A 278,212-nucleotide genomic window follows, 5' to 3' on the forward strand; every position below is an offset into this window, starting at 1 on the left:
ACTGTTGTGGTTATTTCTGCTGCACAAGCATTTTATTGTGCCCAATGGCAGCAGAAGCTGTTGCTTGCTGCCCCAACGCCCTCACCGCAGCATGAGGCAGCCGGCAGTAGAGCAAGATGCAACGTTTGCCAGCTTTAATTAAAAAGTTCCCTAGCAAAAATGTTTTAGCTATTTTGCCTAGCAGCAGCAGTAGCAGCAGCAGCAGCAGGGAACCCTCAACCAGATCCCAACAGCTCAACCAATCTGACCGAGCTGCCAGTCAATGGCAGCAATGCAGCGGCGGCGGCGGCGGCTGCGGTGCCATCAAAACTTTACCTGGGACACACTCCAAACCGGAAAAGGGCGGCTGACTCCTGACTCCTGACGCCCCATGCACTTGATTGCAGAGCCTGGCTACCTGGTATCGATATCCCGTGAAAACTTCAATTGACAGCCTGCGGCTTAAAGGGGAAACTGAATGACAATACAACTCCGGTATGGGGGGGATGTGACAGTACGGACGGCTGGCAGCTGTTCCATGTACAAAAAATATTGCATTGGAATGAAGCTGCCAAATGGGTCCCCCGGGAGAGCTGCCATTTCAACCGAACCCCTAGATGGCTGGCTGGCTGGTTGGCTGGCCTCTGGGGTGCTGTTTTTACCATGGCAAATGATACTCAAGACGAAGGATTTTTTAATGATGTTACTTCCAGGAGAGCTCTCAAATCATTTGAATGCAAATTGTTCGCCCATCCAGCCCAGAATTACAGGTTTTCGTTTGGGTATTTCATGAATTCTTTATTCCACCGTCTTCGTGCTTTTCCAGCTGGCAAGTTGTGAAAGTGAAATGCGAGACATGTTCCACGCGGCTGAAAGGCAGGTAGGGACAGATGGATGGGGGTTGTTTGGTGGTGGAGTGGGGGGGGTTTGCTCCATTGTCACTGAACCCAAAAGTTCTACCCAGGCCATGCAGAAAATACACTAGGCAGCAGGATTTTGTTCCAATTATCTGTAGGTTTCATAGCTGGGAAACGGACTACGGATACGGATAAATTACGCCAATGGGAACATTGTAATGCGTTGCACAGTGAGGACTTAAGTACAAGGCACACACACACAAACACACACACATTCCGATGCATCGAAGGAATGGCAGGGCAAGGGGAATGCGAATGGGAATGGATTGGAATGCCAGGTCTGTCCTGTATGCTGCCAGGAGCCGAGTGACAGCTGAGGACTGGGCTGTGGCTGTGGCTGTGGAAACTATGCCAAGCGCCTGCTGCATGGGATCAATCTCAATTAATTCATGAATTAGGCAATGCTGGCTGCTCAGCTGCATTAGGAATAAAAAAACGCGCACCGCACTCAGTCCTGTCCTGGTTGCTATTTCAGGTTCTGTATGCTTCCGGAATGTTTTAAATGTTTTCCCGTCTTAAAGTTCCGTTCTCAGATCAATTAAAAGCTACCCACTATCCACCCAATCAATTTGAGCAGCAAACAACACAATTCCAGCACAATTCCAGCACAATTGAGAGTGATTAATTATCCGCCATTGCTGGCGAGCAAAGGTTCAAGTTCGCTAATTTATTAGTGTCCTCACTTGCTGATTGTCTCACTTTAATTACAACCATGCGACCAGTGCGACAAAAGGAATGTCGACAAAGATATTCAACATTGAATTCCATTTTTTGTATGCACCAAAGCCATGCCTTAAAGTTTCCTTGCAGCAACAAAGAGAATGTTCCACAGCTCTTGAGTCGAGGATATCGCTTATCGCTTTTAGCCAGAGACTGGCGACAGTTTGGTTTCTTTTCCGTAGAATCATAGAATTACTACGGCTTTGGCAGGGCCATTTCTTTATTGGCATTAAGTTCCAATTAAAAATATCCAACGAATTATTACACTAAAAAACATTGATTATTTAATCGTGTGTTCCCTTCCAGCCAAGCTCTCAAAGCACCCAAATCACATTCAATTCATCTGCAACCTGTGGCAGCACAGGGACAACACACTGGACAATAAACGGGTCCACGTAGATGGCTCAAGTAAACCGACCTTCAAGCTCTGCCCGCGGGGCCTGCAGCTAGGGCCCACACATCGAACAACTTAGTTCTTCGATTTACATTTATTTATACACAAAAGATTCATCAATAAAGGCGCAATACACTCAAGTCAGAAGTAATCGAAGCTTAAATGGATGAATGGATTATTTGTACGCAAAGTTATGCACTCGTTTCGGTATGGTTTTTATTATTATGTTTCTTCAGCACGAAAGCATGGGAGAAGGACATGCCGCAAGTGGCGCAGGGAAAGGCCCCTTCCCTGGTATGAGTTCTGCAAGATACAACACATTTAACATATACATAAGTCTCAGGCCTTTGGCCTCTCACCTCTCATGCCGGATTTTGTTTCCCCGAGTCGTGAACGATCGGTCGCAGTGCTGACACTTGAATGCTCTCTCGCCCGTATGCGCTGGCAAGTGGCGAGTCAGCTTTGAGGGATTCTTAAAGTCTTTGCCGCAAAACCTAGAGGGAATGGTTGATCGATCGTTGGTTGCTGTTGAACTCGGTTCATACTTACTCGCATTCAAATGGCTTCTTCTTTGCGAATGGCAACGGATTGCTGTTTGCCAATTGATCAACATTGATGGAAGTCAGAGGAGTGGATCGATTGGATTTGGACTTGGTGGTGGACTTCTTGCTCAAGCGTTTGGGGGTTGGGTGGTGGGCCGGAGACTCGTCGATGTTTTCGGTGTCACTGCTCTTGTTGCCGTATCCTAGATCCTTTTGCAGACTTGTAATCAGCAAATCGGCCACCTGCGCCGTCTCATGAGCGTCAGGTTCGTCGAAATCAGTTCTGCCTTTTAGCTGCTCGTCCAGAGCAGCAATCAGCGAGTCATCATCCTGCGCTGTCTGTTCAGCATCAGATGTTTTGTCGTCGGAATCATACTGCGGATCTCGAGCTTCCCTGCGACGTGCCAGAAAGTTCTCCTGATTCTGGATGAAGCGTGCTCGGAATGCGACTGCGCGATTTACATATTCCGCACAAGAGGCACAAATGCAGCTGGGTAGCTGCCGATCCTGTTTGAGCTACGTTTTGCAATGATTGCATTGGGACATTAGCTGGAAATCATTTGTGGCTCCTTATTAGTTATTAGATCGAACATACCGAGACACCAGTCACCAGATCGATGTTCGACAACAGTTCAGCGTTCTGCCGCTGGAAGAGGTTCCTGCCTTTGGTGTTGTAGATGGCAGACCCACAGGATCGGCATTGATTGTTCATTTTTATATGATTCGTGTGTGCGGAAATACAATTCAAATTCAAAGTAGAATGCAAAATGTTTTTGCGTATACGCACATTTATGGTAGGGTTGATTGTGAACAAAAGTCGATAGCACTATCGATAATATCGATGGTTGCACATAGAACCGAGGGTCGATTGTTTCCACCATCAATTAAATCGCTGGGCTAAAATTGCACATTTAATTTGTAAATAATACTTTTCGCATTGCTAGATGGATGTCTTAGCAGAAGGAATGGAGAAGTTTTCGAAGAGCAAGCTTGTTTATAGCCATGTAACATTGGACTTTGCTAACTGACTAGCTGGAAAAATAAAGATGGCCTCATGGGAAATGCCTGCAGTCAGAGCGAGAGAACTATATGCGTCAAGCTGCCTGTCCAGTTGAGCTGGGAGCAGCGCTGCATCAGAACTTATCGAAAATTTTACATTGTGGATAGAATTTTGTGTCAAATAGTGCCTCAGTTGTTCTACTTAAAGCCATTAGACGTGTCCAGGGAGGGCTACGAACAATAATGTTGCATTTTGTCTCTAGTGCAATCCCTCCCTACGCAGCGAAGTTGTCTAAGTCTGATGTCATATGGCTCTGAGTTGATCCACAAATGATGTCTTTAGTGGCTGGTCTAGTGGGTTGCTTTTGATTTTAATGCAGCGCTGAAATTTGTGCAGTCCATCAAAGTTCATCAATTGTTCATTTTCATTTTTATTATTGCTTAGGTATAATATACATAAGTATACATAAGTATAATATACATAATATATGTAATGCAATATGCAATAATACAAAATAAACTTATCTTCAGAACCATTTGGTTTTTGGGTTTCAATCAACAAACAATTGGAATAAGTAAACATAATTTTATATTTGATTTGCAGCTTCTGCAATTAGCTCCCCTATGTACATCTGTACACATATTTATGTATATGCAAATTTAAATCGTGCAGAGTTATTCAATCAATCTTAGCTCCCGTGCTATGTTGGATAGACTCTTCAGGTCCAGCAGCTCGGCTGTCTCCATCAGTTCCAGTAGAACGCCCTGATCCACATCGAAGAATTCTGTGTACCACAAAGTGCTTTCGCTGTCGATTTTGGGCCCGGGATCGTTCTTGTGGTAGAACGACCAGGTCAGCACTTTGCGCAAAATTAAAGATCTTGTGTTCGGAAAGTACAGAAAAGCATTCGCCACCAGGAAATCTTTGAGCCGCTCAAATCGATTGGCGACTCTCCTATCAATGATAATGATTTCGCCGTCGGAGGACAGAAACTCGACTCTCTGCATCTTCCCTCTATTTTCTGCCCTACAAAACAAAAAACGAAGAAAAGAAAACAAAACGCACAAAATATTATAAAGTGACGTCACTCGCAAACGTATACAGTCGAGTCGAGTATGCAGACAGAAGCTTGCACATGCGAAATTGCAGAACTTTTCTCTTGTATTTGTTTATATTGTTTTTTTGTTTATGTTTGATTAATTGCAGGCACTTTTGGCACACTCACATTTTGTTGCTGTTGGATCTCTGATGACGACGCGTCGCACAGCCTGCACCATTCCCAAAAAGTATTTATTGGTTTGTATTTACTTATCAATTTATTGTATTTACATCTGTATTCAGCCGAAACCATCACCGCCGTGGGCAGTGGGCCAGTTGTGACTGCATAGCCCCCACAGCGAGCATCTTGTACGCTTATTTTCCCTACTCTAAGTGAGATAAGGGAGAAGATAAGAGAGGAGTTTGTGTGGCGTACTCTGAGAGTCGCTACCGAAAGCTCCCATGAAGAGCTAAGCTTAAGCCAGACTTCGGATCGAATCGGATCGGATCTGCTGTGGAAGCTATGCGTGAGCTTTGCCCGAAATCAGATGATTACCCCGTTAGGTGCAGTTGCTGAAGTGGCGAACGAAAATTGCCATACATATTTACATACATTTATAATTTACATATTATACATACTCAAGCGTGCAGACATCGGGGACTCAACAAGTGCACAACATGCCCTGAATATACTGAATGAATGCTTCAGATGTACGGAAGGAAGGAAGTGAGCGCTTTCCAGAGACGAAGATTCCTTAGAATATTCTAAGTAACCTTTGGCCCACATATAGTGACATATTAATATGAACCATACTGAAACGAGTGCGTAATTTTGAGTACAAATAATCCATGGATCTATTTAAGCTTCGAATACTTCTAACCTAAGTGTATTGCGACTTTATCGATGAATCTTTTGTGTATAAACAAAAGTAACTCGAAGAACTAAGTTGTTCGATGTGTGGCAGAGCTTGAAGAAAGGCTTGAAGGCTTCAACTTGAGCTGTCGTATGTGCGGACATGGGTTGATGGTACAGGGCAGTGGGGGAAAGCCTCGCACTAAACCCACGAGAGTTCGATATCCCCACGATTTTGGTGTCTTGGCAGGACTCTATGCCCTTCCATTCTCTTGTAAAATTTACAGCTGCCGCTACTCCATCCAGATGAACAAGAAATATTTAGCATGAAGAAAACTTTCAAGTTGCAAGTTCTATTCGTACATTTAATCAACATTTAACTGCCAGCACAATCGATGGATGGGTCTGCAGCTGGTACGCCGTTATGTGACTTGGCCCCGGGCACCATTCACAGAGGAGACGTAACCCTGGTGACTGGACTGGGCGAAGAGCAGACTGTGGCCGAAATGGAATGCAATCCCAAAGATAAGGCTGACTTGGGGGCAGAATGTGGAGTGGGCCAGTTCAAAGGCCATTGCCGAAAACCCACCCAAACCCAATCCGGCAAATTGTCAAGGCAAATTGTTGTCAGGTGGAAACATACATATGTACATATGCACATATGTATGTACATAAATGTATGTACATTGGGGAGAGCAATATTTGTCATATCTTAGAAGTGTATGTATATTTATCTCTTATACGTATCTTAAAATTAAAAAAAAAACCTTGTTTTGCTACCTTAAATTATAATAAGATTAAGTGCTCGTGCCACAATGATCTGGCACTGAGTAAAGTGCTCTTAATAATCTCAAAAATTGTTTTCGCTCTTTTAAATTAGATTAATCCTTGCCGCATCGTGCTAGAAGTTTTGCCAAAATGCATCCCTGCCTCAATGTAGTTCTTACTTTTATCGGTCTACCACTTAGTCAGTCGTTTTTTTTTAACCAACAATAATCCACATCTTGTGTGGGAGAGTTGCTCAAACGGCTGCTGCCTAGCCGTTTATTAATAAGCGCCGCTTAATAGCCCAATCAAATAAAGTTTAACACGAAAAGTTAAATATATTTTGGCCAAAATGAAAGCTTGAAATTGCCTAGACGTTTAGCTTTAACTACACAAAATTAAGCAACGATTTTGAAAGCTGAACAAAAATAAAATGTTTCGAATTTTACATAGTCAAAAATGCAGCGGCAACAACGTTGCACGTTTCACAATGCATCTGTTAGATATTGCAGCACAAGTTCAAGCCACAAAGTTAAAGCTTTTTATTCAAAATGAAATGTATTCTTTTTTTTTGAATCTTTTGGTTCAGAAGTTATTAATTTTGATAGCTGAAATATGCCCCAAGGGCTACGCTTTGCGTCAAAATTATATTATTACCCCTGCTCTCCATATCCTGCAGCAATGCTCGTAGGAGCCGTTATATGTATGTACATTTGGTGTGGGGTGTATGTGTGTGTGTGTGTATTTGTACCGTATATATGTATGCACGAGTGTTTGCCATTAATCAGACATATCCATTTACATGTGATGAACTTTATCCCTTAACCTGTTTACATGTAAATTACCTGCTGCTGATGCTCATTTCACGAGTGTATTTTACAAGAGAATACACCAATGCAGATGCACACACACACACACACACACAAAGACAGAGAGAGTCACATGTACAGACAGGCATTTTACAGCAGGGTGCAGGATTGCATGAATAATTGAGCCACTGACAATGCAAGCAACATTGCAATGCATTTTTCATATTTGCATTTACCTGAGATACGCAGTGTGGCAAGGAGGAGTGGTGGGGGGGTGGGTGTGGTAGGAAACAGACATGACACACTTACGGGTTAAATAATATTCAGCATATGCAATTGCCGTTATATCCTTGTAATTGCCAAAAATAATGGAAATTATGCGTACGAGTAAGTCAAACACATACACATGGGGCACACAGGGGGCACGTGGGGGGCGGGCACACTGTCATGGACCCCGGACAGACAGACAGACAGACAGACAGACAGACAGTTAATTGAGCTGTTGGGCTGGCTTACAGTTCAAATTGTAGGCATTGGCTGTGGCTGTGGCTGTGGCTGTGCCAGTGGCTGTTGTAGTCTTAGTTGTAGTTGTTGCTGCCATTAATGCGAGTGTTGGTACTTTCGCACGCAGCATCCTCCACTGCTGTCTCCCTGTCTCTCCCCCTCACCCGCTAAAGTTTTCGGGTAAACACATTCATAAAGCAAATATGCCAGCACACCATCGTACCCACCAAGCCCACCTCCCACACGGGCCAAGGTTATATTAAGCTGCAGGTGAGACATCGGAGCATCATAGCAATAAGACATCCCCGGCCTGGCCTTACCTCGTCGCGCAATATACCTCCAACGGGATGGGATATACACTCCGCCACTCCACTGATGCCTGTATGTCGATGGCATCGGACATATGCTAAACCGAATGCCGAGTGCCGAGTGCCGAGCCGAGCTGAGCTTCAAGCTGGAGCCGAAGCTGCCGTGCTGTTCGCGTATAAAAGCCGCTGCCTGCGCCGCTGTCGCCAGCATTCTGCGTTCGGCTGGCGTAGGACGCGCACAACTCTCCTTGCCAAAGCGGAGACCACCACCACAGAGGCGGCACGGCACGGCAATTCTCCTCCTCACCGAAAGACGCGTCGTCGTTTGAAAAAAAGCGCGCGCAAAAACAAAACCAACGCGAAGGAAGAAACCAGGCGAAAATACAAAACAAAAAAAAACCAACGACAAAAGTCGCGCGCGATTCGTAAGCTGTTTACTTTGCCATTATAAATCCGGCGAGCGCTTTCTTTGTGTTTGTGTTGATGTTGGTAATTCCTGTGTTGTCCCGCACACCCACTCCCCCACACTCTGTCTTTTTTTTGCTCCTTTTTTTTCTAGTTGTTTAAACAGTGCATAAAAAGTAGACGGCAAAGAAGACAAATAACAGGAACAAAAACAAGCAAAAAAACAACAACAAAAATTTGCAAAATTTGCAAAACGGATGTGTAAGCGAAAAGTGTTGCATTTCCGTCGCAAGTTCTCGCTCTCGCTGGGTATCTTTGGAGCCACAAGAAAAATGGCCTCAGGTGCCGCCAACACATTGCCCCTCTCCGAATCATGTCGACTGGGGAGGGGGTGGCGAAAGCAGAACTCCAAAATATGTTGCTAAGGGGGTGTCAGGATGTCAGGGTGTCCCTCGTAAAAAATAATACATTCCCACAATGGCATAATAAAATCAGTTAATTGATGATTTAGTGCAGTTCGTGATATCAATATAAAATTCTGCATTATCAAGCAATCACCATTTACCACCATTATCTCATCAAAAGTAATTACATACAATATGTTCCACAGCAGCGACACCTGAGCATCCCCCCCATTCATGTGGAGTCGTTCGGTCCGTCGCTTGCGACAGAAAGAATTTGCAAATTTTACACACAACAGAAATTGAGACTAGAATGAAAACTAAAGAGCGAAATGAACATCCCATATGTACATAATATGTACTACATACATACATATGTATTTGTAGATGAACAGCCTGCGGGAATTCTCCACAATTGCGTTTATCCACAGAAGAACTTTCACTTCAAGGATCAGCAATCGCAATTAAATTTTTAAAATAAAATATAGACATATTTCTAGGGATATTTTACCGTTCTCCTAGAGGCATTTACGTTTATTCAGCATATGAATGCATATTAATTTGATTGAGTTGCTATAATCAAATATATTATCCGAAAATTTTACTAAAAAGCTCATTAACCGCAACCCACTGTGGTTTTTTACTTGGAAACAAATCAATCAAAATGGAAATTGCATTCTCTATGACAGAGATAAACACACACAATCAGAAGCAAAGAACATAAAAGAAAAAAAAAGACAAAAATCCAAGTTTATCTTAAAAAAGAAAATTTAAGTACTTTCCCAAAGTATTTTGTTCGTGTGGCGCAGGGCGAAAACTTTTGGCACAAAGCGCTTGAAATTTCATTTTAATTCGTTTTCAATTCGGTCTAAGCAGCCGCAAGGGCAGCGGTGGACAGAGTTAATGCAGCCGAGGATTGCTTAACTCGTGCCCCAAGTAGACGGATTGCGTGTAGGACCCACGTCGAGCCCTTAGCAAATGATTCAACTTTACTTGGATTGGTGGTATTGGTGGCCGCACATTCATGTGGAAAAGTTATTTGAACAAAGAAAGTTTCAACAAAAAGCATCCACTTCCAATGATCCAAACACGCGTATCCCTCTGATGCTCAACAAGCTGTGGCATTCACAAAAAAATGCATGAAATTCGTGTTATTTCTTTGAGCACACTTTTTAGATGAATATCGCGAATATACAAAGAAAAACAAAGAATATTCAAAGAATATACAACGAATATACATACATATATTGGAAAGAAGGATCTGCGGCTATCTCTGATCAGTACACACTCCATCAAATTGCATCACTTGTTGTCTCTTAAGATCAGCAAAGCATTTAAATATACCCAACTTCTTAATGATTTCCAAAAAAAATACTTTAAAATATTCCAAAAATCAATTTACTAAATATTTCATTTTATTTAAACTGGCAAAAAGCATACATGTACATTAAATTGATATGAAAAAAACTTAGTTGCACAATTGATTATATTCTCAGGTCTCAGCTGAATATTTGATGCTTTTAATTCCCAAGAACTTGTTTGGCAAATAAGTGTTCAAACCCTTTAAACAATTCCTTCAAACGATTCAATATTAATAATTATCAAGAGTTAAGTCATCTGAATAAAACTTGTCCCCTTATGTGGTTTCCTTTATGTATTTTGCGTATATAAATCACGGGAAGGAAATATGAAAAATAAATTGTTTTGTTATCAGAAAATATACGAAAAATTGTGCACTTATTAAATAATATTGCACGGCATTGTGACTGGTTTCCAGTGAAGGATATAGATATACCTTTGATATGAACCGAAATGAAATGATGATTTGATTGTGTAATTTGGCCACCGACAAAATTTTGTCCTCGCCGCAAACTGATTAATGCACTTTATGCCTGACAAATCTACCGTAATGTACCGTAATGTACCCCAATTTCCAACTCTCTCCCATGCCCCACCGAGGGGCATAATGGAGACGACTTTCTCTCTGTCGCTGTGTCTGTGTCACTGGCGAGAAAGTGAGCGAAAGTGAGTTTTTGTGGCCTGTCATTGTCGTCGGCGTTGTCACACGTAGCGGCGGCTCTGATGCTGCTGGCACGTTGAAAACTTTTTCGGCATAAGTTGACGGCTATGCGAGAGCTGTGTGTGTGTGTGTGTGTGGGCGTGGTGTGGCAAGTCGTAAGCACGATATGGCGCTGCAAAGTATGCCACACGAAATTCTTAATGCAAACGACGCCGAAAAATTTGCCAGCGGCAGCGGCCAGGCAATGAAACTTTGATGGAAGCCCCTGCCCATCCCCATCCCCATCTCCATTTCCATCTCGCTGCAGTATCCATAACCATGGAGCACCCCTCCTTCACACCCCTGGACTCTGGCAAATAAATTTGTCATGTCAATACAAAGGACGTGTAAACATTTATTATGTACTTAAAACTGTGTTGTTGCTGCCGCTGCCGCTGCCGCTCGAATGTCTCGATTGTCTGATTTAAATGTAAATTGTGTTTGTAATTCGCTTTTTGTATTTTGTTTTGCTGTTGTGCACACTGAACACTGATTTGTTATACAAACAAATCGGTTTTGTCCATCAATAAAGCTACTCTGCCCATTTGCAGCAATTTCCCGAGCGATAAGCGATAGGCGATTGAGGGACACAACAAGCGATTACCAATAAAAAGGAGAGTCGATCAGCTGATTGACAAGTAATCCGTTTAAAATGGCGCTGCAACTGGGTAGCGTTTGCCGGCATCAGCGTCGCCGTCGCTGTCACACCCAGGACCCACGACAGGAGCAGAACCAATATCTTCACGAGAAGCTACAACAAAAAAACAAACTGCAACAAGTACAGTCACCGCCAATAGTGCCAGTGATGCTGCTGCTCCTGATGCTGACACTCCTCACGCGGCCCCTAAGCGCCTTCTCGAACCGTAAGTAGAACACAAAAATATATTGGCAAATTATGATGAATCAGATACAAATTTATTTGCACAAGCAAAGCTTTGGAAGGGATCATACATATACATATTATCAATTAGTTTATGGAATTTTGTTTGCTGGAAATATTATAGTCATTCCCTTAGGGGAATAACTGAAACCTATTGAAGCATATATGTATATACAGTCACGATCCCAGTGACGATATCCTCACGCAACCACATCCAATACGCAAATGCATAGGCGTAACTCACTGCCGCATCTTCGACTAGTTGTTTGCCCTCTTGTCTGTCTGTCTGTCCGTCTGCCTGTCTGTCTATCTGCCTGTCCGTGTGTGTGTTTGTTTTTTTTTGCTGGGTAATCGAGTATGTGTCTAGTATGTATGCTTGTATGTATGTGAAAGCATGCGTTGGGCATTAAGTTATCAAGTGGAGCAGTGGAAATGCCACCGCCGAGGATGTAACATGTTTGTTTGTTTCCTTGCTACAAGCATTAAAATTCGCAGGCACACACACACACACACACACACTCACATCCGTCACCCACATCCTCATTGAAGGGGGTAAGGTTGAGACCGCGACCGAGACGGAGTCTGAGTCTGAGTCTAGGGTCTGAGGTCTCTCGATGGCATCCCCATAAAGTTCATGGCTTGGTGGCTTGTCCTGAGCACGGTCGACGCCTTGGCAGCCAACAGAACTGAACAGAACAGAACACAACCGAACCGAACAGAACAGAACGGAACGGAACGAGGGAGGACAGCAGAAGCGTGCATTAAAAATCAATAGAAGTTACAAATGTATCCTTCCATTGGGCAAAAAGGGCAAAACATTTGTGGCGCCATTTGTGCGCTGACAGGCTGACTGACTGACTGACTGGCTGGCTAGCTGGCTGGCTGGATGGCTGGCTGGCTGCTGCTTCGTTGGTTGGCTGCTTGCTTCCTTCGTTCTCGTCTGCCGCCGGAATGTGCAGCAGGGCGTTGAGTCAGGGACTCCTGTGCAGGTGTGGATCTAGCATCTGAATGCCATCGCAATAAGCACATTGAGTTTCAGTCGATGGAGGTGATCGGATTCGGATGTGCCGAAATTTATACTAGCAATAATTGAAACACGAGAAAAAAAAAAAAACCAACATCGGAAATTCAGACTAGCGATAACTGAAACACGAGTATGCAGCTCAGTCATTGCTGGCATATCATATCCAGCTAACATAAATTAGTATAGTAGCAAGATATCGGCTAGGGGCTAAAGCCATGAATATGTAGAAAGCCAATTTTCAATCGATAGTGGAGGAGCACTCACTCGACGTCCAACAAGTCCAAATTGATGCTCAAGCTATGCCAGAACGTTGTACGTTGGTCCGAGAAGGACACCAGCAAAGAGCATTCATGAATCATAAAAAAGAGACAAAAATTCCACTTTGCCAATCGAGTTTCATACATTCACATTTGGATCAAATAGATGTACGAGATGTACCCCACAACATACGCCCACAAAATACATATGTATGTACATGTTATGTGTATGTTATTTATGGCTATGTAACGCTGCATGTATGCTACATACATATGGCATACAATATGTGCCATCGACAGTCAATAAAACAAAATTTAAATGCAAACCAAACCGTAAACATTCAAATAAGAAAAAAAATGTTCCAACTTTTGTTGTTGTCTTGGCTCATTCTTTTTCTCCACTTCCTTTCCATTCTTTTTGCTTCCGATACGAGTTTATGTATGTATGTATGTATGAGTGTATCGGTGTATGGGTGTGTGCCCCAGTGCCTCAGTGCCAGTCCCAAATCCGAAGTAAGTGTCTGATTAGTGCAAGGGCCTCCACAACTTGTTTACCTTCGATGTGGGAGCCTCATAAATCCATAAGAACTAACCGAAACCGAATAGGATGAGGAATAGCAAAAGAATCACTTCGCTCCGCTCTCCCGAGTGCCTGGCTCAAGTGGGCTTTGCCCCTCGATGTGTGGCGCCACTCCCTCCCCATCCCCATCACCATTCGTCCCGCTCCAGCTACCGTTTCCTGTCTGCTTAATGGCCGGGGCCATGTTTTACCAAGCAATTCAATTTATTTAATCCAGTGGACAGTTCCAGTCAGCTCCTCCTGGTTCCTCGTTATATGCCCCATGCACTCCCCGGACCGCAACAGATAGCTAGATATGGGGGTAGGTGGTAGGGGGTGCGTGTGCGACCCATGCCACATGCCAAATGTGAATTTCCCGTTAAGCGTAAAAATGATCCGGAATCGGATATCGATGCTTCCCTCCGTTATTCCGTTTGCCGAGGTTGGTCAGCACTTGAAGAGAATTTTGCGACGCACGGAATGAAATCGAAGCAAAAATCGACCAGTTATATTCCATAAAAAAAGGCAAGCTCCAAGAAAGTTTATGTTGCACGTGTGGGGAAGATCTTAGAGAAGATCTTTGGGAATAGTTCCGTTTCCATCGTCTAATACATTGAAGATTCATCCCTAAAGTCCACCAATCAGCAGAATATAATGGAGCTTAATAACAGAACCGAAGACTTAAATGTTGTTAAAGTATATAAACGAGAAGGTACGAGCATAAATTCCTAGAAGCGATTCGAATATTGCAACCAAATGGTAACTTTTCATCGAATTATAAGTAATCCCAAACAGAAGAACATATCGTTTGATGCCGTGGTTCAGAGTCGAGAGCGTGTTGTCAGAGCATAATCCTGCCTGCATTTTCCAGAGCTTTTACAAGATATTTTTCTAAAGAATTCGAAGAATTCCTGTGAAAGTCCATATAAAAAAAACTGCGGCAGGAATGTTTCCTTTACGTTTTCCACAGATTTACATCAGTAGACTGCGAGAACAGCTGACACCCAACTCAGGGTTCAACAATTATTCCTGAAGTGAATGGTGCGAGATGTAGACAAAAACTGAGTTTTTTTTTAATTTTTATACCCGTACCAAAAAGGTTAAGGGGTGGGGTGTGCCGCAAGGACGCCCCCATAGATAAACGATCAGCTCATAGCCGCATGCCTGCCGTCTGTCCGTCCGTCTGTCCGTCGCCGTCTGATGGCGCCCGCTAAACCAATTGGCCCCTCAGTGTACCACTTCAAGTACATTTCCCCCCGCCCCCCAGCGTGGGCGCCTCTCACGCGTGCCCTCTCCAGTCCAATCTGACTGTCGGCATATATAGCCGTTGTTGGCCCCCCCCGCTGCTCGCCTGCTCCTCGCTGCCGCCGTTCGGCCGGCAACCCTCGGGTTACTAAAGTACTGATAATCACTGTTAGTGTAGATATACATTGTGTAGTGCATGCAAAAAGTAAACTTATAACTAAAACTCCAATTATACTGTTCGGGTATGGGGCCCCAGAGCGACTCACACGTTCCTTCTCGTTTTAATTTCGTTTGAGTTTCACAATTGTCTCTGTTTCTGTTTACAGAGCACAGCTGAGATTCATTAACCCTGCTTCAGCTACATATGTTCCAAACCCTCACGGAATAGCTAGCAAATTCCTGGCAGGAATTTTCCGTGGTGCTGGAGACAGGCCTTAAACAGAATATAGTTTCCCGTGCTATGATGAACAGTGCTAACAGTGCTAACAAATCCAATCGGAATAGGTGGAATGCGTCAGGGAATGTGTTCATTTGATCCTTCTAGGGTATTTACAGGTGTGACACGTTTTTCTGTTCTCTGTTCTCTGGTTTTTGATTTTTTTTTGGATTCACTTTCACCTGGCCTGGCCTGGCCTCTGACCAGTCACCAGCCTGGTCTCTGACCCGTGCTGACCTGGTTGCTCTACTGGCATGTGCTGTGCTGGTCTGTGTCTATTTAATTCCCGTACATTTTTATTAATTTTAATTGAAAGCTTTACGAGCGTTTAGCAGCTCGCTTTAAGCTGCTCCACCACGTGCACTCGTGCCTTCTCCTTCTCGCTCGCCGCAGGCTGCTGTGCCTTTGTTGGAGCTAAGCTCTAATGTTGTTATACCCTTGCCGGGGTATGCTGATTTCGGCAGATGCCACCAGACATTATTTATTGTTTATTCTTTAACCTGAATAACCTGTGGATTTCTCTTCTCTTTTTGCTCCACTCAGTATATAAATAAGGGGAAACTACCTAGATGGGATGCATATTTGAATGATCAGTCGAAAGGCATTGACATGTGCCAGTACATAAAGATGTAGCTGAAAAGAAGAACTACATTTATTTATTTGCAAGGGTATTAAAACCTTACAACCCCAAAGCTTGCCTTTCTGTCTTGTTTTTAGTTTTATATCTAATTTCTTTGCCCTATTGTTTTTTTTGTCTGAATGTGCACAGCTGAAGTCTCGCTACTGCTTGCTGTCTCGTCTCCGCTCTCCCACTCTCCCACTCACTGCTGCTACTGTGCTGCTGTTGCTCTGCTGCTGCTGTTTCTTTTGTTTGTTGTTGTTGTTGTTGGGTGCTTGACTCTAGCTCTTGTTGCTGCTGTTGTTTTTTTTTTTTTGCTTTTTCTGCTCTTGTGCTCTCTTTTAGTGTTGATTTAGTTGTTCCTATTGTTTGTGGACGTTTTTTCTTGTTGTGTGCAAAGTGCTCTCGTTCCTGCTCTCTCGCATTGGCTGCTGCTGCTGTTATTGCTCGAACTGTTGTTTGGAGACTGCTTGGCACTAAGCTGACGCTCCCACCAATTGGGGAGGACTTTGTCGGTAAAGGGGACGGCTGGGTTAACGGTAACGGTGACGGTGATGGTGACAAGCACGGCGACGACTGAGATTTCTCGCAACAATGGAAATAAAAACATCTGAAAACGCTGCCATTGAAGTGTCGACTGGCAGCTACCCGATACTCACACTGAGATGTGTGTTCTTTGCTTACATTACGATGACAACGAACTAATTGTAACTATACAAGTGGATGTGACAGCAGATACGAGTGCCTTGGCTTGCCAAAAGTAGAAATATGCCCCATAGAAACAGCAGCATAGATTAGCTGCGCTGGTGCTAGTCTGGAGTGGGTATACACCCCCATTTTGTTCTCGGCTAGTACAGGGCATCAGGACAGAGCATATAATGGAGTCTGCTAAGTGTCTGGCAGCCCATCAGTTTTCGTTAGCGGCAATCTCACTGAAGACTGCATTTTGTTTATCATTTATTTTAATCGATACACATGGCTTTTGGGGGAATTTCGTATATATTTGCCCTAAAAAGTATGCTATGCATATGGCAGTATATGCATGCATATGTATGTAAATATGTATGTGCAGATGTGTGTGTATGCGGATCCCCCATTTGTGTACGCTCGAAGATACTCCCTTCTACTGTTCGTCAGTAATTTACATACATATGTATAAGTTCTATGTACATATGTATGTATGTACAAATTGATGTAATATTTGATTTTGGAATATTTAATATTATTTCCAATATTCCACATTAATGCAATGGATCCAGTGGGAAAGTGGGGCAAAGGGGGAAACTTTTTCCATTAGTCATTTTCCATTGCTTCCGTTTCGAGTCAATAAATATAAAAGATGGTGAATATTACACTGCAGTTATCTTATCTAGCTTAAGCATAATGGGAAATGATTTCCCAAAAGAAGAACTCTCAACCCTCCCTCCCATTCCCTCTCTTGGGGCTTTACCCCCCCCCCCCTCCCTCTGGGTAGCCTGAAGTGATTTTAAAAGTTATTACCTCTCTTATCGCCTGCATCGCTGCCAGGTAGGTGTCCTTCGTTTGTGACTTTCTCTCCTGCCCTGTCACAGGCGATTCTCTTGACACAAAATTTGCCATTCACTTTCGGATAACAGCATAGAGCCGACACCTTTTGGGCCTGGCCAAACAAAACAAAGGACACAAAAAAAGGGCGCTTCGAAAATCAGTTGAAAATCGAGAGAATCATTCGATAACTAGAGGGCCAGACCCAGACAGCTAATGAGAAGATATATGGGGTCTGGCGGCTACCTGATGGGGCCGGGCCGGGCCGACCGGCCATGTATGTATGTACATATGTATTTATGGGATTTGGTGTCAAAGTGAAAACTTGACTGAATAAATAATAAACTTGGAGCCCAAGCAGCACAAAAGTTTTTTGGGGGGCAGGCAGGGCTAAACTTCTGTCCGTGTTCCCAACGACAGGAGCTGTGGCAGCCCTAATATGTTGGGGCTTACGTGAGGAGTACGTGCATGAGTAGTGCCACTGGGAATGGTGGCTGGTGGCTGGTGGATGCTCTGGAGAGCCCAATGATGGCCATTCTGCGACGTTTGCCAATTTTGGTTCGATTTATTTAGTGGAAACCAATAAATAACCAATGATGTATGTACGTCTCGCTCCCTATCCACAGCCACAGCCACAGCCACAGCCGCAGCTACAGATACTCTCAGCATAGCAGAGAGAAAACTCAAGTCCCCTGAGTGCAGTGTGCACAGTGGGCCCAGCATGCAAGATAACTTTGAGTAGCAAAATCAGTTATCGATATCGATTCTGTTATATATACATATGTATGCACATGTATGTATGTATGCGTACTTGACTTGTTTGTTGTTTTTGTTAATTGTTTTTTTGTTTTTGTTTGTTTTTTTCTTGGCATATTTTCGTTCCACTGTGCTTGGGCTGTTTGCCTGCAGCCTGCAGCCTGCATTGACATAAGAAGAGAGCGAAAATTCCCATGATTTCTATTCTTTTCCACAGCAATCTTGTCGCGTCGCATCGCGTCTTGCTCGAACACAATTTAACACTTTGTCGCTGCTTGCTCTGGGGGATAAATTGAAGGAGGGGGGCGTGGGGTGGTGTGTAGGGAAGGAGAGACAAACCAATGGCTGCTCAACATTTTCAATTGTGATGTCGATAGGAAAACCCAATCCGCCAATCCACAATCCCCCATCTCCAGTCCGCCTTCCCGCCCCATGCTACATGCTACATGCTACAGCATGCTACATCCTGGCCTGGGCTGACTGGCAGCTAAACCAAATATGGCGTCATTCAACGCATTTCCGTTTACATTACACGCTCATTTCCGCTCCGTGTGGCTTTATTAAGCGTCGCCAGTTTTTGTTGCACTTTCCTTCCGCCTGCCCACCCCATCACCATTGCTCTCTCAATCCTTATGTATGTGTGTGCTTGGTCCTCCTGGCTGGGCTGAGCTGGGCTGGCTTGCCACTTGAAGTGCGCTCAAGCAGACTAAAGCTGTTGAGGGGAATTTTCTTTGAATTTGCTCCAGTTAGAGCCGGAATCGAAATGTTTTGTTGCCCACACAGTCTGCCCCACCATCCAACACAAGGAGGCTAGCAGCAGTATGTCTGAAATTTAAATTGGGCAAATCATTTGATGCAGCCTTAAGCCCAAACGATACGATATATCCATGTCCGTGTGTGTGTGTGTGTTGCTCTGGGTTTCTGTGTAGTTTTGGGTATCCTGTTTGGGGGCAGGCTCTGCCCACGAGTAGCAGCATTCAATGCCGGCCAGAGCCCAGGTCAGATAGCCTTAATATACGAATAAAGATAGTGAAAGATACCCAGAGGGTTGAGTAATTCTTCTCAGGTTCCCCCAATACCGCCAGCCAATAATAAAACAATATTTCATATTTTGTTGCTGCCCCTTTCAAAATTTTAAATTTAATTTGCGAAATAATTTGCGTTCCGAGATGAATTTACTTTGATTAATTTTGAGTGGGTGTGTGTCGATCTGTCGAAAGTTCTTCACTCTGTCCGTTCATCCCACCCCCGTATAGGATTCCACCGACGAAAAATAGGATTCGAAACCTGTACTAATCCACCTACTAAAGAAACTCCATTAGGTCCGCATTGAGTCAGGAGTACGAGTATTACTTACTTCCTTTTCCTGTTCCTATCCGAGTGTGTGGGGTGTACCCGAAACACTCGTCCAATCATGCCAACGCTAACGATGAATTGTTCTATTGCCATGGGCATGATCTACAGGAGGTTGAGGTGGAATATCGCTGATCGCTGGGCTAGTTTGATAGTCGACTCGATTTACTTACACTCCACTACCGCAGCAAAGTGTCAGTGCTAAAATTATTTCATATCCGAGAATTCGTAGCTTGGGCCAGCTAAAAGTTGATCCATCAGGTAAGTAAGTCCGGTTAAGTAAGTCCGGGAAGGCAGCCCCGCCGCCTGGGACTGGGTTGCGCCACCTTTGCATGCCACAATCTAAATGGCTCTAAATATTAGCAACGCAACGAACTTGCAACTCCACTGGCTTAGCTTACTGTGAGTGAGTTTTGGAGTCCTTGGAGGTTTTAAGTTGTTTAATAAATTTAACAAAAAAAAAATCAACTATAATTTTAATAATTTAAGCAAACAAACCAAAAAAAAACAAAATAAATAGAATTAAATTTAAAAGATTAAAACTATGTTTTGTACGGCGGCACGCGGAAGGTCTCTTGGAGACCTCTTCGATTTCCACCGAACTTTTCCTACGCGGGGCGCGTTCAACATTTTGTTTGATTTAGTTTCTTGGCTTTTTATTAGTTATTAAATTTTGCACTTTTTCCCAAAAATATATTTTCATATATATTTTGCTCGGAGATGTTTGCTCGGTGAACAGCTCGACTCGACTGACGAAAATCTGGCTCAGCCCCAGGGCCAGATATACAAATCCAAATATATAAAAAGAGTATTTGATTTGGGGAATTCGTGTGCGAGGATTGTAGGTTTTATTCGGAAAAGGGACACATATAGAATGCTGGGAGTAATTTCGACAATGGGATGGATTTGAATCTCAGTGGAATCTCAATAGTAGGAACCCACTTGATCCGCAGGCTTAGCCTGTTGCACCCAAAGGATTACAATGTACCCCTCGAACAATTATTTGCTGATAATAGCTATTGAAATATGCTGCTGGAAAATAGGGCGAATATACCTCCTAGAATCTGCGAGTGCAGGGCAAAGCAACAGCAGCAACAATAAAAGTTGTTTAGACATAAGTAAATTACTTGGAAGCGCCGTTTCGACACTTGGCTGGCGGCAGAAATTCTATGGTCTGTCTGCAGTCCTTCCACCAAAGTGCAGGAGAAGAGAATGAGGCTGATGCAGAGGCAGAGACAGAGACACCCTCTGCCATTCTGTTCTGGGTACGCTTCTTTGAAGGATTTAAGTTCCGGGCGTAAGCTGTAAACAAGCAGCAAGAAAAGGAGCAAGGAGCAGTCGCAAGGAGCAGTAGGATGGCAGGGAAGGGAAAACGGCAACGGCAGCGGCAACCAAGTGCCCGCAAATACATTCAAATTTAATTGAAATACAAATTGGCAGCTTTTGTTGCCAATCGTCCGCATAAAGCTTGAAGCAGAGACGCCGAAGCAGCCGCAGAAGCAGAAGCAAAAGGCGCCAACAACAAAGCAAATAAACAAAAACAAAAAGCAGAAGGAGAGCTAAAAAGAAAGGGAAAATCTTGAGGAAATTTGTACAAGTGGAAAGCAATTTGAATTGAATCTAAATATTTATGCAGTAGTCAGAGCAAACAAAAAAAAAAAGGAAATGCAAAGTTTATTATGAAAAGATTCGAAGAGGGAGAAAGCAGTGCCAGCCGCCACTGCTTAAGTTCGCATTAACAGAACCATGGAAGTCCTGCACTTTCACCTTTCACCCGATTCCAGCACTTTGGGATGGGATGACTTTACCGCGTATAAAGTTAAGATTTAGCCGAGGAAGCTACTTTAGATAGCCAATAGTTATAGCCGCCCTCCCTCTGTAGCTTTGATTTATAACCTTAAGCTCCCAGCGTAAATAAATAAAAAATAAATATTAATTTTACTCGGAGTTCAGTTGCCAGTTTGCTTGTTTTACTCGCATATTCAATGATTCTGGATGTTTATGTTTTCTGTCCGCGAAGAATATTTAATAATATTTTATGTGTCTCTTTTCGTGTAGATTTCTTTAAAGTATTCTATTCTATTATCAGTATGATAATTTGTGTTGCATGTGATACTCGTAGTTGCTGATATCTATGGACTGTATAGCAAATAATAAGTAATAGTAATTAACTTATGTCCAAGCAACTTTTATTGTTGCTGCTGTTGCTTTGCCCTGCACTCGCAGATTCTAGGAGGTATACCCGCACTTTTTTCCAGCAGCATATTTCAATAGCTATTATCAGCAAATAATTGTTCGAGGGGTCCATTGTACCCCTTTGGGTGCCACAGGCTGAAAGTTTGCTCCCCTGTACATCCATTCCTCTGCCCACAGGAACACCTGAATCGAAGGGCCTTTTCATATATTTATGTACAATGGGATCACGTTTCCCTCGAGCAGTGAGGTCCTCCTTTTTCTCGGCTCAGAGTGGCTTTTTCTATGGCTATTGCGTTTCTTGTTGTTGCTGCTTATTCTGATGGATGAAAGTGTTTAATTAACGGACTGCTCCCCATACATTTTCGCTTAATTTTTGGGAAAATATTTGTTAATATTCCGCCCCCATTCCCTCCTCCGCCTACCACCCCATCTTTGGTGTCAGCGTCGCCAGCAGTGGCTCCAATTAGTGTAGCGAAGTAAATCTATTTTAAATTGATTTTGCGTTGCCCGATTAAATTGAGTTTCGCCAGTGCGATGTTGCCAAGTTGCTCTGCATACCCCCCCCCCCCCCCTCCATACCAGTCCAAACTCCTATCCCTTGGCTCGTGCTTGCGGTATATAATTTCATTTTAGGTCCCTCCCCGTCCCGCCCCAGCACTACCCCTGCTACCCACTGCTGCCAGCTGTGACGCTCGCGCAGCCAATTACAAAATGCTGCCGGGCTTCACTGTACAAGCATTTCGCAACTCATTAAAGGCCCTGGCAGAGGAGTGGCAGTGTGGCAGCGTGCAAGTGTGGCACTGGCACTGGCACTGGCAGCACTTGCGGTGCTTCACAGCGTTGCTTTAGTTCCGTTTTCAGTTCCCCGAAAATTTTCAAATGAAAAATTGAAAATCCATTTTTCGTTGTCATGTGAAGGATGGCAGGGAGGTACAGAGAGAGCGGGAGAGAGATAGCTCTTACTGATTCCAGATTCGGGTCAACTGCGAGTATGTGGCGCACATTAAAAGGAAGAAGCCCATTCGGATTCGGGCACCATCAACCTCTGCTTTATGCACTTTGCACTCTGCGCTCCACACTCGACTCTTAACCCATCTCATCAGCGTGCCAAAAGCGTTCGAGTGCAATGCATCAAAGTGGCAAGTGCCCGCAAGAGTCCGGCAGGCAGAGAAGTTCAATGGAAACCAAATGAGTTGGCCAGAAGTCGGTATTCGGCCCGTAAGATATCCGCTACTATATGCACCTGCATATGTTCATCTGTATCTCTTTGATTAGATCTATCTCGATCAGAGCCCGAGTTACTTGTGTCGGAGCAAAGCGGTTTATTTTTTTGAATTTAAACAGAACATTTGAAGAGCTTTTAGTTCACAATTTCAATCCAAGCAGAGGTAAATGTAAAGTAAATAAATGTTGGGCACACCACATTTGTTTTGTTGGTTTGATCTACGCATAAAGTGATCAGAGGTAGCGGTGAGGCTTCCTGCTGTTGCATACAATCGAACGAATGCATATTCCCGAGCCACGAGTAACGGGCCAGAATGCAGATCGAGGGCGGCACGGTAAATGGGAGAGAGAGCCAGAGACGGGGCAGCGTTGAGAACTTTCCATTTGAAACTCATTAGAAAGTGCTCCAAGCAAATGCACGACAGAGGGAGGGAGAAAGAGAGTGGGCTGGGAGAGTGGGCTGGGAGAGCGGGCTGAGAGAGTGGACTGGGAGAGCGGGCTGGGGGAGCGGGCTGGTAGAGTGGACTGGGAGAGTGGGGGTGTGCTTGCATTTGCAACTACTAGTATTTGCTGGGTCCTGTGGGCGTGTCAGCGTCTTCGCTTCAACCAAATTGAATCAAACCTGTCCAGGCATGCACACATTCACATCTATACATAGAGTACATGTGTATATGTGTTCCCGCTTGTGGGTGTGTAACTGGTCAACTGGTCCGGCAGCCATTCAAGTCCGGAAAGCCCTTTAGTGGATGCTTGGATGGCGCTTTACGCGTGGCCCACAATTAAATCTCAGGTACTCCAATTTGCGCACCACTTAGCTGCGTCAGAGCTGAAAGTACATTCATTATATTACATAAAAAATAGCGATACTTACCGTTCGGCATGCAATATTCCAATAGGCAAACTGAACCAAATTCCTCTCGATTGATGCCCCAATTTTTGTTCTATCAAAATTGAAATACATTTAAGACAGACGAACGCCTTAGACGCAGGAATCGTGATAAATATTTAAGTACATTTATTTATTAGCTCGAACAAGCTAAATCAGGGGAATATGGCAGGTAAAATGAACAATTCGAAATTAAATTTGTATATTTTATTCCACTTGTGGCACTAATCTGCGCGACTTCCTCTTTCATCAGTCAACTTTTACGCTCTGCTGTCACAAGACAATAGATGCTCGAATGCTGCCAAAAACAAGTTGCATAATGCCAATATGTTTAGTAGGAACTCCTGTGCCAAAAACTACTCGTATTTTAGGCTGCTTAAAATATTGCTTGCTTCTGGGAAATCACTCGGCACGTAAAGCCTTCAGATATAAGGAGCATTGGTATCATGCTTGATGCCATAACACACTCGCAGGCTTAACAGGCTTGGACTGCTTCATTGGCCATTTCTATATTCAAGTTGAAGTATCCTCTATTCTAGTTTAGGTATGTGAGTGAGCGAGCGACTACATTGCCTTTTGGAAATATACAATAAAGTGTGGCTGCTATCCTGCGCTGACAGTGGGCTGGTGCGACGCACTGGGCACACCTCAGAGGCTCCTGGACCTTTGCCCCTGTAACTGTCCATGAGGGTGGCATGGGGCAGAGTACATGCGCAGCAAGCTGATCATCCTAACGGATACGACCGTCGTTATGCCTCCGCTGTTCCCTTTTGCTGCTACATTTTGTACATTTAATTTCATTTAATTCAGTTACATGCCATGCCATTCCATTCCACCATTCCATACATTGCCATTTTGTTTGCATATTTTAATATTTTTCGTTCAAATTTATATTCCATTTTCATTTTCTTGCTGGGCCAGCTCCCGCTCCCAAGCGGCCAATGAGAAGGAGGCGACAGAGAGAGAGACAGAGATGAAGATGTGGAGGCATGTGCGGCAGGGTGGCAGTGTGGCAGTATGGCAATCCAGGCGGTTGATGGGCGGTGAATGGGCTGGCATGCTGCATTAGCACAGAGGCGGCAAGAGCCACAGCCACACCGACAGCAGCAAACAGGAGACAACAGTTGCTCCTAAAATAATTCAACCAAAACCCCAGCCTCAGTGCCAGCCTTACACCAGGACCAGGACCAGGACTAGGCCATGTGAGGCAGTGGCACAGACAAGTGGCAACATGAGCAACAAGACAGACAGACAGACAGACACACACACGCTGGCTGGCGGTAGGCCAGCCAAAAACTTTGTGTGTCAGTTGAAAAGTATCTTGGAGATACTTTCTTGCCTCCTCCACAGATACACTCGTATGTATGTACATACATATGCAGCCTCCTGCCTTGCCTTGCCTCCCCTCCATGCTCGTCGCTGCCACTCATATGAGTGTGTGGCTTTTGCCGCAGCAACCGCCACAATGTCATTAACCAAATGAATGGCTGACACTGCAGATTTGAATGTCTAGAACAAGACAGGCACAAAAAGGGAAGTGAAGATGGAGATGCAGATGCAGATGGAGGGAGCAGGAGCAGAAGACGAGACGGGACTTTGCTGTCGTTTTCTTGTGATTAAGTCGGTTACTCACTCCCACTCCCCCATCTTACACTCCCCCAACTTCTCAATCCCTCTCTCATTCTGCGTTTAGCCCAAGATTACCTAGCGGCTTGCTCTCATGAACTCTCGCACACAAAGGGAAGGCCGGACGAAGCCCGAATACCCTAGAACATGTCTACAAAACAACACTCATCGGCGATAGTCGATTCAAGACGCGTCATGCACACGACATGTATTTGGTTTTTGTTTTGCACTTTTAGTTGTGGCGTTGGGGGTTTCGATGAATAAATTACCAGCAATAGGAACAGTTTAGAGCAAGGATGTCCATGTGTCCAATTAATCCAATTAATCCCCAATCGAGTGAGATGAGGGCATAAATTAGTCCAACGAGACTTGGGCTAAATTTGATTGAATTTCCAGCAACCTAATGCCATGGGACTGTTTACTCTGGGACTGTCGACAGATTACAAAATGGTTTTCTCTCTCTGTCAAGCTGCTGCCAAAACTCAACAAAGTTCGGGGCATCTTCGGTATCCTGCGGAAAGAGTGTATGGGAGAAGGGAGGAATATTTTGTTCCGGCCAAGTGGCTGTGTCAGTGCCTGTGCCTCTGTTTGTGTCAGTGCCAGTGGCAGTGGCGTTGGTCAGAATGAGCCTCACAGGAATGTTAGTGATGACAACAACTTAATGGAAATGGCTACACATTTATAAGTGACAACTCTGTCTCAGTGTGCGTGGCCTCCCCACTCTTTAAGTGTGTGTACGTGTGTCCATGGGACTAAAGGACGTGTTATTTATGGTCAAGGCGTGGCAGACAAATGGCCGGCATATGCATGCTGAGATAGACACTCTTACTAACACACACACACACACACATACAGGCATAGAGTAATAACTAACGGTAAATTAGTTGGCAAACAGAGTGCAAAAAAAAAAAAGGCAATGGCAACAAAATGGCAAAAGGAAAATTGCCCAAAGATGGAACCTAATTTACCCAAAATTTACACACACACAAATACACGCAGGCACGCACACACAAGCGCATGCTAATACTCAAGCACATTGATAAGTTACCCCTGCCCCATCCTACCACCTCCCGCTGGAGCCACTTGCTGACCGTTCTTTGACCCAAGCAAAAACAGACCAATTTCCCGAAGGCTACGGCTGCCCATCAAAGGGGGACGAACGTGTGGACACACAGCAAACAGATTAAGTTGGCCATGATTTGCGGCCAGGAGGCTGACGAAAGTTTCGCCAGGCCATTCCGGGCTGCGTGTCGACAAGTCATCGATAGCAAATCGATATCCGGCTGCAGATCAGCAACGGAACTGTACATGGAGCGCGTACGAGGTTTCATTTTGTGGATTGACTGGAGGAATGGGCGCAGAGATATCAAATAAATCAACTGCAAGCTGTCTGCAAGGCAACTCTGTGAAGCCTTGTATTTTGTATGAGAAATTAAATTTAAAATTTAAATTTAATTGATTTTGCTCGGACAGTGAAAAGGCTTGCAGCGTAATCTAAACTCTCGTTGTCAGCTGCCACTTCAATAAATTCCCATGCGGAATTTGGTTGTTGGTTAAAACAATAGCAAAAGCGTACGTAATCCGATACACTTGTAATTCAATGCCAGCATTTCTTGTTCTACTCCTTTTCTGTCATTCGCAGTGCTGATCACTGGGCCATTGCCTGGCCACGGCTATGGCTATGTTTTTCTGCTTTTCATTCTCTTAGCCCTTTGGGCTGGGGGGCGGCGGCGGCGGGCGATTCATTCGCTTTTTGGTGGTGGCGTCAAATATCCAAATGCAAACACGGCCCAAGAGCTTAAAACCTCTCAATCCTTTAGTCCCTGTCGCACACCCTTTGCCACCAGCACTTCTAGCCTTATACTCGTCCTGGGCCTGGGACTGGGCCTGGGCTTGGCATGCAGTCGAGTCCAACATTTGTTTTTTGCTGCACTCTCAATGGGTATTTCTGATTGTGTGCTAAAGTTTGCAGCACACACGAAGCAAACTACGAGTATTTTTCAAAACCTTATCATCAACAGGCGAGAGGGTTGGCAGTTGGGAGTTTCGGAAGGTTAACCTCTGGGGGACGAACAATTATAAATTGCCCAAAGCAAAAAGATTCCAAATAGGCACTCGGATTAAAATTGTTTAAGTTTCGGTTTGCTGCAGCTCAAAGTTCATGCAGTTCATGCGATAATGCCGCAGTTCTCTGCAGTTTAAGGAATACAAATTATATGCTTCATACACACAATTTCCATGTGTGTACCGTTCAAGGGTATTTGTGGCTTTGGTGCGACTTTTTGGTGCTCGGCCAGTTTGTTTTTTTTTTTGTTTTCAGTTTCATCAATTTTGTTTAGGGCTGTGGCTTTGCAGCTTCACTGTGGCTCTGGCTCTGGGCCTGGGCTGTGGCCACGCGTTGGCGGTTTTTTTTTGCTGGTTGCCTGGCTGTGGCCACACATGTGCCCGGCACCGCCACCGCACCCGCACCCGTGCCGGGTCCGGGTCCGGGTCAGCTTTATTAGGTTCGGGTTTCTAGCTGTGGCCGCCGCCGGCCGCTGTTCCCGCTGTTTTGCGTGTGCCTTTTAATTTATTTATCAGAGGCAGCAGAGCCTACAGTTTTGTGTGTGTGTGTGTTTCTTTTTTTGTGTGGTTGTAGCGCCATTTGGCCGGACTGTGGCCGTGGCAATTTGGCGGCTTTGTTATTTATGCAAAAGACTGCGCCAGTCGCGCGTCGCTTCGTTCCCGTTTACGTGCTGCACATGCTGCAGATCCCCCGCCGCTCTGCTGGATGCCAAATGTCGCCTTGGGGGGCAGTCACACTCACAGCCTCCATCCAATAGCAGGTGGACAGCAGCAGCAGCATTGACATAAGCTCCAGAAACGAGGCATCAAAAATTAACCACACACACAAAAAAAAAACGTTGCAATTAATTCATAATTACGGAATAATGGCTGCTGAATTATAAATGTAATTATCCAGCATCAATTCGTGGAAACAAGTGGAACTCTTATTCTGTGTAGCCCTCCTCATTAGGCTTCATACAGGATATGACAATTGGGGCATTTCTCTTAATTTTTCACCCACTCTCCGCCAGCGCAGGATAGCATCCGCAACGCCCAAACGCCTCCACCCTTAGATAGGCATTAACGATTCATAGAGCTTAGTGGCTGGGTCTGCCTAATGGATTATCGACTCGAGAATGTCATTACTCAATATGTCACGGCAGTTGTTCCGGCGCTCACACTCACACTCACGCCCGAACAATCCGGCATCATGTACGGAATACCTTTTGCCCTGATGGTGACAGCCCGCACCGAGATCGTTCGTCATTATCATCGTTCGGACTGGAATCATCATCGAAAGGTGGCGCAAAGTGGTTGCCATAAATAAGCCTTATGATAAACTAAACGTGAGCTCGTTTGTTCGGTACAATGTTTTGGCGTGGGCGGCGGGATTGGAGGATTGCGGGGATTGGGGAGAAATTGGCGCACAGGAAGTCTATCAAAATGCCAATATACTGGTACATACATACATGTAGGGTGTGTCTCTGTGTGAGCGTCTGTCTCTGGGTAAGCAGTGCAACCAATAAATCCTCAATAATTTATATGGAACGTCGACCGCATTTCTGAGGTTTTGGCCTCATTCTCGTAAAAGGAGAGAGTGCCAGAAAGGCAACAGAAGGGCTCGGGGTTTGGAGTGACTAAGCGAAAAGCGAAATTTGTTCAAATATTTGTCCGCATCAATGTGAGGGAGGGGTGGGGAATGTTGTGTGACACGGTGCAAAAACTCGAACAAAGGATACCTCTGGATACCTATTGTTCCAATATTACTGCTATGATATGGTCAACTGATTTTGTATTTTATGGTGTATTAAAGAGAGAGCTCACGACGAGTCAATGCAGGATGAAAGATTAATTAAAGAAGCGGGCTCGGTTGAGGATCTATTTCCAAAACGATATGCAAGAAGTGCAGGCAGCTTCTTGCAAGCGAGGCTTCGGCTAGAGCGCGACAGATCGAGAGCGAAAGCCAAAGAAAAAATTACGTGAGAGAGCGGCTGCATGGGATGCTTGCGTGCGCGAGCATATGTATGTATGTAGTACAGTAAGCAGTGCAAGTAACGAAGAATAACAGGAATTTACTCTACTGCTGCACCACACTGACAATGTTCCATGGATTCCCAACTAACATTTGGCAACGTAATCGAAAATTGGTTTTTAATGTGGTTTTTACTGCTTTACTATTAGAATAGAATATGTAAACTACCTTACTGCTGCACCACTTGGCTGTAATCTCTGGATTAACGGCTAACTGCGTTCTGCATAACCAAAAACCAAAAAGTTTCTTAAATCCTGTAATAGAATGCCACAAATTATAAGCATACGATACAGAGGGGTGTTTATAGTAAAAGGTACGATAAATGATTATGAATGGAATGTACGAATATTCTTTGGCCACAATCCTCTGCGCAATCCACATATAATTCTCTAACTATCCCTATCACACACATATGTGTGTATGTATGTATCTACCGGTGCGGTCCGTGGGGGCGACATATTCGCAACTTAAAATGCGCTTTTCCTCGCCCATCCCCTCGCTCCATACACCAAGGTCTGAGCAAACAAAGGGCGCAATTCGTGCCATTTCATAACTCAAAGTGACAAGCCAACCAACGAGCAGAAGCACAGAGGGAGAGGGAGAGAGACACAGTCAATTTATATTATGAGCGAATGACCAGGACAGGGACAGGGACAGTTACAGGGACAGGGCCATGGAAGTGGACAGATGATAGGGCGGGTGACAACAAGTACCACCCCCCCTCTGCCATGTGCGAGTTTGGTTTGGCATTGCTGGGATATGGAATACATTTACTTATCCCAAATGAGTGGATCTATTTAGGGATATCCACAACGATTCAAGGGCCATCGGGAAACAGCAAAGAAAAGAAAAGTAAAAGCAGCAAACTGGACGGGCAGGCAGCATGCACAAACGACGGAATTCAATAAAGTGTTAAGTGGTGCAGAATTCTCATTCTTGCCCCTCCGGCTGATGGATGGAGAAAGCAACGAGCAGAGCAGAGCAGAGCATTTCACTCCCAAGATGCCTTTGCGTCACTTGAGCGCCAATTTGAATGAATGCCATCGGAATGGGAAATTGCTGAATCAGGAGAGACAGAGAGAGACAGAGAGAGAGAGAGAGAGACAGAATGGAAGTGCAGAGGGGTGAGAAATCTAAGAAATCCCAAGATGGGGCAAAGCATCTAAAGAGTCCCTCGGGGGGCCAAACCAATGGACGATTTGTGCATATAACATTATTATAATGACATCAATCCAAAAGGGGGTCCCCAGTCCAAACGGATTACAAAGAGTGGGTACAGAAAAGTGGCAGGAAGTGCGGGGGTGGAATCGGACATGCCATGCCCGTTCAAGTGGCGTTCCTCAGCTCCCCAGCTCCCACTTGCATGGAGTAAATAATAAGAAAATTCCTGTGCGCCTTGGCATCTTGCCTAACCAACATCATTCGCCCCATCATGCTCATCATCGTTCCCCCTTCAGTTAAGACGCAAAACTATGTGCCCAGTGGCTGGTGGCAGTGTTGCCCAGGCGCCACGACACGACACGCCATGCCATGCCACGGCAGGGCAGGGCCCACATGCCACACAGTGCAGAGCGTACAGAGCGTCAAAATGGAATTTCAAGTTCAAGCGGAAAAGCAGAAAAGCAGAAAAGCGCACACAAAAAATGTGAAGGAACTTTTCGATTAGGAATGGAGCGAACGGAACCCCGCCAGTCAGCCAAATGCAATAAACTTCAAGTTTATTAAATTTAACGAGTATCACACCACACCACAACACACCCCCCATCACCCTTCATCCGCTCCATACCAAATCCGGTTATGTGTGTGTGAGTGTGTGTCCTGGCAATTGTTGTGCAGGAATCAAATTATGGTACACACCAGCAAGATCCAGCAAACGTGTAAAAGGCGAGTCGGCTAAACGCTCCCGGAAAAACGCTTTGGATGCAGCTCAATCAATCTAAAATCAAATCAGCTCGGTTTGTTTGCCCTACTGAATCCACAATGAACCGAACTGGGGTGTCCAGGCCTGCGCCTCTTATGAAGGCCATACAAAGTGAATTACTTTAGGTGCATAGATAGAGGGATATTCGTTTATGTGCTCATTTATTGGCAGATCCAATACAGTTATTTGGCGGAGATTGGGCATGGAGGGTAATAGCACTTCTTAGTTTCCTCATCCTATTCAGCCCCTGCCACACGCTCGTTCGCTCTCTATCACTGGCGCCCCCTGCCGCAGAGAGCCAGGCCGGATGGGAATTCGTTGGTGGGCAGATGGAGAGAAAGAATGAAATGCACTGCTATTATACTGACTGATTATCGTATTAACATTACGACTCGTTCCTGAAAATCCAGCAATAAATAAATAAATAAATAATTTATTAATAAAATAATAATTAATAAAATAAATAAAATATATATTTAATAATTTGATTTATTTATTAATATAATTTACTTAATAATTTAATTAAATTAATACTTTAAAGAGCTAACTCGAGTGTCTGCTCACACACCAATTGAGCGGAGCCCCAACTCTGGGGGCCCCATCGATTCGGCGTGGGGAAAATTGAAGTCAAAAAGTGCATTTCCGATCAACATCCAATTATGATATGGACCAAACCAAGCCAAGCCAGGCCAGGCCAACCCGTTCGAGTTCCATTCGCTTCCAATTTCTCTCGGGGTGCTCCGGGACAATGGGAAAGTGGCAAACGTTGAAGGCTGAACAACGAAACCGATTTGTTCGATATTACGAAAGTTTTGCAGGCATACACCACAAAAAGGGGGTGGGGCCAGGACAGCACAGGGAGAAGGTGCAGCTACGCTACGGTTACGGTTACGGTTACGGGTCGAATGGGGGGCGGGCTTCGTGTGTGGTTGGCTCTGATGTATCGCTATGTGCTCGGGGCTGTGCCGCTTGTAAAAGTGAAGTGAGACATATGTACAGTAACAAATCAATTTTAGTGGCAAACACACTGTGTAGAGAGGGGAGGGGTGGGGGGAGCACGCAGACTCGTTTGGGGCACATTACTTCCGCTGAACTTGATTGAACTGAACCCTGGCCCCAGACAGCGTGCGAGCGGAAAGCAAAATTCATCAACGCACCATTGCCCGGAATACGGAATATACGGAATACACGGAACCCGGAACCAATTCAGAACGCGATGCCCGATGCCCGGTGCCCTGTTCCCTGTGCCCGGAGCTATGCGTCGTCGTCCTTCCCTGTGCTCCACCATCTCTCTGTGCAAAAACCACGGACCCCTGTCACTTTTGATTGTAATCGAGTGTTTTTATTGTCGCTCTCTCGCTCTCGCTCTTGCTCTCCACTCCACCCCACCCCCCCTCGATGCTTCACTCCTTCTGACAAACAGTTGGATATACTTTACGAACTGCGGTCCATGGCCACAGCTAAGGCCACATCCAGTTTCACTTCCACAGCCACGGCCACGTCCACGTCCACGTCCATGGCTACGTCCTCGATCTCCTTTCGGTGTGTGTTTGCCAATTGGATTTGACATTTTATTGGGTTTTCCTCTACGTCTCTCGTTACTGCCGCTCCACTGGCCAGGCCTGGCCTGGCCTGGCCTGGTCTGGCCTGGCCGATTGTTGCCTGTAACTGTAATTGATGTGCCTGAATGTGCGACTGGCGAGTCGGTCGGTCGGTCCGAGTCGCTGCCAACATAAATCCACACTGCGCTGGATTGAGGCCCGTCCTCGAGTCAGCCAACCAAAGGACTGACTGTCTGAGTATCCGAGAATCTGTGGTGCCCCCAGCCTCGTGGTGGCACGTGGCATGGGGAGACAGACATGGGTTTGGGCCACGGCACGGCTCGGCAGAACAGATTGAAGTCGCGTGTCTCCCTTTTATTTGGGTAATTAGTACAAAGCAACTTGATTATCGCGCCATCTCCCACCCCACCCCCGCGGCCACATAGCAAACCGCATTCCAAAATTAAGTTGGGACTGGGATTGGGATTCGGATTCGGATTCAGATCGGTTACCATAGCAGCCAAGTCGACTTAATGGCCAGCAATAATTCTGAGTGTCAGGCAAAAGGGATGACACAAAGGAACAGGTCGGATAACATTGAATGGGATGACTCGCAGACGGGTGGAATGGGTCGAAAGGGTGGAAGGAACGAAATCAATTTCATCTTTAATTAAAACAAACTCACTTGGCTACATTCCCATAAGCTTTGCTAGAACATAACCTCTAACTGTATTGCCTGCCCTGCCTCCTGCTTGGGCCTAACGCGTTCTGCTCGATCAGCTGGCGGCAGTGTGCTACGGTCACACTGTGCGCGCTAACGTACAAAATATGTAACGAAAGGACTCTCTGATTTCAGGCCTGTCGGACACGAAGCTGCACGAGATCTATCTGGATGACAAGGAGATCAAGCTGAGCTGGATGGTGGACTGGTACAAGCAGGAGGTGCTCTTTCACCTGCAAAACGCCTTCAACGAGCAGCATCGCTGGTTCTACCTGGGCTTCTCGAAGCGGGGCGGCCTTGCCGATGCGGACATTTGCTTCTTTGAGAATCAGAACGGCTTCTTCAATGCGGTCACCGACACGTACACCAGTCCGGACGGGCGCTGGGTGCGCAGGGACTACCAGCAGGACTGTGAAGTCTTCAAAATGGACGAATTGACGCTGGCCTTCAAGCGAAAGTTCGACACTTGCGATCCCCTCGATCTGCGCCTACACGTAAGTAGTTTGTTTGCCCCCAAAAAAAACATGGATTTCAGCTTACCCTTGCCTTACCTTACCCTTACCCTTACCCATTTGTGTGCATGCGACAGGAGGGCACCATGTATGTGGTGTGGGCGCGGGGCGAATCCGATCTTGCCCTGGAGGATCACCAGTTCGCGCTGCCCAATGTGACGTCCAGCCACGAGGCGGGCGTAAAGATGCTGCAAATTCTTCGTGCTGACAAGATACTCATTCCCGAAACGTGAGTCTGGGGGATTTGCTGTGGAACTTTCTTCCAATATTCCGATTTGTTTTACTCTCTAAAAAAACATTGCAGCGATCTGGATATGGTGGAGATTACCCTCTCGAAGGCACCCATACCCAGCGAGGAGACCACCTACTGGTGCCACGTGCAGCGTCTGGACGACTTTGTACAACATCGCCATCACGTTGTGCAGTTCGAGCCGCTGGTCACGAATCCGGCCATTGTGCACCACATGGAGGTGTTCCACTGCGAGGCCGGGGAGCACGAGGAGATGCCGCTGTACAACGGCGACTGCACAAATCTGCCGGCCCAGGCCAAGGTCTGCTCAAAGGTGATGGTCCTCTGGGCAATGGGCGCCAGCACGTTCACCTATCCGCCAGAGGCTGGCCTGCCCGTCGGTGGCCCCGGCTACAATCCCTACGTCCGGCTCGAGGTGCACTTTAATAATCCCGAAAAACAGGCCGGTGAGTGGGAGTAGAGCAGCTACGAATGGGCCCCCGCAACCCTTTCATAAATATTAATCATATGCGCGCACTTTTTTTACCCTTTCCAGGGCTCATTGACAGCTCCGGTTTTCGCATCAAGATGTCAAAGAGTCTGCGACAGTTCGACGCAGCCGTCATGGAGCTGGGCCTGGAGTACACGGACAAGATGGCCATACCGCCCGGTCAAACGGCCTTTCCATTGAGCGGCTACTGCGTGGCGGACTGCACGAAGGCCGCACTGCCGGCGACAGGCATCATCATCTTTGGATCGCAGCTGCACACGCATCTGCGCGGCGTGCGGGTGCTTACGCGCCACTTCCGCGGAGACCAAGAGTTGCGAGAGGTCAACCGTGACGACTACTACTCGAATCACTTCCAGGAGATGCGCACGCTGCACTACAAGCCCCGTGTGCTGCCCGTAAGCAAACATTACCACCACAGCACCACCAGGGGACGAACCAACTCATCTTTTCTTTGGTTTTTTACCCAGGGAGATGCTCTGGTGACCACTTGCTACTACAACACCATTAACGATACGAGAACTGCCCTGGGGGGCTTCTCCATCAGCGACGAGATGTGCGTCAACTACATCCACTACTATCCGGCCACCAAGCTGGAGGTCTGCAAGAGCTCCGTGTCCGAGGAGACGCTCGAGAACTACTTCATCTACATGAAGCGGTGAGTGCGAGTACATGGCAATACGATATGGCAAATAAGAAAAAGAAAAAACCTCTCATTTCTCTGCTCATTCAAATGAATTTAATTATGCTCAACTATATTTATTTCTTTGAATGAAAATGACCAAACAGTCAGCTACGCGGCTATACAATAGGTCCTTGGCTATCAAATATTTATTGCAGAATGGGTCTGCTGTCCATAGCTGACTTCATTCAGTATTTGGGCACAAGCATCCGACATTTTTTGCCTTCTGATTCAAGTCATTGAAACACCAAAACCCCCCGCCCCACACAACCCACCTCAACCCAAGGCATATCCTCGACTGGTATTTTTATTGTTGATTTCTTTCTTTATTTTTTGCTTCCTTTATATAACAATTATGACGCCCGTACACATTCTTGCTGCCATCCAACCAACCATCCATCCATTCATCCATCCCCGGGAGCGTTCGCTGCGTTAATGGAAGAAATATTTTTTAATCTACGCAGCGAAACCGACGACAGACGACGCGACGCAAACTGTATGTAGGGATTGGGTACTGGGTACCGGGGATTGTGGGTTTTCATTTAGGGTTTTCTTCCGCCGCTGCTTCTTGTGTGCATCAAAGGCAAAAGTTTTTGGCATTCCTTTTTTATACCCGTACTCAAAAAAGAGTTAAGGGGTATATTAGATTTGTGGTAAAAGTGGATGTGTGCAACGCAGAGAAGGAAACGTTTCCGACCCCATAAAGTATATATATTCTTGATCAGCATCAATAGCCGAGTCGATATAGCCATGTCCGTCTGTCTGTCTGTCCGTCCGTCTGTCCGTCTGTCCGTCTTGATGAGCGCCTAGATCTGAGAGACTATAAGAGCTAGATAAACCAAATTTGGTTTCCAGCCTCATGTGATATCACACTGCTACAAGTGTATTTCAACATTTCGCCCCGCCTCCTTCCGCCCCCACAAAGGACGAAAATCTGTGGCAGGCACATTTTTAAAGATACGATAAAACTAAAAACGCAGTATCGTAGAAAATGCCCATATCTACCAGATTGCCGAATCTGAACTAGATCGGATTATAATTATAGCCAGAATGAAGAAATTAATTTTCTGTTGGTTCCCTCTCCTTCTCCAGCGCTGCTGACGCTACTGATTCTCTTTCTCGCTTGCACACTCTGCCGCGTTCAGTGCGCGAGCAACCCCTAGCGGAGGAGATGTAGACTCTAAATGGAACATGTACAATCTACATGTTAGATGTAGAATAGACATTGTATATGTAGATGTAGATAGCAGATGTAGCAAAAAAATGTAAAATGTAAAATTTTTTTTTTTTAATTCTAAAATTCTAAAAAATTATATGCTCTTAAATGTATATACTGACTGAGTACGGGTATAAGTAGAGTCGCGTCCCCAGAAGCGACTCGCACGTTCCTTCTCGTTTTGTTTGGTTTTTTTTTGTTCGAGTTTCGACTCGTCGACTCCTTCGCGCATTCATAACGGCGAAGTGCTCTTTGGTGCTTTCTGCCACTCCCACTGCCAATCCCCTGTAAGCTGCCCCCAAAAGGTGTTCGCTAATTGCCAACTTTAAGCACTTGAGCATCAAGGCGAAGTTTACATTAGATTAGGGGCTGCCGCAATGAGGCTCGGTTCGGCTCGGCTCGGCTTTGAAATACATAGGGGGGGGCCTGAGATGGAGAAGATGCCAGATTTGTGGTTGGGTAGCTTGAAATTGCTGTGACTACTTAAAAGGCAATGCTAAGTCCTGTAGATCGCGAAAATAATATTAGATTTGATCAAACATTGCATTAAACTTAGCTATACACACCAGAGAACGGCATGCACATATTTCCAGATGATTTTAAATCACTCAAGCTTTGCCTTCTTTTATTCTGGCTGAGTTTATTCATGCTCGTTCGTTTTTCGGGTGTTTCGGGTGTCTGTTACTTCGGCTCAGCAATGAGCCAATACGATTATCAGCTCGTATGATTTTATTCAAGTGAAGGAACGGTCGGCACACATACATGCACAATGTGTCTAATTGCTTTTGTAAGCGTAAAACGACGAAATAATGTTATTCTATTGCTGCTGACAGTGCACCACTGCAGTGGTGGAAAAAGAAATGCAAAATATAAATCAAATGAAATGAGTAACGAAATATTTATTTTTATATTTTCTTAGAAGTAAAATAAGGAAAAATTTTTTATAATTATCTTTTGATTTAAGCAGTTAAAGTTTAAAATTTGTATAGTAAGAGTACAGGAATATAAGGCTATCTATGGATTTTGGGCCAAGACGGTTTCTTTTCTCCGTTATTATATTCCCAGCTAAGGAAAATTCTCGTTCTGCTGCTGCACTACTTGCTGGGATTGAATGAACCTTAAGGGCCAATTTTGAGAGATTTGGATATACTTGTTCATTAATTTTCCACCATTTTAAAACATCAAATTCATCGGTTATTTTCACATTTTCTTTACAATATTTTTCTATTTCATCGGCATGTGTTTTCCATGTAGTAAGGATTTTTGTAGCAAATAAGGGAAACAAAATTGAGTGTCTGGATTATTGGATTGATTAGAAAACGCAATGCTCGTATGCGATTTTGCATGTATGCGTGTAAGCCTTTTCACAAACATGTTGGATATGATTGTATTGTACACGAAGCTGAGATTTGTGTGAGTGTGAATGAACTGAGTTTCCCAACTGAAAACAAGACATTCCAAAGGAATTTTTTGCGAGAGGAGCCCGAAGACCTCGTCGGCTGGAAATTTTCACCGCTCGGCTCTTCGGGCCAAATCCGTCTGCGTCGACTTTGCATGTATGCGTGTAAACGTTTTCACATACATGTTGGATATGATTGTAGAATTGATGCGAGCGAGGCGATTGCCAGCACAAGCTGAGTTTATTCAACACTGAGTATTTTTGAGTGATTATATATGAGTACACAAAGAAACACCCTAAGCAAGAAAGTGATCCGAACGAAGCGTCTGACAGCGCAAGTTGAGTTTATTCAACGCTGAGTATTTTTGAACGATTGCATGTGAGCAAAAACTTTAGCTCATGAGTAAATCAAGAAATATGTGATTTTTGCAGTTCTCTGATACACACACACACACTCTCTCTCTCTCTGTCTCTCCCTCACTGTGTCTCGCTATAAATTCAAACTGATTGCTTTTCCCCCCCAGAATGTAGCAAAAAGCAAACTAAAAATTTGATTTCTGCTTTCTTTGCACCACAGCACGGAGCATCAGCGCGGCATTCACTTGAATGGGGCACGTTCGGCGAATTATCGGAGCATCGAGTGGAGCCAGCCGCGCGTCGACCAACTGTACACGATGTACATCCAGGAGCCGCTTAGCATGCAGTGCAACAAATCGGATGGTGGCCGTTTTGCGGACCGCAGCTGGGAGGGCGTAACGCCCACGGCCGTGCAAATCAAAATTCCCATACACCGCAAGCTCTGTCCCAACTATAATCCGTTGTGGTTGAGGCCGCTGGAGAAGGGCGAATGCGATTTGCTTGGCGAGTGCATCTACTAAGCGGAAGGACAGGTTCGAGCCACAGCCCGAGGATTAAGCATGGGCATGGCAACCCACACACAAACACACACACACACACACGCACACGCACATTGGGATTTTGGGAATTTTCTTTAAGTTTTCATCGTTTAAATTGTTCTGTAGCTGTTCTGTTTTTCGTTTTGTTTTATCGCCATCATCAGATGACATCATCACTGGTCACTGGCAGGCGACTGGCAACTGGCGACTGGCGACTGGCAACCTTCTATCGGCCGAGTGAAAGAGTCAAAAGCGAGACAAAAGGCCAAAACAAATGTTTTCACTCTTTAAATAACTAATGCACTTACCTCCTTCAATCCACTCCTTCCTCCACTCTGCCACTCGATTTCGTTTGTGTTGTTTATGCTGTTTGTGCTTGCCCCCTGCTCTGCTCTGCTCTGCTGGTGGCAGTGTCTGCTGGGGCGAGCCTTTGAAATTTGCCGACTGACAGCGCCGCCAGGCTAAACGGTTAATACAAAGCAGCTAGCCACACACACACACACACGCACGCACACATCTATATATATAATATATATACATAAATACTTCAACGTAGAGCGGCACACATACACGACAGAAGTACAGGCATTCAAAATTGTAGCATACTTTTCAGCACCAGCTGAAAAATTAAATGGACAACTGGCTGGCTGGCTGACTGACTAAATGAATGATTGAACGAACGACGAAGGCCAACCGGGGCAAGAGAAAGTCCAAGAAAAAGCAAGTCCATCCACCGGAATCTGGTGCCCGGTCCTTTGCTGTTTGAATGAGCCAACGGGCACTGTTTATACAATATAAATGAGCAAACTTCTGATGCATTCCGGACGTGGCAAAGCACCCAAGCAGCCAAGCAGCTCACTCACACCCAACTTGGACTTTGCACACAGAGCTGGCAACTCTAATTATCCAGAAGTGCGAGAGGCTACGTAATGAAATGTTGCCAGCTGTAAGTTTGAGTCGTGCACATTAAATAAATATTGCCAGCTGCAAGATTGAGTCGTAAAGTACATATAGACATACATATGTATGTATGCAGGTTTGAGGAGTTGTAAAATAATTTACAAAAAGTTTTCGGCTAGTTTTAGTCGTGCAGAATGAAAATTTGTTGCCTTCTCTTAGCTTGACTTGATCGTGAAATATGCTGAAATGTTGCCGGCTGTCATCGAGTATGGATCGTACAGAATGGTCCCCTATATATGGGACATGGGCTACCAACAGCCAGGAGCTTGTGACATGCACCTACATATGTATGTATGGGCCATTCGAATCAAATCAAAATAAATACACGGGCCTATTCGATGGCAGAATGGACTGGCTGCATTGTTTGACATTTTTCGTTGGTATTTTCCTAATTTACTAAATCTGATTAGTTGTATGACATGCAACAAAATGCTGGACTGCTGACTGGTGACTGATGATGATGATGATGATACACGCACACAAACATACATATGAGTAAACATGTAATGGATACATTTAAGAGTAGCCAACATATGTAAGATGTGATAATTGTTCTATGGCTATAAACAAAATATATATATATAAAAAATATATACATACAAATATTTAAACTATGTAGAAGAAATATTTAAAAAAAAAAAAAAATAACAAACACAAGAAATATTGCAAGCAAAAACCACAAAAAAAACTGAAAAAAATGTATAATTTATCAAGTAATAAAAACTGACCACCATACCAGACTGGAGCATAAGTATCTTATTTCTTGGGGAAACTTAAAAAAAAAATTTACTCTTCCATTTTCATTGTTTTTTTTATTTTTATTTTACTTTCATTTAATATGTATGTATATTCAGGTATTCGGTTTTTTTCTTCTTTTTAACACGATAGAAGTCATCTTGGATATCGATTTAGTAGATGATGTTTAGTTTTAGCTGCCAGCGCTTTTTATTATTATTATTATTTGTTAATTTATTAATTCAATATTCCTTAATATATTTTGTATGTAGGCCACGTCCAGCGAAAGTGAATTATCGAGATCAGCTGTCAAAGTTATCAGAGACAATAAAAAAGTCGTATACTTTGTGATTCGAATCGGATTATTGTGGATTATTCGGCGTACGCGATGCTGTGAGTATTTCTTTCGCTGGAGGGATCTGATATCTCCCCTTATTGGCATTATTATTGCGAATTTCATCCTTCAACACGTTGCCTGTTGGCGGCCAATTTTTAATTGATTTTTCAGTTTTGTGCGCAATTTTTGTGTGCGTGGTGAACGGTAGGGTGGGTAGGGCGGTACGGCAGGGCCCGTTATGAGAGTATTAAAAACGCTGGCAATCCAATTAAAAGTTTCTACCGAAACAAAAAATATTTTAATATTCATTGTGGCACACACAGAGAAAGACAGCGAGACGGCCCGACAGCGAGACAGCGAGCTAGCGAGGGAACGAGACAAACTACATTAAAAAACGAGTGAACACCACGAAGAAGCGGAAGAGAGTGAGACGTGTAGACGCTTGGGGAATGGATAAATTTTGATGCATTTTGAGAATTCTATCACGCGCTCGGACCTACATAGCCTCTACATTTATTTACATGAATTTATGTACAAACATTATAATCGGGGACAACATACATACATATGTACATACATGTATGTATGTACATATATGTATGTATATGTATATGTACTTTCATTCCATTAGCATTACTTTATCATATATAGCAGGCAGCCGCTTTCCCACTTTCCCGTACACATACACACACACGACGGACACTCCCCAAGCCAAAGAAGCTCAGAAACGCACCAGAAATTCCAACATCAGCAGCAGCAGCCAACAACAGTCGCCGCAACGAACGTCGCATAGAAGCGTACACATAGCGAGAATCCTGCTGTTAATTATCATTATTTCACTTATTATTTGACACAACAGCTTTTTGATAGTTCTGAACTAAAGATATCGGAAGCTACTTCATAGTTGTCATCCCGCAAGAATCTTAAGTCGCCCAAAGCTAGAATCAAATGCTGTTTTTTTTTTTTTCGCTCAGTGTACGACCGAAAGAGCAAGGGCAAAGGCAAAGGCAAATTTCGTGACTGTGAAAAAGTCAAACGGTTGTTGGACGACATAAACGCGATGTGGATGCGTAACGTAACGTAATGGCATACGTGTGTCTGTGTGTGTGCGCGCGTAATCGCCATTTGGGGTCGTTGTCATTGCATTTTCACGCTCGCGCACACACACAAACACACACACAAAAACACATTTAATCAACCACAAGCCCGCCCTCCGACTCCACTCCGACAGGTTCATGATGCTCAGGACTAGCAGCGGGACAGGTTCGAGGATCCCAGGTTCGAGGTTCCCAGGTTCGAGGTCTGAGCATTTTTGGGGCTGAAGGCCATGCTTCGCGTACCATCATTACTGTCATCCCCCCCCCCCCCCACCCTCCTCCTTTCACATACTCATTTTGCTAAAACATTTATCTGTTCCCCAAGCCCGTAAGTGTATGTGTGTGTGTGTGTGTGCGTGTTTGTTGGGAAGAGGGAGCCGAAACAAAAAAAGAAGAGAAGAAGAAACAAAATTTAATGTCACAAACTTTTGATGTGTTCTAATTTATATACAAACAGACAGACAGAGAGACGCAGAAAGAGCAGGCGACCGGCGACCAGCGACAGCGACAGGCGACAGCGACCCTTCTCGTCCGCTCTGCTGTGGCCATGACTCGTTAAAGCAAATTTGTTTTTACGCTTGATGGCAAATTGCGCGACTTGCCTAATCTTCCCGTTGCTCCGCTCGCACGTTCCGTAACCGTGCTGCCCCCGCTGCCCACACCACCTACACGCTTCCACCAATCCAAGAACTTACGCACTCACTCATACACACTCACTCCATGTGGCCATGCATTGGCAAGCAGTGCGAGCAGTGCGCGCTCTTGTTAATATTTCATATGTCATCGCAAGGAACCCCGCGACCCACCACCAGCGACAGTCATCCACAGGCAGGAAAAAAAAGGTGTTCGAAATATAAGGTGTACAAGGTGCTCTCTTTCAAGAGCAGCGCCCTAAGGTGCGTGTACTTTTGCAAGAGTGAAAGTCCAGGGAGTGACATTCTGACAGGGCGGCACGGCTTTATCAAATAAGCAGTGCACGCAATGCGTTTGTGTGCGTAGACAGCAGGCAAAACGGAACATTTTGTTGGTCCCAGCCCTCTCAGTGGCAGCGCAGCAGCACCTCTTCCTATACTCATTCGATAGGGCCGTGCCAAACTGAGCCCTGGTATAAAGTGATCCCTCACCTTGTGTAAGCACACCTTGCACAGAAAGACAGTGACGCCCCCTGCCCCCTGACATTTCAGCACGTGGCAACTCTTAAATCGCTCGCGTTTAAAAATTTGATTATGTGACATTTTCGTACTGCTTTTAGGGGCAAGGAGGCAAGGGAGTGGCGCAAAAACAAAAAAGTGAAGCAAAAAATGAATGGAAATTTAATTTATACACAGATTCAAATTTTTGTTGGCGGCGGTTGATTTTTTCGTCAGCCACACTGAGGATATTATCTGATGGTTGGTTCGTGGTGATAATACAGGAAAGAAAGACTAATCTAAGGGCGATAAAGCAGTGCAATTCTGGCCAAATGATGTAACTAGAATCATAAAAGAATTAATTTAAATCTCTATTAAAATATTTAAAATGAAGAATTATCTTTTTTTCACACTTGAAGCGATCGTTAGAACAAACAAAAGTGTGCGATGAACTCTTCTCAAAAATCATTCTTTATTATTCATCCAAGAAGAAGACAAATTATTATCCCCAAAAATATGTAAAAAAACAACAAAAACCAAAAAGAAAAAGAGCAAATAAATATTTATTTATTTATTATTATTATAATTTTAATTTTAGTTTTTTTTCTGTGCAGCAGAGCACCGACCAGACCATGTGGTAATTTCATTACGTTTAACGAACTCTTTTCCGCATATTTTGGCATTAGGAGCAAAATAAAAAAAAAATTTAAAAAAAACATTAGATGAACAAAATTGAATTACAACAACAACAGGCGCGTCTCTGCTTGAATAGTCCTATCGTAGTACTATGGGTACGTACTCTTGAATACCACTCAAGTAATCCAGTTCCTCAAAGTTTGGATTCGGTATGAGAAGAACAAGAATTTCGTATTCTTGCATTAAGTGATATACATAGATACATATGTATAGTGCATATGTATGTATGTACATGTGTTGGTTGAATGTTTCATAATTGCAGATAGTTATGGTCGATCGAATCTTCCTTCCACAGATGCCAAGCCCAAGGGTATGCATGACCTGTGCCTTGCATGTTGCCACCGAAACCAAAAAGAGTCTTTTGTAGAGTGTGAGGATTGGGTATCAGATCAACAGCAAGGGGCTTCATAGAACGCGAGATCAGAGCGCCTAGGGGTAGGCCTACCCGACACATATTCATTTCAATTAGGTATTGAAAGTTAAGTTCGAACTTTGAACCCGATATGCTGATCTATCTCAGTAGCTGGCTGGTATGCAATATGGGATGGATGTTCTTCCAAACTGGAAGGTCAGCCCATAGCCAGATGTGAGTCTCTTAATTGAGGCAGTCGCTCGACCGTTTGGGTTAATAACACTACTCGACAAAACCGAACTTTTTTTTTCCTCAAGGATCCAAACCGACTTTTTCTGATAGATATGGGGCTTTAAAATTTTTTAAAGAATTGGTTTTTTTTATGGCAGAACTTTTTTTGAAGAATTTTTGAAGTCTGGTATTTTTTTTTAAGCTTTTTTCAGAGGTAGCGATAGTTTTTTTCACAAACTTTAATAACGTACAGAACTTTGCTATTTTGAAAAGGTATTAAACAGCTAGAGTTGAGCCCAAATATACTTTCTGCATTAAATAGTATTTTTAACGAAATTTTGACTTAAAAACTAAAGAAAAAAAAAAAAAAAAATTATTTTTTCTTTTTTTTTTTTGATAGGTGCGTTAATATGGCTTTAAGGCCTTTGGAAGCGGCTAAAATTCATAACCAAACCTAAAAAAAAAGAACAAAAAACCTTTTTGAAGGCGGCGGCCCAACCAATGGAAACAAAGGAGCAAGGGTTGTACACTTGGTGATCTTTGTTCCCAATTGGCAGGGGCCCGCCGCCTTCAAAAGGGTATTTGTTCCATTTCATTTAGGTTTGGTTAACATCTTAGTAAAAATCGAATTTAATGAGCGATTTAAACGACAAATAAGCACCTATACACAAAGACAAAGAATAATTTTTTTTCGACTTTCCCAGTTTTTAAAGTCAAAATTTCGTTAAACGCCACAAAAATCATCATTTTTGCATTCAGATATTTCCCAGACGGTAAGCTGAAATCAAGATTGGGCTCAATAGCTGCGCAATTATCTTCAAAATAGCAAAGTTCTTTACAACCGGACATTAGAGTTATGTGAAAAAACAAGCGTTATGAAAAAGCAAAAAATACCAGTCAAAAATTCTTTAAAAAAAGTTCTCATAAAAAAAAAAAATATCATCAAACCATTTCTAAGCCCCAAATCTTTAAGAAAAAGTTCGTTTTGTTCCTTGAGGAAAAATCGTGTTGACTAGTGTAATTGAGTCTACAATACGTATTCCGAGGTGCTGCCTTTCACAATGAAAGCGAGGGGCTTGTGTACAGTTTTCAGCTACAAAACTAACCTGTGAACCTGAATCAAGCAGGCACCTGAGGCATCATTGATCAATTCGATAGCTTTTTGCCATTAATAGTTTTTTTTTTTTGATTTGACTTATTGCTTTCAGCCTTTCGAAGCGGCGAAGCTCGAGACGAATACAAAAGTTACTTCAGCCGAAATCAGATGGAAAAAATAAAACATTTTATGAGCGTTTTGGAATTCACGTGAGTGTCGCATCTGATAGAGAATTTTTTAAAAATCGAATTTTATGTATTTAAGATAAATGTAAATGAATGTACTGTAAATGTATTTATAGGTCGATAGTCTATTTTCTGTGCATTTCGGTGGCTGTGTATTAAGCGGTTTAATGCGGCTTAGACGCTTGTTGGGCATCCCGGAAGGAATCCGGCTAGAGAATTGTGGTTGGAGTCCGAAAACGGAACGGCAGCGAGGGCAGAAGAGACCCCGAGCGCGTTTATGCCATTGGGATCGAGCCTTGGGGACCGATTGCGAATTGTGGGAATTGTTTGTTGCCTTGTTTTTGATTTTTTTTTTGTTCTTTTTGATGTTGAATAATTCATGCTAAATATCCAAGAACAAATTGGCATTAATCAGTGGTTTGCTTTATTGAGTTCACACACTCATACACACACACACACATATACACACACAGACACACCACTCGCACACCAACCAATCTGGAAAATGTCAAAGACGAGGATGAAATGGCATTTCCATGCCCGCTGACATTTCTGCTCTGTGCCCGGATCGGGTCGGGTCGGGTAGCATCCAACCCAACATTCCTATAACTTAATCAAGAAATTCCTTTTGCCTGTCCCCCCTCCAGCGCTAATTCTCCTCGCTCGTATGTCTGTCTGGGTTAAGGCTGCGAAATGAAGTGCCACCAAAGGATCCACATTGCCAGCAGTGTATTGAATCTAATACACAATTAATAAAATATTATTCGAGTTCATTCGATTAAAGAAGAAGAAAATGATGTGGAATTATACACGAAATTTTGTTAAAGTATGCGAACATTTTGACATTTTGTAATATTTTTGTATGCTGTGGGCATTGGAATTAGTTGCCAATCTCCTCGGATTGGGATTGCCGCAGGAGTGGGAGTGGGAGTGGCAGTGGATGAGGGAACAGTACCCTCGGCTGCAGTTGCGCCGGGAAAGTTATCCAACTTGTGGGCCACATCCTGGACGTGGCAGCATTGCACCAGGCCATAGGCGGGATAGTCACGCAGACTGCCAAACAGACTGTTCTTCAACCAAGCCACCTGGTCGCACATGGTGGGACAGAAGTCGTTCAAGTCCTCGCCCCTGAACTGCAGGAAAGATCGAGATGTGATTAGCGTTTGCTTTGGCGCCCCCCAAAGCCGATGCCCCCTGCTACTTACAAACGGGGAGTTGTGGCCGATTACGACAAACTCGTCCTGCGGCTTGCCAGTCGGCTGCAGGTCCCGCACATGGGCCCAGATGTGGGCGGGCACTGTCAGCGCGCTGCCGCTGTCCAAATCGATGCTGAGAACTCGGCTGGCGTTGCACTCACGCATCAGCGGCAATGCAAGTTGACCCGAAACACCCAGGCGAATGTCGAACTTGGATCCGGCTGGACCGCTGGCCGCCTGCAGGGCATTGAGCCAATGCCTCCAGTTGCCGGTGCGCAAGGTGCGCAGCCACACGACACTGAGCATAGCTTCATAGCCAGCCAACTGACTGCCAATAGCTGCATCCTGCACCAGGCTGGTGTACTCGAACGCCACTCCGCCCAGCAGCTGCTTGAGCTGCTTGTCTTGCCCCAAGTACACCTCAATTGCCCCCGGACTGCAAATTAGTTCACATTGGCATCATAAATGGGTTAATCTGATGCTATGCATGCCCACCTGACGGCCTTGAAAAGACTTGTGGTGTATGCCACGTTGATATCCAGTTCCAGGTCATTCAGCTGTCCCAATTGCACCTTCTCAATAATCCTGTTCTTGGTCGGAGATGCCGTGTAGCTGACGTACTTGAGCTCAAGCCCAACAATGTCGTAGCAAATCCCAGCACTCTTAATGGATCCCATGGCGCCGAAGTCCTGGCCAACCACGAGGGTCATGTGGTCGTCGCAGTCTGGCAGACTTTTGCGACTCTCGAACATTTGGGAAACCATCGTTCCCATACATTTAACTCTTGTTGCGAATTCATTATCATGGTCTTTATTCCAACGAAAATAGTTATCTTGGCAAAGGAAAGTTTCATTTGCGTTCGCAGATTGGAAACTTTCACCATTATATCTGAGGTGGATTAAAGTTTAGCGAAAAGTTCAATGTTAAAGCAATTAGTATAACAAACCTATTGTCGTCAAAGACATCGAAACCTCCTGCACAATACAGCTGTACCGATTCGTAATTTTCCCGTACCAATGGGGTCTGGGCATCCGACAAAATGTGCTTCGATCCGAAACTTGTCACGATTAGAGGGGCAGGACCAATTATATTCATTGAGCAGCTTCCAATAACATCCTGCGGCAGTATAGAGAGGACCGAAAGGCCCCAAAGAACAGCGTACAGCGGCAGCATCGCGATTATTTTCAACTGATTCAGACCGATCGAAGACGAGGTTTTTATAGGTTTGCGACTGCTGATGCAGCAGATTTACTTATCGCATTTATTCCGCATTATTGAAAGCTGCGTAACCAAACAGTTAGCAATTTCCAATGAGATTAGAAATTACAATGTTCATATCAATATATGTATATTCTAATCCGCCCTGTCAGGCACCTGAAACAATTTGTTTTAAATGTTCTTTCCCTTTTTCACGATTCCCAATTAATCAATGCCGCTCAGCGATCAACAGCGTTGATAAGAATTCAAATGCAGTGTCTCAATGATTGTGGACCAGGGTCTTTTTCTTGAGATTTTTGCGTTCCTCCACTGAAGGCTTTCCTGAGTGAGGCTTTTACTCGGCCCATTAGTCGCCTTTGCCTTAAGTAAATCAAATTCAATAAAAACGAGAAGGAATGTGTGAGTCGTTTCTGGGGACACGACTACTTATACCCGTACTCAGTCAGTATATATGTACAGCTTATGATTTTTTAGAATTCTAGAAAAAAAAAATAATTTACATTTTACATTTTTTTGCTACATCTGCTATCTACATCTACATATACAATGTCTATTCTACATCTAACATGGAGATTGTACATGTTCCATTTAGATTCTACATCTCCTCCGCTAGGGGTTGCTCGCGCACTGAACGCGGCAGAGTGTGCGAGCGAGAAGGAAAATGAGTTGTGTTGTCGTTTGTTGGAGGGGGGGCAGGGGAAGCAACTGAAAATTAATTTCGTCATTCTGGCTATAATTATGATCCGATCTGATTCAGATTCTGCAGTCTGGACGATATGGATATGCTATACGATACTGCGTTTTTAGTTTTATCGTATCTTTAAAATTGTGGCTGCCACAGCTTTTCGTCCTTTGTGGTGGCGGAAGGTGGGCGGGGCGAAATTTTGAAATACACTTGTAGCAGTGTGATATCACATGAGTCTGGAAACCAAATTTGGTTACCCTAACTCTTATAGTCTCTGAGATCCAGGCGCTCAACAAGACGGACGGACGGACGGACGGACGGACAGACAGACATGGCTCTATCGACTCGGCTATTGATGCTGATCAAGAATATATATACTTTATGGGGTCGGAAACGTTTCCTTCTCTGCGTTACACACATCCACTTTTATCACAAATCTAATATACCCCTTAACTCTTTTTTGAGTACGGGTATAAAAAAACTTCAGAAGTTATTAATTTAACAAGCTGATGATGCCCATTTGTTCGTACATTACCCACCCACCAAATGCAAACCTTTTTCTGGCCAAAAATGATTTCCATGTAACGCGAAGCAATTAGTAAAAATTATTGAATCATTTAATTCCGATCTTGATTAAATTTGTTAGTTTCACATGATAATTGACTAATAACACTAGTTGGTTGCGAATGAGTGGACTGTATTAATCTTTATGTATTTTTACCGATTCATATGTAATGTTAGTGGTTTAAATGTTATTTGCCAGCGGGTTATATACAAAGCGGGGGCGACAATAGCGGTGCGATGATGAATACGCGGGTGTCGTGGGAATAGTTTGGTACTGACTCAACTCCACCAATAAAGTCGAGCCCAAAAGGGAATTAGAAGATCACGCGATGCGACACTCCAATACCAAGAAGGTGCACATCGATGTCTTCGTGTGCAGCTGCGCGTTTTGGCTATACGCGTGAGAATGTTACAGTTAAGTTTTTTTGACATAAGCAATAAGAACAGCGGGCAAACAATCGCGAGCATATGATTAGGGCAACTCTTATATGAATGAATATTGACTTAAAACTAAGCGATTAATTCCTCAACATACCGGCCCCCCTGAACGAATGTTCAGTTAAAGGGAAGCACAGCAATTTTGGTGATAGGTCTCTTGTACACTCCTCGGGCAGTTTTTACGGTGACCACTCGAACTCTCTCGTCTTGACCAGGATGAACTTCGGTGATGCGGCCAAGCAGCCACTTGCTAGGAGGTTGATTCGGCTCCTTCAGTACCACAAGCGTATCCACTGTTATGTTGTTGGTCTCCTGCTGCCATTTGGTGCGCGACTGCAAGGAAGAAAGGTATTCAAGATTCCAACGTTTCCAGAACCCTTGAACCTTGGCTTGCAGCTGTCTCCAACGCTGCAGTCTGTTAATGTTCACGTCCAAGAACGATGGCTCTGGCACCGACATATGAGGTTGACCTGTAAGAAAATGAGCGGGGGTAAGGGGATCCAGGCTGTGATCGCTGGGAGCGCACAGTGGGCGAGAGTTTAGTAGACCCTCAATCTGGGTTAAAACGGTGGAATATTCTTCGAAAGTTAATGCACTGCTCCCAATTACTCGGCGAAGGTGAAGTTTAATTGATCGTACGCCAGTCTCCCAAATACCTCCAAAATGCGGGGCAGACTGCGGAATGAAGTGCCAGTTGATTTCCTGACTCGTCAGAAAACTTGCAATGTCCTCATCTTGACTTTGAGATACAGCCATCCGTTGCATTTCCGTTAATTCCCGTCTGGCTCCGTGGAATGTTGTGCCATTGTCTGAGTATAAGTCGGATATAGGGCCACGTCGAGACCAGAATCGTTTGAAAGCTGCGATAAATGCGGAAGTCGTCAAATCACTGACGAGTTCGATATGAATTGCTTTGGTGGACAGACAAACAAAGATAGCAAACCAAGCTTTGCCAAACTTCGGTGTCCGACCTACCGATGTCTTGATAATAACTGGTCCAGCGTAATCCAATCCAGAATGCAGAAAACAGCGGGTGGGCTGAACCCGAAAAGCGGGAAGATCAGCCATGAGTTGTGTGCTCGTACCTTTACGCTGGAGGAAACAAATCTTGCAGTTGAATACGATTTTCCGGACTATGTTGCGGGCACCGAGAATCCAATACTTCTGTCTCAAAGTGTGGAACATAAATTCAACTCCAGCGTGTAGCGATGTGACGTGCTGGTGTCTAGCTAATAAAACAGCGACTGGTGATTCCTTTGGTAGAAGTATGGGATGTTTTGCCTCGTAAGTTGCCATTGAATTGTCAATGCGTCCTCCTACGCGCATTGTTCCTTGGTCGTCAATAAATGGAGTGTAGCGAATCAGTTTGGATTTTTGAGAAAGTGGTCGTCCAGTGCTTAGCTGCTTGTACTCCACTTGGAAGAACTCCATCTGAACGTGTTTGATTATCCTAGAGCGTGCATATTGAAGCTCCCATGATGATAAAAACGATGACAGGCGTTCCTTGCAGCGAAGACGGTGTACAAAACGAAAGCAGTAGCTTATTGTCCGCAAGAGATGTGACCAGGAGGAAGCCTTGTTAATCATACATTGAAGATCATTTCCTTCATCGGAAATGTGTAGATTAACTTGAGGCATGACCTTAACTTCCATGTGCGCAGCCTCCTCAGTCGACAGTGCAAACTTTGCCTTCGCAGGTGGCCAAGTGAGCCGTGATTGTGAAAGCCACGGTGGTCCATTCCACCACAGTTGATGGTCTACAAGATCCCTCGGTAAAAGTCCGCGTGATGCACAGTCCGCGGGATTATCCCCAGTGCGAATGTGATTCCAGCAACTACGTGGACAAGCATCTAGAATCTCAGCAGTCCGATTGCAAACATAAGTGTTCCAAGTCCGAGGGGGCGATGAGAGCCAATGCAGCACAACTTCTGAGTCAGACCAACATGAGGTACTGGAAATAGGAATAGTTAGTGCTTGCTTAACCAGAGACATCAATTTTGAAAGAAGATGGGCTGCATTCAATTCGAGCCGCGGAATGGATACAGGTTTGATGGGCGCAACACGGGTTTTTGCGGCGATCAGTCTGACAACATAGTCCTTATTGAGTTTCACGCGACTGTAAATAACAGCGGCGTATGCATGAGAAGATGCATCGGCAAATCCATGCAGCTCCGCTGCTTGAAGTGGTGAGGATATGTAGCGAGATATGCGACACGTTTCCAATAAATGAACTTCTGCTACAAACTGTTGCCAACGTGAACATAACTGCACCGGTAGTGGCTCGTTCCATTCGACCGAGCTCAGCCAACTATCTTGAAAGAGAACCTTTAGAAATACAGTGCTGGGGGCAAGCAAACCCAAGGGATCGTAGATCTTGGCAAGCTCCGACAGCAAAATCCGTTTTGTCAGAGCAGTTGTGGCGTCGGGAATGGTCAGCTTGAAGGAAAGATTGTCAGCAGCCGGGTCCCAACGTATTCCAAGAACCTTCACATGTTGAGCTGGGCTCTCTTCTTCTAGAGCTTCAAGGGGGTACTCACAAATGTCCTTTGGCAGCGATTGTAGTAGTGGCCAACAGTTTGAACTCCACTTTCGAAGTTTAAATTGAGCTCGACTCAATAACAAAATCAATTCATCCTTGAGTGCAATGAGTTCGTTGATATTATCGCATCCCGTAGGAATATCATCCACGTACGCGTCCCTTACCAACACCGCAGCAGCATTCGGATACAACTCGGCATGATCTTGAGCGATTTGCTTGAGAACTCTAACAGCCAGAAACGGTGAAGACGCTAAACCATAAGTCACGGTCAGATGTCGGTAATGATCAAGTGTAGCAGTCTCCTCCTTTCGCCAGACAATACGTTGGTACTGCGTGTGTTCTTCTGAAACTAGGATGCCTCTAAACATTTTCTCAATGTCTGTACAGAACACATAACGATGCTGTCGGAACCGTAAACAGACTCCAAGTAAATCCCTTTGAATAGGTGGTCCAATGTGTAGTCGTGAATTGAGTGAATATCCCTTGCAGTCCTCCCCAGAGCCATCAAACACAACTCGGCATCTCGTAGTGGTGCTGTCTGGTTTAAATACTGCGTGGTGTGCTAAATAATTGTGACTGGCGAGATCCTCGGCTAAGGTAGTAGGAGGAATCAACTCCATGTGTCCTCGTTGTAAGTAATCCTCCATAAAGTCGACATATTGTTGTTTGAGTGCCGGAAACTTTCGAAATTTCCGTTCGAGAGAAGAAAAGCGGCGTATGGCTTGCGGCAATGTGGATCCCATCGGCGGAGCGGAATCCTTGAATGGATATTGGACGACGTACACTCCATCGTCTCTGCGGGAATGCGTTTGAACGAAGTGTTGTTCAGCGGGATCACTAGCGTCAATGGTAGCGCTACTTGGTTGAACTTGGTCCATGTCCATGAACGATCGGACTAAAGTATCCAGACCCTCGTGAGCATGATGAGCTAGTGCGTGGGTGTAATCATCAATACCGATATGGTAACTGCCTGTAATGACCCAACCAAATTTAGTATGAAGTGCAATAGGATATGCGAAACCAAACTCTTTGCGTTCTCCAGTGTATATGTTCCAAAGTTGATCAGCTCCTAAAATCAGGTCGATTTCACCTGGTGTCCCAAATGTAGGGTCTGCTAAGGGTAGCTCAAAAATCTTTCCCCACATCGGGGTGTTCGACTCAATCCTCTGTGCTGGAATCGAGGATGTTAAAGTACTCATAATCAGACCTGTTACCACTACGGATGTTGTGCTTGTGCGCGAGAGCAGCGTGAACGTGGCGCGACCTCGAGTAACGCCAGCCGGGCTTGCACCTAGGCCAACAACTGGTATACGAGCATGCGTGCGCGACAGCCCTATCCGTTGAATAAACGACTCGGAGACCATCGTTATCGTCGAACCAGTATCCATCAAGATCCTGCAGGTTGTCTCATTGCCCCAGGAGTCGACTATAGTGGCTAAAATTGTTGGCAATATAGCTTGACTAGTGGCCAATACTCCTCTCTCCAATGTATGATGGCTGACCACGGCAGGATCAACCTCAGCAGCATGCATGGGCGAGCGCAAGTTTGGGTCAGCGGATGTATTGACAGCAACACTCGGGGTGGTGCGAATCTCTTCTGGATGGACAAGAGTGTGGTGCCTCGACTTGCACAGACGGCACGTATTTGTGGAATTACAATCCTTTACTTGATGAGATCGACTTAGGCAGTTGAAGCACAACTTACCCTCCATTGCAAATGTGCGACGATCCACGACGTTCATAGCTTTAAATTGAGTGCACACATACAGACTGTGTGGCCCGTGACAATATACGCAACCACGAGCAGATGTAGTTGGCACGTCCACATGATGAGAAACTGCACGACGTTTGGGAGAATCATGAACTACTGTTAACTCTTGACAGGACTCCAGCGCATCAAACCGGGCGAAGAGAAAGGCGAACAGGTCATTTATGGTCACATTTTCCTTGCACGATTCACTGGACGTAGCCCAAGCTTCCTTGCATTCAGGGTCTAATTTTGAGAGCAAGATATGGATAAGCCATACATCGCGGCTGTCGCATTTCAGCGCGTGTAGACCACGTATACTCTCGTCCGCGGTGTCGACTATGTTACGCAACTCGATTATGTTTGAACTTTTTGCAGTTGGCAGCGAAAGAAAGTTTTGAATGAACGACCGCGCAATCAGTGATTTTTTATTATAACGATTTTTTAGCCTCTCCCATGCGTCCTGGTAATTATCGTCAGTAATGGGAATATGTTTAATCAGGGACAAAGCTTCACCATCTAGATACGACTTTAAATAATGGAACTTTTGACAGTTGGAAAGACTACTCTTCTTGTCGACTGAGCCTAAGAACAGATCACTAAACTGACACCAATCTTCGTATCTTCCAGAAAATGTAGGAAGGCGTATTTTTTCGAACTGCAGCTCAGCGGGTCGCGCTGACTCCCGAATCTTCTCCAAAAGTTGTGTTTGTCCCTCAAATAGGCGTTCCACAGTACTAGATATCAGTAGATTTGACGAGTCGTGTCCATTATCGTGACTGCTCCGCTCACTTATGGCTCCAGTGAGAACGGCATGGGCACTATAAAACTTTCCCTCATATTCGGCGATATCCAAATTCGGATCCACAAATCCGTCTTCCTCATTGTATTGAACTAAGTCCTCAGAGAGCTCCATAAAGCGGTTGAAAGTTGCAGCCAAGCGGTCCAACTTGTGTTCTAATGTTTGCACAGACGTGCACGACTGTACAAACTCCTGAGCCTCCGTAGATGCACGAGTTAGTTGGGATTTGCACGCACCACGCTGCTGAATTATGCGATGTACGAGAGTCTTCATGACGACAAGCAATATCACTCAATATATTTCAAATAAAATTAGCCGGAGATCCGGCTCGAAGGACCAAATTTTTCTTATGGTTGCGAATGAGTGGACTGTATTAATCTTTATGTATTTTTATTCGATTCATATGTAATGTTAGTGGTTTAAATGTTATTTGCACAGCGGGTTATATACAAAGCGGGGGCGACAATAGCGGTGCGATGATGAATACGCGTGCGGGTACTCTCAAGTATAGTTTGGTACTGACTCAACTCCACCAATAAAGTCGAGCCCAAAAAGGAATTAGAAGATCACGCGATGCGACACTCCAATACCAAGACGGTGCACATCGATGTCTTCGTGTGCAGCTGCGCGTTTTGGCTATACGCGTAAGAATGTTACAGTTAAGTTTTTTTGACATAAGCAATAAGAACAGCGGGCAAACAATCGCGAGCATATGATTAGGGCAACTCTTATATGAATGAATATTGACTTAAAACTAAGCGATTAATTCCTCAACACTAGTCAACACGATTTTTCCTCAAGGAACAAAACGAACTTTTTCTTAAAGATTTGGGGCTTAGAAATGGTTTGATGATCTTTTTTTTTTCTATGGCAGAACTTTTTTTTGAAGAATTTTTGAAGTCTGGTATTTTTTTTTGTAAGCTTTTTTCAGAGGTAGCGCTTGTTTTTTTCCTTACGTCTAGTATCTTACGTCCGGTTGTAAAGAACTTTGCTATTTTGAAAAGGTAATTAAAACAGCTAGAAGTTAAGCTGAAATACTTTGTGATTTCAGCTTACCGTCTGGGAAATATAAAGCATTGAAATGCAAAAATGATGATTTAAATTTAAATCCCCATATCTATCAGAAAAAGTCGGTTTGGATCCTTGAGGAAAAAAAAAGTTCGGATTTTGTGGGTAGGTTAATTTTTTTACCATTGCAGACGATATTCATTACTAATTAAGTGCGCGACAAAAAGTACTTTGCCGAGCCATTTAAAATACAGCCTCATAAGATTTTGTTACATATATATGCAGACACTCAACATTCATTCAGAATCGGGCATCATTAACCCTTTTGACTGCACATTAATGCCCTCGAGCAGAATGTTTGTCTCCCGCTTTTAAAGCTTGCGCGCTGCTTACCTTTTTTGTCGTTATCTACAGCACTGCTTGAATCTAATCTGACCTTTAGTCTGCTGCTGTTGCTGCAGCTGGCATATTGTAATATGTAGTGCAGCTATTGCATAAATAATTATTATTATTAATGATTATAATCAATATACTAATCAGGTTATATGTATTTGAGAAGACGTGGGCCAGTTGGCCCATGGAAAGGAGAAGTAATTAACGACGGAAAAGCAGAACAACTTTTCAGCAAAAATTCATACTTTTAACTATTTTTTGTTGCCCTGACCAATTTTTTCAGATTAAATTTTGAGGTTGGTTTAAAAAGAAATTATTTATAAAAAGATCACAAGCTCAATTACCCAGGTAATGGTGTCAATGCATCAATAAGTCATCAATTTTTTTTCCTTTTGCAATTAAGATTTGTTTAGTTGTATAAAAAGCCGTTTACTTTTCCGTTCGGCGAGGAATTTGTTGCCGTTTTGAAAACGGAAAAGTCTTGCGTTTATAGTGCATAGTAGTCCATGACATTCATACACACAAGTCCGGAATAATCGGACTTAGTAAAATAAATCAGCAACTTAGTCGAGACTCTAGAGTCTAGAAACAAGCTGACCCAACCGCAAGTTTTTATATTTTTCTTGCTGAAAAATGATCAAAACATAAAATGGATAAACACTCTCAGATGGAGGCAGTTCGTAGAGTCAAACTGTGTGGCAACAACCTCTATGCAATTTTGAAAGTGCCACAAAATGCCACAAAAGCTCAGATCTCATTAGCCTACAAGCGGTTGGCCCTGGATATACATCCAGACAAGAATCCGGTCAGCGGAGCCAGTGAGGCCTTCAGGTTGCTTGCCAATGCCAAAGATGTCCTCATGGATGATGCCAAACGCAGAGAATACGACCGAGAGCAATGCCACATTTTCAATGACTATGTCTGTGACTGTTGCTGTAACTGCAATAACTTCGGTAATAGCAGAAATGCCCAAGAGGTCTATAGCCATTTCGGAGTTCGGTTCGAAAAACCAACGAACATGAGTTTTATAAATTCAATCAAAATGATTTTTAACGCCCGTATGGCATTATGGCCATCATTCAAACTATGGCATTGCATCGTACTGCTTTTCTTGGCTCTGATAATACACTATCTATACGCGGAGCCCAGCTATAGCCCGACCCGATCGGATGAATTCCCAGTGAATCGCGCGACCACGAACATCTATGATCCATGCAATGTTCCATGCGTGCTAGAGAAAGAAGAGGATTATGTCACAGCTTGATTCAAGATGACGTTGGAAAAAGCATTCACGCCGTAGAAACACCACCAGAATAACATGCTGGAGCATGATCCCAATCGCAAGACATCATCCATCAACAGCCACACTTTGCAGCATCAAGGCACGGACCTCACATCCTTTTACATAGCGACAATGACCAACCAGTGGGCAATCTTTGGGACGCGTTTGAAGTCACGAAGCATAATGATTTGTTTTTAATGTGTTTTGTTCAGTTGTTTAGCTTGGAATTGGAGCTATTGTAAGATTTGATTATTTCGATATTTGTTTTTTATTTTTTTTCTTTTAACTTGTGCTACGGTAAAAGCACCACCAGAACTCTAAAAATCATCCTCGCAGCTACTACCCCACCAGCCAGAAGAAACCTGAGATCAATCCCAGGCATCCAACAGGCATGTTTCTCTGCCGAGGATACCGAGTGCGGAAGCCAAGAGACCAACACGAACGCCACTTAAGATAAGAGGTTGAAAAACTCGACTGGATGAAAGTTGAACTATATAATGGTTTATTTTGATGAAACCGAATGAACCGAAACAGTCACCACATCTCCAAATCGGACTCTAAGGGCTCGTTATTTAGGGCATTCAGGTATGTGCTGTACGCCAATTGGTCCTTAATCTGGCGCACTGCCTCCTCAGCAGTACCAAAGTTGAATGTGTCCATAAAGAGACGTGCAATCCACAAAGGCAGGAGAGCGTTGATCACCAGCGATGCATATGCCTGTCGATCGAGCCATTATCAGTGCAATTCAGATATTATTACAAAGTCTGTTCCAGTGCCACTTACTGTGTTGGTGCCATACACTTTCCCCAGTCTCGCGAGCATAGCCTCTGAAATGTTTCGTTTGACTATGTCTATGATGTGCACATGCTGTATGCTCATAAAGTTATCAGTTCTTGATATGCGATGCTCCTTGAAGAAGTTATCGAGGTCGCATTTGTACTTGGAGAATGAACTCAAAACCTCTTCCTTTTCCATTTTATCCATTAGACTGTAAGATAAAACCATCTAAGCTAAAGGTAAATGCATAACGTTTCAGTGCAACCCAAAAACTTACAGAATTTTCACCTTACGCGGACATGGATCATCAATTAAAAATTTTTCTAGCGCAGCAAACGCACCCGAACTAGGCTGACCCTGCCCCGGTTCGGGCTGTGCTGGCGGCGTAGCATTCTTATTGGCATTGCCTTTCTTCGCGATGGGCTCATCATCATCAGAGTCAAATTTATTCGTCTTTATCTTCCGGCTGGAATTCCTACGAGTGCATAAGGCGGTGAACGCTAAGCATAAATTGATTCTACATTAGATGCTCACTCCGATTCTGGTGTATTCGGCCGTTTGGTTGAAGAGCGACAGCGCGTCAAGGATTCATCTTTTTCAAAATATTGTGCAATAGATTTCGGAGCGCTGTGCATTTTGTTGGGAGATTTGCCCGTCTCCCGAGTTCGTTCTGCCTGTTTGTCACTGTAAGAAATTTCAATTAGTTGGCAGCATTTTATTAATTAAGTTTTGGGGGGGGCTTACATTGAACGTGAACTATGCGTCCGTTTGGTTGGTTTTTTTTCACGTGAAGAGCGACTGCGCTTCGAGGATTTTTCTTTCTCAGATTCTTCTGAAGTGGACCTCCGAGCATTGAACACTGAACGTGAAATATGCGTCTGTTTGGTTTGTTTCCTTTCACGAGAACCATGGCCGTGTCTGGAGCTTTTATGTTTATATTTGTGCGCTTCATGGTCGCTGTAAGAAGTGTGAATGAAAGAAGTGTGCACATCACATTTGGAGTTTTTGTTTTTGATTCACACACACCTGGCTTTCGAAGTGGCGACATCGCGGCCTTTGCTGGTGCTGTCGATTCCCTTTCCTATAGTGGTAGTAGCCTCTTGCGGCACATATTCCAGCTGTACATTCAGATACAGATCATTTTCCGACATTGTAACTCCAGGTAACAGTTTCTGGGAATATGAATGCCGATTTTCCGTGGAATCGACACGCACTTTGATGTGCTCTATGAGGAGCTCCGCATGCACGCTTTGAACAGTGTCCTGCTCCTTCTCGAACAGGCCCCACAAGCCACTTTCAATGTTAGTCCAGCTGGCAGGCGTCATCCAGTGATAGTCATTTGATTTCTTGCCAAAGTGGGTGACAAGGCTCGGTAGCACTTTGGTGCGGCAGATGATGTGTTGCTTTTTATACTGGAAATGAATGGTTATTATATAGATACCGCAGGTAGGTACCACCACCACCTACCTTATAGGTTTGCAACACAATCTGGCAATCACCGGTGGCATTGAAAGCCATTTTGTGCAACAAATTGGGCTCCTTAATCAAATAAACAATACGCCTGTTCGCGGCAAAATAATGAACTTGTGATTGCAGTGTTGCAAAGTAATTGTTTTGGTCGATAACAATATGTGGACTTTCAGCTGGCGCTGCCAGGCGCCAAAGAGCTTTCAAACTGTTTGCGCGTAAATTTGAAATCGAATGACTTAATTAATGAACGTGAGGGAATCTTTTTGGTAAGTTCTGGATTATCTGTCGCGCTTCGAAGAACACACCTATTCAAGTTTTGAGAAATCCTTTAATATCATTATTTGAATAGATTTTAACTTTAGTTTTGTATATTTCTCTATGAAACATGGAACAGCTCATCTGCGTCAACGTTCGTTGGCTGTTCGTAGAGTCAACCAACCGTTGGGCGATAAATACTGGGAAATTCAAATTCAAATTAATATTAAAAAACCGATTTTCTGTCATCCCAGTGTTGGATAGTGACGTGCCGGCCGTGTATATCGAAATTGATGAATATAGTTTTCCTCGGTATATTTACGGTATATTATGAAAAAGAGAGGGAATATTTGGATATATTTTTAAGGGGCAGAAGGTATATTTTGTCGATAAATCCGCGGTCACACTGCCTGTAGATGTGTTTTTGTGATTAAATACAGGGTTTTTTTGCAATTTAATACGCTAATATCAACGTCGGAGTTATGTCCGAAACGCCGTTGCATGCGACCAACCTGTCGTGCGGCCACACGTGTATGTGTATGTGCTGGGTAGCCACAAACTCCGCCGAAAACCGTATTGCTTTTAACCTTAGTTGACATTGAAATGTATCCGCTTGGCGGATGGACATGGTGGTTTGTGTGTGTCTGTTATGTGCTCATGTGTGTGTGCTGTATGTGTTTGAAAAAGAGGATAGAAACGAGAGCAGCATCGCTTCACAGAACGAAACTGTTGCATTTTCTCCTCTCTATTGATGTGCGTGCGTGTGTGTGTGTGTGTGTGTGTGACCAAAACACAACTCCGATCCACGGGGCTAGATCCCCGTAGTTCATCAACAAACGCTTCGGCCCCTCTTCCTCTCGTGAACGAGCACCGTGGCGGCACAGTTTTGCTTTGGACACTGCAACAACCAACACCAACCAACTCCTTTGGGGGAACAAAACTGTTCAGATCAAAGTTGCTGCAGTTGTGAGTTGTGTAATCAATCATTCATAAGGCATTTGCAAAGACACAGAGAGCAAGAACAGGCAAATTCTATTATTTTATTTAATTCATTGTCGCTGCTATTCTAATTTTTTTTTATATATAAATCGATTTGTTGTAGTTGGCATCCGTTATTAATTCAATCAGCCGCAGCCGAGACGTAGCCGCAACAGCTGAGAGCAGCAGCAACCAGCAGAGACCAAGTATCGCAACTAGTGAGAGAGAGACAGAGATCCAGAGCAAGCGCCACAGAGAGAGCTAGAAAGAGAGGGAGTCAAAGTCAAAGCGGGAGAGAGTGCTGTGCTTCTTACACGAAAGCTAAGCGAAGCGTTCTCCCCACACCGCACACCGGCATATACGATATACGGCGTACGACAACGGTAATTAAAAGGAAATTTAACAGCGGAGCGCGCAGTCACTGCCGCCGGTCCCACAGATTCATTCCTCCTCCCACTGCGCTCTGCTCCTCCGCAGCCGTGTCTTCGCTTGTTCATTCATTCGTTCGCTCGTTCGTTGGTTCGTTCGTATAAAAATAGCAACGCCTTAAACGATCTCATCAACATCATCAGCATCAGCCGCATCGGGACCCATCCGTAGCAGTATCAGCATACGACGGCGCAGCGTAACTACCCGATCAGCAAGATTAACCTGACCCATGTAAAACTCTGGCTTGGTCTTTCAGATTCCGCTTGAGGATTTGACGCATCGGCCCAGCTGCTGTTGCCCCACGTAAGAGTAGAGGGAGGTTAGAGGCAGCCGACAAACACCGACAAAATTTCACTGGATCTAATGGCCAAGGATGAGGAAGATGATCTGCTGCCCGACAAGGATGCAGCCAAGGGCTTTTATGCCAAATACGAGCCCAAAGAGATCCTGGGCAGGTGAGTGGGGTAAAAGGGTTCGTTCATTCCCACCGGTGATTCGGTTGATCTGTGATATTTCCGTATGCATCTTTGCTACCGTTTCTCTGAGGCTCCTCATCCGTATGTGGATCAGTTTTCCACCTGTCTGTGCATCTGTGCATTTGTGCTCTGCTCCCTCCCTGAGCTTCTGTCCCACAGTGACTTTCTGTTTATTTGCTTACTGCTAAGCTTGCAGAAGTGCAAGCCCTGTTTACATATAACTCTGGTTAATTATGTCCATGAGTCATGCCCGTGTGTGTGTGCGAGCGGTACTGCTGATTCTGCTTCGTCTTCTGGTAGTCGAGAGTGTGACACTGTGACAGTGTAAAGTATGGAATGGGCTGACGGCGCCTGTCTTCTGGCTCCACAATAAATTTCCTCAATGGGCAACGACTGCAGTTGCCGAAACACCCTTGGATTGAACTTGAAGTTACACGGTCAGGCAGGCAGGCAGCCAGCCAGCCTGCCGGTAACTAAGCAAATAGATGTTGCGAAAAACAAGGGCAATTACAAGGGGCGGCGATAAGATCTGCAAGGCAGGGCCGCCACTTAGATAAATATTACAGATCATGCCAAAACCGAGTGGATGTCATCTAACTCACGCTGATGCAAGCCTCTTATCTATTCTTCTTTCCCTTTGTTTTTTTCTGTTGGATTTCTATCAACTTGCAGGGGCATCAGTTCCACGGTGCGCCGCTGCATCGAGAAGGAGACGGGCAAAGAGTTTGCGGCCAAGATCATCGATCTGGGCGCCACAACTGAGGCGGGTGAGACGAATCCATATCATATGCTCGAAGCAACCCGACAGGAAATCTCCATACTACGCCAGGTCATGGGACATCCCTATATAAGTGAGTGTGAAGCTTCAGCGTCAATTTTCCGATATAAGAGAGGGCTCCACTAACCCACATTCGCATTCCACAGTTGACCTGCAGGACGTGTTTGAGTCAGATGCATTTGTTTTCCTCGTATTTGAGCTGTGCCCCAAAGGCGAGCTCTTCGACTATCTGACCTCGGTGGTGACGCTCTCCGAGAAGAAGACGCGCACCATCATGCGGCAAATATTCGAAGGCGTCGAATATATCCACGCGAAAAGCATTGTGCATCGCGACCTCAAGCCGGAAAACATTCTGCTGGACGAGAATCACAATGTGAAAATCACTGACTTTGGCTTCGCCCGACAGCTGCAGGAGGGCGAGAAACTTACAGGTTATTAATGACCCCCTACCCACCTCCATGTCTTCCAGTGGCTAACGTTGCCCCATTTTCCAAATGCAGATCTGTGCGGCACGCCGGGCTACTTGGCACCGGAGACGCTCAAGTGCAACATGTTTGAGGGCTCTCCCGGATATTCCCAGGAAGTGGACATGTACGCGCGTGCTCCCTTGCTTCCGCATGGCTATTCATTAACCGGTATCCCCTCTTCCCCTCTTGCAATTGCAGTTGGGCCTGTGGCGTGATCATGTTCACGCTGCTCGTCGGCTGTCCACCCTTCTGGCACCGCAAACAGATGGTGATGCTGCGCAACATAATGGAGGGAAAATACAGTTTCACCTCGCCGGAGTGGGCCGATATTTCTGGTGAGTCGCCAAATCGTTTTTGTTTTGTTTTGACATTTCAATCTCATTGGTGAATGGTTTCTTGCAGAGGATCCCAAGGATCTGATACGCAAATGTCTAGTCGTTGATCCTGCGCAACGTATCACCGTCACGGAAGTATTAAGACATCCATTCTTCAACCAAATGGTAAGTGACGGCGCCTTTGGATGCCGCAGGGTGACAGGGTCCATGCCCACAACCAATTCGGGCACCACCACCGAGAAGCAGAACGAGAGCTGCTCTCGTATCGCGTTTGATTCCACGTGGATCATCTTGGGCTATGTACATATATAGAATCTAGTTGACAGGCTCCCCTGCGGTCTAGCTCTCCCCCTCCCCCCCTTTAAATGGGTCACCAATGGCTCCCACAATCTGTTAACCTGTCTCTAAACACATCCGCACTCGCACCACCCAACACACCTGTGACTCACCCCACAGCCGAGGCTTCGCCATCTCTTAGGAGTGTCCCTGGGGATCATCCACCCAACCCCCCCGTAGTTGACTCAAGCGAAACTGTTCAACATTAGTTATTTTCTTTCCTTTGATTTAATTCACATTTGCGCCTTTGGTTAAGCATTATATTATATACCTACATGTATTATTATTATTCTTTTTTTTTTTTGTAAATTTATGTCTGTTTAATTTTTAATATTACTTTATTATACAATACATTTTCTCTCTTCTTTTCCTTACATATACGTTCTATAAAACCAAATTACAATTAATTTAAACCAAACACGAATCGAACGAACGAACAAATGAATCGAATGAATCACTTGTTCCGATCACTTTTCTCGATAAACGAAACGATAAACGATCAACCCCTAATTCGAAATTCAACTTCGAAAGCTGTTCGAGCAAAACATTGATGGCCTCAAGCGCAGCCTGTCGACCAAGTCCAGAAGAATGAGTCGCATCACCGAAATCGCACTGGTAACGAAATGCTCCCGGACTAACCACCGCCCCCTTCCCAACCAACCCCAACTCTCGATCCGTCAATATCTCTCTCTCTCTCTCTCCCTCTCCCTCTCTCTGTCTGTATCTGTCTGTTTCGCTCTCCTTGTCTCTGTGTGTATTCCATATGTCGAATCGCAATAACAACAACAACAACAAAAACAAAATTCCAAAAACCCACTCTCAGATCAGCGACAGCAGCAATCCAATACCCATTCTGTTGCTGTTGCAATCTGTGCTCGTGTGTGTGTTCTGTTCGCTGCATTCTGTTCTGTTATGTTCTTGTCTGTTCTGATCTAATCTACATAATAGTACCTACTATAATGCCCCCACCAAGCCACCAAGCGCGATCTCTGCGTCCATTATGTCATGTGCCAGCATAACCTAACTACAACCAACAACTGTAACCGTATAACACATTCCACCAACCACACACAAGGATTACAACAAACAAAAAAAACAAAAAAAAAAAAAAACTAGCGTATTTGATTTGCTTATTTTTACTTCACTTTTTTGCTTGGCGATTACGCGATGCTCTTTGATGATAACAATCCCAAATCCCCTCTCGCTCTCTTGCTCTCTCTCTCTCTCTCTCTCTCTCTCTCTCTTTCTCATAAATCCCCTCCCAAAACATGTGTACCGTACCTTCTGTGTCTGCATGTCCCGCCCACACCCATGGTTGAGCCGCCACCCCACTGCATGCGTGCGTGAACGAAAGAGAAAACAGAGAAACCCAACGCCAGCACAAGTTCTAAAGGGAGTGGCAGTGCATCTGATTGCAGTTGGGGGGACTCATAGCAAGGTGCATTAATTCAGGGTGGGGGACATCTTCGCATCTCAGGGATAGGATGGGATGCGATGGGATGGGATGCGATGGAGATACATGCAGCTGTAAGAAATGTCAAATACTTAGAGATTAAGTCGAGTTCAAGTTAAACTTAGCCCTAGCCATAAGTACTTTTAATTATTTTTGTTTTGTTTTTGCTACTACTTTATTTTTCTCCTCCTAACTGATTACAAAATTTTTGATTTCTTTCGCGCCGTCACCCACATTCCTCGTTTGCCTCGTTTTCGTTTCGCCACCAATAAAATAAACCCCGATCCCGAACGAACACCAGGTTCTGATGGGTGATCTGACCACGGCACGGCCACCGCCCACGTCCGCCTATGCCCCGGGCCGATACCAGAATATTGCTGCTTCTGCATCTGCCAGTGCCAGTGCTGATGCCGGTCCCGCTGCGTTCCGCTACGACCGAATCAACAGCAATGGTGGCGGCGGCAGTGGCCCCAATCCCTGCGGCTCCTCCTACCTCTACTACAGTGCGCCACAGAGCTCGTATTCATCGAATCGATTGAGGGATGTGCTGCCGCCCCCCGATCTGGATGACCCCTCCTCGTCGTGTACCTCTGCCTCCTGTTACAAGACCCTAACGGCAACGGTATACTATCAGCAGCAGCCGCAGCAACAGCAGCAACATCAGCAGCAGCAGCAACATCAGCATCAGCAGACGGCGCGGGCAATAGCCGGAAATAATTATGAAAGTGCCGCGCAGCAGCAGCATTTATTGCATGCACAAGTGCAGGCAGGTTTTTCCATTGATTTTCTTTTGCTTTCCTTTACAAATTGTTTCTTACGTATTTAGTTGCCACACATACACACACACGTATGATTTAGTTATATTAATTATTTTTATTTGATTTTATAGACTTTAAGCAATGCTGCTTTTTTTAGTTGATTTTTTCATCATAAGCGCACCAATCATTCATCCTCCCGTTAATTCATTCAACACAGGAGACACAGGCCTGCTGCCTGCTGCCCTGTGCCCTGTGCCCTCTCTTCTCACTCACAGCACAGAGACACAGCTCAAATCCATACCATACCATACCATACCATACCAGTTCCATCCACTCTTATTCCATCTCTTCAGCTGGCATTGCCGTTAGCTATCCCGTTCCGATTGTGAGCGTAAGATCCATTATTATTTGAGCTTGAATAAAACGCAATGTTGTCGGTAGAAAATGTATCATGTCAGCTCGTTTGATAGCCTGCGCGGCTCCACTCCTCCCCACTGCATCACAAACCCCACCACCACCCAATCACCCAATCAGCCACTCACCCAGTCACATTTCTTAGGCTTAAGTACTTTCGTCAAGCCTACTACTATGCATTATGTATGTTTCTACGATTCTTATTGTATTTTCTTATAGCTGGCACTTAGTGGTATCGTAGCGAGTAAACACCATATTTGTATTATATGCACCTTTCTGTAGCACATATCCTGTCGGGTGAACTGGATGATACTTGCAGGAACTGTATGTAGTGGAACTGCTTTGTAGTCATAGATGTAGATTTAGTTGTAGATGTAGTCGTATCTGCGTAATACCTAGATAATGTGTCACTAAATCCCAAAACACCCCACCACCCATGGAATATCGCCTCACAACGCCTTCTATATATATATTTTTTTTTTTTTGTATGAATGTGGCCGTAGTGGAAACAGGAAAATATTATTATATTTAATTTGCATGAGTACGAGTGTTGTAAACTACATATACATATATACCTAGTATATACATATTACATATAACCTAACAAATACATACATACATACAAACATATATTTATTATAAATGACGCCAAAATCGATTCACTGACGATTTATTCTGTTTAATTTCTCCTCTGTTGGTGATGTTGTACACGTTTTGTTTTGTGTGTCATGTTCTCAATATTGTCAGAGTCTCAACGCCCTTATACCATGTGTGTCTATAAGTCGGTGTTGTGGGGACTCCATTGTGAGTAGACCAAAGAAAACTGCGATAGAATACAGTTACCGTTGCATACAGTACATCCATCCATCCATTCAAACCTATATACTCTCTCATATGCATACTTACTTACTACATACAGATGTATTTACACATACATATATCTCGCAGCATAATCCCCGCACATAGTCGATCGTAATCCTCAAATCGCGAATGTTGCTGTGTCCTGTGTCCCCCGACTTAAGCTTTGGCTCGGTTTCGGTTTCTTTTGACTCTACACAATAACACGGCCCTCCCCCTTCCACTCACTACCTCTCCCTCTCTCCCTCTCTCTCTCTCTCTCTTCCTTTCTTCCACCCTTTGATTTACTTTGATCTATGTACATGTGTCTATGCGTTGCCTTTGCTTTCTTCCCCATAAAGCTCATTAATGCTAACGGTATCTAACAGTAATCCGCTCATCCGCTGATCAAACACTGAGAAACGCAAAATAAAGTTCTAGGCTCCCTCTCTCTCTCTGTCTCTCTGTCTCTTACCTTTGTATATCTGACAGCATGCGATTAACACTCAAACCAGATATGTAGCTCTTAATTGATGCCCACTGAATAGAAGATAATCCGTTTACTTGTTTATAATTATACCAAATACCAACCAAAGACCAAATAGGAGGCATTTTTCAGGGCTAATTCGAAAATTGTGGAATATTTTTATTGGGTAGTAAAGTAGAATCAATAGATAAAATACGTACATATATACTCAAACAAAATTCCAAGAAACCTGACTTCGTCGCGCCAAATATTACTGTCACTCAATAATAAATAAATCCCAATTCGATCGATGTTTAGTAAGTTATCTAAAAACATTCAAAACGCAAACACTAGTTGGAAATTATGATTGTTTCTATGCCAAGCCATTTACAAACATATCTTTTGAACTAACGAAGTAAAAGTAAACCGAAATCGGACTGCAAATAGTTAGCTACCAGAATAAGATAAATATTCGATTCCTTTGCGTCTCAGTCCCGCCACTGTGTGTTGTTCCATGTTGTAACGCCAACAAAATAATATAAAAACAAAAACAAAAATAGCTAACTCCATTCAACATTAACCGTTAACCGTTAACCGAACCTAACCCTAACGACGTGTGCACTAAAACAACACGAAAGCCACAAAGAGATCGATCTACTACTACTACATACCACCCATTCCTCGCTCAGGGGTTTGGGACAGCATGTGGAGCGAAACCTAATCCCAACGTTCTCTCTCTCTCTCCCAAATCCCACCTATAGCTTCGCAAACAGAGTCGCTTCAATGCGCGCAAAAAGTTCCAATTCGCCATATTAGTGATACGCGCTGTCATTAGGATACGCCGACTGCGATTCACCGCCGAGCCGCTGCACGTTGAGGAGGCCATACGCGATCCCTATCGCGTCAAGGTGCTGCGCAAGGTGAGTTTGCTGCCCTGCCTGCCAATTCCAACACTGATCGACACTAAATTGTCCTTCGGCAATCTCATTCTCTCCTTTTGTCCAGGTTATCGATGGATGCGCCTTCCGTGTTTACGGTCATTGGGTGAAGAAGGGCGAGGGCCAGAACCGCGCCGCTCTCTTTGAGAATACTCCGCGCACCGAGCTGCACGCCCTCTACATTAACAATCTCAGTCGATAGAAGGAGTAGGAGGAGGAGGAGGAGGCAGAGGCAGAAGCAGAAGCAGAGGAGAAGACAAACACACACACTAGCAAACGAATCAGTAAAATCTTAGTAGCCACTAAGCATCAGAGAGGAAGGAAATTTATAAGCAAAGAAAGAAAAAAAAAAACAAACAAACAAACACCAAATGAACTCAACTAAATACGCCGCAACGGTTCAACCACAAACACACATACACACACACATGTACATAGAATAAGCTCTGATTTGAGCTTTAGACTTTTTTTTTGTCGTTTCTTTCCATTTTTCTCTTTCTCTCTCTCTCTCGCTCGGTCTGTCTGAAGCAGCAGCCAGCAGCGCATCTCTGGCATAGATTTTAATTTAGAGTTTTGTATGTCTAGCAGATCCAATCGGAAGGAGGAGGACAGCAGGAGGAATCTAGAACCGTTGGCAGGTCTTTGCCGCAGTAGCCATTGCCTATGCACGCCCACAAATATACATACACATGTATTCTCTGTTAATGATTCTATTAAATTATTTAATTGTACTGCTAAGCGTTTAAATTTTAACTGTTATGTTGTAGAATACACAATAAATTAATAAAACAACAAAAAAAAACAAAAAAAACACAAACAAATAAAAGGATGAGAAGCAGCACCAGTAACACAGGGAGTTGGTCAACCCTGCTTAGATGAGTTTGGCGCATTCGTGGGAGCGCTCACAGCACTCGGGAAAACTGCGATTGATATTGACAAAGTCGCGCAGCTTGCAGCCCTTTGGTGGCGCCTTGGCGTCACAGGTCTTGAACTCGACGCGACCGCCCTCCATGCAGGTGACGCCGGCGCATGGATGATTGGGTGCCTTTCCCACCTGCCCTGGCGACATCACCGTGTTGGAGTCCAGAACACACTTTCCCGGATGGCCTGGAATGAAAAAGGAACACGCAGATTCTAAATCGTATTGCTCCGTACAATCCTGATCCTCTTGTACTCACTGGAATTGCTGAAGTCGGCCCGAGCAATGGCCGCCTGGGCCAGCTGGCTGCCCAGGATAACGGCGGCGCAGCACAGGAGGAGGGTGGCGATAAAGTGGGACATCCTCTTGGTGATATTTGATATTCGGGTGGATCTGCTCTGCGTGAATGCTCTGGTCAGTGAGGATCGAGGTGCGCAAGTGTTGTCGGTTTAGCGCCAACGGCAATGTTTTATACGCACCCGGACCGGCGCCGCTGCCCGTTATCACGACGGCTTATCGAGATGTCAGCTGAGCGGAGCCAGCGACGTGACCTTGTCCGACGCCAGCTAAAGCGCGCTCCTTTTGCCTGCCCCATGCGCCCCAGATGCCGGTTTTCCGACGCGGGCAGCTGCCCGTTTGGCAGCTTTTTTTCTCTACCCGTTAGCCGCAAAACGTACGGGTATGTTGTGCTCGTTCGAAAGAACGTTTCCGCCCAACAAAAAAAAAACAAAAATAACTATATGTACATCATATGTATATGTATATTTTTCACACTATTCTTTATCTACCTACACATGTACTAAGTAGGTGTAGCTCTGCAAAAGATTTCCGACCGCCAAGTACATATGTATATATTCCTGATCAGCATCCAATGCCAGTCCACCAAAATCATAAAAACTCTTTGGTATTTTTTGCTTATTCGAACAGGATTGGTTCCCTTTTTATTCGAGTTCCAAATGTATCAGGAAATAGATCCGCCTGCCAGGGTATCCCGCAGTCGAAATGTTCTCGATTGGTGCGACGACTTCCCTGCGGTTCATTGAGTACTTAATTATATTACACGCATACATGTGCACTGCTTTGATTTGTTTTTAATATATTCATTGTTTCATATTATAATTATTACCGCTGGAAGCTTATCACGTTTCTCATTTTTTGTTCACCGTTCTTCCTCTCTCTTTCCGTTTTGCTGATCTGATCTTCTTGTGGAGGCGCTTTTTTGGGGTTTTTTTCGCTTTGTTTTGTTGAAACGTCTTGTTTTGGTGTGGAATTCCTGCGGCTTACAACTTGTTGTTGGGTCGCGATCGGACCGGACTCTGGGCAGGGGAGTCAGTGGTGGGGTGGGGTCAGTTGACTCATCGCGAGTGCACGCAACAGCAATTGACACTTTCACCGGCGCCTTTGGGTTCTTGAACCTCCCCACACAACCACAAAAAAAAACCCAAACTAAATAACATGCAATAATACATTTTTTAAATCGATGGGTGAATGACATGCTGCCGTGACATGATCGATCCACTTCTTGCAATTAAATCTATTTCTCTGTTCATATACAGAATATGTGTGTATTTTCTTTGATTTGCTCGAATCATTTTACTATTATTTAATTAATATTAATTCTTCTTTTATTTTCTCATATGTATGTATGTACATACATATGTATGTAAGTGATCCACTGTCTTTTTCTATGAAAACTTTGATAGCTATTTTCAGACAGACTCCTCATGTCTGCTGCTCTCAGTAAGTCTATAATTTGAAACACTAGATTTTTGGACAGATGATAGAGATTTCATACAGAAATGTACATACATAAATATACATATGTATGTACATATGCACCATATTTGATCCGAAGGAACGATCTTCAAGCGTACATATATGTCATATATTTTATCCATATATTGTTATCCAAAACTAGCCATTTTATCATGAAAAACTTTGTCTATTCAAATTAGTGCTTTAGCCTTAAAGCAACAACTTTGATGGCATTGCTAAGTAAGTTTACAATACGTACAAATATTTGATTAAAATTCAATTATGTATTTTTCACTACTATAAACAATTTTTTTATTACGACTTTGTGTTAATATTTAGTTAACAAACAAATGATTAAATATTTCAGTTGTCGATGGGAACAATTTACATAAGTATGTACATAGATGTGTTTGATTGTTTAAAGAACAATCACACAACAGCCACAATAAGAACTCTATCTTCGAGATAGTATATTTATAAATGTTCATAAGTCCCACTATGCATACACTGGCTAATGTGGCAATTTGTATGGAAAAGCTAGCTAGTTGATGCACGAAATCCAAATGCGTGAAACATATCCAGATGTCCACAATATGTAGTGCATGTAACCAGTGTCTGTAAGTCAATGATCGATCTGCACAGAGTCAGGAGAGTGAGTAATGCAGAGAGAGAAAAAATGCGTGTGAGCGTTATTTACTTTTTAAAACTTTACTATTTATTTATATTTTTTTCTATTGACGATTGTGTTTACGTAGACTGTTTTCTTGTTTGTTTTCTTGTATTTTACAGAGGTTACACTATATTGCGCTTACTGAACCCTACATGCACTGCACTTCTATATATAATTAATTTATATATGTATAAGTATTAATGGGTGTTTCTTGTCATATCATAATTTCTTCGGCTTCGACTTACAATGTAATAAAGGACTTTTACAAAATGCAGAATTAGAATTGAGATAAGTGCCCACCCGTGTGAATGCAGCGGGAACCGGAACATACACCAGGTCAAGTGAGGGAAAATGTCGGAAAAATTAAATACACATGCGTGTACGAGGAATATACACGTATTGAGAGATATATAGATAGATAGATAGATAGAGAGCTATCGATTGGAGATTCCACATTCCAGATTCCAGATTCTGAATATAAATTTGAACTTGAACTTGCACCAGCTACCATAACTTCCACATGGAATGCGGCAGAAGAGATTCTCCAAAGTAAACCTAATGGGGGGACAGCCACTGCGTCGGGAGCTAGAACTAGAGCTAGACACCCGGATATAGGGGCAGCTTGGCGGTGTCAATTTTTTCCTCCACCTTGAATGAGGGAAAGAGGCCGCCCTGATTGGTGCGCGTGTTCTTGCCCTTGGAGTTGCCGTCCCAGTGGTTGCCAGCCACCGACACTAGGTCGTCCACCCGCAGCTGTAGGTCCTCGTGGGTGCGCGGGCTGTGGGCGATGACTACGCGACGATTGTGCGCATTCTGACCGCCGTAATAGTAAATGTCGTCCAGCGATTTGAAGCGGTTCGAGGCGTCCGGATACATGGTCTGCATGATCTCGTACGCCACGCGGCAGACCTGCGAGGAGAAGGTGCACACAAGATGGTCGGACATGGATAGCAGGTGTATGTCCAGTATGATACCGTTGAGGGCCGTGTCCGTGTAGCGCGTGGAGACGGACGCCATGCGAGCCACCTCTGGATCACCGATGATCTGGTAGTGCGGGTACTTTTCGCGCGCCTCTTCGATCACGTTGGCATCGTCCGAGGCCAGAAAGACTCGTCGCACCACACTTGTCCCATTGATCTCCAGCGTTCGGTAGTAGTCCTCCACATGGGTCATGTACTCCCCGATGCTGTGGCACGCCGCCTCCGTGCCCACCTTGTCCGTACGACGCACATGCACCCTGCCAACAAGAATAAAATTTATCATTAAAGCCTGAGGGGGAAAAGCCTCACCAGCTGCAGCTCACCCCACAATGGGACGCTCCCAGCCCAGGTTTCGCATGCCGGCAAAGAGGAATTCGCGCGTCGGCTGCTGCGGTCGCAGAAGGTACTTCAAGAACTGGCCCACCCACCAGACAATGGGATCACCGTGCAGGCGTTTGAGGCGCGGCGCCAGATCCTCGGGCACGGCCAACGGCAGGTACGGTGGGCGCGGCATTAGCGAGTCAATGATCGGCAGCACCAGGACCTGAGTATTGGGCTTGCCCGGCCAGTTGTATGCGTTGGCAGACCCCGCGTCGTGGCAGCTCTTCGAGATCGGCTGGAAAACCTCCTCCCAGCCGCCCTTGTGATAGCGCCAGCCACGCGACTTGAGGATCATGGTGCGCTCCGTGGCATAGGCCACAATAAAGCAGTACACCACATGGTGCAGTTGGCAGCCATAGCCACAGCCCTAACGATAGACAGACAGACAGATATTAGAAGACTAGAAGTAGATCAGGCAGGAGCAGGAGCAGACAAATCTTCACCTTGTTGAGCTTGCAGACCAGCTTGCGAGCGTTTTGACAGTCGCTGGGGTTCTGCAGGTGGTTCAGGCGCCGCTGGACCAGGTCGCTTAAGTCCCTGGCCTCCTTGTGGCGCCAGGTCTCGTAACCGTCCGAACGCCGCATGTGATCCATGTCGCTGAGAAGCGATCGCTTGTGCTCTGCACCCTGCACCAGCACCTGGCTGATGGACTCCTCCAGCTCCTTGTGCCCCTTGCTGGCCACCACCTTGCTTATCTTGCCCAGCTCGCTGCTGAAGTAGTTCCAGATCTCCCCAATGTTCGTCTGGATGCGTCGCCTCGTAAACTCGTACTCCAAACTGGGCTCGCCATGTCCCAGATCGTCGCCGGATAAGAGATCCAACTGAGCTGCAGCTCCGTCCAGCAGATCGTTTCCACCTTCGGCATTATTCCAGCCCCTCAGATCGGCAGGGGCAGAATCAAAGAACGCCTCGGGCTCTGCTCCCAGACTTTGCAGCCCCTGCTTTGGGTTGAGGGGATCGTTCTCCAACTTTTGTACTAGCTTCAGGGCGCTCTGTTTGTCCAGCTGGTCGCTGAAAGAGATGTAAGAAAAGCGCAAGCAAAAGGAGAGGGGTGAGCAAAGCCGCTTGTCATGTGTACATTATTATAGCAGCGTGCCGTGCATAATTAACTACGACGCCACAGCACACCGCGGTGCGCCAATTGTCAGGCTAATCAACATATGAATGCCATGTGACTGGATTGTGGCTGCTGACTGCTGGCTGGCGGGGGGGAATGGAATAGGATGTAAGCCATACCTCATCAGCTCATCAATAAGCTGCTTGAGCTCCGCGTTGCGCTGCTTGGTGTGCTCGAGAAGCTGCAGGGCCTGGGTGATGCGCCGCGCGCTGATCTCATTCTCTCCCGACGCCTGCTGGCCCTGTGTGCTGGTCAGCTTAACCACGAACACGTAGACGAGTGCCACCCAGGCCAGCACAAAGATGACAAGGGCCCGCACCCATGAGTTTGCCGATGCGCCAAATAGCTGCCGCACTAGCAACATTGGTTCTGCTCAGCCGCCGCCTCCTGTTGGTTGGTTGGTGTGTTGGTTGGTTGGTTGGGTATCCGCCCGTGCCCTCTGCCCTGTGCCCGTGGCCTCTTGGCCTGTGCCCGATGCACTCGCAGCTCAGCTGCAGAAAACACGCACTGCTGTTCGGCTGTGCGGAATAGGGGTTCAATTTGTATATGGTGATGGTGCTGGTGTTGGAGTCTCTTCTGATCTCGGTGAGCTCGGTTGTTGTCACATAGTCACAGCTGCATAGCGCCGGGCTGGCCACTGTTCAATCACAGTTCACAGTCCGCTTCATCCGCAGCAGCACTGAAAAGGTACGGGCAACAGCCACAAGTCAATATACGGGGGCGGCCAAATGGCAAATGTTACGCTACGCTACACTGCCATGCCACTGGCTTTGGCTTTGGCTCATTTCTCCAATTATCAGATATTATGGCTGCTGCTCTAGCCTTTTATTGATGGAGTGTAGCGGGGGTGCGGGTGCCCCGATCGTCGGCAGTCGTGGCACTGGCACAAATGTGCTATATTTACTCACATACAATTGTATATGTTTCCGTGTGTTGTTCCGTGTTTTCTTTTGTCTCCTTCAGGGAAGGCACATATTTACGTTCCCTGCCTGCTGCCAATCACAGTTATTTTCAAGCCACCACCAGTCACTGCTTTCGGTTGGCTGTTTTTTGTTGTTGTAATTTGCCAATTTTTGGCAAGCTATCCGAAATGAAACAGCGAGTCCCATTAATCTGTACGTGTTTTATGTTTTAAAAACATTTTTATTTGGTTTTTTAATAGAAAATCAAAGCATGTTTGCTTATTGTCGCTGATATTTTAACACCCTCAGTCACAGCTATCGCCGGAGCAAGTGTCACTTATACGCTCATCTCTAGTCGCTGTACTATCGATGTTAGCAGCCAGATGTGCACGACTTTAATATCGTTATCGATTGACGACTACGCCCTAACGCATTTTCAAATACTAAAATTTGCCACACTACGGACCAGAAGAAGCATTCGAACAGCTCCTCCTGCCTCTCAAAACTTCGTGTCAACAATCCAACACGATGGGGTTGTTGTCATGGTTTCAGTCTGATGCGATGTTCTCTTAATATTTCACAATTTATTTGGACTTATGCTATTAATAATAAAAATGATTATAATTTTGAGATGTTGATTTTAGAGTCCTGGAACGAACCGAACCGAAGCGATCCATGCGCCCACGGCCCACGAACCGCACTGGTAGCAGAGCATTTCCTGCTACGCGTACATGGGGGATGCATGATAACCAGATATCGGAAATAGGAATTAAAATGTAGTTGCTTGACGTCGTTTGCTCTCCTTGCGGGCAAGCCAAATGAAGAGTGTGTGATTATCGTATAAATTATAAAAATCTGTATATGTATAGTTTTAAAAAAAAAAGTTGTACACATAAAATATAAATTATATTATTACAATTACGACCACAAAAATTTTCTTATTGTTGAAATGAGTTTTTGTTTTGTTTTCTTTTTTTTTGTTTTTTTTTTTTGCTTTCTTTGTTTTTTCATGTGTATGTGTGTGTGTGTTTGTGTGTGTGGGAGAGATATATAGAGAGAGAGAGAGAGCGCGTGAATGTGCAAATATACTGCGGGGGGAGATGCGTGTACATGCGACAGTTTTGATTTATTGTTAAATTTAAATACCTATGTATATAAATTATTTTGTTTTATTATAATTATTGTTTCTTCATCCTTTTTAGTTCTTGCTTCCATCCTTTTGTTTTCTTTTTCTCTCATTTTTTTTTTGTTTGTTTTTTTTTCTTTCTATGTAGTGGGGCAACTGCGGCATTTGTAAATTTCTTTATAATTAAATGTTCATTTTGACTGTGTAAAAATATCTGATCTCGCTTTAGTTACTATTCACGTAAGGTGTATTTGCTTTTCGTTCCATTTATATTACGTTAACGCTGCACTCCAAATCTGAATCTGAATCCGAGTCGACTCCTCCTTTTCGCGCGCGCTCCTGTTATTGAAATGTCTTCTATGGTTCTGCTGCTCTTGCTGGATCGGGATCGGGATGCAAGCATCCATCCTCCGTCCTGCGTGCCTGTCCTGTCCTGTTCTGTTCTGTTCTTGTATGTGTTGTAGCATGCCAGTGTATGGTGGTGGTGGGGGTGTGCGAGTGTAGGTTGTGGTGCTGTGTGGTGTTGTAAGATTGTGTGTCGTGAGTGTTGGTTTGCTTCTCGTTATATGTTTGTGTGTGTGTGTGTTTGTGTGTGTATATATATATATATAATATATTATATGTATGTATAATTAGTTGCTTAATAGTACAATTTCTTGAATGTTGTTGTGGTAAAGTGTAGGTAATGTTGCTCTATGTCTCTAGGTCGACTCAACTGCACTACATACATATGTCTTTCCACCAGATACGCGGCGAGCCGAACCGAACCGATCCGATCCGAACCGAAACGAACCAATCGATCGATCGATAATCCCCGCTTCCAACTCATTCGCTGCGCAGCTTCTTCAGCTCCGGCGACTTATCGCTGCCACCCACTGCACCAGCTGGCGCATTACTCAACTCCATCTCACACTGCAGGGCCGTACGCTTCTTTGCAATGGCTTCTGGCACCGACAACGCCGTGTCCGTTGCCGCTCCCTTGATCGGTTCGATAGCCGCCACCGTCTCAGTGATCGTAGCCACCTTTCCCGCTCCATCGGATGCCGCCAGCTGCTGCAGTTTGCTCTCGCGCGCATTGCTGTTGCTGCTGTTGCTTTCGTCAGCCTCTAGCTCCGCATCGTTGTTCTCCTCCTCGTCCAGCTCGTCCTCCTCATCCTCTTCCTCCTCGCCATCATCGAGATCGTTGCCCAACACTCCATTGCCATTACCATTGCCGTTGGCTGCGGCCGCTGCCGGTGCTGCCTTTGCTGGCTGTTCCGCTGGAGTCGCCTGACCATTGTTGATCTGCTGCTTGCTATTGTTGTGGGTCGGGCTCTGTGTCTGGTTCTGGGTCGAAGGCTGGGTCTGTGGTTTGCTCGACTGCACTGGATCGGCCGCATTCAAGCGATTGGTGTTTAGCGGCGCCTCGAGGTTGCTTTCTGAGTCGGAGGCCAGAGGTGTGCCACCGCTGCCCATGCCAATGCCGATCCCAATTGGTTCACCGTCTTCTGTGGATGTGGTGGCCGTTGTCTGTGTGGTTCCATCGTTGTCATCGATGATCGGCTCCTGAGAGGTGGAATCATTCGACACAAAGTTCGAGTCGCCATCCTGCAAGGCTGCTCCCACGGCAGTGGCATTGCTCTTGGCCTCGCCCGCATTTAGCGGCGTTAAAGCAGCCGGATTGGTATTCTCGTTCTCGGTCTCCGACTCTGTTGCAGTGTTGCGCCCACCTGTGGATGGAGATCACAACAATTAACATCATATACAACAACAAAAAAAAAAGGGATATTTGACAAGAAATCAAGAGATGAGCTTACCGGCGCCTTGGCTCTCGTCGTCGAGATCCACGGCCACACCATCATTGGTGTCGTCGCCGTCGAGGACATTGTTGCTTGCGCCATTTGTGCTGATGGATGCGGTGCCTGGGGGTGGCATGTCGTCAAGCATCTCGGGACTCAAGTCGTTGGCCACGTAGTGTGACCAAAGGGCCAGCTCAACACGGTGCGGAGACCAGTGCGGCGTCTCACCCCCCACCTCTGCATTGAGGCGCTCCACCGTCGACTGGATGTGGTTCACAAAGTTGAGGTACTCCTTGGTGGTGTAGTCAATGCCCTCGATCTCTGGTATGGCCATCAAGCACTCATCGGCCATGAAGGGTGCGCGATCGGGTGCGGCGGCCGCCAGCAAGGCGGAGGCCATCGTGGTGCCGACGCCCTTTAGGTTCGATAAAGCTGTGATCGCCTGCTCCAGGTTGGGCAACTTGCGGAAGGCCTTCTTTGTCTCCTGCATGACGGCGCGCGGTGTATTCACCTTGACCAGGTACGAGAGCTGCGGATAGAATTTTCCGCGCGACTGCTTCCACTTCATGGTCTGCACCAGCTCGTCGTACACCATATGCGCGTCCTTACCCCGTGCCTTAATCAGGCGCGGCAAATCGTTCTGGTACCACTGGTCCAGCCGGATCAGCTCTTGCGGCTTCTTCGACCGCTTCTCTGCCTTCATTTTGAGCACCTGCGGATACAGCTTGTAGCAGTACTCGAACTGTATGGTGCTCCCGTTCTCGAAGAACGATACCGTCGCCTTGCCGTTGGCCATCTTTTATCGTTTTTGGGTTTGATGCAGATGCAAATGCGGATGCGAAGGATGGAGGTTGGAGAACAGCCTCCTTTTAGCCTGGTCTTGTATATATCGATAAATGTATGTATATATGTATGAAATATATACAAATGTATGTAGGTGTCCCCTATCTGCTACTGCTTGACGGTGTGTCAATGTACTGCTATTTTATCGGTGGTGGTCGTCGTCGCCGGCGAAATGTAGAAGAAGAAACAGAAGCGGGGAAGGAAAGAAGAAGAAAGGCACACAATTAGCTTTACAGTTACGGTTACATATGCACGCCGCTTTGATTGCTTTCGATGAATTACTGTTAATGCTACGACTGCTGGCTGCAGCTGTTGATCTGTTCTGTTGCTGCTTCTGAAATTATTTGTTTTATTTACTCAATTCGATAATCGTACTCTATTCGCTAAAATTCTTTCTCGTTTTTTTCCTCCAAGCACAAATCGAATTTTGCTCTCAGCCGTCGTCGGGTTCTTTTTGGTCCGCCACACGCACACACTTGAACACAGACATACAAACACACACAACCATAAGCTCTTGCACACCCAGAGAGAGCAGCTCGAACATACAAAAAAACACACTCACACACACACCGAAACACTGTTATATACAGAGGCAGCAGCGACACAAATACAAATACGAAGAAGGCAACAAAAAATTTCTTTTTCCATACATTTTGAAAATCAAAAATACGAACGCGAGCAATAATAAACGAATGATTTTTAGTCGTATTCCTTTTCTTTTCACAACAGAGAACCGCTTTTCACCCACTGGCAGCAAATGAATAAAAACGGCACACACACACACACACGCCACGCACAGCACTAAAACATATCATCATTTAGCTTCAGATTGAGATTGAGGCTGTCGCAGTCGCAGTCGGAGTCGATCGGGTCGTATAGGTTGCTTTGCTTGCTTTGGCTTGGTCTGGTTTGGTTTTGGACCAGGCGATGCTAGAGACACCAGAGACTAGACCCAGAGAATGTAATTTTCCGTCGGGACGTTGCCGTCCACCGACTACTACTCACCTCTTTTCTTTATGCTTTATGCGACCGCCGCTTGCCTGTGCTCGCCTGCATGTATTTAGTTTTAGTTTAGTTGCCGCCTGTCTTTCGTTTCGTCCACAGCGAGGCAGTCATCCAAACACTCTACAGCCAGCAGTTTCTGGCTCTGCTTTCAGCTCTGTGCTCTGCCTTTGCTTTGCTCTGTCGTGTCGTTGCCTTTGCTTGCCAGTTCCCGAGCCGTACAGTGGCGTCGTTGGCAACAGCAAGAGGGTGTGCTGGTGCTGTCGAAAAGAAGCGGCGCAAAACACACCACAAAAGGATGCAGCTGTGGACGTGAACCAAGTACAAACTCGTATGGCAGGAACGGAACAGAACGAAGCAGAGCAGAGCCCAGCAGTAACAGGAGTTGAAATTGCCAGCGTTATCGCTGTCTCGCTCGCACTCGTTTCTGAGCTGTATCTGTATCTCTATCACCCCTGAACGTTGCCGGCGAACGTCTGTGGCCGTGCCGTGGTGCCAGTTGCCAGCGACAGCAGCAGCGGCCAAAGCAGCAGCAACAGCGGCAGCGGCGTCCGTCTATCATTATTCATGAGGGGGTGCGTCAGCTTTTGAATTTTAGTAGCTAGCCCGACGTGTTTGTGTTTTTGAAATTCACAATAATCACATACATACGATATTTATTTAAAATCCTGATGGGCCAAGTTATTGACTGATCAAACAGTCAGAGTCCCTTTATGGGATGACGATATGTGCACATATATATATATATATATATAGCTACATACATTTACAGCTGTTGTATTCTAGATCAGAAACCGTAACTACATATACATTCATACATATGTACGTAAATACATATATGAAAGCCAAGCCTAAATGTATCCCCCCGCTGGCACATACACTACGCCCCAAAATTTGAGTTCGCCTATCGCTCGTTTGCCTTTTGCGTCGGGTTTTAACTTCATGTTCGCTTTGCCGCCATCATTCGTTGTTGCCGTTTTTACTTACCCTATTCGAGTTTTCGTTGTCGTCGTCGAACGGGCGAAGCTATAGCAGCTGCAACTTGGCTCTGTTGGCTGCCTCTCTCTCTGCTTCTGCTTGTGTTTCGCTCAGTTTTACCCCATGTACGTTTGTTCGCCTCGTTGTGCACACACGCACCTATACCTATGCACACACGGAGGCGTTTTTTAAAAAGTCCGATTCAATATTATATGCGATGTCTGTGCGATGTATCGATACGTGATACGATCCATTTCGCATCTGGTTTCCCCACCCCTGTCCATAAAAACCCGTTCCAACACCAGATACAACCCAATAACATAATTATCATTCATATGGGCATGTACATATGAATGTATGTATCGTATGTATGTATATATTTACATGCATATGTATGCATATCCACCCTCTCTCTGTACAGGCATCATCGTCCCATGAGCAGGTAAAAAATATCACGTTACCAACCCCTCTTTCAAAATGTCTACGTCTCTGCGAGATGATTCTCATTTTTGCGCTTTTTCTTTTGCTCGCACCAATACATGTGAAAACATTTTCGTGTGCAACGTTGCCAGACAGATTCGCATTTGCTGTTTCGCTCCAGCGTGAATGTTGGCCCATTGTCTGCCAGGGGTATTATTCCCACGATAGTGATGAAACTTTAAGCGCAGTTCAGGTGAAGATAACATCATATATCGAGAGATATGTAAAGAGAAAAGATAGACCTACAAGAAAAATTTAAAAGGAGCATTATTGCATTTAACTCAACTGCTCCCCTGTTAAATATACGGGGGTTACGTGGGTTAAGTTCATTTTGAACGTTATATTATGAAAAATACAAAACTAGCCAGCATTGTACAATATTTTTTGAGGAACTGGATAATATTATGTGCTTAGGGCTGAGAGTGCCAACTAGCTAGTAATATTAAACTGAATATCAAAATTAACGTATAAAATATCGTGGCGCCCGCTCCCGTGAAACTGATTTGACAAAATGAGAATGGTATATTTGTTTAGGCTGAGGGGGTAAATACACCGAAAAAATAGGTATATAAACGCATCTTGTCCGTCAGTATATTTACGGTATATGATGATAATGACAATGTATATTTTGGGGTATTAGGTTCAGGCGCGGTCACACTGCAAAAGACAAGAAGTTCGTAAAAAAAAAGTAAAATATTTAGTCGCTTTAAAAATGTTTGCGAGATCTCTTGTGCCGATCACTGTGTGCGCGGTCTTCCTGTCGCCCTTCCTGTCCGCCACCGTCCGTGCCGAGGAGGAGGCGGTCAAGAATGTCGAGAAGCAGTTTGCCGTGGAGCTGGACCCGGAAAAATTCAATCAGGCCCTCCAAGCCGGCAATGTGTTTGTCAAATTCTTTGCTCCGTGGTAAGTGGAACGCGAATTTTTCGAAAATACATGCATATATATGTATAGATGAATATTTGATCAACTGCGGGCTCTCATTCATGGCCAAAATAAAAGCCGGCGAATCAGCAGGGTCCACATATGTATGCCAAAAGCCACGCACACACATGAATGTCAATGCGCATAGGCATGCACGTACATACATATGTGTGTATGTTCTTGTCTGCCACTCTACACGTATCATAATTTTGGCTGACGCTGACCCACAGCTGGTCGATTCCGAATCCGTGGCCGAGGCCGAGGAGGGCCACTACTGCCAATCAGCACTTGGATTCGATTCGTCATAGGGCTGGGACTGGGACACGTTCCCAGATAAGGCGATCAAAGGGGCTTTGTTTCGGAAGAGAAGTCAAAAACCGCTCCTATCGTGCCCTGACCATTGATTGACAAATATTAAACACAATGCTTAAGTTTTGGCCCCACTCACTGGCCCTTATCAGTGTCATACATAGCCTCTTTCTGAGCTAATTTGATTAAATTTAATTATGTTGCTGGCCAGTGCTGTCTCGGATCAAAGATTAGGCATCGAGGAAGCAATGCTTCTGGGGCTGGGGCTGAGGGGGCATTAGCATTAGATGATAAACTCTTTGTATTGAACAAAGAAAGAACGCTCTTATCACGGTCCGCTTTTGTTTTGCAGGTGCGGCCATTGCAAGCGTCTGCATCCATTGTGGGAGCAGCTGGCGGAGATAATGAATGTCGAAGACCCGAAGGTGATCATTGCAAAGGTGGACTGCACCAAACACCAGGCCCTGTGTGCTGAACACGAGGTGACCGGCTATCCGACGCTGCGCCTTTTCAAGCTCGGCGATACGGAGTCGGTGAAGTTCAAGGGCACCCGCGACCTTCCCGCCATCACGGACTTCATAAATCACGAGCTGAGCTCCGAAGTGGAGCAGGCCGAGGAGACGCTGAAGGAGAACGGAGAAGGCGCCGTGCCCGTGGCCAATCAACATTTGGGCAAGGTGGTGGATCTCACCGAGGACACCTTTGCCAAGCACGTGTCCAGCGGCAATCACTTTGTCAAGTTCTTTGCCCCATGGTGCAGTCATTGTCAGGTACTGGGTCCTGAGTACGCCAAATGATTTGCCCCCCGTCTAATCCTCTCCCTTTCTCTCCCTGCTGCAGCGCCTGGCTCCCACCTGGGATGAGCTGGCAAAGGAGCTGAAGCAGTTTTCGGGCGTGACCGTTTCGAAGATCGACTGCACACAGTACCGCTCCGTCTGCCAGGACTTTGAGGTCAAGGGCTATCCCACGCTGCTCTGGATCGAGGATGGCAAGAAAATTGAGAAGTACTCGGGTGCCCGGGATCTGCCCACGCTGAAGACCTACGTTGAGAAAATGGTGGGTGTGCCCACGGACAAGAAGGAGGTCAGCGATACATCTGCCCAAGAGGCGGCCAAGGAGAAGGCGGATGAGGAGGCAGAGAAACTAAAACCGCAGCAACTGACTGGCGAGGGGGCGTTCACTCAGGCCGTGGCCGAGGGCACAGCCTTCATCAAGTTCTATGCACCCTGGTGCGGTCACTGCCAGAAGCTGCAGCCCACCTGGGAGCAGCTGGCCACGGAGACGCACAATGCCCAGCCGGGGGTTGTGATTGCCAAGGTGGACTGCACGGCGCCCGAGAATAAGCAGATCTGTATTGATGAGCAGGTCGAGGGCTATCCCACGCTCTTCCTCTACAAGAACGGTCAGCGGCAGGACGAGTACGAGGGCAGCCGCACACTGCCGGAGCTGAAGGCCTATCTCAAGAAGACCATCGGCCACGATGAGCTCTGAGGAAGCGCTAGCCACGTCAGCCTTCGCAATCTGATGAACAAAATCACCCTGGAAATATATGCCACCGCCAAAGTAATTGTAATGCTTTCTCTCTACGTTCGAGCCACTCCATCAGCAGCAGCAGAAGCAGCAGCAGCAGCCGCCTCTATGAGGATTGATGCCCCGCATTTAACCGACGACGACGCCACAGCCACACTTGAATGTTGAAGCTGAATAAAATAATATCATTTTAGTTCGTGATCGTGATTAAATTTGTGTCCTCTTTGACCCGCCTCAGCAATGTGGGAGCGAGCTCTTTTGTACCTAGTAATTAATTTGTTGGGATGTCTTGTGTTTCGATTTGTAATAAATAAATGTTCGTGGTCAAGCAGGCTACTATTAAGTGATTCTTAGGGAAAATGATCACCAGAATAAACAATCTTCAATTGAACATTTTTTAATTTTAAATGGATTGAGCTGTCAAGAAAATGCTCGATGAGTCCCTGACGATCCCCTGTATTGGTTTTAGTTCTTGCTTGATTGGAGAGCTCGTAAATCTCTGTGGCGGTGTGGCATTAACCATTTATGACTGGGCTGACTCATTCCAGAAAATGTGGAACGTGATGACGCCTGTCTGACGAGAATCCATACCAATATGGAAGGTTCTCCAGAGACTCAATGACAATTATTTTTATAATAAAAATAAAAAAAATAAGATAGGCCCAAATATTAAAAAAAAAAACAGAACCTATCTTCAAAAATAGCGTAGCTGTATTTTTGAACACACCTAGGACACGCTTTTTTTTCGACTTTTAATTTTTTTAAGCTCACAACTGTTATATGTGATCACTGTTTATATAAGTAAGAGACACTAAGAAATTATTCTCAGTTTATGATTAGAAGATTGGTTGTGCATACTCTTTTTTTTGTGCCGTTACTTTGTTGACCGTTATTCTTGTAATTTGTACTAATTGTTTGTGCGGGGGGGGTTTGTTTGTGATAGCAAGTGCGGGGAAAATAAATTATAATATTATAATTGACTGAAAACTTGTACTGAAATATATTTTAAAAGTTCTCAATGTACGATTTTGCCGTTGGATGGATGGTTCAGTTGTGAATTAGTGTTCGGGACCCATGTGAGCGCACAGAGAGAGCGCCTATAGAGCTAACTAAGTTACGTTTTATTCTGGTTCTTTGACATCGTAATAATTTTAATAAATCAAAATGAAACGAATTTGTTTTTATTCGCCTTCATAGATAGAAACATATTTTTTAATTTTTTTTATTTTTTATTTTTTGGAGAAGAAGTCTATGTAGAAACCATGTAATTGCATTTTAGAGATTTCTACTAAAATTGCATTGTTTTTTTGGTACATCTCTATGTAGTTGCCACGATGTAATGTAGCAGAAATGGCGCTTTGCAACAATTGTGATATTTTTTAATATTTAAGCGTGAACGTAAGCGCTTTAGACCCCAATATGATGGTATATGAATTCTGTAGAAAATTTGTCGGTTTTTGTTAATGAGTCCTATCGAAATCCAGGAAATAACATTTTAGATAATGAACCAAAAAGGAACGATTGCGGTGAACTGTTTACTTCGCTCGCTCCAGTGAATTGAGTGGTTCGATTTATGGTGGTTCGTTCATGAACGAGCCAGCACTAGTACAGAAAAACGTCCACACTAAGTCAAATTTGTTTTATTTGCTGCATCGGAAGAATTGACAATGTTTCTGGCTCGCACTGGTGAGATACTGTAAAGGATCAAATTACTAGAGCAGTTACTCAAATTGCTTGCGACTCGGAGCCAAGTGGACTTTGACAGATTCCAATGAACGCTAATGGGAATGGAGGCGCGGCCTCCTCAGGTGGCGCTGGCGCTGTGGATGGTGTAGGTGCACGCGGGGGTGGTGCAGGCGTGGGTGCAGCTGCAGCTGGTTGCGGCGCAGTTGCTGGTGGAGCTGGACCTTCTGGTGGGCCGGCAGCTGCCGGTGGCGAGGCTGCAGCCAACGCACCCAATGGCAACGCCAATGCCAATGCCAACGGCTCAAACACAGTCGGCGGTGCCAACGAGGACCAGGAAGCAAAGAGGCGCAAGTGCCTCGAGACGGAGGACACCCAGGATGGTGCAAGCACAGTGAGTATGACCAAAAACAGCCGATACCATGGATTGGCCCCTGGCCTAACCCCACAATTCTGACTTGCGCGCTTGCAGATGATCGATGCCAGCAGTGTGCTGAACAAGATCGCTCACCTCTACGCTGAGCAGCTGATGTCGGACATAGTGCTGCTGGTGGATGGCAAGGAGTACCCCGCCCACCGGGTCATACTCTGCGCCAGCAGCGACGTCTTTCAGGTGATGCTAATGAATCCCGAATGGAACGAGTGCAGCAAGCATGTCATCGAGCTGCACGAGGAGGCCTGCTGCTCGGCCGTCTTTCCGCAGTTCATCAAATATCTGTATGTGGGCCACATCGAGGTGACGCTGCAGACGGTCATGCCGATGCTGGCCCTCTCCGAAAAGTACAATGTGCGCGATCTGATCGATCTGTGTGTGGGCTACATGACGAAGCATGTGGCCAAGGCAGCCACCAGCGGCTATCTCGTCTCCTGGCTGCAGTACACACTCTCCTTCACGCCCACACATAATGATCTCACCGAGACGCTGAAGCGTTTCCTCAAATGGAACCTTGAGATGGTCGCCGAGTCCAAGGACTTTGTCGAAATGGATCCAGCCATTCTTGAGCTGCTGCTGCAGCAGAACGATATCGTCATCTCCAGCGAGTACAAACTGTTCACGATCCTGCAGACCTGGCTGCTGCATCGCCGCGAACAGATCGAGAGCACGCCCCACACCAGCCGCGAAAAGAAGGTCAACACCTTCATGGAGCTGATCGAGCAGACAGTCATGCACATTCGCTTCGGCATGATGACGCCGCGTCAGCTGTCGCATCTATTGATTGACCCACTCACCGAGTACCACAAGGAGTTCCTAGTCGAGCGAATTGCCATTGGGATGAGCTATCAGTCCGGACAGGAGGATCGGGTGCGACAAGTGCGGGCCAGCGAGTGCGGCGAGCTGCAGTTCACGCCCAGACTCTACTGGAACGACACTTGGAGTGTGGACATCAATGTGCCCAACTTTGACCGGATCGAGCGCTACGTCAACTATGTGACCTGCTTCTTTTCACAGCGCAGCATTGCGGAAACTGACGATGGTGAGTCGATGGAGGGGAGTCGAGTCGACTTTCATACATATGCATCCTTCGTCTTTCGTGCCCCACAGATCCTTGCATGACCTGGGAGATTGAGTTCTTTCCGCGAGGCGTCAAATACAATAGGGCCAAAATGGTTTGGGGCGAGGACGTGCCTGGCTGCTATTTGAATACGGTGCGCTTGCGAGTCACCTGCAAGAACCAGAACATTGACGAGGAGCGCTTTAAGGTACGTGTGCGCGGGCGAAGCACCCGATAGTTATGTACCCATTGTTAATCCTTATTGAATCCTACGCAGATCGCTGTGCTGATTGTGGGCGTGCAGAATCAGATAACGCACATTCGGACAATGGTGGAGCGCACCGAATACTTTTCGGAAACGTCGCGCGTCATCAATTTGGATAACCTGTTGCCGTACGAGGAGCTGGAGCTGGAATCAACGTCCTTGAGCCCCCATCTGAGTGGTAATCAGCGCAACACGCTCACCCTTCATGTGGTGATCACGCCAATGGGCACCCACACGTGCCGCGAAACGCCGCCATTTCAGTTCTAAACTACTCAGATCTGTACCCTCCATACGCCCGCAGCCCCCCAACCCCAGACCCTCCCATTGTGTGCACGTACCTACCTACGGTAGCCACGGTATTTCACTTTCCATTCTACATTTTATGTGTGTATTTACATATGTGTGTGTAGGGCAAGAACACGATCTCCCCTATCCTGCGCAAAGAATATAGAGTTGAGGGATATACCCCTGCCCTCCTCCGCCTTCTCCAAGAAAGTGTATTTAATATGTTATGAAGAATTTTTTTTGTTTTTTCTCTGTCTAAGTTAAACATAAACAAACAAACAAACAAAAGAGAAGACGAAGAAGAAGGTTATGTAGGCCGGGGCCATTATTTCAGTATCCGAACCCTAGCAATTAGTGTTAGAAAGAGACAAATCTGTAAAACTGTGCATCCAAGTGTGTGTTTACTGTACTGTACTGTACTGTACCGTACTGTAGTGTTTCGCACTATTCTGACTACTTCTGACTACTTTCAATCGTTGACTTGTATTGGAAAACCAAAACGTCTATTTGCCTTCCTTCTGCCACCTGCGTGTGTGTGTGTGTGTGTGTTGTTTCATGGCCATGGCCAAGAAGAGTGCCACAGCATAGAATAGAGCGATAGATAGAGATGGATAGTCCGCGCCTCCAGCAATCGCTGCTCGTGTTTGCAGATGCATAAAAGCATTGTCCCCCAGCCTCGAATAAGTTTTAATGCTGTTCAGTTGAAAAGATACAACCGACTCTGTACGCACGTACATACATATCTATGTACAATATGTTGATCCGTTTATGGCTGAAATTCATCCACCTGTCTGTCTGTCTGTCGTATCTTTATTGGCCAGGGGGTCTGGGCGAATGACTGGGCACTATCCGCCCAAAGTGCTTTGGCATAACTGTAAGACGATATGTGTACGCTGGGCAGGACGATATCACGGACAGGACAGGACATCGAAATACTAGTTATGGCTTGGAGTTGGCTGTTTGAAAGATTTAGCTATCATCGAATGACTACTAATTGCATCCACTTACTGAATTGTGTCTGGTTATCCTATCAAATATCCATGGTAAACAAATCAGATCAACTGTTGATTTGTGTCCGGTCTGAAATAAGCAAATGTATCGACTAATTTTAGCTCTAAATGTAATAAATCATCGAGCCAATCGACTAATATTGGCCATACATAAAATATGTACTTTGTTATTCGAATTTACCCATTTGAATACTGATTTTATTTTTATTACAAGCTCTTCTCGATGCATCTATAAGGACCAGCCATGTCCCTTGTATTTTGGGAAAAGTATAGCTCGTAATATTTATAATGTAAAGCCCAAAAGAATCCATTTTTCGATGTAAATTTAATCTTTTAAAGGGAGAGAGAGAAAGAGCAAATTCTTGGCTTTAAGTAGATACGCTATGTAGATTTATTATTGCTTTTAGTACTCTGCCAAAGGGCAGTCTTACAGTTGCGGAGCGCACTGTGCACGTGTGTGTGGCTCCAACGATTCTGCTCTGGCTTCTAGTTGTAATTTCTGGAAGGAATGGCGTCCCAGTCCATCCATCACAGTGGTGTAAATATGAGACCGCAACGATCGTTACGATGTGCGCTAGTTCTATCTGCTGTGCTGTCTTTGCTTATCCAACCGAAGAACTTATACACCCCTCCGATGATACTGAATTTTGCAGATTACGATTACGTAGCACATTGCAGGTTATTTAAGATTTACGGCCTCTTTTGTTTTGTTTTTGGTTTTGTTCGTCTCTGCTTTATGAGTGTGTACAAGAAATGGTTGGAATATAGACGTGAGCCAGCGAGACACCAGGAGACCGAGCCAACTTTACAGATCGCAATTTCAATCGGACTTTGTGACTCTCCGGGCGGTGGGGCACGGGCACGGGCACGTACGGAGGCAGCGGGCAGCGACAGCTTAGATACCCGGACATGCTCACACTTCAATAGCCCCAAAAGTCGTGTTGCGTACGTCAGTTGTGAGCAGACAGAGCGGTCTGTCGGTCACATATTTGAGCTATCCTTAGCATTCAGCTCTGCAACCAGGAAGCCAGCGGAGTCTCTGTGGCGCTATGGATAATCCTGCCTATGTAATCGATTGCGAGCGCGAGTTCGGTGAGTGCCTCCCCCCCCATGGAACCCATGGAACAAAGTGGATTTCTATGAAAAAGTGTCAACATTGTGGGCAAAGAGTTGCGGTGTGCAGATCCATGTAGCAGGATTCAATGGTGAAATGGTGACAGATCCTTTATGGCAGAGCAATCAAAGAAATATTTGTGAAAGATTTCTTCGAGAAAGATCTCTAAAAAAGAAAGATAAAATTATTAGGTTTTGTTTTTTTTGTTTGTTTATTTTTTTTTGGGTTCAACAAATTGTGAAATAACTACCCCAACAATTTTGTGATATTTCTTGGTGAAAAGATATATATACATATATATACAGCTGTGAAAAAAATAATAGCACCACCACCACAAGCAATTTTTAAATAATTGCTAAACTCACATTTTTAGCTTTAAGGAAATTTTAAGCACATTTTTAGAAATGGGAGACTCTAACAAACCTGAGAATACAAAAAATTTTAATTAAAAAAAATCGCAAGAGTAAGCGCATTTTTTTTTTATCAAGAAAAAAATGTATTGTAGTGTGCTATTATTTTTTTCGCAACTGTATTTGAAATGATAGAGTACCAGTAAAATTCGAAACTATTTACCTTTGGATTGCTATGCTTTATTATTGCCAAAATGACTTTGTATTGTATTTGTTTTTTGTTTGGTATACATATATAAGATACATATATGCGGTATATAAGATATACATATATAGTATGTATGTATGTATGTATGCGGGTATATGCCGCAGTTTTCAGTTACAGATTCAATTCTATATCGTATGCATATCGTTTGTAATTAGTTTATTGCTCGTGAGAGTTCAATTCTCGTGTCTTTGGATGCGGATGCAGTTCATCGTTCATATTATTTTTAGTTTTTTTTTTTTTTTTAGTGCTGAGTGTGTTGTCATTATGGGTATTATATGAATAGAACGGTCACGTCCGAAATCGGTTATGTGTATATATAGTATGTATGTGGTATATAGCTTGTGTGTTTGGGGTATGCAAATATGTCTTAGAGCTGGGAGTGGGGTCACGTTAAGACACCCCCGTGCCTTATCTTCTGTTCTGTATTCTGTTCTATATCTGTATTTTCAAGCCGGAACGACTATACGTATTCCTAGAATGTATTTGTATATATGTATGGGTGCATGTTCTATATGCATACGAGTATAACCGATCTCAATCGATCCTAGGGGGGGTGGTGGGTGGTGCCAAAGCAGAACCCGCTTCGCGTGAGGTGAGATTTGAGGTGCTTCTTTTTTCTCATTTTAACATGATATTTTTTGCCACTGTATCTTTATGTTTTGGTAGGGTAGGGTTTAGTATTTTCTGGGTACTACTACTCTCTCTCTCTCGCTCTATCTATCTCTCTCTAAAGTTAGCTATTTATTGTAGTTGGAGTAGCATTCGCTAGCTGCCTGGAAGCAGTGTCCTAGGTGGGGTGAGTTTTGCTGGTGAGCCTTGAGCCTTGAGCTGGAGCTATAGCTATAGCTGGCCGCTGCTGGTGAGATCTTTGTGATATATGTATATATCGATCGACTACTGAAGTGGGTCCCGTATAATGCGCGTGTCCGTATGGTCTCTCGCTGAATGTGTGAGTGTGTGTGTGTGTGTGTGTGTGTGTGTGTGTGTGTGTGTGTGTGTGTGTGCGGTTCAAGTGTGGGGTACATCAACTAACATTCGTAACTAGTATTGTTTCAACTATCTGCTTGAAGTACGTAACATTATTCATTATAATATTCTCTATATCCTCTATATAGTATTTTGCCTGGATCATCTTTATATGTATGTATATATCTCTTGTATATATGTATGTGTGTGTATGCATGTAGTACCGATCATCTATCTGAAGTTGTGATCCTCTTCTCTAAGTTATGTAGTTCTCTAGTTTGGAACAATCATTGGCCAACTATTCAGATATACATATACATATATGTATGTATATATGTATATATAGTGTATTCGTCTTTCCTCTATATGTATGTATTTGTAAGTACAAAAATGGAGTAAAACCAGGAAGTTGATGTGGTCTGAGCGGCGCCGCTTACTTCTCAAAGATCAGCTCGCCGGTGAGGAACGGATTGAGGTAGGTCTGGGAGTCGTAGCCAGAAACAGAGGCGGTGGTGGTCCGCTTGCGTGCCTGCGCCCCACCTCGACGCTCGCCATGCGCATGGTTGTGGGCATGGTGCGAGGGCCGCTTCTCCTCGCTGGGACTGAGGATCAATGGTATCGGCATCGAGGTGTACAGCTGCAGCTGTGGCTGCTGCACTATGGTGCCGGCCGCCGGATTTAGCGGCGTGTCCATGTAGCCATGGGGCACTGGTGCCGCAGCCGTGGCAGCCAGCTGCTCGCCCGTAGACGTGGTGCTGCTTGACATGGAACCGCCACCCATGCCTGAGCTGGAGGTCAGCTTCTTCGAGCCGCCGGCACGCGCCCGATGGTGCTTGTAGTGGCCGCGATGTGTCTTGCGCTTTATGTGCCCCATGCCGGTGCTGTCCGCCGGCGGCGAGGTGTCCAGCAGCATGGGCAGATGATGGCCAGTGGTGGCACCCTTAACCATATCCTCCATGTTGGATGGCTGCGAGGCGGGTGGCTCCATGCGGAAGGGTCCAAGGTCGCTGCCGCTGACGCTGCCACTGCCACTGTTGCTGCTGCTGCTGCTGTTGTTAGCCGAGGGGACGAAAAGGGGCTTCTTGAGCGGCTCCCGGGGATGGGGATGCGGATGGGCCTGAATGATGGTGGCCGTGGCAAAGATCTCCTGGAAGCGGTTGTTCGCCTCCAGCTGCTGCAGCTGAAGGTGCTGTTTCTGCAGGAACTGCTGGCGCTGCTGCTGCAGTTGGTTATGGATGCGATACTGTTCGAGGATGTGCTTGTAGAACTGCTCCGCGGTGACTTCCGATGAGTTAAGTAGGCGAATGGCTATTTTCTCGGGTATCACAATTTTATCTGCAAGAAATCCAAACCAACAACAATTAACACTGTTTTTCTCTGTGATTAAAAAAATAATCATAATTAACCCAATGTATGTACATACATATGTATGTATACAGTTTAGAGTATGTATAGCTCGATAGCTGTTCCTTTCCAGCATTTACTGCTGTTTGCCAAATGAATTAGGCAGTCATAAAGATACATTTCTTATAGCCCTATTTCCTTTACTGATCCATAAATATTCACAGATAAAAGAGTTCTGATTTACCCTGGCGTACTTAAAGAACTCAAACGAATGGTGTAACCATTTCCGTTTTCTTACCGCTTTAATCAAATATCAAATAATCAAATAATCAAATATCATTTGCGTAATTTTATATTTCTGTTTGCCTAAAGGTTTGTTTTGTCCAGCCAAGAGTTAGAGTAGAGTTTCCAAGGCATATGTTCTCTGTGTTTGGAGCTGGTCAAGAAGTTTTATTTATTTATTTTTGAATGGAAGGCAACTTGAAGTTTCCCCCTGTGGATAATTGAATGCTCCATGAGTTGAATTTCCCTCTCCCCTTTGCTGTTTGGCTATTAATATCATCTCCCCCCTTAACCATATTGATAGGGACGCAATCAGGAAATAAGATAGTTGTTTGCGTTGCTTGCAAGCGAACATGAGACAGTTGCTGGTTGGGCTGCCAGAGTAGGTCATACATACACATACGAGTGCATACATACACAGCATACACATACATATGCACATGCTCGTGTGTCGGGCAGGTCAAGAAATTTACTTTGGTTTTGTTTTGAGTATACGAGTGTATTGAAGTTTCCCTTTGGGGCCATGCCCGCCTGGCTTTTCCTCTGCAAATTGAATTTAGCCCTCATATAATTTGGCACCCTCATTGCCTGAGATTCTCTGTGTTAATTGCTCCGAATTAGATTTATTGAACTGCAAGCTGCAGAAATGAAAATGCATACACAGACAGTGGAAAACTGCACCCTTTTGTGTGTGGCTGGTGGGTGGGTGATGGGGGGGGGGGGGGCTTTGGGATGTGCTCGTGTGCATGACACCCCATTGACCTAATTTCGAGTTGATTTACAAAAACTGAACTAAAACCGAAGGAGCAGCAGAGGACGAGAGAGAGAGCGAGAGAGAGGGAGAGCGAGGCGGTAAAATGTGTGCAACTTTCACGCCCTTCCGTTTCGGGCATTGAGAACCATCCAACCCCATCGATAATGGTCTTTCCCTCCCTTCCCCCACCCTTGCATCCTTACTGCCAGCGGTCCGGATTTGGGCCATATCACAGTTCGATTTAAGCCACAATGTCTGGGCAATTGACCAGCAGATTGACCACAACGCAAATTGGCATACTCGGTGTATCTCGAATGGGTTAATAAGGATGGGCTATGTTAGGATTGGATTTGGGGCTTGGGGTTTGGGTTGCGTTGCCTTGATTGGATTTGCCAACTGATCCGATCTGATCCCATGTTCGTCTTACCGCAGTGATTGGCCTTGGTGACAAACGGCCGGATGGTCGGATCCCATATGAATATATAGTAGAGCGAGAGCATGATGGCCGCCAGCGAGACGCATAGCACATAAACGGCGACGGTCAGGATGCGTATGACCTTACGGTTGCTCTGCTGCGGCTGATAGCAGCGACTTATTGTCTCTGTGGGCGGCAATTTCACTTTCTCCTCCAGCGAGTTCACTTTCGAGTTCATTTTGATTGATGTTTTTGATTCCGTTTGGTGTTCCGTTTGATTCGACTGCTGTTCAATGCTGTTTGTCCCTTTGCACTATTATTTTTGTTTCCGTTTTGTCTGTCTCTCTGATATGTTTCAGCCCTTTTATGTTAATTTTGTTTTGGTTTTCGGTTTTACGTTTTAAGTTTTCGGCTTTCAGTTTTCGGTTTCCTGTGTTGGCAGTGACCGTTAGTCTAACTGTTGTTGTTTTAAATGCAATATTCTTGTTGACGTTTCGCTTGTTCTTGCTGTTGTTCTTCCTATGTGATGGGGGATAGCGGGACGCGTCGCGGCAAGAGTAGAAAAAGAAATATGTGTGTTTCAGTGGGGCGCCCAAGAGCGGCAGCGCGCAAAAAACTGTATTCGAACCGACGCGTCGAGCGTATGCAAGTGAAATGACGACGACGACGTCGCCAAAAAGCACCAAGCGGCAGAGGAGCAGCAGCAGCAGAGACCGACCCACAGCACAGCACAGCAGCCAGCCAGCCAGCCTGCCTGCCAGTGCCAGGAGCTTCGTGTTCGTGCTATTTCTCTCTCTCTCTCTCGCTCTCTCTCTGGCCTTCGTGTCATCATGGCCTTGCCTTCAGCTTCGGCATCGGACTTGAGCTGTGTTTTTGTTGTTTGTTGTTGTTGTTGTTGTTGTTGTTGCTCGTTTGGCTTCATTTGCGATCCTCGGTCGCCCTCGCATTTAATTTCATTCATAAAATGCCTGTTTGCGCCTGCCTTTACGGCGCTCTCTCCTCCTCCACCACCCTCTTCGACAGTGCCAGCCGCTTCTCATTTGCATTTGCATTTTCGTGCGAATACAAGATGCTGCTCTGCTCTGTTGCTCTGCTCTGTTGCTTTGTTGCTTTGTTGCTCTGTAGCTTTAGCTTTAGCGGCGTAGGAGTCAGTCTCCTCTCCGCTCTCTCTCCCTGGTTTTTGTTGCAGGCGCTCGCCGCTGGCAGCTGGAATTCCACAAACAAAACCGCATCCATTGTGGGGGCACGTCGGCACGTCTCTCCCTCGCTTGCTGCTGCTGCTGCTGCGTTGCTTTGTGTGTCAAGTGCGGTACCCCCGCATGACTCAGCGCTTGCGGAAATGAAATTGCGCGGCTGGCTGGATGGCATTTCTTCAATCAATCATTGGACCAGTGGGCCCGTCTGTCAGTCAGTCAATCAGGCGTGGAATATTTACAATTTGTAGGCGCAATCATAGCCCATCCTGCTGCAGTGGCGGTGGGTGGGGTGTGGGGTGCGTAGCACTGACAGTGGCTGGCAACCTTCGCAGGTGCTTCGAAGGACGCCTGCCGCAACGGCTCTGCCGAGGTTTTTTCTTTTTCTTTCTTTTTTGCTGCGCTTGCCTCGCCTCGCCAAAAACTTTCGCTTCAGCTGCCCCTCCCCCTGGCACACCTTCGTTTTCGTTGCCTTGCGCGCTCGGTTCGGCTCTGCGCTAGGCTTTGGGCCGAGTGGGGTGAACGAACTGCAACTGGGTCACTAGGACAGCGTTCGGCACCGACTGCAGTCGCCCAGCCAGCATAGCAGAGCAGAGCAGAGCAGTGAGAATCGAGCGAGCGAGCGCAGGCACGAGAACGAGAACAGTGGCGTGGAGACGAGTGACGGGTGGCAGGGGGTGGTACACGGACACGGACACCGACAGCGACACGGACACCAAGCGATTGCAATGTTGGCCATTGATTTTGTTGTATAAGCTGCGCTACACTCGCACACACACATATACATACAGCTGTGGTCAAGTGAATAGGTACACCTTCATGGGGCTTGGAGCTCAGCTTAAATATTTTAAATAAAAACAAAACTAAGAGAGAATGACTTATTGTAAATTGGATGAGAAATTGCGACTCAGAGTCAAGTACGGGCCACGTCAATGCGCTAGTTCAGGCGGTGGCACGCAGACACTCACATGCCAGCCTCTGCTCTAGTTATACGTATTGTCGTACCTATTGTTGTGACCATAAGTGTCTAGGTGTACATACATAGGTATTTGTCAAGTTGGCCAAGATGTAGGCCACACTCACACAGTCACACTGGCACACTGGGACACACACACACATGCATCCATTCACATTTTGCATTTGTTGCACAGTTGCAGTTGCCCTCAAGGAGTTTTGCTCCTTGTCGTTGGCCAGGTGGTGGAACCTTTCATGCTGGCCTCGAAAATGATGGGCGGCCCAAGCTTACAATACACCCACCCTACAGCACCTGCCCCCACCTGCCACCTGCCACCTGCCACTTTGCACGTTGCACCCTTGGAGCCACCACTAAGGAGCCAACAATTTGGTTTATCTTTCTGCTTACTTATGTATGTACCGACAAAGCTGATTAAGCTGCGAGACACGAGTCCAGGAGGTACTACTCCCAAGGGAGCACACCCACTCCCAACACCACAGATGAGAGTACTGAGAGGGAGAGGGAGAGAGAGTTTTAGGAGAGCTCTCTGGCAGGAAGGTAACTTAATAGACATGCTACATATATATGTACATGGTGGAGTCCTTTCAATCGAAGCTTGAAGTTTTAATTCCAAAGGAACTTTAACAGGGAGCTCATTCAAATAATTAGAAATATCTTGAGCAGTTAAGGTTCCAAAATTCCATCTGCATTCTGTATTTAAGCTGAATTCAAGGCAAAAACACACTTAAATCTACAAGAAAAACGAGCGGTAACGTTGTGGCCCAGGGCAAATGCCGCGCCTCTACTTTTATGCCTGGTACGCAGTAAACACATGATTTATGTGGCCTAAACAATATATTTGTTGTATATATATACACTTTATCGGGTACAAGACTAATATATTGCTAATCTCTTCAAATATCGGGTATAATTGAGTTGTTTCTGGCAGGTGTTTTTTTTGATTTGTACTGTTCATAGTTCATATGTCTTTTAAGCAGATTAACAGAAGGAATTTCTTCCTTAACGAACCACCTCCGATATTCATTGACTGAATTGGATTGCATCTTTCCGACCTCCCTGACGGAGTCGTCTATTTTTTCTGTTGTTCACATGTTTCGGCTGTACGGTTGGGGCTTACCAAAAATTAAGTTTCTCTTCAGAATGGACATGGACGGACGTGAACTAAGATATCCAAATCGATGGGGCGGGTCGTCGCTAGCCAAAGGCGGGCTTCTTCTGCCCCTTGAAGACGGGCGGCATGCGCGAGTCCCAAAAGAAGATGTGATAGATGGACAGAAAGAAGCCCAGGCAGCACAGTCCGCACAGATAGATGACAATGACAAAGTAGCGGGCAAAGCGCTCCATGCAGGTGGGCTTCGCAAACACAATCTCCTCCAGCTGCGGCGACTTGGGCACGTACGAACAGGTGCTCCTACGGGGCGCACTGCTGCTGGCCAGGCGAACGCTGCTGCTGCTGCCGCTGCTGGCGGCGCCTTTGGAGGCCTCAAGCTGCTGCTGCTCCTCGTCGCGGTCATCTGCCCGCACATTCGACTCGATAATGTTCACAATCTTTGCCAGATTGGCAACGCTGGTGCCGGTTCGCAGTCCAATTGGTGCTCCAATTGAAGTGGCGCCACTGGACGCAGACACGGACATTGTGGACATGACGGACTGTGGCCCGGTTCGCCGTGCGGCGCTTCTATTACTGATTTGATGTCTCCGGCGATTAAATCAAAATCGGCACGCGGCTGGCATAAAGCCGGACTATCTATTCTATCCACGCCCCCATCCCCCCTCGCCACCATCCCATGGGGCTTCCAACTCTGCGATTTACGGGGGCAACGTAGCAAAGCGGATTAATTTTGTGCGTGGCTGTCAACTATTTGATATCGGATCCCGTCACTAATTAAGCCCTCCCAAGGGTTCTTCCCCCACACACACACTGAGTCGACTTTGGAGACTCACCCAATCTGGTCACTGATGATGATGATGATGATGATGATGATGTTGGCAGTCTAGGAGGGAGGCAGTGCGGCTGGCCCTCCTAGCCAATGGGATGCGTATGCTTGAACACGGGCAGCGGCGGCATGCGCGAATCCCAGATGAACAGATAGTAGACGGCCAGGGTTAGGCCCATGCCACTGACCCCGCCCATATAGAGGATCAGTGTGAGCAACCGGAATGCCTTCGACTCGAAGAAATCATCGGATTTGGGCACCTGAATCTCCTCGTCACTGCCCGCCTCCTTGACAACGGCGGCCAGGCTGGACATCATCGATGGTGCAGACATGACGGTTACTGGAAGCGCGCGCGTTCGAACCGATAACCGAAACCACGCAAGAAGCTCTGATGGCGGCGTACTGAACACAATTGGCCCCGACTGACTGCTCGAGCTGCACTCGTGGGGGTGGTTTGTGGGGGGGGGGTGCGCTTTCCGCTCGGTTGTTTTGCGGTTTCTTTAGGCAGTTCGGTGGGCCAGCGTCTTGGCTGTTGGCCCTACATGCTAATAAGATTCGTCCCACCACACATCCCACCCCCCATTCCCCCACTCGTTGGCAGCCACTTGACCTGGTTTGATTTAACATCAGCGTCATGACTAGACCAGACCCATCCATCAAGTTCAGTTTTGGTGCAGCGCTCTAGCAACATTTTACTGGGATCCCAAATAACCTCCAGCTGCCAGAGCTCGGAGAGAACTTTTAAGCTAAGCACAAAAATATATTCAATGAAACTCTGCTGCTGGCCAAAATCCAATGTAAACTGAGGGGCACTGCTGCATTACCCAGGGTAATTGACTGGTCGAGTCCGTTGACTTTGCCTGTGTCTGTGCCTTTTGGCAAATCCAATTAGCTGGGGCCCATGCCAAACCCCTCCCCCTCCCCTCCCCATGCCGACTCAGACTCACCTGTGTGCGGGGCGGGGGCGGGGGCGGCAGCTCATTGGTACTCGTGCACCTTCTGCACTGGATGGCCGCCAATGGAGACGGGAAACTTGAGGTGGATGTCCGGCATGCTGGAGTCAAAGAACATGAGATAGTAGAGGGCCAGGACCATGCCCAGGCCGCTGATGCCGCCCAAATACAGAAAGATGGAGATCAGGCGAAAGGTCTTTGACTCGAAGAAGGCCGCCGCCGCTGACTGTTCTTCCTTGGGCAGGCGCACATTGTCGTCCTCTGGCGTCGTCGTGTCCTTGTCCTTGTCCTGGTCCTTCGGTTGCGGCGAGTCTTTCCCGGCCATCGTTTCTATTCAACTGAGCCACGGCTGCAGCAGCTGCAGAATCTTTATTGCGATTTGCAGCTACATTTTCAGACAATTATGCAAATCAGTTTCGGGAATTGACACCAAAAAGCTGACTGATGATTGACTGATCCCCGGAATAACCATACCCCCGCTTGTATTTTGCAGCCATTGGAGGCGATGGCCTGGAGAAGCCGCAGCCGCCCAAGCCGCACAGCTTCGAGGCGGCCATCACATTGACGGGAGTCGGACGCTTCCACTACAAGCTGCTGCTCATCTGTGGGCTCTGCTTCATGGCCGTAATGGTGGAGATCATGGGCGTCAGTCTGATCATGAATCCCATGAAGTGCGACCTCCAGCCGACGATCGATCAGCAGGGCATCCTGGCCTCGGCTGGTTTTCTGGGCGTTGTGCTCAGCTCCCATGCCATGGGCTTCCTGGCAGACACATGGGGCCGCGTGACCACGTTGCGGTATGCGCTCTTTTTTGCCGCCGCCTGTTCGATTGTCTCCGGCTTTTCGGTGAACATTTGGATGCTGATCGTGTTCCGTTTCCTCACGGGCTTCTTCATCTCCGGCGGTCAGGCGTGCGTCTTCAGTTTGTGCGGCGAGTTCCATGGCAACGGCTCGAGGGTGAGGCATGTAACACTGCTCTCGGGCTTCCTCTGTTTGTCCATGATCTTTGCTCCAGGTGGGTACAACATTTGCACTGCTCTCTGCTTGGGCATCTCATCGCTCTCATCGCTCTCATCGCTCTCTGTCTCCCTTCTTAGCCATGGCCATTGCCATTCTTCCTGTACGCATCGAAACCATTGTCCTGGGCCTGCGCTTCTCCTCGTGGCGCGTGCTGCTGATCGCCAACGTATCCATCTCGTTGCTCGCTCTCGTCGGCCTCTCCATGCTGCCCGAGACGCCCAAATATATGCTGGTGCAGGGCCACAGCGAGGCAGCCCTGGAGACACTGAAAACCATTTACAGCCAGAACAGTGGCAGGCCCAGCTCCGAGTATCCAGTGCGGGCGATTTCACTGGAGAGTGGCGGTGCCAGTCTGTCGGATGTGCACGGATTTTGCGACGCCGTGCGACTCGTATGGCGGCAGACAGTGCCGCTCTTCTATCGCTCCCGGCTGTTGCACACACTGAACATCTGTACGATTCAGTTCCTCGTCTACTGCATGGCCCAGGGCATCTTCATGTGGTTCCCCACCATACTCGATGAGCTGGGCGCACGCGGCGGACAAGCAACGCTCCTCTGCCAGGTGCTGGAGGAGTTTGATAACACCGGCAACAGTGGCCCGGAGGCGTGTGCCATGGATGTCGATACGAACACCTACCAGGTGATGATCATCATTGGAGCAGCGTTCACAGTGATCTATTTGGTGTTTGCCTATATCATTGATTACACCGGAAAGAAGAATCTCTTAAGTGAGTATCAGAGCAGTCAGAGCAGTGTCCTGCCAGAAGGATATATCTCTCTTTGTCCACTTTCAGTGGGCTGGATGGCTCTGACAATGATCTGCCTGGTGGGTCTGCACTATGTGGAACAATTTGCTCTGGTGGTCATCGGCCTGACCGTCGTCATGGCCATTGGCAATTGCGGCGGTCTGGTTAGCACCATTGCCATGGAGTTCTATCCCACGCACATCAACGCCATGGGCATGTGCTTCATCATGATGATGGGTCGCCTCGGTGCGGTGGTCGGCAGCAATCTGTTGGGTCGTCTGCTCTTCGCCAGCTGCGACACGGTGTTCTGGGGGCTGCTCGGTCTGGTCATCTTACTCTGCAGCTTGGGCTATTTCCTGCCCGAGAAGTCGCGTACCAAGAGTGTAACAGCGACAGCGACAACGACAACGACGCCCTCGGCGACGGCAACGGCAACGGCAATTGTGACGGCCACAACGACACCGATCTTGGCAATTAGCTCTAAGTAGGATTAGTTTATACCCATTAAGAGGAACAGTAAAGGAAAAGCAAGACAGAAACCAGCTGACACCCCAATGGGGCAAAGAAACGAGTCTGTGGGTATAGGGGGAATCATGATCGGGATGGGGATTGGGTTTGGTTCTGGGATTGGGAAACGGGAACGGGAGCAGGCCACATTGGAAATGGATTAGGTAAATGTTTGTGCTCATTCCTGGCTCTCTGCCTCATCTGCCGCATCTGCGTTGTTGTTCTTGTCACCAAGGCAGGCGGCGGCATTAACATTCCCAAGCATTTGCCACAAGCGGACAGATCGGACCAAGGTGGGGCGGGGTCTGTGTGGAGGGGTGAACTAAACGCATTCCAAGTGCCGTCGTCGCATCACCACCAACTTTAACGTCAGCTGCTACTCCGGGTTGCTCAGTGCGTCGAGTGGCATGACACAATGCGTGAAGCTGTTTGTCACTGTCCTCAGCCGATATAAGAGTTATGCTGGCATCTGCTTGGCTCCCCAGCAGACAACAAAATGGGCCATTAATTTTCATAGTTAGCAGAAAAAAAAAATTAAATTAAATTAAAAAAGAGAAGGAACGTTGTGAGTCGCTTCTGTTGCCGTGACTCTACCCTTATACCTGTACTTAGTCAGTATGTACTGGAGCTTATGATTTATTTGAAATTTTAAAATATTTATCAAGTTACATTAAATTATTATTAAATCTCCGCTACACGGTATCTATGGATCGGTTCGCCACTTGTTGTTGTTGGCTGTCTGTGGCTGTTTTTGTGCGTATTTATTCAGCAAAACGGTATTTGCTCCGCCGGCTGGTCACAGTCTGAGGCGGCGCGGCGGCACCTCTGACCACCAATCCAAGCAGGTAACCAGGCAGCCAAGCTACTTCACTTCACTTCACTCCACTCAGCAAGCAGCCAAGCAACAAACCGTTGCCAATCATAACACACACGTTGCATGAGCTAGAGCCACAGCCAACGCCAACGGCTTTTATGCCACAGCCAGATAGATGCACAGATCCAAAGATTCACAGATACACAGACACTGACAGTGGCAATGCCATTGCGGATTCCGATGGCAGTTTGTGATTCCCTCTGCCACAATCGGGGCCCAAGAAGCGTCGCTGGATCGTTGGCCATTGATTGCCTAACTGCGCATTTCTCGACTTATATGGCATTGGCCAGAAAACCACATAACAACTGCCAGTCCCAGTCCCAGTCTGAGTCTTAGTCTGAGTGTCAGTCTCTGTCTCAGTGGCAGTGCGACGAGTCCCAATCCCATTCCCCAGTTCCCAGTTCCAATGCCAGTTACATTAGCCAACGGCATTGCCATTGCCATCGTGAAAGCATCTGCGCCATCTGTGGGGGCTGCAAGTGATGCAAGTCGATTGTGAATCCAGTACACAACCCACATCAACTTGCCTTCAACTGGCCGGCGCCCAACCTTCCACCCCAACTTGACGCAAAGCTGCTGGGGTCACCAATTCCGATAAAAATACAAATTAAGCTGCGCCAAGCGAGGCACCTAGATATCCTTCACAATCCACATTAAGTGTGCTACCATCCACAGTCGATGAAACCACAGACGTGTATCATCTTAGCAATTCTTTCCTCTCAGATACCAATTTTTCGGGGTCACCAGGCCTTATTAATATAAAATAAATGAGTGGCTAAGCTAGTGGACAATCTTACACTGACTCTCAGATAGCTTTTCCACCTAAAAGTTACCAAATTATATTTTAAATATATCACGAAGAAAAGGTTTTTCCCTTTCCCCTTTTGCGTGAGTTGTGTTGGGGTCACAAAAATGCCAATTGCAGGTGACAAAATGAGACGCAAAGCCAGCCACAAATGGCCTGACTCGACTGCCATCAATCTTGTCAGGGGGGGTGCCGTGTAAAGACGGAACGGGCCCCACTAACCCCATAATGGACACAAATTAGCATCGGCATTAGCTTGCTGGCGGAGGCGGCGGAGGTGGCGGCGACAACAATGGCGATGTCTGGGCACACTCAGCTTCATTTGCTTCTGGGTCACGACGCACCGCTGGCGAGGGCCTCGATTCTAGCGAGTCACAGGTGGCACAAGTCAATTGCGTGGAGTTGCGAGGGGGAAAGATGGGGGCTGTGGGATGCCATGCCGACAACGACAACGCCGTAAAATAAAATCAGAGATAAATGTCGCGTACAGCCAAATGGAGCAGCATCTTGAGAGCTTATCGAGCCAAATGGCAAAAATAGTTAAATAGTCGACTTAGCCAAATGGGCATTCGGCGGCGACAGAGGACGCGGCGACGCAGAAGAGGAGGCAAATGGCAATGCCAATAAGAACTACCTGCAGTAGCAGCAGCGACAGAAGCAGCAGCATCAGTAGCGACAGCAGCAGAGCAGTCGTGAAGCAGAGGCAAGTGCGTTGAGGAATTACAACGATGACAGCAATAGAAGCAATGACAGTGATGGAGGGCGGGCGGAGTGGTGGTGTAGAGGCAAAGTGTGCCAATGCCTGTCATAGAAACAGGCAATGGCGATAGTTTACCCGCCAAGTGGGAAGAAAGAAATGAGAGAACAACTGCGACTGCGACAGCGACAGCGATGGCGACGTCCGACGGCCAAGGCAGAGAGAGAGAGAGGCAGAGACGGCGCTGCTGCTGCTTGATGATGTCAAATTCAAAAGTGGACTGCGCATGCGTGGAATGGGAATGAGAACAGAGCTTGTGCGGCGAAGAGCGACGGGGAGTGTGTAAGAGAGGAGAGTGCGAAGACTGATGCTTCGTGTGGAGTTTGGTGAGGGGGGTGGGTGGTATTAGTAGTGGATTTGAAAGAGAAGAGCGCGACGTGGAGTGCTATTCTAAGAGAAGATCGTTACGAAGGACTAGAGCTGACAGGGAGGAGCACATTGTCCCAGTCATGGCGCATCAACAGCAACTACTTTGCTGCAGTGCCACATAAATATACCATTGAAACAACTGCTGGACATTTTAATACCGATTAAGAATGCTGAGAGAACGCTATTTTGATACACCTTGTCCATGTTGAGGCTAATCAAGCGAACGAACGATCAGGACAACAACGACGACGCCAACGCCCGCCAACAAACGATATTTAATCACAATCGCAATGGCTCCAGCCCAGCAGAAGCAGCAGTTTGGTCTGGCTGCAGCAGCACCTGTTGCTGCAAACGCTGCTGGTGCTGCTGCTGCTGCTGCTGCTGCTGCAGCGGTACAGAATCCAAAGGAATGCAACAAGAAATTAAGACTGGCTGTTGGCTGTGGCGTGTGGAGTACGCCGCGACGGCCAATCAATTCTCAGAAATGAAAACCCCGTCTTCGGTCTGTATTACCGTTGCTGTTGTTCTTTTTTTCTTCTCCTTCTTCTTTTGCTGCAGAAGCATCATCATCATCAGCAGCAGCAGCATCAGCAGCAGCAGCAAGCGGGCAGCGACAGAGAAAGAATGCGAAGAAATGCAAAATGCAAACACCACGAACCACAACCACTTTCCAAATGCTTTCATGATGTTTACCGTTTAAATGTGCCCAGTTTCAGTGAGAGAGTGTGTGTGTGTGTGTGTGTGTTTGCAAAAGAGAGTCTCAACTTGGAGGATAGAGTAAGTCAGAGAGAGAGAGAGAGAGAGAGAGAGCTGCAGCAGCAGCAGCCTCTCTAACAGCAAATGAGGAGAAAAGCACAAGGCAAGAACAACACCAGCATAAAAACCGTTGCACATCAGTCATGTGTGCGTGTGTAACAGAGAGAGAGAGAGAGAATAGGCAGCCGTTTCCCGTCAGAGATGGTGGAGAGGTGGGCGACAACAGGTATGCAAAGTGCGGAAACGGAAATTTTGGCTTATTCTTTAAATCAATTTGATCGCTAACTGTCCCCCAATCTTGATAAGTTGTCATCAGCCAGCATTCAACATTCAACCGTTATGATGCAAAGAGCTCCCTCCCTCCTCTTTCTTCCTTCTTTTGCACAAATATAAATGCTGCACAATTGGGGAACCCAAAAAATTTATTACAATCTTCGTGGGGCAGCCAGCCGCCGCTACCCTACCCCTACCCGTATTCCCACATCCACGACAGCTTTTGGCATGTGCTTTTCGATACCCACCAACAGGTGTGGTCTATTGGTTTTTCTGTCTTGGTGAGAGCTTAATTTTGCTTGGGTATTCAAAGTCGACGGTATACAGTCTCGCTTCGCCCGCTGCTGAAAATGTGCGCTCTGAAAGTTCAAGTTCAAGTGCGCCAAATCTACGACAGAGAAACTAGCTGCTGCCATGTCGCTATGGCGAAATAACGAGAAGCAAACAAAAACTATTAGGCTTTGGGAGCCGAAGCTTTTGATACCCTAGCAGATCAGTCCATGGTTTATGGCAATGCTTCGATCGAATTCGAACAGCAACTAGCAAACTGAGCAAACCGGGGCACATGTACACGTTCAACCCTCTATAGCGCCCTTCATTATCGGCTCTAGTCAATTGCCAGGGAATAAAAATGTGTGCAAATAAATTTTTAATTTTTGTTCTCCTTGTCTGCTCTGTTTGCAGGAGCATCTTTGCTGGAGTGGTGGGCAGTGTAGTGGTAGATTTTATTGCGGATCGCGCCGCGTCTAATTGGCAAGCGATTCTATGTCATTAGGCCGCTTGATTAGCGGCGCCGCGCCGTCCAATATCTGTCTCAGTCTAGGCTTGGCCAAGTGCCACTAAAAGAACAAACAAGCAGCAGGAGTAGCAGAGGCCGAGGCCGTGGCTGCGGCTGCGGCTGCGACTGTGGCAGAACCAGAGGAGGCAGTGAAAGAGAAGCGAGGCTCTTCTAGCAACAAGTTCTCTCGGCTGTGACTGTGCTCATTTGGTGCAGCTGCCAACAGGGGCCAGCCAGCCAGCAGTGTCTGAAAGCTCATGGCGCAGCCGCAGCAGCCGTAGCCGAAGTCTGAAGCTTCTGGCCGCGCAGTCGCTAGACTCTGCGCTCGTCTCTGCTCGTGGCTTGTGCACCTGTGTCTGTGTGTATCTGTGTCTTGGCTTGATTTTCTTCTTGTGTTCCCGACAGTTACATTACGAGGCCAAAGAAAGTATCTTGGCTGGTTTGCGTATTTCGCGTTCGTCGCTCGTCGAGTTCACACGTGCTGCTCGCTTGGCCGCTTGTTTGCCACATCGCATCTCACCGCATCATCACCAGGCATTGAGCCAGGCATACGAATCCGAGTCCAAGTCCAAGTCCGAGTCCGAATCCGCTCGGATCGTGATCGAGCCTCGTTTTTTTAGTACTGCGACGCCCAAGTGCCGCCTGGCTTCTCCTCCTCCTCCATCGCCTCCCACCTGCCCCCAGTGTCTAGTGTCAGTGTATTTTTTTGTTGTTGTTGTTTTACAATTACCGTTACCTGCGCCAAAGCGCAGAATATATATAAAAAAAAAAAAATACAGCAAACGCGAGAGCGAAAGAACGAAAGAAAGAGAGCGAGCGAGCGAGCGAGTCCAGTTCAGTGAAGTGAGTGCTTTTTTTTTTTGTACTTGCAACTTGCAACACTTCCGTACTTGCCAAAAATCCGTATCCCTAACACCGGGAAAAACCATAGCCAAAAGCAAAAACTGTTAAGAATTTTTTGTGATATTTATTTTGTTTTTTGTTTGTTGCTGTATCTGATCTGATCGCTTGGCATTTTCTTAATTTGTTAGGCTCGTATTTGTGTATTTTCAAATAACATACATATTTACATAAATATGTGCATAAGTACATATATATGTATGACGCATTTTAAGACATCACTTTGATTTCGGCCAGGAAACTGGGCACCTGGCTGCACATATATTCTATCTGTGTGGATTTTCTGTGAAACACATGGTGCAGCCTTCAACCAGGATATGCTCGGTGCGCTAGAGAGAGGGAGGGTGGTGGTGGTGACTTGACTGGGACCTGCCACTGCCACTGCTGCCATTGCTGCTGCTGCTTCTGCTGCTGGGTAGCCGATTAACCAGCTAGACAGCAAATGCAGCCGAGCATTTCATGCTTTCTAATTTTCCCAATTAGCACAAATGTGGCTGGCTCTGTCTCTGTGTCTGTCTCTATGTCTGATTCTTCTTTATCTTGCACCTCCATCCAGCTTAGAATCGAAACCAAAATCAACCTCAAAATCAAAGCCCGGACTGCAGGCAGCTCCAAACGATTTTCCACACAGCAAAAAAAAAAAAAAAAAAAAGGAACACATCATCAGCCAGAGATCTGTGCTCGGCGTTCGTGTTCGCGTTTGCGTCTCGTCTCTCCACTGGCTGGCTGGTGCACTTTCCACAGATTTTCCCAGCAGCGACAAAAGCCGTGGAAAAATAATAATAATACATAATAATAATCATAACAATCACACGTACACAGCACAGCGCAGACAAAATAAAAACAGGGAAATTCTACGTGCCACCCCAGACCCGAGACCCAGACAAGACCAACAAAAGTAGCATCGTCATCGGTCGGATCATACCCATAGTCATTCCTAACCATGCCCCATTCCATTCCATTCCATCCTGCTGTCTGTCCAACCATAGTACCGTACAACAGCCAAACAGGTGCTTCTGCTGCACCTGTATCTCTCGTATGCACTAATTATTGACCAAATCTCTGAACAGATGGTATAGACAGGCAGTCGGACAGTCGGACAGGGGCAGAGGAGGCATCTGCCTCGCACACATATGTCAAATGGAAACTAATCACCAATCAGTTCTTCAACTCTTCTTCAGTTCCAACTGAGACTCCCAGACTGGTTGCCTCGTTGCCTCCGTTGCCTCCGTGGCCTGCCTCGACTGCTGGTATTCCATTCCTCCTCTTTATTTGCGTTACGTGTTAGGCGGTCCGGTCCAGTCCAGTCCGGTCCGGTCGGTACCGTTCCGATTTCACTTCTGTCTTCTACTTCTGTACATATTTAAACAATTATTCCTTCTGTTTTTTCTCTTTAATGCATTTGCCAAACTCAGCCTCAATTTCCCGTTTGATATTAAGTGTTCCAGAAATATACGGCAAACATACATATACTCGCATAAGGAATTGAAAACAGCAGAAAAACTAAAAAGAGAACACACAGAAATTGTGTCTGATCATCCGAAAAAGCTCTATCGGTAAGTTGAAAATGTAATTAATCGATTAAAGTACTCATTCCACTCAATGCTGCACTTTGATCATCCATTTATGGATCTTTTGTAGCTGCAGTATGACCTTGAATATATATGTACCTATTATATTATGGTAAATCATTTCGCCGTAGGCAGGATTAAAACCGCTTAATTAGCATATAAATGGATTGTAAATCGTAACTTAAAAATATATATGGCTGTGCAGGAAATTAGCTTCAAATTTATGAGTAGATTAAATGATCTATAAAAGGATAAGAATATCGCTAAGAAAAAGATCAAGTTCCATTGGGGCCCATGGAGTCGATTCTTTTGCTAAACTATCAAATATCATCATTAATCCCTCAATCTAATGGGGTGGGGGGGAATCAATATTGTGACAGCTTTCGTCACTAGACTCTAGATAACCCATTAGTTGCTAGAGGCTACTGGGAGCTCTTCTTGATGGAACATTCCCACAGATACTCGTACAATAAATGGAACAGAGCTCACACACGGCTACTCCACGGTGTAGGGAGGGAGGGAGGGAGTGGGGCTCATGCCTCATGCCTCATGTGTGCTGTTGAGTAGTGAGTGGTAGCGGTGCTGATGCATTTGATCCGTTTTGGAGCGCATTAAATGCACCGTTAACTACTTCGAATTCTAATTAAGCTGATGCGACAATCCAAGGCACGCCGCTGTGGCACAATAAACTCAATTCCTGCTGCAGACAGAGCCAAAGAACTCTTGTGGCACAGACACAGACACAGATGCAGATACAGATACAATACAGGAACAGGCAAAGAGACACACACAGAGCCAGAGATTGGCAACAGCAAAGCAAAGAAACACGCGACTTGGCCATAAATGCAATGGCAAGTTGGCAAGCTGCAAGTTGCAAACTGCTGGCTAGGCTAGGCCTCGTTGTCGCATCTGTGGATCCATCCGCCGTTTGTTTGTTGGCAAAGGCGAAGATCAGCAAACGGCATCTATCAGTCGAGTATCTGTGCGGCGTCTCTTTCCATCTGCGACACCAACACCAATGCTGACTCGGACTGGGACTGGGACTGGGACTCCGACTGGGACTGGGACTCGGACTGGGACTGGGACTCGGACTCGAACTCTGTCTCTGTCTGTGTCTTTGGCTGTCTGTGGTGGACTATCTCTTTGTTTGGCCTCAAATGATTTGCTTTAGCCATTATTGGGCGGTGGGGAGGGTGGTGACCAGGACCCTAAACTGCTTAGCCTTAGCCTTAGCCGCCTCTGAGTCAAGGTCTCCCCATCACTCCCCTTGCTGCCTCTCACTGTCTTCACTGTTTGTCTGTTTGCGTGATTCATTTGAAATTCATTCATTGTTTGGCTTTGAGCAAGCCACCAAGCCACCGAGCCACCATCGATGCGCGCTGCTCGATGCTGATGACGAATAATTTATGAGCTGCTGCGATCGACCCAGTAAATTCTATTCCCAATGCTGCCACAGCCACTGCCACAGCCACTGTCACTGCCCCTCTTTCACATGCAGACACGGATACGACGACACCACACAGAGAGACCCACTAGCAGATAGATGTACGAGTGTGTAGTTACATATGCAGAGAGATACGAATACGAAATACGTGTATGAATACCTGTACGATATGCAGATGCAGATGCGGATACAGATAGAGCGACGACAAGCGTCTTTTCTTTCACAGAATCTTAATTTGTATTCAACAACAATCAGGCGAGAAACGAGTGGAGAGATGGCAGAGACGCCGCGGCGTCTAACTGTTATTTGCCTTTCTATAAGCATTCCAATAATGAAATGGAAACTTTTTGTGCCACATTTTCGGGTACATGCCCACATGCCAACAGACTCATGTGTATAATAATCCTACTTGAAATCGAAAGTTATCCCGAAACTTCTACTGCCTAAAGTCTGCCAAATATAAGATTGGATTCGCCCCTGCTGCTGCAGGACCGCTGATAAGATTTAATTACCGCCCTTGGGGACCTGCTACATTTCCACTTCCACTTCTACCTCCACTTCTACTTCCACGTCTATTTCCACTTCTATTTCCACTTCTATTTTGCACTTGACTTTGAAGCGAACTTTGGAGCGCTGACTGCTTGGGGCTGGCTACTCGCATGGCAGCCTCATGTCATGTCGTTGCTCACAGTTGACAACAGATTGCCGCCAGATAGACAGACAAAAGTTTTTGCTCGCATGAATTGTTTGGTTTATGCCCCAAATTTGAATGCGAATAGCTGCAACAGTCGGTTGCTGTGTCTTCCAGGGGAGGTGGGGCGGTGCTGGGAATGCGACTGGGACCATTTGACACGTTCTCGGTCTTTACCCAAAGCCTTTTTAAGAATGAATGGTAGCTGTGGCAGTAGTGGCACACAGCTGCTGCAACAATTGGGAACGATGTCAACGATGCCCCCCTCCTGCTTGTGTCTCCCCACTGCGTGCAGCTTGTGGCACTTTTCATTTGCATTTCCCCATGAGATTTGGTGGCAAATTGTTGCCTGAAATTGTCATAAATTCAAAACATTTGAGTGAGCAAATAATTCGCATTATGAGTCATCCGCCAAGTCATCCCCTGGCAGAGGATGTGCCCCCAAAACAAATTGAACCTATGCTGATCTATACTTACTAAAAAATATGCATGGAAATTTCTGTGCAAATTATTCAGAGGATAAAGCACCAAAAACATAACTTTGGCTAACTTTTCTGGGCAATTTGGCAGACAGACTTTAAGCAGGCTTTAAATAAATTCCCTGGCGGTTATGACTATGGGTTCTGCTTGATCAGAGTGCCACAATGAATCAGCGATTGGCTGGAGCGTATCCGGCATTTGCTGCAGATTCCAGAACACCCCTCCAGATGGGATCACGTTAGTATTTAAGGGATATCTTTTTGCGTTCCCCATGATCTTTGATCTATGTAATTTCATTGATCGAACTGGTGGGCCATACATAAATACGTACATACATACATACATACATATGTACATTACATAAATATGTACATATAATGTCTGAAATTTGTGATTCAGAATTTCTTCAGCCGTGTTTAGCATTTCCTGGCGGAGACTTATTCTGCACAAGACCGCAATTTGCCAATGCAATGTTTCCCACAGGCTGTTTAGTTTTGTGGCTGACTGGCACCAGCACCGGCACCGACACCGGCACAGGCACAGGCACAGGCACATTCATGCCGGGATAATTACACAAAGTAAAATTGCATTTGGCGACTGTTCGTCCGTCCGTTCGTCTGAAGAATGCGCCCCGAAAAAAAACCGCCAAGTTAAGTTAAACAAAAAAAAAAACAAAAAAGTGGAAAAACTTGCTTCGAGCGAGCCCCTCCGCCTGGGAACCCTCAGCGGATGGACCCCCTCCGAAGTGTGAGTGTGTGGGGGGTGGGGTTGGAGAACGGCAAACGGTGGGGGAGAGAGATGGTCCAAGTGAGAGAGGGGTGAATGGGGTGGTCTGGTGTATGGAAAGGGGTTTGCATGTCTGTAGATGGGTGGGAGGGGGGGGGGTCTGGTGGAACCAGTTTAATTAAAAGAAAGTGAACCATTTAAAAATTTATTTTGGATTTCGGCCTTACTGTTACTGTTGCTACTCGTATGCCTTGCCTTGCCTTGCCTTGCCTTGTTTTGTGATTTTCCCATACCCCGTCCATCCCGTGCCAACGTACGACTGAGTAGTGCTGCCATCATTATCATTATCGTGATTATTGCTGCTTTTCACTATGAGACGAGCCCCGCACCGCACCAACAACAAAAAAACAGAAGCTAAAAATACATACAAAAATATCTCATCAAAAAAAAAAAAACAGCTAAAAGCACAAAAACAGATAAACAGCAATGAAGCATAGGCATGTGATTTACCGTTTGCTGCTTGTTCGCCGTACCGTTATAACCGGGTCCATGGAGAGGGGGGGCTGCCGCTGCCTGCTCTCTGTTCGATTCGAAAGTGGTCGCTCTTCAATAGCAATGGAACCGAACCGAACCGAACCATTTCCATTTCCACTTCCATTTTTTCCATTTCCACTGGCATTTCCATTATTGTGCTGCGCCGCCATCCCATCCCATCCAATCCATCCATTCATCAATCCACATCCACATTCACCACAAGAAAGAAAAGTGAAAACTGCAAGCAAAGTGCGGCGCTGCGCTGCGGTGCGATTGGAGGCTTCACTTTGGGTTTTGGCTTGCGCTTTGATCGCCTTTTTGGATGCGGCAATTTTCGTTGATCACTTCGATCGACTGCATCGCTCGACGTTAAATCAAATCGGATTGCATTGGATTGGATTTAATCGGATCGGCAGAACTGTAGCATTGTGTATAGGGTACCGGGTACCGGTACAGCTCATCTCTTGGAGCGTGTCCAACTAACTTCTACTTTTCCTCTCTTCCGTTCTTCCACCTCTGCAGCTGCAGCAAGTGTGCTGCGTTACTGTTAATTGCAGTGGTAGCGGCAGAGGTAGCCGCATCATTAATTAAGCGCCATCAGAGCGTGCAGCACGCGGCGGCAGACGCTCGCTGGGGCTCTTCACTGCGTCGCGTCGCGTCGCGCCGCATCGCACTTTCTTTGACTTAGTTAGGCTGCGCCTGAGAAGGCCCCACGGACCTGGTGCCGCCGCCGCATTCGCTCTTAAGTAGATCCCAACACATCCCATACCCATGTGGCGGCTCTTAATTGGGCGCCTCTGTGATGACTTTTGATTCCTCGCCGCTAACACTCCCTCCACCGCTCTCTCTCTCTCTCGCTCTCCTGCACTCATGCAAAACAGCTGGGCCAGGTGCGCACACAAGCACACACACCCACACACACACACACTCGAAGAGAGCGCGAGAGCAGAGAGAATGGGTTACAGTTAACCTAGTCGCTGGCCTGGCTCTCTATATACCCTATTCTGATTTGATTAAAATGTTTGGAACGCATGAATGATTTTCGACGTTGATTTTCGATAAAGATCTCTTGCTTGTGGATTTTTTATTAAATGCACTGGCATTATTGGCTTACTGGGCACACTGCGGGAAAAGCAAGTTTTGTTTATGTAGATAATCCAATCAGCTATGTATGAATGGTTGCTAAAACGGAAGCGATCTATCTGCAGGGCAAAGGGTATCCAGCAGCTTCGCCTCAGCTTCTGTTTCATTCTCTTTGCTTGATGCATTTCGAGTACAAGTTCGAATTGGAAGTTCGAATTCGATGCCCAGCTCGAGTTCGGAGTTTTCACTCATGCACGAGTGAGACGAGACAATAAACGAGAAGAGAAATTAATTGGCTCCAAATTAAAAGACAAATAAGCATATCAGCCATTTACCGTTGGTTGTCTGTCCCCTCCCCGGCGCCAACAAGCGATTTACAGTTCTGCGAGAGAGAAGAATCTCCGTTGACCGCATTTTTTTCTGTGGTTGAATTGTGAGTAGTAGTGGGAGGGGGGGGAGCGGGCCGTTCATCATCTTTTTCATGTTCGAATGCGAGCGGCGCTTTGTTCGCACAGTTTCGATTTCATTTTCACCTGTTGCCGGGTAAAAGTGTGTGTGCCAGGCCCAGGCACAATAGGCGGCGATCAATGGGAAGGAGATACGAAACAGAGACGCGAAATGAGATTTTATTATTACTGCCCGCCTGTCCCACGATGGAATTGATGTGGGCTTGGACTGACTGCCTGATTGTCGGATTGTCGGATTGATTGATTGATTGATTGTCGGCATTTCTTTAATTGGTGGCAGAGCAGGGAAAGTGCTGGCTTACCCACTGAACAATTGCCAATGTAAATATTTATTGCAGCAGCAGCTCTCAGCTCTCTACTCCTCTGTGTGTGTGCCCAATCGAAATGCGAAAGAATTATTGTGCGAATTGGAAAGTTCGTTTCAGGTGAAATTTATTGCGCATCTATTAGTGGGATGGATGTTTGCTCAATGGAGCAGGTGCTGGTGCAGGTACTGGTGCTGGTGCTCTGTGCAAATCCTTTAAGTGTCCCGAGTTGCTGCCAATTAATTGAAAATATCCAATGTCAGCAGAAAGATTAGAGTTCTTAGAGCGTGATGGGAATAGCTCAGAAGAGGGAGGGAGGAATCATTTTTCGTTATTTTTTTAAATTTATTTATTTTATTATTTTTTTTTGTGGTAGCTCTTTCTCATACCATGATAAAGCTTAAAGTATTTTTTTAAACTTTAACGGATTTTATTTACCTCAAATTCAAATTTCAATTTATTAAAATTGTATTTCTTATCCGCTAATTTTTTGTTTTTAATAGAACTAGTTTTGAGCTATCGATAAACATCTTGTTGGCGGCATAGAAGACCTCCATTAGCTGCATTGCCTACCCTTGCCATTGAAGTTCTTCTTTGCCTACTGTGCCGCTGTCGGTCTCATCCGCAGAATTTTTTGCCTGATTTTCCTGTGACTCACGGGGCGACCAGTTAGGCTTGGGCAACAAACGCGAAATTGCACCATCCTCAGCCTCGTCAGCCACCAACCAACCAGCAACCAACCACCGTCCACTCACCAAGCGCAGCCACCTCAATTTGCAATGTTGAAATGGACCCCCTGGGGGCCAGGCCACTGATCGAATGGATCAGAGAGCGGACCAGGTTCAGGCCCAGGTCCAGGTTCAGGTTCAGGTTCAGATCCAGGTCCAGGGAAATTGGCCGGCCGCCTGGCCGTTTATTAAATTTCAATTTGTTTATGGCTTCTTTTCGTGGCCGCACATTTTCGGCCGTTTTACGTATTCCAACAATTTTCGGCTGTCCCAACCCCCAATACCCATTTGGCCCGGGGGCGACAGGTTAAGTGCGATTCTGGCCTGGGATACCGTAACACAATTCCCCCTACTCCCCTCGCCCCCTCCAAAGCTTCATTCGTTGCGCTAATGACGCACATCGACATCTTTATTACTCCGCTGGGCTCCTTTGACCAAAAAAAAAAAAAAAAAAAAAACCTAAAGGGGAAAGGCCTTTATCAATTGATATTTAACATACGAATTGATCAGCGGAGGGAGTATAATGTGATCGACAGCGACTACGTGCACGAAGCATTGGGGAATTTAAAAAGGGATGGGGGAAAGAAAGACAGAAAAAAGACAGAAATTCAGGTTAACCGTAGAAGGGAAGCCTGCCTGTAATTGGCATCGATCGATTAACGAAACATCTACAGAATGCGATCGATGGCAGGAAGATCGGTGAAGAACTGCAAAGTGTTTGACATCGATAAAAAGGTACAGAACTGCATGAAAACCTTCAACTGAATGCGGTCGATGGCGGCATTGGAGTAAACGCCTAGCTAGATCCATTGGAAATGCAACTTCAATTTTTAGAGTCCTTCTATAAAGCAATCCATGAATTGCTTTATTAATTTCAAAAGGCTCCATAGCCAAAAACGACTTGAAACTTGATGGAGAAAATCGTATGAACTAATAAGAATTAAAAGATCTGGCAGATCTACTTACGATCTACGATCTACGAACAGTACGTAAATATACCCGTTCATCCAATCGTTTACCATTTGCTCAATTGGTTACCAAAATTCAGTCGATCGATCTATCGATCTTGCCCCGCTTGCAATGAGTTCAGGAGAACATTCAATCGATCGATCGATCGATCGATCATTGAAATTGCCGCAATTTTGTGTGTGTCTCACTTTATTGTGGCTCACGATTTGTGGCTGCTTCAACCTGCGGCGACCAGAGGTCGAAATGATGGACAGACAGGGCGTAATGGAGAATCGGAGTCGAGATCGCACTTGGCATTAGCAGCCAGTCAACAGTTGCAATTGCTGTCAGCGGGGGAGAGCGGTGGGGTGGGCTCGTGTCGTGGTCCGGTTGGGTGTTGCCTTCGCTGTTGCTGCTCAGTGGCCGCATTTACCGCTGGGCCGCCCACACGAACTGTGGCACAGAGCACTGCAGTGGTGGGTGAAAGCGAACATCTAAAAGGGGGGGACCCCTACAAAATAGCCAAACGATTCTCTTTTTTTTTTTGTCGGTTGCAATTCAAGTTACGTTTGTCCAGAGTTAGCCCCACTGTGCTTGCTGTGCTTAGTAAACCAGTTCGAAAGAGACAGAGAGAGAGCCTAGTACTCTCCCTCTCAGCGGCAATTTTAATATAGAAATCATTGAGGTAGTCCCACCGCAATATACCCCAGCCGTAAGCCAATAATTTTCACTGCTCTTTCGCCTCGTTGCAGATCCAAACGCCACGCCCACAGCACCAGCATGTGGAGCCCACAAAAAGGTCCTACACGGCTGTGGGACCTTAGACTTAGTAGCTGTATATTTATTTTACACTTAATGGTAAGTACTTCATCCTAATCTTATCTACCGATCTACTTACTGCCATGCCAAACTATATAATTAATACAGATTGCTAATATAAATAAACTAAAGTTTGATTGTCTGACCTAGGGCTTATTGGAGCGCAATATCAGAGAATAATCATACGATCTTATCTTCAATGAACATATCGATTGCGATAGGATAGCAGCAGGTGTACGAATAATAGTGGTAGTAGGTGTAGCAAATAGTAGATTTAAAGCAGTCAATTAAGCGCGTTAACATTGTCATTGGCAGTGCCACACCCCCGATTTACACCCATAAACGCACACTTGAAACGATTCGAATCTTACTCTCCCATAAAAGTTGTTCAGTTGCTGATTTAACCCTCTATCTAAATAATCTAATCCAAATAATTTCACATTATACATGTTAAGTTCGTAAAACAAACATTTTAGTAGATCACTATTCAATCCGCTGACTGATCCGATTCCGCGCTCAATCCGCTGGATAGTAGGAGTCCGAAGTGGCCACCTAGTGGTGATTCGGACTTTCAAAGTTAGCACAGTGATGCCACCCTTTTTTAAGCCGACAATACGGAGCCAGATATTTAATATTAATTATATTGAAAGCATTCTGCTTTTCTTCACTTAGGCACTAAAAAAAAAAGCTTATTGCAGTAAAACTAGCTTTTCCTTAAATATCTGATATATCTGACGATATTTCATTAGTTAACCTCCAAAATAAAATCCGAATTTTCAGTATGGCTATGAGTAAAAATTGTAATATCTGTAGATGCATCTTTAAGGCAAACTAAGCACTAAGATCAGATCAGATCAGTTCAGTTCGGATCTGCTGCCTGATACCCTACACAGACTCTCCAATGGGCTTGATGGTCAGCTCGTGGATCTGGACATTGGGTGGTGTCTGAATGCAGTAGGTGACGGCATCGGCGACATCCTCCGAGCGCAGCATGGGCAGATTGGGCATCGCTTCGAGTATGTGCTTGTCAATGATCTCCGTATCGACGGCGCCAGGACTCACGCTCTGTGGACCATTGGGGGGGATTTGGGTTAGATGCAAGCAAAAAATTTAGGGGGTACGGGGAGACTTACTGTGATTTTGGTCTGGGTCTTCTTGTGGAGGAACTCCTGGCGCAGCACCTCGGTCAGGGCTGTCACCGCATGCTTGGAGGGGGCATACATGCCAAGGCTGATGCCGATGTTCGGGATCCGGTGTCCGGCCACACTGTTGATGATCACCACGTGTCCGTCGAGGACATTGCGCCGCTGCTGCGAGCGGAAGGCTTCGCGCGTGCACCAGGCCACGCCCAGCACATTGGTGTCCAGAATGGCCCTCAGATCGGGGCCGTTGCCCCCATTGACAATGTCCGCCGATGACCGCACAATGCCGGCATTGTTCACGAGCACATCAGCGCCACCCAATGTGGCATCGATCCAGGCGAAGGTGTCGACAACACTCTGCTCCTGGCTCACATCACACTTGCGACCATGAAAACGGGCAGCCTGCTCGGCCGGCAGCGATGCCTTCAGCTCCTTCAGCCGCTCCTCACGGCGTGCCAGACCCACGACGATCATGCCCTTGGCCACCAGATCCCTGCAGCAGGCGGCTCCAATACCCGAACTGGCCCCAGTAACGACAGCAACGCGATTTTGCCAGCGATCCATAATGATCCAGTAGAGTTTTGAGTTTAGATTCTTTATAGAGATGGAGCAACGAGCAATCTCTGTGCGGGAGCGTGATTCGGATGGTGGTGCGGAGCAAACTGTTTGGCCATTCAGCCACGGTTCGACTTTTATTGGCTACGAGCTGCAATCACGAATGCGAGGCGAAGTGCGGGTACGAGCCCTCTCTCGGCTTTGGCTCGGGGATCGATGGAGAGGAGAGTGCTGCGCTGCGCTCTGCTATTAGCTGATAGATAGAACGCTTCTAACCATGACTCGCCGAAAAGCCATATAAAATAATCTACCTACTCATATTCTCGAATATATATGTACATACATATGAATGTATGTATGTATGTGTTTTGTTAGTGCGGCAGGTTTGGCCAGTTGATAGAATTGCTACGAGAATTGATACGGTTCGGATCGGTTCAGTTGTCTTCGTTGTTTATCATTGTGAATCAGCGAAAAAAGGAAAAAAAAAAATCATTTGATGACGAAACAGTTGAATAAGTTCTGCAAGATGATTTGGCATATTGTTTAGAATATAGAGAGGGGGAATTGGGAACCGGTATTGGGTATACTATTTTAAGTGCAAGATAATAACAGAGCAAATAAATAGGAGACGAGACCTGATATTGGATATTGGAGCATAACCAGTGAAGCTTACTGGCATATCGATTCTTCCCATCAAACTTTAGGGTTGGTGGGAGGCGAAGGGCGGATCTGGCTAGGCTTCAAGCTAAGAGCCGCTAGAGCGGAGAGTCGTGTGGATCGTGCAGTGCGGGAGCGAGCTAACAGTCTGCTGTCAGAGAGCGCTAACAGAGAGCTGTAAATGGGAGAGGGGTACCGCAGGCTGTTAGCAGAGAGCGTCACCCTAGGCTGTTAACCAGGACTGTTAACCTGGACTGTTAACCTGAGCTGTTAACCTGGGCTGCTACCCCTTTAGAGCTGCTGTACTGAACAGCTATGTTATATTATATTATAAAGTAATTAAATTTAAATATATACAATAAGAGTGAAGCGCACCCTTTGCCGTTTCGACTCAGAAACATAATTAGGGCCCTCATTATAGCCTCGATGGCATTATGGCCTCGAAGATAACAGAGGCAGCAATACTGATGTATGTATGTATGTCTGATTTTGGGATAGATTAGCATAGGAATAAGCTAACATATGTATGTAATATTTATGGCTGCGTTTATTCAATTATTGCTGCCAGATCAGTGGCTGGCTAATATTGTATGCTGAACAGGCTAGCGGAGAGAGGCTGTGGCTGTGTCTGCCAGACAATGTGGCACCGCTTCATATGGGGGCAGATATATGTATGCACTATATACATACATACGCACACAAGTGCAACAGGCAGGTGGAACGAACGAGGGGCGTATGTGTGTGTGTGTACACTGTACATATGAAAATTCCACATTCGCAATTTGCTGAGACTGAGAGAGCCTCAGCTCGATGCTCGATGCTCGCCACTAGACGGAATCTCCATCCAGCATATCCATTTGGCAAGGCAGTTTGGCCAAGGTATCAGTATGCAAATGGATGGATGGATGGATGGATGGATGGATGGGGATCCCCAGGAGATGGAGACAGACCAGTTTAGCGCAGCGTGGCCAAACGGATGCGGACCAGATGGAATTCGCTTTCTCATTTCGATTGGCCTTCATTGGCCATGGCCGAGGGGCTGCCTGCCTGCCTGCCTGCCTGCCCACTGCCTGCTGCCAGAGACTGGATTTCCGTTTCGTTTTTATTGGCAACAAGTTTGCCAGGTGCCAGTCGCGAACCGTTACATGCCACCCACAAGGCTAGAGATGGGCACTAGAGATGCTGCATGGGATTGGGTTAGGATATAGCTGGATAGGAGATAGATGGATAGAAATAGATCGAGCAGGGACAAAGACAGAGACAGAGAGAGTGGCACGGGCATGGAATGGGAGATGAAAGCTAAGGATGGAAAGGACTAAGGATAGGTCTGGCCTAAAATACAATGAGCAATGGGTGAGGAGTCAAAGTAAGATGATGATTGGATGGGATCCCATACTGGCAGCTTCGATGAGAAGTACTTAGTATTTTGCATGAAATTCATCGATATACAATCGATAACCCCACACAACTCTGCGTAGCACCTGCCACTTACTTTAATTTGCTTGCACCTACTTACAGTTTAGTTTAGTCATAGCTGGTAATGAACTGTGGCCCATGGACCGGCCCGACGGTATGCCCAACATTGTCTCCCTGGAGGTGATGTGCGGCAAGGATCACATGGACGTGCATCTAACATTCTCGCATCCGTTCGAGGGAATTGTTAGCTCCAAAGGTGCGTATCCCGTATGCCCCTATAGCCTCAAATGTATTCTGAGTATTAATCCTGCCTGGCTTTTCCTGTTCATAGGACAACATAGCGATCCGCGTTGCGTGTATGTGCCGCCCTCAACGGGCAAGACATTCTTCTCGTTCCGCATCTCGTATTCGCGATGCGGCACCAAGCCGGATCTCAACGGACAGTTCTACGAGAATACGGTGAGTGCGACGTCTGTGGACTGCAATCGCGAGTCGATAATGAGCCCCCAATGCCATTCCTATACCCATCCCCCACGCCCATTCCCTCACAGGTAGTCGTGCAATACGACAAGGATCTGCTGGAGGTCTGGGACGAGGCAAAGCGGCTGCGTTGCGAGTGGTTCAACGACTACGAGAAGACCGCCTCCAAGCCGCCGATGGTTATAGCCGATCTGGATGTGATTCAGCTTGATTTTCGCGGTAAGTCTGCCAGCTGCAACTCGCTCCTTTGATACCCATACATATATCCTTTCCCGCTTGCAGGTGACAATGTTGACTGCTGGATGGAGATTCAGCATGGAAAGGGACCCTGGGCGCCGCCAGTCAGCGGCATTGTGCCCCTCGGCTCGACTCTGACCCTCGTTGTCGCCATCAACGATTATCGCGGTATGTTCTGGATGGATTCTGGATGGATCTTATGCGGAAGATCTTAACTCTCGTTTTTGTCTCTCTACCTTCAGGTGAATTCGATATGCGCGTCAAGTCGTGCCTGGCCTCCGACGGCTCTGGGCATGTGATCAATCTGTCGGATGAGTTCGGCTGCGTGCTGCGGCCCAAGATGATTTCACGCTTCCTCAAGGCACGCGCACCCGACGAGCGGGCCACCGTCATCACGTACGCCTTCTTTCACGCCTTCAAGTTCCCGGACGCGCTCAGTGTCCACATCAAGTGCAAGGTGGAGATCTGTCGCCACGGCTGCCTCGATCACTGCCAGAACTCGGGCGTGGCGGGTGACGGCGGCGGCGGTGGCGGAGGTGGTCATGGCCTGGGCCACGGCTTGACCAACGCAAACGAACGCAAGGATGTGCACATGGACGATGCGATGAGCAGCAGCAGCACCAACGATCTGCTGCGAGACTTGTCCCTGCCCCCGGCACAGCATGGAATGGGCATGGGAATGGGCATGGGCATGGGCAGCATTGGCATGGGCAGCATTGGCAGCATGGGCAGCCTGGGTAGCATGGGCATGGGTTCGGGTGTGGACCATGACATCTTCTATGAGGACATAATACACGACCAAAAGCAGACAATTGGCGGCGGACAGGGCGTGGGCATGGCAGCTGCTGGCGACTATGGTGGCGCTCACGAGAAGAGCGCCAATCTGCAGCCGCGACCCGTGCACGAGGACCAGGAGGAGGCCGATCTGTCCGATCTGTTTGGGGACGATGATCTCGCTGATCTGGCGGACATGGATGGCGGCGATGGTGAGCGGTATTTGGGCCTCAAGAAGAGCGGCAAGTTCCCCCATGGACCGCGGCAGCTGGAGGCACAGAAGCGCATGGGCGTGCCCATGGCCGGACCCCGCTCCCTGGAGCCCCGGAACGATGATGAGGATGTGCCACGGCCCGTCTACCGACCCCAGGCGGAGCCACTGAAACAGTCGCGCGAGGATCATATCGATCTGGATTCGGATTCGGATGCGCATGCCAGTGAGCCATCCCCCTCATCCACATCCTCCAGCACAGAGGCGCCGGAGAGCTCGCAGCGTCGCCGGCGTCGTCGTCGCTCGCTGGTCATCTCAGATCGCAAGGTGCGCAGCGCCGATGTGGGAGTCAGCGGGCTCTATGACGTCATCTCTGAGGCAGACCTGGCCTTCTCGCCGGACTCGAAGCAGGAGGCCGTCACCGTGTTCCAGGGCAAGATCAGCGAGGAGGTGGTCTACGGCATCTGCATGCCCGTGCCCGGCTTCAGCATTCTGTTCATTGTGGTCATATCGGCGACGATTGTGTCGGCCTTGGTTGCCGGCTCCCTACTCTATCGCTATCAGCTGCAGAAGGAGGCCCTGGACAAGCAGACGCCCATGCCGGTGCCCGGCACCCTCGCCTCCTGGATGACATTGCGCCTCTTCCGACTGCGCCGCCACAGAGCAGCAACAGCAGCAGCAGCAGGAGCAAATGCGGCAGCAGAGCCCCGTTGTGGGGGGGCATGAAACGGTTCAGTGATCGGTGCGGATAGTATCGTCAATCGGATTGGATTGGATTGTGGCCTGCGTCTTCGTCTTTGCCTTAAATTATTATTTATTATTTTTTTGTTTTTTGTTTGGAGCGAGAGAGAGACAGAGAGCGAGAGAGATATACCGAGATGAAGATGGAGATGGCGCCCGTTATGTTAGCTTCTCGTCCGTATCCGGGCAACAATGCAATACTCGAACCAGCCCGCTCCAAATGGTTCCGTTTCACATTTCGTATTGGTGCTGAACGATCGAACAGAGGAAGGAACGATCCATTACATTTTTTTTTTGTTTGGGTGCATTTAGTCGTAAAAATTGCATAAAAACACACACACACAACACACCACACACACATACACATATACTATAGAGAAAGAGACACAACACACAAAAAGGTGAATTTACTTATAAGGTGGGTGGGGGGACCACCCACACACCCCGTGTGTCACTCAACGCATGCAAGCAAACGAAGAGAGAGTGAGTTGAGTGCGCTCTCTTTCCAGCTGAGAGCGCGAGGGCGTGCTCCACCTTATCAGTAGATTCACCTTAACCCCGAAGCGGTGCTGCTGCTCATTGAGTAATGTGAGAGATGGCAATGAGAGCTGGGCGATGGAGAGTTCACATCATCTAGGATTAAGGGAAACTTATTTATTTATTGATACATATAAATACTTACATATATAGAAATATATATATATATATTTTGAGAAAATCGTACGATATAAAGCTATAGCTTTAAGACACATAAAAAAAAAAAACAAAATGGAAATTTCTAAATTGAATTTTAAACAAAGAATTTTAGTTTTTGTTTGTTTTTTTTTTTGTTTTTGTTTTTTTTAATTGGCATTAAAACGCGAGTTTTTTTTTATTTAGGGGAATTTTAGTTAAATTATTATATTGACTTACGCAATCATCTAGTAAAATGCTCATTCTCATCATATTTTCATCACAAAAATATTCATATTTTGAATTTTGTGGGATTACAAACAATTATTTGAACACACACCCACACACACACACTCTCTCCCATTTGTCCGCTTATGGCATGCATTTCTGTCTATAATGCAAAATACAAATTAAGTGCAACATTTGTAATTCAAAAATGGAAAAGCAATTGAATAAAAATTAGCTAAGTTGAAATTAAAGAAATAAATTGAATTTACTTTATATTAACCACTAAATTGGCCACTGGTAAAAAAGTGCCACCAAATGTTTAAGCAACGAACCATCCAGTTAATATATAAAAGCAAAAGAAAAGATAAAAGGGGTGGCTCTGGGAGCGCCCAAATAAAAAATAATATGATAATAATAATAATAATATAATAATATAATATTCATTTGAAAGCTTAATGTTTTCCCCAAAGGTAAGCTGTAGCTGCAACATACTTGGGTTCAATTTATAGCTGCTGCTTTCAGGCTCTTTAGGCTTTAAGCTTCATTACAATCAGATGTAAGATACCCAAGTTACGTGAAAAAGAAAATAGCCATACCTTTAAAAACACAAAAAAAAAACTTTTTTGAGTACGGGTATTAAAAAAAGAAAACCCCCAAAGAAATTTGAGAGCACCAAATCTGTGCAAGAGTCGCTTTGGTTTGTTGAGTAATAAAAACTAAGATTTTGACGATGAACTGGGATGCGCGTCGCGTCGAGAATAAACTTTAGTCATTGTCTCAGATTTCCAGGCCACGGCCGAGTGTGCCAGCGAAGGTCCCAGCTCGCAGACAGGAAATTGTATGTGCTCTCTCTGTGGCGAGGATGGTCGTAAATCTCTCTGCAAAATTATAGCAAATTTTCGGATCTTCAAATTTAAAATAGTTCCCCCTCCCCCAATAAACCAATAAAAATTAAAAAAAAATTAAAATCCTACTGCCTTACATTTGACTATTGTAAAGTACTCAAACTGTAGCAAACTTTTCGGTAAGTGCCAGAAAGAGGAAGAGACTGGACGGATACTATCTGAAGCAGCAGGCACAGGCACTACAGTCGGATTTGAGTGTCATTTCATCAAATTCGTCAGAGGCACAGCTGTACAGCTACGTATAAATATATATATTTCTTAGTAAAAAGCCAGGAAGGACTACAACTAAGCAGATCCCACAATGTCTGACCAGAACGATCTGTGAGTGGGTGTGCCCATGGTTCGATCCAAATGCTGATTCATCTGTTTCTTTCAGAGAACAAACTGAAGACGATCCAGAATATAAGGAGCTCCTCGAGTACTTTAAGAGCAGAAATATTATTTCCGATACGTAAGTACTATGACTACTGTGACTTTACAAGGCGACACTATCAGGGGCTGACCACTAAACACCCGCAGTCCCCCCCCAACGATCTGTCCCGGAAGGGCTAAGATCACTGCCAACGGTGTGGTGAACATCGAACGCATCACCGACTTGAGCCGTTTCCACATCAAGGCCGTACTTAAGCTGCCCGACCTGAAGGAGCGCGCTTCGTATTCGTCCCACAAGGGACTGTACGATCTGTCCTTGCAGCTGGCCGAGAATCCGCCACCGCCGCCCAGCAAGTCCCAAGACGAAAAGACGCCGAGCGCTCAGAACCCTGAGCACAAATAAGAGCGAGACAATCATTTTTAAGCCAAAAAAAAAACTACCACCAGAACACAGAACACAGAATTTGCAATTTATTTACATATGTAAACATCGATAGCAACAAAAATACACTAAACTAAGAAACTAAACACTGAAAACTGTAGCACGATTATTCAGGGCAGCATTCAGGGTAGCATTTAGGGTAGCATCCGATCTTCTTTCTTGGGTAATGCAATAGTTCTTGGGCTGCATGCTTACGTGCCTGGGATCGGCACGCAGACACTCACATGTTTTTGGGACACGAAGCCAAAAACGTTTCTTCTTCTTTCTTCTGTTCGTATATGGCGACTGCGCTGCCCCGAGTTCGTTTCCCATACCGACGCTGCCGGGCTACCTTCGACTACGGGGCCAGAGAGGAGCATGGCACAAATGCGTAGTTTTCTTTTGCGTAGAACGAACACGTCAGAGCGTTACCTGGAGAGTCTGTCTGTCGCCTTGGATTGTCTTTGGCTGTGAAGCGAGGCGCTATTACCTTTTGGCATGGAGTGCGCCCCAAAGCAGACTACAAACAAATTTATTATTCGACGCACAAGCAAGGTGCAGCCGCTCCATTGCGCAGCTAAGGCAGTGGCAGGGAGCGAGATATTACGATAGCACAACAAAATGCATAATTGAGGGATTCTAAACAATTTATTGAACACTTTCTCTTCTCACTCTCTTGGCGCCGCTTACAAAATTACGCAAAAAAAAAAACCAAAGACATATGTATGTATATAGGGTTGCATATATATGCATGCACATACATATCTATGTGTATGTGCATGTGTATGTGGTATGTGGTATGTGTTATATGTATACGTGTGTGTTTGCATATGTATAAATAAATAAGTGGACTACATAGGGGTTGGTGTGTGTGTGTGTGTGTGTGTGTGGGTGTACTAACTGGTTATACAAAGTAGAATTCAAATCGTTCGGAATGCATCGAAAAATGGGCGACAGTGGGACGCAGAAAATGTTCTAAGGCTTAGACTTAAAGCTTAAAAGCGCTTAAAATATTTAGTGACTAATTCAAGTGTGTGTGTATGTGTGTGTGTGGGTGTGTGTGTGTATGTGTTGTGTCTGATGTGAATCTAAAAAGTCTTAAGAGAGAGTCTTACCGGAAATACGCTAAAAGTAACCAAAGTTCGAATCAAATGTGTGCAGAGAAAGCTAAAAATGTGGATGGACATTGGACTTGGACAGGGGGGGTGGTTAGGGGATATAGGCGTGGCATGGCATAGCACCGTCTCAAAGAAGTAGAACCTAGGCTTAAACTTAAAAACAAAAAATAATAATTGATAAACGACTGCCACCAACATGGGTACATGCAGGGAATCGAATCAGCAGCGGGGGTTTGTAAATGGATCTGTGCAGATAGCAGGTGCAGTTGGGTGGAGGGGAGGGAGGGCTTGAGGTGACCCAGTAAACTTGGCTTGATTTAATGTTTATGTAATTTGTATCAAAAATTAAAACTAACGAAGCGTACGCTACAAATTTAAGAGCCGCAGACGCAGACGCAACTGAACCCAGGCCCGGCACTGGCAACTGGCAACTGAAAGCGCACAAAAGCGGAACTAGTTGCAGAACCGGAACCAGCGTGCGCTGCCCATTAACCCAAAACCAGAACCGGAACTAGCAACAGTTGGGGTTAGCTCATGACAGCGCCCGCTTCTTGGAGAGCGTGCCTTGGACATCCGCTGGCGACGCCAGCTGCAGTACGGGCAGTGCACCGGCTGCGGCTGCGGCGGCTGCCGCTGCCAGTTGGGGATTCGTGAAGGCAACGGCCCGCTCCTTGGCACTGAACGTGGAGAAGGGGCGCAGGCGAACGTACAGGATGGCAGACGTGAGACAGGAGGTGACCAGGATGCCCAGCAGCACGATCAGCGTGATGGCAAAGCCCGGCGTGGTCATGCATATCAGTCCCTCCTCACGTACCGGGAACACCATTGTCTGGGGCGCTGTCGAACCGGAACCGGAACCGGAGGCATTGGTGGCATTGCCGCCGCCCTGTTCGTCAATGGCAAAGGTCAGATCGCCGGAGGACACCACCTTGATGATGCGATTGAGACCCACCTGCGGCTCGGCAACGGCTCGGGCGCGACGCTGCACCCGGCGCTCATCTCGTCGCTTGCCAATGGCACTCGCCACGTGGTAGGCGTCCACATGCAGCTGCGGCGGCGGCGGACCGTACTGGGACTCGGGCCCCACCTGCAGGTGATGCACATCCTGGAGGTTCGTCTCCGCGGAGCACTGCTCGGGGCAGTGGTAGCGGCAGATCTGAATGGTGCACTGGAAGTGCACCTCCATCGAATCGGGGAACTTGAACGCCTGGAAGTGGGCGTACGACAGCACCGAGGCGGAGGCGCCGAAGTTCTTGATCTTGGTGAAGCGTGACATGAGCTTGGGCCTGGTGACGCAGCCCCGTTGATCGACCAGCTGGATGGGCGCCCGCTTGCCGTCGTGGGCGACACAGTTGCGCACGAGCATATCGAACTTGGAGTCATCGTCCTTGATGGCCAGCACCATGGTCATGGTCTGTCCAATCTTCACCAGGCCGGACACCTCCGAGGCCCAGGGACCCTTGCCCACCTGTATCTGCATCCAGCAGCCGACATTGTCGCCGGCAAAGTCCGCCCGCACCACATCCAGCATGTCCACGGGGAAGGGGCGGAAGGTGACGCTCTTCTCGTACTGATCGTGCCACGTGCAGCGCAGCTTGCGCGCCTGATCCCACACCTCCTGAACCTGCGGATCGTACTGGATGACAATGATGTTCTCGAAGTAGGTGCCCGCCCCGGTGCCGGCGCCAGACACACTCTGATCGTGGCCATAGCCCTGGCTGTAGTTGTCCGTGTTGCCGGCGGTGCCGCACTCGTGCAGGCCGATGTCAAAGCTGGCCGAGGTGCGACCCAGTCCGGACGGCAGATGAACGCAGTTCATGTTGCTGTAGTGGCCCTTGGAGAAGACGATGCCGTTAAAGGGCTTGTCGAACTGCACGAACACCTTCATGCCGTTCTTCTCGCACTTCACATCCAGCGACACAATCTTGGGCATGTCCTGCACCGGCGAGGCCCAGATCTCGTTGTTGCTGGACGCACCCACACTCAGATCGGGCACCTGCACCTGTTGCACCTGCACCTGCTGTGGCATCTGCTGCTGCTGTTGCTGCTGTTGTTGCTGTTGTTGTTGCTGCTGCTGTTGCTGTTGGGACTGGCGTTGGGGTGGCGGCGGTGGGCCCTTGTAGAACTGTGCTCCCGGCGGTGGCGGCGGTCCAAAGGGTTGGCCAAAGCTCAGTGGAATATTTTGGTGGTTGCCTGCAAAACGTGGAGGAGGGGTACAGATCTGCTGCTGGACAAGTGGGGGGGTGGTGGGTGAATGACTCACTGCGCAATGTGAGGCCCAATTGGGGCGGGGACGGTGGCATGTTGTGCTGGTAGTGCACCTGCACCTTGGGCACCATCACCGACTGTGGAGGTGGCTGCTGCTGCTGTTGTTGCTGTTGCTGCTGTTGTACCTGCATTTGGATCTGCTGCTGGGCCTGCTGCTGCTGCTGCTGCTCCTGCTCTGACTCCTGTGCCATCTGATCCAGTTCGTTTTCGTGCTCGGAGAGGGCCAGTGCCAGATCATCATCGGGGCCGCCGGCAATGGCCTTCACCACCTCAACGTCGTCCGCCAAGACCAGGGCAACCTGCGACCCATTTCCGGGTAAGAAACAAAGAAAGAAAGAAAAACAAACAAACAGAAAGAAATCATGAATGGTCTGCTCTGCTCTCTATATTCAGCTGCCACCAATTGCTTGCCTCCAACTGGCGCGGAGAATGTCAAGTGGAATTGGCGCATCAGTGGCGGATGCGGCATGCAACTCAATTGCATAAGGCGGCAGCAGCAGCAGCAGCAGCAATAAAAAAAAAGCAAGGCAACAACAAGGCAACAAAAAAAAAAGAAACACAAGAAGAAAAGCTACTGCAACAATTTCGCTTTTTTCCCCTGCACTCTTCACATCACATCTCATCAGTCTTCACTCTTCACTTCACTCTTGACTCTTTCACTGCATCTCTGCATCTTCCTCTCTCAGTGGCTGTGTGCCACATGCGCGGCACATGCAATGTGGCAAGGCGACCCAATTGTCATGGAGATCCGCCTGGCAAAGAAGGCGATGTCAAGACTAGAACCAGACAGCCATCGGCCATCAGCCATCAGCCAGCAGCCAGCGGGGCCAACAATCGAATCAACACGGAATCACTGAATTGAGGTGCAGTGAAGTGCGGTGCGGTGCGGTGAGGTGCGGTGATCGCAAGGGGCTGATATGTGCTCTATTATAGCTGGGATGTTAGCTACCTAATCAGACACCTAATCTTGAATATATTCCATTGAACCTTTGCCCATCAAAGCCATAACTCCTTGCAGATCTCTTCGAACTGAACACTTCTCTTGGCTAACTTGACTATTGCTATTGCTATTGCTGTTTTTTATCGTTTACAAGTAATCGGAGAATCAATCGTTTTGGAATCATTCGATTCCAGCCCATGGCTTGCTCTTGCTATTCGGATTTTAACTGATTCAGCCATTAGGGCAATTAGTTGGCTGCCGTGGCAGGCAAAGACAGTTGCAATTGCGGGCAGGTGGACTGATGATGTCCAGTTCATGGTACTTTTGCTGCTGCTGCTGTTGTTGCTGCTGTTGTTGCTGCCATCCCAAATGGTTTGTCGTTGCTGCTGCGTCTGGGCAAATCTGTGCCGCAGTGCCAAAAACAACTTTCTCCCAGCCAGCGAGAGCATCTCCGCGAGAGCATCTCATCCAGCTTCAATATCAGCTCCAGCTCCAGCCTTAGCCTTGGCCACTGCCGCAGTCTCAGCCGCAGCCTCAGCAATCAGCTCCCATCGCATTGCATCGGGGGATGTCGCAACTACGGAGGCATCCTGAAGCAATCCTGTTTGGTAGAAAGTGATGTGGCAAGCGCGCGCGGCAGACGATACGATTGACGATTGACGACAAAAAGGTAAATGGTAAATGGCAATTGCCAAACGAGTTACCAAAAAGTTACCCCCCCAAAAACTGAACCGAACCGAAAGCAACAGAAATTCTATGCCACAAATTTACATTTATCGTCGCGAGCAGGGGGAACAGGGGAATGGAACAAGCACAAGCACAAGCGCCGCCCCTTGAATACCAAACAAGACCCAAAATATTTGATATGATTTTCGGTGCTGCCGGTGCCTACTGATTTATCCTCAATCCTCAATAGGTGGTGCTGGTGCTCCGCCTGCTGCGTTAATTGAAATGTGTGCCAAGTGCTGGCAAAATGTATGCCGGGAGAGTGTCGTGCGAGTGTTCCATTCCCCACACGTTCCGTGCAGGTTCGTTGCTGTAATCGCAAGTGGAGACAACTAATGATGAGACTGCTTACTTGGATACTGCTTACTTGGATACTGCTTGCTGGATGCTGCTGGCGACTGCTGAAACTGAAGCCAAAGCTTAAGCCAAAGCCAAAGCCGGCTGTTGTTGCTAATCTTGACCTCGACCAATGCTAAGCTCTTGAGATGCTGGCTGGCGCTGTCTGTCTGTCTGGGCTTTGGGTCGGTCTGACTGGCAGCGCACCAAATCGGGAGAAAGTGAAACATTAGCAGAGAATCTGCAGGGGACGTGCAAGGAATTTGGCAGCCACTTGAGAGCAACATTGCGCGGGGTCAAAGGTGAACGCTATGCAGTTTGGCAGCATTTCGGCAATGCGGCCGCCAACATGAAAGCGAAAAGGAAGTGCTGCAGCTGGAGATGGCAGCCCAGCAGCCCAGCAGACCAGCAGCACCAGGAAAAAGCGCCCATAAGGAGTGGGAAATCGGTTTGCGGCCATCGCAAATTGTGTCATCGCCCCAGAATACATCCATACAACGGCAAAAACAAAACCAAAAGGCAACGAAACTTTCTAACGTCACGATTGTGGTGCCAAGAGATTTTTTCTGATGGGTATTACCGAGGCACGGATGCATATGGAATTTTAATATGTTCCGTTCCCGGGGAAAAAGAGTCAAAACAAAAGAGAAAGGAATGCTGTGGCTGGCGGATGTCCAATGGGGCTGGGGAGGGGAGGGGGGGAGGCTGGGCTGGGTGTGGGACTGGTTTTGTGGAAGTGCATTCAAAGAATTGGAATCCGAAAGGATTATCAAATAAGTCCAAGTCTAAGCTCAAAGTGTTCATGCCATGTAGTTACGTCAGTCCAAAGTTGGTTAATTTAATTTAGTTTAGCTATAACAGGAAAAGAAATTGCCATTTCTTTTTATTTATTTTCTAAAATATTTTGCAAACTTTGCTATTAAATCACCAATACAAATTCCAGTTGATTGTTTAGCGTGATAAAATTCCCTTTCAAGTAGCAAACGTTCCCCTTAAAATGTAACAGGAACTACTGCCAAATGTAACACACACACAAACACACATACGTGGCACACAATCACACTTTCTGGAGGAGCACCAAGCCACACGCGTGCAATTGAAGCGCAAAACGAGGTCATGGCAATTACCCATCCCATCCCATTCCATTTCATTCCAAGCACTTGGCGGCCTGGCGGCTGGCTGCTCTTTCACTTGAACACACTCACACATAGTCACTGATATGCACACGCAGTTAGGCAGCCAGACGAACTGAGACAGAGAGAGGGAGATGCTTAAGCCGGCTGCTTTTGAAGTACTGACTAAACGAGGAAGCAGCTGCTGTACAAGCATGTCTGCTGCAAGGTTTTAACTGGCATGGTTTGTTACTCTATCTTTTCTATGACTAATTTAGCTAAAGCTTGATGTGTACTACATACATATACCTACATATATTTGTAAGTATTCGAATATATTGGCAGCCTCACTATTACTAAGCATTCGAACACTCACAAAGCTCAAGCTTTAAATAATTCTGGCCTGCTGCCTGCTATTTACGAGCATGAATCTCGTTTGGACAGTACTTAATGGGAATTATCTATTTATAAGCTGCTTGCTTCTGCTTGCTGCTGCTGCTTTCTGCTGCTTGCTGCTGCTGTTGTGTCTGCAGCTTAGGCTTAAATTGATTTTAATTATTTGCATCGTCTCGACTCACCTGCAGTGAAAGGAAAATGATAAGCGGCAGCCAAATCTTCTTAGCACCGATTTCATTGCCACCTTGATGCGGATGTTTTCTGCAGCGCTGTTGTTGTTTGTGCCGCAGCTGCTGCTGCTGCTGCTGCTGTGTTGGATTATTGTGTTGCATGTTGCTGCTGCGCTTGTTGTTGTTGTTTGCTGTTGCTGTTGTTGTTTGCTGTTGCTGTTATTCGATGTGTAATTAATTTGTTTAACATTATTTGATATTTTCTTAGGATTACAGTCGTTATTAGGAGAAGTTGAGGAAACAGTAAAAGAAGCGGAAGAAGCGATGCAGAAGAGAAATGGAGAGAGGTTAAAGCATAACCGAAGAAAGTGCTTCAATTGTTGTTTGATTTTCGCTTTTTTTTTTTTCTTCCACCCATTAACATCATTATTGCCATTCATGAAAGTGTTTGCTGCTAATTGCAATTTATTAGCAATTTTCCAGTTAGCTGAATGATGATTGATTGTCTCTCCCGCACCCCTTTTCCATTCCCCTCAGCTCCACCCACGGCATACAAGTGAAAACAAAAACTCAAAAAGAGAGAGAGAGAGAAGAAAGAATCTGCCTAATGACCGCGCACAACGCCAGCCCAAAAGGTGTTGGGTTTGGAGTGCGGTGAGTGAGGTGAAGTGAAGTGTTGTGGCCTGGGGGTTGGGCGTTGGGGGCAAGGTGAGAAGTGTTAATAGGTTTCCCCATAAGTGAAGTGGGTCATCCATGGGGCCCAGACAAATAAACGCGTATGAATGCATTGTTGGCCAATTAAAAGAGAGCGCAGACGATCTTGAAATCTGTTCGTCTGAGAGTTGTCAAAGGAAACGGAGAGAGTGGTTCTTTGAGAGAGATGCGCTGGAGAACGAACACGTTCAAGGGAAGGTTTTTGTGGGACGAGCGAGTGCCAGTGCCAGTGACCTTGAACATGTCCTCTGGTGCTGAACTGGAAACTGGAAAAATGCTAGTGCTACTTGACTTTCATTCCAGCTCTAAAGATGGCTCCAAGAAGAGTGGAAAAAAACTTTCTCAGCAAGTTGTTCCCAAACAGCAGAACAGGAAATGAAAGGAAAGGAAATATCTAAAGAGTTCTTTATCTGGATGGGGGAAGGTACTACTCGTAGTTCCTTTGAATTTATCATTTTCATTGTGCTCGTTGCTGCTCCTGCTTATCGATTTGATTCGCTTGATTCCACTTCCGTGTGCGCTGCTCGCAAGGACTTGCCTTCTGCACTCACCTTCCACGCTGCTGGCCCAATTTCGCTGTTCCAATTCTGCAATTCTGCAATTCGAATTCGAATTCCACTTCCAAATTCCAATTGCTCAATGCAATGGCAAATACAAACAGGATGCGTTTGCGTTATGTGGTGGCAACTTTCGAAAAACTGTTGCACTTACTGCTGGTAAACAGTAACCGTTACTGTTGCTGCTGTTGCTGCTGTTGTTGCTTCTTCGACCTGCCTCTGATGCTGGGTGGACAATTGTCGTCGCAGCCAAAAGGGGCTCGAGTCACCGGGCGGTGCACGAGGCGCAGCGACTGCGATTAATTGCGAGTTGCACGCGGTCAATTAACGGTCGTCAGACGTCCAATTGGAGCACTTAATCTCTGTGTTGGACACACGCGCAAAGTTCCACCAAGGCAACAGACAAAAAAAAATTCCAAAAAAAAAAATGAAAGAAAATGCACAAAAAAAGGACACAGCAACGAAAAAAAAAAAAAATGGAAGAGAACTGTTCCTTCCACTTATTAACCGTTTTGATAACCGCTTCAAACGGTTATTGCCCGTTTTTTTTTGTTTTATGTGTTATTTGCTTTGATCGATCGATCGATCGATTTGTGTATTGATTGTATTTTTTTTTTTTTTGTTTTGTTTTGTTATCGGTTTTTTTTTTTTGTTTTTTTGGTGTTTTTTGGTTTTTGGTTGTTCTGGGACTCGGATTTCGGATAGCGGTAGGATCGCACACACTTGAATGGGGGGCCTGAGCTTCGTCTGAGAAACGCGTCTGGTCCGCGCCGTGGGTTAGCGCCGAATGCTGCATACACCTGCTTTCTCGTAGCGGAACACTTCGCATGCGCAGCAGCAGCAGCAGCAGCAGCCTCTGCTCGGCTGCTCGGCGACGGCAGCAGCGAAATTTCATTTCTTCTTTTCATTCAGACCCATCCGATCCGATCCGATACACGATACACGACGCCCCAGCCGAAGCGAAGCTCTCGGCAAGGCAAGGCAAGGTATGGCAAGGCAGTCGCTCAGTGTGGCAGTCGGCCAAGTCCAATTCCAAGACCAAGACCAAGACCAACTCCAGCTACAAGTACGACTTGTTCAGGTACAGCTTGCCGGTTGCTGCCACTGCCTCTTCTTGTGGCATGCGTCGTTGGTTGGTCGGTTTCCCCAAGTTGTCTGTTTGCTTACGGGTGAGGGTATGGGTACGGGTACGGGACTGGACAGCTTCGGCTTCAGCTTCAACTTTCAGTTGCAATGGGTTACAGAAGCAGACGATCGCTAGGCAGCCAGACGACGACAATTGCATCGGGACAAGTCCTCTAACTGTTTGCACTTTCTATTCCCCTGCCCCAGCCACAGCGGCAGCCCCTGCCCGTCGCCCTGCCTCCCCGCCATGTCTCCACGTGCCGCATGCAGCCACTGCCCAGTGTCCACGGCCCATGCTCCAATTGTTGCTGATTTGTGGCCAGCAATCAAGCTGTGGCAAGACATGGGCGTGGGCGCCCTTTGATAGCCACACGCTCTACTCCAGGGTGGTGGGGGGCGGTAGGGTAGCAAAGGGGCAGGGTGGGACAGAGTGAGAGAGAGAGCAAGGGAAACGGGGAAAGGGGCGCCAGGGAGAGAGAGGATGGCGTCGCTGTAATGTTTCATCAACTGTTCCACTTTTCCATAAAATATTTTTGCCAAGTGCCGCATTTGGCATGGCCTACAACAACAACAACAACAACAGAGCGCCGGCTGCAACAACAACAACAACAACAACGACGTACTGCTGCTGCACTTGCTCTTGTTGAAATAATAGGATGAGCAACATTGGCAACAGCAGCAGCAGCAACAGCAGCAGCAACAGCAATTGATAACCTGCTATCCCGCCACGCACAGTAGGTCGCATTTGATGCGAAATGGGAGCGACAGTGGGGCTGGATGCCACAGGAAAACTGTTTGTTGCCCCGACAAATGCCCAACTCAATGTGGGAGACACTGTGAGGTGAGACTCTTCGCCTTAGCAGCCTGCCAAATTCTCTGTGTTGTGTACTTCCTCCCACATCGAGTACTTCAAATTGAAATCAAAAGCAAACCAAATGCCTGGTATTCATTAGACTTAAGTGATATGTATTTCCGTAAATATATCCGTAACTATGCGAATTGTTATTGTTAGAGGCTTCCCGTCTTCCCGTCTTCCCATCTTCCCGCTTGCTGCCTGTAGCTCAGCGAGACGAGACTCCCCCCTTTGCCAGTAAAGTTTATTTCACATATTCTCTATCTCCCTCTCTCTTCTCCTCATCAATTCCCGAAAACTGATCAGTGGCAAATGTAACAATTTCTACCTTTTATTACGTCGTTCCCCAATGGAAAATCTTGGGCATATTAAATATCAGACATGTTTTTGTAATTTTTTTTGTAAATTTGAATCCATCCAAACCACCGGCCCCGGTCCATTTCAATTTTGGCTATAACGACTGCTCCAGTTTTCTCTCCTTTTTGGCCCACTGTGCACCGAGTGCAGAGTCAGGCAGAGGTAGGCCAGGCAGGCATTTCATCGCCATTTCAATTCCACTTTGCAGCTTTGAGTTTTTTAGGGGCGCCGCGGCCCGTGTGTGTATCGATTCCTGTTTGCTAAATATGACCAAAAAGACTCGTTTCGAAATTGGAGTAATTTCGTCGCGGCGACTCGCTTTGCTTTGGATCGCCATCCCCATCGCCATTGGCGATGGCGATCGCCATCGCCTGGGTTCGATCTGATCCGATATGCTATTCAATTCGATTTGGCTGGCGTGCTCCGGTTCGGCCAGAAAGTGGAGTGGAGTGGGGCTAGCGCTGATGCTGGGGCAGCAGCCTATCCTCCTTCGAGCCCCGTCTATTGGGGCACACACATTAAGTAACACGCGCCAGTCAGTCTACCCCAAGCCTGCGATCGTCTGGCCACGACTTGCTCAATTATTGGCTAGCTTTGCATGAGATCTCTTATTTGGTATTGCAGTGGGTCTGCTTTTTGGGGGTGCCACTGGCAGTGTCAGTGGAATAAAAGGCCATGGCTAAGGGCAGGCACAGCCGCAGCATCAGAGCCTCTTGTGTGTGTGTGTGCACGACGCACGCATCTTAAACGAACCCGAGAGATGTTTTATTAAAAGTATCTTGTTACTTTCACCGCCGACTTGAATTGCGCTTCAATTTCTCATACACACACACACACACACACGGAGAAAGAGAGACAGTGATAGTGATAGGGAGAGAGAGAGACAGGCGAGGTAGAGTGCTGCGGCAAGTACTGACCAAATGTGGTGCTGTGTGTGTGGTGGCAGTGCCAGCCAAAGGTTTAAAAAAAAAAAAAAAAAAAGGAAAAAAAAAGCGTCGCCAAGTTGGGTGAAAACATCAGCGAATTCCCGCAACTGCATCTGCCATTGGGGATGGGTCATTCGATGGATAGCTAACTGTAGCTATTGCTTCTACTGGTGGCGGAGGGGGGGGAGAGCTCCCGGTTGAGGTTCCCGAAAAACCCAAAAACCCAAACCCAAAGCAAATCCTCTTTGCCACGCCAGTTTCTAGCCAACTATTTGGGTCGCTCTCACAATTTATTGGTTTAGTTTTCATTGCATTGACACTTCATCATCACCGCTTGCATGCGTTTGTCATCTGTCGTTGCCTGCTGCAGTTGTTGCTGCCTGCTGCAGTTGCTGCTGCAGTTATTGTTGTTGCATGTGTTTTTGTTGTGTTTTGTTTTGTTTTGTTGGGGTTTTATTGTTGAAATAACCTTTCGGCAGCCATCAGAGCTGCATATATCTCTGTCGAACGCGAGGCGGGGTTACAAGGTGGCAATGGCAGTGGCAGTGGCACCGCCACAAGCGGCTGAAACTCGACCAAAGTGAAAATGCCGCCAACAAAAAACGTTGCTAGGTGCAAAGTTGCAAGCTGTGACCGAAGCATTGACTGCCCTTCCTCCTCCCCAGCTTGTAAGTTCTTGCTGCAGCTTATAATAATTTATTTATTTATTTATTTCCAGTACCTTCTTTACCTGTGAGCTCTGTCTTTATTTTCGACTTAAGAGAATAACTAACTCAAATAATACTATAGGCCTCAATACAAGCCAGCTCAGCTCAGGCTATTCGTGAGCAATTTATTTATTTATTAATAGTACAATTAAAATTTAAAATGTGTTCCTTGCATATATAAAAATATTGAAATTGAATACAATTTTGATATTGACTTAAGTTTATTAAAATATTTTTTTTTTAAATTAGGCCTATATTTAATCTAAATATAAAACTCTTTAAAATAAAGATGATATTTTTATTTTATTTTATTTATGTATTATATTATATATATTTATACCCGTACTCAAAAAAGAGTTTATTCTTACTATTATTATGATTCATCTTTAGATTCGCAGTGTTGTACTTAGAGCTTCTTCAATTAAATAATATTTATTTTGATATCAAATTAAAAGATTGTTTATCCACAGATTTTCGTCCTTTGTGGGGGCGGAGGGGGTAAAATTTTGAAATAGTTTTGTGTATCACATGGTCTGGAAACCATTTGGTTTATTTATATTTTTGATGTACCTCGAATCCGGACTGGACAGACGGCAGACGGCCGAATAAAAAATCTAGACGGAGGACAGACTGACATGCTATATAGACCGGCAATAAAGTTCGATCAGACTGTGACTACTTTTTGGGTTGGAAACTTCAGCCCGTGCACACATCCACTGGGCATGGAAAACATTTATTTTAAGTACGGGTATGAAAAATGTATATTTAAAACAAATATGAAGTATGCAACGAATATGACATATATTTACAGCAATCTATATTTTCATATTAATTAAGTAAGTGAAGAACACTTCAATATTGTAATATTTCCACTCTCGGAGTAAAGTACTTAAAACGGAATAAATATTTAAATCTTATAATAAATATAGTGTATAAATAAAAAAAAATAGCAGCTGAGCAGCCGAGCAACTGAGTCTTCGTTGCTACTACAATGTAGAGTATTGCCACTGCAACAACAACAGCCGCACCACCCAACAGCAAACAGTAGCAATGGCATCCATTAGGCTATGAGAAGACGCTTTTTGCTGTGGGTGTGTGTGGCGGGTGCCTGGGTGCCTGGGTGGTGGTGGTGCAGAAAAAGAATTGGGTTAAAGCTGTGCGGTGCTGTTGCAAGTGCCATTGTTGTTGCCGTTGCAGCAACTGCAACTGCAACTCATCCAAGTGACTTAGAAAGCGTCTCCTTAGAATCCCATCAGTCCCAGTCGCAGTCCCAGCAGCAGCAACAGCCCCCACCCATACCCCGCCCTCCCAACCTAAGTGAAACACAGGTCGAAGTCTGGGAGAGCCACTTGTCTGCCTATCAATTTCACTTTCTCACAACGACAATGAGACAGAGAGAGAGAGAGAGAAAAAATCAAAATGAAATGAAAGAAAATAAAAACAACATTGAAAGTCAATTAGCCGCTGTCCAAAAAGATTCTTCAGCCGAACCAGTCCGAACCTCTCAATGGTGGGGAGGGGCCACCTCCTCCACCATACAATTTGGCAACAATCTAAGCCAGCACGCATCGAATGTACTGTATCTGTATCTGTAGCCGAACATCTCAGCATCTGCACAGCCCCGAGGCCATCACTGACCAGACACCAGGCCTGGCCTGGGAAGCATTTGCCTTTGCCCGTGCCCGTGCCCGTGCCATTGCCTCCACCAAATGGAATTTCAGGTGCGGACTGCCGCCCCAGCCAATCCAGCCAACGGATCGAACGATCGACGGAAGGTTGGGATGCTCTGATACGGGCTGGCTGTTTATGAAAGTTCCGCAATATTACACTGCCGAGATACATTCTCGCAACGAAAGTTTTTATTCGAATATGGTTTTTTGGTTGGGGGCCCAGTTTTTGGGGTAACATTGTCGAGCGATGAACCGAAGAACTTTCATAACGAAGGGTCTTTGTTTTGGTGGCAGAGCATAGAGCATATATCCATGGAGAAGCATAGATAAGCCCGGAAAATCCTTTGCCAGCTAAAGAGCAAAAATCGATTAATGCAAATTAACATTAATAATGGAAATATATATCATTTATAGATATTATCGTACAGCTCTAGGATCGGCTGCATTCCTTTTTCCTAAAACTTTGGCCAGTGGCATGCCACAGCATGCCGGCATTCCGGCAGACGTTTTCCCATGGCCCAAAGAATCCGCTCTATGCGGATGGAATGACCAATGCGTTGACAAACGGAGGGTAAGAGCCAGGTCGAGCCGAGGCGTGGGCCATGGCCAACACAAACACACCCACTTTCCAAATGAAAACAAAATCGCAGACCACCAAATAGCAGCACGAAGCAGCCAGCCAAAGTGAAGTCTTCTCCATCTCTCCATCTGTGCCTCAGCCTCTATCTTCGTCTGCAGCAATCGGACTCGCAGTCGCACTCGGACTGGGACCTGGGCCTGAAATATCGATGCTGTATGTGCCGCGCATGCGCAAACAAACGAAACGAAACGAAACCCACTTGATGGCCCATTGGCTTGTCTAGAAGATGATGAATGATGGAGCTGGTGGCTGGTGGCTGGTGGCCAGAGGAAGGGCACGCACGGCACTGCCTCAGTCGCCATCTGTGTGTTGGTGCATAATTGAGAAGGCTTGCCCCCAGATGGGTGCTCAAAACCATGAGTGGACCCCAGCATCACTTTGGCTGTGAATTGAATTGTTAATACTTGATACTTGGTCATACACACAGACGCACTTGGGGTGGAGAGCAATAGTAATCAACTTCAGAATGCCCGAGAGATTTTTTTGGATCAAGCTGAGAAAAGGGAAAGTGGCCAAAGGAACGAGAGAGATCCTTGGGTAGCTTGGGCTGAGCCAGCAGTGCAGGACACACGAAATCAAGTGTCCCTCTTGAGTTCAGTCTCAGATGATGTTCACTATGAGGAGTATAGAATCTTAAAGGTAGGCTAGGAATGGTGAGGATTTGAGATGGGAGATAAATTTATAAGATACAAAAAGTCTGGCACTGAAGATTGGAAGACTAACTGATTCCCAGACACATATGTATCTACCTAGACCACCCTGTCCGATACTCTCACTTTCGTCTCGTTTCTCTTTTTCTCTTCATTGTTTTCCCATCTCTCTGATCGCAGAGATAGCTCTGACTGGGAGAAAAGTAGAGCCGCGGCCCTTGCCGCGACTTCTATGCTAACATATTATGCCATTACCACTGCCTTGGATCAATGAGCTGCTCCCAGTTCTCTGTTGAGAGTTTGGAAGGCACACTTGCAGGGGGTCGAATTCAATCCTTAGATAATCCCCTGCGTAAGTCAGACATCGACAGCGCACTGGAATGCCATTAAAAAAGCCTGCGGCATATTTGGGATTTCGATTTTTGTTGTCAGTGCGGAATCTTTTCTGTTTCTACTGTCGCTATTGCCGAGTGCCAGTCAAACATCGATCAATTGCAAATAGAAAACTAAGCCCCAAACAGGCGGATGGATCCCGTAGATAGCTCACCGCGCGCAAGTGAGGAGGGGTCAGTCCGTTGGGGGCTCTGCTTGCGGGTGGGCCAAGACGGGAGAGAAGAAAGTGTCAAGACCAATTTGAAATATTCGCTGGTGAAATTTAAATCATTTTCAAATTTAATTACCAACAAATAAACGTTTGACATTCCGGGGAGTTGGACATTCCGTCTGCCTGCCACCTGTTCGGCTGCCTCACCTGCCTGGGCGTGGCATGGTGGAGCATGAAGTATCCCCGCTCCCCACTGCCCACTGCCCGCACAACCACCACTCCAGCATGGGCATTGTTTTTGTCTGTGATCTTCATTAGCCTCTGGCCGGCTCCTGTTGTGGCCATTGCGGTCGGGTGGCCTGACCAAATCTCCGACTCTGTTCATTGAAAAATCGGTGCGCAGAGCGCTCACCACAGTGGTGTGAGGCGAGAGCGAGGAACCATTCAAACGGTATTGGGCTTGACGATTTTACTGCAAAACCACCATGCGACCACGGTGCAGAGCGGCGGTGGTGGGCGGGTGGACAATAAAGTTGCCTTGGTTTATATGGGCTAACCGGGTACCCCGCAATGGCATAGCCGCCGACCTACTTGCACCTAAACATCCTACCCACCTCCCCTCCTGCACCCTGCATGGCATTTGGCAACAACCCTTGGCCCATCCCATCCATTCCATGCGTGAGCGGAGATTTCATTCATCCACACACGCACGCACGCACACACAAACAATGACTGAATGACAGTTATCTGAGAGAGCAGGCGATATGCCTGCCGTGCGTGAGCGAGCGGGGAGCGAGTGAGAGAAGAGCTGAAGCTGACTCTGGAGACACATTTCTTTCGCTGGCCTTTTGCGTTCGCTTCGTTTCGTTTTTTGTCATACCCTTGCAGAGGAGAGTGTTTGCTACGCGCAGCAGGAAGCATCTACACCGAGAGAGCATACTCCTCCCAGACTCACTTAAATCTGATTCTGTTTTTGTTTTAATGGCTGTAATAGAAAGGATATCATAAAGGGTGTGTGTGTATATAAAGATTCGACCCAGAATCAGGCCTTTCTTCTGGTTTATGTTTTGTTGTTCGCATAAAAAGCCGCTTTTCGTTTTAGTCCGTCTGGTCTGGAGCTGGAGTTGAAGATGAAGCCAAAGCTGGACGCAGAAGCCGGAACTGGCGGCCATGGCCATGGCCTAAACGCATCGCAACGCAATGCGACGAAAGTTGCGCCGTTTTTGGGCTGGCCAAACGAAACCAGACAGCAGAAGCAGAAGCTGAGGCTCAGGCAGAGCAGAGGCAGAGGCTGCTGCAGCAAACGCAAGCGGAAGAAGCTGTTGCTGGTGGTGCGGCTGCTGCTGCTGAGGACGACCTGTCCACTGGATGGTAACGTGAAAATGCAGCGCAACAAGTTTCGCAATAAAGAGAAAGTGTCCAGATCTGGTGTTCTGGGGATCGTAAAGAATAAATTTGCGGCCTATTCAAATGTTTCCTGTTTCTTTCTCACATACACAACTGCAGGCAACAGGCAGCCAGCAGACCTGCCCCCCTTGCACCCCACACACACACCCCCTCGCACAGTTAAGCCAAAATTTCATGAGTATCTTTCGCTCTCTTCGGCGAGAAAGTTGCCTTCGTTTGGGCCGGGACGAGTACGAGCAAGAGACCGAGTACGAGGCGGCAGCAGCCGGGAAGTGCAGCCAGATTGGGAGACGCATCGGGCCACGCGACAAGTGAAAACAAGATGCCAAACTCGAGTGCAATTGCGATCCAAAAATAATTCCCCAGCCGCCGCCTGGAGCCGATTCCGGACCCAAGATGAGTGCACAGTGAAGCGCAATCACAGCAATAACAGCCACAGTGGTCCGGTCCCATGCCAGACGCCTCACAATTTGAATTACACATAAATACATAGACAGAAGAGAGAGAGAGAGTGAGTGGCACAGTGGGACATACAACAGCACTGCAAAATGTAAGTGCAAGTGCAGTGCACAGTGAAACGAACACACAGCAGAAGTGGACTGTTTCCGTGTCCCCGTTCCACCGTTCATGTGTGTGTGTGTGATTGTGTGCATGAGATGACGGAAGGCATTGACTGGACTTGGTCGTGAACGGACGTTGCTGTTGCTCGTACTCTATTGATAAGAGCGGCAATCACTTTTTACAGCTTACTCACACCCCCGCCCACAACTATGTGAGAGAGAGAGAAAGAACTCCCGTCTGATTAAATTCCAATAGTAAAATGAGCAACAGCACAGATATTCCCCATGAAAGAGATGAGATGACTTGCCACAATAGAAGCCGCCAAGTGTGAGGCAACAGGAATGTGTATTTGTAGAAGAATCTTTCCTTAAAATTAATGTCGTAAAATAAATTAAATCATTTAACTCTTTAGCCCGCAAAAAAACTGCCATAGAAATAAACTTATTTTGGTGTAAAATAATAATTATGAAAAGTAATATCTAGCTAGAAAACGGCCAATTGCTCAGCCCTGATGCGGCCCGATAATGAACCCAACGGCCGCAACAGAGTGGCGGGCCTTCCCCACAGAACTCGAACTCTGTGGCAATATGGGGAGGCTGGGGCTTCTCTTATCCGCAAAAACATCCGAATCCGTTCCGTTCCGCTGCTGTGACTCGAGGCTGTGTCGCCGATTCCCGGTATGGCGCAGTGCCAGCGACAACACAACGGCAGCGACATCGCGCGTCCCATCCCAGCGGAATATCAAAACGAGGAGCACTCTCTCTTTCTGTTGCCTGGATCATGGCTTTCCTGCGCAAGGCTGCGCTGCTCCTTCTGGTGCCACTGCTGCTCCTGGAGATGGTTAATCTGTGCGGCGGCACCGCCACCCCCTGGCTGAAGTACAACAGTTACACGGCCCAGGGACGCAGTCGGTCGGACCAGCGCGAACGCTGTCCTCATGTGAGTGCCAGAGGGTGGTTGGGTGGAGGGGAGTGGGAGGGGCAATACCCTAGAATTTCGATTTGGGTTGACGAACAGACAGGTCCCATCCCTGGTCACGCGCCTCTCCTAACTGGATCACTTTCTTTGGCAGCGCTTTGATTTAATTCTAAGCACAGCAGTCGCGCCACAGGAAAGCATCTCGAACGGCTCATCAATATGCCCAGCCATACCGCGGCACACACTCAGCCACTCAGACTCGCACTCGCACATGCCGGGTTAGAGATGACACCAGCCGCGTGGTGCGCGGGGGTTACCTTTTGCTCAGTCACGAGAGCATCATTGTTCACGAGCGACTTACCCACTTACAAGCTGCTCACCTGCTCCATCCTGACCTGCCATGTCTAATCATCGATTCACGAGCATGGACCATCTCTAGCGCCGCCGCCGCCGCCGACAAGAATGAGTGGGACATAGAAAAGCACAAGAAATGGGCTCACACTGATGCCAAAATCAATCACACTTTCTAAGTGGCTCAGACGTCGTCTTCGTCGTCGTCTCTTGTCGCTTGTCTGTCTCTCCCGCTCACGCTCCCGCTCCCGCTCCTGTTCCCGAGCCCCAACCAGCCATCCACTCCCTGTCCCTCTCCGCTGGCGACGGCGACAATTGCACGTTGTTGCAGGTGGTGCACAAGTGCAGGCTGAAAGCCGCAAGAAAACAATCAACAAAGAATAGACAAAAGACACGCACCTATGGCAGGCTGTGGCATGGGCTGGGGAAGGGGGCAGTTGCCGTCTCTGGCGCGGGGGGTACTGCATCAATCAGAGTCTGACTACGACTACGGCTCCGGGTACGACTCCTCAATGGACTGTCAGTAGTCAATCACAGTGACAGCGCTAACTGCTTTCGTCTGCTGCCAGCCGCCGTTTCTGGTACTTCTTCGCTGCTCTTCTCTCTCTCTCTCTCTCTCTCGCCACTAGTGCTACCCATTGAAGAAGGTATACACATTGTTCTCTGATGTTTGCAGTGCAGCGAACGCATCCATGCCAGGCCATGTTTGTTTGGGTGTCATTTTTGGGTAGACAATCAATGCGAGGAATCGATTATTCATGAGTTAAATTATGCTTTTAGCTCAAATAGAAAAAAACTATGAATGAAATCAGCTGACTTTATCAACATGGCTGACATTGAATTCGAAAGGGTATCAAGTATTCGTTGCCGACGCGTCGCGATCCTAGCATTTCTCTCTTCTTGCAAATGTTTTACCAACAACTTTCTATGCGGAGAGGAGAGCAGACAACACACACACACACACACACACACATTTGAACTACTCTCTCTCTCTCTCTTTATCGCTCTCTTTCCTTGCAGGTACGCGCCATACGGAACTTTGATTTGGCAAAAATGATGGGCTGCTGGCACGTGGTCCAGTACTACGCATCCACGGAGGAGCTGCCGGAATACGCCTGCATGCGCAGTCACTTCAGCTTCACCGGAGAGGATCAGCATGTGGGTACCACTTGAAAACCCTTCAACATACAGTTCTATTAATATATGTATATTTTATCCTCTGATCAGATTACGATGAACTTTAGTTACATTTTTGCTGAGGATCCGCTGCGGGAGAAGATGCAGGGCAACATCACCTGGATGATACCGGAGTTCCAGTATCCTGGCCACTGGATGCATACCGAGGATATATGTGAGTGGGGAAAATGGCATGGAGATAAATGGAGATATTGAGATGTCTGCAACCCCACAGATGAGGGCGTCTACAACACCTATGTGCTGGACACGGACTACCAGAGCTGGGGCCTGGTCATGCACTGTGCCGAGAAGAAGAAGCACACCAGGTACCTGTCCGCCCTGCTGTTGTCGCGCGAGCCGACACTGGGCGAGAATGTGGTTAACTTTTTGCGTGAGAAGCTGCCCCGCTACCACATCGACCTGTCCTTTATGTTCGACATTAATCAGACGGCCTGCGATAATCTCATGGAGTCCAGCAGCGATGATCCGCTGGCCTACATTGTGAATGGGCGCAAGAATGCGAAGGAAATGTTTAAAATTATTACCAAGCAATAAATCAAAATACATTTAAATTTACGCGCCATTGTCGGGGCGCCATCTGGCGACTATAGCATGGAACGATGTATCGCTGCAATCGAGTGCCAGGTCGTAATCGATACCCCGGCATGGAAATTCGCGTAAAAACATTGCAAATATTGCTGAAACATTCTGCAAAAATTGCTAAAACGTCCAAAGTTTGCATATAAATTAAATTTGTTTGAAAAACATATGAATTTAAACATTTTTTGTTGCATGTGCACGCACCGTGTGAGTGGCTGCTAGTGGTGGCAGAACATCGATGAAGCATCGATTACACATGATGTTTTGCAAGGTAATTTCTGCAGTAAAATTTGGTCCCACTATTCCGTAGTTTCTGCAAAAACAGAAGAAAATAAACTTTTCCGTGAGATTTGTTCGCACAAATTGTGAAAAATACAATCGATTGGAAGCGCGCTATACCCCCGTTCGTCCACCACATATGTTTCGGAGTGTGCGGCTGGCAAAAAAGCCACAACAAACGCAAAATTAAAGTTTCGCACGCGAAGAAGAAGAACGGACAGCAGCAGCTATAATTGTAGATGTCTTATTGTTGTTGTTTCTGTTGTACCTGCCCCGACTCTCGCCATGACGCGGAGATGATGCTGCTGCTGCTGGGGCAACACTGAGGCAAGGCAAGGCAAAGTAAAATTGGTCGAAATATGTGTGTGCAACAAACAACTACGCTGCAGTCGATGATGCAGATGGCGACGACGTCCCAGCCCCATTGATATCATATCGGGTGTGGGGTGGGGAGCATTTACTTAGGTGGAAAACTAACTATCGCCCAGAACTCGTGCGTGCCACAAAATTGCGCCAATAAGCAAAAGAGAGGCGAACGCAAACGCAAACATCGTTTGTTTTATTGCATTCCTCGCTCGCACAAACACACACACACAAAAACACAGGCAAGCCAGCATACACAAACAAGCATCAAGCAGCACAGCACTCACGCACACTGGCCAAACTCTCATCCAGCAAACACACGCGCACGCACATTGCCCACATCATATGTGTTCGTGTGTGTACATGCTGCAGCAACAGAGATTTTGTCCACTACTCTCACATACACACACATGCATTTACGCAGCAAAACGCAGCACAACAAAACTACCACCACCACCTCTCCGCCGCAAATGTTTCGCTTGAGGTAAGTCCCATCAACATCAAGATGCAACACTTGCAACAGCGGCAACGGCAACGGCAACAGCAACAGTAGCAGCAAACAATCCTAACAACAATGGCAGCAAAAGTGCAACAAATTGATTTGTGTGTGTGTGTGTTTTTTTTTGTTGTTTGGAGAATCCAATAAAAATTGGAAATCGCTGACAGTCCGCGGTGTGCACTAGTGTGTGCTCGCTCCCACTAATCGCTGGCATACGGTCGCGCGCTTTGTTGTGTTTTGCTGTTGCTGCATTTCTCTCGCTCCGCCCCAGGATGCTCCTGTTGTTGCTGCTGCTGCTGCTTGACAGTGTTGCAAAAAGGTTAAATTAATTATGCATTTTGTTCGCTTTCAGTGAGAATCCAAGACATTGAATCGTTGAACCAGTCCAGGCCTCAGGAAGAGCACCAGAAGGAAGAGTCAGAGCAGCAGCAGTAGCAGAAGCTCGCCAAGATGTCGCGCTGGGGCAAAAACATCGTCGTGCCGCTGGACTCGCTCTGCAAGGAGAAGGAGAACACCAACCGGCCGACAGTAGCCCGTTCCGTGGGCACCGTGGGAAAATGGGGCAAGATGGGCTTCACCTCGACCCGCACCTACACACTCTCCGCCCTCCATCCGATGGCAGCGGCGGCGGCGGCTGCCGCAGCAGCGGCCAGTCCTGCCCAAAGCCCGGCCTCCACCCACGACCATGATCCGAACGACCTGTCCGTGTCTGTGCCGGAACCGCCCAAGCCCAAGAAGTTCTTCAAGTCACGAAACGCAGCGCCGCCCGAGGTGATTGCCCAGATCATCCAGCAGATGCCGCACTGCATCGCCACGTCGCCGATGCGGGATCAGCACGGCACGCCCGCCGCCGCCCACGAGACCCTCAAACAGAAGCTGGCCAAAGGCAACTCCGCAGAGCGGAAGCGCAAGTCTCCCAAGAAGAAGGCAGCTACGTCGGCGACGCCAACCACGCCATCCACGCCAGGTGCGTTCGGCCTCGACAAAGATGACCTGGATGCGTCCGCGGACCATCTGGAGGGTGGTGACGAGCCCCGCTCGACCAAGAAGAAGCGGCCCAAGGAGGAGAAGAAGCTCAAGCCGGAGGCGCCGCCATCGCGCATACTGGGCCGGGCCCGCAAGGCGGTCAACTATCGCGAGGTGGACGAGGACGATCGCTATCCCACGCCCACCAAGGATCTAATCATTCCAAAGTCGCGCACCCCAACGGAAACGGTCACATCAGCAACGGCATTGGCTGCCACCTCCACGGAAGCCATCACCTCGACAGCAGCCGGCAGCAGTCCAGACTCTGGCCCAGCGCTGCCGCCCCCCACAACGGTGCCCAGTGCTGTGGCCGCGTCTGCTGCGACAACGCTGCCGCTGCCACCAACCGCCTCCGCCACGAATCCCACAAGTGCATCCCGCACGCCGGAGCATCCGCCCATTGTGCTGCGCATTTCCAAGGTGAGTGTGAACCAGCGCTGGCTTAGCTCTTAGCTCGAAGTTGGCTCCCGGGTATTGGGGGGTATAAAATTACTAAGGACTTGTTGCCTTGCGGTCTACCAGGAGTAGCAACCGTAGGAGTAGCTTTAGCTCTGCCCATCCGCCTGAGTTCGCCTGTCTGTCTGACTGAATCCCTGGATATTGGACAAACACCTGTGGCACTCACTGCCTCCAGACGTGTCTGGTCAATCATTCAGAATGTTGGCTATAAAGATATATTTCCATGTCTTGTGTGATTGCCAAAGGCAATCCTTAACAATTTTCCTCCTATTGGATGAGAGTTTTGTTTGAAAAGTTCCCTCACCGAAATCCATTGAAATCGAATAGTCCGGGAATTAAATTTAAATATAATTTATAATTATAAATATATTTATAATTATAATAATATTATTTATCTTTTATAAGATTCCCCTTTTTTTATATATATATACACATTTAGAGGGTATCGTAATATTCATTCTTGATCAGCTCAAAGTCGATATATATTCATGTGCTTTAATTCTTGAGCATTTTGCTCTTTATGCCATACAATTCGCATCCATTCGAAACATTTTCTGTTGGTGCAGCAAGTTTTCCAATCCACAAGTTTTATTTATATTTATTATCACACATTTTCCTTTAAATCCTGCAATATGCACTTACAAATTTCTAAACAATTGAATGCCGAAAATCATTTCGTGCATATTTACTGTTGTTCGATCCGTTCGCTCTCTTCGCTACGAACCACAACTATATTTGATTCCGTTATAAAATATTAAAACTTACACAATTAGTGGAGTACCCTCAGTTTTTTGCAACGTTCTTTGCTTTGGAGAGCGAGCCGCGATCTCTCTCTCTCTTTGGCTAGTACGGCTCTCACTCACCCCTCTCTATGGCGGCTCTCTTGCTCGCGCTCTCGCTCTCTGGCACTTCGAGTGGCGCGCTGAGTGGGAAAGAGAAAGCGACAGCAACAGCAACAACAACAACGGCAGTGTTAAATTACGCGCGCTTTTACATTAAACGGAGTTTTTTTTTTTTTTTTGGTTCTTTCTTTCGTTTTTTCTTTCTTTCTGTTTCTGTCTTCGGGCTTCGTGCTTCTGCCTACTGCTGCTCTTTCTGCTTCTGTTGTTGGCCTTACTTACCTTGTGGCTAGCTTCTTTCAGCAGTCAGTGTCGCCACAGTTGTTGGCGCCGTTTTTTCAGACGCCTGGGGGAAACGAAACGAAACGAAACGCGACACCACCGCCGACACAGACAGACAGACAGACATTTGAAAGCCGAATCCGAACCGAACCCAAATTATTTCAATTTGATTCTAAAAACGGATCGAATTTTGAATCCATTTTGCAGGGCACTTCGCGTTTGGTCAGCACGGACAGCGAGGAGCCGCCCAGCAGTTCGCCAGCGCACCATCAGTACCACCAGCAGCAGCAACAGCAACAGCTCCTGCAGCAGCAGCATCAGCAGCACCACCTCCAGTACCAGAACCAGAGCCAGAGCCAGCAGCAACAGCAGCTGGAGGAGCAGCCATTTGGAGCAGAGCAGACACAGACACAGACGCAGACGCAGACAGCTGGAACAGCGGGTGGTGCGAGTGGTGTGGTGGATCGAAGAGACGACGAGAGAGAAAAAGTTCCTGCAATTACGCCAAAAATCATTGTGAAACCTTTGCGACCGCCTGGGGCCGAGGTAACGGGTGCCGCTTCCGGCTTCGAAGAGCAGCGTCAGCCAGAGGAGCCCGCCGAGGAGGACGCCGACGAGGAAGAAGAGGAGGAGGAGGAGGAAGAGCCGCCCGAGATCAACTATTGCACTGTGAAGATCTCACCGGACAAACCACCGAAGGAGCGCCTGAAGCTGATCATCAAGACCGACGTGATCCGGAACGCCATCGCCAAGGCAGCCGCAGCGGCGGCAGCCAAAGCAGCCGGGGAGGAGACGCGCAGCGAAAAGAAGTCCAAGAGCAAGAAGCACAAGCACCTCAAGCACGCCCAGCTCGAGCAGCAGCAGCAGCAGCTGCTCACCAACGCCAGCGCCAACAACAGCAACAACATCGCCAGCGGGGGAACAGTGGCCAGTGCGACAGTCACATCGACAGCCACGGCCACGCCCACGCCACCATCACAACGGAGGCAAACTCAGAGTTTAAGACGCCGTCACCCCACCTGGCCCTCAACGATCCCACGCACCACCAGCAGCAGCAACAACAACAGCAGACGCAGCCAATCCAGCCCCAACGCGGCTCGGTGATTTCGCCGACAACACGCTCGGATCACGACTTTGATTCGCAGTCCTCGGTGCTGGGCAGCATCTCCTCGAAGGGAAACAGCACGCCGCTGCTGCTGGCGCAGGCCGTGCAGGAGGACAGCTGCGTTATTCGGAGCCGGGGATCCAGTGTGATTACCAGCGACCTGGAGTCGAGCCAGCACTCGTCCCTGGTGGCGCCGCCCTCGGACATTGAATCGCGCCTGGAGTCCATGATGATGACCATCGATGGAGGGTCAGCGGCAGCTGGCACCACGTTATCGGATGTGGCACCAGGACCGCTGCAGGAGGATATCCTGGCCGTTCTCCGCGGCGACAATGTGACGCGTGTGAATGGTGCGCCCGAGGAGCCTCCACCAGCCGTGGACGAGCCGCCGCCCAAGCGGACGACGCGCGGCAGGGCCCGCAAGGCCAACAACAATGTGGATGCGGCACCAGCGGTGCCGGCAGCGGTCACCGAAACGCGGACACGTGGCAGGGCCAAGGCAGCGGAGACAATCACATCGCCCGTGGCTGCGTCTGTGACCGTGCCCAAGCGGACCACACGCGGCACTCGCGGCGCCAAGAAAGTGGAACCGGAGACGAACATGGAGGTGGAGGAGTCCGGCCCGCTGGCTGGCACTGAACAGGAGGATGCCACCGCAACGGTGACCACCTCAGCGGTGACCCTGCCGCGACGTGGCCGCAATGCCGCCGCCCGAGCCAACAACAACAATCTGTCCAGCATCAACAACAATATCAACAAAATAGCTGCCAATCTGTCGGCCAAGGCGGAGGCCAGTCGTCTGGCGGAGGGAGGCGGCCCGGCTCCGGGTGCGCGCAGCTACGGGCGAAAGCGGAAGAACCAGCAGGTGACGCAAGTGGTGCCGCAGGAGGCGGCAACGGCTGGTGAGGGCGCAAGCGCGGAGAATGCCGCTGCCCAGCGCGATGAAGAGGATGACGAGGAGCTGCCGACGCCCGCAAAAATTCCGCACACCGAGCCCGAGCACGACGCTGATGCTGATGGCGATGCGGATGCGGACCACGAAAACGAACCGGATCCTGATCCGGATCTGGACGAGGCCGACGAGCTGTCAAACAACTCAAACTCCAATTCGAACAATTCCTCGCTGCAGCACGACGGCTCCTCGTCGTCGCCCCCGCCGCGCGACTTCAAGTTCAAGGACAAGTTCAAGCGCACCCTCACCCTCGACACCCAGGTGGCCAATGCCAATGCAGAGGCCGCTGCAGCAGCCGCCGCCGCAGCTGCCGCAGAAGCCGAAGCTGCAGCAGCACCAGCAACAACAGCAACGGCAACAACAACAACAGCGTCAACAGCGGCAGCAGAGGGCGGTGCCAGCTCGACAACGGTACCAGTACCACCACCGCCAGCGCCAGAGACGGAGCAGCGTGGAGCCGTGAAGCTGGTCATTTCCAAGAAGAAGGGCAGCATCTTTAAGAGCCGCGCCCTGGTGCCCTCCGACCAGGCCGAGCAGGCGGCTGTGGCCAAGCGGCACCTCTACAAGCACAGCTGGGATGCGGCCCTCGAGGCGAATGGCGGCGGCACCGGCAGCGATGCCAGCAATGCCTCCGCACCTGGCGGCGTCTCCTCCACGGGCGGCAAGGACCATATGCTGCATATGCACCTGCTCGCCACCAAATCCGATGGTGACTTCTGCGACAGCCCCTCCTCCAATAATAATACGAGCAGCGGCAGCTGCTCCTCCTCCACGCTGCGCGACGACAGTCCGGGCCTGGGCCTGGGTCTGGGCAAGGTCTCGCGCAGCTCGGCCAAGCAGATCAGCATGCCCGTCGCCCATGCCATGGTGGAGGGTTTCGACATGGACGCCGCCGAGGTGGAGGAGCTGGGCCTGGAGCGGGTCGTTGGCTTGAGCAGCGTCGGAAATCTAGTCGGTAGCGCAGCTGCAGCGGTCCCATTCGGGTGGACCGCAAGACCAAGGAGTACTACACGGTGGTGCGGAATGTGAAGACCGCCCATCAGATACAGGAGATTGGCGAGTACCAGGAGATGGACGACGACGTTGAGTACATACTGGACGCACTGCAGCCGCACAATCCGCCTGCGACACGTTGCCTATCCGCCCTCCAGCTGGCCACCAAGTGCATGATGCCCGCCTTTAGGATGCATGTCCGTGCCCATGGCGTCGTCACAAAGTTCTTCAAGGTAAGTCCCGGAGGAGAGTTCGATGGAATGATGGAATGATCCCTACAATTTGTATTCCGTGTCTGTTTTTTAGGCCCTGTCCGATGCCAACAGGGATCTGAGCCTGGGCCTGTGCACCTCGGCCATTATGTACATCCTGTCGCAGGAGGGCCTCAACATGGACCTGGACCGCGACTCGCTCGAGCTGATGATCAATCTGCTGGAGGCGGACGGCGTGGGTGTGGCCGGAGCGGCACCCTCGGACCAGCGGGCCAACTACGAGCGGAACAAGCAGAAGGTGCGCGAGCTGTGCGAGGAGATCAAGGCACAGGGCAAGGGAACCCACCTGAATGTCGAGTCCATTACGGTGGGCACTCTGGCCATGGAGACGCTGCTCTCGCTGACCTCAAAGCGGGCCGGCGAGTGGTTCAAGGAGGATCTGCGCAAGCTGGGCGGCCTGGAGCACATCATCAAGACGATATCCGATTTCTGTCGGCCAGTGATTGCCTGCGACATGGACATGGAGCGTCAGATCACGTGGGTGCCGGTCCTGTTGGACAACATGCAGACGGTGGCCCGTTGCCTGCGCGTCCTTGAGAATGTCACGCAGCACAATGAGGCGAATCAGCGCTACATGCTCACCTTTGCCAAGGGCCGGGCGGTCGACACACTCTGTCTGCTGTATCGGCTGTGCAGCCGTCAAATGGTGTTGCATCCATCCACCACGGAGCTGGCCACGGGCAGCAACAGCCGCAAGGAGCATCCGGGCGTGGCCATGCGCGAGCTCCTCATAAATGTGATGAAGGTGCTGATCAGCCTCACGCACACCTTCAACGAGGCACATCCATCGCTGGGCGCCGATTTGCTCGGCAAGCGTGGAGACGTGATCGAGACGAGCTTTCAGCTCTTGCTGCTCTCAGGCAACTACATTCCCGAAAACTGTGTCTTTGAGCTGAGCATTTTGGTGAGTCTCATTGAGGGGGGGGCGTAGGGGGGACTTATTGATCCATTTGTACTGATCCTTCGCCACCGCCCATCAGGTGCTCACACTGCTGATCAATCTGTGCATGTACACGCCGCGCAATCGCACCCATTTGATGGAGGCATTTGCCCCAGCCGAATATGTGGCGGACACTCCACCGGTGCAGGGCAGAGTCAGTGCACTCCAGGCCCTGATCGAGTACTTTTACAAGTGCGAGGAGCTTGCCAGGTGAGTTGAACAGGCGCCAGATGCCGCAACACGCAGGACAAAGGTTTATTGTTATTGTGTTATTCCGCCCTTGCAGATTGGTGGAGAAGAACACCGACGCCTTCCTGGAGAGCAACGATACGGGCAAGAAGAAACAGGAGGAAGTCGAGGAGACGGTCAACAATCGTAAGTAGCTTTATCCTGTCTGTCTGTCTGTCCAATCCAATTCAATCTTTAATCGAATCCATTAATAGTGCTTCAGCGCGCTGGCCACCACATGGAGCACACGCTCAAGGGCAGCTACGCGGCCATTCTTGTGGGCAACCTGATAACCGACAACGAGCTGTACGAGGCAATAGTGCGGCGCCAGTTGCGCGGCCACAGTTTTCGTGAGGTTGTCGGTGTGCTGGAGAAGTATCACACCTTCATGAACCTGACATCCAGCGTGAGTAGTCCCTCCCGCTCTTTCCCAGAAGTCTCTGTCTAACCCCCTTTGCTCGTTATCAATCGATTCCACAGCTGGAGGCGGCTGTTGTGTCTCACATGAAGTCCACGAAGCGCATCATCGACAACTTCAAGAAGCGCGACTACATCTACGAGCATGCGGACGAGCTCGATGACGGTCTGCCGCTCAACCTGGAGACAACGGCGCAGGACCATCAGGATGAGTTGGGGGCGGGCATCAGTGGGGATACGACCACTTCCTCCTCGACCTCCTCGTCGCCCACATCGTCGACGCGTGTGCCGCGCGTCTACAAGACATACAGCAGCCATAGATAATTGCTGTAAACGTGAGATGAGAGAGTAGTAGGAGGAGGGAGGGAGGAGTCGACAGCCTACCACCAAAATATAATTCTGTTTGTGATTATGTAATTCGTTTATGTGTTTGTATGCCACTCTATATCTATACTTGTGTGTAGTGTGTGTATGTATATGTGTATATGTATATGCCCCCTGCCCCTGCCCCATACCCATCCCCCTTCACTTGGCTACCACATTATCCTTAGCAGATAAATACATATATATATATAAATATAGATGTTTATATGTATAGCCGCTATAGGGACATAGGGATAGTAATGTGAATGTGTGTGAATATTGAATATGTGTTTATTCGTTTGTATTAACCCCCCAAAAGTGATAGCAAACTCTTGAGCATGGTCAGCGTTTAAACTACAAACCCGAAACCGAGCAAACCGAGAAACCAATTGCGGAAAGCGGTAATCCCAAACCAAACTGCAAGCGAAGCGGAGAACAAAACCCTGCTGTACCCAATCGAACTAGAAACCGATTCCGTAGCCAGTGCCCCGTAACTGGAAACGATACTGAACCAGAACCACAACCCGAACCCGAACAACACAAAGATCCAAATCCACTACTGATATGTGTACGTTATATAGTCATAAGCAATATTAGCCTAAACTAAACTGAACCCTACTGCTTACCGAAACATGTAAATATTGTTTAATCAGCGATTTTATCGAGTGCGTCTTAGTCTTATAGTTATTATTTCTAATGTGTTTTTTTTTTTTTACCTATTCGTACTCTTAAATATATATTAAATACACATCTCTTTATGTTGTAATCTTAGGATTACGCATTCTCTCAATATATTAACCAGAGATACAGACAGAAATACCGCGAAAAAGAAAGAGACAGTGGCGGAGAGAGAGAGAGAGAAAGAGAAGTGTTGTAACGAAAGCGGTAAAGGAGAGAAATTTTAGGATTGCATTAAGTGCATAAATAAGAAGAGTTATTTTATTGCCTAAACTTAAACCTCCTAAACCTAAACCTAAGCTAAAGAACACACCCTACTTATAAATCTAAAACTGATTAATAAATATATATATATATACTATATACCATAGATATATAAATATATGTATGTAATGTGTACGTTTACAAAAAACAAAACCACAAAAAATGTAATATTTAGGCTACAAAAATCAGAGAGACAGTGGAAGAGATTAGAGCGATAGAGAAAAAGAGGGAGAGAGCGAGCGAGACGAACGCGACGCTACGCGAGAAAGTGAGAAACAATTTCGGGAACAAAATATATATTTATTTTGTGTTTTTAAAATTTGTCGATAACGTGAAAAAGTCTATATCTATATATATATATATATATATATATATGTATGTATATTAGGAGTACGTCATATATTGTTCATGCAGAAAAAAAAGAAAGAAAAAATAAAACCAAAAAAAAAAAAATATAAATATATTTGTTATGTATTTGTTTGTAATTTGAGATGGTACCAAAAAGATGACTCTTCAGGAGCGGCAAGAAGTCCTTGTAGCAGTTGTGGGTATCGCCAGAGACTTCCGTTTGGGGCAAGCCATGGAGGGCACTCATGGTCACAGACTTGCATTAATTTCAAATGCGATCAGCAATAACTATTTTTCACTGTATTTTGGATTCGCTGGTACGTGATGGGTGTACTATTTAAAAATAGGGGAGAGGTGTACTATGTGTGCGGTCGGCCTGTCCGGTTTGTGCTCGGGGCGTGTTACTTGGGGTGTATCAAACAGGCGGACAAAATGCTGTGGACAAAGGCCGGGACCTGTATTTATAACTTGCGTCAAATCGGCTACAGATACCGGTAAAAAGTATAATAAAAATGCCGCCAACTCCATTTAGCGGAAAAAAAATCACAATTTTGCATTTGAAAGCTTAATATTTCCCAGACGGTAAGCTGAAGCTACATAGTGTTCAGGTCTCATTTATTGATGCATTTATCAGCTTTATAAAATGTCAAAGTTGATAACAACCAGATGTTAGATACTTAAGTTAAGTGAAAAATAGATATGAATGAATGAGCAGGTAAAAAAACATGTAAATCTAAGACAAATTTAATATTAATGTTTCAAAGCAGCTTGGGCAGAACAACAAATTTACAGGAAAAGGGTATACAAATGTCCATATGATGGCAGAAAATGGTCGACCTGCAACAATGACGTCACATTTAGTCAATATTTACGTTTTATGTTTGGCCGTTTTTGTTTGAACCCTAATATCTAAACAATCCCATTCCAAATAGGTTCTGAAAACTAGCCAATCCTAAACAAAATTTATTGAGGATTCGGATAAAATTATTTTTTTAGGGATTAGAGGGCTAACTAGCTAGTAATATTAAACGGAATATCAAATTCGAGGAATATCAACGTTGAATGTTTTGAAAAAAAAACAATCGATACTATTGTGATAGTATCGGGCCCAAATAATTATTAAAAAACCATTGAAACCTTTTAGGAACTTGTCCATTGTTAAAAATTAGATGCCACCTGTCGATTTGTTTACAAATGTGTCTTCGTATTTTATAGCAGCCAATCCAAACATATCAAAAGCGCAACGACTGTAGCTCGATACTATCATGATAGTCGCAAAACCGTCGATAGTAGAGGCTAGCAGTAAAATATCGATACTATCGATGGTTTGACACCTTTACTGAGACGGCGATGCAATTTATTTTCGATCAGGTGCGCGTCTGTTTATTCTCGTTCGTTCTAAAGGAGTGCTAAATTCGTTGTACATTCATTCAAAAAAAAAACACTGGAAGCAAACAAATTCGAGTAAAACAAACATACACAGAGTTGAGTTTTGAGCCCACACACACACACACACGCACACACACGGACACACGCAGACAGCCAACCGCGATACGGGAGCGAGACAAACGTAGAAAGGATAAAACGAATAGGAAAGAGGAAGTGGGCGTGACATACGCCAGAGGCTGGTCGTCAGGCTCCTTCCTCCCTCCTTCTACGCCCAAATTACTGTCGCTGCTCGCTGCTCCTCCTGCTGAATACAACGCGAGGTCAGAGGAAGACAGAGCAGAGGCTGGTCCCTTTTTGCATCCAAGGCTGCAGCCAGCGACTGACTGCTGGCTGACTGACTGGGACCATGTCCAAGGTGCTCAGCCCACAGAAACAGCAATCCGTCCGACGCGTCGGCATGGCCATGGGCGTGAGCGTGGCGGCTGGAGGCCTCGACGAAAGCCTGGAATTCAATGGCAGCAGCTCGATCATAGATTTCCTGGCCAAAGAGCAGGACTGCGGCGTGGACGACGATCCGGAGAGCATCTTCCAGGAGGTGAGTCGCCTCTCCGACAGCACCGACACCCGCTCCGTGGACGAGCTGCTGCAGGAGGCGGAGCGCCTCATCCAGCAGCAGCTCCGCCTGGGCGGCCTCACCACGGATACCGTTCGAACCAGGCTGAATGGCGCTGCCGACGATGGTGGCGGTGGCGATTGTGGCTACGGCAAGTGCAACGGCGATGGGGGCCAGGCGAAGGTACAGGCAAAGTCCCAGAACCAGAACCAGACCCCAAGCCATACGCCCTCGTCCTCGCCACAGTCTTCACCGCACAGCAGCATCCGGCTGAACACTCGCTTCACGCACCGCATTGAGCATTCTCCACCCAAGCCGGGCGGACAGGCCAGGGCACGAGCACTACCACCATCAGCCGCAAGCGGCCATGCCACCAGGCCCAAGTCAAAGTCATCAGCATCCCCAACACCGGCCCAGACGCCACACGAGCTGAACGGCAGCCTGGACAGCCAGACAGGCGGCGAAGGATTTGCCGCCTTCGTTGACAATCTGCCCTCGGAGTCGGTCATCTCGGATGAGTCCACGCCCAAGGACATGCACAACAATACGGCCGCTCAGCACGCTCAGCTTCAGTCGCAGCTGGACAACACAGACGATGATGAGGACACGGTGAGTGGGGATATCTAAATATTGTATATAAGCTCCTTCGTACAGGTCCCTTTCATTCCTTGAGCGACTTCCTGCACGGGGGAACTTCCTGCGGTATTAGCCCCTATTTTTATGTGTCTTTCCATTTAATACTTGGGTCGGGGGATGCTAGTTCTTTCGATGTTCCATCTTTGTGGGGTAATTTAAGCTCTGGCCTGCAATCGATTATTGATCGATAGTTATCGATGGTACCGATTACAGTATCAGCAATGAACAACGAACAATCCGGGAACTAATTGAGTTTCGGTGTTTTTTTGTTCTATGAATAAATAGCTTTGATTTGTTTATTTCCTGCCACACAGGATGAAGGATACGCACGCACACGCAGATACACACTCGCACTCACACAGACATAAATAATTAATCATCAAATCACTGGACACACTCCGACTCAGACAGACAGGCACTCCTCATCCTGGTGAAGGCGCAGAGACGCAGAGATTATCCAATGGCCTGGGCCACCGTCTCGGCCACGGTCCAGCCCTCGAGGGCCGTGTCCTTGATGAACTTGGGGGGCAGCACAAAGCCGTAGGCACCGCGATCTCGCAGCTCCACGGTATACACGTACTTGACGCCGAGGGACGCCCGACTCCAATCGTCGGAGCCGCCGCCGGCAATGCCCAGCACCTCGTGGGTGACCGCTGCCTGATAGGTGCTGCCGGTTTTCTGGGAAATGCGCTGGACGGCCGTATTGCCGACACGCTGCAGCACGCTGGCATCCTTCACCTTGACGGCCTTGTATGCCCACGGATAGACGATCATCTGGCCGTAGCTGTGGTAGGTTAGATACGCCTCCAGGTTGTACTTGCGCTTGGCGAGGAACTCGCTCACGACCTTCGTCTCCGCCTCCGAGGCGGGTGACGCGCCGCGGAACGTGTCACTGCAGGGATTCGTCGAGGAGCCGTAGCCCGCCCATCCAATGTCAAAGTTACGATTAAGGTCAACACCCACGCAGTTGGAGCGCCGCGATGGCGATCGATTCTTGCGCCACAGGCGGTTCGTGGTGCGGGTGTACTCGTAGCCATCGGGATTCATCACGGGCATGATGTACCAAGTGAGGCCGCGAATGTGAGCTGGCTGGTTCTCCCAGTTGGACATCAGCTGGTACAGGATGAAGGTCACCGTCGCCGGGCTGATCCACTCGCGGGCATGGATGCCACCGTCTATCCAGATTTTCTTGTACTCGCGTGGATTCTCTGAGATTCTGAAGCACACAAAAGTGAAGCATACTTTTAGGCATATTGTTGGGGAAAAAGGCAGACCCCCCAAAAGGGGTGGGGTGGGAGGTGCACCTACCTTAGGACCTTCAGGTCGCGACCTTCAGCCGTCTGGCCAATCGTGTACAGGCGGACAATGTTGGGGAACTTGCTGCGGATCTCCCTCATGAAGGCATAGATGGTCTCCAGGTCGTGGTAGTCCTTCCAGTGCATGCTGCTCCTCGTTGCCTTTTCTGTGCGGTTCAAGGAATCAAATAAGACATCGTCCTTCTTCCTCCCCCCCATTCTCTTCCCATGAACTTACTTGTTCTCTTGCCAGCGTCCGCTGTGGTGGCATTGATGCCATCCATGTGCTCCTCGTCGATCAGTGCCTGGACATTATCGGACAGCACTTGGGCATCCAGGCGCTGAGCATTGAGAAAGGTGCGCGCCGCCATCAGCTGCTCCTTGCCGATGGATATGTCCAAAAACTTTGAGTTCTCCTTCCATATGTTGCCACCGAACTTCTGCTCGAGCACCTGGCCCACGGGCACTTGCCGCTGCATCGCCTCCGAAATGTTGTGGATCCTCCACAGCTGCGTCTCGTCATATCTCTGGGGTATCTCGTTCACGTCCAGCGCCAACTCCATCGCCATCGCTTCGGTTTTGTCCATCATCTCAGCATCTGTCTGGGCTGATGATACTGCTACTGCTGCGGTTGCTATCAGCAGCAGCAGCGGCAGTAGTGGGGCTGACGCGGGACTTGGCAGCGACATGGTTTCGCTGGTTATCAGTCGTAATAGCTGGGAAAACAAACAGAGTGTTATCAGTTCGACTCTCGGTCTGGGACTGCGATGGAGATGCGATGAGATGCCAGTCCTAAGTAATTGCCTTCCCATTTAGCTATGTGGCAGTGATGCCCATTTAATTGAAGTTCTGGCTACAGTGCTGCCCATTTGACTGAAAGTATCTCTCCAGTGCTGCCCATCCAGAGACTGGATCTATCATCCCAATAAAAAAGTGCTGCACAAAGCGCTTACCTGGCTAACCTTTACGAGTATATTCTTACCAAGCGATCACTCTTGAAGCTAAACCCGAAACTACTTGCTATATAGTAGGTCTGCTATCACTGGAAAATCTTCTACACGTTTAAACACTCAAAAGTAACGCTCTGCAGTCGAGTTTACTTGACTGCCTTGATTGAAACTTGGCCTGTTTAGAGGGAAATTCGAATTAGGTAGCGAAACTCTGGCGATAATCGCAATTTTAATGGAACCAATCCGAATGAGGGCTCTGCAACCAACTGCCAATCTAACTAACAGAATTGAAGCTTCTGGCTTAAATCGAGTGTGCAAAGGTCATCTAATTGCCGCACAAAAACTACAAAATATATTTCCGTTCCATTGTTAATGGCAACAGCTATCGTATATAAATATGAACAAACATGTAACCAATCGTGTGTGTGTTTTTTTTTTTTTCGTTTGTTCAAGTAATTATAGATAGTGGATCATTTTGTGGCCCATTTTCAATAATGCAATTACGAATAGTTAATACTGAGGATTACTGGAGCTTGAAGATCTTTCTGCCGGACACAGTCATAGTACCCCACACTGTCCTCAATGTCTGTCTGTCCCGTCCCAAGTTCATTGCCGAAATTTGAATTTTTTATTTACTGATTCCACTGACGTTCGATCGTTGTTCGATCGAACCACTGTGGCCTGAGCCTGAGCTTTGGCTTGTGGATTGGTGATTCGTATTCGTAATGGTTCTATTCCTCTTTGAATGTGATTGGAATGCACGATACCCCCCCCCACCCCCACAAGCTATTGAATGGGCTAATGGAATGGAATGGCGCATTAGCTGGAGAGCGCGCAGCACAGTTAGTGATCGGGAGACCCTGATCTAAATCCAGGTATGGAAAACTATCAGTAAACGATCTCAAAACCTCTTTTTTTTTCACGTGACTGTGCTAATTTCCCAGTCCCGTATATGGGTTTATTTTTATTTTTATGTGTGTTTTTTTTTTGTACAGATGCGTATTTGTTTATCTGTTGTGTTTATTTTCTTTTATTGCCTTTATTGCCATGCAGAAAGTGGCACTTCGGAGCACGGGGTCTCCGAGAACAGGTTCTCTCGAGCAAACCCAAAACCAAATCGGTTTCGGAGTCGGCGTCGGACGAACGTGGATGTGTTTGTAATTACCTAGACCTTCGTTTCAACACAGAGCTGTAAACTTTATGCTGCCCCAGACCCAAAACTCTTGACCTGGTCCTGCACTTTCCTCGAGCGGCCAACAAAAGCAAAAGCCCAAAAATTGAAACTCGTTTCGGGAGGTAAACCTGTTTTTTGGTGTATCGGATCCCCGTTCCCATTCCCACTTTCCACTTCCACTCCCGTTCCCGTTATATGCAAATGAGCTTCCTCATTCGATTACACTTCCTATCTCTGGCAGCTCCCGCCGCCCTGCCGCCCAATCGTCCGTCCATTACCCATAAGCATAAGCGAATTTCATTTCATTTGATTTGTAGCTTACTCTTTGTGGTGGTTGCTCTTGCCGGCTGGACTCTCTGGGAGAGAGAGCGAAAGAGAGTGCGCTTTGCGTGCGTACTGTAACTGGCGTGCCGTGCCTACTTTTGTGCGTGCTGCCGTGCGTGCGCTTGCGTATTCGAAGAGAGCGCTGTGTGTAACGGGATGACAGGCTGACACCAGACTAAATGCTGCGTTTGTATGCGCTTCAATTTTTATATTGCCGCTCTGCCAGAGATCAGTGCAGGGGGAAAACAAAACAAAACAAAAAACAACAACAACAAAAAACCAAAAAAAAAAAAAAAAATATAAAAAAAACGCCAAAACCCGTGAATTACAATAACAGCGAAAAACCGAAAAACACACACACACACAGGCAAACAAACAAACAAAAAAGAGCAAATCTGTTGTAAAAATTGCGCTGAACACGACAACCGATCTTGGAGCGATCGTCGCGTACTGAATGGGACGACAGTCGCAGCAGCACCAGCAGCAGCAACAGCAGCGGCTGCGCTTTACAGGCAGGTGAGCTCAGAAGCGCCAGCGTCAGCAGCAGCGTGGCAGCGAGAGAGTCACACACTTACGCATGGAGTGGAGCATCTATCCCTGTCTGGCCTGCACGCTGGAATGCTGGCCGAGCTGTTTCTGTGTGTGCGAAGAGAGAGAGAGAGATACCAAGTACAAGTACGAGTCAGAGTGCAGAGTGCCCACGCCCACGCTGCAGTACTTGTCTGCCTGGCTGCAGGGTTAAGTGCATTAACAGCCCGCGACATTGACATTTGGTGACGTCTTACACACACACACAGACAAAGCCACAGACTTGCATCGATGGCGGTGCTGCCAACTTGCCGAAGCGTTTGCCAAGATCTTCCCGGATCGATATGATTCAGAGACAAAGTCCAGTCATTAATCTCCGTGACTCTACCTCCACGATCCCAACGATCAGTGTTGTTGTTCAATGATTGCTAATGCCCTAAAGAATGTGAAGCTGTCCGCTGGACGGACAGGATGAGATGCATGAGGTCAGAATTACTGTGTGACGCTTATCGTTGAGGGTTTTTCCGCGGAATTAAGGAACTTCCCATCAGAGCTCCTATCTATTTCTCGTGCTTCCTCGTTTTCTCGCTCTTGATGTGTGGATTGAGCAGCGAACTTTTACGGTTTACATTAACATTTCAAACAAACACACACACACAGAGAGAAAATTTAAGTGCGTTGCTGTAAATTTGATTTAATTTATTTACCTCTGAGAATCGCTGAACGCATCGCAGTTTACATACCCGGCACTCGTCGATGTACAAAGGGTATATTAGATCCGCACTTTGACCTTAACTGATAACTTAACAGTAAAGCTATTCACTATCGGAATCCTTAGAGCTTAAACTCTGCAACCATATTTACCCTTCGGGTACAGGGTATTTCATTGTCGAGGCGGCTCTCCACTTTTCCGTTCTTTGAGCGCGGCTCAATTGTCGCGCACACACTACTGCAGCACTGCACGTGTGTGTGTGTGTGCTGTATGACTGGGCAATTTTTGACCCACTTGGCGAGATTTTACTTTCTTTCGCCTTTTAATGTGAATGCTGCGGATGATCAGGCAGGCTGGTGGCTGCTGCCTGCTGGCACCTTCTCCATGGCCACCAACAACACCACCATTCTCCCCTCCCCACCCCTCTGCCACTACTCCCCCTATTTTTGGAGTCTTTCGCCCTGGGGCCATTGTTGTTACATATTTTATTTATTTATTTTTGTGGCCAGATTTTCACTTTTAACCCTTTTTTTTCGAGAGAGGCCAGCACCGCCACAATGGTAGTGCAGCATTTCTTTTGTGATCGCTGCTGATCGCTGTCCAGTCTGTACAATCTGTACCCCCTATGACAGACACGAGCATAGCATCAGTGGCGGCTTATTTCCCTAAATTCTTTTGTGCTTGGGACTTTCTTCTACTTTTGATTCTTCACTGATTGTCAGTACAGTGTTTAAAGTGCTATGAATGAAATATTCTCGCCACTGCCACTGCCACTTCCTCCACTTCTTCATCTACTCAAGCTGTGTTTCTCGTTTCTCGTGTGAATAACTTTCTTTGGTGGGTCTGTCTTCGGAGCTTTGCCTTGCTTGCCTGCCTGCCGGCCGATCGATCGTTTGCCTGCCTGCCTGCCTGCCTGCCTGGCGGTGCCTTTCGCTACCGCTACCGCGCACCGATACCCATAATTTCTATATACAAAATCAAATATGCAACAAAATAATGAAAACAAAACGCCATCTAAAGTTGAGCTTACTGGTTTTCTATAACGCGATTGAAAGTGAAAGTTTCTCTCCATTTCTCTGTCCGTCTCTCACTCCTTGTGTCTGTCTACCCAACCACCTCTCTCTCTCTCACTCACTCTCACTCTCGCTCTCACTCTGTCCAGCTCTTTCGCTCTTTGATAGCTTTCTATTTGTGTGTTTGCTGAACATTCTTTTTCGCCAATTGGCTCGTTTACATAACGCTAACGCTCAACGTTAATGGGGGGGTGGGGGGCGCTTGAATATGCGCGATTGCGAAATCTTAATCTTAAGACCCTCTGCCATAGATCACGTGGGCCATGGCCCGAGACCCAATGCACGGCACAGCTTTCCATGCCAGCAACTGGACGGGCCAGCGGGCCCCCCTCGAGAACATCTTCGAATCGTTGCCCGTTTTAGCAAAGTTACTACAAACTGTTCTACATATGTATGTATGTATTTATGGCTAAAGCTTTGATTTGCACGATCCGCCCCAAAGTAGGCAACGGGTTTCTCTTTCCATTTTTTTGCCTTGCCTAAATTTATTGCTGTTGATTTCGGTTAGGCTTAGAAATCGTTACTGAAAGTTACTTCATTTGCCTATCTAATCTAATATGTATCTAATATTCACTCTATTCCTCTTTGATGCTTTCTATACGGGGAAGAGGAAGAGCAGGAAACAGTGCAAAACCTTTTCTGCTCCTGCTCGGCTCTCAGTAGAACACTTGGGCTCTCGCCCTTCATAGCTGACATATCAGAAATATCCACAATCTGTTCCAGAAACGTGGCAAATTTTAGGAGCGCTTTAGCTGCTGAGATCGCGTCTCACCTGGCAGTGATAAGGCCTGCGTGTGTGAGCCTGACAGCGCCCTAACCTAACCTAATGAATAAATAAATATTAAAAGTGAATTAAAAACACACATAGCCATATCATTTTGTACCGTTCTTATATATTTTATGATTGAAACTTAACATAATTTAACCAATTATTTTACTTCGATGTGAAAATCAACAAAAGTTAATTTTTTTTCGGCATATTTTTAAATTATTCATTTTTTTCCTTTATTATTAGCTCCGAAAAGAGAGATCATTCATGATAGAAGTTCCTTTCGCGAAGAACTTACAAATTCAAATAAAAAAAAAAAATGCACAGAAAAATGGCAAAATCACGGCTAACGGTATATTTTTTGTTACTTTCATCAACCCAATAAATTGTTGACCCTCCGTTTTGCTGTATTTTTTCGTGCCAATTTGCTTAACATTAAATTGAAAGCTATAAAAAAAGAGTATAAATAATTTTGTTGGGTAACATTTTTAATGCACAAAATCCATGGAAATATACATAAATAAATACTACCACTAAGCAGCACTAAGCTGAATGGCTGCCCAATTGGTCCAATGGCAATAGTTCAGTGGGTCAGTGAAAGGAGCCTTTTGGCATTGGCTACAAGGCTCAGCCTCAGCATATGGGCTTCCTAGACAGAGTATATCTGATCTACCATTGCTATCAATAAGTTGTTAAGATGCGAGCATGAATCGTTATAGCAGGCATCGGCGCGTCCCTATCTATTGTGCATAGGAAAAGGCGCTGTATTACACGTGTATTACACAGTGGGTTTTCTGCCCGATAAAATGTTCCGTTCCGTTCCGTTGCCTGCTGCTTACGCACACAAAGGCACTGAAAAACATGTGATTGTGTGCGTGCCGACCACTGCTTTATGGCGATGATCGACACTTGAATCCCTATCCCTGCATTTATTATCCACATAAATGTCACCAATGGAATGCAGTTTTGAATTTAATTCATTTAAATTAATTAATTAAAAAAAAAGAAAAAAAGAGAATAAATTACTACAGTTACGGGGAGGAGGAAGAGACTTTGTGGGGCGCAGAGACTTTGCTGCTCACTGCAGCTGCTGGGCGATGGTGCGCAGAAAGTCGTAGACCTCCTCGCCGGACTCCACAATGTAGTGGGGCGGCATAAGGTAGCCGTAGCGACCCTGATCCTTGAGGAACACATTGTACACGAACTGCGGCTCGATGCGATCCTGCACCCAGTCGGCGGAGTTGCCCGGACGTGCCAGCTTCTGGCGGTAGCTGGTGCCCGCAGAGTACTCGGCCTGGTTGAGGCGCCGCAAATTGAGCACCGCCTGGCGGGCCGTCTCCCTCAGCTGTCGCTGATTCTCCGTCACGTAGTCGGCATCGCCCCACGGATAGGTAACGGTCTGGCCATAGCCACCCAGGGAGACATAGCCGCCCAGATAGTCGCGCATTCCCAGCAGAAAATTGCGCAAAGCCCGCGTCTCGGGCTCGGAGAAGCGCGCGGCGCCTTTGTACAGATTCTTGCAGGGATTACCCGTGGATCCCGCCGCACCCCAGCCGTACTCGAAGTTGCGATCCAAATTGACGCCATAGCAGCCGCTGTCGCTGTCATAGCCGCGATTCTTTGTCCACAGGCGATCCGTCTGGCGGGAGTACTGGTAGCCATCGGGATTGGCCAGCGGCAGGAAGTACCAGTCGATGCGGCGCATCATCTTCTCCAGCTTGCCCTCCGTCCATAGGTGCGTCAGCTTCGATATGGCATAGGTGAGGGCAGCGGGACTGAGCCAGTCGCGGGCCTGCAGTCCCGCATCCACAAAGATGGCCCAGTTCTGTGGCTTGCCATTCGATACCCTAAGAAGGGGAAAGGGTCAGACCAAATGAGAGACGATTCCCATGCCATTGTCCATTGGGGTACGCACCTGATTACCTCCAGTGGTCGCTTGTTGCGTGTGACACCGATCTGAACGATCTCCACCAGCTCCGAGTGGGCGTCGAGCTGCGTTTGAAGGAACTGCTGGATGTCGCCGTGGTCGTGATACCGCCGCCAGGTCAACAGCATACCCTCACGCTCCAGCCAGGGCCGCGACTGATTCTGCTGGCCCTCGTCGTTGAGACCCTCAAGCGATGCCACCTCTGCGTATGTCTCGTCAATGGCCGTCTCCATGTCGTCGATCATCACGTTGTAGCTGAAGCTCACCTGCTGCATGAACTGGCGGGCAGCGGCCACGTTCTTCTGCTCGATGACAATGTCAATGCCGTCCTGGTTGATGTTCCACACCTCGCTGCCTGCAAACAGAACAGACAGAACAGAACAGAACAGAATAGACACTTGAATTCGGCTGTGGGTCAGTGGATGGGTGGGCTCTAAGCTACCAAAGTGCCGCCAGAAGGCTCTGAGCTGCGGCTGGCTCAGTCGCGTCTCGTGCAGCTTCCACAGCTGATGGCCGTAGTAGCGCTGCACCGTCGAGCTGTTCCTGTAGCGTCGATTTATCTGATAGGAGGAGCTCGGCGACACGAAATCGAATCGTCGCAGATCCATCGGCGACAGCCACTGCAGACTCTCGAAGGTGGTGGCATACAGATCGCTGCCATTGAGCGACCACAGGGCCAGCGGCAGTTCGGACAGGCCCGAGAGCTCCGGCAGGGCGACACTGCGCCAGAGCAGCAGCTGGCCAAGGCTGTTGGGGATCATCAGCAAAGCAGTCAGCAATACAGTCAACAGCAGCAGCAGCAGCATCGCGCTTCAAGCCACGCTCCACGGCCGAAATCAGAACTGAAACTGAGCCGCGCTCCCCCCATCGAAAGAGGGTCGCGTTCTGGGGTCGCGGTTAACGGTTCTTCTTTCCGAATTCTCGGTCCATTCTCATGGATTTATGCTAAATTTATGCGTGACCTGACCTGCCCTGCCCTGGCCTGGCCAACCCCTCCACTCCCCTCCCCTTCCATTTCCCCTGATTTATCGATTATTCTTTTTGTTGAATTGAATTTCTGCCGCTGGCCGCTTGACAATTTTCTCTTCTCTTCGCTTCTCTTCGCTTCGCTTCGATGAGGGAATCGCTTTATAATTGGACGCGCCCTGGGAGGAGCAAGTGGAGCTCGACCTTTTTTGTTGTGCTGTTCACTCACCAAACTTCTCCACCACCTCGTTGAACTCCGCATCCGGGGAACCAGATTGCTGCTGCTCCTCCTCCTCTTCCACGCTGCCCTCGACACGGGTGACATTGAAGTTGAGCTTCCAGAGCTGCCAGCCGCGGTAGGTCACATGATTGGCATCCAGCTCGCTGCGCAGCTCCGAACGACGGCCGCCCGGCCGGGCCGGATCAGTGGCCGCAGCCTCCAGGGGTCGCAGATAGTGCAGCAGTTGACCCACGCCCCCTCCGAAGAAGGGCAGGCGGAGCCGCAGTCGATTGTCGGTGCGCGCGAGTGTCGTACGCCTGGGCCGGGCTCAGTTCGCACAGCAGAAGGCACGCCCCTGCCAGTGCCACTGCCACGAATGCCCATGGATGTGGGTAGATGAGCTGCATGATTCTTCGCTTTCTCTCTCTCTCGCTCGCTTCTCTGTGCTGGAGCAAATCTGGAATGTCTGTGCGTTCGATTTGGCTGTTGATTTGGCTTTAATGTGTTCGATTTGTTTGGCGTTCGTCAGCCTCCCGTCCAGATTCCAGACTAACGGGGCTTCTCTACGTTCTCAATTCTCCATTCTCTGCTTCTCCATTCTTTGCCTCTCCCCGTTTCCAATTAAGGCCATGCCGTGCGCCATCGCATTTGCATAGAACGATCCATCGAATTGGGCTGCTCCATGTATTTATGCTTCTGTTTAAAGCTGAACTTTTACTTTGGGCTGTGGGCTGTGCTAATATATGCCACGTCTGTTATACTCGTGTGCTACAGCTAGCGAGTGGCGGGTCCAGCAGTTGTGAGTATTTGGATATGGTAAAAATTATTGTGATATGGCTGTCATCCATGCGATTTGATTTTGTGATGTGATTGTCTCGCTATTATATGGCTATCTTGTAGACAAACGAAATTCTCGCTCATTCAATTCGTGCCTCTTCGTTTAAATGTTGTGCCAACGAGCCTTATCTTACGTAAGCGCGCTCATTCACACAAAAACTCGTGTCTTTCTATTATTGTTTTGTGTCATTCTTGCATGTATGTATAGGCATATGGCACATACATATGTACATACTGTTCTACTGGCTAAGCAAAGCTTGGCAAAGCGTTGAGCTGCTATATTTTGTTGTGGGTTGTAAGGGGAGGAGGCTGAAACATGTTACTGAGCCATATAAATATTAGACAAAATTACATTTATGTATTTGTGGCTGTTATATAAGAGGTAGGGCTTCAACTTTGGTTTCCAGACTCATGTAAACCAGCAACTGTATTGAAATTGACGCTCGCACAACGGAACGGGCTGCCACTAAAGTTGTTAAAGAAATCACCGAAACTTTTTTTTTTCATTTCTTTTTTTTTTTAATAAACATTTTCTAGTTAATTTTGATGAGCTTTTTTTGTTGTTGTTGAGGGCTGCCACTAAAGTTGTCAAAGAAATCACCGACACATATTTTTTTTTTTATTTTTTTTTTTTTAAATAAACATTTCTTAGTCAATTTCGACTGAGTTTTGTTGTTGTTGTTGAGGGCTGCCACCAAATATTAGACAAAATTGTCAAAGAAATCACCGACACATATTTTTTTTTTCATTTCTTTTTTTTTTTAATAAACATTTCTCAGTCTATTTCGATGAGTTTTGTTGTTGTTGTGTGTGTGTTTTGTGTTTTTGTTGTTCAATTTGTCTAGTTACAAGTACAATAAATTATTAAATAAATAAATAGTTTTCATATAAATAGCGCAAAAAAAAAAAAATAAACCCATCCTTGGGCAGATAAAAACAAAAAACAAAAACAAAAAAAAATTTTGCATTTAACTAGGTCCCAGGCACACTTGTTGCCTGCATTCTAGTGGCGGCGTCGACTGCTGCCTCTGCCGCTGCTGCTGTTCCTGGCCACCGCCTTGCCACGCCCCTGGGCTATGGCGCGGGCGACGGTGTCGGCGAAGGTGTAGCCATCCTTGCCATTGTACTGAATGAAGCGGGCGGGCAGGACGAAAGCCATAGCGTCCAGTGTCACCCATCTCGATGGTGTATGCATACTTGATGCCGGCAATGCCCTTGGCCCAGTCATCGGAGCCACCGGCGGCCGGATAGAGTGTGGTGGCCGAAGAGCCCACCGTATACTTGACGCCCGTCGACTTGGTTATGCTCTACGTGGCAGAGAGAGAGATCAGGAAGTGTATGTGTTAGGTTGGCTACAAAAATTCATTGAGACATAGAGATTTGTGAATCACTTACCGTGCCTGCCTGGCGCGCCACACGATCCAGATCGGCTCGATCCTGGGTGAGCTGGTAGTCGTAGCCCCACGGATAGAGGATATACTGGCCGTAGCTGTGGAAGGAGAGGTAGGCCTGGAAGGTTTCGCGCGGAAAGCCGCTGATGAACTTTGAAATGTAGAAGGTCTCCGGCTCGGAGAAGGCCTTGCTGCCGCGATACGTCTGCGAGCAGGGACTGGCCGAGGTGCCCTTGCCGCCCCACTTGTAGCCAAAATTGCGATTGAGATCGACGCCGGGACACTGCCGGCCATGGGCGCGCATATTCTTGCGCCACAGCCGATCGGTGGTGTGGGAGTACTCGTAGCCATCGGGATTCGCCACCGGATGGATGTACCAGTTGATGCTGCGCATATGCTCGGGCAGATCCTCCCAGCCCTCCGCCAGCTGGTTGGCAATGAACGTCACTGTGGCGGGACTGATCCACTCCCTGGCATGCATGCCACCATCGATCCAAACGCCCGGATTGCGTGCATTTCCATTGGAGATTCTATTGCGGCATGGATGGTCAGTATGTGGTGCATGGTGCATGGTGCATGGTGGTGCCTCCGATTTGAGTGGCAAAACTTACTTGAGTATCTTGAGGGGTCGCTTCTCCACGGAGTAGCCGATGATCTCGGTGGAGCAGATGTCCGGATAGGTCTTTGCCATGTAGTCAATGAAGCCGTGTATGTCCTCCAGGCGATGGTAGGCCTGCCACGTCAAGCGGTGTCCTGTGTGGGGTGGGGTGGGAGTGGGAGTGGGAGAGAGCAACTTAGCAACTTGGTTCGTTCAACTTGTAACAAACCCCCCAACCCCCCCAGGCCTGAGTCCCTGAGCAACCCCCTCGGTCTTAGCCGATCCTGACCTTTCGACTTGTTCTTTCCGCTTCTTGTCTGAAGACAAGAACAGCCTGGCCGTCGGTATCGATTAAACAACTGTAGCAACTCCACTTCCTGCTTGCTTGCTTGCTTCTTCTTCTTCTGCTGCGGTGCGTGGCACGTGGCGGGGCCCATGGGCGGGTGGGTTTTCCTATGGCAAACCCTTTGCCGTAAGTCTCAATCCAGCTCGAGCCGGCGTCCTGCCACTTTTCGCTTGATGACTTTTCACACGCCCTGCCCCCCCCCCATTAAATGCTCGTTTGTGGCGACACCTAGTCCAACCCTGTCCCTGTGCCCTGTCTCAGTCCCCCAACCAACTGAACCACCTGTCTGTCAGCCCCCACACTCACCCTTGCGGTTCTGCAGCTCGGCTATCTTCTCCGCCGGTGGATTCTCCACCTCGATGACATGCTGCAGGTTGTCGATTAGCACGATCCGGGATAGATTGGCGGCACGGATATGACGCTCCGCGGCAGCCAAGACCTGCGGCTTCAGCAGATAGTCCACCTCCTGCTTCACCTCCTTCCACAGCTGGCCATCTAGATGGGAGGAGTGGAAACATTAGCGTGACATCCTTGGAGGAGGTGCGCCAGTGTGCATAACTTACCGTATTTGGATTGCAGCTCATCTGCCAGTCGCTTGTCCTTGTCCGTTTGGACGACAATGCGCCACACCTGGGCGCCATCGTAGCGTCGCAGATGGGCATTGAAGGGGCTTTCCTCCTCGGGCTGCTCCTCCGGTCTGGGCAGATCCGCCTGCGGCTGCTGCTGCTGGAGCAGGAACGAGGCATTCACATAGTTGAGCACACTGTCGGCCACCTGAAGGGGCAGCTGTGCCATCGTCTCCTTCGCCGGCTCCGACTGGGGCTTCGCTGGGGACTGTGGCAGCACTGTCGGTATAATGGTGGTCAGCATGGATGGCTCTGCGGTCAGCTCAGGTTGGGGGGTCTCCACCACAGCCACAGGCACAGCCACAGGCTCGGCTTCGACTGCCACTTCGACGGGCGTCTGTTCCTTTTCGGCTTCCGCTTCGAGGGATGCTGGCTGGACTTCCATTTCTGGCTCAGCCTCTGGCACTGGTTCTGGCTGTGATTCCATTTCGGGCTCCTGCTGGGCCACCACTGGCTCCACCTGGTTGTTACCTTCGGCATCGTTCTGGTCCTCCTCCCTGTCAGCCTCGATTGGGGATTGGGTTTCGTTCTCCGCCACAGGCTCTGGCTGTTGTTCTTCCTGCTCGATTGCTGCCTCGTCGGCTGCCTCCACTGCTGCCTGTGGCTGCTCAGTCTCGGCCTCAGCTGGCACAGCAACGTCTGAAGACTGGGGGGAAATCTCTTCTGGCTCATCAGCTAGAATCTGAATCTGTTGGGCTTCCTGCTCTGCTTCCTGCAACTCTTCAGGCTGGACTGCTGCTGCTGCTGCTCCCAGGGACAGCTCCTCGTTGATTGGTGCCGCTTCTGTGGCTGGGGACTGCTCCTCCTCGACCTCCTGAGCCACTGGCTCACTGGTCTCGGCCTCGGGCTCCTCTAGCTCTGCTGGTGATTCCTTGTGCTGCTCCTCCTGCTGCTGCTCCTGCTGCTGCTCTTGCTGCTCTTTCTGCTTCTCTGTCTGTTTGTCTTCTGTTGCTTCTGCAATCTCCTCGGGCACCAGGTGGTCCATGGCAGCGGTGAGGCCTTCTTCGATGCCCTTGACCATGCTGTCCATCAGGGATGCTTCTGTGGTGTCCACCTCATTCTCACTGGGTTTCTGCTCCTCTGGCACGGCTTGGGACTCCACGTGCGGCTCCACTTGGGGCACCACTTGGGGCTCGGATTCAGCTTGAGCTTGTTCAGGCTCAGAAATCTTTTCTTCCTGCTCTGGCTGTGGCTGTGGCTCTGCCTCTGACTCAGGCTCAGCTTCTGGCTGCGTTTCGGGATCCTCCTGTGGCTGCTGCTGTTCGGGCTGGGAATTTTCCGCCTCCTGCTGCTTCTGCTGCTGGTGTTCTGGCTCCTCCTCTGCTGGGGACGGAGGCTGCTTCTGGATCCGCAGACTGTTCGAGTTCCTTTTCCACTTCTTCAACGGCTTCGGCAATGATTTCAGCAGCACTCTCCGTGGCCGTACTGGGCTCATCCTCATCCTCCGCGCCTGCCGCTGGTTCATCATTGGAGGGCACGCCCTGCTCCTCCTGCACCTGCTCCTCTTCCTCCTCGAGTGGAGCTGCCGATGGAGCCGCCTCTGTGGCTGTTTCCACGGCCTGCTCGGCGTTCTCCAGCTGCGCCTCCTGGCTGCTGCCGAGCTTCTGGTTGCTGGCGACTGTTCCCTCCACCGAATGCTCCACCACATGCTCTTCGATCATCTCCGGCTGGCTGTGGATCTCGGCCTGGGTGTCGGGCACTGCTTCTGGCTCGCCTTCTGCTGCCGTTTCGGCCACGGTAATGTCGCTGGGCAGCTCCACGAGCTGCATGGCCGGCGTGTCGTCGCTCTCCAGCATGAGCATGTCCGAGCTGCCCGGCAGTTCGGCGTCCGCATCGGATTCGGCTGCGCTCTCAATTGTGTTGCGATCCGCTGCATCCAGCTGGCTGGCCACCGACTCCGGCACCAGCATGTACATGTCCGTATCGCCACCGGCGGTGGGTAGCGAGGCCAGCTTCATGTCATCCACCAACAGATTGTTCTGCTGCTGCAGCTGTTCCGATTGGACTGGGACTGAGGCTGGGGCTGGGGCTGGCAGCTCGTTACGTTCGAGGGCGAGGCGATCCAGCGACATGGCCGTCGTCTGCATGGCGACGCCCAGAAGGGTGCCAGCTATGGTGAGCAAGATAATGGGACTTGGACCGGGACCCGTCCTTAAAGCACTACGCGATCTCCCGTTGTACATCTTTGCGAGATCTGACACTAAACCGTAATGAGACATGTCCCATTCGTGGAGTGTCGCTTTTATACCAGCGCTGGGAAAGTATTGCCATTTCATTTTCGATATTTCTCTCAGCTGCCGCAGCCAGCGGCCAGCCAGCTGCTGCGTCGACAGCAGCAGCAGCAGCAGCAGCAGCAGCGGCGTTACTTACAGTGGGCTACCCGACAGAGCTGTTGTCCCATGTGCATGTGTGTGTGTGTGTGTGTTTGGAGCAATCGTGTTATGTATGTAAATGCGGCATTGGCCCCCGCTTCGCAGCGCACCGCACCGCACCGCACCGCAGCTTGTGCAGCTCTTCCTTGTGGAGAGTCTCACCGCCCCGCCCCTGCTTATCGGCTGCACGAATCTTCAGCCCCAAATTGTCTTGATCTTTTATGTAAATCTCCCCCCACCCCCCCCATACGATGGCAGGCAAATGTCGCCAACGACAATGACAATGACAATCGGCATAACCATATGGCAGGCATCCATGGCATCCCCGCTCTCGCTTTCTTTTGGGGCCTGGAGCTGGTAGCTGGAACTGGAACTGAACAAAAAAATAAACAAAACAAAATGAATTATCAAAGTGCCAGTGAATAGATTCAATTTCGATTATTTTAACTTTCTTAAGCGATTACATGCATAAATCGCAGCTTAGCACGGAGGAATTTAGTTCCAAAGTTGAATTTAGATTTATAAAAAAAAAATTAATACATTAGAATAATTATTTAATTAATAATAAATAAAAAATATAAACGATAATTTTCAACATTTCCCCTATAGAAACTGTGGAACTGGAACAGGGCAACTCCTTTGGGCGCTTAACAATTTACTGGGGCAAAAGGGAAAACTTTTCATTGCTTTTCTTTTGCGGATTAATTAACATTTATAATTATGTATTTATGTGCTAAAATGCTGTCATCTGTCATAATTATAATTATCGATTGCTCGACTTTCTATGTGCACAGGCACACGCCCCCCAACCGCCTGTTCTGCACTCCCATTGCCACTGCCACTGCCACAGCGCTCTCCTCTTATCATTGAGGCCATTCTGAAACTCCATTTCCATTTACATATTTAACTGCAACTGAATCAGGCCTCAGTTTATAATCGATTTCAATTGGCAATTGCGTGTTAACTGCTCGAGCAATGCCGGCATTGCTCATATTGTTACTGGAATTGGGTACACAGTATCCATATGATAATATGGATTATAGCCAGCTATAGCTAGCAGTGAAGTGCAGCAGGATGGGCGCACCCACAGGGTACATATGTATGTATGTATGTACATACGTTCTGGATTGATCCGTTGATTGATTCATTCATCGTTGGATGCTTCAGTACGTATGTATGTATGCTTGGCATACACACTCAATGTGTTGTTGTTTTGTTTTGTTGTTGTTGTTGTTTTGTTGTTTCGCGCTTCAGAAAAGTTTCCAATTTTGTGGCTCATTGACATGATTTCTGAATAAATGTACATGCATACATACATATGTATACAGATTTTTATTAAATACTCGACATCCACATCTTATGGCTGTTGTCTGTTGGCTGGTATTACCCCACGCTCCTCCCTCTGCTGTCTAATCAACCCGCACCTCGTACCGCGCGCAAACAATTGGCGCCGTTACCATTGCTGTTGGCTGTTGCTGTTGTTGGCCGCTCCTTTCACTTTATAAGTGGAGTTTATCAAATGACAATTGAGGAAGAGCGAGAGTTCAAGTAATTGCAAAGCAACACACACACACACACACATAAAAATTGCTGGAATTACCTGGGTCAAGTAGTGAAATTGTCCTTAATACTACACTACACTGCACTGCACAACACACAGGCCACTCTTTACGGCATAGCAAATGTCCATCAGTGGGTCGCACTTATGCGCAATCTTTTTGTTATTTTTTACTCGATACTAGATATTGATTATAGGATATACTCGTAAAAAGTGAACCCTTTTTGGCATATGATTATACTTATTATATGTATTTGTAAGCTTAAACGAAGGCGCAAACCCCAAGTCACAGTAATTTGCATCCATTGCATCTCCATTTCGCCATTCCGCAATTCCAGCATTCCTGCAGAACCCTTCTTAACAGCGATACTCAATGTGCGCCGCGTCATGTGAGAGAGCGTGCCCAATAGGATGTGTATGAATAGGCGCGAAGTGTACGTATTCCCGCCACGCGCGCTCTCTCTTCGGAGCTTATTTCGCTCGTACAAACTGCAGACACAACAGCAAATTTAGTTCTAACTGGATGTGTGTGTGTGTGTGATAAATAAGACCCGAAAGAGAGGAAACACAACAGCTTATTATAGTTTCATCATGGGGCGAGTCTCTCTCTCTCTCAGTCGTGAAATTTCGGATATGTAGATATGTACTCATAATGTAACTCATATGAAGAGGGCAGGATCAAGATCAACAGGCGGTTCGTTACATACATATGTACATATGTTCATACATTGTAAAATATTCTGCAATCACACTTAAGGAGATTCCAATCGTAAGCGCATACAAATAAGTCAACATTAATTGACAGGATTCATACATACATACATATGTATGCAGGTATGCATGTACATATTTCAGAGTGTCCCGCTCTTAGGATCCACATACAATCCCGTTTTCTCTTTTTTTGTGCCAAAGGAGTTTTTTTTTTAATGATCGTAGGAACGATTGTAGTTAGGAACATCCAAAAATGTGCCAGAATCGATTGTAAGGCATACATACTTTGTGCATATGTATGACATGTATGTAGCTGCGACATATTTATGTATTTCAAGTGAGTTTTAAAGTGGAAAGTGACAGCGCGCAAAGCCACAAAACAAAACAAAAAACTTAAACAAAAGTATGAATGAAGTGAATGGACGGACAGTAGGGGAAAAAAGCGAGGTGCCGTTGGTTGGTGTCGGGGGCGGTTTGCGATGCTTTTCAGGTAGAATCCCAATCACGGCGTGATGAAAGCGAGAGTGGGCGAGTGCGCAGCAGCGGCACGGCACCGCTTAGAGTAAATGTCAGTCAATCGGCGGCGTCAGGTAAGGCGCCGAAAAAAATCAACTTCAGAAAAACAAAACACACATCGACACACACACACACACACATACACACCGAAAAAGCACAGGCCGAACGGACAATGGATGGCAGAGAAGCTGTGACAGGCGGAGGAGGAGGAGGCAGCCTCTAACTTTCTTTCTTCTTCAATATTTTGTTGAGTGCATTGTTGTTGTTGTTGTTGTTGCGCTGTTGCTGCTGCTGCACGCCCACATCATCACAATTATCTTCTTATACCCTTGCCGCCGCGGCCAGTTGACTGTCGATAACATTTGACGAGGGTTTGCGGCCAGTGGATACAGTGGGCACCATGTGTGACCTGCATGACCTTTGCGACAAGTTCTGTGCACGGATGCACGGCAATTTCTTTGGGGATCGCTTGGGTTTATATCCTAATCCAGGTTGTGCCAGGGATTTCCCAGGGAGCTGGCTGTCCGGTGCACTCAATTATAATTGATTATAATATCGATATCGATAATTGCACCCAAAATTTTGTACAGGCGTTTCGCATAGTTTTGTTCCACTGTGCAACGGGACATGGAGTTGTCATTGTATTGTGGGTTTATTGTGACTGTCGACTGGTTTCGTTTTAGTTTTGTTCCCCCTCCCCAGCCGACTTCTTTGAAAGAGGAGAGAGAGAGTGAGGGAAAGAGAGAGGATGGGGTGGGCGATAGATAGACAGCAGAAGAAATTTAAGTAGAAAGAGACCGGAGCTGTACTGTACATGGAGAGAGAAAAGAAACAACAACGACGCCGACAAAGTATTTGACGATTCTCCCGACGCGCCCGTTTACTCGCCGCCCCCGCCGCCCTCGCCCACTTTCACGTGTCCGCCCATAACTTACGAATCCTCCTTTTCCCCTTGCAGATGGAGGAGACAGCTGAGGTGGATACGGATGCGGCGCCACGGCGCAACTCCACGCCCTCTTCGTCGGCAGCGGTGCCGGCGAGGATCACCACCAGCAGCCAGAGCCACACGCACATCTACAGCCAGACCGCCTACAGCCAGCCCATTCGGCCCATGGCCAGCTACAGCGAAAAGGCGGTGGGCAGCTCGCCCAAGCATCTGGTCAGCACCCTCAGCTCGCCCATCGAGCAGATCGGCTGCAGTGTTTCGCGGGAGCATGCGCTCAAGCATGAGATCGAGCAGCTGCAGGAGCAGCTGAAGGACACCGAGGAGCGGCTGGCGTCGGTGCGCCTCCAAAGCGATTCGCTGTCGCAGACGCAGCGTGCGCTCCGCGACCACAACGGACGCCTGCAGGAGGAGTCGGAGATGCTCAAGCTGGATGTGCAGCATCTGAACGAGTGCGCCGGCGTGCTCAGGTCGGAGCTGCAGGCGGCGCGCCGTGACCGAAGCGACGCGCTGCAGCTGCAGCGCTCGCTGCGCGCGGAGCTGGAGGAGGCGCAGCAGGAGCGGCGGCGTGCGGGCGAAAGCAAGGACAAGGACACACGCGTCATACAGGATCTGCAGCGACAGTGCCGCGAAATGGAGCGCATTCTGATGCGCAAGCATCCGGATTCCGTTTCGGCGCTAATAGGTTTGTCGTCTCTCTCCCGTTTCACCCCCCCTCCTTCTCCTCGGCTGACTAATACGAGTATTCCCGCCCTTACCCTTCCGTTTCGTTTTAGTGGCCTCCAAGAGCTCGGGCCTCTGCTCGCTGAATGACCAGGAGAATGTGAACAGCCGCAAGCTGCTGGAGCAGCGCATCGCCCAGCTGGAGTCGGACGCCAAGGAGCAGGATCACAAGGCACAGCAGATCTTGGCCAATGTCCAGGCGCGCTTCAACTCGGTGCAGTCCAAGTACGAGACGCACATTGCCGACCTGGAGACGCAGGTCCTGAGGTGAGCTTCAGCCCCGAACCTCCCCCCATCGATGGCTAATCCATCCCATCTCTGTGTGGTTTGTTTTTCTCTCTCTCTCTCAGCCTGCAGGAGATCAACACGAAGCTGAACGAGCAGATCGAGTCGCAGGTGCGCACCTTGGACCGGTATATGCAGAAACGAGCGGACAGGTTCTACAACAACTGCACACAGACGGAGGCAGAGGCCGATGGCCCCACCACCACAGCTGCCATTACCACGGCCACGGGGACCCAAACGACAAACGGGACCCGCGATCACAGCACCAACACCATTGGCTGCCCATCGCCAGCGCTCCTGTGCCAGCAGCAGCACCACCTCCATGCCCAGCAACAGCAGGCGCAGCACTCGGCCAGCAGCAGCACCAGCAGCACGGCCAACTCCACGCCAAATACATCGCGCCCCAACTCCAAGCAGAGCGGTGCCAGCTCCACCACACAGCGTCGGCCCCTGGCTGCTGCGGCTGCTGGTCAGCAGATGCCCGTGTCCAAGCTGCCAATCTCACAATCGGACTCCACGCTCTCCGTTCTGAGTCACAGCCACAGCCATGGCACGGGATCGGGTTCGGTATCGGGAACGGGATCGGGACCGGGGCTGGCCAGCAAGGAGGAGTCGCAGCTGCTCAGCTCCGTTCGTGGCATGCGGGTGGACTTGGCCATCAAGAACAAGGCGATGCAGCGGCTCACACGGGAGCTGGATGAGTGCAAGAAGACCATACGGAAGCTGCAGCGGGATAGGGAGACCAGCAATCCAGGTGATTATCCCAGCCTCTTCCACTGTATTTGTATCTGTAACTGTAACTCTGCATGCGCGCGCGCGTGTGTGCATGCCTCCCCGCCTCCCACCACTTTTGGCTACTTGTGGTTTGGCTGTGTGTTTGTGTCACTCGGTCGACGATGGATGGCCGGTAATTTATGGACTTTCTCTGCTCGGCCGGCACGTACACTCGACTCGACTCGACTCGGTTCGGCTCCACTCCCGCTCCCAGCTAGCCAGAGACGACAAATAAATTGCTGGAATAAATCATTGTACGGCTGTCGACTCTGTCGGCCTTTTGACCACTTTTTGCACTCGTTTCAAACGGCAATTGCAGCCAAGCGATCGACCGCCAGTCAGCCAGTCAGGCCCAGCTGTAAGCTCAGCTAAGCTGCGCAAGCGTTAAGCGGCCAATGCCCAAGACCAAACACGTTTGGCTAGCCGGCTAGCAACTCCAGTGCCAGTGCCAGTGCCAGTCCCAGTGCCAGACCCACTCCCAGGCAATGGCTCTGGCTCTGGCTGTGTGTGGCAGTGGCAATCGCAGAGAGCGTACGGCATCTCGGGCACTTGGTTATGTCACATGCTGCCTGCCTGCCTGCCTGCTGTCTATAGCTTGTTGTTTACATTTGCTTGATTTGGATTTGAATTTGAATTTTGTTGCTGTTCGAAAAAGAAAATTCGAAAGCGAAAGTCAAAGTCAAAGACGCTGTTTCGGGTTTTGGGTTTCGGGTCGCTGGACGATGCCGCCTGGCTGGGAATCGGTGATCGCAGATCGAGTCTGTAGCCAGGCCAGCATGCTGGCACAAGTTTTATAATTTCATGACTTGGTGGTCGCAGCTGTGACAAACAGCAAAGTTTATCCTGTATATAGCAGTGGTATTAAGAGTTTGATCACTGAATATGTGATAACTGATCAGTGATCACTGATCGGCAGCAGTTAGCTAGCATTTAGCTCTTGGTGTACACTTTTAATTTTTTTTTTTTTAATTTTTTTTTCTTTTCAATCGAACTACTGCCATTGCTCGTCATGTTTTTGGTGCTTAAATATTTACTTCATTTAGTAGCTCGTAATCCTGATTCCAAATGGTATATCCGTACCCCAATGCTATAGAAAATATGATTCGAAACCCTCTGCTGTGCTGAGAGATAAATAATAATTAAATGAGCGATTCCTAAATGTTTTTGCTTTACGTCTGTCTGACTGTTCACAAATCAGTTAATAGGGTACAGCAGGCGTCGGCGTGTCCAGGCCCTGTCTTTGCTTTCTTGTTTCGTTTTTGGACGTTTTTTTTTCTTTCTTTCTTGGACGTGCGTTTTGTGGGCTAATTAATGAGCCGTCGCTCCGTCAAATTTGCTTTGTTAATAATTGTAAATGCCAAAAGCGGACAGAACACAACAGCCGTCGCATAAATAGCATCATCAGCAGCAGCAGCGGCAGCAGCAGTGGTGGGCCACAAAAAAAATGTTTTAATTTTCGTACGCGCGTGTAAAAATGCAAATCGCTCTTCATTTCTTTTTGGGCTCCCGTCTGCTGCCCCCGACGATTATGCAATCCATTTGTGAAAACGTTAAATTCGTAACAGAAATCACACACAAAACTGGCGGGGGGGGCGGGCTCAATGAACCCTTCGGGCACTTACATAAGCCGTGACGGGAGCGGGATTCACCGATGAATTCTTAAGCAAATTTTCTTTTTAATTTCTAGTCAAATATTTAATGTCTTTCTTTCACAGGCACCACCGCCAAGTGCCAGGCGAGTGGCAGCGGCAGCGGCAGCAGTGGCGCCTCGGCACAGCGTCGTTCCAGTGTCTACGATCATTATCCCGATCATATTCCAGCCGCCACTGACAGTCAGGCGCTGAAGGAGGCCCAAAATAAATACCGCCTGCTGGAGGCTGACTACAAGACGCTCCACGACAAGCGATTGCAGGATGTAAGCCAACACAGCTAAACAGCCGCCCTTCCCCTCAAACTGATCTCTGTGTTTTTGTAGCTGAAGACCCTGCAAAGTGCCCATGAACGGGAGCTGGCCACCTGCAATGAGACGGTGCGCATTCTCAAGCAGCGTCTGAACGAGCGGGAGGAGGCCTTTGCCACCCAGAAGCGGCGAAAGGTGCCCGTCGACTACTATGCACTCAAGGCCAAGGTATATCCCCCAACAGACAGCAGCTTAGCCAGAACCCAGAACCAAAATCAGAACCAGAAACAGACCCACACCCAGACCCAAATTCAAGTCAAACCAATGGCTCAAACCCAGAGAGACAATCAGGACAAACAGCCCCCCATACGACAAAACCGACTGAAAAATAATGGTCTAACTAAATTTCGTTAGATTCTCAAGACCAAATCGAGGTTTGGATTTTGATTTTGATTTAGATTACTTTTATCTTTCCTTCTCTGTGCACGAATTGGGCCTTGAGCGAGCTCTATTAACGCGTTTGTGTGTGTGTGTGTGCTTCACAGGTGTCGCTGTTGGAGCGCCGTCACTCGGAGCGGGAGGATCGACTGCATATGCTGGTGGAGGCGCTCAGCAAGGGACGTCTCAATGGTGCGCTCGAGGATCTAATGCAGGAGAACAACAATAAATAAACACTCGAATGTGAAACTTCACTCGCAGAGATACACAATTAGATTATAGTATTTGCCATGTTCAATTCAAAGCCGTCGTCCGACCAGTCAGCCAGCCAATGTGTCCAGAGTCCGTCGAAAAACCAAAAGAATATCTAGAATTTCGTTGAAGAACTATTTTAAGTCAGAATGGGCAGAGGACCGGAAACGGGAACGGGACCCATCCAAGATTGCAGCTGAAAAAGAAATTTAACTAAAAAAAAAAAAAAAAAAAAACAATTTCTGCCTGGAATTAATTTAAATTTTGGACTAAAAATTAAGTGTGTGTGTTCAAAAGAAAAACAATAAATGATGAATTGATCAGCTAGCCAACAGTTTATATAGATTTAAGATTTGATTTCCATGCATTCCAGCAGCTGCAGTCTCCCCTGTCTTCTTGCCTTGGAGGATTTAAAGAGAGTATTAAATATATATTTAAGACTAAAGCTAATTTTATTGTAGTTGTTGTGCTTGGAGCAGGCAAGCAAAGTATTTTAAATGTCAGTGTTTGAATGTAGAAATTTAATTGTTCAAAATTAATACACACACACATACACATAAGAAAGAGAGAGAGAGACATAGAGAGAGGCAACACGCATAAAAAAGAAAGAAACAACCAAATGATGATCCCATAAATGAGAGAGAGAGACAACCTGTTGCATGGTTCTGTTCCATGAAATGAAAAGTGAACAAAGATGAAGATGAAAAAGTGAAAGTTGTCCTCCTAGCAATAAGAACCCAATTATTGTATATATATATATGTATTTATATAGCCAGTACTTACACTCGCACCGATATGGCAGCGACCTAAATTTGAATATTATATATTTGATTTGTATACCAAAGAAAAGGAGCGTAGGATGCAGTCCTAAGAGTCCCAAAAAATTTAACGTTTTACCAATGTACACGGGTCGATTTCCCTTTTTTTTTGTACCCCAATCCAGTTATTGTGTCTAGAGTTATGCGTAGAAAACTTTAAAAAAGTGAAAAACAAAAAGCAGAATCAGAACCAGAACAGAAACACACACAAAAAAAAAAAAGAAACAACACGAAAACAATCCACAGGAAGGTTCGAAAACGGTAAAGCCCAAAAGTAGAGATTAAAATACGAAGAAAATTAAAATAAAAACTTTCACAGTATTCTGAAATAGCCAAAAGATTTTTGTTTGTTCTTTTCCCGCGCCACTTGCGAGAGAGCCCGCTTTCGGCTATGCAGGGATCATGTCCGTGGTTCTCATCAAGGGTAACGGACTGCTTCGCCAAGTGCATCGACTGGGAGCTGCATACGAACCTGGACAGCTTTCAATCGCGCCCATCTGAGCCGGAAGCATGGAATTCAAGGGGCGTTCCCATTGTAGGAATGTCCAAGGAGCCCGTGTGTCATCGTTAGTTGTGCATTTAGAGAAATTCATAAATCACGGCCGAGGAAAATATGGAAAGGCAGGAAAGGAAATATGGAAGAAATCCGTCACGCAGACCAGTCAGGGCAGGGACCCCTATCCATGAGCCATAGAATTCATCTCCAACTGATTGAATTAGTTACGAGGATTTATGTGGCACCTTCTGTGCTTTTAACTCAGCCATAGAAGGCAGCAGGCAGCACGCCCCACGATCTTCAAATATAAATGAAAATTACGAGTATTATTATTGCTGCAATTGTATTTTTATTTTGGTTTGTTTGATAATATTCGAGAGTACAATTAATTTGATTAATTCGATTATGTATGCGGATGGATATGGTTGGATAACTGCCGATGGCTCGGGCGATCGATCCCCATTAACAAACATCAACATCATCATAATCATCATTATCATATGTGCTTCTTGTGTTTTTGTATTCTTGTGCATTTTAGCACATTTGTTTGTTCGTTTAGAGTAGAAGTTGCATACATATATTGTATATATAGAATAGATACATAGCTATAGCTATAGTTATAGTTATAGGTATGGGTATATGGCTAGACGAGTAAGTTAAGAAGCTGACAATATGATCCCAAACAACAGCAACATTTAAGTGGCTAAGAGAACAGCAGTGATTAAGGTACAATACGTCATTGATTAAGGGGAGGATTGATAATTTATGGACACACAAACACTTAACTAGCAATACTTTGTCTATGTCTATGTCTGCTCTGCGGCAAGTGTCCAGTTCAGTGGCTCCAACTTCAGGCAACTGTCTCCAGACTGCAGCCGTCTCGGCTGTCACTCCTTTAGCTCCGAGGCCAGCCGTGGGACAGCCACTCCGCTCCGCTCTGCACGCGTCAATCCAGTCGACTGTTAGCCACGCGTGTGGAGGCCTGGTGCTTTTATAGCCAGCGGGGGTAGCCAGCTTTGGTCACAGTTGCTCCGTTGAGTGCACAATTTTACGGCCAGATGCCCATCTAAGTACAGCCAACAGCCACCAGCCACATTGTTCATTGCGTTCTAATTTGATTTTGATTGAATTGAAGTTATCGGAATTGTGCACTCGGGGCCAGGCAAGACCTCCCAGTCTAGCTGGGTACATTTGACGTCATGTCTTTGAGGCAGTAAATGGAATATTATCTATTACATGGCAGTCGCCTCATCCAAGACGACAGTGTTCGAGTCCGAGTGACGTCAGTGGCGAATTTCATTCATGAAAAATTCTGTAACAGCCGCAAAACTGGTAGGGAGGGGAGCATTAGGCCCACTTGAGTGGAGTCCGCGCGCGTCTGCGCCACAACGAAGCGTCGTGGTGCAGTGGTGCACATGTGCGATAAGCGAAATTCAATCAATCAGGAGAAACAAAAGCAAATTGAAGCCCATCGAGCAGGATGAGCAGGATGAGCAGCCGGAGCAGGAAGTGCGTGGGCTTTGGAACTCCGCACAAATTGTGTCCAGAGAATAAACTTGCGGTTGGTATTTTTTGCTATAAAAACGGAGACCTTCCACTGGTTGATTCAGTCAAGTTCTGAAGCCTGCTGGTGCAACAGCAACGAACCAGCAAACATCGTACCGGTAGCACCTGAACGGAATCTCTCAGCCAACCCAACTGCAATGGTCGTGCAAGCAAGGGAGGTTGAGGCTGAGCGCCCTGCTGCTGCTGATGCAGCTTGGATGCTTGAGCCTGGTCCTGGCCAACAGCAGATATTCCTGCAATGGCAGTGGCAGTGACCGCGACTCAGCCGTCTGCAGCAGCCGCCAGTGGGATGGCCGCAGTCTGGAGGAATACGATGAGCGGCTGGTTTACAGACAAGACCCGGAGCGCGCACAGCGACGAGTGCCTGTGCAGACCGCGGCCCGCGACGATCGTCGGGACGAGCGGCGCGAGGAAACCAAAGTGCGACTGGAGGCCAGCCGAGTCCTGCGACAGGAGGTGGTGCGCTCCATCAATCGGGACTCGCAACGAGTGGAGGATAGGACACGGGAGGTACGTGAAGGCCGCGTGGAGCGAGCAGAGCGACAGGAAGAACGCCAACGATCCAGGGCAGAGGAACGAACAGCTGTCAGACGCGATGAACGTGCGGCCCGTGAACGAACCGAAGCCAGACGATTGGATGCATCCAACGAGAGACGTGTGGCTCGAGTTGACTCCCGAAATGCCGAACGAGTGGAGCGAGACAGTCGTGTGAATTCTTCCGATGGCCGTCGCGATGCCAGAGCTAACCGAGAGAGCAGCCGACAGACAGGTACAGACATAGATGACCTACGACGAGTGGAACGACAAAACTCACGCAGAATTATGCCAGAATCGGGACAACGAGTGAACCGTGCATCACAGCGTCTGGTGGAACGAGAAACGAATCTTCGAAGATCGGAACAAGATTTACCAAGGCTTCAGGAGCGAGAGTCGGATGAGCGTGATGTTGCAAGGCGCTTCGCCATGAGCGGTGAGGAACGAGTGGGAGAACGACGTGAGGAACGAGCAGTGGAAGGACGTGAGGAACGAGCAGTCGAACCACGTGAGGAACGAGTACGGGAACGACGTGACGAACGAACAGTCGAACGACGTGAGCGGCAAGAACTTTCACGAACATTGGAACGGGACATGTCCAGACGTGGCGAACGCGAGGAGCGCGAGAGAGACGAAGTCAAGCGCCTGGACGCACGAGAGGACATGCGACAAACAGAACGACTCGAAACGCGACGAGTTCAGGTGCAGCGCGAAGAGTCCCGCAGTGAGAAACGTGAGGTGTCGAGACGTGAAAGCCGCGAGACCCTTCGCAGGGAGAACAAACGGCGAGAGGAACGTGATGAGCTGCGTTCAGAGGAGCGGGACGCATCCCGGCAAGTGGAGCGCGACGAAATGCGTCGAGTTGAGCGGGAAGAACGGGCTTTCCGAACTGAGGAAAGGCGTGACATTGATCGCAGGGTAGAAACCGCCGACAGGGAAAGCAGGCGACATGTGGAACGAGAGGGCCTGCGACTCATCGAGAGTGATGTAACTCGAGCCGATCGCCGACAGGACGAACGCGACCATTCAAGGCGTGACGAGCGCGAGCGAGTAGATGCTGGAATAGAACGTGAAAACTTGCGACGAGTGGAACGTGGCGATTTGCAAAGGGTCCAACGCGACTCGTCCAGACGTGAGGAACGGGAGGACCGTGAGGCAGCCCGTGACGATTCCGAAATGCGACGCTTGGACAGTCGCAGGGACGCACAACGTGTGGAACGTCGAGATGAAAAAGAGCGCAACGATATGCGACGCGTGGAGCGAGATCTCGCCCGACGCGAAGCTGGCGAACGTTTAGGATTAGATCGTCGCGAGTCCCTGCGACGTGAGCAGCCCCAGGGCTGGCTGAGCTACGGCAAGCGTGAACTGCTGATGACCGGTCAGTTCCTGCTCCTGGCCGCGCTCTACAAAAAGTCAACCGCCAATGGAAAGGGCCTCTCTGGTCTGGGGTAAGTGTTTGTCTGCTGTCTGTTTTAATGGCTGAAACCAATTAAATTTCATCGGTAGGAATGCGCTGGGTGAAGAGTTTCAGGGCTACCTCCAAATGATCGGCTGCTAATTCCACACAGCAAACCCAAACCCCAAAAAAACACAACCACAAACCCCCCCCACCGGACCAAGACCAGGCATCAGCACAAAGGACTACGCACCGAACCAGCCACAGGAAAGCAACGAACGAGTTTTAAGGCCGAGAGAAGAGAGGGATTCCCTCCCGTTGGGGAATGGCCAGGACAAGTCTGGGCAGGCCCGGCCCATGTGGATGAAGGATGAAGGTTGGAGATGGAGGAGCCAGTTTTCTGCCCTCCGCATCCCATCATCCCAGTCCCATCATCCCATCCACATGCATTGTAAAATTTAATCCAAACTGTTACTGTAACTAACCGACAAGCATAACGAGAATAACGAAAATATAAGGGATACTCAGTTGAGCATCTGCATCTGCATAGCAAGCACGGAAGGAGCTTCGATTCCTGGCTCTGGTTCTGGCTCTGGCTCAGAGTTTTGGGTTTGCGGCTGGCCCCTGCATAGAGCTGGCCATAATTGGAGCATTCGTGTGTGTCCGGTTGCTTGGTCGTGTGTGCATGGATACCGCAACTGTCCACTCAACTGCCACCCCTGCAACCGGCGGCGGGGGCGCATCCGTTGCATCCAGCCAGCGATGGGGGCTCTACACTCTACATGCTCAACGCTGAGCAGCGCACAAAGCTGAAAGCCAAAAATTATTATTGCGATTTTCCATGCCGTTTGCCTTCAGTCCTAGAGTACTAGAGTCCTAGAGTACCAGAGTCCTAGCTGCTTTGTCTGGCTGGCCTGTAGGAGGGATGTGTGTGTGTGTATTGGGGCTGATAAATTTCGCACATATTAGATGTTGGTCTGGTTCTATTCATCTTTTTGGGTTTCAAGAGATTTCCCTAGGTGGGTGGGGCTCGAACGAACGACCGACAACCAGCCAGTAAGCCATCCTTAATCAGTGAAACCAACACACAATTTTGCACAATTTTCATCTTTTGGGGATTATTTCAACTGTGTGTGAGTGCTGGAAGGATGTGTAAGGATGGAAACGGATGTGTGTGTGGCTCTCCAAGCAGAAGCCTTCTTCTATTCAGAGCCTGTGGGCTGTGGTGCTGTGTGCTCTGGCCTTGTTTCCGCTCACTCTGGCAAATATAAATACGAGTGTTCTGCTTGGCAAGTACGAGCACTCCTCCGTAATGGTTTGGGTTTTGACAATCCATGGCCAACACCCAAGCATTTTGGTCAGAAGATCTGTTTTGGGGGGTGGGATTGGGCTTGGGATTGGGCTTGGGATTGGGCTTGGACTTGGGATTGATGCTTCCAATCACCACAGGCAGGGGCCAGTTGTTGCTGCTGCTGCTCGTATTTTGTATTTACCAGTAGATTAAGTAGGTTAAGTAGGCCCCCCACTCTCCCAGGTTCGGCTTTCCATTTGCTGTAAAAGGGGAGGAGGCAGTGCATCGCCTTTGCCGCTGGACCAACTTTATTTATGGGTAGAACTGCAGGCTGGACTTAAATTCAATGCAATTTCTTTTGCAGTTGTTTTTATTGGCAAACGGAAGTGTGAAATATCAATACACACAGTCTCATTCCGATATTCACACAGTGAGAGAGGGGTGGAGAGAGGGGGGCAGAGTGTGCTGTAGCTGTGGCAAGTTGTGCAATATGAAAGGCGCCACAAAAGTGCAATAAACCAAACAAGAAAACATCATAAAAAATGGAGTTTTTTTCAATATTTATGCGAATTAAATAAGTGACGCGCATGGGCCAGGTCCAGGACCAGCACCAGCAACAGACACACAGATACAGTCACACATACACACACGCAGACACAGCCCACACCCCAACGATAATGGTACATGGGGAGGGGTAGGGGACTAGACCAAACAAGAAGCTCACACTGGGGGGATGGTGCCACTGAGTGGGGACTGAGTGAGGACCGAGTGGGGACTGAGTGGGGACTGAGTACTCGGGGTTGTATCTGTGTTGTGTGGCTACAGGGGACTGTTTTGTTGGAGCTGGGGGGCGGTATAGCTCTCTCTGTCTCTCCCTCTCTCTGGGCGCGAGCATTTTACGAGTATTTGAGGTTTATTTTATGCTCCCGCACACTCCCGAATGCAAAACAACATAAATTCTGTGTCAGAAATCATAAATTTCAATAAAATAAAAGCAGCGAAGCGCCAAATAAATACGTGTAGCAGTTTCGGGGGGCATGGCCAAAAAGGGGTACGGGTAGTGGTACGGGTAGGGGTAGGGGTAGCTGCTACGCTTCAGTTGGTTAAGTAAAAGCAACAGCCAAGTGCAAAGTATATGTCCTTAAAACAGACAAAAAACAACAACAACAAAAAGAAAAAACGAAAAATATTCTCGGGATGTGGAGGCCAAAGTTTTGGATACACTAGAAAATACAGCGTTTTGTTTTTAGAGTAAGCTAAAAATAATTGAAATAAATAAATGCATAGCCATTAATAATAAACATAACAATTCAAAAATTAAAATATAAAAATATACATAAAAAAATAAAAAAAAACAATTCCAAAAAGAAAGAAAAATCTTCCCAAATGATAAGCAATTCTTGTCAGAATGTTAATGTGTAGTGGAAGTTGGGAAATTAGAATCACTTGGTTCCTGGGGTGTCTAATTTCTAATTTCTGGAGAGTTCTAATTTCTCGACTGTTTTAGTTTCCGATCTTCCACTGTATTTGTATTAGATTTAAGTAAATCACCTTCAAAACGAAACATAAATATATATAAATAAATAAAAGTTTTACTTGTTGCCTAAATTATGGCTACAGCACAAAATAAATTAAATAAAAATAATTAAAATGTGACAGAAGAGTAATTAAAGAAATATTATGCACAAATATTGGACAGCAACCTTATATGGAAATATTATATTATTATTCTGTTAAGTTATCTTCCAATAAAATCAATATTTATTTTTATTTATTAAAATATGACAGAAGAGTAATTAAATAAATCTTATGCAATAATATTAGGCAGAAACATTATTAGGAAATATATTATTATATTCTGTTAAGTTATCTTCCAACAAAATCAATATTTATTTAACTACAAGAATGACAGCTAATACCCATTCAAGTGGGAACTTGGCTAGCTATGAAAACTGATCAAAAATATACATAAATATGTATGCAAATATGTACATCTACACATATATATATGTATGTATGTATCTATGTGTGAAAATTCTGGATAGGGTATCAAACTTTTTTGCTCATGTGCGGTTGCAAGCATCTGATTAAAATCGCAACACTCTCTGCAAGAAGGATGTACCAAAAAAAAAAAGAAAAGGCAAAGACAAAAAACAAACAAAAACTGAAGCAGCAGGAAAACTCCCTGCTCCAATGTATGTTGTGTGTGTGTGTGTGTGTATTTTGCATAATTTAATGGATGCCAGAGGGCAGCAGAGGAGACTAGTAGCTGGCTGGTTACAGGAGAAGACGGCGCCCCCTTCCCAAAAAGTGGCCGCCGCCCAGGACCAGGCCCAGGCCCAGGACCAGGCCCAGGCTGCCGCAGGATGCTTTCTATCAAGTGAAGGTAACGGCCGAAACTTGCCAAATATTTCATGAGGCAACGCGGCAAAATGTGTTGCACACCCAGCTCAGCGGGGGGTGGGTGGGTGGTGGTGGGCGAGGGCAGCGAATTCTGTTGCTGGTGCTGGAAAAGCCAAATGGTTTTTCTTTTCTTGTTGCCATTTTATAAATTATCAATTTCACTCGTTCAACGGCAAAAGGCAAAAGGCAGAAGAGCAGCAGAGCAGAGAAAGGCAAAAATGAAGCAAAAAGTAACTGAAGAGAGAGCGAGAGGGGGAGAGAGTGGGTAGGGTAGGGATAGGGGGTGGGGCATGGGATGCGTCGCACAAAATAAATAAATGCAATAAGTGATGGCAAATGGAAAATTGTGAAAATTGTGAAATTGGGTAAAATTGGAAAACCGCAGAAAATTGCATTTCTCCAGCGAAACGAAAAACGAATCGAAACGAAACGAAAATCCTCCACAAGTTGCCATTAAATGTCAATTTAATGGGGGTGGGTTGTGGTGGTGGGGGTGCAGTTGGGGGAGGTATAGTAGAGAAATGTGCAGTTAAATAAAAATCAAAGCGGTTTACGTTATCAGCAAACGATTGCCATTCCCCCCCCCCACACCCCACCATCGGATCGAAGAAGTTGCGTTGACACAATCCTCTGCCCAGCTGCCCACCTGCCCCCGCAACGCCCCACACTTGTGGCATCTGCATTTGGCGGCAGCGTAGAGCAAATGCGATATTGGTTTATGCAACAGACTTTTATGGGCGGGCACATCACAGCTGAACAGGAGACAGCCTTCGGGGCAGGGCAGGAGGAGGAGGACGCGGAAGGGAGGAGGAGAAAGATTGAAGTCGAGTGAAGTGAGGCGAGCATTTGGCAATGCCAAACTTTGACATGGCGACATTTTCGCAATGGAAAATCGCATCCCAACCAGGTTGAAGCTGCCATGCCACAGGACGAGTAGTGGAGGTAGGTGCCACGCAATTTTTGGGACTGACTGACTGACTGACTGGTGGCATCAATCGCAGTTGTGCCACATAAATTTGCTGTTCACGTACATGAAAGCCGCCACCGCCACCGCCACCGTGCCGCTTGCCGCTTGCACAAGCCTGCAATCATTCTCAAATATTGTCGCAGTTACCCCCGGGCTGCCATTTTCTATTTTCCATTTTCAAATCCATTTGCAGAGATCCATTTCTACACTGCAAAACAATTCTGTTCTCCCTGAAATCTGCTAATATTGTATGGGCAGATAATTGAATAGTTCTAGGTAGGGAGCCAAGGGCTTCGATGCACATAAATAATTTTATTATTATTTCCTAAGTTATTAAAAATAGTAAAAAATAATAAATAATAAAAAAATAAATAAAAATTTGATGCACATAAATAATTTTAATATTATTTCCTAATTGATTAAAAATAGTAAAAATAATAAATAATAATATATAATAAAATAATAATCGCCAATTTATACCTAATGATTGAAAAATAGTCCAAATAATATTACACCCAAATATATTATGATATTTTTATTTCTAGTTATTTCGGTTTTAAGAGGTTTCCAAAGCACTTACATACAAATTCTTTTTAAAATTTTTATATTTTAAAATTTTTAAATTTTCTGAAATGTTTTTTTTTTTGTTGATTTCTCGTCGTGCAGCACTTTCTTTCGGTTGAATTGAAAGGCAACCGCATGTCAGATTTTGGATAGGCACATTGGAGTGCCCTTCCCTACACTCATTTCACCTGGTTGCTGGTTGGCCACAAGTCCAATGATGACATTTGCTGGGTGGTGCAGTCAAATCTCAGCCTCAGTGATGCACCCAACCACCCCCCGCACCCATCTGTTTGCCAGCTGCCAAACCTTACGCCCATTTTCAGCTGAGTTTTATGGGATTTTAGATATTTATAGATTGCAATCTCACTCCCTCTCTATCACTAACTCCCTCTCTATCACTCACTCCCTCTCTATCTCTCTCTCTATCTGTCTACAGTTATCTTCCAAAAGTTTCATTGCAGGGGGGACAGTCGAAAGTGGCTGCCGTATGCCACCGAAATGGATCCTCCAGGGGCATAGAGGTGTTTCCTCTGCTGCCCAACGGAGCATAAAAAATTGCAGCACTCAGAGCAGAGCAGAGCAGGGCAGAGCAGAGCAGTGCAAAGCAGGGAAGGGCAAAGCAGAGCAGAGCAGTGCAAAGCAAAGCAGGGCAAAGCAGAGCAGAGCAGGGCACTTTGGCAATGGATGGGGCGTGGATGCCCAGCAGGAGCTCGGGGGGCTGGGCACCCCTAAACGATAGAAGGCAAAGTCAATTTAGTGAAAATGCGAGGGGCACCAAGCAAGTGAAATGTCACAGCCAAGCTGGATGCTACCCCCCACCATATATATGTATATATATATCTTCCCATTCACACAGCGAACAGCTGTCATTGTCAGTGGGCCACATGCCTGGGCTGCTGCTGCTGCTGCTGCCAAACCAGGATGTTGACCAAGTTGCACTTTTGCCTTTGCCTTGAAAAAATAATTCTCTCTTCTTCACATACGACGGGGGGGCAGCGAGCACACAAACTTGAAGCTGTACGGGTGAAGGATAGTGGGATGGAGAGGGGGTGGGGCCACTGTTTATCTTGGTGTTTTTGTGGCCTGCCATCGAACCAAGGAAGGACGGGACGGGATGGGACACCTCGACCAAGTCATTTCCCACTTGGCTTTGACTTTGACACTTTTTCGATACAGAAGGAAGAGTTTTTCCCAGCTTACAGACGAGACACTGGGGAGCATTGAATTGAGCAACAAATGAAGCTGCAGGAGCAGCACTGGCCCCTGGCAGCACTTCCTTCAGCTTCAGCGATTATGGCACCTGGCGCCTTGGGGCTCTCCTCTAGGAGGCCGAGGTGAATGCATATGCCCCCAGCAGACTTTTGTCTGCACTGCCACGCCCACTTTACATACACACATATGTATGTATGTATGTGTGTACATTCATGTATGGATAGCGGACAGTGACGAGGATTCAATTTGAAATGCACAAACAGCAAACAAACTGGAATTTGGAAGCGGCTACGTGACCAGGGAATGTAAAATCACTTCTAGCAGGGGGCGACAGCAGAGGAATATCTGGCTAGTGGATATCCACGTACATACAGTGGACACACACGAGGTGAGATTATCTGAGGGAGGGGGGCACATGGAGCTACCAAACTGTGCCAGTTACTGCTCTTCGAAGGGGCTTACTTACCGCTGGGTAACTTTATGCGGAATTAAAAAAGAATTCCGCCTTGTTCAGTCTCATCTTTTTTCTTTGCACACTTAAGGGTCCATCTGACCTTTAATCAAACATTTTTCCATCTTACAAAAATATTTTTTAATTTTTCGGAGCAACCGAACATTAATTTTATAATTATTTTGTTTACTCTTCAGTTCAAGTTAATTTTTGGTTCAATTTTTAATCAAATTTGCACTTAATTTATAATTTATTTTATTTTAATTTAATTAAAATGAAAAGTTGAATTTATGCCGGACGGCACCTACTCCCTCCTCGTCCTCTTCTTTAAATATAATCTGCTCTAAAAATTAAAAACCAAGTTTTGGGTTCTCACCGTCACTTTTTTTTGTTTGCAAACTTTCATAAAATATTGATGTGACTTCTACAGCAGTTGTTGCACCCATCCGCTGGCCAGCGATTGAGTGTGAATACAAGCCATCATACGCTGACAGTAAGGAACATTTGAAGACCCTGAGAACTGTGAAAATTAAGGGGTCTTTTTTTAAATAAGCGCACCCCTTATGTAAAGATATGTATGAATGTATTTGGCATTGTTGTAAAACTGAATTAGGGCATGATTCCTGTGGATGTTGCTTTGATATCCTGCCCCTCCTCTGAGTTCCAATGGATTAATCAATCCGAAAGAGTTTTTTTCGCTTGTGCACCTTCGGGATTCACCGCGGCAAACAGACAGAGTGACAGCAGAGACGCGTGCAGGCATAGAGGGAGAGAGAGCGCGAGTGAGTGGGCGGCAGAATGGGAGAGCGCGTGAGTGAGTGGAAGGCAGAGAGAGAGAGAGCGAGAGCGCGCGCGAGTGAGCGGGAACAGACTGAGAGCGAAACTGCAAAACTCAACTGTCAATGGCAATTTATGCGGCAATTGGACTCTGGACTCTGGACCCGTGGCTGGCAGTGGGAAAAATTAAAAAAAAAGGTGTTTATGGGGCGGACTGCGACATGGCTGCACAAATTGCATTCACACAATTCCGGAATGTGGCCAGGCGGTAGGGTGGGCAAGGGTGGGCAACGGTGGAAAGGGAACTCCAGGATTAAATCCCATCCAATCCCGTTCAGACGCGTTGCAGTTGCAGCTAATTAAACGCGAAAATTGCAGGGGCCGAGGCGAAATTGTCGCCAATTTGACAGCAGCTGAAATGGATGGGGCGGGATGTAGTGGGCGTGGCCCTGCCTCCAGGCGAGTGGAGCAAATTGCTGACTGAACGGGTCGAATGCTGTTTGTCGATGGCTGCTGGTGACGTCGTTTTGTATTTGATTTTGTTTCCAATTGGATTTCAATTGGAGTTGCAGCCGAAACCTAATTGAATGTGACAGCGCAAGGATCCTCCTCAGTGGATCCTCAGTGGGATGTGAATGAACCTAATCGAACTGCTAGCCCAGGCACAAGGCCCCACTCCCCTAAGTCCCCAAACCCGCCCCTTTGGGGTTTCACATTCGCCTGTTACAGTGGGGACTCGCATTAGAATGGAAAATAATTGCAGCTGGCGTCATTTCAATTAGGTGCGTTTCATGCAGTACCCTGCCACTGCCTGCCACACCCCTCCCTCCGCCCACACAATTTGCTGCTAATTGTATGGCAGTTACACTGAGAGAAATGACAGGGCAGGGGCCACCACAGCTGCTTCCAAAGGGAAATGTTTCCTCTCTCTCTCTCTCTCTCTCTGTGTCTCTGTGTTCCTTTTGCGCAGGTGTATGCTGCTGGCCAATACCGAAATTGAGTGGCCACAACGGACCCTCATCATCTCAGCTGTGCCTCAGCCCCCACCAACCCCCCTGCCCTGTCCTGTCCGTGCTCGCCCCCAGGTGGCCAGTGGCCAGCTGCCAGCTCATTCCCAGCGACGTTTGCCGTGCAATTTGCCAACTGCACTCCAGGGATGCATTTTGCTGACCAGCTGATGTTGCGTTGCAGCTTCAGGGCAGGGTGGAGGGGTAAGGCGTGGTGGCAGAGTGGCCACAGAGGTAGCAGCAGCAGCAGCACTCCAAGCCACACACACACACACACACAAGCCACAGTTGCACTTCGCATTGACAGCTAATGGCAAAAGATGAAGGAAATATGTTTGGGCCATAAATCAATTCGATCAAGCCGTAACCTTGCCACCACTGCCAGCACTCCCCCCCCACCATTCCCCCCCTCTCCTGCTGCGCGTTGGATCCTGGCGGTCGCCTTTCCCTTACCTCGCCGCCTCAGACTCGGTGGGTCGATCAGGAATGTCTACGAGCGGCCATAACTTCCGTGGAATCGGCTCGAAATTGATAATTGATTTGCCCATTATGATTGTGCCCCACGCCACAGTTCCAGCAGTTGTCCAGTTGCAGGCTAATCGAGAAAGAAGTCGGGGGGACATACCCGTACATGCCCCTCTCGTAGGAGTTTTTTTGCGGTGGAGGCTAAGGGGGGGGGGGGTGAGGGCAATCATTGTCGATTTGCCACAAACAAAAACTCAAAGCAAACGCTGCTAAGCGGTGGGGTGGGTGCGGGGGCGATTCAAATCTGTGGTTCGTCTTCGCCGTGGCCGAAACATTTTTGCGGCGAATTCAGGAAAAGCTTTACCAGAGCCGCTGCTCGGCTCGGCAGCGGAAACGGAAATGGAAATGGTCTGAGCGTAGGGCACCCCGCCAATGTGCTGGGGCCAGTTGCCGTGCACTTTGACTATGGGGGGGGAGGGTGGAGATTGTGCTAGGGCTTGGGGCTCAGTGTGTGGCTTTGGGTTTCGGCTTGGGGCTTGCAGTTTTTCGGTGGGGAGGGGGCTTGAGGCTGAGCTTGAGTGCCGCCTCGGCTTTGGCTTCGGTCTGTGGCTGCGAGGACGAGGACGATCCTGAGCCATGTCAGAAGTTGGCAGCGTTTACTTCATTGTGCTTAACACTTTCCGCTGTGCCAGGCCAGAAGCAGCAGCACCCCCAATCCTCCCCCCACCACCAGCCCTGTCCGTTGCTGTTGCTATGCCGCCTGCCATCGTGCTGGTGTTGCAAAGTTGTGCGGCATGCTGATGTATGCTCGTATAACTTTGCCACTAACGAGACTCATGAGCTGCATAATAATGAGCCAAAGCCGAGAGTCCTGCCAGGCAACGGAACAGCTTCCTGGCTGCCACAACTTCGGCTGGTAAGGGGAGGGGCTCTGCCACTCCTTGCCTCAACTTCTGCCGCTCTCTAAGCTCTTGTGTGGCTGCATTCATTTCGCATTTATCGACTAAATATGACCGACCATCAATCAGTCAGGCCTCTGCCTCTACCTCCATGCCGCATTCGAACCTGTGGTTTATGGCCTGGCTATGAATGAAGTCCGTGCGATTAATCAGCCAACTGATTTTGCCCCCAAACAAGACGAACAACAATGCAAGTAAATGCGGGCCAATTATTCATATTTCCTTCCCACTGGGCCACAGTCAGAGCCACAGCCCGAGCCACTCTCAGCACTCAGAGAAAATGTCAAGAGAAAAAATCAAAATAACGTTACACACCGAAAACAGAACAGAAAAAATAACTTACACAGCTGCAACTAACAGAGGGGCTAACAATGAGATCTAACAGAAACAATAACATAACTAATAACAGAATGCATAACAGAGCGAATAATATAACGAATAACAGAATGCATAACAGAGCAAATAATATAACCAATTACAGAACGCATAACAGAAAAAATAACAGAACGAGTAACAGAATAAATAACAGAACGCATAACAGAATAAATAACAGAGCGCGTAAAAGCAAGAGAGACTAGAAGCGGACTAGAAGAGAGAACAAAACCTCCACGATCGAAGCAGTTTAATTTGGTGCCAAAGTGTCTCTCAAAAACACGCAAAAGTACGAGCGCAAATAAATGAAATATACTTGAAGATAATTTTCCTCACTGAGAGTGCATAGCTCTCTCTCTCTCTCTTTGAGTTACGCATGAGAATCTACCCAACTACAGTGGATAGATTTTTTTTGGCAGTGCATCTTCCCACTGCCACACAGATGTTCGTTCACCTGTGGACATAATTTGGCCCGAGGGTGGGTATTTAGAACGTATTTTGAGCTTCCCCGAGGGTTGATTGGCATATACTCGCATGAGGCATTGTCCTGCCAAATGATTTGATTTGATTTGATTAACATTTACAACGTTTTGCATTCGCATGATTTGCCTGAGAGCAGCAAGCTCAGTGTATATATGTATGTATGTAGGCTTATGCACACATATACATATGTATGTATGTATGTATGTATGTATATGTATTCCTGATCTGTACTCGGCGTAAGCTCTCCGGGGGGGGAGTGCTGGTGCTTGCGCTGGCAATATGGAAGCGAGACGAGACGAGACGAGACCCTATTCCGGCCATTCCATCGTCTTTTCAATTAGCCTGATGCAAAGCAGTGCCAGGAAAATAGAACAGCTGCTCCCCTGCCCCCCCTCCTAAGTCTCTTCTCCATCTCCATCTGCCTACTGCTATGCTGCCCCCGTCCATCCCGTTGCTATGCCCCCCGCTCCCTCTGCTATGCCACGTTGCTGCAACAAGAAGTTTGGGGCGGCCCTCAGACCATTGCGTTGCAAGTGCAAATTAGTCGAGAGTGCCAACAAATTTAACGAGCAAATTTACACTCAGCGAGCAGCAACAGAAGGGCAACTCAAGTGGGTAGGGTTCGGTGGGGAAAGCAAGGGGGGGGGGGGAGAGAGGTTACTGTACAGTGTACACGCAGCCATGACCCCCGAGTGCATGTCCGTGCGACCCCGATCAGCACGGCCGGACTCGGACTCGGACTCGCACTCTGGGGCATGCCACTGAGCGCTGAGCTTATGGGCCATGGGCTGTAGCTGTAGCTCTGGCTGTGGCTGTGGCTGTGGCAAGTTGCAAATTTTCCTTCTGTTTTTCTTTTTTATTCCAGCTCCTTCTACTCTCTCTGTCTCTCTGTGCATGTCTCTTTGTGTGTGTTTTAATTTAAGGAACACAGCGCCACAATTGCCCAAATGGCCAGGAACAGAGGAGGCGAAAAAAAAAGTGCAAAGCCTCGTGGCAGGGCGAACCTTTCAGCTCGTTCCAGCCACAGTTGCAACCCCAGCCCATGCCCCAGTCTCCCTCCCAGTCACAGCCCTCGTACCAGCCCCCCTTCCAGTGCCAGCCCCAGTCCCCTTTCCCCACCCTGTCCCCGTCACAGCCTTAACCCCATTCCATTGCCTGCCAACTGTATGGCATCTCTGTGTCTTATTACACTGGGGCGTTGGCCACTTTATGGCGCACATGGACTGCATGGACTCCATGCATGACCCTGACTCTCCTGCTCCTGCTCCTCCTGCTGCTGCTGCTCCTGCTGCTGCTGCTCCTGTTCCTCCTGCTGATGGATCAGAAAAGCATTTCTTTTGATTTGGTGTCAGACACGTGTGTTTGTCGTTGGAAATTGAATCAAATAATTGAATACAGCAGCCCCGCAGCCCCGCAGCCCAGCAGCCAGCTTGGATGGCTCCTACAGAATGGAGTACGGGGAGCTGTCAGGGCCCAAGGCGCAGGCACCATCCATCCCAGACCATCCTAGACCGTCCCATTACGGCCCGTAAGAGCTGTGAACCCATGTCAAATTTAATTGAATTTGATAGAACGGATATTTAGCAGGGCTGCGCACCATTTACACCATTAGCCCAGGCAGTCTCTGCGCTGCTCTGCTCCACTCTGCTCCGCTCCACTCCGCTCTGCTCTGCCCCACTCTACCTGCTCCGCTCTGCTCTGCCCTGCACTGTGTGCGAAAGGACAGCGGGAAACCTGGGCAGGCCAATGAGGGTTCCCCCGTCATCTTAGCACCCACCTTTACCCCGCCGCCATCCACTCAGATTTGTAATTTTTGTACTCAGATTCTTTGGGGTCTTCCACTTGGGGCGGTAACTGCAAATGACACCACAGGATGACGCAACGAACCCGAGGATAATTATGAGCCTTTGGGATTCCTGCATTGGTTGCCCTAAAAAAATAAAACGAACACAGAAATGTCGAAAGAATGTGTAAAGAATTTCAGCCAAAGGAAAAGCAATGGAGGAGCATCGATGTGCAGTTGGCTTTTAGATTATTTTGCATATTTCCCGTATGTGCAGTGTATGTCCTTGTACAGGCCAAGGGATGCGGCTGCCACGTGCGCCATTAATTCGGCTTGGCTGCTGCGGAACCATGAGGAAAGGTATTAAAGAGGCTCTAGATGATTCGGCACCGAGCAGCAACAGTAGAAGAAGCTGCAGGGGAAATATAATGAGGTGGCAGCATGGCACAGCGACTATGGGATACCCTACGCGATTTGCCGGCACCGTCTTCGACTTGAGAGGCTCTTTTCTACTCCAAGAGCCAAAGGGAGGACCTCATCGACTCCTTGAAAACTTCTTAAATTGTGCTTTAGAACTGTTGCATTACCCGCAACTGGCATAGCATGGAAACCCTTAAACCTGGAAACGCTTAAAGCGTTCCTTGAATTTCTCCTGCCACCAAAAATGGAAAGTACACAAAGGATCGCAGACCTCTAGGCAGTTCCGCGGACTGGCCGCAGCAGAGTGTGTTTGCGGGGAGTGGAGTCAGTGGCCTTTCTTTGCCCCCGTTTGAAAATAACTTCACAGAAAGTCGTTTATTTTAATCAACTTCGGAAAGCTGTTGCAAACTGTAACTGATTTTTTTTCGTCGGTCTCCTTCTAATGGGTCCGCGCCGGTTCGCGTTTCCAGGTATCCCCCCACCCGACCGCCAGTCTCCGTCTCCGTCTCCGTGCCCTACACCAGCCATTAAGTAATGTGGGGTGCAGGTTGCAACTATTCTCCGTGCTGGTGGAGTAAATCAAAAACAGTATCCGAAATTCTGCTGCACCTGCTGCACCTGCTCCCAATGCCGTTTGCTCTTGTTATTAAATTGCCAGCCACATTGCGCCAACTGTGGAGTATTTATTAAGTCATAAGCACCCCAACCCGAGCCCCAACCCCAGCCCCAGCCCCAGCCTCGTTACCGTAGCCGTAGCCGTAACCGTGCCCACATTCGCAGTACAATGCAACATGCGTGGGCGGAGACGGGGAGGGCGCCACAAACTTTTCCAGTTAGAAAAGAGAAGAAAAAAAAGGAGAAGCACAAAGTGAACGGCGAAGAAAAACAGCAGCGAGAGGCAGCCAGCCCCAATGGCAGGGCGTGGGGAGCCCATCAAATCCCCATCAAACGAGGGGGGGGGGGGGTGCTGGGGAGTGCTCCGAAAGCAACTTTAATTGAATTTAATTAAACACAGTTTTCAAAGCACTGTGCACCGTGTGCTGGAGTTGAAGAAATTAGGAAAATAATAAAATATAAATATAAAACGAGAAGGAACGTGTGAGTCGCTTCTGGGGACGCGACTCTACTTATACCCGTACTCAGTCAGTATATACATTTTTGAGCTTATGATTTTTAAGAATTTTAGAATTAAAAAAAAAAATTTTACATTTTACATTTTTTTGCTACATATGATATCTACATCTACATATACAATGTATATTCTACATCTAACATGTAGATGTACATGTCCAATTAGATTCTACATCTCCTCCGCTAGGGGTTTCCCGCGCACTGAACGCGGCAGAGTGTGCGAGCGAGAAGGAAAATGAGTTGTGTTTGCTTTTTGCGGGGGGGGGCAGGGGAAGCAACTGAAAATTAATTTCGTCATTCTGGCTATAATTATGATCCGATCTGATTCAGATCTGCAGTCTGGTAGATATGGGCATTCTCTACGATACTGCGTTTAGTTTTATCGTATCTAAAATTGTGCCTGCCACAGATTTTCGTCCTTGTGGGGGCGGCAGGGGCGGGGCGAAATTTGAAATACACTTGTAGCAGTGTGATATCACATGAGTCTGGAAACCAAATTTGGTTATCCTAACTCTTATAGTCTCTGAGATCCAGGCGCTCAACAAGACGGACGGACGGACGGACGGACGGACGGACGGACGGACAGACAGACATGGCTATTGATGCTGATCAAGAATATATATACTTTATGGGGTCGGACAATTTTCCTTCTCTGCGTTACACACATCCACTTTTACCACAAATCTAATATACCCCTTAACTCTTTTTTGAGTACGGGTATAAAAAATAAAATATACATATACATATATGTATATAGATAAAATATAATGCAAATATTTAAATACAAAGAGAGGCTGTCGAGGCTGCAAGATGGATTCCTCATACTAGCTGCTAGTCCAGCCAATCCCTATATTTAATTCAATTTATTTGCTGACTGATTGTTCCGATATGATAGATACTACATATATACATATATGATGATAATTCTCCACATTGGTCGGAGTTACCACTGAAGCTTTTCTTTCACCTTCTGGCAACCTTCTGTGGGCGAGTCCTTTGCCCGGTTTCTACTTTTCTACATGGAGCACTTATGCTCAGTCTTTGCTAGTTATACCCGTACTCAAAAAAGAGTTAAGGGGTATATTAGATTTGTGGTAAAAGTGGATGTGTGTAACGCAGAGAAGGAAAATTTTCCGACCCCATAAAGTATATATATTCTTGATCAGCATCAATAGCCGAGTCGATATAGCCATGTCTGTCTGTCCGTCCGTCCGTCCGTCCGTCCGTCTTGTTGAGCGCCTGGATCTCAGAGACTATAAGAGTTAGGGAAACCAAATTTCGTTTCCAGACTCATGTGATATCACACTGCTACAAGTGTATTTCAAAATTTCGCCCCGCCTCCTTCCGCCCCCACAAAGGACGAAAATCTGTGGCAGGCACAATTTTAAAGATACGATAAAACTAAAGACGCAGTATCGTAGAGAATGACCATATCTACCAGATTGCCAAATCTGAATCAGATCGGATCATAATTATAGCCAGAATGAAGAAATAAATTTTCTGTTGCTTCCCCTGCCCCCCCTCCAGCAAACGACAACACAACTCATTTTCCTTCTCGCTCGCACACTCTGCCGCGTTCAGTGCGCGAGCAACCCCTAGCGGAGGAGATGTAGAATCTAAATGGAACATGTACAATCTACATGTTAGATGTAGAATATACATTGTATATGTAGATGTAGATATCATATGTAGCAAAAAAATGTAAAATGTAAAATTTTTTTTTTTCTTAAATTCTTAAAAATCATAAGCTCAAAAATGTATATACTGACTGAGTACGGGTATATCGGGTGCCGCCGCCCCCCAAGCGACTCACACGTTCCTTCTCGTTTTTGTTTTGTTTTCTTTTCTTTTCAAATGACGAGATTCAGATAATGCAAAAATCCATTCATATTCCCTTGAGATCGGCAGTTGAAAGCCGCCTTTGGGCTGTGGCTTGATCTGGTTCTGTTTTCTGTTTTCATTTGCCAGCTGCTACGCCTCCACGCTGGATACTCCTTTAATTGCTGCAACATACCCCCCACCGCTCGCTTGCTGCGCCACACATGTTGCACATTGCGCCGCGCCCAACCAAACCCAACCAAGCAGAATAAGCTCGGCAATAACTAATTGAATTATGTGGCCAGCAGACGACTGAACTTCCACTTCCACTTGCTACTCCAAGCTCCAGCTGCAGTTGCTGCAACTGCAACGGCTGCTCCTACTGCTCCTCCTGCTCCTCCCAGTGTTCCTCCTACTGCTCCTCCTGCTCCTACTGCTCCTCATCCTACTGCTCTTCCTCCTACTGCTCCTCCTCCTACTGCTCCTCCTACTGCTCAACTCATTTGAGTTTGAAGTTGCTGCGAATGCCCTCTGGAGGGACGCTTCCAGCTTTAAAGGGTGCGCGTATTTATCTCCCATTTCCTTGCCTGATTATTTTCTGTACATTTTAATTTGACTAATCCACAAAGCATATGTATATATGTACACATTTCTGTGTCCAATTATCCACGTTAATTATGCACATGGGAACTGGCAAACAGCCACGCAAACACACCAAATTAAATGTAAGCTTAATTAGCTGTGGACTCTGACTTTTTCATACATATATAATCCCCTCCCTTGACGGATCATGTTGCCAGGGCCAACGTCAACGCTAAAAGCTGCATAAATGCAAAATGCAACATGCAACATGCCACATGCAACATGCATCCCCAGCAAATGAATTTCTGCACAAGGGCGCGCGAGTCCTTTTGAGCGTTGGCAAACATTTTTTCCGCTGGGCAGCGATAAAGGGCCAATCACGTCCAGTCCCGTCCAGTCCGGTGCAGAGCTGCAGCGGTCATTGGAAAACCGCAGGGGAAAAGCCGGAACCACTTAAGCCCTCCGCCAATTCGCTAGAGAAGCCCGGGGTACTGGGACATGGAATGGGGGGGGGGCACACGGCCAGTAGCAGGCAACATTAAAGCACTCTGACTGTCAAAGTATTTGTGTCCGTGTCCGTGTCCGTGTCGCCGTGTTTGTTTGCTCCGACTCCCCTGCCGATGGATGTGTGCAGCAAAAGAGTCAAAGCCATCAGCATGATGGCCCATCAGGGAGAGCAGGACGAAAAATTCAGAGCATGATTCGCCTTTTTGCTGCAAAGTTGATGCTTTCATCAAATGCAATGAAATATTTCACATAATGAACATTCTCTTGAGCCAATACGGGGGACACACACACACACACACATACACATACATATAGCTATAAGCCGAGTGGGGTTACGCATGAGTTGGCATATGAGACGAGCTGCTGGCCAATATGGCCATGGCCAATGAATCAATTCGAGTGGGTGGGGCGGGAAGTAGGAAAAAAGGCAGGAAAGAAAACCCACAGCATAGCCCCGATAATACAAGGAGTATTTGCAGTCGATGGGGATACATTCTACACACAGAACATCCACACTAAATCCACACAAAGTCCACACTAAATCCACACTAAATCCAATGCCAAAATGGACAGAATGCAGCAGGTTATCAGCTCATCTGGTGGGTTTGCCTAGCTAATTAATTAATTTGATTTAAATGTGATGGATACCCCGAAGTATACCAATACGTCCCCCCGCTCCCCACTTGGACCCTAAAACACTGCTTGACATTCGAACCCAAATAAATATCAACCAACTGAGCCGAAACTGATATTATAATCTTATTAATTTTTAATCTTTCAATCAGCTAAGGGGGCCGCATCGCATCGCATCCCTTGTCAGCGCTGCCGTACCCTGTGCCCCCCCCCTCGACCCCTAATTATGTTTGTGGCAGGCGGCAAAGTTATAAAAGCAAAAAAATAAAATAAAAAGGGACAGACAGGAAAAGATTAACTGGCGGAATCTGTGGGTTCACTTTGGCTTAAAAAACTTTTCCAATTGCTGTTAACAGAAAAACAAGCAAGGGGAATAAGGGGAATAAGGGGAATACAAATTGATGGGCAACTTTTGATTAGTTTTTCTTCTTTTCACTTCACTTTTTAGGCCTGCTCCAATCGGTTGCATTCAGATGGCGATTGTCTCCGCGCCGCGCCGCATCTTTGCCTCAGTCTGCCTCTTATCTGGTACGGGACTGGCTCTGCATACGGATTAATTGACGCCTCCGCATCAGCTGTCCGAATGCCAAAATCTCGCTAAATATTCACAAAGCTAACAACCACAATGAAAAAAATATAAAAATATAAAAATAAAAAAATATGAGGAATAGTCCGGGCACGGAAATTGTTTGTGCTGCATTTGCATTTTGTGGCAGCGCCTCACCGCTACGGGCAAAAGTTTCCCTTTTTTGCGTACGAAATTGCCAAGACAAAGTTCCAGGCCACAGTCTGGCAGTGGCGGTGGCGGTGGCGGGCAATCGGACTGGACTCCTTCCGGGGCAGCTGCAACTGTTCTCCAGCCGGGCGGCAGCCAGGCAATTAAGTTGCATAAAGTTGGTTACACGATTTGCAAGTTGCAACTGGTACGTTGGCAACCAACCGCCTTCGCATCCGGCTCTGCATCCGCATCCACATCCTATCTACCCACAATGTCCGTGGTGTCTCTCTGCGCTCCTCTGCTTGCTTCTGCGGCATGTTCTGGCTTTCGTCTATGGCCAAATGTTGATTAAAATATAATTGGATTCTAATTAATGCTAATTGATTTGTGCGACATGTGCCCCTTGTCATGAGGAGCGTGGAGGTGGGCACATCACATGCCATGCCGCCCACCACCCCCCACTAAATTCACAGCCATGGATAGCCATGGATGGGGTTCGTCATGTACTGTATTGTGTGCACTGCTTGCTCGCCCTTTGTAGGTGGTGGGGGGGGACACGCACAGATATACACAGACATGTGCACACTTATACTGGAATTTCGGCACGACAAACAGTTCCAGTCGCCAGTCCGCGTCACGTGTCAGATTGAAGGGGGCAGCCAGCCAGCCTGCCAGCCGGGCAAACTTCAGACCACACATATCACACACACAGTCGGACACGGAAGAAACACTATATACATACATATGTATGTATGAAAGATATTTGAAAGACAACCAATTAGGCGTTGTCAAATTGTTTGTCATTTGAAATGCGAACCACACATTAAAGGTGGTGGGGGGGGGGGGGCTGGCAGACAGAACAGAACACCACTTCTACGATCCACCTCTCCACTATGCTCTCTCAGCTAATGCAAGCGGCAGAACGAAAGTAAAAGAGTGCAGCTAAGCCAAGTACGTGCGATAGAGCAAGAGAGAGGGAAAGAAAGATAGATAGAGCGCGAGAGAACAGCTAAGCTACATATGAAGCTGCTGTAGCTGCAGGAACGAAACGAAACTACGAGAACAGAGAACGGCCGCTGTTAACGGTGAACGATGTTAATCTACAGTGGTCAGGCAGTGGTCAGGCAAACAAAATGTAGATTTACATTATTCTGCACCACTTTCTATTATAATATATACGGAATTGGGTAAGAAAGCTGGGAACCCCGACGTTGGTTGTACTCCACCAGAATTCAAGTCTTAGCTGTAAATTCACCGTTAGTCGAACGCAATTATTAAGATTTAAAAAAAAGGGTTGCTTTCTTTTCAATTCGATTTTCCTACTTGATCAAAGGAACCTGTTAAAATCATTGGAAAACATCCTTGAAAATTCACATTCAAGTTACAAGTAAAGTAAAATTTCCATTTACATTTATTGTGGTGTTTCTGGTGTTTCTGGTATTGATCTAGTCTAGTCTGTTCGCAATGCTGCCTCTAGCACAGAAATCGATCCAGGGTCAGCGTAAGGCCGAACTGGGACCACGAAGCGGTTTCAGCTTCATCAACTGCCGGCGGTAAGCGAAGGGAGGGATCTGGGATCTGGTAGGATACGGAGACTGGATGGGTAATTAATGCACCATTTGCACACAGCAATGCGAAGCTACTGGCCGAGGGCTATCAGCCGCCGACGGCGGTGCGCACTGGCACCTCCATTGTGGGCATCATCTGTCAGGACGGCGTTATCCTGGGGGCTGACACGCGAGCCACCGAGGGCCCCATTGTGTCCGACAAGAACTGCTCCAAAATCCACCATCTGCAGCCCCACATCTAGTGAGTGCCACCCGATAGAGATGCTCCCTACTGTAGCTCCTCTAACAGCTCCTTTTCCCATCCATTTCCCTTTCCGATAGTTGCTGCGGTGCTGGCACCGCCGCCGACACTGAAATGATGACTCAGCTGACCTCCTCGGAGCTGGATCTGCACCAGCTGAACATGGGCCGGCAGGTGCCGGTGGTCTGTGCCAGCTTAATGCTGCGCCGCACTCTCTTCCGCTACCAGGGGAATATCGGTGCCGCATTGGTCATGGGCGGAGTGGACAGGTGGGGGCCGCAGATCTATTGCATCTATCCGTGCGGCTCCAACGACAAGCTGCCGTACGCGGCCATGGGATCGGGCACTCTGGCCGCCATGTCCGTGCTGGAGCACGGCTGGAAGCCGGACCTCGATCAGGAGCAGGGCAAGCAGCTGGTGCGCGAGGCCATCTCGGCGGGTGTCTTCAATGACCTGGGCTCCGGCTCGAATATCGATCTCTGTGTGATCACCAAAGCGGGCTCCCAGTACCTGCGCACAGACACAATCGCCAGCGAGCGTGGCGAGCGCCAGGGCATGTACTCCATCAAGCCGAACACCACGCTGGTCAAGTCCACCTCCGTGCAGAGCATCCTGGTGGCCGACGAGCGCTCCTATCGCGTCTCCCTGTTCTCCTCCCGCTGGATTTTCTTCTCCGAGTTGAATTTGGGACACAGTTCGTGGCCCGCACAGACCGATCCCGATAAGGATGAGCAGCCGCAAGTGTCTGCTCAGAGCGAGCAGCAGAAGGAGCCAGAGGCAGAGCCTCAAGTGCAGAATCAAGTGCAGGATCAACCACGCCCAGATTCTCAATAATCGAATCTAAATTTTGCTCGAAAAGTAACCAAAAAAAATTATCCGTTTTCATAAATGTTATGTACAATGCATACATACGTACATTTTTATGACTTCTTAACCATGTTAAACTCAATATATAATATATGTGAAAGGTTTAATCTAAATGAATGTTTATTGCGCAAAGATATAACAGTTTAGGTTTTGGTTATAACAGTTTGTGTGAGCTTAAATCGTTTCATTAAATACAATTCAGCGGCTGACTGGCGAGAGTGAGTTCTCTTATCGGCGTCTGCTGTCGCTCCTCGTCTCTCATTTGCGCGATCTGCTCTGCTCTCTGCTTTATTCTTCGCTCTCTCGGGCAGGCAGGTCCGTGCATGTTTACCTGGCACAGCCTTCCTACATTGCAAGACACTTATTCCCCCTGCTGCTTTTTTATGATGCTGAGGACACGACAGCTCAAAGCTACAAAAACTTGAACAATTTTTATGTTTATCCAAGAAACTTGATGGGCTGAGGGACGGACCGAAGGCGGAGCATCTCAGGAAATATTTCCTCTACACTCTACGAAAACTCTCTACACGGGGAAACTTCCATAAATGAATCGAGATATTTAAGATTGCTGGAACGGAACAAAACGAGTAAAACCTTAACATAAACGTAGGGAACGGAACAAAACGAGTAAAACCTTAACATAAACGTAGGCACACCAAATATTAATGGGTATGTACATATGTATATTTCCCTGTTTCCCTCTCATTTTATTTTATTTTAACAAGCAGTACCCTGCTTGAGCAAGAAGCGCACTGCTTTGTCCACAGTGTAAGCTGAAATCAAAGTGCAGCTGGCGCCGCCTTAGACCAGTTTCCCATTGTATGTGTGTGGGGGGTGTGGTGTGGTGGCGTCTCAGCTCCTGTGCCTGCCTGTGTGTCTGCTCTGCTCAAAAATAGTTTGAATCTTTTGCGATTCCCACATGTTGTGGGCTGCCTCTCCAACAGTGCATTTGAAAGCGAATATCTGGAAGTTCTCAACTGCTGATTGGCGACGAATGCTGGCAGAGGCAGAGGCTTTAGCCAGTTGTCATACCACCAACCATTCCATTCCATTCCATTGCAAGTCTCCGGCAGTGCCCGTGCCGTGTTCAATCCGGGCCGTGTACACGCTCCTGCTCCTGCTCTTGCTGCTGCTGTTGCTGCTCCTGTAATCGAGGTCCGACCGATGTGGTGTCTGCTTGGGTCTGTCTGCCGTGTTCTGGTAGCTATCAAACGATGAACTGCGAAAACGTGTAAATATTGTCCCGGTCCCGTTCTCGTTCTCGTTCCCGTTCCGGGTTAAAGGGGGCTGCAACTTGGGCGGAGACCAGCATCATTATAAGATTAAATCGCAGTGCTTGGATGCTCTCCACACATCTTCATTCAGGTACATGGCCATGGCCCACGTGGCTCGTGGCCAGTGGCTGGGGGTGGTGGGTCCTGTCCTGTCCTGGGGCAAGGTTTGATTTTGTTTTGTCGCTTGTTTGCCATTCGCTCGGCTGCGTCGGTTACCTTTGGCTTCCCTTTTTCCGGTGTTCACTTTCCTTGCAGAAGCAGAAGCAGCAAGCATTCAGGCTGGAGTAGTCCAGGGGGCGTTCGGTGTGCCCTGCTTGCTGCCTTCTGCATGTTCCACCTTCCACGTTCCCTGTACTCCGTTCCCTGTTCTCTGTTCCCTGTTGTCTGCTCTTCTTGGTTCTTGTTGCTCGGGCTCTTGCCATCTGTTGTCTGTCGCTGTTGTCCTCCCACTCTCTCTCCCTCTTTCTCTATGTGTGTGTGTGTGTGCACATTTTAAATTAGATTTCTGTGTGCACTGGCAGCTTCCTTCGGTCGAAGGTCCTACTCCTCCTCTCCTTCCCCTGCTCCTCCCACAACTCAATAACCATCTCCAGCATGGTTCCTTTCAACTCTCACATGCTCCACCTGCTGCTGCTGCGCCCATGCTCTGGCTCTATCTGACTCCATCTGTTTCCGATTTTGTAATCGAATACCGCACCATCACAGGATTATCTTTTCTTTTTTTTTTTTTGGTTAGCTTCAAGCCTCTCCTTCAAGCGGAAGGGGTCGGAATGGAGGGGGTAGTGGAAACTGTAACCGCTTCTAATCCTTATCCTTTGCTATATGCACTGCTCGGCCCCATCCCATCCCATCCCATCCATTCATTCATTTATACATGCCATGCCATGCCAGTAGGTGGGTGGGGGGTGGTGGGAAAAGGGCTCCTACCTGTAGCCAACGTCCAGGCATTGGATTACATTTATTATTTATTTACGGGCACTTGACGTGCAGAGGGTCCAGCAGGAGCAGCAGCAGCAGCAGCAGCAGATGGCCAACTAATTGAATAATAGTAGGGAGGGAAGCTTCACTTCACTCCAGCACTCTGCCTCCTGCCTTCTGCCTCCTGCATGCTGTTCGGACTCGCTCGCTTGCTTCCATGTGGCACCCGGTCTGATGTCCTGTCCCTAGCCAGCCGTGTCATGGCTCTGTCACACGGAGCTCTGCAGGCAAATGCGTCAAGTGCAATTTAATTTAAATCGTGCGTAGCCAAGGGCAACCAAGGAAGGCGACAGCGACAGCGACAGCAGCAGCAGCAGCAGCTCAGGGGTCAGGGGTTGTGTGTGGTGGTCGGGGTGGCGCTGGGGTCACATTTGAATAAGGGGCATGAGCATGGCTCCGCTGATCCCTGGGGCCACTCGAAGCCAGTCATTCCATGTCCTGTTGTTTATGGCAACACCTCCTCCCACCCTACCCCACTACCCCCTTACCATTCACCTCCTAAGGTGCCGGATCATGCAACACAGCATACAGCACACAGCTGCCTGATGTGCCACATGGGAATCAGAGGTCAGTTCGACTGAGCGTGCAAAGTGTCGTCGTCGTCTGTGGGACGCAGACGAATTTTCGGGGCAAAGTTGTGAAATATGCCAGCGTCTAAGGATATTGACAGGCGGGGCAATAAAAGGCGACAAAGGCGACAACAGCCCTGGGAGCAGAAGGCAAAGCCGGAAGAGCCGGTGAAGCCGTCAAAGGAGCCTCTCAATCAGTAGCAAAAGGAAGCGTGAACATGTCTTATTTATATGTATATGTGTGTATGGTACAAGCAACAGCGTCCTGCATACGAAAGGATGTGGTGGGAAGTGTGTCCATGGCACCACTGGGACCGAAGCAAATTTCTGGCATCGAATCGAGATAAGGAATCAAATCTATATTGTATAATCCATGACATATAGAAAGGGGAAGTTCAGTACATCTTTACTTCCATTGGAATTGCCAGTTTTCGACTCTGCTGCGTCTGTCGTCACTGGATGAGTCCTCCCAGCCCTCCCAGCCCTCCCAGCCCTTTGGCAGAGCGTAAAACTGATTCTGAGAGAAATATTTTGGGGTGCAGGCCCTTGGGGCCCTGTCATTGTTGGACAGCCCCCATCTGAGTCGGATAATGTCTCCAGTAGATGACACGACAGTTCCACTGCCAGTTCCACTGCCAGTGCCTGTGCCAGTCCTTTTTCTGCACTGATTTTGTTGTCGTTTCCCCTCGATTTGGCCAGTCTTAGAGTGACGGACAGTAAATCCCATTAACATCAGGCTTGGGCGTCCTCTTTGGATCCACAATCAGGCTGATTCTCTGCCTGACGCTGAAAAGGAGTGGGGCAGGGGCAGGGGTAGGGGTAGGGTAGGGGTAGGTGTAGGGGAACTTGTGTCGCACTTTTGTTACTTGTTTCGTGTTGCTTGGCCCTCGCGTTTGCCGCCTTAGCCAGCATCAAACTTTAGACGCGGCCATTTAACAGCAGGCAATGGCAAAAGGGAAACGGGAAGCGGGGCGAGGCAGATATTGCACACGGATGGCTGGCTGGCTGGCTGGCTGGAATGCATGCCACGTCAGAGACCGGCGCGGACGTGCTTCACAGCTTAAACAGCCGTGGGGCGTGCCCAGCCATATGGACAACAGTGTGTGGGGGGGCATGTGGCATGTGGAGTGTGGCATGGGGCATCTGTGGGCGATGGCCGGTGCAAGGTGGGCTGCTTTGGGCTTTGGACGTTGGACTTTGGACCTACGTGCCATCAGCTTTAGGGCGTGGTTGTAGGCGTGGCCTGGCATTCGCATAAGCATTTAACATGGAAAGCAGGAGGGTGGGAGGGAGGCAGCGAAGGAGAAGGGGATACTGAATGAAATCAGAAGCGGCTTCATTATCGACAGCAGCAGCAGCTGCAGCAGCAGCGGCGTCTAATTAGCGCGTCGAACGGGTCGTATGCGCAATGAATAATTGCCGGTTACCTTTGCCCGCAGCCCACCAGCCCACCAGCCCACCAGCACCACCCCCTGCCCACACCCAATTGAATGCTCCTATCAGCCTGCCCCCACTGCTGTCAGCTGCAGCTGGCTGTGGTTGGCTGCAGCTCTGTCCAGCTGGATAATGAGCACCCCAACGCATGCCATAAGAGCAGGGGAGAGACGGGCAAGAGAACACCAAAGCCATAGAGCCTGGATTACGAGTCGAGTAAGAGAGACAGGGAGTGAGAGAGAGAGAAAGAGCTGAGATTCGGAAGAGATTTGGGGCCCAGGTCCAGGCACGAGCACAGGCACGTGCCTCGCACGTCCTCTCGTTGCCATTGAGTGCCACCCCCGGACCCAGTCCAGCAGAGTCACTCGCCAAGGACTGCCACTTATTACATAATATCGAGTACCATTTCACCATCGACCAGCAAATTGACCCAAGCTGGACCATCAACAAGCCCGCAGGGCAGGGCAGGGCAGGGCAGGACAGGCACCAATTGCTCCTTTGGCGGTCACAGAATCAAGTCAGTCCCATCGAATTTCGCTAAAAATTTGACACGAGCAATACGAGGAATTCTTAGAGGAATAAAATCAAATATTGCAGACTGCAGGGTGCTTTGGGGATCTATGGAGAAGAAAGAGACATGGAAATAAATATAAATCCACAGCGAAAACAGATTGAACGCGCAATAAGAAAATAGTCTGGCAACAAATGCTCATAAATATAGCTGGCCAATAAGCTTCCATATCTACCTCTGTGCATCTTCCATCGTCTGCTCCGTGCCCAGCGATCTTGCCGCAGCCTCGTGCCTCATGGACTGCTTCTGTTGGCCTCCACTCTCTTGGATATTAGCAGAACAGAAGAAGCTTCGGTCTGAGCACATTTTATGAGCTATTTGCTCAGGTTTCCCCAGTGGCCTGTGGCCTGTGGCTGCTCCCAAACTCCATACAAAAAGATGAACAACATTTATTCGATATTTAAACTCTTAAAGCCAACCTCCCATGACACACTGAATGGCTTCGATGAAAAAGATTGCCAACGGGCAGAGCAGAATGCTCAGTGCCACCCACAGGCATATCATCAGCATTTTGCCAAGCTTAAAGGGCGCAAAGATGGCATCTTTCAGCAGCATAATGCCCTGCCAGATAATTACCCATATGGCTTTCAGTATGTCAAAAAAGCAATACAAGCTTATGCCCCCCGAACAGCCTCTGATTGCCTCACCCATGGCCGTGATTATCTTGCCGACCCTGTTGCCAAGTGCTTCGCGTATGATGCACCTCACGAATTCGATGGCCGCCTGTTTGGCGGGCCAGGCCAATTGCTTGGACGAGCGGCCAATGCATTTCCACATGCCAAAATTGAACACATTTAGTATGAGTTTTGGGAAGAAAAAAACTGGCGCACTCCAGAGCTGGGTATTGACGCAGCTGAAACACGTGACCAAAAGGATCAGCACGAGAAGCTTCTTCATTTGGAACATTCCTCACGGCTGGAGGGAGCTCGAATGGGCAAATAATTTCTGCCAGTGACTTAATCCTCCACTCTTGGCTCGATACTTTCTACTGTCTGCTGTCCAAGGCCATGTTTAGTCAATCAAATGCGTTTGAGGGTGTCCAATCGCACACCACAAATAATCGCACAATAAGCGAAACAAAATCAATTTCCAGCACTCGCTATTAGTTGTACTTTGGAATGAATGAATAGCTCAATATGGGTTAGATTTTTTCTACTACCTGCCCATGGTTTTTGGCAGAGAAACGGGCGTGGCAGGAGCCGCGGCACATGTTGCAGATACCGAGCAAAAATCATGAAATTAAATCGACAGCCGATCATTTATTTTCAGTGCCTCTTCTTCTGCTTCTTTCTCTAACACACACAGATTGGTTTTTGGTGGGCTAGAGTCCCACACTTCGGCACCGTTAGGCGCTGAGTCGGCATAGAGCTTTCCAGAACACACCACAACACTGTGTGATTTGTGTGACTGATTTGCGTGCAGAAACAATTATGAACTCAAATGTCACTGCTGTTGTTATAACTACATCTAATAACATTACACGGATGGCAGCATGAAAGGGTTCCGGCTACGGTGGCTACGGTTACGGGTGTTCGGCACCGCTTCCAGTTTCGGTTCGATTACGGAATCAGTTTAAGGTTCGATTGGTTACAGCAGGGTTTGTTTTTCGCTTCGATTCCGCTTTGATCGATTTGTGTCGCTCATTTGCCGCTTCGATTTCCGCTTTATCTGTACGGGATAATGTGGTAGCCAAGCGGGTGGTGTGAGTGGGGGAAGGGAGGGGCACATATACATACATACACATACTACACACAAGTGTAGCCATAATCACAAACAGAAATTCTATTTTGGTGGTAGGCTGTTGGAGGAGTCGACTCTAGTCCTTGTCCTACTCGCCTCACAATTACAGCAGCTGGAGGAGGAAGTGGTCGTATCCCCACTGATGCCCGCCCCCAGCTCATCCTGAGGGTCCTGCGCTGTTGTCTCCAGGTGGTGAGCGGCAGACCGTCATCGAGCTCGTCCTTATGCTCGTAGATGTAGGCGCGCCTCTTGAAGTTTTCGAGCAGCAGCCTCCAGCTATGGCAGGCTTCTAGGAGAGAGAGGGCAGGTTCGGATTCATGAAGGTGCGCTGCGTGGCACTTCTGCAGCACAAATTTCGCTGCAACTGGTGAAGAGAAAGCCTAAACTAATCTCAGATTACATGGTCATTACTGGCGAACGGGCAGCTCCGAAGGTGGGCCCAGAGCCAGTGTCTGAAGCTGCGGAGGACCACGCCGTTGTCCGGCTGCTCCAAAAATAAATTCTGGGTATTAGCAGAGCAGAAGAGAAGAGAAGAGAAGTTTCTGTTGCCTTCAACTTTTCAGTTATATTTTCGGGAACACAGTCACCCGCTTCGTTTCGGTCTGTGGTTTTATTTCAGAGGCAAAACTTATCGCATCGCTAAAATGTATATCGACTTTGCCACCATTTTGAGCTCGAACATTGAGCCAAAGAACTTCGATCGGGATATGCTGGCAGAGCTGCGGAACTACTGCTTTCGGCACGAGTTGCCGCTGCCCCTCATGGAGATTGTGGCGAGGAACGGCAGCCCAGAGGCACCCGAATTCGTGGCCTGCTGCTCGTGGGCCTCCATCAAATGTTACGGCAAGTCGCACAAAAATAAGTACGCCCGCCAGCTGGCCGCCATCGAGGTGATGATCGTCATGGCACCCCAGTTGCTCATCACCATGGAGGCCGAACGTCGTCGCAGGTTGACCCAAACGGAAGTCTCAGCCCACAGCTGCTACAAGAACTTCCTGCCGCACCTGAAGAAAGCCGCCATCGAGGTCATCAATGCCACGGAGTACCCCACCGAAAAGGAGCAACTTCTGGCCCTGCTCAGTGCCCTGAAGATCGAAGCCGCGATCTCCACAGTTCCATCCAGTTACCGGCAGCAGCCCATTGTGAAAGTGCAGCTAAATGTTGACTCTGAGGGCATTTTTCTTGACTACGAGAGCGAGATCTATGGCCAAATGATTGGTTACTTCAAGGATTTGCTTGACTAGACTTTCATTATCATGATTTATTTTATTGTGAGCAATTTACGTTTAATTAGCACTGCATTGGGCATCGCTAGGTTTGTATTTATTCCGATCTATGGCTGTATTTTGGGGTGGTGGTGGGGGGGTACCTGTGCACTTTCCCTGATCTTCTTAAGCTGCTTGTTAATTGGTTGTTTAATCGCTTAATTGGCCATGACTTGAGTGGCTGCCGTCATTGTTCTATTGTCAAGCAGGAAATTGGTGCCGCGGCTCGGCACGACTTGCAGCTTGCGCCACTAGACAGACTGTTGTCATGGTAATGCCCCCAATCAGGCACTCCCAATCACTCGGAACGGGTCGCTGCCAGAGGAGAACAATAAGGGCCTGCCTTCTGCCACTCATCGAGCACAATTCACCGCCATTATCCACTCTCACCACCCTCCACGCCACCCTAAGCCTTCTTGCATCTTAAATCCTCAACGATTCAAGCAATTAATTGAATCGCAAATAGGGGCTTCAATCCAATCAAATGCAATTTATTTACATTTAAGCAGACTTTTAATGTAATTTTGTAACAATTTTTGAACTCCTTAAACATATTTCGAAATATCTGAGTGAGGAACTTGCGATGAGTCTCTATTTTGGCACACAGATTAAAAACAAAATGCTGGCCAGCAATAACAAATCCAAAAGATAATACTCGCTCAAAAGATATGTTCCACAACCCATTTCCCAGCACAATGAATAATATCGAATTACAACTCTTTTTTTAAGTTGATTTGCTGATGCTCTGCATTGGAAATTTCACTCGAGTGAGAAATTAATTCCAGCAGAAATGTGGCAGGGGCAGGTGCACTTCAGAGTGGGTCCAAAACCTGCGATAAGTTCCACAAGTTCCATAATTGGAAAGAAGCTTTGGAAGCGCAGGCAGAGTACCGAAAGAGAGAGAGAGAGAGAGAGAACAAAAGTTTTGGCTGAGTCGACGCTGTGAATACCCTTGGAACAGATCGTCCGTTGTGTGGTTAGCCCTACACACTCGAGGTAGCTCTTTTTCTTGTTTCTTATATCTACATACTAATTAATGGCACTGCAAGTCAGGCAAGAGTAAGTTTTAGTATAGATTTTGATTGCCTTATGGTAAATAGGTGTACCCTATCTCTTATCTACGAAATGATAGATAAGAAATGCTTTACAAGCGGAGCACATAGGTTTTCACACTGTCGTGGGGGGCTGGTGGGCGAAATACCTGCTGGCCGGTCTCGTCCAGGTAGTCGTCATAGCGGAGGGTGTTGATCAGCTCGTATCCGAGACGGGCCATCAGGCGGGCGGAGTAGAGGCTGGTGCAGTCGACCGTCACGAGGGGATGACCCAGAGCACGGGCGCGTTCGGCCACGGCGTTCATGAGGCGGACGCCCAGACCCAGGCCGCGCAGCGTGTGGTCTATGCCCAAGGCATGGACATGAATGGCCGATGGTACGCCGTAGCGCTGGCAAACGTTCGTCTCCTGCTCGACCCGGGCGAGCAGGCCCAGGATGCGACCCCACTTGGTGCCGGAATGCTCCACCAATTCCACGGCGAGGTGGTCCGACTCGTGGGCATCTTTGGGCCCTGCCACGACCGCGCCTACCATGCGAATGCCGCCCTGCATGACCACCAGGCAGGTGCCGTACTGGATGTTGGAGAGCAGAAAATCCTTGTCGGCCTGGTCCGGCTCCGGCGGACTGCAGCCGGCGGTCAGCGGCTCCTCGCGATAGTAGTGCTCCAGTAGGAACTGCATCAGGGCTTCACCCTCGCCGGCTTCCACAACACGCACTTCTATATCGTCCGATACATTCATTCTTTTGTCTGGGGTCTTTTTTCTCTGTCTTCCGACGTGGACGTAGCGATGGGCGAGTCAGCCGGCACGTGGAAGCAAGCTGTGCACTAAACGAGGTGGTGTATGCGCTCTCTTTTCGGTCTTCGTTTGCGCTCTGCGCACCAGAGAGAGCGCTGCTAATTAAATGATCGTCAGCTGTGTCAGCGCTCTCTTTCTCTATCTGTGGACTGTGTGTGGATCGCAAGTTCCAACATGCGCAACATGTGAATTACTGTTGTTTGGGTAGGTCATGGCTGCGCTCTGAGTTTATGTTGAGCCCATGCGAACAGTGGGGAACAATTCGGATATTATATTATATATATTATGTAAATATATCCAAACATATTAGTAACATCAATTTTATTTTTTGTTGTCCAATCTATATTTTCATTGCCAAATTACAGGGCATATATTAGATAATAGATATATTATATTTGAGAGAATCTATTGAGAGGCACTGAATAAAATATATGTGATGTATTTTTCTCACCATAATTTGTATATATGTATGTAAGTTGAGTTAATAGAATCAATTTAATACTGGACAGTAGCACATAGATAATTTGGTAATCAATTAATCACTGAGAGACTTAAAAGATGAAATTTGAAGCCAAACAAAATATGAATCGGAAACTTGTGCATCCAAATGAACCAAAAATGTTTAAAGGAAGAAAATAAAGATGTTAAAAAAGGTTTTCCATACTTAATCACTGTGAACTCGTCTCTCTTTTCAGTGATACCTTTCTGTCTTTCAGTCTTCAGTCTTTTTGTGCAGCCTGATTTTGATCCGATGACCCGATTCATCCAATAAAATCAAATAAAATGTCACATCAACTTCAATATCAAAAGACATTTTTAATTTCTCATATTAAAACGAATTATTTTGCATATGTACAGTACAGTACAGTACATATATGTATGTATGTATGCAGTGCTAGTTACAGGCTAAAAGACGGACGCCCGTTCTGGCCAGCTGAGGAGCGGCAGCTCGCATTTCCATTTGGACGCTACGTGCGCCATTAAGTCGTCGAAGTGGCGCTAATGGAGGATTGGCTGCTGCGAGAGCGCATCGGAACCATTAGGAACGGTATTAAAGAGGCTTAAGAAGCTTTGGGCTCCGCCCAACAGTACAACAGTACAACAGTACAACAGGAGCGGCGAGCACAAAGGCAGAAGAAGCTGCAGGACATCGTCTCTCCTGTCTTCCCTGCCACGACAGGGTAAATAAACATGAGGTGGCGCCATGCAACAACGAATATGGAACGCCCTATGCGATTAGCACGGCGTTCGATGAAGCAGGAGAGTGCCCCCCATGCATACGATCCACCCCGGATTGAAGTGTATGCGGAATAGTTCGTTAGGATGTGGATAGAGCATAGAGACGGGTGGGAGTGGCAGGACAAGTGTAATCCGTAAACTACGAAACAACGGTAACGACAGCGACAGGGACAGGGACAACATCAGAGAAGCGAAATGTGTGGATGGATGGATGGATAGAAATGGGAGGGAAATGGGCTTGGCCAGGGATTATGCCACTGAAACTTATAGAAGTGAAATCGAGCGCGTGAAGTTTAAGTGGCGGCCATTGTCCACCTCGAACACATTTCTAATTATAGTGCCAGTTAGGAAACCATAGAGAGAGGGAGGGAAAGAGAGAGAGAGAGAGTGGTATGGACTGTATTGGGTGTGGACTGTTTTGGAAGTGGGAGTGGTGGGGCAAGGTCAGACACAGCAGAGAAGAGGAAGAAGGTGGAGGAAGAAGAAGATGGAGGAGGAACAACTAACCAAAAATGTCCAAACAAATCAGGCAAACAACAAAAAGAAATGCTGCACAATGAAAGCATTACGGCTGGAGAGTCCTTGTCCGTAGCGTAGCCGTGGCCGGGGCGGGCGACGGGGCAGGTTGGAGTATGAGTTTTGCGGCAAGTGTCCTTGAGCATTTTTTGCCAAATGCCCGGTCGAGGGCGGGGAGGAGGAAGCACATGAAGAGGGGCCACCAGGAGCAAAGCTTAACATATACTTCAGGCTTGAAGCGAGCCTCAGAGCCTCACAGCCACACAGCCACAGAGTCACGTCACGTACATTTTATAAACTCCGTACACTGGCCTGGCTCTGGAGCGCTCTCTCCTTCTCTTTCTCGCGCTCTTCGCCGCAAAGCTTTTCCGCTATTTCGCCTCATTTCGCCGCGTTTGGGCCCCCAACCGAGGACCAAGGCGAAATGGCGGACATTCAAAAGCAGCCGCTTCGCCGTCGCAGCGTCAGAACAATTCGTGCCGCGTGCGCGTTCGGTTCGTTTTACGTGCTCTTCTCCTGCCATCCTGCTCTTGCTTGCTCCCTGCTGCTCTTGGGTTCGCTCCATATCGTACTCTCTTGGCTGGTTTGCCGTCGCTGTTTCCATGTCTGTGCATGTCCGTGCATGTCGGTGCCTGCTTGTGTGTGTGTCCGATTCCGCTTGCCAGTGAAAGTAAACAAGCCGCAGAGGCGCCGGCAAATGTCCTTCCTACTTCCTACTTCCGCCTTCCTCCGAACAGCGCACAAGCACCAGTCAGAGGATGGAGAGTGGAGAGTGGACCTGGGGTGGCGAGGGGCTGGAAGATAGCAGGCAAAACTCTAAAAATAAATAATATAAAAAATCAAATAAAATAAAATACGTATTTTTTTACGTATTTCGTGTCGCTACGTTAATGAAGAATTGCCCCTTTTTTTTTTATAGTGACAAATTAAAGAGCACTCGAAAAAAGGTGGGAACTGAGCATTTGAGCAATCCAAAAGTAAACAGTCGACAGAGAGGTCCTTAAAGCGCTGGCGAGAATGTCGAGACCGCCGCAACAGTTTGGCCCCCGCTGCTGGGTGATGCCGCTCCTGGGATTATACCTTCTCAGCCACGGCCTCCGTTGCGATGCACGTGCGGTAAGTGTTGGACCTCTCTATATGTACTACTATATTCCTCCTACTGCCTCTGGACACCCATAAATTTCCCCTGCTCCCTTAGGATTTCTCTATATTTCTCCTTCTCCCTCCCCCTTCCCTTCGCCCGATTAAAGCCATCGATAGCTATGAACGCTATCGATCCCGCTCGATCTGGCAACGGTCCGTGGCTACATGCCTATGATTCCCCAGTTATGTGCGACTCTTATTTATCTATTTTATATTTTTAATTCAACTTGATGATGTGGGGTTTAACATTAACATTTTATTGGGGCCCCACCTTTTTACTGGTCCACCGAACAAATGAGTACAGTAACAGAATGGATTAGTTATAGTAATAGAAATTGAAAAGAATAACGGACAGCCAAGAAATGGAGAAAAAGGCACATGAGTGAAAAGAATCATGCACTGATCTTAATTTAATAGTGAACTCTTGCAAATTCTCTTTGAGGAATGCTTGATGTGGTATTCTTCACTTCCATGGTGCAGATGGTTTCAGATCTACAGACGATATTAGCTGGAAATGAGAGTAATGGCGGGAATGGGCACATCTGCTGTCAGTAATTGTTACGAGGGCAGATAAATTGCGGAGTTTGGGGTTTTTCCCCCAGTTTAGTGCTTTTAAGAAACGATTCTATTCAGATAGTTCGATATCTATATCTAAATAATAAAGAAGGACATTTTTGAAATATGCAATATGAAAGAAATCGCCAATTAAATTTCAGTGGCTGCATATTCCCCAATATTGATGCGGGATTATCCTAAGTTCTATGATAAATAATACAAGGGTCCTTCCATTGTCTTGCATTGTCAGTGATATGTAAGTGATTGTCCGTTTGATTGTCCGCCAATACAGATGTCCCTCTAATCTGGCACACTAGGGTGCACTAGTGACAGCTGCAACTGTCACAGGAAGATGATTATCGGTGTAGATATCTAATAGCAAGAGACAATTTAAACTTTCCTCTTAAAATACCCGCTCTTAATTTGAAGATTAAATTGCGGTTGCTTAGCAGGCAAATGGAAAAGGGAAAATTAAAAATGGAAAATGGCGTTCGTGGGTCCAGACGGGGACTAAGTGCTGGGACATAGTAGGCCACAGCAATTTAGAGCGAGAGCTGGGAATACAAAGAAAGTTGTTCGACTCTGACTCTGACCTGACCAACGCTTGCCCCAAATTTAGATGCGCAAAGTTGCGACTGTTCTGTGTCCGAGATCCGAGTAAATCAAAAATGTGAAACTCTTTTGGTTAGCAAGAAAAAGTTTGTTTTATTTCGGCTGGAGTTGAGCCGCGGTTTGGGTTTGTGTTTGGGTTTGGACGGAGGACTATGGTTGCAAAACGGCGACGTCATCGGTGTCCCATCCCCAAATTCATCCCCTTGTTTTGGTCTTTATCCTTTTGGTGTTCCCCAGTTCCCCTTCCCAGTCCCAGTCCCAGTGCCAGTCCCATCCTCAGGCCCATTCTCATACCATATCATCCTTTTGTCTGAGTTCAGTCGGTCTCCGGCTTGCCAATTCCATTTTTCTTTGCTGCTTTGTTGTGGCTGTTGCTGCTGCTGCCTCCTCTGCTGCTGACTGGTTTGTCCACCCCTACCGTAAGCGCTGCGAAATGAATAATTTCAGAGAATTTACTACACAATTTTATTCATATAAATCACAAATTAAATAAGTTTTTACGAGGTTGTTCAGCGGTTGCAGCCCACTACAGAACTTGTTTGTGTTCTCATTCTCGACGTTTGTTTATTTGTTTGTTTGTTTGCCTGTTCGCCTCCTCCTACTCCTCCACTCTCTTCCTCTCTCTCTGGGTCTGTGTCCTGGTTCCTGGTTTCGGTCTTGGTCTGGGGTTTTGTTGGCCTGGATGGATATCCACGTCTAGTGGCCTAGGGGCTAGGGGCTAGGGGCTGCACTTGCTTGAGGGTTGCTTTTATGGCTGTGTAATTTTTTTGTTGGCCTTTTTATTTATGCTTATTATCGTGATTGCCATTGCCCCGTGGACCGAGCAACGACAACGGCAATAATAACTGGAGCCGCAGTGGAGCACTGAGGGGGGGTGGTGGCGCCCAGTTACTCCTCCAACACCCACAATGGATTCCTGTCCCGAATCGAGTACGTTGTTTCATTTTGGCAGCAATTTGCAGCCCAGGTACGAGCAGAACAAGTGGAATGATTACGGTTGGTTTCACCTCCAGGAATTTATGAGGCTGGCCGGCAAACGGAAAGCAATCTGCGATTGTCCCTTCCACCTATGTACATCCACCTACTGAGCCTTCCAAGAACAATTTAAATTCCGAATTGAGTGCAACAAACATTTTTCACAGCCATTGAAATGCATACACAAAATATGCAACAATTAAATTAAATACCAATTTTGGATTGGAATTGGGATGGCATAACGACTCGAAGTCGAGCAATCGATGCTCTGATGGCAGCTATTTTGATTATCAATTAATATATTATGGCATAAATACATGTGAAATGATAATTATACGGAAATTAAGTCTGAAAGTTAATGGTTTGCTTTAAGCACTTTTTCATTCGATTTTTTCTTAACTTGTTTTGAATTATGAATTAAAATTGTAGTCATCCAATGCACTTTAATTTAACTTTCTGCAGCTGTACGAGATACTCGCTGGCAACTTATTTTCCTAATGCAAATTAAATAGGAATCGCTCGAAGAGAAAGAAAGAGAAAGAGAGAGAGAGCGAAAAAGCTCTGCGGGGATTGGCATCTCGTTTTGGGTAGGGATTTATCTGGGATTTATCGGGCATACTGCTGCGAGTACGAGCATTATATTCTCTCAATCATTTATCACTCCCTTTTCCTCTTTTTTTGGGGGGGTAGAGACAAACACGGATTGCTGTTGCTTTGGTTTTCCCCCCACCGTCTTCGTTTCTATTTTTTTGTCGTTGCTTTTGGGTTAGTCTAGTGGAGTGTTCTGGTTGGTGCTTGTGCGCCCCTTAATTTACATACGAGGTGGCTTGGGGAGGAGACGCTTCCATGCAGATGCATTAATAATGTAACATTAACAGGGGCATGGCATAGAATGGGATGGGATGGGATGGGATGGGGTTCTGGTGAGAGGAAGATAAACAACGCGGAACGCCTTAGCCGCTCAAATGGGATGACAAGAGATGAGCCGAGGCCGAGGCTGTCGGCAAATTGTCCCCGCCCTTGGCCTTCCCTCCCTCTCCCACCCATTCATGGCCTGTCCATTCAATGGTGCTCCATGCGTCTCCATTCCGTTCCATTCTGCGCGTCTCTTATTCAAGGCATTCATTCACGTGCGGTTGACACGATATTCACGAGACGTGAAAGCAATTTACGATGTGGCCGCCGCCGCAACAATGAGCAATTAATCATGCCACAGCCAGGGCATTGTATGGCCCATATCCAGCCGCAGTCCATGGGCATTGACTTCGAATCCAAGTCCAACTCCTGCTCTTGCTTCTGCTTCTGCTCCTGCTCCTGTTTCAGATTCACTTTCAGTCAGCCGCAGACCCAGACCCAGACACAGCCAACGTGCCGTACCGTGCTGTGCCGCCCCTTCAAGGACACCGCCACCGCCGGCGGCCAAGCGAAGGCCGACAGCAGACACACACACAGAAAGAGGAAAAATCCCTTGGGGGGGAGGGGTGGCGATGGATGGAGTGGGCACAAAAAGAAGTGAAAATAAATTCACGACCTTGAGCTGCATTTACCTACTACAGGCTCAATGCCCTGCCCTGCCCTTCTGCGCCCCGACAATTTCTCACATCAAATCATAATTTATGGATGGCAATCAAAATGAGCTGTCCGTTACGGATGCGGATGCGGATGTGGAGCGAATGCGGATGCGGATACGGAATGTTGATGCGAAACTTGGTTTTGGTTTTTGGCTGGGCGAAAAAATGTTGCGCAGTCGCCCACATAATTATCGGTTTGATTTATGGCAGCATTTTCGCAGCCAATTACTTCGCACCCAGGCAAGGCGCCACGGAAAAATGTGTGAATGGGGAGGCAAGTAACGGAACCGGACACATCACATCACGAGCCACGGAATTGACCTACTCCTTTGCATGCTGACCTCTGACTGGCACCCGCGACCACCCACTCACTATTGGCCCTCTGACTGTCCCACCCACTGGCCCTCTGACTGTCCCACCCACTGGCTATAATTAGCAACTGTAAAACGAAGCGGAGGAACCAGCCGATTGCGATCTTTATGGGGAGATCCGAGCAGCACCGGCCAGGCCTTGAAGTCAATCAAACAGCCCGCTCAGGCCCGTAATCTGATGGGTGACATTGTGGCCTTGGGGAAATCTGAGTCAGCAGCTTGTGCCACCTTTAAGCGAGTTTTCAATGGGGTTCCTGTCACTCCTCGGAGCATGGGTCAGAGACATGACACTCATGTGTCCAGCATTGTGAGTAGTCGAAGCTCAGTAAAAAGGACAGGCAGATGGATAGGATATCCCAAAGATACGAGTATCTGCATCTGCATATCTGTGCAGTGACGGAGATGGGCCGGAGGTGTGTATGGGTATCCAAACAGACAATGATGTAAGCCGACAGATGGTCAGAGGACTGCCAACTCCATGGTGTATTGGGATCGAAAATTAAAGTGCAAAGTTATTTTCATAATGCCATTTTTCCAGCCTTGATTGCCACGGAAATGTGTTGTCCGGTGTGAAAGTTGACTCGCTCTTTCTCTCTCTCTTTCTCTCCATCTCTTGAGGACGTGTTAATTTTGTGTTTAATTTATGAAATTAGCCTCGTGTCCTGTGTCGATTCGGAAGTTTTCAGCACGAATTCCGGGTCCAACAGCACAGCACAACACACGTCTGTGTGTGTGGCTGTGGCTGTGTGTCTGTGGCTGTGTCTGTGTCTGCGTCTGTCCTCTTTCTCTTGGGTCTGCCAACTTCAACTTCAACTTCCGGATAATTGCGTTATCTTCGCTTTAAATTAACCCAGGCACTGCAGCCATTGCAGGCGGCCATTGAAAAGTTGAAAACTGTTTGCATTCAGCTTCATCGGCTGATTGCTGCCAGCTGCAAAGAGCAGACAAAGTTTACCGTGAAATGTTCTTGGTGCCACAGAGTGTAGCAGGATGTGCTGAGGCATCGTTTGGGGCAATCAGGGTTAATCGCAATTCGATTCCCTAAGGAACTCTTACAACATTTTACTTACTCTCCAGCAACATGTTCTGTTGCGCTCCTCTCCTTCTGGTGCTATCAATCGTGTTCATTTTTATGTGCATATGTATGAGCAGGAGGGGCGGATAGGCTGGCTCAAAATATTAGTGCGTAGATTAACACTAGTTCTACCAAAGAGTAGACGAAAAGTCGGCGGTATACGAGTATATATTTATGTATCAGCTTGCAAGCTAAGGCCGCTCGAGAGCCTTGGATCATTAAAGAGCGCAGATCAGAGCGAGAGCGAGAGCGAGGTTACAGTCCGCTGTTAGAGAGCGCTAACAGAGAGCTGTAAGCCCAAGCGGTAACATGCTGTTAGCGGAGAGAAGAGCAGTAACAGGCTGTTATCATGTTTGCTGCCTAGAAAAAAATGGTATGTACATGCGTATGTATGTATGTAGGTATGCTATGTACAATATTGTTCTTTCTGTCGATTACTTTCCAACTTTTGTTAGCTTTGAAATTGATACTGCCTTTCGAATTTGGTTCCTTCTTCTTACCTGATCTCCTCACACCTCTTGCAGTTTTTTTAGAGAATGGCCCACTATAATGGATAATTAAAATCCTGATGATGATATGTCCTCTGTATGCTCATGCACTATAATGATCCATTCACAAATGTCTATCGCATTTAATTGGCTATTGAAATTTGTGTGAGGCTTTTCCTTTCCTTACTTCCATGTCTTATATTGTGCCCACTGTGCGGCTCCTCCCACTCGGCCACGTGCATCCATGCATTCCATAACGCCTGCCATGACCCCTCCCACAACCAAAGAGCAGATAACCGGATTAGACCGGCAAGGCAAGGCACGGCAAGGCAAACCACAACAGCAACTCTCCACTCCATCAGTGTGGCCAGGGAGGGCCCTTGGGGCACTGTTTATGCTCGTCTGCGGTCACCTGTGCAATTCCCCGACTGTTGACAAACGTAATTAAGAAATTGTTAGGCCAGTGGAGCGAGGCAGGAGGGAGAGGCCGGACAGAGAGCATGGATCCCGGTCAGTGGTGCGGGGTGCCGGGTTTCGTTACGCAAATGTTTGCCATATCCGCAATGGATATCTACACACACAAACACACACACACGCACATAGATATATGTATACATTGCATAAGGGTACAGTTTGTGTGTGTGAGTGTGTTTGTGGTTAAATAATATTTGTGCTTTGGCAGGCAATGCCCTTTTGGGGATTTTATTAGCTCGGAGGAAGTTTGGCACCAAATGGCATTGAGCAGAGAATTGCCATGGAAATAAGGAGACTGCGACTGCGACTGTATGCAAAGGGGGTCCAATTGGTGGGGGACTCCAGGTACGACATTAATTATCAACGATCGTTAGTTGTAGATCGCCGCCCCAGTTCAGTGCAAGTGGCTGAAATTGCTTGTAAGTTGCGGCAAGTGCGGCAGAGTGCCATTGAGTTGAAAATGTGCAAGTAATGAAGCAATTGGCACGTGGATATTCTTTAGCCCTTCCCTCTCTCACCATCTGCCCATGTGCCCCCTCTTTGTGGCCACCCCCCCACTGAATCCATTTAAGCGCTGCCAGCGAGTGCCGGGCCATTGTCTTTTGTTCGGCTCTCGCGAGGTAATCAACTCGATTGCCACCACGCCCTCCATCACCTCCGCCCGACCTTAGCACTTGCAAGCCCCCACGCCCCCTTCCTCTTTTGCCCTTTGCTTTGACCTCATTTGGTGGGCTGTGGGGGGTGCTGTGCGGTGCTGTGCGGTGCTGTGGTGTGGGGTCACTGAGGTTTGTCCTTCGTTGCTTTTGCCTGAATGCTGGCAAACGCAGTCGCAGTCGCATTCGCAATGGATTCTTTGTGCTCTCTGTCGTTTCATCATCCGCCCTGATTACCTGCACCAGCCCCCTGCCCTGAGGGAGTCCCTCGCCCGCCCCCTGCTGCCGTCCCTGCAGCACTTTCCCCCTTTGTGTAGCCTTGTGCTCCTTTTGTTTTGGGGGGCCCTGCACGCCTCGTTATGCACAAACAAAGCGTTTTCGCTTCTTCCATTTAGCAGCAAATTAGAAGCTGGCGCTTTCAGTTCAGTCTCCTGCCACGTTACGGGGCAGGATGCTGGGCAGCAGGGTCCAGCAGGGGGCCAGCTCAGGTGGGACACATGCATGAAAAGCGAAAACTGAATAAAAAAGAACTTTCGAAAGAGATTACATTACGAATTAATTAACAGTAAATAAAAGCGCTCTCTCCCCCATCTGCCCCATCCGCCCCACCCCTCCCTTCACATGTGTGTGTGTGCGTGTTTTTAATCACTAAAACGCATCGAGAGAGCGGGAGAGGGAGGAAGGGAGCCAGCAGCAGCAGCAGCTGCCTGATTAATTTCCAGAACATTTCAGAATGGCCAGAAACTTTTGAACCGGTCATATAATGGTTTACGGCATCCCGCACCTCTCGATATGATACTTTGCAGCCACAAGCTCGGCGGGCCCCTGCTGCACTGAGAGAAAAAAGGTACCAACCACCAACTGGGCAAAAGTTGAGGCCCCATTTCGTATCGAAACAGAAAAGAAACTTAATAGCAGTAAAAACGGAGCTAAGTGTGCACAGAACAGATACAGAACATGAAGCTAGCAATCGATATTGTAGGCCTACACATATCGGGGACTATTATGAAATATCTGCTGCGGGGATTATCGATATACGTGCCCCATATTGGCAGTCGATTGCTGTCCATTTTTAAGTTTCTTTTTTTGTTTGTTGCGCTGCTCTCCCGCTGAGTGCTGCCATAACCATAATGACAACTGACAAGGCCGATAATGAGAACGATAATGCTGATGATAATGATGATGATGATGATGATGGCGGTGATGGTGCTGCTAAGCTACAGCCGCTGCCTCTCCTTTTGTACCATCAGTGGGTAGCTTGCCCCATGCCCCCGCCCCACAGCCAAGGCTGTTGTTAAAACATTATCGTTCACTTGGGCATCATTGATAACAAATGTGTGGCCATTAATCGAGGCATTTGCTTAGTGCTGCTGCTAAGAGAGCCTGATTAAGCCGGCATACAGATACAAGTACACACACACACAGGCACACACACAGGCATATGTGAAGAGGGTCTAATGTGTGTGTTAAACTTTGTTATGCCTTTCAGGCCTTGTTTAATAATTAAACAATAAAGAATGAACGACCGAACGAACGGCATTAAGTAATTTGTGTCGGTTAAGTCATAAAACTCACACACCCACACCCATACCCATAAAGAAGCGCTCACTAAGTGCAAACACACACACACACACGCACACTTATATCCATACATATATATATATGTACATACATGCATAAATTGTTAATTCTGTGCACAAGTTTAATGAGTCGTTGGCATGAAAATTTCAAATTTATTGCAGGCCCCAGCACCCAGTCCCAGTGCCAGTCCCAGTGCCAGTCCCAGTGCCAGTCCCAGTCTCCATCCCCAGCTCAATAAATTTTGAGGGCTTGCGTGCCTGAGCTGAGCATTGAACTTGAGAGCCTCAGGAAGTTTTTGCCTCTTTTGCCAACCCACACCAAACCCACACCAAACCCACACCAACCCAACCCGCCCCTGGATGAGCCATTGATTCATGTTAATTAAATGTGACAAAAGTTGAGAAACTTTTACTGGCTTTTTGCCTCTGGCTCTGGCGGTGGCTGTGGCTGTGTGACTCTCCTTTGTGTCCTCCGCTGCACACAATTTTCATTTGGCCATGTTGCGGTTACTTTATTGCCACTTTCCTTTCACCCTGCTCCTCCTGCTCCTCCTCCTGCTCCTCCTGCTCCCCCTGCTCCGCCACTATAATGTGCGACATTTTCGATTGCGATCATCAGGCCAAAATGTTGCATAGCAAAACTTTGTTCACTTTTAATTAGAAATCGAATCGAATCCGCAAGCTGTCGAAGTTTTATCTATGCCCTGATATCACTGGCTACAGCGGGGTGGGGGGCTCCACTGGGTGGCTACAGCGGGCGGAATGGCCTGCTGCACTGCCAGCTCAGAGCCCAGAGCCTTGGAAATGGGCTCTTGCTCCTGCTGCTGCTGCCGCTACCCACCAGGGAAAAGTTTATGCAACGTTTGGCCGTCGGCAAGTGGTGAGGGTGGTGGGAAGTGAGTGAGAGTCGGAAGCGGAAAGCGGAGACACAAAAAAGGAGTTGCAGCTCGCACTGATTCCGGTCCGTTGCCAGGATTAGCAACATTTTCTTTTGCTGCCAACTTAAATCTTTTGCCAACAAGTTTCCATTCTCAAACTTTATCGATATCGATAACGATGCTGCAATGAGCTGTCACCTGCTCCAGCCACCATACCAGACTTCAAGTCCACTCTAGACTCTAGACTGCAAGATCTGCAAGACTGCAGAATGAGGCTGATGACGGGTGTGGCCGCAGAGGTGGATTGCCGGGGGTTCACTGTACATGGCAATCGCCCGTCGTTCAGTGGAGTTTCGACCCTGGGCCACTGGAGTGGCCCCAACTCCCCTTGGACTCTCACCGCTTTAATTTTCGCTAATCAATTTGCATACTGGCGGCCAGTGGCCACACCCCAATGTGGAATCTGCCACTCCCCCTGCCAACGAGGCGAGCACTAACTTCGGGCATTCAGCTAAGGCCCAGCTCAGCCCAGTCCAGTCCAGCCCACTCCGCTCCCACACCAAGGCTCCCTTTGCTATGCAACCCTCCATCTGCATCTTACAGTGGAAACTTGCAGCTTACTGTCCGCTGTCCGCTGTCCGTTGTCCGCTGTCTGTTGTTTCAATTTCAATTATAAACTTTAAATAATTCAGCCTCGACCTGCCACGACTGTCCTCAGCTTCTCCCACGCCCCGATATACATATTTCAGCTCCCTTAAGCCGCCTGCACAGCCAAAAGAAAGAATTTAAGAAAGTTCTGGTGAGTTGCCGTCGCTGAGGCATACTGCCAGATACTCAGCCGGATGACAGATGGTTGCAAATGAAAAATAAAACGTCACAGAAATCCCTCACAACTTCAAACATCACATAGCTGGTAGGGAATGGGGAATGGGTTGGCTAATACACCGATAATACTTGAGACAATGGTGTATGCTCGTAGCCGAAAAGCTTACTTAAGCGTGGCCCCACGATATATCGGACTGGGCCTAGTAGCCGGCCTGCCATACCTCTCGACTCAAGACTGAGCTGCACTCAAGACAAGAAAAGACATTGATCTCTGATCAGCTGGCTGATTGGCTGATTTAATCTTAACAAAAACCAAAAATAATTGCAGCAAATTTTAGCCCAAATGTTTCTTGTTGGCGTGGCATCACTACTGGCGCTGCTCCGCTTTACCTGCTTTTCCTGCTGCTTGATAAACGCCTTGATTTGAACGGCATTCCCCTTGAGGCCGTGAGCAGATTCTGTTGCGTGTTGGAAATGTCAACAGTTGGGGTGCCGGCGCAGAGGCTCTGCAGCGTGAGGGAATCGTCAAGTTGCAGCTTGACATCGAAGAGCTTTGTCACTCCACGTGCTCGCTTAGATTTTCGCCTCCTCTTGTTAATTCTGCAGCCTGCTCATTTGAATCTCAGCACTACGAATCTCAGCCAACTTCCCGCACTGCTACTGCACTTCTCTGGCTCACATTTCGCCTGCAACTGCTGCACCGCTCTGCAACTGCTGCAGCTCGCCCTGCAGACTCTTCTTCCAACACCGGCCTTTTGGCCTGCCGACTCCAGCCCTCCAGGCGCAGCTTGGCGAATTGTTTGCGCTGCTGATGGATTAATTTTCTGCTGTAGCTGGGTCAGTCGTCCCCCGTTGGGCAGCCACCAAGGGCCTTGCAATCAGGTTTTGGCGCAAATTCTCCGCTTCGTGGACATGCGCCTTTTCAATTGCTCCTGTTTGAGATGCTTGTTGTCCTCGCTCAACTCAGCATGTCCAGCTGAATGCTCTTCAGCTGGCTGTGGCTTCTGGCCTCGATCCCGCAGCGCATCCCGTTCGGCTATCAACGGATTAATTTTCTGCTGTAGCTGCGAGAGGTCGTGGCCATTTTGCTTCGCTGCGCCCCATTCCTTTTCCATGCAAGGCGCAGCTGCAGTCGCGTTTTCTCGTCACTCAATGGCCACGGTTGGTGCCTCCTCCTTTTCAGCGTGGCAGAGCAGCCTTCCTCTTCAGTGCTTTTGCAGATCATCTAGGTAAAAAACCCACGCCCGAGGCAGCTCCTCATTGAGTTGGCCACTCGGCTGAGGCCCGCGTGAAATATCTTTGAGCAGCAGATCATCGAGATTCAGCAAGGATGTCCTCCATGTGGCTATTCAGCTGGGCATTGCCGTTCTCCAAGGTCGCCCGCCTGGCCTCCAGCTGCTGGATGTACTGCTGCTGGCGCACGTTCTCCGGCTCCAGCTGCTGGCATCGATTCTGGGCCAGCTCGAGCGAGCCCTCAGCTCATGTATCTGGACCTCCTTCTCCAGCACCATGGCCTAAAAGTCCGACTCCAGGGCGTTGTATCGCTTTGTGATTCATAGTCGTCTGTTCATATCCAGCAGCTCGCCGCTATGTGCGCATTTTCATCGAGCTGCTTCATGGATGAGGGTCCTCAGCTTGGACTCCAGCTGGGTATTGCACTGCTCCGCCCACTTCTTCTTCTCGCGCAGTTTATCGAGGCGGCTCTCCAGACTCCGGCGTATCACCTGCGTGTCCGCCAGTAGATCCTTCATTGCTCTCTCCTCACGGCTCCTGCGCTGCTCTCCATGCTGCCCCGTGCTCCTCCTCCAGCTTCTGCGTGTCTCTGGGCCTCGGCCGTGCCCTCGTGCGACTTCTGACTCTTGCCCTTATCTGCCTGCTGGTCTCCCAATGGCTTGCCCATCCACTCCAAGTAAAAAACGTCTTTGGACCCTTCATCCAGCAACTCGCTGCCTTCTGGCCTAGCCTTGGGCGCCGCACTCTTGCCCGGTTGTCCGCTCGTGTCACTCATTTGCTACGAAAGTGTTGAAATTGTTATTAGTAATACGAATTTAATCTTTATGTTAAATTTATTTCGTACCGCTTCTATTTTTTTGGCTTGTGTAGAGAGTCTAGGTTGTGGATTCGGTCAACGATTCTGACTAACTGAATATTCCCAGTCAAATTTGTTGCTGAAGGCTACTGGCCAACCCAGCCTGCTGTGTTTCCTCTGCTAAACGTACAAAAAGTGTAGCAAAGGAAGCGTTTGATTTGGATTTTTTGTTTATTAATTTAGGTTCATTATTTGGTTTATTGTAAACAAATATCAGAGCAATAAAGTACAAATACTTAACGTACTGTTACTGTTGATTAGCAACTTTTGTTAAGGGTCAAGGAATTATCTTAATTTACTATTTTAAGTTAAATGGTTACCAAGACAAAAAGACGAAGGACAAAAGGACGAAAACGGACGAAAACGGACATTGTGCAACAATAATTTATAGGTTCCTGGTGGCCAAATCTGACGGATGGATGGATGGAACCTTCGCCTGGTTCTGCTTCCTACCAATCTTCTAGCGAGGACGCTCGGGTGGCTCCTTAGTTTGGTCAAGTATCTTGTGGCTTGTTCGTTAGCAATGTCACCGACTGAGGGGACTCCAAGGTCTTTGGCGATGTCTCTATTACGGACATACCATTCAGCACCACAGATATTTCGGAGGGTCTTCTTCTGAATCACCCTGATCTTGTCCAGGTTCGTTTGCCATTCGCATGCAGGCGCCAGGATTACCTTATATGTATACGGATCAGATCTGAATAAAAGAAAATGAATTCCAGTGGCTGAAGGTGCTCACAGCCCCTGCTGTCTCTCTCGCTCTTCCCTGATCAGTGTGCGTGCGCCACCTGGGGGAGTGAGGAGAGAATGCTGATTCCTTTGTTGGTAAAAGTCAAATAAAGGCCGAGAGGTAGCTAATACTTCAACGTAAAATCAAATCAGCTGCGTGGAAGTGTGCGTACGCCACCAGCGCCTCTGTGCCACCCATCTGCGTTGCCGCATGCTGAGATGCGAAGTCTACTTTGTCCCTGTGCCAGCACAATCAACAGTGTGCTCTGCCCGCATATGTAAATTGATTCTCTGTTGCAAGCAGCTACACAGCCACTTCGATTCGAGGTTTGTCTCGTTCTGAGGACTCTGATTGAATGAAACTGACTGAAGAGGAAGGACCAATCTCAGTCACAAGAGCAGCCTCAGCCTCCCATACATATTTATTGCAGTATCCATTTCCGAAGCAGCTGGCAATGATTTTCCTTTCATTTGAGAGACATTTAATTTCTGTCGAGCGTCTTGGCAATGACTCCGAGTCCATGTCTGTGCCTGTGCCCATGCCCATGCCGGAGCCCTTGCACTTCTGCCCGCCCTTAATGGCCTGAGCTTGGGCCGTGGTGGGGCTGGGAGTGGGGCTGGGGCTTTGGCTCAAGTGAATCACTTAATCTGGTTGCAAAAAGTAAAAGCTCTGTAAAATTCACACAAACGAAGGGAGGGACAGGAGTACCTCTGTACCTGCCCCATGCACTTCATTCTGTTCGTCTCTGCCTCAGCCTCATCCTTATTCTCATTCTCCTTTGGCTGGATGTTGGCTTGTGGGCTCTGTGTACTGTGCACTGTGCTGGTGGGGAGGGCGGGGCGTCTGGGTTGCGGCAAGAGTTGACTTAAGTGTCCCACACATAATTCACATTGGCTCGAAAGTAGCGCAAGGATTAGGCGATGCACAACAAATTGCGATGTTATCCTTGGGGCTGGTTGGTGGTGCGACATGCAACACATGCAGGATACGTCGTGCCTCGTTCTCACTTATCTTTCTGTTCCTGTACCAAGCCCTCTCTGCTCTCTGCTCCTTGCCCTTCTCTGCTCTCTGCTCCTCTCTAAAATTCGTGTCACGCACTCATCTCTTATACCTTCTTTACTCTCATAGTCCCTTCCATATTTGTCTTGCTCCTTGATTGACTTTCCAGATTGCTTTTTTTATCCTCCATCTGCTTTGCTGTCCATCAGGCAAGCTTCTGGGAGCTCCCTTCTCCCCCTGGGAATCTATCGTGTCACGCTCTCACCTCTAAGCTGACTGAGTGACTGACTGAGTGACTGACTGAGTGACTGACTGACAAACGGGCTCGTTGGCAGTGCAGCTTGTCTGGCTGTCTTCAATTTTAATAAATTTTTCGTGCATGTAAGCAAGCGCGACAGTTGACAGCTGCAGCTTCGCTTGCCATTTTCTTTGGCCTCTTGCCATTGTCCCCGCCCCCGCCCATGACACTGTTCCCTCTGCCCACCGCCATGTCCTGTCCCTGTCGCCTCTCCTGTCTTGGTGGGGGCGTTGTCGCTGCCGCTGTCCCGAGTCGGTTATTGTAGTCAACGGGAGGATGAGGAGCATGGGGAGCGGGCACAGTCTGTTACAATTACATGTTCCACTGTGCTGGAGGGGGAGGATGTGAGGAGGAGGTGCTGGGTATGGGTATGGGTAGGGGTTTGGCTTAGGGCGGTGGCCCGCCAAGGACATTGCAGTGGCAATGTGACATTGCGATATTTTATACGCTGGCACGGGTCACGCTCTCGCTTCATTTATTTCTGTGCATATTTCTTCGTCAGAGCGTGTTATTTATAAGCACCTCAGCACCACGGCACCACAGCACCACAACCTTTGCTGGCAGCGCTCCGCTCTAAATTCCTTGCTACCTTGATAGCCTGTGGGGAGGCACAGGCGAGGGTACGGGCTGCTGACAACTTGCACAATTGGCCCTCGACATTTATCAAGAATGCTCGATATGGCTAACGGAGAAGACTGAGACTGAGGGACTGAGAGAGCTGGAGGTGTACCCTGCAGAGTGCTCATTTTGCCCTTGCTTCTCCTGTTCTCCTGCTCTTTTTCTACTCCTGCAGCAACTTTAGCTCAATCGCATTTGTGGTTGCCAATCGAGGGAGCTGGCAGAGAACTCCCACAGCCAACACTCCTCCTCCCATTCGGCTCCCCCCCTTCTCCAGTATAGTGGATCCAATCTGCCCTCTCCTGCCATCGCTCATACGCAATGTGGACCCAAATGATTGCCAAACCTGCCCCTGCCCCAGGCCAGCTGCCTCATTAGCATAATGGAGTGTAAATCATCCAAAACATAAGTTGAATAAAAGGTGAGGCTACAAAAAGCCACCTGAAGATGGATGGTCAAAAGCCAAAACAGTACAAAAAAGAATAAAAATTGAGGAATAAAAAATGAACGAGGGCGGGGTGCGGGCCGTGCTTCGCCCCGCTGCTGGCGGGATGTTTGCGTTCGTTGGTGGTGGGGGGGCCCCGCTTTGCTCTTGCTGCCCCCCCGCTGTGTGGGGGGGGCGCGACTGGTGCGTCTCCGGCCCAGCGGGCGGCGGGCGGGGGGCGCGGCGCGTCTCGGCTTGTCTGGGGTGCCCCCCCTCCACTTACCACTTCCCCCTTTTGAGTACGGGTATAAAAATGAAGATGCAGAATGGTGAATGGAAAAAGGAGATGGGAAATTAAATGTGAAAATAACATTGCTAATTCATAAATACTCGTATTATATTCTGTGTGTAAGCCACTCACTTTACTTGGCCGCCTTTTCTTTACTTCGTCAGTGTGTCACGGCAGCTGGTGCATCACTGTACGAGTGAGTATATGCTGTATAGCTGTACAGCTGTGTGTGTGTGACACTTGCCACAATGTTTGGGGTAAGAAGATGAGAAATGACACGAAGAAGCATCAATGGGGGAAGGAGGAAGCGAAAAATGTGCTAAAGGTGTCCTCCCCTGGTGAAGTGTGTGAGTGGGTGGTGATCGTGGGGCGATGGCAGAGGGGAGGTGACAAGCATAGTTTCGAGCTGTGGCAGGGCCATAAAATATTCCAATATATCAAAACGATTGCTAATGCAGAGCACCCCCCATCCACTCCACTCACTTTATTCCGCATTTACTGTATCGTGTTGCCCCTTCTAACTGTGTGCGTGGATCTCCTGCGTATTTGATTCAGCATCAGCATGCGGCCGTTATATCTCGCTCATTCCGCCAGGTGGCGCACGCACACTGATCAGGGAAGAGCGAGAGAGACAGCAGGCGCTGTGAGCGTCGGAGATTCAGACACTGGAATTCATTTTTTTTTATTCAGATCTGATCCGCATATATAAGGTAATCCTGGCGCCTGCATGGAGGTATGGCAAACGAACCTGGACAAGATCAGGATGTTTCAGAACAAGACCCTCCGAAATATCTGTGGTGCTGAATGGTATGTCCGTAATAGAGACATCGCCAAAGACCTTGAAGTCCCCTCAGTCGGTGCCATTATTAGCGAACAAGCCACAAGATGCTTGACCAAACTGAGGAGCCACCCGAACGTCCTCGCTAGGAGATTGGTAGGGAGCAGAACCAGGCGAAGGTTAAACCGCATCCATCCGTCCGAGTTGGCCACCAGGAACTTATAAATTATTGTTGCACAATGTCCGTTTTCGTCCCGCATTTAACTTAAAATAGTAAATTGTAAATATAAATTTCCTTAACCCTTAACAAAAGTTGCTAATAACAGAAACAGTACGTTAAGTATTTGTCTGTGATAATTGCTTACAATGAACCCAAAAAAAATAAAAAAATAAAAAAAAAGATCCAAATCACACGCTTACTTGGCTACACTTTTTGTACGTTTAGCAGAGGAAACCCAGCAGGCTGGCCAGTAGCCTTGAGCAACAAATTCGACTGGGAATATTCAGTTAGTCAGATTCGTTGACCGAATCCACAACCTAGAGTCTACAAAATTGAAGTCTACAAGTACAAAATTGAAGTAGATTAAAGATTAAATTCGATTAAATAATTTCAACACTTTCGTAGCAAATGAGCGACACGAGCGGACAACCGGGCAAGAGTCCGGCACCCGAGGCTAAGCCAGAAGGCAGGGAGTTTCTGGATGAAGGGTCCAAGGAGGATCTACTGGCGGACACGCAGGTGATACGCCGGAGTCTGGAGAGCCAACTCGAAAAACTGCGCGAGGAGAAGAGGTGGGCGGAGCAGTGCAATACCCAGCTTAAGATCGACCTCGATAAAATCAAAAAGCGATACAACGCCCTGGAGTCGGACTTTGAGGCCATGGTGTTGGAGAAGGAGCTCAAGATACATTCGCTCGAACTGGCCCAGATTCGATGCCAGCAGCTGGAGCCAGAGAACGTGCGCCAGCAGCAGTACATCACGCAGCTGGAGGCCAGGCAGGCGACCTTGGAGAACACCAATGCCCAGCTGAATAGGCACTTGAATGACATCGTGGCTGAGATGAGTTCGCTCAAAGATATTTTACTCAAGAATAATAAGTCTCGCGTGGGTTTTTTTAGTCGAGATAATACTGTCACGCTGAAAAACCAACTGGAAGGGCGGGACAAGGAGATGCACCTGCTGATTGAGCAGGAGCACGAGACACTAAATACCGTGGCCACATTGTATGAGGAGAAAACACGACTGCAGCTGCGCATTGTGAAAATGGAAAAGGAATTGGGGCGCAGTGAAACAATATTTGGCCAAAACCTATTTGCAGCTACAGCAGAAAATTAATCCGTTTATAGCCAAACAGTATGCGCTGCGCCTGGAGCTGGATCGGCACAAAGGCCTCTTGGTAGCTGCCCAAACGGAGGTGGATCGGTTGACCCAACTGCACGCAGAGACGCAGGCAGGCGAAATGAGAGCCAGAGAACTGCAGATTTGGACAATGCAAAGCTCTTCGATGTCAAGCTGCAACTCGACGATTCCCTCACGCTGCAGAGCCTCTGCGCCCGCACCCCAACTGTGGACATTTCCACCACCCAACAGAGTGTGCCCAGCGGACTCAAGCGGAATGCCGTTCAAAATATGGCGTTTATCAAGCTGCATGAAAAGCAGGGCGCCAGTAGTGATGCCATGCCCACCCATTCCAACAAGAAACATTTTTGCTGAATTTGCAATTATTTTTGATTTTGGCTTAGATTAAATCAGCCAACCATTGGCTGATCAGAGATCAATGTCTTTTCTTGTATTGAGTGCAGCTCAGTCTTCAGTCGAGAGGTATAGCAGGCCGGCTACTAGGCGCAGTCCGATATATCGTGGGGCCACGCTTAAGTAAGCTTTTCGGCTACGAGTATGCACCATTATCTCAAGGATTATCGGAGTATTAGCCAACCATTCCCTATTCCCTAGCAGCTATGTGATGTTTGAAGTTGTGAGGGATTCTTGTGACTTTTTTTTTCATTTACAACCGTCTGTCATCTGGCAGTATGCCTCAGCAACGGAAACTTACCAGAGCTTTCTTTATTTTTTTCTTTTGGCTGTGCAGGCGGCTTAAGTGATCTGAAATATGTATATCGGGGCGTGGGAGAAGCTGAGGACAGTCGTGGCAGGTCGAGGCTGAATTATTTAAAGTTTATAATTGAAGTTGAAACAACAGACAGCGGACAGTGGACAGTGGAAAGCGGACAGCGGACAGTGGAGATGCGGACAGCGGACAGTAAGCTGCAAGTTTTCACTGTAAGATGCAGATGGAGGGTTGCATAGCAAAGGGAGCCTTGGTGTGGGAGTGGGCTGGAATGGACTGGGCTGGGCTTTAGCTGAATGAAGAAGCGCTCACTAAGTGCAAAGACACACACACACACGCACACTTATATACATACATATGTACATGCATAAATTGTTAATTCTGTGCACAAGTTTAATGAGTCGTGGGCATGATGCTAGCAATCAATACTGTAGGCCTACACATATCGGGGAGGCACAGGCGAGGGTACTGACAACTTGCACAATGGCCCTTGACATTTATCAAGAATGCTCGATATGGCCCGAGCCTCGACAAGTTGAGCAGCCAACGGAGGAGACTGAGGGACTGAGAGAGCTGGAGGTGTACTCAGCCTCAAAGTAAAAAATGAAGAATGAAGAATGCAGAATGGTGAATGGAAAAAGGAGATGGGAAATTAAATGTGAAAATAACATTGCTAATTCATAAATACTCGTATTATATTCTGTGTGTAAGCCACTCACTTTACTTGGCCGCCTTTTTCTTCGTCAGTGTGTCACGGCAGCTGGTGCATCACTGTACGAGTGGATATGCTGTATAGTAGCTGTACAGCTGTGTGTGTGTGACACTTGCCACAATGTTTGGGGTAAGAAGATGAGAAATGACACGAAGAAGCATCAATGGGGGAAGGAGGAAGCGAAAAATGTTCTAAAGGTGTCCTCCCATGGTGAAGTGTGTGAGTGGGCGGAGGGGAGGTGACAAGCAAAGTTTCGAGCTGTGGCAGGACCATAAAATATTCCAATATATCAAAAGGATTGCTAATGCAGAGCACCCCCCATCCACTCCACTCACTTTATTCCGCATTTACTGTATCGTGTTGCCCCTTCTAACTGTGTGCGTGGATCTCCTACGTATTTGATTTTTAAAACCGCTGAGGCTGATCTGAGGCGGATTGCATACTTGCATATTTATATGGCTCGGATAGGAACGAGATACTCATGATTTGCGCACGATTCACTCGCACACAGGTGGAGCCACAGCCGAGCAACAAACAAAAAGATAACCAATAAATTTCAGGAAAATGAAAATATAATAGCCCGTTAAGGGAACCAATTTCGAATGGGTTGAATGCATTCACAAAATGTGCCGTGGATCAGCGTTGACAGCGGGTGAATGATTTTTGGCTTTTTGGCTTTTTAGCTGATGTTGCTCAAGTTGCTGCTAATTTAATTGCTGTTCCTCAGGAAGATTCTGATATAGTTAAATGCACATATAAATATATATATATATATGTATATATCTGTTTTCCCGACCTCTTCAGCAGCAAGAAATTCGCGATCTAAAACCCAATAAATATTGGGTAGTTTTAAATATTTTTGTAAATTAACACAAAACATTGTTAATTAAATGTTTATTTAGCATATGATCTCGCGGCAGACTATTAAAATATAAGAATAAGTAACTTTAATGGCACGGTTCGATCTTGTCTGATTTCTGCTAATACCACTAATGTTAAGGCGGACTGCTTACTGCCTCTCTGCTGTTACTTTTTGTCTGCTGCTGATCTGCTGCTAGTCTCGTTCTGCTTTTACTTCTGTTAAAGCTTCGCTGCTGTTACTGCTTGGCTGCTGTTGCTGCTTGCCTGCTCTGGTGCTGCTGTTACTTCTGTTACTGCTTCTTTGCTGTTTTACTGTCACTGCTTGTCTGCTGTTGATCAGTTGCTCCGTCGTTAATCACACAGTGCGAATGGGTTCCATTCGCCTCATTCGAAGCCAATGACTCTATTCGTTTATTGGAAATGTAAACTGAAAATCATAGCCTAGCTTTAATGCAGGAAGTCCGTTCCTACGAGTACTTAATATTCCTACTACTAATTTTTGCATCAAGCAGTGCTTCCATTGGTTCCATTGTTTTCGCCACCCTGCCACCCCTTTTTTCCGCCCTGTTGCAATTTCACGGACAATGAGCGCATTTGTAAGTCAATTATGTTGCACACAGTTTTGATGCATTTTCAATAGTGCCCACAAGAGTTTTCGATGATTTGAATATAAACCCGAGACAAAAGAACAGCCAAAACAGCAATCGAGGAAAACATGTTATTAAGTGTTCCTCCGAAGGCTCGATTCAAATTGCATATTAAGAATTTGTGGGTCCACTTATTACCCTTCAGAGCTGCCACAAGCAGCCAAACGGCCACATATCCATCATAATCCCATAATTACAGTCATAAACGTATCCCTGCCTCCCATTTTGCTTCAATAGCACAAAGCGATGATTGATATAAAAACAAAAATTAATCGACTGATAAGTGACTCATCCTGGCTACACGCAGATCCACGCCACGCCACGCCACTCCCCACGCTTGGGCCCTCCCCGCTTTTGGTGTTTATATTTGCGTCTCTTAAATCTCTTTATTTTTAGACCCTGCCCTTGCCACGGCTTCCTCTGCCAGGGCTTTCATGCCAGGCTATGGCATTTTTTGTGAGCCTCAATGAGGAGATGAAAGTGCGCCCCGCCCTGCCCGCATCCAGCAGACAGAGAAAAAAGTTTGCTGCTTTTTTCTTTCTTTGTTTTTTAATTTTTCAATTAAATGTTAATTAAGTTAATGAAATGCCTGCTCTGCCATGCTCTGCTCGCCTCTGCTGCCCCCGTCTCTTACGCAATGTTGACTCATTCGCCAAATGAGGGCAGGGAGTGAGGGGGAAAAGGGAATAGGATGGGACAAAAAAAATTGGCTCCTCTAATTGGTGGATCTGCCGTCTGCCTAAAATTCGGATCTTTCAATGGCAAGTCGGCAAGAAACATATACAAATCCTACGGCAACAGTGCAGCTTATTCACCAACTAGCGCGACGACCATGTGCCAGTTTACTGGCAGCATTACCCCATGGCCGCAGGAATTGGCCCTCAATGGTGGCAAAATTCTAGGGACTGCAACATTGACAATGCTATAGAAAACTCCCAAAAGGGATGACATTGGCGATGCCATGGAAAACCCCTAACTATTTGTGATTCTCTGCACTCTGCAAGGAGTCACACAATGCCGAAAGATTGTTGGGTAGAGCCAAAAGCTTGGATTAAACCTCTCAGGCATTTTCTAGCTCATTTAAATTTCTGTTTGATTCGATGCCGAGACGCCAGTCTGGCCACAGCCTTCGGCATTTTGTGGATTTTCTGCTTTATGAGTACACATTTTTGCATAAATATTTACGAGTACCGAGAACCTGTATGAACCACATATGTATGTATGTATGCGCCATGTGCTTTATTCTTATGCTACAGCCTCTGCTCCTAATTAGTTAATGTCGAAGCGGCAATGCCTGTCACTCCATTCCCAAAAGAGAGAGAGAGAGAGGATAAGCAGCAGGAAGGGGCTGGGCACGAGGCAGCCAGGCAGCGAGGTAGCCAGGCAGAGAGGCACAAATGAGTACCCAACATTTCTGTCATGCTGCTGGTTTTTGGTCTCAGCACGCGGCTGCTACAAAGAACATTTTTTGAATCTCTCTCTTGAGGCACGGCAGGAAGGAAGGTTGTCGTATGGTGCCATGACTTCGCTTTGTGGCATCTGTTACCCCGCACCCCAACACCCCACCACCACTCCTCCAGAGCAGAGCTCCTCCGCTGGTACTCCTGCTCGCCTGCTGTAATGAAATATATGGGGACAGGCTTCAAAGCAGATTTTACATCTACCCAGCTCCCTCCCAGCCCCACCATCTCATTCCCTGAGCAAATGTGCGCGTGTGTTTCGTTGTATGTATTTTTAATGTCGTAGAATCCCAAACACCGAGAAGCACCGAACAGCCCCATCCTACACAGCCCAAAACACAGCCCAAAACACTCACTCACTCACTCCACTCACTCCACGTGAGCGGGAGACAGGGAGAGAGGGAGAGAGAGTGGGATTCAGAGGCATTAAAAATGTAAACGCTTTACGGGGGGGGCCACCAGGCGTATGCTTAGTGCATAACGTATACGCACGGTGGCCGCATACAAATAAACCGTCACTCAACCACCTCCCCTCACTCTCTATTATTTTCTGTGCTTACAGGTGAACGTGAGCAACACTTGGACCATGCCGCAGGAGGGTCTGAATGTCTTCTATCGCTTCTTCCGCGATCGCATCTCCTGGTTCGAGGCAGATGCCGTCTGCCAGTTTCATCATGCCAATCTGGTGACAGGTAAGCGACAGCTGACGATTAACACGGTGGGTTGGGGTGGTTGGGGGTGTTGGGGGCTGGGGCCAGAAGCTAATGAAAGCCAAACATCAAGTCCAACAGCTAAGACTAGAATCCTGTTGAGGAATTCCCAACGCCAACCGCCAAAGCCAACAAAATGTGGAATGCAAATAAGCCCAGTGACAGCAACGAGCATGGAACGAGGGTGCAAAGAAGGTGAAAACGGGCAGGAAAAAGAGGTTAAAGCAGGGGTGGGGGTGGGGGAGGGGGATTGCACATTATTACAAATGTCCGGCAGCTGTTGTGACAGCGGACTCAGGGAAAGGAGAGAGAGAGAATGAGAACTGGGCTGCTGCTTGGGCTGCTGCTTGGGCTGCTGCTGCTGTTGGCTGTGTTACCTAGCGCCCCAAATGAATGCAGTTAGCAGGAAAGGAGAAACCTGGCCAAGGCTCCAAGGAGGCAAGCAGAGGAGATGCCGTTAGATGGGGCAAAGAGTGGCCTCTGGCTGACAAACGAAGGCCGAAAGGGGTGAGGTTGCTGGGCTACTGGGCTGCTGGGCTGCCATTGTGGCTCACAAATGAATGAAATGACAGCAAAGTGACGCAGCCACAGTCGAGTCGAGTCGAGTCTTTTATGTGGCCAGGCGCCCCCAAAAGCTTTTCCAGGGCGTCCCCCCCCAATCCCCCCCTTCTGTTGCTACCGCTCCCCTTCGGGCCATCTCATTTACCGCATTGCTTTCGGTTTGCATTTGCTATGTAAATACCCACCCCTCCGATCCCATGCCCTGCCATGCCATGCCGCATAACACAATAAATCCCACTGACAAATGCTGTCGCTGCAGTGCCAAGGGGAGAACAGAACAGAGGCAGTGGCGGGTATGGGGCAGATTGGGGTCAGATGAAGATAGCCAAAACAGCTCTCAGTGCAGCTAAATCAGTATGACACTAGCGCTCAAATGGCTCATCGACCGCTTGGATAATGCCACAAAATGTTGCCGGCAAATTGGTTGGAGACACACACACAGCAAGCCAGCCAGCAGCCCCATTCAGGCGCGTGGCGCAGCGGACACAGACATGGCAAAGAGCTTTGAATGGTGCGAAGCTTCTGTCCATTTCGAGCAGATCATCTTCGGCAGCTTCTTCTTATCTGCCAAATATTTCGATTCATCAGAGGACTCTACAGCTTGCCCCTTCCCGCTGTCCTCGCTGCCCTTGCAAAGGAACCAAACTTCTGTGTGATAGGGTCAAAAGTTCAGGGATCAATTGGACATGGGACGGCACAGCCCTACATGGCCTCGATGCAGCGTCGATTCGTGTGCTCATTGCTTTGGCAAGCGAATGGTCAAAGCTGACAAAAACTAGAGCCTGGGCCTAGAATAATTGTTGGCAAGGCAGGCATGTAAATTTCCGTGGGTGGGGGGGTATGGGGGGTTGAATAAACACTCGTAAAACAAAAGCTAAATAACAATGGCAAACAGAAACGAAAACCAACACAAACGACAGACAGACAGACAGACAACAGCAATGCTCAAATAGAAACAAAAATAATTTGCAACAGCGTTTTGTTAACAATTTCTGCTGTCACTCGAGGGATGGCTGGCTCCTGGCTCTACCCAAAAATATATACGAGTATATATGTAGATATATAAAAAAATCAAGCCAAGCAAAACAAATCAACTCCAACAACACAACACAACAGACGAAGCGAATTAAATACAGAAATACTCTTGTGTAGAACAAATAAAAACCATTTGTCGTCTTGTTTTCAATTCAACTCTATTCATTCTCCCCCCTCACTCTCTCTCTCTCTCTCTCTCTCTGTCTATCACTCCCTTTATATTTTCCCCCTCTTTGTGTCTGCTGATACAATGTTTTTTCCATGTGTGTGGAACAACAGTCGACAACAGTTTTCAATTCGATGCAACGCGCGACCTACTGAGGGAATTGGATGTGAACGACATCGTTTGGATTGGTCTCATGCGACCGCAGAATTCGGATCGTTTTATGTGGTCGTAAGTACCTACACACCAACACACCAACACCTGCAGTTACACCTACACCCAAGCAACACAACACGGAAAACGTAACGCCGAAAAGAGCTTCCGGAACAGACACAGACACTGACAGGGATTGTGTACAAAAAAAGGGTCCTATTAGGGCACGACTTTAGCCGGCTGGGCTGGGCTGGATCTATGATTCTGTGTGGAGCCCTGAGCTCCCGGTACCACAATTCCATTAAAGTTGCAGAGGTTTAAGTTGGGGGAATATGCTACGGAAAAAATGAAGATAGTTCTGGCGTAACAAACCAAATGAGCAGAGAAAAAATGCAAGCAAACGACTTTCAGACAGTCGGGAAAATCAATTTATATAGAAGAAAAAATACAGATATGCAGATAATACCATGTAAATAAGAAGGATATTTCCACTCAATTTGTTGTGGGGTAAATGCTTTAGTTGATGCAGCTTACAGCTTAAGCAGAGTCGAAATTGAAACAGAAAAAACACAATAATAATTATTATTTAATTTAAAACTAATTTAATTTAGCAGGGGAGTCAATGCATATGGTCTAGAATAGGGTAGGTAGGGGGTAGGTGTTGTAGAAGTGTGGATCAGTTGATGGGATCCAATTCCAGCGACGAGTTCATGCAGGTTACTCCGATTGAAGCAGTCCAGCAGAAGTTGCATAAGTTGGGCGTAGCATCGGTATATGTATAGTCTGTATACATAGGTACCCGCTTGCATCGAGTGGTAACGGCGCTGCTGCCCTGAACATACTCGTAGAAGGTGTACGATATGTGTATGTAGAGTATGTCAGTTAAAGCAGAAATATAAAATGGTTATGATAATGGAAAATAGTTCAAAAATAGTGCAGTCCTGCATGCAGTACTTAAGTCGAGTAAATTTAGCACAAATGAATGACAAATCATTCGATGAAAGTCCAAGGCGATTTCTCCACTTCTCAATTTTAATTGCTCTGCTTGTGCTTTTCGTTTGGGGGGATATACAGAAACTCGCGTCCCCTGGTGGCCGACACTGGCTACTGGGCCGAGTCGCTGCCACTGATGGATGCCCCGCTCTGTGCCGTTATTGATCCCATACGCGATTACCGCTGGCACGCACTGCGCTGCGGTGGCCCCGAAACGGCCTCCTTTCTGTGCGAGATGCCAGGTAAGTGCAACAGAGAGAGAGAAAGGAGAGAGAGAGAGAGGGGAGTAAAGCTAACACAAATTGTTTTGATTTGATTGATTTAACTAGTGCCCAGCTGGGCGGATGCCTGCATACTGAAGGACATGCCCAACCTGACCATGCAGTACATGGCGGACACGGCCAGCATCGAGCTCATCCGCAACTGCCAGGAGGAGGGCTTGCTGCGGCACACCTGCAAGGGCAAGGAGGTGAGTTCGCGTCCCCCGTGCAACATTTTCTGCCTCTCACTTTGCAGCGCGCTTGTGCCGGAGACTTTTCCTTGATTGTCTGCTCTGCTCCGCTCTGATCTTTGCAGGATCGCGATCGGGCCGTGCGCAAGCTGATCTGCCCCGAAGGAGCGACTGGAGGCGCAGCGCATCAACGACATAACCAACTCTCACTTCAAGTCGCTGCAGATCATCAACAACATCCGGACGGACAACAACGAGAACAACGACATCGATCTGCTACCCAACTACAACGGACGCAGGGGCATGGCCATCAACATTGAGGTGGCGCCACCGCCGGTGCCCACGCTGCCCCCGTTTCCACTGAACGAGCGGTTCGGCCTGGCCGAGTTCATGCAGGCCGATGCCCCCGGCTCTGTATCGCTCTCCGGGCTCTACCGCATACCAGACGAAATCCCCAAGCCGGTGAAGAAATCCCCCAAAAAGGCCAACGCCCCGGACTTTGTTGTAAAGGTCCACCAGCAGCAACAGCAGCAGAAGCAGAAGCCGACGACCAGCAAGCGGCTGCTGGAGGAGATGATGATGGGCGACCAGCCGGCCCTCAGCGAGGAGCAGCTGCCACCGAACGTGGCCGAGGCAAGGGATGACAGCAACAGTGATGCCTCCAACGAGATATTTGAGCACTTGCCCCACAAGAAGAAGATCCTGCCGCAGGACCTGCGGACCATGCCGCCCATTGTCGAAGTGGCAGCAACAGAAGCAGCAAAAACCCCTGAGGCTGCAACATCAAAGAGCACCATCACCACCATCACTCCGGCCCCTAAAACAACTCCCACACCTGGAACAACAGCAACAACAACAACCACTGAAATTCCAACAACAACTGCAAAAACAACTAAAGTGCCAACAAGCTGGGGAACAACAACCAGAGCAGCAGAAGCGACAACGGACCACAGCCCATCATCATCATCGATGGGAACGATGTTGCCTCTGCCCAGCAGCAACAACCCGGGCCATCACATGCACCCAGTGCAACAGCAACAGCCACAGCAGCAGCCGCCGCCGCTGCATGCCACGCATGTGAGGGAGTCCGCGGACAACTCGCATTTCATTCCACCTATGCTGTTGGTGAAGTCGCACTATGTGCCGCCAGCAAGGCATGGAAGCCAGGAGCAGCATGTCGATCACAGCGAACATAAACCAGCACATGCAACCACAACAGCAACAGCAACATCCACAAAAGCAACAACAGCAGCACCGAGAACAAAATCATTCGTAAAGGAGGAGCAGCAGGCGGAGAAGGAACAAGCGACAACAATCATGTCATTAACGGGGCTGACAGCAGCAACAGCAGACACAAGCACAGACACAGACACAGTGGCAACATCTACAGTGGCAGCAATGCCAGCAGGCACACCAAAAAGTATGCAGCTGACAACGGCAACCAAGTCACAAAGTGTGGCTGTGGAGGCGGCAGCTGGGACAGGCGTGAAAGTAGCTAAAGACAGCGACACCACCAAACAGAAGTTCGTTGCAATACCAACAACAGCAGCAGTCCCAGCAACAACAGCAGCAACAGCAGCAGTCCCAACAACCACTTAACCGGTTCAGCAGAAATTGAAAATACTATTAAGGCAACCGCAGCTAATGCAACAATTGCTGCCACAACACCGACAGTTACACCAACAACTAAAAGGGAAACACCAACTTCAACAACAGCAAAGGCTAAACCAATGGCTACACCAACCACACCAATAGCTACACCAATCACACCAAAACCTGCAGCTACACCGACAACTCCCAATGGAGCAGCAATAACTTCATCAACATCGACAACAACTACACCAACAACTACACCAACAACTACACCAACAACTACACCAACAACTACACCAACAACTACACCAACAGCTAGAAGCGAGACATTAAAGCCAGACGCAGTTGCAGCAAATGAAGGGGCTCTAAAGTCAGCCGGAAAAGATGCTAAAAAGAATTTAGAAGATAGAAGTGAGAAGAATGGGGCAGAGGAAGGTGCAGGGCCAGAGGCAGAGACCGAGTCAGAGTCAGAGGCAGCCACAACAAGACACAACTTCCTGGAGGAGGAAACCGAGGCGCCATTCAAGCCCAATCGACGACGCTCACTGACAAAGCCGGAAACTGTTAGCTATTTCAAGAAGATCCTGGGATAGAGCAGTGGCAGAGAATCAGAGAGTCAGTGGCAGAGAGTCAGTGGCAGTGGCAGAGGCAGAGAGTCAGCCGCAGCATCAGCAGCAGCAGCAGTAGCAGTAGCAGTAGCACTCCCCAGTAACCGTAATCGAAGCCTTAACAGTAACTGTTAACACCCATTTCCGGCACACACACACACAAGCACACACAGACAGACAAATAACTGCTCCCCAAGCACCATTGATACCGTTAGCAAAGTTACCCCCTCCTAACCCCACCCCTGCCGACAACGAAGCAACTTTAACCAAAGAAACCGACGAACTTTTGCACGTAATTGGTCTTCAAAATCATAGAAAGAGATGGAGCCGGAGCAAAAGAAAAGGGAGTGCATGAGAGAGAGAGAGAGAGCGAGCGAGAGAGCGAGAGAGAGAGCTAGCTTAAGTTCCGGGTGCCAGTAAATTGAATCAGTTGGCAGGACCCCCCCCACTCCCCTATTCGATTCGATCCGATCCAAGCAATTGCATTCCAAGCCAGTTGGTCCCTCTCTGACTCACCACATCCACATCCACATTCACATCCACATCATCATCATCCATATCCACATTCTGGCCAAAGTTTGTCTCGAGCCCTTTCCTCCTCCGCCACCCCTTTTATGTTCTGTCTTAGCCAGAAAATGCCGGAAATCCAAGCTGTTAGTCAACGCCAAGCGGAAACGCAAAGCAGCCAAAAGAAAACTCAGCTCTCAGACTTCTCTTCTCTTCAGGTTCGGTTCGGTTCGGTTCGGTTGGGGGTTGCTGGCAGTCAACGACGATTCCAGTTGGCAGCAATATATCAAATATGTCAATTTTTCACCGGAAGAAGCACCACAAAAAAATAATAAAAAAATAAATAAAAAATAAACACGCACACAAGCAAACAAACAAACAGCCACACACACACTGTGAGAGACACACACAGAAAAAAGAGATAGCTATAGAAATGCCATGATAAAAGGAATAAAAGAAACAGAGGAAAAAGTGCTAGAAATGGCAGCGCCACAGGAGACGCTGAGGCTGAGGCTGAGGCAGCTGCAAGCGATGCAAGAGAGAGGAGCTGGCTGGAAAGAGATGGCAAGGCAAGCTGGCGAGTTAGAAAGAGTTAGTGTGCAAAGCAATGGCCAAATCATAAGTACGATAAATACAAATACAAAAAATAAAATATGCAAACAAACAAACAAACAAACAAAAAATGCAGAAGAAAGCAAAAAAAAACAAAACCAAAAACCAAACCATAAATGTGTGTTTACAAACAGTATACAAAAGGGTTCTGTTTCTGTTGGATTTCGGTGTACTTAGTGGGAGAGGACAGGGAGAGCACACGAGCAGCAGGAGAGGGCAGGCGTGGTCAGAGTGCGGGTGATGTAATTACCAGTTGAAGAGGCTGCCTCTGCCGGACAGATCGCCACACGATTTGTGTGTGTGTGTGAAGGGAGTGTAGAGAGCACTCCGCTGCAACTTTTCACTTTTTCACATTTTCCATTGGCTTTAACACTCGCTCCTGCTGGTTTCCCTGCTTGCATTTTGGGTGCACTTTTACTTTTGCGACTTAATCTCGCATTCGATTGAATGTTTCCCTCTCCGCTACTTAAGTAAATTTTAATTTCCAAGAAAAAACTTTCCTTTAGTTCCCGCGACACTTGAAGCAAAGTTTTGCCGCCGAGCATTGCATTCCAATCCCTGGCCCAAGCCCAAGCCAAGTACACCGAAATCCAAAACAGAAGCCGCTAACCAAATTACATATTTAACTATAAATTATAAAAATATGACATAGATCACATTTTTTTTTTTCGTGCGTGGAAATAGTCAAATACAATTTGTGTAAGTGAAGGCCAAAAGCGTTTCGTCATTTTGGGTATTTTGAGGAAATTACTTCGCAAATTAATGAAATGATGAAAGCAAAGACGAAGCAGAGCAAGGCACACCTAAGATTAAGCTAAAGTTTAACAAAAAAGAACACAAAACCAAAAGGGAAAAAATAAAACCCAAAAAGTGGTGGAGAAGGGGGCAGGGCGCTGAGTCCACCCCACCAACCCCACACCCTCCAATGAGGAGGCAAAAATAACGAAAACCAAAACGCACTTGATGTAGAGAAATATTTGTAGGTACTTAAGATCCCCCCCCCCCCCCCCCCCGCCTTCCGGCCCGCGCGGCGGGGAAACCCAGGCAGCCGCCCCCAAGAACCCCCCCCCTGGGGCTGGCCCGCCCCCGGCTGGGGGGGGGCTTTAAGCCGCCGTCCCCCCCCCCCCTCCACTTTTTGTTGTTTTTTTTGATCGTTTTGTATTACATTTTTCCTTTGTTCCTTGTTTTTGCTGTTTCGCTGGTTCGGTTGGGGTGAGTGTGCGGGGGGGACCGCGTGAAAAGCGGCTCGAGGCCACTTGAGGGGGCCCACTCCACGCCAGTCCCAGTCCAGCTCAGCCCCAGTGGCCCCTCAGCGATGTGCCGAGTTCTGCCACTTCTTGGATACCCTTTCCCTAACCCCTACGCCTACCCCTCCCCTTAACAGTTTGTCGACAGATTGCTGAATATTTAGATATTTTATAAGCCCATAAAATCGATCTTTAGATACATATTTCGATTACTGATTGATAGTAGGATGATAATTTGTAGCTTTGATGGTTCTGAGTGCTCAGCTTTGCCCAGCAGCATCTGGCATCGGTTATGCCTAGAATCTATCTCCTTCCCCCCTACTCAAGGCCTACCCACTCATCAAAGTAAGTGGATTGCTGTGGAGGCCGCCTCCCGCCAGTTGGCCGGCCCCAAGTCCGTAATTCGCTCAGTTAGACACCGTGAATATTCCGGGAATTCAACTTGAGGATTCCAGTGCCCTGGTTCTGGTTTTGGGTTGCGGCCAATGGTCATGGCTGGGGCGGCATCCATCGGCTGCGGCAGGCACCCAACGAAGCCTTCGTTTTGGGTTTTTGTGCTGCTTTTTATACATTTTCGCATTTCTTAGCTTGTACTCGATGAGTATGCTGGGGCATGCTACTTTTTTTCAAAAAGTATTTAACGAAACCAAAAAAAAACGGCGGAAGAAATTAAATTTGTTGAGATTCCATTTTTGAAGGCTTTATTATTTCTGGCTAAAGCTAAAGCTAAAGCTGTGCCATTAAATTAATTTAATTGACTGCTCTGACCGATTCCAGCTTAATTTTTATCTTTATTCGGATTTTGTGTACTCGTTTTAATTATGTTGGTTGAATCCTGAGCAGCGGGTATTTTCCGTTCGTATTATTGTCTGAATCTTTCCTACTGCATTGATTTTTTTTCTTCTATATTTTGCTTTTTCTCGTGTGTGTGCAGGGCAGGACTGAGCCCCATTTCGGGTATGCTCATCTGCGCTGGGATGCGCTCATTCGACCGTTTAAAGTGCACCATTTTCCGTTTTCCACCGCCCCGCCCCGCCCCGCCCCGCCCCGTCTAATCATTTTAGGGTACGGTTGAGCGGGTTAACGTTTTGAGTCAGCGCTAAGGGTTTCGAGAGTGGTGTGCCCTCTCGGTGGACCCGGTACTGGCATTGGTGCTCGGCGCAATTTATTACGCATGCTGCAGGCGCTTTGCTTTTATTTCATTTCAGTCGATGACGCCGCCGCCTTTTACTGCCAACTGGAGGAGCAAATTAAGTGCAGCCGTCGCGGCGCAGACAGCAACCAAAGGGGATACACAGACACACACACACACAACGACACACACATGACAGCCATTAGGCTTAAAATTAAATTTTTTATTGGAACGCACACACATGTATGAGGAGGGTGGGGGTGGGGGGTTACAGTGCCATAAAAGGCTCCTGCCGGCAGGATATCCCCAAAAGGAAGAAGCTGCAAAATTTCAAATTTAAATCAATTGCGGTTGCTCATTGACGCCACGAAGGTTTTATTTCCTGCTTCAAGCCGAGACTCAAAGTTAATTGAATTTTCCAAACAGACAACCCACACGTACAAGTGTACACTTGTATGTATGTATGTATATTTGCACCTTCATGCATTTATGTGCCCGTGTGTGGGTGTGTAGTTAAATCCGCCCTTACATGGGGGTTACATTAAATATGCATGTGTGCCACAGGAGCGAGGCGGGCTCGATGGTGACTTCCGTGCTCGAGGCGGTGCTGACACCACACACACACACACACAGCGCCACACACAACGCCACTCACTAGCAAGGCCAGTGACCCTACCGTTCGTGCTTAAAAAAACTCCAACAACGTCAAGGGACCAACGATGGAACAGGAAATTTGATTTCCACATGACTAAACACAATATGCATCCATCCATGTGCCTAGAAATTAAATCTCATTTTCTAATGAGATATAATTGGCATTGATAGCTGAACACACACATTTTTGATTAGCATCGAAGTGGATGATTGAGAATTTCCAGCTAACAGCAGAGTTGGGGTCGTATCAAATCTGATTTGCCCATGATCTGCATCGTCTTCTCTCATTATCACTATTCATAAGCACCCCTCGTTCGAATAGTCGTAGTCGATAGCATTCTACGAGTATAACATGTGAGATAAGAAAACGATCTAACAGGGCAACAGCCTGTTACCGCTCTCCGCTAACATTCTGTGGCCGCTCCCGTGAACAGCTCTCTGTTAACGCTCTCTGACAGCGCTCTGTTAGCTCGCTCTCACGATCCACACCTGGAACCTGACTGACACCCGCGGTTAACGACCTGCCCCCCTCCCACAACAGATTCCTTTCCGTTTAGTTAATCACTTCCAAATCGACTGCACGCAAGTACTAAGGGCACAAGCACCGCACGGACTTGTTACACAAGCGCCAGTCCCAATTCACACAAGTGTAGAGTAGATTCCCTGACTGCGCTGCCTCGGGTGTCTGATAAACTGTCGCTGTTTCTAGTTCTGTCTGTCCCATGCCCTGTGCCCATGTCTGTGCGTGTGTTTGCCTGTGAGGATACGAGTATTTTGGTGCTGGCGACAGCAATGGCGACCGGCTGCGAAACCAATTTAACGACGCCATATCCGCTAGCCAATGCGAAGCATCAAACATGCAACAACTGCAGAATCTTTGCGGCGACATTGACATCATTGATGCTGCAGCTTCTCCGTCTTCATGTTACCTCTCGTGAAGTACCAGATATACCCTAGGAACCGAGCACTATGCCATGCACAGAGATGATAGCCCCAGCACTAGCACCAAACAGATTTCAAGTGTTATCCAGCCCATTCTGTACAGTGTAAGACACAACTGTATCTTATCATAGAGCAGAACAAAAGTATCACAAGTCGTAGTTAAATATGATTATAATCCAGTCAAAGATCACTCATTATTTTCTGCATAGTATGGATTATTTCATGTCCCTCAAAAGAGGGAAGAGAGATCAGTTTCCTCTTGTGGCGAGAGTTTGTTTGTTTATTTTGTGTTGCATTATTCTGTGCTTGATTTCTCAGCAATGGTTCGCTATCCACATCCACATCCGCATCCGAGTCCATTTCCGTTTTCTGTTGCGGCCAGATGCAATGCGCATTTATTACGCGTGCTAACTTGGCCGCAATCGTTTAAGCCACCAGCTTCTGGCTGGGCCACAAGCAAGCCAGGAAAGCCAGGAAGGCCTTGCCCGAAATTGCTGAAAAGAACATTGTCAGGGACTGCTAGGAGGGGTGCTTGGCGTAGAGGGACATAACAAAGGGGCACAGCCATCTGCTGGCATTCAGTTGAATCCTGTCTCAATGCTGACGAGCAGAAGGATCTACGGAAATGGTGTGAGAGTGGCAAACCAGAGCTCAAATGAATTATATTAAGCATGAAAATTTGAATAATAACAGAAATGGTGACAGGCAAAAAGAATTGATTAAAAAGGAAGGCAGAGCAGTGCCGTGCCGTATTTGTAATGAAAAAGGATGGCGGCGGACTGCAAATAATGCGGCCGAATAGAACCGGACACGTGGCTGAACAAAATCAACTACCAATTGCAATTTTGCCACGACCCTGTTCCAATAAAACATTTTTCGATTTATGCTGCCGTGAGTGAGGAAAGGGAATCCGCAAAAAAAAAAGTCACCACGAATAATTAGCGAAGATTAAACAATTGAAAATAATTTATAATTTATGTTCGGACTCATAAATATACATACATATGTACATATATCTGTTATTAATCAGTGAAATTAGTATCCAGCAGAATTTGTGCCATTGGGACTTAAACTGCTTTAAAGACACTTCAAATTATAATAATACAATTATCTGCGCAGATTTCTGAGATTTTTTATAGATAGTTGAATATGTAAGAGAGACTTTGTAGGAGAACTTTCCCCTGAACCATCTTTCTTATAGAATTTCTTTCTTTTAAACTGTTTTATGCTTGTTTTTAATGCACTTAGAAAGTAATATCGGGATTCAAATATATTTTCATTTGCCTTTAATTTGCATAATTTAAATGCGCAAATATTTTGGAACATGCAGAGCATAGCCAAGTCGTTGATTATATTTTTTGCAGGCCGATTGTTATTCTTTGTTCCGTAATTATTTTATGGATTTTTTGCAGTTATTTTGGTGCAGTTGTTTTTCCTCTTTTTTCTCGCGCTTTGTTCGAATTTACTATTTACATATTGTAGGTACTTTTATTAATAATGCAGTCATGTTGAAAATTGCATAATGACCGGCAGTCAGCAGAGTTGCAGTTGTGCTGCTGCCACTCCAATCGCTCATTGAAAATTGAAACCCCTTCTAGAGAATTGCCACTGACCCTTTAGCGCATATGGTACATACATATGTATATGCACATGCATATGTAAGGATTGATATACCATATGTATATCTTCTTTTCAGGCCATCGTGAGTGCAACTTTTCATTTAGTTTATTATGTGGCGAACAAACCAAGAGATAAATAAACTTGTACAGGTTGTGGTAAGGGTATTCGACTTTGTGCACTTTGGAGCACTGTGGAGTATGTATGTACATACTATGTTCTGTATGTATGTGTGTATGAATGTATGAGCAGCTGTGAAACTTTTGTTGTTATTTCAGCTGCGGTTGTGGCACAGTTGCTGCTGAGGCCTGATGCTAGCTGTTGACGGTTGGTTTGGTTGGTTGTTTGGCTGGCGTGCCGCAGCGCAGCGCCGAGAGACAGATACATCGATGGCTTGCCATTCGCAGTTTCCGCTATCAATCCAGCCACCCACTGCAGTCCATTGCCATTGCGCCCTGTGAGAAGCCGCAAAAGATGAGAAAAAAACCAACTTTTATTATTCTCTAACGGGATAAATGTAATCAGATACATACAGTTGTGTTCAATGAAATAGTAGTGCCGCACCTCACTACTTTCAAAACTCTTTTTGAGATAGTTCTAGTCTTTCAAATTGAACAAGTGATACCTTTACGGAAAGCCCGGAATGTAGGCATTGGATAACCGAAGAAACCCCGTTACATTTGCATTCCATCTTCTTGTTTTACATGACATAAGCCGAATACCCATAAAATATGCTGTTCAATGAAATAGTAGTGTTTTTTTAGAAAAGAAACTCAAATAAAAACATATATCTCATGTTCTTCATGTTTCTTGTTTTCTAGCTTTAATTTGTAGTTTTTTATCAATTTGGTTTTCATTGCGGAACCGGCCGGATATGGGTCATTAATCTCTTGCCAACGCTTCAATAAGATTTGAGCCAATAATCCATGAACCACTTGCTAAAACTTGGCTCTGGTTCACGGATTTGCAGTTGCAACAATGTATTTGGTATTCCAGCATAAGATTTCGATGAGATTTATATCCAGTTGGACAGTTGGCCATGGAAAAACGTCGATCTTTTCCGATAAAAATCAATTCCTAGCGAGCTTTTCTGGGTATTTTAAATCATTATCCTGTTAAAAGATCCTTTTAACATGAATTTTTCAACTGTAATTTGAATTTAATGTATTCTAAAGTATGCCTACATACACAGTTTCGCTCAAACCCATATATATTACTCAAACGCCAGGCTAGAAAGTACTAGCTTATATGTAGCTGGGCCCCATAAGGCTCAGCCTTCCATGCCCAATGCTATTTTTTTCATGATTTTAAGTAGTAATTGTAATAGTAACTCTTTTGAGTCTATCTTACCATATAATACAACTTTACTATCATCAGTCAAAAGTATTTTTGTCACTGTGACACAGGCCATTCCACATGCGTTTTTCCAAACTGAAGTCGTGCACCCATGTACTCTTAGACCCAAACGCGGAGCTTTCTGGGACTTCTTGCATTCAAACAATGTGTAATCAACCGTCTAAGAACCGTCACATCACTGACAGAGCGATTTAAAATTTTTTTCATAATTTTTGAGGATATTAAAGGCCTGGTCTTGCCTTCGACCATCGCCGACCATCCTCTAAAAAATAATTTTTTCGCATACAAAATCGATTTGCAGTCTACTTCTTTTAGTTAATTGGGTTAAATACAATAGTGAGAGTGCATACAACTTAGTTTTCAATTCCAATATACCTTCTGCCTTAAGTTTTTAGTCTAACTCTTGAGTATCCTCTTCTGGAGGATATGATTTCTTTAACGCTTCAAAATCAAAAGTACCGCTATGTCCAAAACTTTCTTTCATCAAATTATTCGATTTTTGAATTGAGCTTGCGGATGGTGGCTTATTTAAATTAATTTGCTTTGTTTTTTCATTTTTAAAAATTAATTTAATCTAGCACTACTATTTCATTGAACAGAAGATATCATGGGTAGTTATCTAAAGTCATGAAAAACAAGAAGATGGAATGCAAATGTAACGGTGTTTCTTCGGTTATCCAATGCCTACATTCCAGGCTTTCCGTAAAGGTATCACTTGTTCAATTTGAAAGACTAGAACTATCTCAAAAAGAGTTTTGAAAGTAGTGAGGTGCGGCACTACTATTTCATTGAACACAATTGTATATACATATGGTACATAGGGTTTGTAACGTTTCATTTGCCAACCCACGAACAAAAATATATATAAATTATTCCAGGCTAGGTGTTGGTCAGTGAGGGGAAGCGCACGCTTAAGGTTTCTGGCTTCTGCTCGTCGGCTATTAGGGGTGATGATCTTGCCCCTCCTTCATGCTGGTGGCATATACTCATCATACCGAAAATGAAGTAGCGTGCTACGACGAAACTAAACCGGGAGGAACTACTTATCCCTGAATTACAAAAGAAAGCTAGGGTCTGTGCTGCGAGGAGCTTTGTCTACATCTCTGGTGTTATTGAGATCGTGTCGCCCGCCCTACCTTGGCCATTCCAAGCCGCCTTCATTAAAGATGGAATGGCCCCTTCGTCGGGGGACACCTACATGGGGAGAGTGCTAGCTAAGGCAAAATAAATGCAGATTAAAACATTAAAAAATATATTCTAAATTTCAAAAAAAAAATTGAACATACCGCTATACTTAAGCTACAATGGTATAAACTGGACTAAGAATGAATAAATATGAACAAATACGAACAAATAGTAAATAAATATGAATAAATACGAACTAATATGAATAAATATTTAAGCGCGCATTAATAGGCAATTAATCGAATTTTTTTTTTTGGAAGGATGTTGGCTCGCAAGAAGTGCTGCGTAAACTTTGATGGCAGCAGAATGGGCTGGCGCATAATTAATTTAGTCCGCGTATAAATGCTTTTCTGCTTGTTTGTCCGTTATACAAAAATGCCGACTTATGGGGCCCAAAAAAAAACTCAACCTTATCAGGAATCCATCGAAGAAAGCGCTTTCACCGACGTACTGCTGTAACTTTAATAGGAAGAAAGGGGAGAGGAAAAATACCGGGACGGAACCAAAATGTTCTAAACACGCATTCCCTGATCTCTCGCTCTCACTGCTCACTGCACAAACACTTGCTTATCTGGCTGCGACACAAACGGAAAGGTTAAATTAGACCATTTTCTTTTAACTTAAACATACAAAAAAAATACACGAACTAATCACACAAAAAAAAAATAAATTATTTTTGGGCATATGATAGCTCTGGTGATTCGCTGCCCGGATCCACAAGGGGGATCTCTCGCGATTCCCTCGTTCCCAATAGCGAAGGGTGTCGACGCAGCTGTCCCACTGCCCGGTTCACAGGTACTAGCTAGCCATCCGATAAGCACTAGCTCTGCCTGCTAGAATTTCGGCTGATCTTCCCTTTTCCATTGCCCCCTAAGCTGCTATTCGTGAGCGCTGCTGGTATTTAAAAATATTGCATGATTAAATATTAAATGCTGCTAGCATTAGCACTAGCACTAGCACTAGCATTGTAGCTGCTAGCTGCTACAAGCGTTACAGGTTAGGGTTTTAGGTTATGGATGTGGGTTGTGGGTTGTGGGCTGTGGGCTGCAGCATCATCATAAAATTCAATTAAAGCGAAACGCAGACAATCAAACAAAAGATCAAATTAAATGCCAGCCAAGCAATTTACTTCGACGATGTTAGAGGGCGTGGCTGCTACATGCCACATGGCCACATAGCCCACTGAATTGCTGTCTCTGTCTGTGTGTGTCTGTGTGGCATAGACAACGGCACGCATTGCGGTTTAACGCGCTTTAGCACACACAGACACAGTGATATACAGTTAAATACGCACGGTGGGCTGGGGGGCTGGGGGGTACGCACTGACTGCCAGCCAAAAGGAACATCAAAGAAGAAGAAATAGAAGCTGCTGCGGTATTTTTACGACCATTTCAGAGCCGTAATGGCAATCCAAAAGGCTGTACAACACACACACACAAACAGATATACATACATATGTATGTGGGGGGGGAGGGGGGGAGACTGGGGATAGTCATATAAAAGTCATTGGGACTTAGTTAAGCCAGCGATATTAACAAATGCCGTAGATGAGAGTACACACAAAAGAAAAAAAAGGGTGAGAAGGAAGTGGGGGGTGGGGGGGGATGGATGTGAAATGGGAATGTGGCAACGGTTGGAGGCTGTGGATGATAATAAACCAGGCCACAGTGGCTCACCCACTCACTTCCAGTCCCAGTCCCATGAGCAGCAGCAGCAAGAGGTCACCCAAGCGTTTAGCGACACTAAAATCCACATGTTACAGCGGACAGGACATTTTCGAGTAGGATAAAAGCGACCAAAGATAAGGCAAGCCAGGACAACGCCAAGCGGAACTTGTGCTGGCCAAAGGAGAAGGCCGGTTTCTTGCCTTTTTCTAAGTCCACACATTTCTTGAATATTAATTAAATCACTTTGCAGCAAATTACAAGAAACTCAATTTTTTTTATGATGAAAAAAAATTCAGATTCTTGCTAATAAGAAAAGTGCAACTTTTGCTGCAGTGGAAATATAATAAAAATAATATAATAGTATGATAAAATAATCAAGGAAATATTTTACACCAAAAGCAATCAGCAATAAGCGGAATTTCTAGTCTCTATAATCTCTGACTCCCATTGGAGGCTCAAATTTACATGCATATGTACATATGTGCATCGAATATTCATCATCAAAGCTGGAATACATTCTCCAACATGCCATGAACCACTCCTATAGTAATTAAAAGTACATACATTCGCTTTTAAATGATACACACTGTACGCATGGATTTGGATGCCAACAATTATCATCAATCACCCAACCATGAAACTCGCTGACCACAATCCTGCAACCTGTAACCAGTAACCAGTAACGAGTAACCTGTAAATGTTAACTAGCAATCCAGCAAGTTTGACAGTTATCTGCGGTGATACAGCCGATGACATGAGTTTGTACTTTAAAATTCACTTCCTCCCTGGCAGTTGGGGCAGTGGGCGCCGCCGCCGCGGCACGCCGGTGGCACCATCTTGCGTGCCGGCAATTAAAAAGTTTCGGGCGCTGCATTTAATTAGGTACGGCGGGGCAACAATCAGCCATCAGCATTTGTTAAAGTCTCTCGTACAATGTAGCAAACTAATAGCTGACCGCTGAGGGCGATTTCCAGGCAGGAAAGGGAAAAAGGGAATGAGGAGTCTGGTTTCGGGTCTGCGGATGGAGGATGGCATGGGATGGGACCAACGAGCCGCTTAATTGAATGCCGCTGGCTAAAAGTGAAAACAAAAAAAAACGTACGAAAGGCAAAAAGAAGAACACACCGAAAAACAAGAGGGAGCAAAAGCAAAATTATGTACAGTGAAGCACACTTTTGGGGTAACTCCAGCAGGTACTTTCTCGAACTTTTCCAAACCTTTGGGAGCGCAGTTCACTTAAATCGCTCTTTCCCGGACTCATTTCTTGGTTACAAAATCGAGCACAGCAGTCCGCTGTGGTGAGGATCATCCACTTGTAAAGCTCGCTCTCTCGGCTCTCAGAGAGACCAGCGCTAGCAACTCTTTGTTTGTTGTTGTGCCAAACGGATGGAGAGAGATGAGATTACTAAAGATTACGCTCTGCGCCTGAGTTTCCGCTCATGTTAGCATTCACTGTACTGTTTTACCGGATGAATCAAAGGCAGTGAAACGGAGAGTGTAAGGTGAAGAGCAGCAGTTGGCTCGACATTTGGCTTCGGCGCTAACTTTGGCTCCGTCTCCGGCCCTGGCGCTGGCTCTTCCTTGGCGTAGGCCCCGCTGGCTGTTTGTTAATGGCGTTCAAGCAAATTTTCATGTTGGCTCAGAGAACGGCCCAGCAGCTGCACTGCCGCCGCCACTCAAATTGGCCTTTTTATTATGTTACTCGAAGGTCCTTATGCCCCAGACCTTCTCCACTGCCAGCCCAGCCCCCAGCCCAGCTCAACGCCACTGCCAGGAGACTCCACGCTTCGTCGTCCCCACCCACGCACCGAATAACAATCCAGGCGCCAGCGCGCGTTCAAAGTGGCGGCCACAAGCCGCAACACGGCGAAACAGTTTTCAGTTCTCTCTCTGTCAGTCAGGTCAGTCTCTCCCTCCCTGTCACTCTTCCTCGCTGCTCTCTCGTGTCGGTGCCATGCTCCGCTGATTCTGTGGCAGAAACATAAGCAGGACGGCATTATGAAATGCCAAAGGCGGTGGCTGGCCATTTTGGTAACTGTTAACAGCAGCAGCAGCACAAATAACAATCGCCCGAGCAACGCTGAGCCAATCCGGAACAATGACGGCTAAACGGAACGGTCAGCGCTAAAACTAAAACTGAGTAAAAAAAGGAGAGCGGAGAGCGGAAGGTAAGCGGAAACGCAAAACAAACCAAAAGCAACGGCGGATGGCCCTGCAATAGGGTTTCATCGTCAAAGTACAGAGGGGCATGGCTAAAAGAAATAGCGAAAGAAGTGAAACTTTTAACTAAACATTTACAAACAATGATACGAGTAATGGATACTTATTACGTATTGAGTGAGTGAGTGAACCCTGTCTGCCTGTCTGCAGCAAAAGCCGTTGAGCGTTCTTCAATACTGTGGCCATACTGTACTGTACACATGCACAAATGTGTACATGCATATCTGTGAATGCTGATCAGGAAACATTTTGAAAGCTTTGCCCACTGGCAAGTGTATAAAAAATAACCAAAAACTGCATCAGTGGTGGTTAAACAGGGGGGAGCGGAGGGAAGACTCCTCTTTGAAAGAAATGTTTTAACAGCTGCCAGACAATTTGGATCAAATTTTGTGGTGCCATGACAGGCGCCAGCCACAAGAAGTAACCGAAATAAAGTGGCAGCTGCTGCGCTCTGGCGCACTGGACCCACCCTCCTCCCGCTCTCTCCGGCAAACTAGGAGCCTCTTCCCACTCTATTTACGTCGAAAATTATGCCACGTCACTCGGCCATCATTGCTCTTGTAAGTAAAATGTAATCTCGTTAAAAGCAGCTCAAATAACGGCTATTGTTGGCCACTTATGCGCATCCGCCATCGTCACAAAATTATTTGAATTGCATGCAAATGGAGTAGCTGCAGTTAAAGTACATGTAATTAGCACAGAATATGCCAACAGAATATTATTTATATATTTTAAGCCACAAATTAGTCGTTTATTGTACTCATAGCAATAATTATCATGCTGAAGGAGGAGGTTTTTCGTAGCTAAATAATCCAATCAGTTGGATTTTGTACAGCATATTTTACGCCATAACAAAAATTATATTTATAGCTGCTATACGAACTATCGATCAAATATCAGGAGAAATGCCACTAAGCCTGGTTCCTTGTTCTGGCTTATAGATTCGCTCTCCATCGCCACATACTGGAGACACTTTCGCACTTGGCCTGTGGCCGATCATTGCGAGCTGCTGCCAAATCTCTTTTATCAACTGCCGGGCCTTTTCCCATTTTTTTCGGAGCAGGGAGCGGCCTTCCTCTTCGGCTGCATGCAGCATACAATAAATATCAGCTTCATTAACGTACACCCACTGCGCATAGAGCTACAAAAAATCCCGCAGCGAGGCGACCCACAAGAATGTCATTCGCTCGCCAGTCACACACACAATTGCAGCTGGGGCCACGTGCGCCCCAGTGGGGGAGTTGGCATGCATTTTATTGGCGGCTTAATTAGGCGTTGCATATGGCGTGCGGTTGCCCAAAAATGTGCGCCGGGCACTGCAACAGCACCCTGCCGCCCTGCCACGTCTGCCGCAAATCAAGCTGCGTGGTCTCCGCGTGGACAGGAAACAGGAAATGGCTGGATAATGATGGATTCGCTGCCAGACCTAAATTTGGCAACTAGCCAAAGGGGGTTTGGGTTTTCCTTCCCCCTTTCCAACCAAATCACTTATTTGATTAAAAATATAGAATATTTTATTCAATTTTCATTACGTTTTGCTGCATCTGTCTCTCTCGGCACTCTTCTCACACCAACACCATCCGTTAAAGCTCGCTCCCCTCCGCCAGGGGGCACCCCACTGCACGAGGATGAGTGTATAAGAGAGAGAGAGAAAGTGAGAGAGTAAGGGAAGGAGCATGGCAGAGGCCACCTACAATTCGATTTGTTCATTTTGTTTTGGCTTTAATAATGATCCGATCTATGCCAGACTCGCCACTCTGGTAGATATGGTCATTCTCTACGCCATATAATCGGAGCTAAGTGGACTGCATTGGATTGGTTTGGGTTAGGTATGTGTTGTATACTTTTAAAGATAGTCCAACCACTCGGAATCGTGTACTTCCAAGGCTATGCTACGCGTAATTGCTGGCAATTCCATTGGGGAGCTTTTCCGTAGCCTATTCCTGCATTTCCGCTTGCATTTGGCATGGTGGGTGGAGGGTGTGTGGAGTGACAGCCACAACATAAAGACTGTGCGGCTCTTCTGTTAAGAATGGTTAGAAAATTGAATATACTCGTACCGTTCCATTCCCCTGGTAGGCATTAGGACAGCAATAAATTGCGGCTTTGCTGGCGACATGAAGATGCTTTCGAGTGGCAAAAACAATCAGGCATGGAGGGAGGCTACCCCTCGGTACCCCTCGGTACCCCCTACCGCAACCACATTGAGTACTCATTCAAGTAGGAGGAGGCATGGCATTCCGACAACAATCTGCCATTGCCCGCCCGCAATTTACTGTTCGTTTATTCGCATTTAGAATACACTCTTACAATATTGAACGACTGAATGAGCACTCAACCTGGCGCGCTCCCGGTCCCAGTCCCAGTCCCACTCCCAGTCCCGCCACAGTGCCGCCCCAGTACCGCCCATTTGCCCCAGTGATTTGCTATAAATTTCAAATAGATTTTTGCATGGCGCTGATTGCATTGGCTTGTCCTAGCCCTCAGGGTATGGTTCTGGCTCTGAGGATGGGTCTCCTGGCCAGTCATCAGTAATTTCCGAAACCAAATGGAAAATGAAAATGGCAACAACGGGGCACGGCACTCTAGCTCCAGTTCCATCTCCATCTTCGCTCCTCACCTACGGAACAGAGTTCTCCTAGCCAGCCCTAATCCGAAACAATGTGTACTTAATTTGCTTTCAGATGCTCCTCCTGCTGCTTTATTCCATTCTATTCCATTCCATTCCGACTCCACTCCACTCCCTCCACATCGTTCCATTTCGTTGGCAGCTTTCTTAATGCTTCCGTGAAAATGCTGCGCGTTTTGAATATGAATTATGCCATTCCATATTGATTGAGCTGCACCACACCCCCTTGCACCCCATAAACACCACCGCTGCTACCAACCCAGGGCCACACCCCAATCCGCTTGTCCGCTTGTCTGCCCTTTGCAGGCCAGAAGCAGCTTGCTTTTGGGGGTTTTTCAGCCTCCCCCCTTCATGAGTAGATTAATTTTTGCGAGGGAAGTGCCACGCTCGTTCGGGCATGCAACAAGTTGTGGCAATGGGGCTGCCAAGGCCCCAATTTGAACCCTTTCAAGATTATTTGGCTGTCCCTGTGCCTGGCACATTCCACACACCAGCAGGGAATGTAACACATTTTTGTAGCAGCAATATTTTGATACCCTTCAAAAATTAGTTCTTCCGGCTAAGGCCAAATCCTAACTTTTATTTTTTTTGGTCTTGCATGTGACTCAATTTGAATGTTGAGCAATGTTCTATCATTCAAATATGTTTGTTTGCTGTATGCTAAGGGTAGGCTAAAGGGTATGCTATAAGGGGTATGAGATGTTCGTTTTCCTGGGCTCCTTCGATTCCTATTTTGCCAAGTGCCTGGACATTCTTGGTAAATACTCGTACAGCAGGAGGCACGGATTTACCTACATTTTTCGCGGCACCCAGGCTTGGGAATGCACTGGAAGCTCTTCCTGTCCCTTCCTTTCCTCCATGCCTCATCCCATCCCTGTCTCTGTGTCTGTCTCTCTCTCTCAAAGCTCAGCGCGGATAAGCCTGTGGAAATACGCCACGGAAATATGGAAAAATCTAATTAAATGAAGCCAAAAAATGATCACCAAGAGCGAGAGGGCGAGAGAGTGAGTTCTGAGCTGATGGGCAGGATGCGGGGTGGGGGAGGGTGGGTAAGGAAAGGAAAGGAAAGTGTGATGCCGATTGATGGCGAGGAGTGCTCAGGAGTGCCTGTGTTTTTATGCAAATATTTGTATTCCATTTGCATTTCAATAATTGAAATTTTTATTTTCTCTTACTCTTCTTTGCTTCCACCATCTCTCTCTCCCCCTCTCTCACTCGCATTTATTATGTGATTTACTTGGCGCCCCAAAAAAATAGCAGAAAAAATCAAAGTTTTTTTTGTTGGGTAAGCTTATTAAACATAGCGCCCGGGCACAAAATCCCCCAATTGTTGTTTGCCCAACTCTTGACACAGATGCGAGGTCACGGATAGTCACAGTCCTGCCCACCCCTCGCTAACCATGCCCTCCCACTGCCTTTTTTTGTTCGTTTGAACTTCCGTCTGAACAGCTTTCTGCTTCGATTGCTGTGTACTGATGATGAATAATTTCAGCACATAAATTCTTGATAAATCGCGGTCCATCGAGGGTATTTTCTGTCACGATTTTAGCATATGCTTTTGAGGTGTAAGGAAACCTGTCTCAGCCAGTTGATCCCGAGCTATGGACTATCCAATACTCAATATCAAGCAGCAGAGCTCTTTTTGGCCGTGATTCCTCTGCTTCATTTCATTATGATCCAGTGCAGCTAACTATCATGCAGAAAGCGAGAAGCTGCTGCTATTCTACTCCAAGAGCAGGCAACTCGCAGTGCACAGAGCTTCAACTTATATTTAAGTGAACCCTGGGAGCATGCTATGTGAATGCAACTACACTCCAGGCCCTCCACCCTGGGGCGGGGGGGTATTGTAGCTTGCGGTCCACCCCTGCCCTGCCCTGCCCTGTCCTGCGCTACGCGACATTCAGTCTGTTAAGCCACTCTGCTGCACCATGCTAGCCATGCGCTCTTTACATATTTCGTTCGCTCCTTCTCGCTCGACATTTTTAGTCTTAAATAATGAAGGACCACGCATCCGGATGCGCACCCCTGACCAGCTTTACCGCAGCTCATAAAGCCGCAAAGTGCCGCTTTGACGTTGGCTGTTGGCGGTTGGCTGTTGTCGTCGTGCTGCACTTTCTGCATTTGCCATTCATGCCACTCAATCCAAAGCCCCACCATGCCGTACCATACCATTCCGTACATTCACCCATATGAGGCGCTCTCTCTCTTTCGTGAATTTTCCACAACTGCAAAAATTAAGCTTCACTACGCATACATACATACATATGTTTATGTTTCTGTTTGTGCGAGTGTGAGTAGGTGGGTGTGTGCCCTAAATAATCACCATCTTCAATGCAACAAGCAACGTTGGCTCTGCCCGCTGCCGCTGCACTCAAAGATCAATCGAACAGGGATTCTTCCCGCAGCATATGCATACATAAATATGTGTGTATTTGTATATATTACAGTGATTGTAGTGGCGAATATATTTTAGGCACTTACACATCACTTATTCGCTTAGAAAGAACATCAGAACATCACTGGAAATGGCAAATAAAAAGCTTACTGGACAAGTACGAGTAGTTGGGTTAATTCTTGGCCAAATTTAAGCTTGCTGCTCTACTGCAACTCAACAGATTTGGTACACAACATTTATCTATTTGTATACGATGCATAAAATCTTTGAGTAATCAATACCGACTACGCATTGCATGCTCCAATAAATTAAAGCTAACTGGCAGCAATCGATTTAATGTTGTAAGGCTTTCAGGCCTCAGGGGTAGTATGTCTGAGACGCTCGCCCAACATCCGGATGCTTGTTAAGTGATCCACCAAGTGTTGCCATTCAGTGAGACCTCCAACCCCCCCAACCCTCCAACCGCTCCACCCAATTCTCGGGAAGTCTGTTACACCTTTTGTGAGGGCGGGAACTGACTGTTTCATGGCTTGTTTTATGGGTTTTATTGATGACTCATCAACGAAGGGCCAGGAACTTGTTCGCACTTGATATGCTGCTCAGGCTATGGACCGAATTTTACGATTCGAAACGGAAGCTGAAACGTTTCTCGATTAACACTAAAAAGGGGAACTGACCCATCGATGTGCTACACACAGTTTGATAGAGAAAAAGTAAGAGATGGCATAGCTTGCTCTCTGCAGCCGCTCCCCTCTGTGCGCCGCCACTCCCCGTACGTCTAGGCCAACTAGTGGATGGCACTCAAATATTTGTACGAGGTGGGTACGTAATCAATCCACAAATCAAACTCATAAATTTAAATCAATTGAGAATGTTTCCAGCTTGGGTAAATGGCTCTGGGGTAGAGTCTGTCTGTCTGTCTGTCTGTCTGTCTTCGGGTTTAGTTTACTTCCCACAATTGTTCTGATTTCGGGTGCAATTTATGTTGCCCCGACCACATTCTGGTCGCATATGCAGATTAAGTTGAATGGTCTTGTCTGGCCACGAAGCAGATCATGTTGCAAAGAGGCAGATACCACAGCCCAGACACAGCCAGAGATGTGGAGACGTAGACGGAGTCGGCGACGGAGACGTGGCCTAAAGTGAAGGGAAAACTAAACTGTTGTTGGCTTGTTACGCAGATGGTAGACATATCCCCAGCAGGATGTGCGCCAAGGATATGCTTACAAGGCAAACAAATTTACCCATAATGCTGTCAGATGCATATCAGACGGAGCCCGGCCGTAGTCGAAGCCTCAGCCACTACACAAAGTAGACCTAAAGTATACCCTAACCAAGGACAGGCAACAACCAAAAAAAAAAGCAAATAAATTTGCATAAATTTCAATGCATACATACATACATATGTGTGTATGAGTATCTGTCATATAAGTATGTATCAAAATAAAGTTTCTTTGAGTGTTTTTGTTGATAGTTGGAGGGAACAGTTGAAGCAGAGCAAAGGGCATTGGCTGGCTTCCAACTGGGACTGGGACTGGGACTAGGGACTACAGCCGGGCCTAGGCTGGTTAGCTGCTTGCTTTTTTGTTATCCTGAGAAATTTGTGGACTTTGACTGCTCCAACTGGCTGCTGGCTGCTGCTCCTGCTGGTGTGTCTGTTGCTATTGCTGCTCCCACCCAGGATGCTCGACCGACTCCATCTTCTGTTGCTCCATTTTCTTGCTGCAATTTTTGTTAAATATGCACAAAGCAAATAGTGCCACCCGCTGGTATCCGTATCCGTTTGCCAGTTGCCAGTTGCCTTTGCTGTGGTTTTTGGTACTTTCTGTATGATATTGTTGGCCAGATGGCCACACCCACTTTTCCAAAGCCCACAGCCCACTGTACCCTGTGCACTGCGCACTGTGCAGGCGGTCGGTTTCTTGGTCTTGAACGGATTCCATCTTTTTTGATCCTGCCAGATGAATGATGCCAGCTGCACTTCCTGCTGGGTTCCTGTTTCGGTCTTAGCCAGAGTTAGGGCCATCATTTGTGTATTTCCCGACAAATTGGATTTCAACTACGGTCTGCTCCTCTCCCCTCTGCCGCTCCCTTTCCCTCTGTGCTTGCTCTGCTCAATTAACTTTGTTGCCCAGACCAAAACAGGCCATTTCTCAGGCTTCCATATCCATTTCTCCATTTTTCCATTTCTCCATCTCCAGCTGCAGCTTTTTCCTTCTGACTTTTCACAGGCGCTCCCTTCTCTGTTGTCCTGGCGTTGTCTTGGGCCCATACTTGATGAATGTCCTGTGATTATGCTGGAGTAAAATCATCCTCGCTCCAAGGAGTAACCTTTCCTTTCGTGTTGTACCCACAAATGTACATCGATTAGCAGCGAACACCCTAAAAATAAATCGAACAGAGAAAAGCAATCGAATGGCGACTGTACTCGCAGTTTGGCAGCATGCCTGTGTTGGTAAACAGGCAAAGTGAGAACGGAAAATTAACCACACATATACCCATGTATATATATCTATTTAATGCTTCCAAAAGCATTTAGAATTTATATGGAAAAGGTTGCCCGTCCCATAGGAATCCCAAACCATCTCAATGCACATTGACACCGGAGGCAATCTTCCCTGTTGTGCCATGTTCCAGTGTTGGTTAAAACACGCAAAGTGGCAGAGCAGAGGGGAAATTGAGGAGAGGCGATGACAGCAGCAGCGACGCGATAATGATTTCCGTTTTCACACCTCGCTGCGACACAAAGGATGTCAGATGAAAAAAAAAAGTGCAAGCACTCACCCTGTCCAATCCTTGCAACAGAATCGGTGCATGAAGCGGGTCGTATTGGGGTGATGGTGATCCATGTTTCAGGCGCACAGTGGCATGAACCAGACTAAAAACGGCACGAGTTAAACATATAATATTGAATCAATACACAACACAAAAAACTATAACTTTGGGCTTGTATTTTGCTCTACACATTTGTCTAGGCTCCCACCCGCTATACTTTTTTAAGTCCTGGCCAATCGGAGCTTTAACCCACAAGCAATGTCATAAAATTCCCACAGCTTCTCTATTGAAAATAATTTTACAATATATACCGACTGAAAAACAAGAATGATGGCCAATGTATAGAGTCAAAATTATTTTATGCCTAGCCGAATCATTATTTCTTATTATTTTATAGTTCATTTGTGCTTTAATTATTATTTAAATTACTACCATCTGTAAAGGTTATACAAATCTTTAAAAACAATTGAATCCAGTTTGGAAACATGAAATAAATTCGAATATTTTAAAATATTATGTCTCAGTATTTTCATCACATGACGGAGTTGCTTTACTATATAGCGCGATGATTTGTTCATTTAATTATGCCGCATTTTATTTATTTTCCAACCAATTTACAAAATTTGATTTGTTGATATTTTTGATGGTGCCAATCCCACTGTGCGGCAACGGTGGTGACGACAACGACGTCAGCGGAAGTGCAGCATTTGCACATTTCCTGCGCTGCTCACTCAGCCCGTGCATAATCGATTAACTGGCGCGCATAAACATGACCGCAAATGTGCAAATGCACGACCACAGACACAGACACGGAAAGAGACTCGCAAGGGGGTGGGGGGGAGGAGGTTGCCGAGGCTGGGTCGGGTACTGGGACTGGGACAGGCGGTGCCTGTAGCGGGTGATGTCGACATGCATAAATGCAAATGCCATGGCAATACATATGCAAATTACTTTTCACACACTCTGCTTCACAAAAATGCACCACAATCCGGACGGATACGAATACAGCCACGGGTTGCGGATTGTGGATTGTGGATTGCGGGTTTCAGGCTACGGGTAAGGCGGGCTAACGGACTACAATTATGGATGTGAATGAGGATGTGCGCGAATTCATAGCTGGTTATAGTCTGCCACTAATTTTGTGTGTTTTCACTGCGGGCTGGCAGCCACTAAACTAATTGCAAAGTGAGACTCTTCGCGATTTCCATGGGGAAAAAGAGCAGGGAGTAGGCGATACAGATACAGATGTTTGTGGCAAATCCAAATGCACACTGTAATGGATACGATACTGCTGGAGGAGCATGCTGCACAGTGGGGGATTTACGGTGTTGGAATTTAGCAAACGGAACTCAAGGACATCAATCACAGCAGCGTTTTTAAGTTGAAGGGAATTGTATGTAGATCGAATAATATAAATAGCCCGTTTGATGAAGATCAAAGAAGATCAACAAAATAATTGATTGGTTGTAACGCAATTAAAAGTAAGTACAGTGCTCGAGAGCCAACTGGATCGTAAAAGGGAGCAGAGCAGAACGAAAGCGAGAGCGAACTAACAGTCCGCTGTCAGCGGGCGCTAACAGTGAGCTGTACATGGGAGCATTAACATTACCCTGGGGTGTTAACAGCGCTGTTTGCCCCTTAGATTGCGTCTTGCCGGAGACGCAGTTTTTATACCCGTACTCAAAAAGAGTTAAGGTGTATATTGTATTCGGGGTAAAAGTGGATGTGTGCAACGCAAAGCAGAACAACGTTTCCGACCCCATAAAGTATATATATTCTTGATCAGCCGAGACGATATAGCCATGTCAGCCTAGAGCGCCTAGATCTCAGAGACTATAAGAGGTAGAGCAACCAAATTTGGTTTCCAGACTCATGTGATATCACACTGCTACAAGTGTATTTCAAAACTAAAAACGCAGTATCGTAGAGAATGACCATATCTACCTGATTGCTGAATCTGAATCCGATCGGATCATAATTATAGCCAGAATGAAGAAATTAATTTTCAGTTGCTTCCCCTGCCCCCTTCAGCAAACGACAACGCAACTCATTTTCCTTCTCGCTCGCACACTCTGCCGCGTTCAGTGCGCGAGCAACCCCTAGCGGAGGAGATGTAGAATCTAAATGGTAAATGTATAATCTACATGTTAGATGTAGAATATACATCGTGAGATGTAAATATAGATAACAGATGTAGCAAAAAAATGTAATATGTAAAATATTTTTTTTTTTAATTCTAAAATTCTAAAAAATAATATGCTCAAAAATGTATATGCTGACTGAGTACGGGTATAATAGAGTCGCATCCCCAGAAGCGACTCGCACGTTCCTTCTCGTTTTTAATTTAATTTTTTTATCTTGTTTGTTTGTTGTTTTAACAGCTACTAATGAAAATTTTATGAATATTTGTTTATCTACTACTTATACTACTACTAATATGAAAATACTATAAATATTTGTTTCTATATTTTGTTTTATTTAATGTGTTTGTCAACGAAACAGAATAGAAACAGAATAGACATACATATATAAACGTATACATAATAATAATAATTAATATATGTGTGTGTGTGTGTGTATATGTTTATAAATAATGCGTATAAATTATAAACGAAAATTAAATTCAGTTCAGTATAGAACTGGTAGTGGATTCGTTAACCAACCAGTTAAAAAGAGATCATTCGCAAGCATTGTGTGTCAAACAAAGCGAATTTTAGAACGAAGAAATCCGGGAAATATAGAAGAAGCAATTCAGATATCCCAAAAATCAATCCCGTCAAGTTTTCGAGAACGAGAACAACAACAACAACAATGAGGACTTAAGAGTAATACATCAAACATTCCGAGAGTGATACCATTACCAAAAATTGGCAATTTCCTACCATTGATACCAATTTTGACAGCACTTGGTGCACTTGGTGGTCTTGCAAGGGGTGGATCAGCTATTGCTAAGCCATAAATGATGTAAAAATGGAAATGAACAATTATCTGAGGCAACGCGACATAACCGATACATGGAATCAATTGCTATGGGGAAGGGGCTTTTCTTGAATCCATATAAGAAAGGTTATGGACTATTTTATAAGCCATATTCAAAAAACTATTAGATATGCTACCCAGACGAGCACTTACCGATATTGATTTAATTGATTTTGGTAAACATCATTTTAGACACTTTCGTGGTGTTTTTATGCGTGATCGTTTACCCAAGAAACCGTGGGTAAACGAATGTGGAATAATAAATTTAGATACTGAAAGAGGTAGTGGTACACATTGGGTAGAATATTTTAAAAATAGTAGTTATAAGGAATACTTTGATAGTTTTGGAGATTTGCAACCGCCGATTGAAATTGTGAATTATCTAAAGCCACCTATTGAATATAATTATAGAAATGAACAAAAATTCAATACATATAATTGTGGACATTTATGTTTAAAATTTTTATTTAAGAAAAATAAAATATAAAAAACATTACAATTCAAATTTTATGTTTTTAGTATATTTATAATCTTCTTTATATGGTTTGAGGTATATCTATGTGACCCCATGCAAGAGTGTCTGTATTATTGTCCTTGATATATCTCTTATCATCTAAATAGCTCAATATAACTTTTGTATACTCTTGTGTATAAATTTGATGTAATTTCGTCTTAAAGAAGTACATTGTTCCAATTTGCTTTTTGTTTTTTATACAAACATTTGCGAAAATCTGTAAGACTTAATTTTGAAGTTACACTAGCCTTCACACCTTTTATTTTTTTTATCTCTGATGTCGTATTAGCATTGTTATTTATATTATAGATTTGTATCGAATACATTTTTGCTCTTGGTCCAATAAATTCTTTAATTATATCCCCTTTACATTCATCTTTCATCATACCTAATTTTACTTTTGTTTAACAATGGTAAATTAAAACGAGAAGGAACGTGTGAGTCGCTTCTGGGGACGCGACTCTACTTATACCCGTACTCAGTCAGTTATACATTTTTGAGCTTATGATTTTTTAGAATTTTAGAAAAAAAAAAAAATTTTAGATTTAACATTTTTTTGCTACATCTGTTATCTACATCTACAATGTATATTTTACATCTAACATGTAGATTCTAGATGTACCATTCATATTCTACATCTCCTCCGCTAGGGGTTGCTCGCGCACTGAACGCGGCAGAGTGTGCGAGCGAGAAGGAAAATGAGTTGCGTTGTCGTTTGCTGCAGGGGGCAGGGGAAGCAACTGAAAATTAATTTCTTCATTCTGGCTATAATAATGATCCGATCTGATTCAGATTCAACAGTCTGGTAGATATGGTCATTCTCTACGATACTGTTTTATCGTTTTATCGTATCTTTAAAATTGTGGCTGCCACAGATTTTCGTTCTTTATGGGGGCGGAAGGGGGCGGGGCGAAATTTTGAAATACACTTGTAGCAGTGTGATATCACATGAGTCAAGAAACAAAATTTGGTTCCTCTAGCTTTTATAGTCTCTGAGATCCAGGCGTCAAACAAGACGGACAGACGGACAGACAGACATGGCTCTATCGACTCGGCTATTGATGCTGATCAAGAATATATATACTTTATGGGGTCGGAAAATTTTCCTTCTCTGCGTTACACACATCCACTTTTACCACAAATCTAATATACTTTTTAAAGTCAAAATTTCGTAAAAAATACCGCACAAAAATCATAATTTTTGCATTTCAATGCTTTATATTTCCCAGACGGTAAGCTGTAATCACAAAGTGTTTGGGCTTATCTTCTAGCTGTTTTAATTATCCTTTCAAAATAGCAAAGTTCTTTACAGCCAGACGTAAGATACTAGAGTTATGTGAAAAAAACAATCGCTACCTCTGAAAAAAGCTTAAAAAAAAATACCAGACTTCAAAAATTCTTCAAAAAAAAGTTCTGCCATAGAAAAAAACATGAATTCTTTAAAAAAATTTAAAGCCCCATATCTATCAGAAAAAGTCGGTTTGGATCCTTGAGGAAAAAGAAATTCGATTTTGTCGAGTAGTGTTATAGAACTTTTCACGTGCTGGTAATTGTGTATCTTTCAATCGTTCAATCGAATTTAAATAGATATAGGGAAATATACCCTTACGTTTTACCAATTGAAATTCTTCTGTCAACTCAAAAAATGATTTTACTGTATATAAATTTATATATTTTAAATAACTTGCTAAGCTATCTAGACTTGAAGGCATAAATCTAAATGAATCCAAAAATCTAAGTTCTAAAATTTCCTTTTTTTTAATTAAAATTTTCTTTGATATGGATGCTTAAAACTCTTTGTTTAATGGTATTATTGAAATTTCACCTTCAATTTTTGATAATTCTTTCACAAATAAATGACAATCGTATGCCGAGAGATTATGAAAAAATATGGGAAAAAATTTTGGTAATTTATAATTTAGATTACATTCGTTATGAGCTGCACCTCTATATTATCCTGTTAAATGGCAATGATCTAAAACTTTATCGTTTTCATCAGTTAATAAATTTCCACATATAGAACAATTTTGTTCTAAATTAAAGGAATTTAACATTTCGATTGTTAATGGAATTAATGGTATAATTGGGTTTAAATAATTCTCATACAACATTAAACAATCTCTATATATGTTCACTATAAAATGTGATGTACAGTCTTCACCATGATATATTCGATATATATTCAAGTTATTATTGAATGAACATTTTATGTAATAACTATATGCATATGGTATATGTTTTGAATTAGATTTATATTATCTGAACTTTTAATATCTATTTCTTTTAATATACATTCAAAATCAGCATATACGACAAAAGGAACATCTAATTGTTTTTTATAATTTTTAAAGCTTAATATAGAAACATTAATTTCTGGCATCTTAGTTATAATTCTATTACACTCTAGACTATGTCGTTTAAGTTTGTTGTTATCATGAAAATGTTGTAGACATGTATTGCATAAATACAGTTTTTTCGTATTTTTCGTCACTTGTTTGCGGAGCAATCTAATGGAGGGTGGGGAACATAAAAAGAAAACGTAATAATTTTTTTGTTTATAGAATATTCCATTTGTATAGATACCTTGAAAAATTTTTAATCCAAACATCGTGATATTTAGCATCCTTTTCGAGAAGTAACAAGTATATGTTGTGTAATACGTTACTAGTTTTATTATTGGTGAAATAATA

At 47.0% G+C, this 278,212-nt stretch overlaps 33 protein-coding genes across 49 annotated transcripts; 15 read left to right on the top strand and 18 right to left on the bottom strand.

Annotated features, from left to right (window-relative positions):
- Positions 1-2,122: 2,122 nt before the first annotated feature.
- On the bottom strand, positions 2,123-3,334 carry LOC111075703 (transcription factor Ouib-like). Its single transcript, XM_041593991.1, has 4 exons — positions 3,148-3,334; positions 2,560-3,068; positions 2,370-2,504; positions 2,123-2,313 (listed from the first exon to the last, which is right to left on the bottom strand). The coding sequence occupies exons 1-4, from the start codon at positions 3,262-3,264 to the stop codon at positions 2,202-2,204; spliced, it is 873 nt and encodes a 290-aa protein (XP_041449925.1). The 5' UTR covers positions 3,265-3,334; the 3' UTR covers positions 2,123-2,201.
- A 749-nt stretch (positions 3,335-4,083) lies between these two features.
- On the bottom strand, positions 4,084-4,923 carry LOC111075697 (E3 ubiquitin ligase complex SCF subunit scon-3-like). The gene is made up of 2 exons (XM_022369155.2): positions 4,778-4,923; positions 4,084-4,578 (listed from the first exon to the last, which is right to left on the bottom strand). Coding segments are annotated over exons 1-2 (354 nt in total). The 5' UTR covers positions 4,780-4,923; the 3' UTR covers positions 4,084-4,226.
- A 3,132-nt stretch (positions 4,924-8,055) lies between these two features.
- On the top strand, positions 8,056-39,300 carry LOC111075695 (tyramine beta-hydroxylase). 4 transcript variants are annotated; one of them, XM_022369150.2, is made up of 8 exons: positions 8,056-8,318; positions 11,246-11,557; positions 33,676-34,034; positions 34,130-34,281; positions 34,357-34,748; positions 34,838-35,187; positions 35,260-35,447; positions 38,664-39,300. In XM_022369150.2, the coding sequence occupies exons 2-8, from the start codon at positions 11,347-11,349 to the stop codon at positions 38,962-38,964; spliced, it is 1,953 nt and encodes a 650-aa protein (XP_022224842.2). In that variant the 5' UTR covers positions 8,056-8,318; positions 11,246-11,346; the 3' UTR covers positions 38,965-39,300. The 4 variants fall into 4 exon arrangements, with proteins under 4 accessions (XP_022224842.2, XP_022224843.2, XP_022224844.2 ...); XM_022369151.2 differs by having other exon boundaries at positions 8,056-8,314; XM_022369152.2 differs by having other exon boundaries at positions 8,215-8,254.
- Positions 39,301-46,545: 7,245 nt separating this feature from the next.
- On the bottom strand, positions 46,546-47,784 carry LOC111075705. Its single transcript, XM_041593988.1, has 3 exons — positions 47,493-47,784; positions 47,007-47,433; positions 46,546-46,934 (listed from the first exon to the last, which is right to left on the bottom strand). Exons 1-3 carry the CDS (start codon positions 47,768-47,770, stop codon positions 46,623-46,625), a joined length of 1,017 nt encoding a protein of 338 aa, XP_041449922.1. The 5' UTR covers positions 47,771-47,784; the 3' UTR covers positions 46,546-46,622.
- Positions 47,785-49,921: 2,137 nt separating this feature from the next.
- LOC121404468 lies at positions 49,922-51,546 on the bottom strand. 2 transcript variants are annotated; one of them, XM_041594001.1, is made up of 2 exons: positions 50,878-51,546; positions 49,922-50,762 (listed from the first exon to the last, which is right to left on the bottom strand). In XM_041594001.1, the coding sequence occupies exons 1-2, from the start codon at positions 51,538-51,540 to the stop codon at positions 50,673-50,675; spliced, it is 753 nt and encodes a 250-aa protein (XP_041449935.1). In that variant the 5' UTR covers positions 51,541-51,546; the 3' UTR covers positions 49,922-50,672. The 2 variants fall into 2 exon arrangements, with proteins under 2 accessions (XP_041449935.1, XP_041449936.1); XM_041594002.1 differs by having other exon boundaries at positions 50,878-50,962.
- A 5,368-nt stretch (positions 51,547-56,914) lies between these two features.
- LOC111075698 (dnaJ homolog subfamily B member 1-like) lies at positions 56,915-57,926 on the top strand. Its single transcript, XM_022369157.2, has one exon. It carries the CDS (start codon positions 57,041-57,043, stop codon positions 57,653-57,655), a length of 615 nt encoding a protein of 204 aa, XP_022224849.2. The 5' UTR covers positions 56,915-57,040; the 3' UTR covers positions 57,656-57,926.
- Positions 57,927-58,158: 232 nt separating this feature from the next.
- LOC121404466 (uncharacterized protein CG4951-like) lies at positions 58,159-58,968 on the bottom strand. The gene is made up of 3 exons (XM_041593998.1): positions 58,728-58,968; positions 58,457-58,661; positions 58,159-58,390 (listed from the first exon to the last, which is right to left on the bottom strand). Exons 2-3 carry the CDS (start codon positions 58,655-58,657, stop codon positions 58,208-58,210), a joined length of 384 nt encoding a protein of 127 aa, XP_041449932.1. The 5' UTR covers positions 58,658-58,661; positions 58,728-58,968; the 3' UTR covers positions 58,159-58,207.
- An 81-nt stretch (positions 58,969-59,049) lies between these two features.
- LOC111075693 (uncharacterized protein CG4951-like) lies at positions 59,050-60,049 on the bottom strand. The gene is made up of 3 exons (XM_041593997.1): positions 59,918-60,049; positions 59,195-59,862; positions 59,050-59,134 (listed from the first exon to the last, which is right to left on the bottom strand). The coding sequence occupies exons 1-2, from the start codon at positions 59,966-59,968 to the stop codon at positions 59,467-59,469; spliced, it is 447 nt and encodes a 148-aa protein (XP_041449931.1). The 5' UTR covers positions 59,969-60,049; the 3' UTR covers positions 59,050-59,134; positions 59,195-59,466.
- A 516-nt stretch (positions 60,050-60,565) lies between these two features.
- Positions 60,566-69,237, top strand: LOC111075690 (phosphorylase b kinase gamma catalytic chain, skeletal muscle/heart isoform). 8 transcript variants are annotated; one of them, XM_022369139.2, is made up of 13 exons: positions 60,568-60,712; positions 61,278-61,536; positions 61,631-61,778; positions 61,839-62,037; positions 62,731-62,909; positions 62,983-63,267; positions 63,337-63,427; positions 63,502-63,638; positions 63,706-63,803; positions 64,506-64,589; positions 65,729-66,193; positions 68,664-68,822; positions 68,908-69,237. In XM_022369139.2, the coding sequence occupies exons 4-13, from the start codon at positions 61,946-61,948 to the stop codon at positions 69,040-69,042; spliced, it is 1,725 nt and encodes a 574-aa protein (XP_022224831.1). In that variant the 5' UTR covers positions 60,568-60,712; positions 61,278-61,536; positions 61,631-61,778; positions 61,839-61,945; the 3' UTR covers positions 69,043-69,237. The 8 variants fall into 8 exon arrangements, with proteins under 8 accessions (XP_022224835.1, XP_022224831.1, XP_022224830.1 ...); XM_022369138.2 differs by having other exon boundaries at positions 60,568-60,706; XM_022369141.2 differs by lacking the exon at positions 60,568-60,712 and adding an exon at positions 60,929-61,141.
- A 300-nt stretch (positions 69,238-69,537) lies between these two features.
- Positions 69,538-70,217, bottom strand: LOC111075692. The gene is made up of 2 exons (XM_022369147.2): positions 70,019-70,217; positions 69,538-69,947 (listed from the first exon to the last, which is right to left on the bottom strand). The coding sequence occupies exons 1-2, from the start codon at positions 70,119-70,121 to the stop codon at positions 69,712-69,714; spliced, it is 339 nt and encodes a 112-aa protein (XP_022224839.1). The 5' UTR covers positions 70,122-70,217; the 3' UTR covers positions 69,538-69,711.
- Positions 70,218-72,225: 2,008 nt separating this feature from the next.
- On the bottom strand, positions 72,226-75,099 carry LOC111075670 (alpha-(1,6)-fucosyltransferase). Its single transcript, XM_041593986.1, has 4 exons — positions 74,782-75,099; positions 73,989-74,556; positions 73,488-73,912; positions 72,226-73,421 (listed from the first exon to the last, which is right to left on the bottom strand). The coding sequence occupies exons 1-4, from the start codon at positions 75,024-75,026 to the stop codon at positions 72,782-72,784; spliced, it is 1,878 nt and encodes a 625-aa protein (XP_041449920.1). The 5' UTR covers positions 75,027-75,099; the 3' UTR covers positions 72,226-72,781.
- Positions 75,100-76,144: 1,045 nt separating this feature from the next.
- Positions 76,145-81,409, bottom strand: LOC111075671. 3 transcript variants are annotated; one of them, XM_022369114.2, is made up of 3 exons: positions 81,301-81,409; positions 78,487-79,448; positions 76,145-78,399 (listed from the first exon to the last, which is right to left on the bottom strand). In XM_022369114.2, the coding sequence occupies exons 2-3, from the start codon at positions 79,262-79,264 to the stop codon at positions 77,516-77,518; spliced, it is 1,662 nt and encodes a 553-aa protein (XP_022224806.2). In that variant the 5' UTR covers positions 79,265-79,448; positions 81,301-81,409; the 3' UTR covers positions 76,145-77,515. The 3 variants fall into 3 exon arrangements, with proteins under 3 accessions (XP_022224806.2, XP_041449921.1, XP_022224805.2); XM_041593987.1 differs by lacking the exon at positions 81,301-81,409 and adding an exon at positions 80,317-80,762 and having other exon boundaries at positions 78,487-79,445; XM_022369113.2 differs by lacking the exon at positions 81,301-81,409 and adding an exon at positions 80,317-80,762.
- Positions 81,410-82,424: 1,015 nt separating this feature from the next.
- LOC111075704 (thioredoxin domain-containing protein 5 homolog) lies at positions 82,425-84,922 on the top strand. The gene is made up of 3 exons (XM_022369167.2): positions 82,425-82,674; positions 83,354-83,771; positions 83,842-84,922. Exons 1-3 carry the CDS (start codon positions 82,484-82,486, stop codon positions 84,490-84,492), a joined length of 1,260 nt encoding a protein of 419 aa, XP_022224859.2. The 5' UTR covers positions 82,425-82,483; the 3' UTR covers positions 84,493-84,922.
- A 1,203-nt stretch (positions 84,923-86,125) lies between these two features.
- On the top strand, positions 86,126-88,670 carry LOC111075681 (BTB/POZ domain-containing protein 17). The gene is made up of 4 exons (XM_022369128.2): positions 86,126-86,608; positions 86,687-87,689; positions 87,758-87,915; positions 87,985-88,670. The coding sequence occupies exons 1-4, from the start codon at positions 86,303-86,305 to the stop codon at positions 88,237-88,239; spliced, it is 1,722 nt and encodes a 573-aa protein (XP_022224820.1). The 5' UTR covers positions 86,126-86,302; the 3' UTR covers positions 88,240-88,670.
- A 2,279-nt stretch (positions 88,671-90,949) lies between these two features.
- LOC111075683 lies at positions 90,950-98,092 on the bottom strand. Its single transcript, XM_022369130.2, has 2 exons — positions 98,047-98,092; positions 90,950-93,300 (listed from the first exon to the last, which is right to left on the bottom strand). Exons 1-2 carry the CDS (start codon positions 98,075-98,077, stop codon positions 92,399-92,401), a joined length of 933 nt encoding a protein of 310 aa, XP_022224822.2. The 5' UTR covers positions 98,078-98,092; the 3' UTR covers positions 90,950-92,398.
- A 31-nt stretch (positions 98,093-98,123) lies between these two features.
- Positions 98,124-98,564, bottom strand: LOC121404465. The gene has a single exon (XM_041593992.1). The coding sequence runs from the start codon at positions 98,562-98,564 to the stop codon at positions 98,124-98,126; it is 441 nt and encodes a 146-aa protein (XP_041449926.1).
- A 331-nt stretch (positions 98,565-98,895) lies between these two features.
- Positions 98,896-99,284, bottom strand: LOC111075684. The gene has a single exon (XM_022369131.2). It carries the CDS (start codon positions 99,196-99,198, stop codon positions 98,953-98,955), a length of 246 nt encoding a protein of 81 aa, XP_022224823.1. The 5' UTR covers positions 99,199-99,284; the 3' UTR covers positions 98,896-98,952.
- A 938-nt stretch (positions 99,285-100,222) lies between these two features.
- LOC111075682 (putative transporter svop-1) lies at positions 100,223-102,150 on the top strand. The gene is made up of 4 exons (XM_041593993.1): positions 100,223-100,232; positions 100,313-100,834; positions 100,917-101,567; positions 101,634-102,150. Exons 1-4 carry the CDS (start codon positions 100,223-100,225, stop codon positions 102,071-102,073), a joined length of 1,623 nt encoding a protein of 540 aa, XP_041449927.1. The 3' UTR covers positions 102,074-102,150.
- Positions 102,151-109,025: 6,875 nt separating this feature from the next.
- Positions 109,026-124,353, top strand: LOC111075699. The gene is given in 9 exon segments (XM_041594003.1): positions 109,026-109,160; positions 117,334-117,439; positions 121,273-121,426; positions 121,502-121,629; positions 121,722-121,869; positions 121,933-122,055; positions 122,130-122,578; positions 122,654-123,529; positions 123,531-124,353. Coding segments are annotated over 8 exon segments (2,037 nt in total). The 5' UTR covers positions 109,026-109,160; positions 117,334-117,361; the 3' UTR covers positions 123,612-124,353.
- On the bottom strand, positions 118,028-119,220 carry LOC111075701 (farnesol dehydrogenase). The gene is made up of 2 exons (XM_022369162.2): positions 118,534-119,220; positions 118,028-118,465 (listed from the first exon to the last, which is right to left on the bottom strand). Exons 1-2 carry the CDS (start codon positions 119,104-119,106, stop codon positions 118,286-118,288), a joined length of 753 nt encoding a protein of 250 aa, XP_022224854.2. The 5' UTR covers positions 119,107-119,220; the 3' UTR covers positions 118,028-118,285.
- A 1,246-nt stretch (positions 124,354-125,599) lies between the features above and the next one.
- On the top strand, positions 125,600-126,289 carry LOC111075706. Its single transcript, XM_022369169.2, has 3 exons — positions 125,600-125,739; positions 125,795-125,869; positions 125,938-126,289. Exons 1-3 carry the CDS (start codon positions 125,720-125,722, stop codon positions 126,191-126,193), a joined length of 351 nt encoding a protein of 116 aa, XP_022224861.1. The 5' UTR covers positions 125,600-125,719; the 3' UTR covers positions 126,194-126,289.
- Positions 126,290-127,848: 1,559 nt separating this feature from the next.
- Positions 127,849-146,037, bottom strand: LOC111075673. Of its 2 annotated transcripts, XM_022369118.2 has the most exons (4): positions 145,657-146,037; positions 145,268-145,606; positions 129,593-129,896; positions 127,849-129,522 (listed from the first exon to the last, which is right to left on the bottom strand). In XM_022369118.2, the coding sequence occupies exons 3-4, from the start codon at positions 129,786-129,788 to the stop codon at positions 127,862-127,864; spliced, it is 1,857 nt and encodes a 618-aa protein (XP_022224810.2). In that variant the 5' UTR covers positions 129,789-129,896; positions 145,268-145,606; positions 145,657-146,037; the 3' UTR covers positions 127,849-127,861. The 2 variants fall into 2 exon arrangements, with proteins under 2 accessions (XP_022224810.2, XP_022224808.2); XM_022369116.2 differs by lacking the exons at positions 145,268-145,606; positions 145,657-146,037 and adding an exon at positions 133,290-133,439.
- Positions 144,666-147,009, top strand: LOC111075674 (insecticyanin-A). Its single transcript, XM_022369119.2, has 4 exons — positions 144,666-144,927; positions 146,278-146,415; positions 146,485-146,608; positions 146,669-147,009. The coding sequence occupies exons 1-4, from the start codon at positions 144,769-144,771 to the stop codon at positions 146,986-146,988; spliced, it is 741 nt and encodes a 246-aa protein (XP_022224811.1). The 5' UTR covers positions 144,666-144,768; the 3' UTR covers positions 146,989-147,009.
- A 313-nt stretch (positions 147,010-147,322) lies between these two features.
- On the top strand, positions 147,323-156,187 carry LOC111075672 (protein wings apart-like). Its single transcript, XM_041593994.1, is given in 13 exon segments — positions 147,323-148,159; positions 148,527-149,620; positions 150,988-151,131; positions 151,201-151,713; positions 151,767-152,787; positions 152,833-153,141; positions 153,262-153,804; positions 153,807-154,063; positions 154,137-155,006; positions 155,083-155,252; positions 155,329-155,417; positions 155,486-155,676; positions 155,751-156,187. Coding segments are annotated over 12 exon segments (5,364 nt in total). The 5' UTR covers positions 147,323-148,159; positions 148,527-148,624; the 3' UTR covers positions 156,012-156,187.
- Positions 156,188-160,260: 4,073 nt separating this feature from the next.
- LOC111075679 (carboxypeptidase B) lies at positions 160,261-163,999 on the bottom strand. 3 transcript variants are annotated; one of them, XM_022369125.2, is made up of 4 exons: positions 163,720-163,999; positions 161,512-161,989; positions 161,287-161,440; positions 160,261-161,194 (listed from the first exon to the last, which is right to left on the bottom strand). In XM_022369125.2, the coding sequence occupies exons 2-4, from the start codon at positions 161,960-161,962 to the stop codon at positions 160,432-160,434; spliced, it is 1,368 nt and encodes a 455-aa protein (XP_022224817.2). In that variant the 5' UTR covers positions 161,963-161,989; positions 163,720-163,999; the 3' UTR covers positions 160,261-160,431. The 3 variants fall into 3 exon arrangements, with proteins under 3 accessions (XP_022224817.2, XP_022224818.2, XP_022224819.2); XM_022369126.2 differs by lacking the exon at positions 163,720-163,999 and adding an exon at positions 162,256-162,386; XM_022369127.2 differs by lacking the exon at positions 163,720-163,999 and adding an exon at positions 162,236-162,386.
- Positions 164,000-167,852: 3,853 nt separating this feature from the next.
- On the bottom strand, positions 167,853-170,901 carry LOC111082053 (mast cell carboxypeptidase A). The gene is made up of 5 exons (XM_022378227.2): positions 170,888-170,901; positions 169,926-170,233; positions 169,173-169,508; positions 168,719-169,085; positions 167,853-168,650 (listed from the first exon to the last, which is right to left on the bottom strand). The coding sequence occupies exons 1-5, from the start codon at positions 170,899-170,901 to the stop codon at positions 167,882-167,884; spliced, it is 1,794 nt and encodes a 597-aa protein (XP_022233919.2). The 3' UTR covers positions 167,853-167,881.
- An 823-nt stretch (positions 170,902-171,724) lies between these two features.
- Positions 171,725-175,818, bottom strand: LOC111075676 (fibrous sheath CABYR-binding protein). Its single transcript, XM_022369120.2, is given in 7 exon segments — positions 171,725-171,906; positions 171,908-172,060; positions 172,149-172,674; positions 172,756-172,897; positions 173,395-173,583; positions 173,652-175,035; positions 175,037-175,818. Coding segments are annotated over 7 exon segments (3,309 nt in total). The 5' UTR covers positions 175,802-175,818; the 3' UTR covers positions 171,725-171,756.
- Positions 175,819-179,829: 4,011 nt separating this feature from the next.
- Positions 179,830-184,343, top strand: LOC111075678 (centrosomal protein of 162 kDa). The gene is made up of 6 exons (XM_041593995.1): positions 179,830-180,499; positions 180,591-180,804; positions 180,888-181,600; positions 183,312-183,511; positions 183,572-183,724; positions 184,042-184,343. Exons 1-6 carry the CDS (start codon positions 179,830-179,832, stop codon positions 184,165-184,167), a joined length of 2,076 nt encoding a protein of 691 aa, XP_041449929.1. The 3' UTR covers positions 184,168-184,343.
- Positions 184,344-185,406: 1,063 nt separating this feature from the next.
- On the top strand, positions 185,407-189,547 carry LOC111075689 (trichohyalin). The gene is made up of 3 exons (XM_022369137.2): positions 185,407-185,448; positions 187,169-189,048; positions 189,107-189,547. The coding sequence occupies exons 1-3, from the start codon at positions 185,407-185,409 to the stop codon at positions 189,156-189,158; spliced, it is 1,974 nt and encodes a 657-aa protein (XP_022224829.2). The 3' UTR covers positions 189,159-189,547.
- Positions 189,548-209,003: 19,456 nt separating this feature from the next.
- On the top strand, positions 209,004-210,260 carry LOC111075694 (proteasome subunit beta type-7). The gene is made up of 3 exons (XM_022369149.2): positions 209,004-209,092; positions 209,169-209,348; positions 209,429-210,260. Exons 1-3 carry the CDS (start codon positions 209,004-209,006, stop codon positions 210,180-210,182), a joined length of 1,023 nt encoding a protein of 340 aa, XP_022224841.2. The 3' UTR covers positions 210,183-210,260.
- A 7,165-nt stretch (positions 210,261-217,425) lies between these two features.
- On the top strand, positions 217,426-218,025 carry LOC111075685. Its single transcript, XM_022369132.2, has one exon. The coding sequence runs from the start codon at positions 217,426-217,428 to the stop codon at positions 218,023-218,025; it is 600 nt and encodes a 199-aa protein (XP_022224824.2).
- Positions 218,026-219,106: 1,081 nt separating this feature from the next.
- On the bottom strand, positions 219,107-219,923 carry LOC111075702 (dopamine N-acetyltransferase). The gene has a single exon (XM_022369163.2). The coding sequence runs from the start codon at positions 219,836-219,838 to the stop codon at positions 219,191-219,193; it is 648 nt and encodes a 215-aa protein (XP_022224855.2). The 5' UTR covers positions 219,839-219,923; the 3' UTR covers positions 219,107-219,190.
- A 2,203-nt stretch (positions 219,924-222,126) lies between these two features.
- On the top strand, positions 222,127-251,969 carry LOC111075687 (mucin-2). The gene is given in 9 exon segments (XM_041593996.1): positions 222,127-222,144; positions 222,570-222,766; positions 245,387-245,516; positions 247,410-247,524; positions 248,521-248,681; positions 248,769-248,908; positions 249,016-249,048; positions 249,050-250,471; positions 250,474-251,969. Coding segments are annotated over 8 exon segments (2,703 nt in total). The 5' UTR covers positions 222,127-222,144; positions 222,570-222,667; the 3' UTR covers positions 251,077-251,969.
- Positions 251,970-278,212: the final 26,243 nt, after the last annotated feature.

This window comes from Drosophila obscura, unplaced genomic scaffold (genome assembly GCF_018151105.1).
Source record: "Drosophila obscura isolate BZ-5 IFL unplaced genomic scaffold, ASM1815110v1 contig_201, whole genome shotgun sequence".
Taxonomy (NCBI): domain Eukaryota; kingdom Metazoa; phylum Arthropoda; class Insecta; order Diptera; family Drosophilidae; genus Drosophila; species Drosophila obscura.

Excerpts from the sequence above, each read along its gene's own strand:
- LOC121404468 (XM_041594001.1), bottom strand. The coding sequence starts at position 51,540 with ATGCCTCAAGTTAATCTACACATTTCCGATGAAGGAAATGATCTTCAA. Across the intron at positions 50,763-50,877 it reads CAGTTATTATCAAGACATCG|CTTTCAAACGATTCTGGTCT; the intron begins GTAGGTCGGACA and ends CATTTATCGCAG.
- LOC111075679 (XM_022369125.2), bottom strand. The coding sequence starts at position 161,962 with ATGTCGCTGCCAAGTCCCGCGTCAGCCCCACTACTGCCGCTGCTGCTG. Across the intron at positions 161,441-161,511 it reads GGACGCTGGCAAGAGAACAA|AAAAGGCAACGAGGAGCAGC; the intron begins GTAAGTTCATGG and ends TGAACCGCACAG. Across the intron at positions 161,195-161,286 it reads CGCGACCTGAAGGTCCTAAG|AATCTCAGAGAATCCACGCG; the intron begins GTAGGTGCACCT and ends TGTGTGCTTCAG.
- LOC111075671 (XM_022369114.2), bottom strand. The coding sequence starts at position 79,264 with ATGGCCAACGGCAAGGCGACGGTATCGTTCTTCGAGAACGGGAGCACC. Across the intron at positions 78,400-78,486 it reads CGACGAGAGCCAAGGCGCCG|GTGGGCGCAACACTGCAACA; the intron begins GTAAGCTCATCT and ends CTCCATCCACAG.
- LOC121404466 (XM_041593998.1), bottom strand. The coding sequence starts at position 58,657 with ATGGATAAAATGGAAAAGGAAGAGGTTTTGAGTTCATTCTCCAAGTAC. Across the intron at positions 58,391-58,456 it reads AAGTGTATGGCACCAACACA|GCATATGCATCGCTGGTGAT; the intron begins GTAAGTGGCACT and ends CTCGATCGACAG.
- LOC111075670 (XM_041593986.1), bottom strand. The coding sequence starts at position 75,026 with ATGTTGCTAGTGCGGCAGCTATTTGGCGCATCGGCAAACTCATGGGTG. Across the intron at positions 74,557-74,781 it reads CTTATTGATGAGCTGATGAG|CGACCAGCTGGACAAACAGA; the intron begins GTATGGCTTACA and ends CATCTCTTTCAG. Across the intron at positions 73,422-73,487 it reads TGGGAGCGTCCCATTGTGGG|GGTGCATGTGCGTCGTACGG; the intron begins GTGAGCTGCAGC and ends TCTTGTTGGCAG.
- LOC111075703 (XM_041593991.1), bottom strand. The coding sequence starts at position 3,264 with ATGAACAATCAATGCCGATCCTGTGGGTCTGCCATCTACAACACCAAA. Across the intron at positions 3,069-3,147 it reads ATCTGGTGACTGGTGTCTCG|CTCAAACAGGATCGGCAGCT; the intron begins GTATGTTCGATC and ends TGCAAAACGTAG. Across the intron at positions 2,505-2,559 it reads AAGAAGCCATTTGAATGCGA|GTTTTGCGGCAAAGACTTTA; the intron begins GTAAGTATGAAC and ends CATTCCCTCTAG.
- LOC111075678 (XM_041593995.1), top strand. The coding sequence starts at position 179,830 with ATGGAGGAGACAGCTGAGGTGGATACGGATGCGGCGCCACGGCGCAAC. Across the intron at positions 183,512-183,571 it reads ACGACAAGCGATTGCAGGAT|CTGAAGACCCTGCAAAGTGC; the intron begins GTAAGCCAACAC and ends GTGTTTTTGTAG. Across the intron at positions 183,725-184,041 it reads ACTATGCACTCAAGGCCAAG|GTGTCGCTGTTGGAGCGCCG; the intron begins GTATATCCCCCA and ends TGTGCTTCACAG.
- LOC111075702 (XM_022369163.2), bottom strand. The coding sequence starts at position 219,838 with ATGAATGTATCGGACGATATAGAAGTGCGTGTTGTGGAAGCCGGCGAG.
- LOC111075685 (XM_022369132.2), top strand. The coding sequence starts at position 217,426 with ATGTATATCGACTTTGCCACCATTTTGAGCTCGAACATTGAGCCAAAG.
- LOC111075704 (XM_022369167.2), top strand. The coding sequence starts at position 82,484 with ATGTTTGCGAGATCTCTTGTGCCGATCACTGTGTGCGCGGTCTTCCTG. Across the intron at positions 82,675-83,353 it reads GTCAAATTCTTTGCTCCGTG|GTGCGGCCATTGCAAGCGTC; the intron begins GTAAGTGGAACG and ends TTTGTTTTGCAG. Across the intron at positions 83,772-83,841 it reads CATGGTGCAGTCATTGTCAG|CGCCTGGCTCCCACCTGGGA; the intron begins GTACTGGGTCCT and ends TCCCTGCTGCAG.
- LOC111075673 (XM_022369116.2), bottom strand. The coding sequence starts at position 133,439 with ATGCAACACAATAATCCAACACAGCAGCAGCAGCAGCAGCAGCTGCGG. Across the intron at positions 129,897-133,289 it reads TCATTTTCCTTTCACTGCAG|GTTGCCCTGGTCTTGGCGGA; the intron begins GTGAGTCGAGAC and ends AATGGGTCGCAG. Across the intron at positions 129,523-129,592 it reads ATTGGGCCTCACATTGCGCA|GCAACCACCAAAATATTCCA; the intron begins GTGAGTCATTCA and ends CACGTTTTGCAG.
- LOC111075674 (XM_022369119.2), top strand. The coding sequence starts at position 144,769 with ATGGCTTTCCTGCGCAAGGCTGCGCTGCTCCTTCTGGTGCCACTGCTG. Across the intron at positions 146,416-146,484 it reads TCACCGGAGAGGATCAGCAT|ATTACGATGAACTTTAGTTA; the intron begins GTGGGTACCACT and ends TCCTCTGATCAG. Across the intron at positions 146,609-146,668 it reads GATGCATACCGAGGATATAT|ATGAGGGCGTCTACAACACC; the intron begins GTGAGTGGGGAA and ends GCAACCCCACAG.
- LOC111082053 (XM_022378227.2), bottom strand. Across the intron at positions 169,509-169,925 it reads CGAGGTGGTGGAGAAGTTTG|TGCTGACTGCTTTGCTGATG; the intron begins GTGAGTGAACAG and ends TGTTGACTGTAT. Across the intron at positions 168,651-168,718 it reads CGACCACTGGAGGTAATCAG|GGTATCGAATGGCAAGCCAC; the intron begins GTGCGTACCCCA and ends TCCCCTTCTTAG.
- LOC111075682 (XM_041593993.1), top strand. Across the intron at positions 100,835-100,916 it reads GTCCATGATCTTTGCTCCAG|CCATGGCCATTGCCATTCTT; the intron begins GTGGGTACAACA and ends CTCCCTTCTTAG. Across the intron at positions 101,568-101,633 it reads CGGAAAGAAGAATCTCTTAA|TGGGCTGGATGGCTCTGACA; the intron begins GTGAGTATCAGA and ends GTCCACTTTCAG.
- LOC111075694 (XM_022369149.2), top strand. The coding sequence starts at position 209,004 with ATGCTGCCTCTAGCACAGAAATCGATCCAGGGTCAGCGTAAGGCCGAA. Across the intron at positions 209,093-209,168 it reads AGCTTCATCAACTGCCGGCG|CAATGCGAAGCTACTGGCCG; the intron begins GTAAGCGAAGGG and ends ATTTGCACACAG. Across the intron at positions 209,349-209,428 it reads CATCTGCAGCCCCACATCTA|TTGCTGCGGTGCTGGCACCG; the intron begins GTGAGTGCCACC and ends CCTTTCCGATAG.
- LOC111075695 (XM_022369150.2), top strand. The coding sequence starts at position 11,347 with ATGGCGCTGCAACTGGGTAGCGTTTGCCGGCATCAGCGTCGCCGTCGC. Across the intron at positions 34,282-34,356 it reads AAGATACTCATTCCCGAAAC|CGATCTGGATATGGTGGAGA; the intron begins GTGAGTCTGGGG and ends AAAACATTGCAG. Across the intron at positions 35,188-35,259 it reads ACAAGCCCCGTGTGCTGCCC|GGAGATGCTCTGGTGACCAC; the intron begins GTAAGCAAACAT and ends TTTTTTACCCAG.
- LOC111075692 (XM_022369147.2), bottom strand. The coding sequence starts at position 70,121 with ATGTCCCACTTTATCGCCACCCTCCTCCTGTGCTGCGCCGCCGTTATC. Across the intron at positions 69,948-70,018 it reads GGCCGACTTCAGCAATTCCA|GCCATCCGGGAAAGTGTGTT; the intron begins GTGAGTACAAGA and ends TTTTCATTCCAG.
- LOC121404465 (XM_041593992.1), bottom strand. The coding sequence starts at position 98,564 with ATGTCCGTGTCTGCGTCCAGTGGCGCCACTTCAATTGGAGCACCAATT.
- LOC111075698 (XM_022369157.2), top strand. The coding sequence starts at position 57,041 with ATGGATAAACACTCTCAGATGGAGGCAGTTCGTAGAGTCAAACTGTGT.
- LOC111075690 (XM_022369139.2), top strand. The coding sequence starts at position 61,946 with ATGGCCAAGGATGAGGAAGATGATCTGCTGCCCGACAAGGATGCAGCC. Across the intron at positions 62,038-62,730 it reads CCCAAAGAGATCCTGGGCAG|GGGCATCAGTTCCACGGTGC; the intron begins GTGAGTGGGGTA and ends ATCAACTTGCAG. Across the intron at positions 64,590-65,728 it reads GCATCACCGAAATCGCACTG|GTTCTGATGGGTGATCTGAC; the intron begins GTAACGAAATGC and ends AACGAACACCAG.
- LOC111075684 (XM_022369131.2), bottom strand. The coding sequence starts at position 99,198 with ATGTCTGCACCATCGATGATGTCCAGCCTGGCCGCCGTTGTCAAGGAG.
- LOC111075705 (XM_041593988.1), bottom strand. The coding sequence starts at position 47,770 with ATGGGAACGATGGTTTCCCAAATGTTCGAGAGTCGCAAAAGTCTGCCA. Across the intron at positions 47,434-47,492 it reads AGTCTTTTCAAGGCCGTCAG|TCCGGGGGCAATTGAGGTGT; the intron begins GTGGGCATGCAT and ends ACTAATTTGCAG. Across the intron at positions 46,935-47,006 it reads TCGGCCACAACTCCCCGTTT|TTCAGGGGCGAGGACTTGAA; the intron begins GTAAGTAGCAGG and ends TCTTTCCTGCAG.
- LOC111075706 (XM_022369169.2), top strand. The coding sequence starts at position 125,720 with ATGTCTGACCAGAACGATCT. Across the intron at positions 125,740-125,794 it reads ATGTCTGACCAGAACGATCT|AGAACAAACTGAAGACGATC; the intron begins GTGAGTGGGTGT and ends TGTTTCTTTCAG. Across the intron at positions 125,870-125,937 it reads AGAAATATTATTTCCGATAC|TCCCCCCCCAACGATCTGTC; the intron begins GTAAGTACTATG and ends AAACACCCGCAG.
- LOC111075689 (XM_022369137.2), top strand. The coding sequence starts at position 185,407 with ATGTCCGTGGTTCTCATCAAGGGTAACGGACTGCTTCGCCAA. Across the intron at positions 185,449-187,168 it reads GTAACGGACTGCTTCGCCAA|CACCTGAACGGAATCTCTCA; the intron begins GTGCATCGACTG and ends TCGTACCGGTAG. Across the intron at positions 189,049-189,106 it reads AAGGGCCTCTCTGGTCTGGG|GAATGCGCTGGGTGAAGAGT; the intron begins GTAAGTGTTTGT and ends TTTCATCGGTAG.
- LOC111075701 (XM_022369162.2), bottom strand. The coding sequence starts at position 119,106 with ATGGATCGCTGGCAAAATCGCGTTGCTGTCGTTACTGGGGCCAGTTCG. Across the intron at positions 118,466-118,533 it reads AGACCCAGACCAAAATCACA|AGCGTGAGTCCTGGCGCCGT; the intron begins GTAAGTCTCCCC and ends AATGGTCCACAG.
- LOC111075681 (XM_022369128.2), top strand. The coding sequence starts at position 86,303 with ATGAACGCTAATGGGAATGGAGGCGCGGCCTCCTCAGGTGGCGCTGGC. Across the intron at positions 86,609-86,686 it reads CCCAGGATGGTGCAAGCACA|ATGATCGATGCCAGCAGTGT; the intron begins GTGAGTATGACC and ends GCGCGCTTGCAG. Across the intron at positions 87,916-87,984 it reads TTGACGAGGAGCGCTTTAAG|ATCGCTGTGCTGATTGTGGG; the intron begins GTACGTGTGCGC and ends AATCCTACGCAG.
- LOC111075683 (XM_022369130.2), bottom strand. The coding sequence starts at position 98,077 with ATGTCCATTCTGAAGAGAAACTTAATTTTTG. Across the intron at positions 93,301-98,046 it reads GAAGAGAAACTTAATTTTTG|ATAAAATTGTGATACCCGAG; the intron begins GTAAGCCCCAAC and ends GATTTCTTGCAG.
- LOC111075693 (XM_041593997.1), bottom strand. The coding sequence starts at position 59,968 with ATGGCTTTCAATGCCACCGGTGATTGCCAGATTGTGTTGCAAACCTAT. Across the intron at positions 59,863-59,917 it reads TTGTGTTGCAAACCTATAAG|TATAAAAAGCAACACATCAT; the intron begins GTAGGTGGTGGT and ends ATTCATTTCCAG.